The sequence below is a fragment of the Panulirus ornatus genome, chromosome 42 (genome assembly GCF_036320965.1).
Source record: "Panulirus ornatus isolate Po-2019 chromosome 42, ASM3632096v1, whole genome shotgun sequence".
Taxonomy (NCBI): Eukaryota; Metazoa; Arthropoda; class Malacostraca; order Decapoda; family Palinuridae; genus Panulirus; species Panulirus ornatus.
Genome location: NC_092265.1, coordinates 11376392 through 11650633, shown reverse-complemented (window position 1 = coordinate 11650633; position 274242 = coordinate 11376392). Strand labels below are relative to the sequence as shown.

Here is a 274242-nt window from a genome sequence, read left to right as displayed (position 1 = left end):
CTGCGAAAGGTCTGTAAATATTTAGAAAATATTTGCAACACTGATTATTGTGCTTAATGAAGGGTGAGAGGGGGTTCTGTTATTGTATTAACGTAGGTGATGACCATAGACCATGTCCTCTGACCATGATGACCAGGTCTTGCACTATCGCCACTGACCGTGACGACCATAGGCCATGGCCACGTATCGCCGATCACAGTGACCATAGACCATGCCCACTGACCATGGCAACCATGGACCATTATCAGTGACCATTGACCGTGACCACTCATAATGTTGAGCATAGATCACGACCATGGCGACCGTTGACCATGACCACTGATAATGGTGACCATAGACCACGACCATGGTGACCATTGACCATGACCACTGATAATGGTGACCATAGACCACGACCATTAACCGAACTGAGGTTAGGACACAGCAAAACACCGGATGGCCAGTGGCTGTCTTTTAACCTCCATACGGCCCAGGTAGCAACACGCACCTCTCAGGGTTCGTATCCTACCCATGGCGCTACACACACACACACACACACACACACACATATATATATATATATATATATATATATATATATATATATATATATATATATATATATATATGTGTGTGTGTGTGTGTGTGTGTGTGTATACTACCGGACTCCCTCTGCTTGAGAGAACTTTGAGATATTTTTCTATGTAGTTTTATAATCGTTATTTGTACCAATATAAACACAACAAAACATTGCAATGAAAGCATGATAGAAAGATATACATCGAGGGGGTAGATGGGTTGGGGCAAGCATAGTGTGGACAGTGGGTACAGTACATGGACAGGTGGGGCTTTTGGGACTCAGTCATCATGCCGTCAGTAATGGTACATAATTACTGTAAATTAATAATGAAAACAACATGGGTATGACATAGAGAGTTAAATGAGTCGCGGTGATTGTGTTAAGTCGAGTTGACAGTCTACATACACGACGGAGCGAGTGAAGGGTCACCTCTGGCGAGGCTTTGGCATCGGCAGTCGACGAAAACACAATACAGTGTCGTCCAATGACTTTTCGGTTTAAAGGAGCCCACCTTCCTGCTGCTGAACGTAGCGCAGCTTTGAAGCTGCAGCAGGAAGCACTGGTTGAGAGGTGATAAGGTTTTATATGTATATATATATATATATATATATATATATATATATATATATATATATATATATATATATATATATATATATTAAAGTAGCTTCTTTATCCCTTGTTTACTCACACAGCCTTAAATCAGATAAGACTTTTTATATATACATATCTGAAATACTGTCATTTGACTTAATAAAAACTTTGCCAATTATTATTTTCTTTCTGATGTCTCAAAAAAAATTAATTAAGCACAGAGACTGATCAGGGTCGTCTTGAATTAATTATCCAGGAGAGAGAGAGAGAGAGAGAGAGAGAGAGAGAGAGAGAGAGAGAGAGAGAGAGAGAGAGAGAGAACAGTTGGGGAGGACTTTAACAAGATGAGGTGAGAAAAGATGATGATGATGATGGAGAAGGTATTTTTTTTTTTCTTTTTTGCTATGTAAGGTGGCGGGTATGGCAATAGGTCGATGTAGGTGGAGGGTTGCTCTGTGTGGGCCAGACACACGTGTTTAGGGTCAGGTCAAAGGTCACAGCCTCATAGTGGAGGGTCGTACCGCCGTGCCCGCTTCGATGTACCGTCGTACCGTCGTGATTAGCCGGTGTACCGTCGCTCTCGTGTGCTCCGCCAGTTGTCTGTTGGTTTCGAGTTTTTAAGGGCAGAAACGGTGGCAACAGAAAACCCAACGGTGGCAACAGAAAACCCAACGGTGGCAACAGAAAACCCAACGGTGGCAACAGAAAACCCAACGGTGGCAACAGAATACCCAACGGTGGCAACAGAAAACCCAACGGTGGCAACAGAAAACCCAACGGTGACAACAGAATACCCAGCGGTGGCAACAGAATACCCAACGGTGGCAACAGAATACCCAGCGGTGACAACAGAATACCCAACGGTGGCAACAGAATACCCTTGCAATGCTAGACTTTGCACCTGTTATAGGGTGGAGTAAGAGTGAGGTCTCTCGGTGCGTATATCGCGTCCTCCACTGTCATCACCAGCCTCACTATATATACCTTGAGGTGGCGTGCTGAGTCAGCTGCACCTCCCTCCCTCCCTCACTTCCCACCTGGGCCAGGAGGGCCTGCAGCTGCACGGCCACTGAGGAGGATCCTCAGCTGGGAAAGACAGAGAGAGAGAGAGAGAGAGAGAGAGAGAGAGAGAGAGAGAGAGAGAGAGAGAGAGAGAGAGAGAGTTTTCCTAAGTTTGTATAGTTCATTGAAGGAAAAAGATAGCGAGTGATGTAGGAACTTCAGGTACCCAGGAAAGATATGAACAAAATCTGTTGTAGCTTCTGTTGTCATAATATTAGATAACAAGGTTTTGTACCTTCGGTTATCCTGAAAGAAACAATTAGCCATAACCAATGATATAGTTGGCTCAGTTTCCCTAGTATCCCATAGCGAGTTGTTTGTGAATGGCTGACCAGAAGACGGTAACGTAAGCTTTCTAGAAAACGGGGGAAGGTTAGATACATAAACGAAAAAAAAAGGATAAGATATAGACGAGCAAGGACCGGAGCAAAGTCAGAGGCGCACATTAAACTTTAGTACACGTGAAGGGTTATCATGAGGCCCTCGCTCCTTGGTGCGGCAAGATTTATTTTTTCTTTGTGATCAGAGGGTCGCATTGTCAGTCTCAAAGATCGTGCCATCGAGCTAAAGGGATAGAATTAGAGCAATTATCCGCGAAGATGACTTTCATCAGTGCAATTTACGTTGCTATAAATCATGCCATTTTGACGTTGTTATCAGAGCTGCTACTTGGAACCTCAAGTTCTAGAGTGAAGCTGCCAAGGAGTCGGTGACTTGGCCTCCCTGTGTGTGAAGGGAGGGACCATCCAGGCGATGACATGGGTAAGGTCTGGATGGAATGATTGGACCTCCGGGTGATCATTCCTAGCCTCCTGAAGGTCTTTGTTGCTGATGTGTCTTCTTCATCCTCACCTGCAGGCAGGGAATGGGTGGGTCAGAAGTGGTAATGTCTGTCATGTCTGTCGTGTCTGTCTTACAATACTTGCTCACACTATTGGCTATCCACCTAGTGTACCTGCTCAGACCCAGAGTAAGGCAAGATTAGTATAAGCGGAAGGTAAACAAAGTAGCGGGAGTTGATTGTGGAGTTTGGAGGCGAGAACGTATGGGAAGGGGGAAGACTCAGGGGGTTTGAAGTTTGTTGGAAGTGCTGGAACGTCAGGGACCACTGGTGGGACGACACGAGTGTTGGCAGCAGACACAGTCATCTGGGGTTCAGTGATGGTGGAGATGTTGGGGTTCGAGTTTACCACATACATTGATGCAGAGGCATACACAGGAATTCAATTGAGATTTTGAATGTTGGATACGCAGGGAACAGGGCAAAGTTTCTTCGTAAGGACTGGCCGAGGGAGGCGAGGCCTTGCAATGATCAGACTTGTTGAATGCTAACTTATCAGGTGTTGGTGGTTAGTGGGAGGATCTGTACGTAAGATTTGGTTTCCATGTCGTGTCGCTGGATGAGGCAGAGGATTGTGTTGCTGCAGCCACACTGATTGCATTGCTGGGAGTGAGAGTGTGTTGCTGGGGTGAGACTGATTGTGTTGCTGGGGTGAGGCTGATTGTGTTGGTGGGGTGAGGCTGATTGTGTTGGTGGGGTGAGGCTGATTGTGTTGCTGGGGTGAGGCTGATTGTATTGCTGGGGTGAGGCTGATTGTGCTTCTGATATGAGACTGATTTTTGTTGCTGGGGTAAGTGTTTATGTTGCTGGTATGAAATAGTATGTTGTGTGGCTGGAGGGAATACATAAGGGTAGTGAGGTGACTGGTGTAGTGTTGGGTGAATCATGGTGGTTCTAGCACTCCTTACAGTGATATAGTGGTTAGTTGCTTGAAACCTCTGGTCGACTGGTCTGTGTAATCTGTATACTCGACCCTACAGTATGTGGCATGATGGAGACATTACAGACAATCGACCTTACCTGGTATGGCTTAGGCAAGACATTACAAACACTCAACAGACTAGAGGAAATAGTTATATGAATATGTTCTCAGTTTCACGCAAGTTCCAGGGTTGTTGAGCTGAGGGGGCCCTCATATATTCAGTACATATATACAATACGTACACATAACAGACCAGGTCAGTGCACGTATAAACACTATAAGGTTGTACAGTAAGCAAGTTAAAGTAGCAGGCTGAGGCCCCATATACTGAACACACAGACGTGCTTATTACAGTTTGAGTTAGTGCTTGTACATCGTGAGGCGAGTGTATGTGAGCATTGTGCTAGTAAAAGACTGTGGAGTGAGGGTCCAGAGAGGTGTTTGGGAGAGCTCATTACTTGTTATATGACCAGGTGGTGAGGTTTTAGAGATCTGATATAGAAAGACGAGAAGAAAGTTATTCGTGTCGGTAAGACGTATGGCGTGTGAGAGAGAACAGTGTTGACGCACACAGCCGGGATTTCTACATGGAGTACGAGTAACATCATATTTCAAGGTTGGAAGCCTGTCCAGCACTGGCAACCCATCTGTTCAGCAGGAGATGGCGAGGTGGATACGTGGGGTTAGCTTGGTGACTGGAAGAGCAGACCACTCGGGCGGGCAAAGAATGATGGAAGCGAGAGAAACTTGCGAATGATAGATCACACAGAATAATACAAGGCTGGAGGCATATTAGGTAGGCTGAAAGGTCATACACAATTGTTAGAGATAAGACGATAAGAGCGGCACGAGAGATAAGGAGAGGAGAGAGAGAGCGAGTGTGGAGGAGTTGGCGAATGATTTAGGGGCCTGTCCCCTGCAGTGAATTGTTGTTGCACGGGGCCTGGTGGCCATGGCGCGGGCAAGAGTAGTCTGGCTAAGGCTTTTCCTTTTTATTTTCTTTTTGCTTAAAAAACTGAATATATTTTACACTCGCATGGGTCGGGGAAGGTTTAATGATCATTATCAGGATAATTGTGTTGTATTTTTTTTCCAGTTCAGGAAGACTATCTTGTGGGAAATATCACACAAGAGGATGTAGGAAAGGTTCAGGAAGTGAGCTATGGTGATAGAATTAAGTTACATGAGGAGTGAACCATTTAAAGTTGGCAATTTTTGGATACTTATGAAGTATCTGTGTCAAAGTTAGGCTACTTCTGAAGTATCTGTGGCAAAGTTAGGCTACTTCTGAAGTATCTGTGGCAAAGTTAGGTTACTTCTGAAGTATATGGGGCAAAGTTAGGCTACTTCTGAAGTATCTGTGGCAAAGTTAGGTTACTTCTGAAGTATATGGGGCAAAGTTAGGGTACTTCTGAAGTATCTGTGGCAAAGTTAGGTTACTTCTGAAGTATATGGGGCAAAGTTAGGGTACTTCTGAAGTATCTGTGGCAAAGTTAGGCTACTTCTGAAGTATATGGGGCAAAGTTAGGCTACTTCTGAAGTATCTGGGGGCAAAGTTAGGCTACTTCTGAAGTATATGGGACAAAGTTAGGGTACTTCTGAAGTATCTACGACAAAGTTAGGCTACTTCTGAAGTATCTACGACAAAGTTAGGCTACTTCTGAAGTACCTGGGTCAAAGTTAGGCTACTTCTGAAGTATCTGGGTCAAAGTTAGGCTACTTCTGAAGTATCTATTGCAAAGTTAGGCTACTTCTGAAGTATCTGGGTCAAAGTTAGGCTTCTTCTGAAGTATCTGTTGCAAAGTTAGGGTACTTCTGAAGTATCTGGGGCAAAGTTAGGGTACTTCTGAAGTATCTGGGTCAAAGTTAGGGTACTTCTAAAGTATCTTTGGCAGAGTTAGGATACTTTAAAGTACCTGGACAAAGTTAGGATATTTCTCATGTATTTGGAGAAAAATTGGGATATTTCTCAAGGATCTGGCGCAAAGATAGGATACTTCTCAAATATCTGGAGCAAAGGTCATTTCCATTCGTCTGGATATTTTTTCTCTGAATTCTTTATTTCTTTTTTTTTTTTTCTTGTGGACGTGTAAGTTAGCGTCCCATTAAGGCGTGAGTCTGGGAAGGGTTTAATTGTAAAGATATAATGTGTTACATTGTCTTTTTCAATTCAGAAAGATTGTCTTGCATAAACCCTTTTCTAGAACTGAATGCAGATATATTTATGTATACATGTTTTTCCCAGTTCTGACTGTACACAGTAAGAATGCCAGCTATCATTTCAAAGACAGGACAGGGTACTCGAGCCTATGATTGTGTACCATCAAATACATACAGATTGTTCATTGTCCCAGCTAGTGAATTAGCTCCTTTAATATGTTCCGTGTTTCTGGTAAATAATTAGGACGTTTATTAAATGTACACCACAATGTCCGCCAAATATCTTGTTAGCTCCCCCTCCCTCTCATACATTTTCAAAGACGATGTCACACATTTTATTACTGTATCATCTCTCCTTTGGTCTTGATTCCTGTCTGCGTGCGTCTGGGCATACATTATGGCAAGGTTCCTGAAGTATTCTAGGTCTATGTTTTGGGTCCATAGGGTCGTAATCTTCTCATCACGTTATGGCAAGGTTCATAAAGTATTCTAGGTCCATGTTTAGGGGTCCATAGGGTCATAATCTCCTCATCACGTTATGGCAAGGTTCCTGAAGTATTCTAGGTCCATGTTTTGGGGTCCATAGGGTCGTAATCTCCTGATTGAGGCGAGGCGCTGAGGAGGGAGCCTCCTGGTCGTGTGTTCTGAGCGCCCAGTGCGCCAAGAAATCTTACATGTGTACCCTCATGTTCTTGCATTCGGGAGAAAATTCAGGCTTTCCTCTCCTTAGAAAGGTGCAAGTCAACCATCTTGAAGCACAAGTGGAAGAAATACAGCGCCCAGTAACAAGATTCTCAGAATGTAGTGGCAGCCAGGAAGAGTTAAGAAGCTTCTTTCCCTCAAGATAGCCTGAGACACACTGAGGCGGGTTGATGATGCTCACATCGGTAGGAACACTAGTCTCAGCGACCACATGGATGATGATTTCATCCTGAGAGCGTCATATGCTTGTAGCCACAGTGAATCTTATCCGTGTATCGCCTTTAAGGGTATACTGGGGGTATGACACTGTTTTCTTACTGGCTCTGTATGATAAAGAACCGGATAGCCGAAGCTAAAGGGGCTTGGAAATATTCGGATATCCGAGTCGGGGATGTGGAAGGTGTTATCGGTTTATGGCATGAATGACATTGTAAAAGGACATGTTGTAGGGGCTACAGTTATTATCACTGATAAAATCCTTCATGGCGGATATTACAACCAACCCACCACACGTGAGGGGTGTAAACAACGGATACAGCGCCCCTGGTGACCGACTCATGAACTTCAAAAGTCAAATAGCCGAAAGTAAACCGATCTTGGCTAACGTTGGAAAAAGTCGGATAACTGGACCAAGTCGGTTATCAGGGGATCGGATAACAGTAATCAGCTGAAAACACTTACGAGAAACAGTTCTTTCAAATGGAACGTAAATATCGGATATAAAGCCACCATTAAGCACTGTGGGTGACAGGACATCGTAAGAAATAGATAAACAAATGGAAAAAAGCAGTGCAATTTTTTGGCGCCAAAATTTATTTATATAGAATATATCTCATATTTCTAACTGGGTCCACTGAAGGACGAAGTGAAGCTAGGCTGGTCGTCCCTGTGTTAGGTCGTATGTGTGTTTTCTTCTGTTTCAGACTAGCATATGGCTGACCACTGGTGCAGGAGGCAGGAGAGGAACAAACATACAGTGCCGGGAGGGAACATACATTGTTGATTTTATGTCACGTGGAGACGGGTTAATTTTCCCTTGAATTTGATGGTTATTAAGGACGTTATTACGAACTTTTGATGACGTGATTATGGACACAAGATGAAGAGCTGATGAACATTTTCATAACGATACCTTTTGAAAATATGGAAGAGACGATCCTCAGCAGATTTCAGAACGTCATAGAAAAGCATTGAGTGTACAGATTTCCATTACCATTACAGATTGGTTCGCAGGGGGAGAGAGAGAGAGAGAGAGAGAGAGAGAGAGAGAGAGAGAGAGAGAGAGAGAGAGAGAGGATTAAAAAGAAACGAGTAGAAGATATGAGCTTAAGGATGCGTCGTGAAGTCCGGAATGGAGAAATGGTTTTCAGTCGCAAGAATAAAGCAGGTTCTCAGGTATATAGAGGTACGAGGGGCTCCAGTCCACATACCTAGAAGCCAAGCCGAATGTAAATAACCTACCATAGTTCGTCACACTTCCTGGTGCAGTACCCGGTCGCATGTCACATCCAGAGTCTTTTAGGACGTTAGAGCCTGATATGATGTCAGCCAGAGCCCCAGGGCCGCCGTTCCCGCCGCCTCCCTACGAGCTTCGCTGTTCCACCATTCCCCCAGAGGCCAGTTCGTGGAGCAGTCCACTCCACCCACCGTGGTCAGGAGAGAGATCTCTTGTGGGGCTTCAAGCTGGTGTAGTTCCTCCACGGATTCTGCATGTGTCAGAGGGCAAGGTCCCTCATGCTTAGCCTCACCGTCCTGCTCCTCCCTCCCTCCCTCTGGCTGCTGCGGTGTGTGAAACACGGACGACGCACCGGAGGCCACCTCTCACTTCGATGTAAGAATTATTAAAGAGGCCCAACCCACAGCGCCGCCGCCGCTCGCCCCGCCGTCTCTGTCAATCTGGCCATGTCGGAGGTGGTCTAAAAGCCAGAACGTTGACTCCCGGCGTGATAAACCTCGGCGTAATGAAGGGAAAGGGGGGCGAGGAGGAGGAGGAGGAGGAGGAGTCACCCTCGCCCATGGATGGTGACGAAAAGCGGTGCTCCCAGTAGCCTGCTGGAGGCTCGAGAGCCGTAAAGGTAAAAAGGTAATCCTACTTCTCAGAAGGAGGGTGTCCGCGTACCCACCACGACCGTCCCTCCGCCCGCAGGAAGGTCGTGGTATATCAGAGGTAGGATGATATGGCGAAAAAGAAAGGTTTAGCGAGAGAGAGAGAGAGAGAGAGAGAGAGAGAGAGAGAGAGAGAGAGAGAGAGGAGGAAAAAGAATTATAAAGGAAACTTGTTGACTTTGGATCGTTATAACCATTGTCTCTGGCGTATCAGAGGCTGATTGGTTCTCAGAGGGAACCCCAGCCAAGCTGTGATCTTGCCAGTGGCTTTTCCAGACTTTTGTTGTTGGAGAGATGAAGACGATGATCGAGTCCGCCAGGGAACCTGAGGCATCGCTGCCTCGGGTGCTCGACACCGAGGCACTAGCTGAACCCTCCCTCAGCCAGGGGAGGAGGCGGTGCACAGACGAGGGAAACAGTTGGTACACAGACGAGGGGAACAGTTGAGTTGTTACACAGACGAGGGAAACAGTTGTTACACAAACGAGGGAAACAATTGTGTTGTTACACAGACGAGGGAAATAGTTTAATTGTTACACAAACGAGGGAAAGTTTAGTTGTTACACAGACGAAGGAAACAGTTTAGTTGTTACACAGACGAGGGAAACACTTGAATTGTTACACAGACGGGGGAAACAGTTGAATTGTTACACAGACGAGGGAAACAGTTGAATTGTTACACAGACGAGGGAAACAGATGTGTTCCTAGACGAAAGGAAAAAGATGTGTTAAACACCAGAACAAAATAAAATCATCGTTAAACACTGCACAAGAAACAGAAACTGCCGGGCGGTGAGGAGATGGTCTGTTGGATACAAGAAATTAAGAAGGTTTGCGGAAGAAATCACTTCGATTTGCAAACCCTTAAACAAAAATACATGAATGAATTCACTCTTCAAGACACTGTGACGCGGAACACGATCACTGAAGTGTATTCTTCTCTATGTTGGTCGACGACGATCAATGTACGAAGACACTTGCGAGAATATTATCGTACATATAACTTTCTAATGTATTCTGCTCCTTCACTTTTACATCTCAATTTTTCTTTTTGTCAGTTCCACATCTTTGTCTCTCAGCAGTGTAGATAAAGTGTAAAAAGTCATTCTTTTTTTTCCCTCAGTGTACGATTCAGTTAGAGAGAGAGAGAGAGAGAGAGAGAGAGAGAGAGAGAGAGAGAGAGAGAGAGAGAGAGAGAAGAGGAAGCCAGGGAGAGTGATTCCACCTCACCATCCCAGGCTGTGACTTCCTCTCGTGTAGTAGCTTGAGTTCCTCTTCCCAGCCTTTGTCTTTCACCCCCGTAGAACTGCCTCTTTGCTTCCTCCGCAACGCTTAATTAACTGGACCCCACCCAGGCCTGCTGTTATGCCCCCCTACATGAAGCCTAATTAAGTGCACCCCAGGCCTCCCTCTATGGTGTCACCAGAAAGCTTACTTTACTCCTCCTATCTTGACGTAGACCAAGTTTTTATATTTTGAAAAAAAAAAAAGTGGCTTATTGATGGGTTACTTTCGTTTTGCTTTGTGGATATGTGGTATTACTTTACACACACACACACACACACACACACACACACACACACACACACACACGCATGGGAAAGGGCTCGGGGCCTTAAGTTTGGAAGAGACAAGGGTGAGTGGTGACCTGATCACAACCACTTTTAATTCTTAAAACCAGGTTGATGGCGTAGGGATAGAACAACCACGGGACATTGCATAAAGTTAAACAAGAAACGTAAAAACGAGGCACAAAAACGTACAAGTGTAAGAGTGGTACATGGATGGAACGAAGTGGATAATAATGTAATAAATGTAGACAGTATAACTGAATATTGTAAATTTGTATAACAGTAGAGATGATGGTTCAAGAGATGGGACCCCACGAATGTAAAATTACCTTCCCCTACAGTACAAATAGGTAATTACACATACGAGTCGAAGTTAGCTCACGCTCATGTGTCTGGTCAGTGCATGAATGAGTGCAGGAGTGGATGGTGTGGCACGTGAGAGTGTGCAGAGCGGTTGGGGAGTATTTTTTGAGCTATGAACAGCGTTATCTGAGGCAGGGTGTGGTGGATGGTGGGGAAGAAGGGACTGGTGAGAAAAACGTGGACAACCAAGTGTACCATCTTGCGAGGAAACACATGTAGTACCTCTGTATTAAACGAGAGGAAGGGAACGACCAAAGCAACTGGGTCTGGTAACACTGGCTAGCTTTACTGAGGCAACTTCGTCATGGAGAGAATAAAACATAATACCGTGACGGGAAGCTGTGGAGTATAAGAGATCACTTATTGAGATCAAGGATGGAGATTCATTTTTTCCCTCCCTCCCCACCTTCCTTGTGATGTCGAAGGCTCTGATCATGACGAAATACCCTCATCGAAAGGAGAACCTAAATGAAATGTAAAGAGAAAGGAATGAAGAGATAGAGAATGGAGATGGGAGGATCCTATGAGTGTTGGAGAAAGTGGAAAACCTGCTTTGTAGAGAAGGATCAGGTTGATGTGAGGAGAGACAGGCGAATATGTAAAGTGTTCTAAAGCTTTGCAGGTTTGGGGGAGAGGTGTGAAAAGAGTGGATGGTCGGAATGCGACGAACTGATTGGGTAATTGCGTGATAAATGGATGAGGCGGAAGAGGGAGATTGTAAGTGAGATGGAAGGATAGAAAGAGGGAGAGTTGGGTGAGAGTTGAGCCAGTAATGAGGTGCAGGGAAGATTACAGTTCAGTTATTTTTATCATGGTAGGATGTAGGGTTCTGATTTGACTTGCCGAATGTTCTCCTTTCTTCTTCTTCTTCTTCTTCTTCTTCTTATTATTATTATTATTATTATTATGGGGGTTTAACCGTGCAGCATTCGCGTCACTAAGACACGCTTCTTAAGCGTACTTTGCCGTGATAAAATTTGAAATGTGGTAGTGACGCCGAGGCGCAATTATAACGTCCTAGATTTTTGTATGAGAAACTTACTTCATGTGTCAGGGACGAGCTTGGGGATTACTGCCGCTGCAGCAGCAAGCGTCCAACACTCTCGGTGCGCATTATGATGCCCACATGAATGAAACCTTCGCTAAACTTACTGAGTGCGGTATAAGGGATGTACCCATAAACCACCTGGCTATGAAAAAAAAAAGCAGAAAGAAGCAACTCCAACCTGTAGCTGGTGCTCTCAGCTCCGACGTGAGTTGTAAAAGTTGTTCTGTAGCCGGAGGTTGTGTACCTATGGAGCCCCAGAGGGTCCCAGCTGAGGAAGAACTTCCCACAGACGCCTGACCTGAGGGGAGCGTCTCAGGAGGAGGAGTCTTCAGGTAAAGGAGAACTGCAACATGTGGGACGTCTTTCGTCACCTTCGCCTGGCGTGGGTGGAGGAGGTCTTGTGTGTGTGTGTGTGTGTGTGTGTGTGTGTGTGTGTGTGTCTGTGTCTCCCGCAGCTACATGATACCATGCACAACCTGAACCATCAGAGGCAGTCGTCTGCTGGTGGGAGCAGAGTGTCCTGCTGTGTAAAAGTGATGGTAGGGAAAAATGGTCCAGACATGGAATACTAAGTCGCTACACAGCCAGGAACACCAGCTCGGGTTGTAATATGTCGGACGCACGCCTCACGAACTTGAAAAAAAAGAACGCGGAACAAACTACCAGCAAACACCATCCAAACATGTCACCTGTTGCTGAGAGCAAGCGACACACACACACACACACGCACACCAGTCATCACCACCTCTGGGTGAAGGAGTGAACACTCCCTCACCCCGTGATCCTAGAGTGTAGTAAAAAGAATTAGGAGGTAACAGCGGCAGCCGAGGTGTTGAAAGAAGACATACGCATGCCAGAATATCTCTTGTACCCCAGTGTAATGCTTAAATGTCTTCATCAAGTCTTATTGACTATAGAATGAAGCTTCCAGGTGTATTATCGTATTCACAGTACACATTAACTCTTGTTTAAGCAGGTCTAGCGGAGTTTGTAATGGTGTGAGCTATAAAGGTGTTTCTACAGACACCACGAAGAGGTTTCCAGATATGCTAACATTATAGAAGCAGCAGCCATAAAGAGACTGATTTTTGCCCCCCAAAAAATGTCCAAAGATAGTAACCTAAAAAGATACTCTCTAAAATTATAAACGCCGTTTGTATATTATTATTATTATTATTATTATTATTATTATTATTATTAATTATTATTAATATACAATCCCAAGACCCTTTTCACGAAGGGCCCTTAGGGTTATAACCCTTAATACGCCTTGTCTAGAGATCCGTGCAACTTGAAGACTGCGCTACACTTAGTAGCAGAGACAGGATGGACTCCTTTGAAACGAGTTCTTCGACGAGACTGTACTTTTCTCCACTGAGGATGTTATTAATACACCTCCGCTAAAGGTGACTCTTCGATTGTGGTGTACCCTCAAGGAGGCCGAATCTGACAATATATATATATATATATATATATATATATATATATATATATATATATATATATATATATATATATATATATATATATATATATAACACCTTAAGCACGACGGTACGACTCTTAGGTATGATGGCCTAGCCTCTGACCTTACCTTTAAGAGTTAAGGTTAAAGGTCACCCCGTCCTAACTAAAAATCGTAACGTCGTGCTCAGTGGTCGCATCGCCATACTCAAGGATCGTACCGTCGTGCTCAAGCATCGTACTGTCGTGCTCAAGGATCGTACCGTCGTGCTCAAGGATCGTACTGTCGTGCTCAAGGATCGTACCGTCGTGCTCAAGGATCGTACCGTCGTGCTCAAGGATCGTACTGTCGTGCTCATGGATCGTACCGTCGTGCTCAAGGGTCGAACCATCGTGCTCAAGGGTCGCAATGTCGTGCTCATGGATCGTACCATCGTGCTCATAGGTCGTACCGTCGTGCTCATGGATCGTACCGTCGTGTTCAAGGAGTTACAACAAGAGGCAGAGTAAGATTATTTCTCGGAAAGAGTTTAGCCCCAAAGTTACTGTCCTCATGGTGTAAGATCACGTCTTATAACGTAAGAACAGTGATAACTCGACGTTATGATAATTTCCTCATTCAAGAATAACACTTGTGAGATTAAAGTTCGTTTAGTCCTGGAGACCAAATGACCCACCCAGACGACAGGTCGCCTGCGGCAGCTAAAACCCTTGACTTCGAGGGAACCAGGGATGGCTACAGAGAACCGACTCACTTCCTCGAAGAGAATGGGCTTTACCCCGAACTCTTGTGGGGCTCGAGAATGGCGCAGACCATAAATACATCCTACCAGTTTTTCATGTTTGAATATTCTGTGGCGGGCTTACCCCCCACCTCCAGGTGCAGGATTGATCGTCCCCTGAGGTTCGACGGGACTACCCTTGAATATGGGAGGGCTGACCTTTGACATGTTCCGTAATTGTTAGGTCAAAAGGTCAAGTCGTCATACTCAAGGGTCGTCTCGACGTCCTCAAGGATCGGCAGCGTCATACTCAGGGGTTCGTAACCTCGTATTCAAGGCTCGTACCGTCATGTTAAAGCGGTTCGAGGCTCGTCCAGTCTTACCTACCTTAAAGCATAATGTTCTGTGTTTCTTTTATACACAAAATGATATCGTGGTTGCCATTTTTCCAAAGCAATAACGCAAGACATAATGCAGTTCATGCATCATGAATCTCACATGACGCATGGCCAGGCCAGCAGCGGTTCAAAGGTGGAGAGTTACTTTTCTGGTGTCGTGCAGCGAGGTAGGGTTTGGTGGATAGATTTAGGCTCTATTAGGCTAAATTGGCGTCTTTATATAGTCAGGAAGTTGGATGAAGTCAGGTTTAAGGCACTTGATTAGGTTAGTTTACGAGCTTTGTTAATGGGACGTTATGGAAATGTAGAAATCGTTCAAAGTAGATCACCTCCTTCCACCTCATCAGATATTGCAAAAAGAGACGAGGCTACCATCGTATTCCCCCCAAACGCCCACCCCTCCCTGCCTCTTTAACATATTGGCCGTTTGGTTAGTGTAAGAGTGAAAGCTGGTAATATACAGCTGTCAGTAAGAACCCCACTCACCCCAGAACATGTTCCTTGTTATCGCACATGAATAAAAGATAATAAATCAAAACTGTTTTCGTCGGTAAAGTTAGCGTCTTTTCGATGAAAGTTGACGGGCGCTGTAAGCTTTTAAGTGCTTGTTTGATTTCGGTTTTACTCCTTTATTTTTGCCCTTGATAGGATTATTTACTTCATACAAATATATTTATATGAAGGAAAACTTAGGTCTGTCCTCATAAGTATTTTGGTCGCAGTTTTGCTTGTGAATTTCTCGATAGAAAATTAAGGTTTCATGAATAGACGACAGCATACGCTCCCGTCGGCGGCCAGATATATCGCAACCCTACGTGCATTGTCGTATCTTTCCAGTCGTATAATACATACCACCTGCTCCATCAACAGCCTGGCATGGCAGCTTAGCGACGCTGCCACGGCAAATCCTGGAGGTAGAAACATGGAGGTCTACGGTCTGGGGACGTGGAGGAGAAGCGAAATCTTCGTGACGTCAGGGGAAACTAGCGTGGTTGCAGCGCCTCTAGCGGAGTCGGTGAAAGCAACGTGGCGAGAACTGAATGTATTATTATTAGTATTACCAAATCAAGCTCGAAGAAATCAGTATTTCAGATTTATGCTTATTCCCAGCGAGATTAAAAACTGAAAATGATCGATACAGGTATTTCCAGTGGGCGGAAAAGTAATTTGATTTACCGTATCAGTAAAAGAAATATGATATTAAAGTAGTAATCTATGATGAAATATATTGCTCAATCAAATACGACCTCAGAGAAATGTATATCGTCCGTAATAGTAATGAGTGGTTGATATTCCATACGGGGAGGCCTCAGTAACGCAACATATTGACAGATGGCTCAGAATAATCTACATTCCTTATCATTTCCTTTGGTCTTGTGTTAGGTCCTCCATACTCAATGTATCTTTGCCTTTTTAAATGGCAGTTTAGTTCTTACATGAAAGTCTGGGGAAAACGAGGAAGTATTAATATTATCAGACTTCGATGAAGACAAGTGAGGAACAAATTATTGTAACTACTTTTATTTATTCTTTAACTATTAGTGCTTATTTTTCGTTTCTCCTCTGTGCAGCTTATTGTGATGGTAAAAAGAAAATGTGAATAAAGATAGTGTAACAGATACAGTATTGCAAGAATAAAGATAGTGCAGCAGAAACAGTAAAGATAAGATAAAGAGTTCACTACACCAGAACAGTATGGACAAAAATAAAGATAATGCAACAGAGACAGTTTAAACAAGAATAAAGATAGTGCAACAGAAACAATATGGAAAAGAATAGTGCAATAGAAACTATTGAAATAATAGTGCAACAGAAACAGTGTAAAGATGAATATAGTGCAACAGAAACAGTGTAGACAAGGATAGATTTAGTGCAACAGAAAGTTTATGCAAGAATGAATATAGTGCAACAGAAACAGACTAGATATGAATTAACATAGTGCAACGGAAACAGACTAGATATGAATGAACATAGTGCAACAGAAACAGCTTAGATATGAATGAAGAAAGTGCAACTGAAACAGTTTAGACAAGAATGGGTATAGTACAGTAGAAACAGTTAAGAACGGATATAGTACAATAGAAACAGTTAAGAACGGATATAGGACAATAGAAACAGTTAAGAATGGATGTACTACAATAGAAACAGTTAAGAATGGATGTACTACAATAGAAACAGTTAAGAACGGATATAGTACAATAGAAACAGTTAAGAATGGATATCGTACAATAGAAACAGTTAAGAATGGATATCGTACAATAGAAACAGTTAAGAATGGATATCGTACAATAGAAACAGTTAAGAACAGATATAGTACAATAAAAACAATTAAGGATGGATGTAGTACAATAGAAACAGTTAAGAACAGATATAGTACAATAAAAACAATTAAGGATGGATGTAGTACAATAGAAACAGTTAAGAATGGATATAGTACAATAGAAACAGTTTAGATAATAATTACTATTATGTCACAGAAAGTTTAGACGTTAATTAATATAGTGCAATAGAAAGTTTAACCGAATAAATATAGTGCAACAGAAACAGTTTAGACAAGAATGAATATAGTGCAACAGAAACAGTAAGGAAAGGAATGAATTCGAAATAAACGTTTTGATACAGGAATAAGTGAAACCAGAAAAATGTATTTGAAAAATATTCATTTTTGCCTTTTCTTTGTCATTTTTGTTAGAGCTGTTGGAGCTGTGGCTCCCAGTGCACAGAGCCCAGCTGGTGCTTTGACGCGTCATGCCCCCCATCTTCACACGGGCTCTGCCCACAGGGAAGGTTGCTGCCACCAAAATTGCTTGAAGGATAGACTTCGCCAAAATGTGGTTCGCAGTACATTTTTCTGGTTTCGAAGTCAAGCTGTCTGTACGTTGGTGGCCTCTGGAAAAGTTTTGGAGATAAAAAGATTAAATTCCAAACTCATTCTAGTGTTTGATTTGCAGATGCGATTTGATTTAAGGTTGCCAGCGACACAAATATAACATAGAAGTATTAACTTGTAAAAGTCACAGAGCATTTGGTATTATCTTTAGAGCTTATTGTTACATTAATGCAAGGGCTACAGATGCAGGGAGGGCGCGTATGGACTGTGAATTATTTTCAGCACTTGTAGGTGTTCATATTTTTATATTATTTAACTGTCTGGTTATAAAATGATGTTGAGTGCCTTACCTCGATAAATCTAGAGCCCAGATAACAGCTATCATTCACACCTATTTCAAATTTTGACTTAATGACAGTTAGTTGTCGATAATCGTGAAAAACTATCTATAAACTTAATCACACACACACACACACACACACACACACACACACACACACACACACACACACATGACATTCATATATTGCTCAGCATTACATCTGACAGTTTGCACAATACTTCATTCAGTGTCACAGAAAGAAGGTCTAAAAAGTTTGAGGCAGCGCTGGTTTCATCGCCTGATTTATCACTAATAAGGGATGCAACAGATGGTTCGGGACATAAGACCAGCCAGCCTGTGTTGTCCCGGGACATGAAGCTAGCTAGCCTGGGTTGTCCCGGGACACGAAGCTAGCTAGCCTGGGTTGTCCTGGGACACAAGACTGCATAGCCTGGGTTTTTTCCCAGGACACAAGACCACCTAGCCTGGGTTGTCCCGGGACACAAGGTCAGCCAGCCTGGGTTGTCCCGGGACACAAGGCCAGCCAGCCTGAGTTGTCCCGGGACACAAGACCACCCAGCCTGGGCTGTCCCGAGACACAAGACAAGCTAGCCTGGGTTCGCCCGGGACACAAGACCACTCAATCTGGGTTGTCCCGAGACACAAAGCCAGCCAGCCTGGGTTGTCCCAGGACACACCCAGCCAGCTTATGTTGTCCCGGGACCAAAGAACACCCAGCCTGGGTTGTCACGGGGACACAGAATCACCCGGCCTGTGTTGTTCCGGGACACAAGACCATTTGGCTAGTGGCGTCCCGGGACACAAGACGACCCAGCAAGCAAATACGAACGGTTCCGTTTGGACTCCACACTAATTATGCTCATTAACCCCGTAAGTACGACGGTACGATCCTTGAGCACGGCGGTACGACCCTTGAGCACGATGGTACGATCCTTGAGCACGGCGGTACGACCCTTGAGCACGGCGGTACGATCCTTGAGCACAACGGTACGATCCTCAAGCACGGCGATACGACCCTTGAGCACGATGTTACGACCCTTGAGCACGGTTGTACGACCCTTGAGCACGATGTTACGACCCTTGAGCACGGCGGTACGACCCTTGAGCACGACGGTACGATCCTTGAGCAAGACGGTACGACCCCTGGGTATGATAGCCTGATCTTTAACGGTCGGGGTGAAAGGTCACGTCAACACATCTAAGGGTCGTATACCGTCGTACTCAAAAGGGGATGGTTAGGTGATATGAAAGGGGTATAGTCTTCAGGGACCAGAATGGATGATGACGACCAACCAAGATGGTAAATCGCAAGTGTGTAATACTCTGACCCAAATGTCAGCATCAGTCTTGATCAGTGTGGCCGCATCAGCATTCCATAAAGTCCTGGACGAGAACTGGTGAAGCCGTCCCTCCGGTAACGCATGTGTTCAGCGCAGGGGTCTGGCTGTGCAGAATTCCTCACCACACTAACGCACGAGCATTGTTACCCAGCCTTGAGGCAGAGAATGCAACTTTCACCCCCGGCTCGCCACTGCTAAAGGAGCGAGTTTCCCCGAGATTTTATACGGGAGTTTCGCTTCTACAGGTTTTGATGTTTTTGTCTTTGTGTACCTGTGTGCTCAGGGGTCATGGCTCTGGCAAGCCGACCTGCAGGACCCCAATGGCGGAACTACGCCAGTGAAAATAAGTCCCTGAAAGACACAGGTTCCTTACCATTGACGCTGACATTGATAAATCGCCTTTTCCATTACCATAGTGTATATATATATATATATATATATATATATATATATATATATATATATATATATATATATATATATATATTCGTCAGTTTACAGAATGAGAGGCGATTTATTACCGCTGAGTCTGGCTATAATATCAAGGTTCTGTATACACCTGTTGTTTGTACCTGACCATCGAGAAGTGTGGCACGTCAGCAGGTGTGTATACCTCTACACACACACACATGGTCCAGATGGCGACCCCGGGAGAGACGTGTGGGCCAGCGACGCTCTTGATTGGTTACTCGCTCATGATAATACCGTCACATCACATGGTGTTTCGTCACAGTGCCACGTCACCTGGGTATGCAGTGGGTTTGTGGGACTAGTTGGTATTATATGATTTGGGGGTGTTACGGCGTCACTAATAAATTGCTAGCGTCCCGACTGGTGTGGTGCCAAGACGCATAGTGTAGCCTGAAAATAGTACGGCGTCACACTGGGTAGTAGTTTGGCCACACCCGTACCAGTTTGTCTGTCGTCACTTGAGGTGTTACGACGTCACAGTAGATGATGTCATAACAAAGTGATTTGTGATGAACCGTCACATTATAGAGACGTTGTCGTACAGTAACGCGCTCACACTAGATAACGCTTCTGTGCACTACGTAACACCGTCACACTAAGGCGGTACGCTGTCATATTAGCCGGCGCGTCGTCACGCAAGACAACACGCCCCGTCACACTAGCTAACGCGCCTACACAGCAGGTAACACACCGTCACACCAGGCGGTGCTCTGCTACAATAGACGGTGCGTCGTGACGCCAGGCGTTCACAGTGCTTCAGGTAGGTGACGGTCCATGACACCAGGCGGAGCACCCTCACACCGTGTGACTTGTCACCGTATTTCCCAACCATTTCCCTTGTGGGATTTCTCACACAGCGATTCCCCGTCCGTACATCAGACGTGTACATATTATTACGACTTACTCATCACAGTCTGGGATTTCCTGCTCCCCCAAGCCGCTCTGTCCTGCATCCACACTAAGGGTATCCTCCCTCCTCCTCCGCCGTGTGGACGGGCGGGCGGCCTGCCCTTATCGCCCCTGGGGACGCTAGTGTGGAGGTTGGCGAAGGGCGGGACACCACTCGCTGGAGACCTCTGGACCTATACTACTTGTTCCCATCCTCAAATCGTAGGAGTCGTAGTCCCTATATTGTCCTTGCCTTAAGATGTGATATCCTTCGCTCATTGGATCTTTTTTTTTTTTTGTTTTTCTCGATGTTGGACTTAGTAACAGTAACGTAATCTGTTATCAGCGTTACATATCAGGTGGTATAACGCTGGCCCAGGACCGACGTCTTCATGTTGCCTGGTCGTTGCAGCAAGTGACCTGGGGGTCCTCTGTTTGTACAACCTAGGATGTTATGACCCCCTGGGTCCTCTTGTCTGTATAACCTAGGCCTCTCTCTCTCTCTCTCTCTCTCTCTCTCTCTCTCTCTCTCTCTCTCTCTCTCTCTCTCTCTCTCTCTCACTGCTCCCGTGCCCTCGGGAGCACCTGTAGTTATCCTCCGACGTTGTACCGTTACTCACTCGAGCACGACGGTACGAGCCTTGAACACGACGGTACGAGCCTTGAACACGACGGTACGAGCCTTGAACACGACGGTACAAGCCTTGAGCACGAGTACGACCCATTAGCACGACGGCACGACCTTGGGGTATTATAGGGTGGCCTTTGACCTTACCCGAAACGGACGACAGGTTAAAGACCAGACCTTCATATACATCCCTAGGGTCATACAGTTGTGCTTAAGCGTGCTAGAGAATCGTACCATCGTGCTCGCGTCGTACCGTCGTCCCCAAAAGTCGTATCGTCGTGCTCAAATCATGCTCGTGTCGTCCCATCATGCTTTCGCCATACCGTCGTGCTTGTGCCATCCCGTCGTGCTTGCGCCATCCCGTCGTGCTTGCGCCATCCCGTCGTGCTTGCGCCATCCCGTCGTGCTTGCGCCATACCGTCGTGCTTGCGCCATACCGTCGTGCTTGCGCCGTATCGTCGTGCTTGCGCCATACCGTCGTGCTTGCGCCATGGCCTTGTGCTCGTGGGCTTAAAATACCCCGGACACTCACTGTGTGAAAGAGAACACAGCTGAATCATCCCCAAATAATAAGTATTCACAAATATCCACAAATAAATAGTATTCACAAAACCATTTCTTCGTAAAGATTAAACTTGAAAAATCACATTATTTACTCCACGCCAAGCTATGAATTCACCTTAACAAAAAGTATTAGAATCTAGATTTAACATTGTTGTAAGTGCTATTAGAAAAAGACGACATGATACAGAAAACGGATGGCTGGCTGTTAATTGCCTCCGGTAAAGCAAACAACATTATTGGAGGTGATTATAGGAAACCCTAACTATGGTTACAGATGGAACAGTTATATTGTTGTTGCATTTAGCTGGGGGGGGGGGTATAATTAAAGTACAAATGACTTACTCTGCCGTTGACAAGTTGGAGGTTTGCTCATCATCAAAGTTAATGACAAACATATTAACGTATTTCATTTAAGTTTTCCCACAGATTTAGTCATAAACCATGGATTTACTGGTGTGCGAGTGGTGTCGGATTTAATTAAAAGAATGAGACTATGGTGGATGTTAAAACTTAAACGAACGCTCCCGGCAGAAGAGGCTGCCAGCGCCTAAGACTTGAACTCCTCTTTAATTTATTCTTATGCGTATTACATCATGGGATGTTTACATGGAGACAATAATTAGAACAAATCACTTTTTTTATTAAAAAAAATGCAAAAACTGTCTTGATGAAATTTCATAATTAGGTTAACCAACCTGGGCTGCTGGACTCAGAATCATCAGTAAGTTAAAGATTCCCTCAGCATTGAGGGTGAGGTCGGGACGCGGAAGCGGTAGCTACGTGTAGGATCATCTAGGCTAGGGAGTCATACGGGATTTTGCGGGCGTGGAACTTGCTATTGCCTCCCTGGCAGGAGGTTTTTAGTCTCGAACCCCCCCTCTCTCTCTCTCTCCTCCCCTTGAACCTCAACCCGTGCTTGACGGGTGGCGAGTGTGAACTTCCAGTACCCCCCCTTTTTCACACTGACGAATGTGAATCCGCGCCTCTGCTTCACGCTGGAGGGGCGAGTATGAACCTTCCTGGCTCATGCTCCACACTCGGAGAGACGGATAACACCCTCCTCCCCTCCCTGCGTGACGCTGGAGGGACGAATGTAAAAATCCCCGCTCGGGCTCTTCTCTCCCACAATACAAGCACCAGCCATACACATCCTCTAAGTTACCGTGCATATGTGGAATTCAGCTGAAATTACCGGAAAGCTCTTTATTGATGATATGAACACTACACTGCATTCTTATATGTAAGTAAAGGCGTAGAGTCATGTAGAGGGAGAAGTGTGGGTAAAGTTAGGGTGAGCCAAGTTCCCCGTACGTACCCCATACCCGCGGTGATGACGCTGCCAATCACAGAATCAACAATATTTCCACAACTTTTATGAGTAAAATAACTAGTATGCTTTTAACTCTTTTTTTTTTAATCGTATAAATCTTTTAAAAGTACAGTTCGTAGATAGACTTCAAAATGTAAACCTAAGACAAAATTATGAGCAAAGGTAGAAACATCGTACATCAGGCTCGTGCACCCGTTACCGCTTCAGCCGGAAGGGTAGACCATCATTTAGTTAATTTTCTTTTAAAGATCCATGGCATCACACACACGTTATTATATATCCACCCAAAAGACAGAAAAAAATACATTTTTTTTCGCTATTTCGGCACAGATGGCAGGCGTACTATATACAGGCTTCATCCAAATTCCCGTTGTGTTTTTAACCCCGATGTGAACTTTTGAGTACGACAGACGGCATGATTTCGACCTGACCCTCAGGGGACAGGGTTGAAAATTATACGCCATCATACCCAAGCCAAAGCCGATCGTACCGGCGTGCTTAAGGAATCTATCTATATTCTATACTTGGAAATGATTACGTTGGTGCCAGTACACTCTTATTCATCAGATATCTAATTCTAAAGATAGGCTGAGTGTGACGAAACGACAACCAATGCACGCCCTCATTAGCTTCACATGAAACCCCCAAAAATATCTTCCCTCAGAACTTATATATATATATATATATATATATATATATATATATATATATATATATATATATATATATATATATATATATAGTCATATTCCTCTAATATCGAGACAGACGAAAGTGCGTTGTGTCTTGCAGTGAGGCTAGGGATATTCAGGTGACGTTCCTGCCACACAGACAGCATCGTTACATGGCTGGACATAATGTGTGTGTGGTGATGTGCTTGCATTATAAGATGTGGCCCTGACCACGGTGCTCGGTGGCGATAAATTACACTTCTTTTTATTTATATTTCATTTTGGGAAATGAATTGTTTGTCGAATGTTATGAATATATTAATAGATCATACATCGATGTACAAGTAAACATATAGATTAGGTGACTAAATAGACGTTATAAATATTAAGAATAGATCCGAAAGGTCATATATCGATCGACAGACAAACAAAAAGAGAGGTAGACAAATAGACTGATATAAATATATATATATATATATATATATATATATATATATATATATATATATATATATATATTTATATATACATATATATATATATATATATATATATATTATATATACATATATATATATATATATATATATATATATATATATATATATATATATATATATATATATATATATATATTTCTTTTTCTTTCAAACTATTCGCCATTTCCCGCATTAGTGAGGTAGCGTTAAGAACAGAGGACTGGGCCTTTGAGGGAATATCCTCACCTGGCCCCCTTCTCTGTTCCTTCTTTTGGAAAATTAAAAAAATAATGAGAGGGGGGGATTTCCAGCCCCCCGCTCCCTCCCCTTTTAGTCGCCTTCTACGATATATATATATATATATATATATATATATATATATATATATATATATATATATATGTATGTATATATACTTTGATTCCATACAGGCGTAAGGGCGAAAATCTTTGTTTTACAGAGGCACAAGTAGACTTCCGTAAAGTTTCTCTACCCTTGTCTATGCGTAACCTTCGTTAGCTAAACGACAATGAATATTTTTAGCAGGAAATCAATAGCGGCACAAAAGTTCCGTTGAATTTTTACGCCGTTAGCCAAAAACTGTAAAAGAAAAAGCAAAATACCAAGCGAACTTTAAAAGTCTCGCAACCTTTCAGGGTTACTGTGAAACTATGATAAAGTTTGGCGAACGACATGTACTTTATGCTCTTTTATGCCCAGGATTTACTATTGATTTGTTAACTATTCTGTTTAGACTCTCAGCCAGTTTTGTACATATTTTTTATAAGATTGGCATGAGTTTTGTTCTCAAGTTGAATAGCTTCAGAGCTGCTCAATCTTGATCAAATTCTTTTTGAACAAACGTTTCGTGAAGTACAAACACAAATACCCACTCTTAAGATAGAAAAAGTGATATAGTTAAGCTTCTTATAACTTAGAGATCGATATCAGTATTTTTTTCAGTCCGCTAAAAACTTGGACAATATTGATGACGCTTGAAAGGCCAGATTAAAGAAATATTGAAATAAATTCATATTGCTCTCCATCGTTGACAAGATAAACACTTCGAAGTACATTCCTAGGATTTCAGTAGTAATTGGAAATGCTGCACTTTTTCCATACGTAGCACACATTGTGTCTGGAAAAGACTTTACTGTCAAAAATCTATAGCTAAAGCCACATTCAGAATCTTGCTTCAACTGGATGTATTATTCAGTGAGACTAAAGTACATGGTCTTCGGATTATCATGACCACCTGAGATCTTTTTGAACGGTGTCTATAGTTTGACTGACGGCGCTCATGACCAATAAAATCAACAAGCCCAAAAAGCCCAAACGACCAAGCCATGTGATAAAGCCTAGCTTTCAGGGGAAAGGTTAAAAGCATGTTCGTGGATAGGTATTTATATTTCAGTTTATTATTACTCTAGGACCAATTACTGAAAGTCTGGGTGTCACCCAGGAGCTTTCGAAAGACTCATGCAACCCAAGACTGTGTACACTACTTCCAGTATCAGGGAAATGTAAACTCTTTTGGAGTTAGACATTCTTTTCCGAAACTGTGCTCCTGATAATGCTGCCTCGCCAAAGTGACTTTTCACTCGCGACCTAACCTCCAGCAGACCGAGTCTGGTAAACCTATACGTATATATATATATATATATATATATATATATATATATATATATATATATATATATATATATATATATATATATATTGGAAAGGGTCACAATTTTGTGCGTGATCAAGATATTCCTATGAGTCCACAGGGAAAATGAAACACGAAAAGTTCCCAAGTGCGCTTTCGTGTAATAATCACATCATCAGGGGAGACACAAGAGAGAAATATAACAGTCAGTTGATATACAGCGAAAAAAAAACTATAATCTGAGCCAAAAGAGGAACTAGACAGCCGCGGTATGTCTGGCTCTGCGCCATGATTAACAACATTCCCTATACTCAAACGACAGTACTAGTCGGTGACTACCAAGTACTATATCACCTACAGAGACTACACAATTGAGGCTGCTCTGGACGAGATTTTGCCAAAAAAAGAAAAAAATGGAGGACTAGCGCGTAGCGCTCTACACCCCCCCAAAAAAATTAGCGATGGAAAACTAGGTGTATGTGTTACGTAATCATTTCTTTTCTGTAGGATGGAGAGATTGTATGTGTGTGGTATTAATGCCAGCGGCCAATTTGTGGTTAAGGTAGAAAAAAAATACAGCAACATGGGCCAGGAATAAAACTTGACAGCCGCTCTAGTGTTGACTGACGGTCCTGGTTTTAAAGAGTACTTACGAGAGTAGTGACTTACATACGAGTACCTACGGAAAGAGAGAGTAACTGACACAGCTGACTGTGTAAGTTATGCTCTTCCAACATCGACTGAAGACGTTGTTCGTACACATGCAGAATATTTAACCTTGTCTGGGCTGCTGACGAAAAGTAGACATTGCCAAACCGTCTCTCTCTCTCTCTCTCTCTCTCTCTCTCTCTCTCTCTCTCTCTCTCTCTCTCTCTCTCTCTCTCTCTAAGGTCGTCCCCTGGTTTACTTAGTTGATTTACAGTGGCCTTTGATAAATATACATCGGCACTAGTGTTTGTGTGTACAGGTGAGAATGTATCATAGCAATTGTTGCGGTTTACGCCCTTTGAGCATATATATATATATATATATATATATATATATATATATATATATATATATATATATATATATCGCGACAGCCAGGATTCGAACCCAGGTCCTTATGTGTGGTAGGCCGCTACCGCCTAGCATGTGTGTGTCCAATATTCAAAATAAGTTGTTGATTTTCTTCCTCCAGGGATTTTTTTTTTTTTTTGTCTTCTGCTGTCAACATCATATGTAAGTTTGCATACTAAGATTCATCATCCATTTACGTTAGTTTGTACGTGGAGACCAGTTCCAGAAACAAAACACTTTCTTCCTCACCGTTGTGCACAAGAAGGATGTCGAATACATTCTTACCGTGAATCGAAAGACGAGAGAGGTCAGGAGGTGCCAAAAGTCAAAATTTTTGAGTCAGGTCAGATTTCATTAAGCGATGAGGAGGTCAGGTCGCGTGGGTGCCAGACAGGTCGGGTTGGGTCATTGTGGGGGAAAGTGTCACTTCGATCAGCGCCTAGGAGCCACACGAGATCACGTGACACGTGGATGTACGCAAGGGAAACAGGAAATATCTTTCTGGAGGGAAATAAGTCTTGTTTCTTCCTTATATTTTTCTTTTCTGAAACGAATGTTATATCTAGTTCTGGTTTCTCTTAAGTTCGGTGTTGTTCAGTAGTTCACTGAGGTCTTCGGGCTGCGTCAAATAGGCGATTTATAATGTACACAAGTGATGAAACACACCCACAGCTTTGTTGGGAGAGGGAGGCGAAGCTTCAGTTGATCCAAGAGATGAGCTTGTAAATTGCTTCAAGATTCGTAAATACTTACCTTCGTCTCTTCTTTTTTTTTTCCCTCCTCTCATTCACCTCACTACATATTTCAATTAAGGCCTGGCCTTGATGTGGACTTTGGTCCGTGACTGGAGCCTGCCACGTAAAGGGGGGGGGGGGGGAAACTTAATGCAAGGAAGATGCTGGCGAGCTATGCAGAGACATGATCAATATTAATCCCCAGGGCAGGAAGGTACGATCCCTGAGAGAACGACCTTACGACCCAGAGGCATAAAGGCGTAATCAATTGACCTGAACCCTATGGGTCAGTCGTCACGCTGTTGTATCGAAGGGTCCCACCGTCGTATTCCTAGGTAGTTAAGCTAAGCTTGGTTAGATTAGGTTTGCTTTGATTAGGTTAGGTTAGGCTAGATTAGACTCCAAACGTAAACCCAACTTAACCTAGACTTGAGAATGTTAGTGGGGGAGGATAAATCTTCATGTGATCCCTATTTCTGAAGACGTGTTTCTCTTTGGTCACTTCGTGGACATTTTTCTCTATCAGCATCTTCTGATGGTGCGCCCTCTGCGTTGGCCTGTGTGTGTGTGTGTATGTGTCTGTGTCTGTGTGTCTGTGTAACTTCTACCATTTCCGTGTGTCTGTCTCTCTATCTCTAAGGCGGTTGCTTCACATCTGTACCACATCACATGATCTTGAATGTTTTCTTTCCACCGTTCAACAGTGCCTGTATATTCCTTCCTTTTGGCGACTCCTCCGGTAGAGCTTTACGCCCGTCCCACCCCGGCGGCGGTGGTGGTGGTGGCTTCTCAACATAACGTCTTCCTCTGGTGAATCCGTGGCATGTCTTCCTCTGGTATGGTTCCTCAATATCCGTTTTCCCTCATTTGGCTCCGTAACGTTACGTCTGTCTTCCTCTGGTGGCTCCTACATCTATCCTCCCCGGATGGATCCTTAACATGTCTTCCTCTGGTGGCTCCTACATCTATCTTCCTCGGATGGATCCTTAACATGTCTTCCCCTGGTGGCTCTTACATCTATCCACCTCGGATGGAACCTTAACATGTCTTCCTCTGGTGCCTCCTCCATCTATCCTCCTCGGTGGTTCCTACATCTATCCTCCTCGGATGGATCCTTAACATGTCTTCCTCTGGTGCCTCCTCCATCTATCCTCCTCGGTGGTTCCTACATCTATCCTCCTCGGTGGCTCCTACATCTATCCTCCTCGGATGGATCCTTAACATGTCTTCCTCTGGTGCCTCCTCCATCTATCCTCCTCGGTGGTTCCTACATCTATCCTCCTCGGTGGCTCCTACATCTATCCTCCTCGGATGGATCCTTAACATGTCTTCCTCTGGTGCCTCCTCCAACTATCCTCCTCGGTGGCTCCTACATCTATCCTCCTCGGATGGATCATTAACATGTCTTCCCCTGGTGGCTTCTCAACATCTGTCATGCTCATATGCCTCCCTAACATCTGTATTTATTTGGCGCCTCCTTCCTGTGGAAGCTATCCTGCGTCTTAAATGTTTGCCTTCCTCCAGTCACTCTGGAGACGTCATTAAGATTATTGACGACAATTAGAGAAAAGAAAGCGAATGATTGAATGATTTTTGTATTGTTATTATCAGATGTGGTATATTACCACGCATCGGGGGCTGTTACTAATGACGCTCTCAGTTGTGTAAAGCTGCTCTCTCTCTCTCTCTCTCTCTCTCTCTCTCTCTCTCTCTCTCTCTCTCTCTCTCTCTCTCTCTCTCTCTCCTCCGGGAGTCCCTGTTTGTACCAACAACTTGTGCCTTTGTGTATACCTACCTTTACCAGGAATTAGGCTCTTGATATGTACTTATCTTTACTAATAACTACAGCCTCGGTGGGTATCTATTTACATGAGCAACTAGTCCCCGTGTGTGTGTGTGTGTGTGTGTGTGTGTGTGTGTGTGTGTGTGTGTGTGTAAACCTATATCTACCAGAAATTTACCCCTCGGTGTGTACCTACCTACTCCAGTAACTAACTACTCCCTCGTGCACCATTTCTTTTTAATTCTTCATTTGTAGCATAAAATGTTCCCGGTAAGTTTTCTGAATTTTTCCGGAAAATTTTCTTCCATATCTCCTTAGATTTTTTCATCCATCCCTGTGAACTCCAACACCCCCCCCCCCCCCCCCCGAGTGTCGAAAGACTTCATTCGTTATTTAGTAATTTGAAATTTTGCAACGGACAAAAATCTCAGTGAAATTACCCGTTAAACTGGCACTCAAGGTTAATTTACGGGAGATAAATCTCATTATTTTTCGATCATCAGTTCCCAGGAGCAGTTGGTTAGCTCAGCAGCACTGGGGTAAGGGCAAGACCATTAGGGGTCGTGTTGAGGGACGCAAGCCAACGGAAAACCATCATGACGGTGTTAAAGAGAGGATTACTTAAGGGGAGGAAACCTCCTGAAGGGGAGTTGGGCGAAGGATTTGTTAAGGGACGCTGCTTCAATGGAAGCATGACTGTGGCTATGGGTAATATAAGGGAGCTTACGTAATGGTATGGCTGTACAAGACACCATTAGGGATGGTCGTTCTGTAGGAGAGGGAGAGAAGTTGATTAAAGGCAGACCATTAGCGGATGGTTGCCAAGGGCAGGTGTCGAGTGGAGGTAACTATGAGAAGAAGAAAAAGACAAAAAGGTAATGACACAGAGAAAAGACTATTGGATGAAAATGACTGAGGGAATACCTGAGCTAGCTTGAGGAAACCCATTGTGATGGCTAATGAGGAATCCATGACGAGGTTGTTGACGAAGGGAATCATTGGAGAATGTCAAATGGAAGTCTCCCATTATGGGCATTGAGGGAAATATACAACGTTTGCCTGTGGATGATAATGGAAAGTTGGGAGGAACCATTAATGGATTTTCTTAGCATATCTAGTTTACCTTCAAGGGTTAACAACTGAGGAAGAACCTTATGGGAATGTCCTCCTAAAAGGAGGTCCAGTAAAGGTTACTGCTGAGGGAAGGTTACTCGGAAGTTAGTTAATAATGGTATTAAAATGGTTGTCCATTAGGGGGTCAGTATTAAAGGGAGTCCGGTAGTAAGTTAATAGTGGATGTTGGGCAAGAACCGAGCATTAAAGGGTGTTGGCCGTGATGGCCTTATTATTAAAGCTTATCGCCATTGTTGAACTCGTTAATATTATTAAACTGATAATTGGATTAAGTTTAAAGGAGACCCACCATTCCCACCAGTCCGACCATTTAAATACGTTTATTGGAGAAAATGTTGGGGTTGGACATCCGTAGAGGCGTATTAATAGCACTGCTGCATTTTAATTCTAATTTTCAGATACGCAATTAAACGGCCGGTGTATCCGGGGAGCAGCGGCCGCGTCGAGTGGCGTGTGTTCCTTTGCTTGTTTGTCTGTTGTCTGGCGCTAACGAGGGAGTTGTTGCAGGGTGTGGGGGTTCCCCAGACGCCGCCACTCTGCCTGATTGCAAATTTGGGGTAAAATGTTTTTTTTTGCGTTTGATCTTCATATATATACGTATATATATATATATATATATATATATATATATATATATATATATATATATATATATATATATATATATATGAGCCACTAAGTCTGCACTAGTTTAGCAACAGTTGGTTGGTTGGTTGGCTTTAGACTTGTTGACATGTAGGCTATGTTCGGGCCGTCAACGTCTGACATAACCAACCACCAGTCAAAATAACCTGAACGCATTCTTTAGGTGTTCGAGATCATCCAGTGGTTGTAAACACACTCTCTCACTACACATTTCGTCCATACTACTGGACTGAAAGCATTTTTACAAGCAACAAATGACTCACAGTGATCATGACTGGCAAGAGCCCGCGAACCTCGTACCCTCGTACAACCAGCAGTCGTGCCGTAATTTTCAGCTTCTTTTAGATATCGTGGAATTTATATTAAAAAATCATGTATCAGGAATTGATATATTTAATTAGTTCAGATTTTCATCGTGTATTTGTTCCAATTCGGTGTGGATACGGTGAATATTAACGTCTAATTTGGAATGAACCTCGGTTTAAAATAGTTTCCCGGAAATTGCTGTCTTTAGCGTAGCAACAGACCCGTTAAAGAGGCTCAAATTCTTTGTTAATTTTATGTTGCATTTAAAAGCCGTTGTCATTTGTATTTTCAAAGCAGGTCTCACTTCTTTAGTTTGTCTATCAACTGTGTATGAATTGCATAGGGAGTCACCAGTACAATTTTCCATATAAGGTAGTGTAAATATATTTTTTTTTTCTGCAAATGCCATTTTCTAATGAAGTGATGAGTGGAGAAGAACGTTGACTGCATAGGTATTAAATGTGATACCTTTGTAACCGAGAGGAATGATAATGGTACATGTTTTGAGAGGAAAAAAAATAATTCTGGCTTTAAGTGCAAAAGGCAGAATGGATTATTAATTTAATATCAATAGTAGAGTCTATTACTTAGCGGTATAAAAGGATTATTAATTCAGATCATTAATCAAGAGGAAGAGTAATTTGTAGTATAATTCTGTTTACACTTCATATTGTTGCCGACAGAGAACACTGTGAGTAATCACAGTGTGTGTGTGGGTAGTCGACCGGGGCAGAGAGTGTGTCTCGCCAGCCAGCAGCGAGGGACTCGTCACAGAGCGGAGTGTCTCGGGGAAGCTGGCAGGGAAGTGAATCTTGTGAGAGGTGGCATTTTACCTATGCTGTGAACTCCCATGCTGGTCACCTCCACCTGAACACATGGCTGAAGCTTTTCTGATGCTTCCTTATTCCGTTATGTGTTCGTGGCTTATTCTTTCCGTTACACTTGTGTCCTCCGACATGTGTGTGTGTATATATGTATGCTTACGTGTATGTTTACAGAATTCATTCGCGATTGTGTTTATTGCACTTTTGCTCGGAGTCGTCGTCTTCACCAAACTCGCTCGCATCAGGAGAGAAATTTGGAGGTGTTGAGCCCCTGAGACTTGAGTTTTATAGCCGTATGAGGACAGTGTTGTAGCTATAGATAGTTCCCGGAGATTGAACAGCTGTCGTATTCCTCTCGTAGTCATGCAACATACACGGTTGTTGGTTGCGCTTCACCCGCGCCTCGCTTGGAAGAATGTTCGGGTGTGTGACGCGGCGAAAAGTGATCATTTACCAACACAGCGCGAGGAGAACTTACGGTTAATCGGCCAGCCCACGAGGGAAACACGAATTACTGACTAGCTCTCTCATGACGGGATGAGATCAATGATCGATACATTCACTGTTGGGTCTTAGTACTTCACTGTTCACTGTTGGACCATCTGGTGAAATGCTCAGTGCGAGACAAGTGTCATGTATCGTCGCTTAGAATGGAAAAAGTGATTAATCATCGATATATCTGTAGCGAGATCTTAATCAGTCACCAATACATCAGTAAGGGAACATTGATCTTTCATGATTCCAATCACGACGGGTATCAATTATATTATTATGCAGCAACCCATTGGTTGTGCTTGGCGAAGGCTTCACTGGCAAGGGCAACTGTTTCCTCGCTGACACACTCTCTACGTAAATATTTACATGCAATGACTGACTCTCAGAGCAGGAGATGTATCGGTAAGACAAACAGTTATAACGAATCGTGGTTCCATTCCTTTCCACGTCCGCTGGGAGACAACAATTATTCATCAATACATCCAGTGCGGAACGGTAATCATTCATCTACACACCCACTCTGGAGTAGTAATCATTTATCGACACCCACTACGGGACAGGGATAAGTCCCAGACACCCACTGTGGGGAAATGATGATCCGATGACACATCCATAGCTGGGTAGTGATGATACACCGACTTATACACCTTCGGAGGAGACCTGTCTTTATGAGATGTGCGTTTTGTGGTATCGTAATCACTTTCTGCCACATATGTAGAAATTTCTCAACGATTCTAGATATGTTACTGTTTGTTACTGAATACCCCGTGTGTTATGTCACGGTTACAAAGTCACGTATTTGTTATCTTATCTTACCCACAGAATATAAGGGCCTCACTGATATATTTGCCCGAGTGCTGATTATGGCCTGAATCTGAAGTGATGGTCGTACTTTCGAATACTTCCAACCACTCGATCTTCTTCCCTTGAGCGTGACGATGCGACCCTTGAGCACGACGATACGACCCTTGGGTACGATAGCTAGGCCATTAACCTGACCTGTAAAGAACAGGTCGTAGGTCACAACCACCATAGCCCCAGGGTCGTACCGTCGTGCTCAAGGGTCATACCTTTGTGCTTAAGGTTAAGGTCGTACCGTTTTGCTCGAGGGTCGTGCGTCGTGCTTAATAAAAAAAGAAATATCCTCTTCCTCCGTCCGATTATATTTAGTACTTGCAGAACGTCAGGTTAAAACGGTCTCTGTCACAGAGTTGTGTACACTGTCTTCCTAATGAATGTTACACCAGAGGAATATTCTTACGCCAAGACGAAGCATTGGAAACTGGGGAAAATTATAACTTTTATTCCCGTTATAGAAATATCTACACAAGCGAGGCCTATTAAGAGAGAAGTGTCTGAATCGCTAAGTATACTGGCAGACGTGTGAAGTGTCTACGTCGAAATCTTCACTGCGGAAACCCATGGAAGTGACGGGTCATGTCGAAGGGGCTATTTCTGGACCACTTTGCGGTCTACTGCTCACTGGCAAGATGGTGTAAGAGGTGCTGCTGCTATTGGCCTCGCTCACTCGCTGTTCCTTCCTCATCGTCAGGTGTGCCTTACCCATCTTTCTTACTGTTGTTTTTAGCTTCTCTTATATGTATTCTGCTGTTGTTTTGATCACATTTTTACTTTTTTCCTCCCTCACCGCTGCAACACCTGTGTTGGTGTCACATACGGTTCTTGCGCAAATACATCATTGTTTTATACAAATCCTGTTACCCCTGTTTCATTTGTTTCTTGCATGTGTACCATTGTTGTTCCTCATTCATCAATGTCTATCTATTTATCTCTCTCTCTCTCTCTCTCTCTCTCTCTCTCTCTCTCTCTCTCTCTCTCTCTCTCTCTCTCTCTCTCTCTCTATATATATATATATATATATATATGGATATTGCTCCTGTTTGATTTAATTCACTCGATTGTGTCAGTGATAGCGTTTTAGCCCCATTTCAGTTCTTACAAAAGCTTAGTAATTGTTCCCTTTTATTTTATTCTTGCCAATACACAGGTGTTACTCTGTAATGTGTTTCTTGAAATCATAGTCATTCTCCCTATTCCCTGTATCTAACAGCTACACTGAAGTTGCGGCTTAGATATGTTTCTCGCATATCTAAACCTTCCTCATATGTTAGCGGTACATTTACCCATACTGCAACACTCTCCCGTTGTACATTCTACAGCTACATCTGCTTCTTCCATTCAACATTTCACTTGTTACGTCCATCTGTTGCCTGACCATGCCTGTGAACCTAACAGGGTAGCGAGTCTGGGGTTCGCCACCAAGCCTAGCCTTCCTCGTACATTCAACAAGTTGATTCTGCTTTACGATGCACGAACAAACCAATTCAAACCAGTTTAGATTATTCATATTATGGCCACTGTATTCGTGATGTTCATACAACGATGTTTATACTCGTGGAAAATGAGATAACAATTTGCGTAAGGTGTAAATAATTAGTGTGCAAGGAAGTTCGTCGAAAGGTTTAAGTTGGCATACGGAAGGGCATGTTGCTCTGGCTGCGGCAGACCATCGGAATTTATTGAAGCTATTGTGTATACTGCAGTTCGTAAACTTACGCTTAATGGCGTAATTTCTTCGACATCGCTCTTGACGCAAATATCGAGACTGTATGGAACATGTTCAAAATTAACAGGTTTCAACTGGAGCGATTCCACAGTATTCATTTTGTTTATAATGGTTACTCTTTACTAATGTTTGTTTCCTCGTTGTTTGCCTGAATAAAGAATGACAACGGGTTGCATAGTCCCTATTGTTGACCCAGGTTACTTACACCGTCGGGACAACTTCAGATACACGTATGTGATACATGGCGCTATTATCGCTCACGCTTCACACCATAAATATAAGATATTCCTTAAGGTGCTTCACGTATGCTTATACCACAGCTTTGGTTACACTAGTGTCGAGGTGAGACCCGGTGTCTAGGTTCAACATCAGGCAGACAAGGTAGGGTGCTGCCTTCCTTTACCCAAAACGAATAGGCTATGCCTTCAAACTTCCGTCACCACTCAACTTCGTGCCCGTCACCAACACCTCAGTTGATGTATCCAGTTGATGATATCAACACTGACCCTCTCTCTCTCTCCTCTCTTTCTCTGTCTTATGTCGTGGACATCTCCCAGCCTCCCTCACTCCTCCTTTAACGTCAGCTTGGCTAACACCAATACCTGGACAAGTGTAACTCTCACACACGTGAAGGGTAATTTAACTTAACACAACCTCCCGGTGGCTATGTTAGGCACTTGTTATCATGGCGGAGCTTCCTATTCAGATCGTGTTGCCATTATCATGTGAGAGCTATTTATTCTTACTCAAATATTTTCTTTCACGCCGCGGACTCCCGCCTAAACTTACTTGGAGGTGGTTTTTCGTTATGTGATATGAGTATATGGGGTTTAGTAGAGTATGTTAGGGGGGGGTTAGCAGTGTCTCACCCCCGAGGCCCCTTGTACTGGTTCGTGGCTTGGGGGGGTTAGGGGCAAGGTGGAGGGGGAGGCGGGCGGTGATGGTGGCGGTGACGGCTGTACTCGGGTGAAAACTGCTGACTACACTGCCAGTGCTTGTCATGATTGTGTAAGTACCTGTTGTCTCTCTTGATTGACGGCAGAATGGGGAAAAAATACATAAATATATTATAAGAAATGATGGAAAACCGTATGGAGGTGGAGGTAGGGGTGAGTGGCGATGATATATTGGGATAATGTGGTATCGGGAGTGGTGTAGCGGTCGGTGGGTCGTGAGTGTGTGTAGTGTAGGCGGGCGGCACGCTGCAGATGCTTCACGCGACCCCTGCACACTCACACACGTACACATGTACACCCGCCAGTACCGCCCGCCCGACACCGCCACCCTACCTACATACGGGATTTCTCAACACTGCATTTTGTTCTGTCAGTCGCCCTCCACTCGATATGATCTATTTAGTTTCACTTATGGAAAAGACGATCTCACTGTTGTATCAGCGAGCGATATTCACTGTGGGGTAGTTTGCGGCGTGATTTATACTCGTTTAATTAGCCATGCACATAAGGGCAATTATAATGGGACTTTTTAAAAAAATGGTTGCTTACTTTAAACACCATTAGCAGCCATGATTATATCGAATGAACGAACATCATCGGTGTTGCAATACTTGTTCCGCAGAGCGATGGTTGGGTTCCACCCTGGGAGCAGCATGGGGTTAGGACAGGGGAACAAGAGGGTATTGAACTTTCATTCATTTTTAATAATGGGTTAGGTCAATTATTAATTGAGCTGTTAGACTTATGACAGTCAGCTGTAACGTGTCATATAGGTAAATGACATACATAAACAAATAAGAGTAACATGCGAAAGTGAATGATGCGAGAGGAAGGGAAGGACAAATATGAGAAATACAAAAAGTGTATTGTAAGTAATGGGAAAGTAATGGGTGTGAATGGTGGGGGCGGGTGTGCGCGGGAGTCCGTGCGTCCAGCGGGGCGGCCCCGTAGCCATTAACCGGAGACAAGGCGCCATGTTGGTCGTGGGCGCGCTCCGGATTATCTCCTAATTTTTGCCACATGTACGCTGCTTGGCTAGCGTGAGGTGTTACTCCGTTGGATTTTGTACAGTGGAAGGTGTAGTGGTGGTTGTGGTGGAAGTTTACGAGTCCAGTGTTGCGTTTGAAGTGGAAATAACTCCCGTGACCCTACGAAGGAACAGTTTACGTTTCTGTTTGTTGTGAAATAGAATCGATATGGTTGTTGGCACAAATTCAGTCCTTGAACGATTGACCCCCACACTGTGACACCGTCTCAAGTGAACCCTATCATGTGGGGTGTCATAGCAAAGCTTGTGAGTTGAATATTGACGTAGTGAGGAAAATAGATAAAGAAAGTTTACGGAAGGCGAGAAAAATGACGGAAAGTGAGGTGCAGCATAGAAAGAGTTTACCGGCCGACAAAGGACGCAATGCTTGATGGGAAGCCAGCTGATGGATGTTCCAGAGATTTTTTGACGGTCCGGAAGTGCATTATAACAACTTTTTTCACATAAATAAATCTTTTTTACTATACGAAAAATACAACTATGATTTTTGAGTGTGTGAGGGTATTAAATGCACACGTACAAATGAATAGGAAGACACTTAGATGATAACGCTGGGACTCTTTCCGCCATTACGAAGACTGTCATGATACTGTTAATGAGTTTGTTGTGTGTACTTGTCGAGGGGCAAAATCTTGAGTGGAAATATTGAAAATGTAAAGCTAAATAGACTTGATAAGGAGCCGTAAAGTGACAAAGTGAATAGTGAGAAGTACCTGGGAGCCGGAAATATGTGAAGAAATGAAGGAAGTGGTGAGAGAGGAGTCCGAGTTTGTCTTGAAAAGTGATTTTGGGTGACGCTTGCAGGAGGGCGGGGGGGTGGGGGGGTGAGAGGGGCTGAGTGTTGCTCACGGGGAGGTCACTGTATTTCCGCTTCCTCTTTTGACATTACGTAATTACTGATTGATCCACATCGATCATTATTTATCCCACGTTGACTTAAAATCATTATGTATCTGCGAAATGGGAAATGAAGGGATTTACGGGAATACGAAAGTGAGTAAAAAAGGTGGTAGCTAGGAATAGGTAATAGGTGTCTGGGAGTGGTGGGGGGGTAAGGGGGAGATGCTCTGGTCAGTCAACCTCGCGCGGGTGAAGCTACATGCCGGGCAAGACGCTGCCGCTTTTTAGACACCAGTTTTGTCACCACACTATATTGTACTAACGTAATGCGCTATATGCCGTATTTTATTTGTTGCCGCGGTGTCTTGGGCTAAGTGTGGTTGTAACTTGACGGAGGGATATAGTGCCTGTGACTTTTAACTTTTTTTTTTTGTAAGTTTCGTGAACTAAGTTCATATTATGGAAAGTGGTGATAATGAAAGTGATTTGGATATTATCAAAGGCTGCTTGGTATTCAGTGACTTAAGATGTGCATAATGATATGATGGTGTCCGAAACAAGAAAACAAGTGAAAAGAAATCTGGAGCAGTGTTGCCGTGTACAGCTTAGGCATTTTTTTTGTGTGGAGAAAGTTTGCGTTGTGTGAAGTAGGGAATCGCTAGTGTTCACGGGTCATGGCTTGGCCCAGGGACTTTTGCCTTGCTTTATGGCCTTGTGATAATGTCTTATGTTTACTGAAGGAGTATGAAAGCCAGAAACAATGTGTGTTGGTGACAGGCTGTGAATGCTTGTTTTTAACGGTCTAGAAGATTGACAGGCTCGAGTAACCTTTGTGTCATTTTGTAAATCGCGTGCTGTATTGACCGCTATAATTTTTAGAAAACATGCACTGTATAATATGTTTTTGACAGCAATTTGATTTTATAATCATTCGGTGGAGTACATAGGGGGGTGAAATATGGTGCGTGGTGTAATATTCGTAGTAAAAGGTTGAGGTTGGTGTCTACCAACTGTTGAGTGATGTTAAACAGCTGGTGATCGTTGATGATACACTGTTGGCTATCGTATAAACCCTGGAATAAGTTTATTAATGTTGAGATTTCAGCATTGAGTTGTGAGGCAGTGTTATTGAAACTACTGCTATCTGATATCACACAATGAACATAACTTTTAGAATGAAGCATGGTTAGAGTATGGGTATATTAGTGAGTATGACTAAAGGTGTTGATTTACATGAACTCCTTAGTTCTTTTCATATCGGTTTTGATGTTCTAGGTTGAAGTTTTAGATGTGTAAGATTTTGATTTTGTAATGATTACATTTCTACATGTATTCATTTGAAATAGAAATGTTTTTGGAATGCGAAGTTTAGGAAGAACCAAAATGTGAATTGGCATTTTATGTTTGTATCCAAATGATACTGTTGGTCATATTTGTGGCTGAAGCTGACATACCTTTTCTACATGCTGTGATGTCACTTTATGATATGTACAATTATAATTTGAATTGGTATTATCAAGAATTGTATATTTATAGAATGATCGAAAGAATTTTCAAAATTTGTAGATCCTTTTCAATTTTTTGTTGACATTGTATTTACTTAATTGGCATTTTTTTTATTATTAATAACTTGATATGTTTAGGACACATTGATGAATTGCATTACACATACGATGGAAGAGAAGGATTCAGATGAAAATGTGTGGCATTTAAATTTTCTAAAGGACATTGAAAATTTCAATGTTAATGTATAGAATCCAGCAGTTAGGGAATGAGCTGATTCTGATATTTGCAATTTTATTTTATGCTATTTATAGTTTGTAGGTATAGATTGTTGGCTTAATGTTTGCATCATGTAGAACTGATATTTTGTTTAAGGTTCATATTGATGAATACAATAATACAATAGAATTATGTCTTACAAGCAGTGGATTAATTAAATGAGAGGCTCTCTAGGTGGAATGTAGAAATATGTTTGTAGGAGTCTTAAAAGTTTCCCAAATGTGGTTGGGAAATGCATCATTTTGTATAACTCAGGACCAACTAAGGGATAATGTATCAGTTTGGCATATATCATTTTCAGTTGTGTTGATATGGTATAGCACATTTACTTTGATTCAGTCTTAGTGACAGATGCTATTAAATGTTCATGCATACTTCATGTTAACAAAAGGAGCTTAATGTAATAGGTGTGGTATTGATTGTCTAACAGATTAACTGGACTAAATTCATGGCAGTAATTTTAGACGGTGTTACTTATATTTAAAGCAAATTTTGATTGTGTTCACTGATTTAAGTAAACGGTATTAAAAGTGCATCACCATAGAACACCACTGATCTGTTAATTTTTGGACAAGGATTTTTACTTGGCTATTCAGCCTCTGGAAATACTGTAGACAGAAAGTTTTGGACACTTCCCAAAGGAGACCAGATACTAAACTAAAAAAGCAAGTTCTAAAGAATTATGTTAAGGAGGCTCTTGAATTGCATGAATGTTGAAATGGAAATACCTTTTGTGTTTTGTACTTTAGATATTGTTAAACATGGTTGATATTAAAAGGCAGAGGGAATGTATAGCATGAGGGACTGTAATGAAAAACAATACTGGAAACTTTTATTGGCTGGCTGACTGGATCAATACTCACACATGCTGGGAGTGCAGACAATTGCTCCTGGGTTTCTCATCTGAGGCAGTTGCTTGTGTTTGTGGAAGTCATGTTTTATGTCAAATTTTCATATATGATGATATTTATCATTAGTTCCTTTATCAGTGTTTCATGGTAAAGTATCATTGTCCGTCATTTAGTTTGCTTTCTTTTGCATTTTGTCTCGACATTTGTACGAGTAGTTATAGGCATTTCTGACAATAATATTGTATCTGCAATAGATTATTAGAGAGACTGATTCTTAACATCCAAAGTGTTTCTTTGAATATACTGTAATGAAAACCAGTAACTACAGGTTGATTTAGGATTTGTGTAGGATCAAATATTTGCAGTAATAAGGTGGATTTTGTTACGTAGATATTTAATAGCAGCTCTTACAATAATATGCAAGTGTAGCTATGAGGAAAGTGTTTTTTTTTAAGTTATGGTGGAGACAAGTTTGTGATATAGTTTTCTGCTTTAACGATGTGTACCTTTATCTCGCTCATTAGACATTCTTCAAATGATTAAGATACTTACATTATTGCCATAATGGTGGCAAATCAGTTCTGATAATGTTAGATTAATTTGTTTTGGGAATGAAATTTTTCGTATTTCTGTTGCAAAATTTTCATGTTTTGATATTAGGTCTTCCTTAAGTTGATAACTGTTTTATCATTAGTTGCCATGTTAAATTTCGTTGGTCAGGTAATTGTCTCAAATATTTACTGGGATTTGTTAAATGTATAAAACTAAGTTTTAAGCTATTTTTTTTTTTTTTTTGTGGGTATTCATGACATCAGAATGTCTGATTTTGAACAGGTGCCATAGCTACCATATGTTTAGAGGGGTTTGGCTGTACAATCACAGATGACCGCTAGGAAGGTTTGATCACTGTATTTTGTCATAATATTGTAGGTAGGAGAAGCTATCTCTGATGTTGGTACCTTTGGCCTACATTTTGATTTGGAGACCATTGTTCTTAAGTACTGGCACTGTTTTAGTGTAAGAATTCTTAACAAATGGTATGCCTTACAGAGGTTTTGGAGGTTCTGTTATCCACCCCAACTCTGTTTAGGACTAAGTTACTTGGTTGCTGCATAGACTTTTTGAGGCTTTGCCTTGTAGGCCAACATATCCACTGCATTGTGACTGGTAATTTTGTTTTTGTAGGTTTTCTTGTCTAAGCTCTTTTTATATTCCTTAAGCATTTACAACAGAACAGTTGATAGCACTCTTAAGAGCACTCGGATTCATTAAGAATGTAAGATGAGGCAAAATTGTCGACACTTTTCTAAGTTCTAATTTTTGAGGATTCAAGATGAGAAACAAAACCAGTGGTGACACTTCAAGTACTGTACTTAGATTTTGCAAACAGTAGAGATATCTGAAAATTGGAATTTTATAGACCGTGGATACCTGAATAATGGATCATTGAAGCTTAAAACTTTTACAAAGGAACATATCTGTTGCCACTAGAACTTGCAGATTTCTTTGTAATCATATGGAGCAAAGTAGATAACTGTGTCTTCCAGTTCCTTTTCATTCCAACTTCTACCCTTCTCTTTCAGGACAATTATAGGAATAGTAAACTTTTTATAGATAATACATGTGCAGATAAACAAAGTTTGATAACCAAGAACTCTTGATAAAATAACATAGTCCCATTTAGCATGAGTTATCTTCATAGAAATGAAAGATGAATTTGGAACAGTTTGAAATGTTCAGTTAAGATATCGAGACAGAATTAAATGGTAGTGTGGCAGTATGCTTTGTAAGCTTGGTGTAGCAGCATATCTTTAGTAAGCTGAAAGGAATAAGGCAATGATGATTCCTAGTCAGTGTGAACTATATATAGTGATCATCCTTGCCATAAACACTTAGATGGATACAGAGAACTCAAACCCTAGTAGCATGACAAAGAATTGATAGCAAAAATGGAAGTAGTAGTGAAAGGAATGGATAAAACGAATTTAATAATTGTACGAGTGATTTAACTTATATTTTATTCAGAGGCAGGAAGGAGCACAATATGGAAGCAGGCACAAATACAAAGAAAACATTGATGGATGTTGAGATGAAATATAGCATTACCAATGTATAATCAGTCTTTTCATTGGATGGACGAGATGGAACAGTGCAATAGAGTGTATTTTTACAAGTGACTAGGCACAGATTTCAGACAAGCTTATTGGATCACAATATCAGAAATGATCTGCATTTAGTGTGGAAATAAATGTATTTGAACTTGATTCAGCTTCTCAAGAGATCCTGATGCATATCTCATCTTTGGGGTTTGCTGAACCCCATTAACTGGGCTGGGAACAGTCTGCTGTGTTGATTGACCAAGTTGTTAGCGCAGGTTTTGGGCAAATGTATCCCCAACACCCAGGCTGGTCAGGTACACTTTGTAGGATGTCGGGTTGAGTGATATGAATCTTCATAAAAGAATAGATTGGAGAGTGATCATTGAATGTCTTTTGAAGATGAATTTAATGAAGTCTTTGAAGGTAATAACATGAGGCAAACATAGACGTGTTCTGTAAGAATACAAGGACAAATGATGTGTTGGTTGATACTAATTTGAGAGAAAACTTGAGGAAAACTGAAAATTCCAGAAGGCAGAAGGTAGTGGATAGAAATAGAACTTTGAAAAAAGTGATGAGTGAGGAAAATAAAAAGCTTGAGAAAATAACCCAAAGTTACTATTCATATACATGAACAAAGCAAGAAACAAGAAGTCATATTAGGCCCTTTTGTGGTGGAAGAAATGTACGAAGATGACTCTAAGGAAATACGTAAGATGTTAATTGAACAGTATAAAGCAGTTGAATAGCTCAGAATGCAAGGAGATATTAGCTGATGACATGTTATACTATCCTGACCAAAGGGCAGTCATAGATAAGATATTGAAAAATGAAATAACCGGAGCAGTTGCTGAGCAGAGAAAAGTTAGCTTTAGGACCAGATGTAATTGGAAGCATCCTCTTAAATTAAAAAAAAATATTTAATGAAAAAACTTATTGATGAGGGAAAGGCTGGACAAAAACAAAATTGCAAACTTTCACAAAGTGGCATACATATGTAATACCAGTACACAACAAATGGTCTTTATAAGCTAAGCTTATAACTGATAGGCCAGCTTGCCTTACATCACAGAGCAAGTCTTTGAAAGAGTATTAAAAGCACACACTAGAACATTTTATTAAGAACAGTGACTAGTATAGAAATGAAGTTTATAAGTATAAAGTTTATGAAAGTAAACTTTTTAACTTTGAGAAAATGTATAACATAGCATTGCAATAGAGTGGAACCAAGTCGTGATGTTTTATCTGGTGGTACAAGGAGTGATTAACCTAGATTGTCATTACTACCGTTGCTCCTCTAAATACCTCCCATTTCTCACTCACTTTCCTAGCTTTGTCTGTTATCACTTTCTGGTATTTGACACTCAGTCTCTGGGTCTTTCTTTACGCAAGTGTCTTTCTAGAGCTCGCTCACTTTTATCGTCACCATTTTTCTTACCCATAACACTTCATCTTTTACGGAAACCTTTACAGTTCTTCACACTCGCCTGAATTTTGAGAAAACCTTAAAAATATTTCACTTTTGCCTCCTCAGGGTAATGACCAGACATCCCACCAGCTGTTCCTTTCAGCACCACATCTACATGTCTCTTGTGTGCATGCCCATCAGTTAGTAAGTTATCCAGTAATGCCTGCTAACAATATTTCCTGCTAACGTACATATACTTGTTTATGTCCCTCTTTTTAAATCAAGTAATTTCAATTACCAGCCCTTTCTCAGCACAACCCCAGAAGCTGTCTACCATTTCCTTTCACATTACAGAATACCCCATGCCTCCCAATTATACCCTCAACTTTCACATTTAAATCTTCCATCACTTAATACCTAGTCTCTTGCATCAAAATTGCAGACCCATCACTTACCTGCTCTCAAAATACTTACCTCTCATGATCTTCCATCTCATGGCCAGGTGCATAAGCACTAGTAATCACCCATATCTTGCATTCCACTTTCATTATTAGCCACATCAGTTCACTTCCTTGCAATCTTTGATACACTCTCACATCTGATTCAGCAGCATTGCTACCCCTTCCTTAGCTTTTGCCTTCACACCAACCCATGACTGTACTTTTAAGACATTTTCAAACAATTTTTCTGCTATACCATTGATCTTTGTTTCTCTCAGAGCCAGAACCTCATGCCATTCACTGACTGTATTCTTAAGCTGTTTCCAAGCCTTTTTTTCCCTTTTACTTTAGGTTTTTCCTCAGAGCCAGGACATCCAGATTCCGTTCCTTAAAATATACTACCTATCTCGCCATTCTTCTCATTTGGGTTACATCCACACATATATTTTCATTGTCAACCTTTCCCCAGTCATTTTGTCCATATGTCCACACCATTTCAGCACACCATCCCCTGCTATCTCAACCATAGACTTTTTATTACCACACCTCCCTCTTACCCCTTTCATTACTTGATTAATCAAACCACCTCACACCACATATTGTCCAAACATTTCATTTACATGTGTAAATATGTTTATATCTGTGAATGTATATGTTGAAATGTATAGGTATGTATATTTGCGTGTGTGGACGTGTGTATGTACATGTGTAAATATGTTTATATCTGTGAATGTATATGTTGAAATGTATAGGTATGTATATTTGCGTGTGTGGACGTGTGTATGTACATGTGTAAATATGTTTATATCTGTGAATGTATATGTTGAAATGTATAGGTATGTATATGTGCATGTGTGGACGTTTATGTATATACATGTGTATGTGGGTGGGTTGGGCCATTCTTTCATGTTTCCTTGTGCTACTTTGCTAATGCGGGAGAAAGCGACAAAGTATGATAAAAATAAGTATTATATTTTATTATACTTTGTCACTGTGTCCCGCGTTAGCGATGTAGCATAAGGAAACAGATGAAAGAATGGCCAAACCACCCACATACACATATATATACACATACATGTCCACACACACACATATATACATACCTATACATTTTAACTTGTACATATATATACATACACAGACATATACATATATACACATGTACATAATTCATACTGTCTGCTCCTATTCATTCCCATCGCCACCCTGCCACACATGGAATAACAACAACCCCCTCATGTGTGTGAGGTAGTGCTAGGAAAAGACAACAAAGGCCACATTCGTTCACACTCAGTCTCTATCTGTCATGTGTAATGCACTGAAACCACAGCTTCCTTTCCACATCCAGGCCCCACAAAACTTTCCATGGCTTACCTCAGACGCTTCACATGCCCTGGTTCAATCCATTGACACCACATCAATGGATATGTGGTGGTGTGAGGAGATGGAGTGAGTATTTAAAAAGTTTATTGAATGTGTTGGGTAATGGAGTGGTGGATATGGGGTGTTTTGGTTGAGGTGGTGTGTGAAGTGAGAGGGTCACGGAGAGTGGTTTGGTAAACAGAGAAGAGGTGGTAAAAGCTTTGCAGAGGATGAAAGCGCAAGGTGGCAGGTTTGGATGGTATTGCAGTGGAATTTATTAAAAAAGGGGTGTCTTTGCTGTTGACTGGTTGGTGAGGATATTCACTGTATGTATGACTCATGGTGAGGTTCCTGAGGATTGGCGGAGTGCATGCATAGTGGCATTGTACAAAGGCAAAGGGGATAAAGGTGAGTGTTCAAATTACAGAGGTATAAGTTTGTTGAGTGTTCCTGCAATTTGGGAAGAGCAGTGTGATTTCAGAAGTGGTAGAGGATATGTGGATCAGGTGTTTGCTTTGAAGAATGTATGTGAGAAATACTTAGAAAAACAAATGGATTTGTATGTAGCATTTATGGACCTGGAGAAGGCATATGAAAAGAGTTGATAGAGATGCTCTGTGGAAGGTATAAGAATTTGTGGTGTGGGAGGCAAGTTGCTAGAAGCAGTGAAAAAAGATTTTAAGCAATTGGGGCCTGAACATACACTGTAGGAGGGTGAAAGGCGTGCAAGGAATAGAGTGAATTGGAACGATTTCATATACTGTGGTCGACATGTTGTCAGTGGATTGAACCAGGGCATGTGAAGTGTCTGGGGTAAACCATGGAAAGCTGTGTAGGTATGTATATTTGCGTGTGTGGACGTGTGTATGTACATGTGTAAATATGTTTATATCTGTGAATGTATATGTTGAAATGTATAGGTATGTATATTTGCGTGTGTGGACGTGTGTATGTACATGTGTAAATATGTTTATATCTGTGAATGTATATGTTGAAATGTATAGGTATGTATATTTGCGTGTGTGGACGTGTGTATGTACATGTGTAAATATGTTTATATCTGTGAATGTATATGTTGAAATGTATAGGTATGTATATTTGCGTGTGTGGACGTGTGTATGTACATGTGTAAATATGTTTATATCTGTGAATGTATATGTTGAAATGTATAGGTATGTATATTTGCGTGTGTGGACGTGTGTATGTACATGTGTAAATATGTTTATATCTGTGAATGTATATGTTGAAATGTATAGGTATGTATATTTGCGTGTGTGGACGTGTGTATGTACATGTGTAAATATGTTTATATCTGTGAATGTATATGTTGAAATGTATAGGTATGTATATTTGCGTGTGTGGACGTGTGTATGTACATGTGTAAATATGTTTATATCTGTGAATGTATATGTTGAAATGTATAGGTATGTATATTTGCGTGTGTGGACGTGTGTATGTACATGTGTAAATATGTTTATATCTGTGAATGTATATGTTGAAATGTATAGGTATGTATATTTGCGTGTGTGGACGTGTGTATGTACATGTGTAAATATGTTTATATCTGTGAATGTATATGTTGAAATGTATAGGTATGTATATTTGCGTGTGTGGACGTGTGTATGTACATGTGTAAATATGTTTATATCTGTGAATGTATATGTTGAAATGTATAGGTATGTATATGTGCATGTGTGGACGTTTATGTATATACATGTGTATGTGGGTGGGTTGAGCCATTCTTTTATCAGTTTCCTTGCGCTACCTCGCTAACGTGGGAAACAATGATATGTTTGAGGACAATAAGTGGTGTGAGATGGTTTGATCGAGTAAGTGATAATAGGGTGAGAGAGATGTGTGGTAAGAAAAAGAGTGTGTTTTAGAGAGCAGAAGAGGTGTTTTGAAATGGTTTGGTCACATGGAGAGAATGAGTGAGGAAAAATTGACCAAGAGGATATATGTGTCGGAGGTGGAGGGAACGAGGAGAAGAGGGAGACCAAATTGGAGGTGGAATGATGGGAGTGAAAAAGATTTTAAGCAATTGGGGCCTGAACATACACTGTAGGAGGGTGAAAGGCGTGCAAGGAATAGAGTGAATTGGAACGATTTCATATACTGTGGTCGACATGTTGTCAGTGGATTGAACCAGGGCATGTGAAGTGTCTGGGGTAAACCATGGAAAGCTGTGTAGGTATGTATATTTGCGTGTGTGGACGTGTGTATGTACATGTGTAAATATGTTTATATCTGTGAATGTATATGTTGAAATGTATAGGTATGTATATGTGCATGTGTGGACGTTTATGTATATACATGTGTATGTGGGTGGGTTGAGCCATTCTTTTATCAGTTTCCTTGCGCTACCTCGCTAACGTGGGAAACAATGATATGTTTGAGGACAATAAGTGGTGTGAGATGGTTTGATCGAGTAAGTGATAATAGGGTGAGAGAGATGTGTGGTAAGAAAAAGAGTGTGTTTTAGAGAGCAGAAGAGGTGTTTTGAAATGGTTTGGTCACATGGAGAGAATGAGTGAGGAAAAATTGACCAAGAGGATATATGTGTCGGAGGTGGAGGGAACGAGGAGAAGAGGGAGACCAAATTGGAGGTGGAAAGATGGAGTGAAAAAGATTTTAAGCAATTGGGGCCTGAACATACACTGTAGGAGGGTGAAAGGCGTGCAAGGAATAGAGTGAATTGGAACGATTTCATATACTGTGGTCGACATGTTGTCAGTGGATTGAACCAGGGCATGTGAAGTGTCTGGGGTAAACCATGGAAAGCTGTGTAGGTATGTATATTTGCGTGTGTGGACGTGTGTATGTACATGTGTAAATATGTTTATATCTGTGAATGTATATGTTGAAATGTATAGGTATGTATATTTGCGTGTGTGGACGTGTGTATGTACATGTGTAAATATGTTTATATCTGTGAATGTATATGTTGAAATGTATAGGTATGTATATTTGCGTGTGTGGACGTGTGTATGTACATGTGTAAATATGTTTATATCTGTGAATGTATATGTTGAAATGTATAGGTATGTATATTTGCGTGTGTGGACGTGTGTATGTACATGTGTAAATATGTTTATATCTGTGAATGTATATGTTGAAATGTATAGGTATGTATATTTGCGTGTGTGGACGTGTGTATGTACATGTGTAAATATGTTTATATCTGTGAATGTATATGTTGAAATGTATAGGTATGTATATTTGCGTGTGTGGACGTGTGTATGTACATGTGTAAATATGTTTATATCTGTGAATGTATATGTTGAAATGTATAGGTATGTATATTTGCGTGTGTGGACGTGTGTATGTACATGTGTAAATATGTTTATATCTGTGAATGTATATGTTGAAATGTATAGGTATGTATATTTGCGTGTGTGGACGTGTGTATGTACATGTGTAAATATGTTTATATCTGTGAATGTATATGTTGAAATGTATAGGTATGTATATTTGCGTGTGTGGACGTGTGTATGTACATGTGTAAATATGTTTATATCTGTGAATGTATATGTTGAAATGTATAGGTATGTATATTTGCGTGTGTGGACGTGTGTATGTACATGTGTAAATATGTTTATATCTGTGAATGTATATGTTGAAATGTATAGGTATGTATATTTGCGTGTGTGGACGTGTGTATGTACATGTGTAAATATGTTTATATCTGTGAATGTATATGTTGAAATGTATAGGTATGTATATTTGCGTGTGTGGACGTGTGTATGTACATGTGTAAATATGTTTATATCTGTGAATGTATATGTTGAAATGTATAGGTATGTATATTTGCGTGTGTGGACGTGTGTATGTACATGTGTAAATATGTTTATATCTGTGAATGTATATGTTGAAATGTATAGGTATGTATATTTGCGTGTGTGGACGTGTGTATGTACATGTGTAAATATGTTTATATCTGTGAATGTATATGTTGAAATGTATAGGTATGTATATTTGCGTGTGTGGACGTGTGTATGTACATGTGTAAATATGTTTATATCTGTGAATGTATATGTTGAAATGTATAGGTATGTATATTTGCGTGTGTGGACGTGTGTATGTACATGTGTAAATATGTTTATATCTGTGAATGTATATGTTGAAAGGAAACAGACGAAAGAATGGCCCAACCCACCTACATACACATGTATATACATACACGTCCACACACGCAAATATACATACCTATACATCTCAATGTATACATATATATATACACAAACAGACATATACATATATACACATGTACATAATTCATACTGTCTGCTCCTATTCATTCCCATCGCCACCCTGCCACACATGGAATAACAACAACCCCCTCATGTGTGTGAGGTAGTGCTAGGAAAAGACAACAAAGGCCACATTCGTTCACACTCAGTCTCTAGCTGACATGTAATAATGCACCGAAACCACAGCTCCCTTTCCACATCCAGGCCCCACAGAACTTTCCAGTTTACCCCAGACGTTTCACATGCCCTGGTTCAATCCATGGACAGCACGTTGACCCCAGGTATACCCCATCATTCCAATTCACTCCATTCCTTGCATGCCTTTCACCCTCCTTCATGTTCAGGCCCCGATCACTTGGAATCTTTTTCACTCCATCTTTCCACCTCCAATTTGGTCTCCCACTTCTCCTCGTTCCCTCCACATCTGACACATATATCCTCTTTGTCAATCTTTCCTCACTCATTCTCTCATGTGACCAAACCATTTCAAAACACCCTCTTCTGCTCTCTCAACCACACTCTTCTTATTACCACACATCACTCTTACCCTATTATTACTTAATCGATCAAACCATCTCACACCACATGTCCTCAAACCATGTTTTAGATATCTGGGAGTGGATTTGGCAGCGGATGGAACCATGGAAGCGGAAGTGAATCATAGGGTGGGGGAGGGGGCAAAAATTCTGGGAGCCTTGAAGAATGTGTGGGAAGTCGAGAATATTATGTCGGAAAGCAAAAATGGGTATGTTTGAAGGAATGGTGGTTCCAACAATGTTGTATGGATGCGAGGCATGGGCTATGGATAGAGTTGTGCGCAGGAGGGTGGATGTGCAGGAAATGAGATGTTTGAGGACAATAAGTGGTGTGAGATGGTTTGATCGAGTAAGTGATAATAGGGTGAGAGAGATGTGTGGTAAGAAAAAGAGTGTGTTTTAGAGAGCAGAAGAGGGTGTTTTGAAATGGTTTGGTCACATGGAGAGAATGAGTGAGGAAAAATTGACCAAGAGGATATATGTGTCGAAGGTGGAGGGAATGAGGAGAAGTGGGAGACCAAATTGGAGGTGGAAAGATGGAGTGAAAAAGATTTTGAGTATCGGGGGTGTGAACATGCAGGAGGGTGAAAGGCGTGCAAGGAATAGAGTGAATTGGAATGATGTGGTATACCGGGGTCGATGTGCTGTCAATGGATTGAACCAGGGCAAGTGAAGCGTCTGGGGTAAACTATGGAAAGTTTTGTGGGGCCTGGATGTGGAAAGGGAGCTGTGGTTTCGGTGCATTATTACATGACAGCTAGATACATACATACATACATACACACACACATACATATATATATAGTGGCAGGGTGGCGATGGGAATGAATAAGGGCAGACAATACGAATTATGTACATGTGTATATATGTATGTCTGTGTGTGTATAGATATATCTGTATACGTTGAGATATATGTATATGTGTGTTTATGGACGTGTTTGTATATACACATGTATGTGGGTGGGTTGAGCCATTCTTTTATCAGTTTCCTTGCGCTACCTCGCTAACGTGGGAAACAATGATATGTTTGAGGACAATATGTGGTGTGAGGTGGTTTGATCGATTAAGTAATGAACGGGTAAGAGAGCTGTGTGGTGATAAAAAGAGTATGGTCGAGAGAGCATAGGAGGGTGTATTGTGATGGTATGGTCATGTGGAGAGAATGAGCAAGGAAAGATTGACAAAGAGGATATGTGTGTCAGAGGTGTAGGGGACGAGAGTGGGAGACGAAATTGGAGGTGGAATGATGGGAGTGAAAAAGATTTTAAGCAATTGGGGCCTGAACATACACTGTAGGAGGGTGAAAGGCGTGCAAGGAATAGAGTGAATTGGAACGATTTCATATACTGTGGTCGACATGTTGTCAGTGGATTGAACCAGGGCATGTGAAGTGTCTGGGGTAAACCATGGAAAGTTTTGTTGGGCCTAGATGCAGAAAGGGAACTCTGGTCTCTTTGCATTACACATGACAGCTAGATACTGAGTGTGAACTAATGTGGCCTTTGTTGTCTTTTCCGAGTGGTGCCATTTCATGTGTGGCGGGGTGACGGCGGGAATGGACGAAGGTAGCGTTTATGAATATGTACATGTGTAAATATGTTTATATCTGTGAATGTATATGTTGAAATGTATAGGTATGTATATGTGCATGTGTGGACGTTTATGTATATACATGTGTATGTGGGTGGGTTGGGCCATTCTTTCATGTTTCCTTGTGCTACTTTGCTAATGCGGGAGAAAGCGACAAAGTATGATAAAAATAAGTATTATATTTTATTATACTTTGTCACTGTGTCCCGCGTTAGCGATGTAGCATAAGGAAACAGATGAAAGAATGGCCAAACCACCCACATACACATATATATACACATACATGTCCACACACACACATATATACATACCTATACATTTTAACTTGTACATATATATACATACACAGACATATACATATATACACATGCACGTAATTCATACTTGTTGCCTTTATTCATTCCCGTTGCCACCCCGCCACACATGAAATAGCATCCTTCTCCCTCCGTGAGGCAGCGCTAGGAAAGGACAAAAGGCCACATTCGTTCACACTCAGTCTCTATCTGTCATGTGTAATGCACTGAAACCACAGCTTCCTTTCCACATCCAGGCCCCACAAAACTTTCCATGGCTTACCTCAGACGCTTCACATGCCCTGGTTCAATCCATTGACACCACATCAATGGATATGTGGTGGTGTGAGGAGATGGAGTGAGTATTTAAAAAGTTTATTGAATGTGTTGGGTAATGGAGTGGTGGATGTGGGGTGTTTTGGTTGAGGTGGTGTGTGAAGTGAGAGGGTCACGGAGAGTGGTTTGGTAAACAGAGAAGAGGTGGTAAAAGCTTTGCAGAGGATGAAAGCCGGCAAGGTGGCAGGTTTGGATGGTATTGCAGTGGAATTTATTAAAAAAGGGGTGTCTTTGCTGTTGACTGGTTGGTGAGGATATTCACTGTATGTATGACTCATGGTGAGGTTCCTAAGGATTGGCGGAGTGCATGCATAGTGGCATTGTACAAAGGCAAAGGGGATAAAGGTGAGTGTTCAAATTACAGAGGTATAAGTTTGTTGAGTGTTCCTGCAATTTGGGAAGAGCAGTGTGATTTCAGAAGTGGTAGAGGATATGTGGATCAGGTGTTTGCTTTGAAGAATGTATGTGAGAAATACTTAGAAAAACAAATGGATTTGTATGTAGCATTTATGGACCTGGAGAAGGCATATGAAAAGAGTTGATAGAGATGCTCTGTGGAAGGTATAAGAATTTGTGGTGTGGGAGGCAAGTTGCTAGAAGCAGTGAAAAGTTTTTATAGAGGATGTAGGGCACGTGTATGAGTGGGAAGAGAGGAAAGTGATTGGTTCCCAGTGAATGTCGGTTTGCGGCAGGGGTGCATGATGTCTCCATGGTTGTTTAATTTGTTTATCGATGGGGGTTGTTAGGGAGGTGAATGCAAGAGTTTTGGGCAGAGGGGCAAGTATGCTGTCTGTTGTGGATGAGAGGGCTTGGGAAGTGAGTCAGTTTTTGTTTGCTGATGATACAGTGCTGGTGGCTGATTCGGATGAGAAACTGCAGAAACTGGTGACTGAGTTTGGTAAAGTATGTGAAAGAAGAAGGCTGAGAGTAAATGTGAATAAGAGCAAGGTTATTAGGTACAGTAGGGTTGGGGAACAAGTCAGTTGGGAGGTAAGTTTGAATGGAGAAAAACTGGAAGAAGTAAAGTGTTTTAGATATCTGGGAGTGGATTTGACAGTGGATGGAACCATGGAAGTGTAAGTGAGTCACGGTGGGGGAGGGGACGAAGGTTCTGGGAGCGTTGGAGAATGTGTGGAAGGCGAGAACATTATCTCGGAAAGCAAAAATGGGTATGTGTGAAGGAATAGTGGTTCCAACAATGTTATATGGTTGTGAAGTGTGGGCTGTAGATTGGGTTGTGCAGAGGAGTGTGGATATGTTGGAAGTGGGATGTTTGAGGATGATATGTGGTGTGAGGTGGTTTTTTACTTCTCCAAAAGGAGGAACAGAGAAGGGGGTCAAGTGAGGATTTTCCCCTCTTAGGCTCAGCCCTCTGTTCTTAACGGTACCTCGCTAACATGGGAAATGGCAAATATGTTTGAAAAAAAAAAACACATTCATATATACACATGTACATATTCATACTTGCTGCCTTCATTCATTCCCAGTTTGAGGTTACGCCTCAAGGGGAAAGTTGTTATGTTTTTGAGAGTACAGTCTTGTGAAAGAACTTTTCCTTTCAAAGAGGTCTTCATTTCCATGCTTCTGTAAGTAGTGCATCCTTGGACTGCAGGAGCCTTTATAAAGATTTTTGGAAACTCCAGGACTTTTTTTTTTCGTTAAAGGCTTCAGTGACAGACAAAAGTCCACATTAAGGCCAGGCCTTAATTGAAATATTGAAATAATTATGTAAGAGTAAAAGAAAAGACGAGAAAATATTTACAAATTTTGGAGGATGTGAAAGACCTGTCTTTTAAAATGTACTGGGTCATACTTATTGGGAAAGACATGAGAAGGTAAACAGTTCCAAAGCTTCAATGTGTAGGGGCAAAAGCAGGTATCAAAGCAGCTCACCCACGAGTTGCTGATGGCTACACAAAAATGTTCGTGTGATGCAGCATCTTGCCAAGTATTCCATGGTTTAGTTAGTGATAGGCACACTAGCGGCCAGCTCCTGGGAGCAAAAACCAAAGCATTACTTATAAAAGAGGGAAAGTGTAACAACATTGTGGAGAGGGGCTAAGTTTGGAAGTTAGCCTAGGACAATTTATAGGTTGGACCACTTTTGACTGTCAAGTAAGGATACAGAGCTAGAACCACCCCAAATGTGAGAGCATACTCCGTACAAGGACAAATCAATTCCTTGTATAAATGGAGCAACTGTTTAGAAGAGAACTTCTGACAACTAAAGAGGACATCCGGTTTCTTAGAGGCAGACTTATCTGTTCCTATAATATGGGGTTTCTAAGAAAGAGTGGATGTTACAGTAATACTAAGTATGTACATTGAAGCAAGAGGTAGAATTACAGAATCGCCAAAAGAGAGATGAGAGTTTTTAGGAGTTTTTGATAAGAGACTGGTAGAAATTGGGTCCTGGAGGCATTAAGCTTAACAAATTTAGTCTACCCCTCTTGAGATGTCCTGTTCATGTCTGAATTTATTGATGAAGCTGAGATATCCTGTTCAAGTCTGAATTTATTGAGGAAGCTGAGATATCCTGTTCGTCTGAATTTATTGAGGAAGCTGTGGCAAGACAAGACACAGATTGAGTGAGAGAAGAGGAAGCAGAATTGAAGGATGTGGATGAATGCAGTGTTGAGTTGTCAGCATACGAGTTCATTAGATTATTTGTGGAGAAGAAATCATTGAAAAAAGGGAGAAATTGTAGGGGACATGACAAACCCTTGAGGGACACCACTGTTGACAGAGAAAAGGGGGGAGGCTGATTCATCAACAACCACAGAGATAGATCAGCCAGAGAGGAAGCTAGACGTGAAGGAGCAGAGTGAGGGAGGTTAGCCAAAAGAGAGGAGCTTGGAGATAGTTCTTTGGGGATTGTATATAAATAGATTGTGGAATAGTATTTCAAATGATGATGTTTACCAAACTGTATTGTAAATTATTCAAACTTACAGCATGACAGGAAAATGGAATGAAATAATGGTAAATTAAATGATGGCAAAAATAAATTTGATTGTAGCTCTTTAAGATGTGTATGTAATTTTTCATGTTGTTAGTGTTCCTTGAAGTACCTACACTGAGATTTGCCTGTGACAGGGCTAGTTGAATAGGAATGAAGAAAGAAACAGGAAGCAGAAAAAATATACATACCTTGTAATTGTATAATAGAAGAAAGTATAAATTAAATGAAGAGAAAATCATCTATAGCACAGAAAAGAATCCAAAAGTATTATCTCTATGCGTAGTAGTAAATAACAGAAAAAGCTGATACTGAGCTACTTAAAATTGGGGAAAAGTATAAAAAGAAACCCAGGAAAGTAGTCTGGATGCTAACATAGGATAAGTAGATATTCACGATAATAATCAAAGAGCAGTGATTAAGTGTGTGAACAGAAGTGATAAGAATGTCATCAGAAATCATTCAGTGATTGCATTAGACCACTCAAAGTAAGCTCAGCACTGGGACCAGCATGAATATTAACTACTTTCCCATAATTATATGTTAATAGCAATACTTACATTACTGTCAAGACATCTGAATGAAAATAGCATTGCAGGTCACAAAACAGCATGTGTCACAATTTTACAAACAAAGATGTAAGGATCTGTACGAGATCTTAAATCTTATATTTTATATCACTTGCAATAAAAGTCTGAAAGTTATTAGGAAATGAATAACAAAACACCAGATTGATTGTAGATTATGAAGGCCAGTCTATATTTGTATTTGGCAAAATTACCCATTTCTTAATTCTTTGCAAAACCATACATCAGACAAGTGCAAGGGATGAGAATGAAGAATCTTAATGACTTTGCTTAGGCATTTTATAAAGTTGTTGTTGTAGCAAAACAGACCTTAGAATGTAAGCAAAGATTATGGATCAAGGAGGTTTGAGATCTGAAACAAGGAAGAGGGAACAAGGACTTTTAGGATACTTTTTATATCAGGAAATGGATGTGTCTTATGATTAGGATATTTTTATTATATGCTATACATTTTCTCTATTAGTAGCAGACTTAGACAGAGATGACACCGAAGTATATCAAAAGATGAGAAAATGCCAAAAAGATATGGGTGTGTTATTGGCCAGTGGATTACTTGTTAGAATATATGAAGAATAACTCGAACAAATTTGTTGTGAAATAAAGTATGATGATTGTTGGTGATAAATATGTTTTATACTTAAGAAGCAAAATTGATGACGTGTTACATGGGAACAAAGAAATAAGCTGAAATTAACAGATTGATAAACTTGAGAGAATTGGAAGATTTTAGCAGAATGTTTAGACTATTATGTAGTTGGACTAAGCTCTACAGTATGGAGTAGCCTGAAAGGAACTAAGAAAAATATGGAGGAACTTATTCTTTTTGCTCACATCAAGTACTGAAATCCTTGAGAGAAAATCAGATTAATGGCAAAATTAATTTTCACATGAACCAGAAACAGAGCCAACTATGAAGTACACATGTCAGTAGGGAGAATGATACTTTATTGTTTAACAAGCAATGTTTATTTTATTTATTTATTTTGCTTTGTCGCTGTCTCCTGCGTTTGCGAGGTAGCGCAAGGAAACAGACGAAAGAAATGGCCCAACCCACTGCCATACACATATATATACATACACGTCCATACACGCAAATATACATACCCATACATCTCAATGTACACATATATATATATATATATACACACACACACACATACATATATACACATGCACACAATTCACACTGTCTGCCTTTATTCATTCCCATCGCCACCTCGCCACACATGGAATAACATCCCCCTCCCCCCTCATGTGTGCGAGGTAGCACTAGGAAAAGACAACAAAGGCCCCATTCGTTTACACTCAGTCTCGAGCTGTCATGCAATAATGCCTGAACCACAGCTCCCTTTCCACATCCAGGCCCCACAGAACTTTCCATGGTTTACCCCAGATGCTTCACATGCCCTGATTCAATCCATTGACAGCACATCGACCCCGGTATACCACATCGATCCAATTCACTCTATTCCTTGCCCGCCTTTCACCCTCCTGCATGTTCAGGCCCCGATCACTCAAAATCTTTTTCACTCCATCTTTCCACCTCCAATTTGGTCTCCCACTTCTCCTCGTTCCCTCCACCTCCGACACATATATCCTCTTGGTCAATCTTTTTACTAAATACAATACCATACTCCTGAATTGTATCATCAAAGTTAATTGTTGATAAATATGCCATATGTGTACTCTCTTTCTCCATAGTTAATGTTTTACACATAAGGCTGCTCACCACCCATTTGCCCTTAACCATTTGCAGCCTCTATTCCTTCCCTTTTTTTTTTTTTATCTATCTACATTCTTATTGTTTTAAAGGCCTTTTGCCATCTTTACAAGAAAATGTCATCAAAAATCTGTTTTCGTTTGTAGTTTTGGTTGAGATGGGTTGCTTACTTGCCAGCAAGTAGGTGGATACATACATGCGAAGTTAGATTTCGGATTTGGTTTCAGTTAAGTTACTTGTTTGATGTATACCCAAATTTATTGTACATATGTATCTACTGTATGTGCATCTTATGATAAGGGTCATGATTTGATAGTTAAGAGATGTCATGGGCATTAGAATGTATTATATGATGAAATATAGAGAAGTATGGGATGTCATACATATTGAAAGAATTAGTGTGGCTAGATTAATACAAGGATACAAAATTGTATGGGAACTTTGAATAACAGGTTGGGAGTATAATAAAAGATATTTGGATCCGTTTTGTGGAAGGAAAAGCAATAGGCCTTCAAGAGCATAATATTCTAGAATGTAACATTCGGTATCATAGATTTATGATTTTCGATGAATGATGCAATTAGATTGGTAGTATGGATTAATGGGGAGGTTAAACTTTAGATTGTAAATCTAGAGTTATTACTTGATGCCTACACATGCAAAGTCAGTTGAAACTGATGCTGTTGTAGTTTAGATATCTCACAATATTGTGGATGGGGTCCCTTTTTATCTAAGAAAAAAATTTGAGACTTAAATCATGGGTGGATGAATAAGTATAGATTACTTTCTTGCAGAAATGTAATCATGTGGAGACTTTCATAGAGTATTTGTTACTGGACATACTTTGCAGCCGGCAGGATGTCAGCACAATTGATGAACTTCATTTATTGAAAACCTTAAAAGAAATTTAATGTGGCTTCATAACATTTCTGTGGAAGATTTTATTCTTATCTATGCAAAATTTATCCCAGCAGTTGCAGTGAATCAGTTTTTTGGATAAAAGAACTTTAATCCATGGCTATAAACTTCATTATATGTTAAATACAAATCGTCACAAACATAACTTGGCTTTCAGGGCTTTGTGTATGCTGGATGAAAATGAAATGACACCTTCCACTGTACAAATATCTAGCATAATGAATCTGTAATGCAGTTAACATTGTGTGCTAAGGAAATGTGAATTCTTGAAATAGTGGAAATGAAAAGGATGTCTTGATCTGTGATGGGTAGAACAGTGATTTGAAATTGTTATAGAAAAGTGCCCTTGGTTTTACCGGGAATGCAAACTTTTATAGTGTAGTGCCAGTGTCAAGTGTTCTGCCATGGATCTCAGTGTCAGGTAAGAATTTATATGTGTGCATTTAGTTATGAAGTACTGTAAATCATTTGTGTGTTTAGATTTTTAGGCTGTTAGTTTAGCAGGTATCATAGGTGTTACTGAGATTTTGTTACTGTTAGCATGGGTGCCTGTTGTAAGAACATATGTTTATTTACATAATGTGGAGATTTAGTTGTACTGCATATTCAGTGCTCGGCACTTCGATAGCAAGGTTTTATTTGAATGCTGACATTTTGATCTAGTGCTTATTGTGTATTTTCATCATGTACTAATAATGACATTGTGTTCTAGTGCTTATAGTGTACTTTCATCATATACTAGTATGTATGTGGGAGCTTCATGGATTCTATCCAGGACTGTAGTGTACCATTTGTCTAGCACTCCTGATTGCATGTTTACCATCTTATTGCATGTTAGGAATAATGTTTTTATTCATGTTTTGATTTCTGTAAATTATTGGAAAAGGACATGGCTTTCGGGTTTTGAAACATAACACTTTTTCAGTTGAAGATTTTCCAGGATAAGCATTCGCCAAACTCTATAAAATATACCTTTGGACTTCCATCTCCCACAAAAATCTGTGTTAATAAAGTTTTTAAAGGGATTTTATTGCTGATTATGAAAATGTTTCTTTCCCATTCCTCCAGTAAGGAAAAATAGTGATTCTGTAGTAATATCTTTGATTGCTGCAAGGAAATATTTGACAAAAATTTTTGACAGTCCAGCTTGAAGGATGAAGAGGTTATTCATTGTACTGTAAATTTATTTCTTGATTGTACTGTAAAGTGAATCAAGAAATCTGCATGGTATAAGCACACAAACATTCAAAAGAAGCCTTGATAAGCTGAAAGTAGTTCTAGATAAGCCCAGGATTTATAGTTATGGAGTTTGCATGTTGGCAGAAACAGTATTGTCAGTCGGGGAAAGTATGTAGTGTGTGATACATGCTAGTCCTGCTTAATGGCAAAATCTCATTTTGTACGCTTATACATAACCCTCCCCCCCTCTCCCTCTCTCTCCACATCTCTCTCTCTCTCTCTCTCTCTCTCTCTCTCTCTCTCTCTCTCTCTCTCTCTCTCTCTCTCTCTCTCTCATAAAGTTGATGAGGTTAGGAATATCAAGTTGTACAAGAAGAATTTGTCTTGCTCAAATTAGGGTTAAGGGTAAAATTCATAAGACAGAAGTGGCATTGAAAAATTTAATTTTTGTCAGCATAGTGGGAGATCATGCTGTACTCAAGGTTGACAGTAATTGAAGACTTTACCATAATTAAGCACAAGGAAGTAGGGATTTAGAATTTGACACAAATAGACAGGTGAGATAAAAAGATAATTTCTGTTACTGTTAAGTTGAAATGGGAAAATATTGTAAAGAAAGAGAATTTGATTTCAAGACAAGGAAGCTAATATTACTATGTGTGATGTTCATGCATTGTGGGGTACTTATGAGGATTTAATTCTTTAGAATAGGACTGTATTAAGAACTATTTTAAAAGTTTGAGGATAGTTAAATGTAAAAGTGGGGTACTTGAAAGATATATGTACTCTAATTGCTATTAAGAACAGGGTATGAAGAATAGCTCTTAAGGAGGAAATGGTATTTCACGGAAAATTTTTGTAATGGGGTTATTCTTACAGTATGGACTGTGCCTTAACATAATTAGTTCAGTCTGCCTTGGTAGATTGTGTCTTTTAGAAAATTATTGGAAAGATGTGAACAAAATAGACAATAATTGAATTTACATGGGAATCTTACTCAAATCTTATACAACTTTATGGGAAATAAGTCTGGAATGTGGGCAGCACCTTACATGCTATCTTCCTTGTTGTAGTACATTGGGTCATATATACTGTTAGGTACGACTGGTTGTAAAAGATTAGGTGCCACAAATGAAGGGGTCAGAATTATGGAAATGAAAAATGCATGAATCTGAAAGAAAATAAGTTTGGTAGGAAGAGAAATCCCAGGGTGTAAAATCAAGAACATGTAATGGTTATGGGAGAATGTTATTATATTTTATATTATGGGCTGAAGATACCTAGTCTGAAATCCTTAGGATGAAGCTGTTTAAATATTTTTTAGATTTTAGTTATGTCTTTAAGGTAGGGTTCCCCAGTTTTTTGTTATCAAGTGTTTGTTACTATTTCTTTATGGCCGAACTGTACCACTTAGAGGCCCCAGATTATGCATACAGACGATTCAGAATGTGAGCCATTAATACTTGGGAAAGGCAGTCATAGGCTGTCTCACCTTGCCCTTGAAGGCTATTTTAAAATATGTATTTTTGTTTTTCATTGTTGATATATGGCACTGAAGATTGCCAAATTTTGGGTGCAGATACTTGAGAATGTGGATCAGATTTTAAGCAGCCGTTAATATAACATTTTTAAGTATTTGTTTGATTGTTACTCTCAGTCAAACTGTATCACCTAGAGACCCCAAATTTGGGGAGAGGTATTTCAGAATCTGTCAAGGTTTGTAAACTACCTCATGTTGGCATTTAAGGCTATTGTTAAGTATTGGTGCATTTGTTTGGTACTCTTTCATGGCCAGTTCATAGAACATTGAGGCCCCAAGTTTTAGACATGGGCACATCAGAATCTGGGCAAGGTTTTGAGCTATTTCATGTTTACTAAAGAATCTGGGCGAGGTTTTGAGCTGTTTCACATTGGCGTAGAATTTTGTTTTGAGGCTGCTGTAGGTTACAGTTCACTCCAGTTATACAAAATAGGCATTGTGACAACCTCAAATTATAAAGGAAGATATCTCAGGATCAGAGGCAGGTTTCAAGGGTACCAGAGCCAGGTCTTAAATGCCAACAAAGGCCACCTTTCAAGGTTCAGAGTTACTACTGCCATTTTTTTTTGTTTAATGCAGTGCTGGTACCCAAGCTATAATGAGGTAGCTACTGGAGATTGGGTGCTTAATACAAGCCATAAGAAGGGCAGAACAGGTGCAAAAACCACAGAAAGAACACAGAGCACTGTCGTGCCACTTTTAAACTTTGGAAACTTCTGTGCCCTTGTAGCTTTCATTGACACTATCGAGGATCGACACTGCTGAGTGCATATTCTACAAAGTGCAGATAGGTAAGGTATATCATGATTTACACTTCAAAATCGTGGAAGTCTCAGTGAAATATTACCACATAATCAGATTGTGCAAAAGACCAAATACATGAAAATTCACTGGTGTCCAGGTTTCAAGGCTATTTTAACATGTTGCTTTGCAACCATCAGAAAGACTGGGCTGTTGTGGAAAAATTAAAGAAAGCCTTAGATAAATATTTGTACAAAGTGTACCAGACTAGCCATATAGGCTGTGGTAAGTACCCTTTTGGTGTGTGTATCATTTTTGCCTCGCCTGTAAACTATTAGATCTCGAATTTTTCCCTATGAAATAAGAGTTAAGCACTTCATCTTACGAAAACAATATTTTCCAGATTGACAGGAAGATAGTGGTAGGTACTTGTGCATGTATTCACTATAGTCACTACTTGGTATTTGAGGTCTCCAGATAGCTCCAATTCTTTGTTTAGGTTACCTTTTATTGCTAGGTAATAAGGCCTACACATAATTTAACTTTTGGCAGGAGATTATGTGTATAGATTGTTGCCAGTAGTACCATGTTAGTCAGGCATTAACTGATGTCCATAGCACCAAAAGGGTTTAGTAGGCCTGTTGCTATGGCCCCTGACTGCCATATATACCTCAGGCTAATTGTGGATGTTCACTGTATGTATCTGGCATAGACTTTGAAGGCCCTCTACCAGTACAACGAAGGCTGTGTCCTGGCTGCTGATTTGGGAAGTTGGTTCTTTAGGTTGTTAGAAGCTGCATCATGGAGGTCCACTAAACCATTACTGCTTGGTTGGTGTTTTACTCTTTGTAGATACTTCTACTTTCTCTTCTCTCTCTAGCTGAGATGTCATGGGCATTGGTGGCTAGGTCTAATCAAGGCCATCTCACTAATGATATATGTATATATATATATATATATATATATATTATCCCTTGGGATAGGGGATTAAGAATACTTCCCACGTAATCCCTGCGTGTCGTAGAAGGCGACTAAAAGGGGAGGGAGCGGGGGGCTGGAAATCCTCCCCTCTCGTTTTTTTTTTTTTTTTCCCAAAAGAAGGAACAGAGAATTGGGCCAGGTGAGGGTATTCCCTCAAAGGCCCAGTCCTCTGTTCTTAACGCTACCTCGCTAATGCGGGAAATGGCGAATAGTTTGAAAGAAAAGAAATATATATATATATATATATATATATATATATATATACTTTATATATTATACTTTGTTGCTGTCTCCCGTGTTAGCGAGGTAGCGCAAGGAAATAGACAAAAGAATGGCCCAACCCACCCACATACACATGTATACACACATATACATATCCATACATCTCAACATACACATATATATACACATGCAGACATATACATATATACACATGTACACAATTCATACTGTCTGCCCTTATTCATTCCCGTTGCCACCCCACCACACATGAAATGAAAACCCCCTCCCCCTGCATGTGCGCGAGGTAGTGCTATGAAAAGACAAGAAAGGCCACATTCGTTCACACTCTGTCTCTAGCTGTCATATATATAGATATATGTATATGTATGGGCATGTATGAGTGTGTATGTATATGTGTGTGTACGAGCAGATGGGTCTTTCTTCATCTGTTTCCTGGCACTACCATGCTGATGTGGGAAACAGCTATCAAATATAATGAATAGTGAATATATATGTATATATATATATATATATATATATATAAAACTGAAAGTAGATGGAGAGAGATGGGTGATTATTGGGGCATATGCACCTGGGCATGAGAAGAAAGATCATGAGAGGCAAGTGTTTTGGGAGCAGCTGAGTGTGTGTGTTAGTAATATTGATGCACGAGACTGGGTTATAGTGATGGGTGATTTGAATGCAAAGGTGAGTAATGTGGCAGTGGAGGGAATAATTGGTGTACATGGGGTGCTGAGTGTTGTAAATGGAAATGGTGAAGAGCTTGTAGATTTATGTGCTGAAAAAGGACTGGTGATTGGGAATACCTGGTTTAAAAAGAGAGATATACATAAGTATATGTATGTAAGTAGAAGAGATGGCCAGAGAGTGTTATTGGATTACGTGTTGATTGATAGGCGTGCGAAAGAGAGACTTTTGGATAACTAGAGGGATGTCTGATCATTATATTTTGGGGGCGAAAGTGAAGATTTGTAGAGGTTTTCAGGAAAGGAGAGAATGTTGGGGTGAAGAGAGTGGTGAGAGTAAGTGAGCTTGGGAAGGAGACTTGTGTGAGGAAGTACCAGGAGAGACTGAGTACAGAATGGAAAAAGGTGCGAACAAAGGAGGTAAGGGGAGTGGGGGAGGAATGGGATGTATTTAGGGAAGCATTGGTGGCTTGTTCAAAAGATGCTTGTGGCATGAGAAACATGGGAGGTGGGCAGATTAGAAAGGATGGTGAGTGGTGGGATGAAGAAGTAAGATTATTAGTGAAAGAGAGGAGAGGCATATGCAAATGAGTGGGAGATGTATAAAAGAAAGAGGCAGGAGGTCAAGAGAAAGGTGTAAGAGGCGAAAAAGAGGGCAAATGAGAGTTGGGGTGAGAGAGTATCTTTAAATTTTAGGGAGAATAAAAAGATGTTTTGGAAGGAGGTAAATAAAGTACGTAAGACAAGGGAACAAATGGGAACATCGGTGAAGGGGGCTAATGGGAAGGTGTTAACAAGTAGTGGTGATGTAAGAAGATGGAGTGAGTATTTTGAAGGTTTGTTGAATGTTTGAGTGTTTGATGATAGAGTGGCAGATATAGGGTGTTTTGGTCAAGGTGGTGTGCAAAGTGAGAGGGTTAGGGAGAATGATTAGGTAAACAGAGAAGAGGTAGTAAAAGCTTTGCGGAAGATGAAAACCAGCAAGGCAGCGGGTTTGGGTGGTATTGCAGTGGAATTTATTAAAAAAGGGGGTGACGGTATTGTTGACTGGTTGGTAAGGTTATTTAATGTATGTATGACTCATGATGAGGTGCCTGAGGACTGGCAGAATTGGCGGAATGCTTGCATAGTGCCATTGTACACAGTCGAAGGTGATAAAGGTGAGTGCTCAAATTACAGAGGTATAAGTTTGTTGAGTATTCCTGGTAAATTATATGGGAGGGTATTGATTGAGAGGGTGAAGGCATGTACAGGGCATCAGATTGGGGAAGAGCAGTGTGGTTTCAGAAGTGGTAGAGGATGTGTGGATCAGGTGTTTGCTTTGAAGAATGTATGTGAGAAATACTTAGAAAAGCAAATGGATTTGTATGTAGCATTTATGGATCTGGAGAAGGCATATGATAGAGTTGATAGAGATGCTCTGTGGAAGGTATTAAGAATATATGGTGTGGGAGGCAAGTTGTTGGAGACAGTGAAAAGTTTTTATCAAGGATGTAAGGCATGTGTACTTGTAGGAAGAGAGGAAAGTAATTGGTTCTCAGTGAATGTTGGTTCGCGGGAGGGGTGCGTGATGTCTCCATGGTTGTTTAATTTGTTTATGATAGGGTTGTTAGGGAGGTGAATGCAAGAATTTTGGAAAGAGGGGCAAGTATGCAGTCTGTTGTGGATGAGAGAGCTTGGGAAGTGAGTCAGTTGTTGTTCGCTGATGATACAGTGCTGGTGGCTGATTCATGTGAGAAACTGCAGAAGCTGGTGACAGAGTTTGGTAAAGTGTGTGAAAGAAGAAGGCTGAGAGTAAATTTGAATAGGAGCAAGGGTATTAGGTACAGTAGGGTTGAGGGTCAAGTCAACTGGGAGGTAAGTTTTAATGAAGAAAAGCTGGAGGAAGTGAAGTGTTTTAGATACTGGGAGTGGATTTGGCAGCGGATGGAACCATGGAAGCAGAAGTGAATCATAGGGTGGGGGAGGGGGCGAAAGTTCTGGGAGCGTTGAAGAATGTGTGGAAGTCTAGAATGTTATATTGGAAAGCAAAAATGGGTATTTTTGAAGGAATAGCGGTTCCAACAATGTTATATGGTTGCGAGGCGTGGGCAATAGATAGAGTATTGCGGAGGAGGGTGGATGTGTTGGAAATGAGGTGTTTGAGGACAATATGTGGTGTGAGGTGGTTTGATTAAGTAATGAAAGGGTAAGAGAGATGTGTAGTGATAAAAAGAGTGTGGTTGAGAGAGCAGAAGAGGGTGTTTTGAAATGTTTTGGTCACATGGAGAGAATGAGTGAGGAAAGATTGACCAAGAGGATATATGTATCAGAGGTGGAGGGAACGAGGAGAAGTGGGAGACCAAATTGGAGGTGGAAAGATGGAGTGAAAAAGATTTTGAGTGATTGGTGCCTGATCATGCCGGAGGGTGAAAGGCGTGCAAGGATTAGAATGAATTGGAACGATGTGGTGTACAGGGGTGGACATGCTGTCAGTGGATTGAACCAGGGCATGTGAAGTGTCTGAGGTAAACCATGGAAAGTTGTGTGGGGCCTGGATGTGGAAAGGGAGCTGTGGTTTCGGTGCATTATACATGACAGCTAGAGACTGAGTGTGAACGAATGTGGCCTTTGTTGTCTTTTCCTAGCGCTACCTCGCACACGAGGGGGGAGGGGGTTGTTATTTCATGTGTGGCATAGTGTCGACGGGAATGAATAAAGGCAGACTATGAATTATGCATATGTGTATATATGTATATGTCTGTGTGTGTATATTTATGTATACGATGAGATGTATAGATATGTGTATGTGCGTGTGTGGACGTGTATGTATATACACGTGTATGTGGGTGGGTTGGGCCATTCTTTCGTCTGTTTCCTTGTGCTACCTCGCTAATGCGGGAGATAGCGACAAAGTATAACAAATGATATATCCTCCCCTTTCTTGTTTTTTTTTTTTTCTTTTTTTTAATTTTCCAAAAGAAGGAACAGAGAAGGGGGTCAAGTGAGGATATTCCCTCTAAGGCCCAGTTCTCTGTTCTTAACGCTACCTCGCTAACGCGGGAAATGGCAAATAGTATGAAAAAATATATATATATATATATATATATATATATATATATATATATATATATATATATATATATACAACAATGTTGTATGGTTGCGAGGCGTGGGCTATGGATAGAGTTGTGCGCAGGAGGATGGATGTGCTGGAAATGGGATGTTTGAGGACAATGTGTGGTGTGAGGTGGTTTGATCGAGTGAGTAACGTAAGGGTAAGAGAGATGTGTGGAAATAAAAAGAGCGTGGTTGAGAGAGCAGAAGAGGGTGTTTTGAAGTGGTTTGGGCACATGGAGAGAATGAGTGAGGAAAGATTGACCAAGAGGATATATGTGTCGGAGGTGGAGGGAACGAGGAGAAGAGGGAGACCAAATTGGAGGTGGAAAGATGGAGTGAAAAAGATTTTGTGTGATCGGGGCCTGAACATGCAGGAGGGTGAAAGGAGGGCAAGGAATAGAGTGAATTGGAGCGATGTGGTATACCGGGGTTGACGTGCTGGCAGTGGATTGAATCAAGGCATGTGAAGTGTCTCGGGTAAACCATGGAAAGCTGTGTAGGTATGTATATTTGCGTGTGTGGACGTATGTATATACATGTGTATGGGGGGGGGTTGGGCCATTTCTTTCGTCTGTTTCCTTGCGCTACCTCGCAAACGCGGGAGACCGACAAAGTATAATATAGAAAAAAAAATATATATATATATATATATATATATATATATATATATATATATATATATATATATATATTATCCCTGGGGATGGGGGAGAAAGAATGCTTCCCACGTATTCCCTGCGTGTCGTAGAAGGCGACTAAAAGGGAAGGGAGCGGGGGGCTGGAAATCCTCCCCTCTCGTTTTTTTTTTAATTTTCCAAAAGAAGGAACAGAGAAGGGGGCCAGGTGAGGATATTCCCTCAAAGGCCCAGTCCTCTGTTCTTAACGCTACCTCGCTATCGCGGGAAATGGCGAATAGTAAAAAAAAAAAAAAAAATAATATATATATATATATATATATATATATATATATATATATATATATATATATAGATATTCATGTTAGAAACTGCAGAAGCTGGTGACTGAGTTTGGTAAAGTGTGTTAAAGAAGAAAGTTAAGAGTAAATGTGAATAAGAGCAAGGTTATTAGGTACAGTAGGGTTGAGGGTCAAGTCAATTGGGAGGTAAGTTTGAATGGAGAAAAACTGGAGGAAGTAAAGTGTTTTAGATATCTGGGAGTGGATCTGGCAGCGGATGGAACCGTGGAAGTGGATCATAGGGTGGGGGAGGGGGCAAAAATTCTGGGAGCCTTGAAAAGTGTGTGGAAGTCGAGAACATTATCTCGGAAAGCAAAAATGGGTATGTTTGAAGGAATAGTGGTTCCAACAATGTTGTATGGTTGCAAGGCGTGGGCTATGGATAGAGTTGTGCGCAGGAGGATGGATATGCTGGAAATGAGATGTTTGAGGACAGTGTGTGGTGCGAGGTGGTTTGATCGAGTAAGTAACGTAAGGGTAAGAGAGATGTGTGGAAATAAAAAGAGCGTGGTTGAGAGAGCAGAAGAGGGTGTTTTGAAATGGTTCGGGCACATGGAGAGAATGAGTGAGGAAAGATTAACCAAGAAGATATATGTGTCGGAGGTGGAGGGAATGAGGAGAAGTGGGAGACCAAATTGTAGGTGGAAAGATGGAGTGAAAAAGATTTTGTGTGATCGGGGCCTGAACATGCAGGAGGGTGAAAGGAGGGCAAGGAATAGAGTGAATTGGATCGATGTGGTATACCGGGGTTGACGTGCTGTCAGTGGATTGAATCAGGGCATGTGAAGCATCTGGGGTAAACCATGGAAAGCTGTTTAGGTATGTATATTTGCGTGTGTGGACGTATGTATATACATGTGTATGGGGGTGGGTTGGGCCATTTCTTTCGTCTGTTTCCTTGCGCTACCTCGCAAACGCGGGAGACCGACAAAGCAAAAAATATATATATATATATATATATATATATATATATATATATATATATATATATATATATATATATATATATGTATATATACTTAGAAAAGTAAATGGATTTGTATGTAGCATTTATGGATCTGGAGAAGGCATATGATAGAGTTGATAGAGATGCTCTTTGAAAGGCATTAAGAATATATGGTGTGGGAGGCAAGTTGTTAGAAGCAGTGAAAAGTTTTTATCGAGGATGTAAGGCATGTGCACGTGTAGGAAGAGAGAAAAGTGATTGGTTCTCTGTGAATGTAGGTTTGCGGCAGGGGTGTGTGATGTCTCCATGGTTGTTTGATTTGTTTATGGATGGCGTTGTTAGGGAGGTGAATGCAAGAGTTTTGGAAAGAGGGGCAAGTTGCAGTCTGTTGTGGATGAGAGAGCTTGGGAAGTGAGTCAGTTGTTGTTCGCTGATGATACAGCGCTGGTGGCTGATTCATGTGAGAAACTGCAGAAGCTGGGGACTGAGTTTGGTAAAGTGTGTGAAAGAAGAAAGTTGAGAGTAAATGTGAATAAGAGCAAGGTTATTAGGTACAGTAGGGTTGTGGGTCAAGTCAATTGGGAGGTAAGTTTGAATGGAGAAAAACTGGAGGAAGTAAAGTGTTTTAGATATCTGTGAGTGTATCTGGCAGCGGATGGAACCATGTAAGCGGAAGTAAATCATAGGGTGGGGGAGGGGGCAAAAATTCTGGGAGCCTTGAAGAATGTGTGGAAGTCGAGAACATTATATCAGAAAGCAAAAATGGGTATGTTTGAAGGAATAGTGGTTCCAACAATGTTGTATGGTTGCAAGGCATGGGCTATGGATAGAGTTGTGTGCAGGAGGGTGGATGTGCTGGAAATGAGATGTTTGAGGACAATATGTGGTGTGAGGTGGTTTGATTGAGTAAGTAATGTAAGGGTAAGAGAGATGTGTGGAAATAAAAAGAGAGTGGTTGAGAGAGCATTAGAGGGTGTTTTGAAATGGTTTGGTCACATGGAGAGAATGAGAGAGGAAAGATTGACCAAGAGGTTATATGTGTCGGAGGTGGAGGGAACGAGGAGAAGTGGGAGACCAAATTGTAGGTGGAAAGATGGAGTGAAAAAGATTTTGAGTGATCGGGGCTTGAACATGCAGGAGGGTGAAAGGCGTGCAAGGAATAGAGTGAATTGGAACGATGTGGTATACCGGGGTCGACATGCTGTCAGTGGATTGAACCAGGGCATGTGAAGTGTCTGGAGTAAACTATGGAAAGTTCTGTGGGGCCTGGATGTGGAAAGGGAGCTGTGGTTTCGGTGCATTATTACATGACAGCTAGAGACTGAGTGTGAACGAATGTGGCCTTTGTTGTCTTTTCCGAGCACTACCTTGCACACGAGGGGGAAGGGGAGGGGGATGTTATTCCATGTGTGGCGAGGTGGCGATGGGAATAAATTAAGGCAGACAGTATGAATTATGTACATGTGTATATATGTGTAGGTCTGTGTGTGTATATATATGTGTACATTGAGATGTATGGGTATGTATATTTGCGTGTGTGGATGTGTATGTATATACATGTGTATGGGGGTGGTTTAGGCCATTCTTTCGTCTGTTTCCTTGTGCTACTTCGCCAACGCAGGAGACAGCGACAAAGCAAAAAAAAAAATATATATATATGTTTTTGTTGTTTGATTAAGACTTGGTACAGCATTGATAGACTTGTTTAACTGTGGCTCTCAGAGTGTGTTGTAGAGTGTGTTGCAGCATTTACTGATTACGGGTCTTGAATAAGATAATCATATGGTTTATAAGTTATATATTTTGATAGTCTTCTCAAGGTTGTACTTGTATTTTGTGTTTAACCTTGTGAAATGTTTATTAACTTATCATGTTTTAGGCGAGGCGATGAAGAAGAAGAAGAAGGAAGTGAGCAGAATGCAGTGAATAACGGGTCTTTAACTTCAGAGGAGGTTATGGAGGAGCAGGAGAATACAGGAGTAGCTCAGGAGACCAGGGAAGGGGAGAGTGGGACAGAGAACTCCAATTCTGTTATGGATCTTTCAGGCAGTTTTCCAGCATCAAACAAGAGACTCAGAGAAGGTGAGTTCTTTGCGTAATTACCCGTTTGTTACTTATTTGTAACTATCAATATGTACATATTGATAGTTACAAAGGAAGGGGGTTTTACACGCTTCTGTCCCCCTATCTTGACCGTTATTGTGTGTTAGTGTCTGTTTATTAATACAGTAAGGTATTCTAAGGAGATATGCTGCTTGATGTGTTCTTATATCCCATGAATAGCTTTCTATTTTTCATATGATAGGTTAGTATACCAGTGGTATACTACACACTTTCCTTATTGTATGATGTAAACAGCTGTAGTTCATTTATTCTCATGTGATTGCCAAGATTGTATGATGGACATGGAATACTGTTTGAGGTTATGCTTAATGTATTTTAGTACCTCTTTGTAACTTATTCTAGGTCACTACTTGATCATTCAACTGTTGGAAGCTTAAAGTGTCCAATTATGTCAAACTGGGGTTAACAGTCATAGAATGGGCTACTTGTGGCACATTTTACTATTCTTTTTATTAAGACAAGTGATGGATTTGATTATGTAGGCCAAGTTCACAATATATCAGTACAGTATTCTCCAAATCAATATCCTGGGCTTATAAACAGGCAAGAAGTACATATGTAGGTTTCATAGGTTTGTCTCTTGATTAAGGATCTTTGAAGCAGTGGGAAAATAACAGTGGAGAACTCATGTACATTACATTAGTTTCCATCCAAATTATCCTAGATTTTGATTATTTTTATTTTATAACCATTGCAAATTTATAGTTTACTTAACTGTCAGCTATGATTGTTCTTATTTTGCCAAGTTCAGATGACTTTTGTCCTAAATGTTTCATCATCTCTCAAGGACTGAGGAGGTCTGTCAGAGTTTCAGGAATAATTGGCAAGTAGGCTATCTTTGTCGTAGTTTTTCTTAAATGACTGAGGCCAGAATGTCAGAGAACTGGGCATCATTGTATATACCCTTAAAGGGTTTGTCAGTGATATGTAAGTTCAGACACATCATGTATTCGTTATGCCATATTTGATTAGAGTGTCTGCACCATTGTCACTAAGTACTTTTAGACATATGATTAATGAAGTGGTACTGAGAGATCTTCCTTTTAGACTTAGAAGCTTTTACATGGCAGATTGATTTTGTGTTCCCTGGAGCAATTTTAGAATTCCACTCCCCACTTCAGTTTGTGTAGATAGCTCTTATCCCTGGGGATAGGGGAGAAAGAATACTTCCCACATATTCCCTGCGTGTCGTAGAAGGCTACTAAAAGGGGAGGGAGCGGTGGACTGGAAATCCTCCCCCCCCCCCCTTTTTTTTTTTTAATTTACCAAAGGAATGAACAGAGAAGGGGGCCAGGTGAGGATGTTTCCTCAGAGGCCCAGTCGTCTGTTCTTAATGCTACCTCGCTGATGCAAGAAATGGCGAATAGTATGAAAGAAAAAGAGAAACGCTCTTATCAAAACTGGGACATCTTGAAAGTTATAGGACATGTAAACATGATGATCTGTACACTGTAGTATTAATGTTTTGTGAAATTCTTAAATGATTGGGGATATTAGAGATATTACTGATCAGAAATTGTAATGCTGATGAATTGTGGCCATTGCAAATGCAGCTACCTCAGTCAGAAGAGTGCAACTTGACAACCACTAAAGCGCTGACTCGCTAAGCAGATGTCACTAACCCTCCTGATACCCTGGTGGCTAGTGCTGGTAATATACCTCCCAGGCTGTTGGCTGCTTACCAACTACTAACCAATCAGTCTTTAGTTTGACAACCCTTGGGCCCAGCAAAAGCTGAATAAAATAGTCAGGCATTCACATGTTAGTGAGGCAGCTTGACAACTACTAAAGTGCTAGCTCACTAAGCAGATGTCACTAACCCTTCAGATACCCAGGGAGATAGTACTGGTAATATACCTCCTGGGTCGTTGGCTAAATACCAACTACTAAATTGTCAGTCTTTAGTTTTAAAACCCTTGGGCCCTGCAAAAGCTGAATGAAATAGTCATATGTCAGCTAGAATAAGAGTCCCAAAGTAAATCTTTGTTTTAATGACCTGTGAATCCTGCAGAAGTTGAATATAATCATCAGGCATTAATGAAAATAACAGTCCCTTAATGAAACTTCAATTTTAAGACCCATGGGCCTTGCTGAATCTGAATAGACTTGACGAGCTTCAGCTGAAATAAAAGTTCCAGAAAGAAGCTTTGGATCCTTCAGAGACTGAATGGAATCATCTGGCATTAACAAAAAAAAAGTTTGGAAAAGAATCAAAAGTTTTACAACCTTTGAGCCCCCACAAAAGCTGTACAAAAAGAAAAGTATAGCAACAGCCAGAATAAAGGTCTCAAAAGTTGAGCTTTACTTTGATGACCCATGAGCCTGGCAAAAGCAGAATATAACCCATGAGCCCGGCAAAAGCAGAATAATAACGTGTGGCATTAGCAGGAATGATATTCCCCAAGGGAAGCTTTAGTTTGATGACCTGTGGGCCCTGCTGAAAGTGACTAAAATCGACTGGCATTAACTAAAATAAAACTCCCAAAAAGAAGCTTTAGTTTGATGGTGGAAGTCATTGGTCTACTCTTAACATGCTTTGACCAGTACCATTGAGTATCAGGGGGTGCCCCTCCATCAATCTTTTTCAGAAACCAGCTTGTATTTCAGCAGGCAGAAGCAAGTGAAATCAGTGTAAGCAAAGCAGGTATAATGAAATCTTATGTTTATAATTAATGTCCATTCCATCATAGATTGTATTGGAAGAGAAAATGTAAATAAAATGTGAAAGTAGTGGCAAAACTATCCCTCCTCCTGCCACCCCTTATGCTTGAGAGAGAGAGAGAGAGAGAGAGAGAGAGAGAGAGAGAGAGAGAGAGAGAGAGAGAGAGAGAGTGAAATTAACTTTTTGCTGTATGGGGAGGGAAGATTTGGCCTCCTCTACTGTTGTTCAACTTTTTAAACATATGTTTGCTATCCATATTCTAAACTTCATTTTTAAACATGTGTGCTATCCATATTCTGAACTTCATGATTTAATGTATGTGTGTGTGTGTGTTATTACCTATTTACACTGTATGGGAAGGGAGTTTTACATTTATGGGGCCCCATCTCATGAGCATTTCCTAGTATCATACTGTATGCATTATTCCTGCTTTTAAGTCATTCTGTTTCATCCACCCACCATTCTTGTCCTGTAAATGTACCTTTTTACATCTTTTTTTTAGCAAATTTCTCACTTAATTTCATGTTGTGCCCTCTGGTTGTCCCAACCTTATGTGTGTTGAACTATTTGCTGTCCACATCATCAATCTGTTTTAAGAATTTAAAGGTTGTGATTAGATCACCCCTCATTTTTTCTCTCAGAGTGGGCAAAGTTAAAGCCTTTATCCTTTCTTTGTAACTTAGCTCTTTTAATGATTGTACCATCTGCATTTCCCTCCACAAGACTTTTTGTTTTAGCTCTTATTTGCTTCTTTAAGTATGGTGACACACTTGAGAAGCATATTCTTGTTTTGTCCTTATGTAGGATATGAACAGCTTGCTAAATATTTCTTTATCCTTATACTTGAAAGCCATTCTGAATTTTGCCAGAACACAGTTTGTCTCCTTTACTATTCTCCAATTCTGTACTCTTCTAAAGTGGGACTCTGGTGACAGTGTAGGGACAGTCTTAACTCCCAAGTCCTTTTCACTTGCTGAGTCCTGCATTTTATATCTTGCTAGAAAGTAATCATATTGACACCTTCTCTCACTTTATCACATGCCTCATTACTTTACATTTTCTTGGATTGAATGTTGTCAAACATGTAGTGTCAGACCAACTTTGGAATCTTTTTTGGTATCCTTTTAAGCCAATACAATCTTCCTGTCTTTTCACTATCCTTATAACATTTACATCATTTGCAAACATTTTCTTTTAGGGAGTCCTTGCCTTCAGGCAGTTCATTCATGTGGTTCAAGAAGAGTAACAGTCCTAAAACAGAACCCAGGGGCACTCCACTTGTGACCTCTACCCATTAGGAGAAAGCACAAGGACCCTTCTGACATATGCCCTCTGTTCCCCTCTACTCATGTGGAGAAAGTACAAAGACCCTTCTGACATGTGCCCTCTGTTCCCTTCCACTAAGATAATTTGCCCATTGGAGGGGTCCTTCTCTTTTTTCCTGCTTGGTGATCAAGGTTCTTAATCAACCTCTCATGCAGTACTGTGTCAAATGTTTAAAGACAGTCATGATTTAAATAATCTACCTAGCCTTCCCTTTTGCCAAAGAGGGAGCTCATCCACAGGAATCTTAAGTCATTACACATGATGCATTTTCCCCAAAATTGTGCTTTCTCTCTTTTAGGTAATTTCTCCTCTGTAGAAAGTCACCCATTTGCTTTCTGATTTACTTTTCCAGTATCTTTCAGACCATACGTATCGAAGATACTGGCCTGTAGTTCATTGTCTCTTCCCAGTCACCTTTCTTGAAGATGGTTATGATGTTTGCCCCCTCTCCCCTTCCTTGGGAAATTGTCTTTCTTCAGCGACATTTTGTACCGTATTTCATGATGTCTGTGTGGTTTATCTGCACACATCTTATGTACATATGTTGAAAAGTTATCAGTACCATAAGCCTTTTAATTGGTTAGGACCTTTAAGTATTTTGAGTTTTTTTCTGAAATAATTTCTACTTGTTTGCTGTTTCCAATTTTAGCTAGGTAGTTGCAGGAGCAGAACAAAACACCTCATTCTCCCACATGCTTTCTGTAGCTGTCATATGTAATGCACCAAAACCACACCCCTATCCACATCCAGTCCCCTCAGACTTTTCTGTGGTTTTCCCTGACTGCTTTATATGCTCTGGATCATAATAATGATAGCATGTTGCTCCTGTATACAACATTGCTCCATTTCACTCATTCCCCTATATGCTGTATCACTCCAGTTCACTTTATCCCGCATATTTTTCACCCCTCTGCAATTTTTGGCCGTGACCACTCAAAATATTTTTCACTCCATCCTCCGTCTCTAGTTTGGTCTCTCCTTCTCCTCCTCCCGTCCACTTTTGACACATGTATCTTCTTTGTCACCCTTTCCTATACTCATTCTTTCTGTGTCAGACCATTTCAACACTGCCTCTTCAGCTCTCTCAGTCACACTGCTTAATATCATGCTTCTCTCTCCTGCCCTTGTCACTTATAGTGTCAAACCACCTCACACCACATGTTGTCCTCAAGCATTTCATTTCCAACACATCCACCCTCCTTTACGCATCCTCATCTGTAGCCCATGTTTCACATTCGTACAACATCATGGGGACTACTATACCTTCAAATATACTTCTTTTCACCATCCCAAATAAAGACCTATTTTTCCTTGTATTCCACAGTGTTCCCAGAACCTGTCCCCCTTCACCCACCCTATGGCTCACTTCAAGTCCCTTGGTTCCATTTGCTGCTGTGTCCTCTCCAAGGTGTCTGAAACTTCACTTCCTCTGAATTTTCTCCATGCAGACTTACCCAGCTAAACCCAATAACCATGCTTTTATTCACATTTACTTTCAACTTCCTCCTTTCATACATTCTTTCATACCCATTCACCAACTTTTGCATTTTTCATGCAAAACTGCCATTAGAGCTGTGTTATCAGCAGACAACAACTGACTAACTTCCCAGGCCACTTCATCCCCTACAGACTACATACATGCTCCTCTTACATTTACCTCCCTCTTTACCCCACCCAAAGAGGGTGTGCTGAAATGGTAAGGGCACATGGAGAGAGTAAGTGAGAATAGGCTGACAAAGAGGATTTATTTGTAAGAAGTGGAAGGGACACAGAGTGGGGGAAACCAAATTGGAGGTGGAAAGATGGAGTGAAAAATTTTTCTCAGTGCGTAGGGCCTGAACATGCAAGAGGGTTTGTGTTACACTGTAATTAAGGATTTGTATGAATTAGTTGAGCTGTGTGCACCCAATTTACCTCATGTAAGTGGGAATAGAGTTGAAGTTAATTGATATATAGATATTTTTGTAAGGAGAAAGGCATTGGGATTGCAGTTGTTGAAAATGTTCAGGCTGTATTGAAATTATTAGAAGCATGTAATGTATGTATGACTCATGGTGAGGTGCCTGAGGATTGGCAGAATGCGTGCATAGTGCCATTGTACAAAGGCAAAGGGGATAAGAGTGAGTGCTCAAATTACAGAGGTATAAGTTTGTTGAGTATTCCTGGTAAATTATATGGGAGGGTATTGATTGAGAGGGTGAAGGCATGTACAGAGCATCAGATTGGGGAAGAGCAGTGTGGTTTCAGAAGTGGTAGAGGATGTGTGGATCAGGTGTTTGCTTTGAAGAATGTATGTGAGAAATACTTAGAAAAGCAAATGGATTTGTATGTAGCATTTATGGATCTGGAGAAGGCATATGATAGAGTTGATAGAGATGCTCTGTGGAAGGTATTAAGAATATATGGTGTGGGAGGCAAGTTGTTAGAAGCAGTGAAAAGTTTTTATCGAGGATGTAAGGCATGTGTACGTTTAGGAAGAGAGGAGAGTGATTGGTTCTCAGTGAATGTAGGTTTGCGGTAGGGGTGTGTGATGTCTCCATTGTTTAATTTGTTTATGGATGGGGTTGTTAGGGAGGTGAATGCAAGAGTTTTGGAAAGAGGGGCAAGTATGAAGTCTGTTGTGGATGAAAGAGCTTGGGAAGTGAGTCAGTTGTTGTTCGCTGATGATACAGTGCTGGTGGCTGATTCATGTGAGAAACTGCAGAAGCTGGCGACTGAGTTTGGTAAAGTGTGTGAAAGAAGAAAGTTAAGAGTAAATGTGAATAAGAGCAAGGTTATTAGGTACAGTAGGGTTGAGGGTCAAGTCAATTGGGAGGTGAGTTTGAATGGAGAAAAACTGGAGGAAGTAAAGTTTTTTAGATATCTGTGAGTGTATCTGGCAGTGGATGGAACCATGGAAGCGGAAGTGAATCATAGGGTGGGGAAGGGGGCGAAAATCCTGGGAGCCTTGAAGAATGTGTGGAAGTCGAGAACATTATGTCAGAAAGCAAAAATGGGTATGTTTGAAGGAATAGTGGTTCCAACAATGTTGTATGGTTGCGAGGCGTGGGCTATGGATAGAGTTGTGCGCAGGAGGATGGATGTGCTGGAAATGAGATGTTTGAGGACAATGTGTGGTGTGAGGTGGTTTGATTGAGTAAGTAATGTAAGGGTAAGAGAGATGTGTGGAAATAAGAAGAGTGTGGTTGAGAGAGCATAAGAGGGTGTTTTGAAATGGTTTGGGCACATGGAGAGAATGAGTGAGGAAAGATTGACCAAAAGGATATATGTGTCGGAGGTCGAGGGAACGAGGAGAAGTGGGAGACCAAATTGTAGGTGGAAAGATGGAGTGAAAAAGATTTTGTGTGATTGGGGCCTGAACATGCTGGAGGGTGAAAGGAGGGCAAGGAATAGAGTGAATTGGATCGATGTGGTATACCGGGGTTGACGTGCTGTCAGTGGATTGAATCAGGGCATGTGAAGCGTCTGGGGTAAACCATGGAAAGCTGTGTAGGTATGTATATTTGCGTGTGTGGACGTATGTATATACATGTGTATGGGGGTGGGTTGGGCCATTTCTTTCGTCTGTTTCCTTGCGCTACCTCGCAAACGCGGGAGACAGCGGAAAAAAAAAAAACATGTAATGTATTAATCTGAAGTGTCAAAGTACAGATTGTTTTGAACATGGAAGACACCCTATTGAAGATGTGAGACATTTGACATATGCAGATGACTAGGAGTTTGCTTTGAAAAGTTACTGATGTAAATCCTCATCCTTTAAAATCTCTGTCATTTATTAAACAATGAATGGCTTTCTTTTCCCAAGGTGAAGATGACTCAGAGGTGTCTGGTGAGTGTGAGGCTCCACCCACATCTCGACCTAGGTTAACTGCCACTCCTGAAGCTAGTAACACTGCCAATCATATCAGTGACAACCACCAGTCATCTACAGACCTAACAGATGATACCCCAAAGGTGAATGGAATCAGCAACGGCTTCGAGAGTGACAGCAACGGCATCAATGATGTCAATGATGATGATGATGAAATGCCACCTGTACCACCCATGAAGGAGCTGAGCCCCGAGGAGCTGGCGGAGAAGATGAAGCTAGTTCACCGACTGCAGGTAGAGCTTCGCAATGAGGAGATGAAGCTGGTACTCCTCAAGAAGGTCAGGCAGTCCCAGGTGAGGCCTGCAGCCACAGCTAGTAGGGTTGATTTTGGGGGAGTCATCATCCAAGACTTTAGAACACAAGTCATAACAGGTTCACTCTGAGATTGGTGCCAGGCTCTCCATATGACTAGTTCAGCTTGCTGAGACTTTTATGATACTTCATCAAGGAGCTATTTCCTGCTAAAGGGAGTGTCAGCTGAATTGAAGTATTATCAAAGAAACACTGCTGATCGTGTCATGCATTGTGGGATGTTGGAAAGTCACATTATATCAATTTTCCTCCCAGCTGCTTCATTCTGTTGTTTTGAATGGCAGTTCAAGTGAGGAATAATTGATGTATTGTTTATTAACTGCACGGCTATACAGGTTGAGCAAGAGACCAATCTTAGATTCAAACAGAATTAAGTTTAAAATATGACCAATTTCATGCTTGATAAGATGCCTAGAACATTAGGTATTTAAGGGAGTCACCCATTTTGTTGAGGCGCAGGTCACATAGGAAGCTGCTAGACTTGATTATGGTTCTTGTAGCCAGATAACTTAAGCAGTTAGTCAAAGTGTAAGGTTGAGAGTGGAATGGGGGTCCCCTGTTTGATATGAATGCAACTTTCTTGGTACTAACTTTAGACATTTTTCATTTTTCAAAATTTGGAGCACATCTGGTGTTAGCCAAAGATCTTACCCTCTGTACTTGGGTCTTTTAAGTTTTCTTGGTGTATGTAGACTCATTAACTTTAGTGTTTTATTACCCTCTGTTATCTTTAGTTACAATTTTTTTTTAATAGAATGTAGTAGTTACGGATAGCATACACAGCACCCCTTCCCACTTGACTCTTCAGCTGAATTTTGTTAAAAGATTTAGTTTGATATAATAAGTGCATGGAAGATCAGTGTGCATGTTTGCCTTAAACCTTAGCATGCATGTAAATGGATGAATAAGCATACTTACTTATACTTCTAACTTGCAAACTGTCTTCTGTTACATGATTGTCGGTGTTGCAGATGATGAAGGAGAATGTGAGTGCTACTGCCAATGATACCAAGACAGCATTGAAGAAGCTTCCATCTAATACAACAGCCACTAAGCTGCCACCTTCTCAACCTCCTCCTCTCATTAAACCTGATTTGGGTGCCAAGGTGAGGCAGCTTCTGTTGTTGAATGAGGCAGTCTTGAGTACATCCCTTTTATGTTACCTCTGTTTTTCTTTGTTATATTTAATTAAATATGCTAAAAAGTGCAAGCTGAAAGTAAGAAGACCTGGAGGAATTGGAGTGCTTTTGGTACCTAGGACAGGTCTGGGCAGTGAATGGAACCTGTCAATCTATCTGTATCTCTGATGCCCATTCCCTGCGTGAACTCCCTCAAGGAGATAGCCACAGCAATAGTCTCCATAACTAGTAAACTCCAGTGCTGCTTCTTATCCTTTAGTGCCACACTCATAATAGGCCAGAGGGAGAGGGCAAGTGTATTGCAGTGCTTGCAGAAGCTCCTGCCTAATGTTCCTACTGACTACATCAACATAATGCTTCTGCATAATGTTCCTACCTACTACTTCTAGGAACAATAGATAGTATTTGTAGGTAGGTAGGTTGGAACTGTGGGAAGAAATGAGTAGCAAGAGAGAAGAGGAGTCTAAAGTTTTGGGCCCATAAATACGAGTTTTTAAGGGTGAAAATGGACATGCATGAAGGTTAAGTCGCCTGGATATAGTAATGTGTTTGTAAGAAAAGATCATTGTTAGTATGGGTAAAGATTGGCATAGATGAAGATTAAGTTGCAATAGTTTACAGTAATTTTTGTGTGTAAGGAAAGATCATTGTTTATATGGGCAAAGTTGAGCTTGTATGAAGGCAAAATAGGCCAGGGCACATTAATGTGTGTTAGTAAGAAAAGATCGTTATTAGTAAGAGCAAAGATTATTATGCATGAAGGTGTAGTAAGTAACCCAAACAATGTTGTATAAATGCTGGTCTTGGATCTTGAATGCAAAGGAAAGGTATTAATTTGGATGGACCAAAGACAAAATGTTAGACTATGTGGGATAAGGTAGGTTGATGGTTGTGTATGAAGTGACATTATTATATAGAGATATGATTTTTTTTTTTTTTTTAAACTATTCGCCATTTCCTGCGTTAGCAAGGTAGCATTAAGAACAGAGGACTGGGCCTTTGAGGGAATACCCTCACCTGGCCCAATTCTCTGTTCCTTCTTTTGGAAAATTAAAAAAAAAAAAAAAACGAGAGGGGAGGATTACCAGCCCCCCGCTCCCTCCCCTTTTAGTCGCCTTCTACGACACGCAGGGAATACGTGGGAAGTATTCTTAATCCCCTATCCCCAGGGATAATAGAGATATGATACAAGTATTTTTTTAATGGAGGAAGCTGACCAGGGTGTACTAAAATGACATAGGCACTTGTATAGGATAAGTGAAGATTGAGTGACGAGTAGGAGTTATGCATCAGAAGTGGAAGGAATGATGGGGAGAAAGAGAGAAAAGAGATGGAAGTATGGGGTCATATAGTGCCTGAACATTCAGGTCAAGAGGTATGATGTGGATAGAAATGCTTAGAGTGGTGTTGAGTATGAAGCTTGATATGCTCTCAATAGGTTGAACTATGGCTAATGAAGCAGTCAGGATATACTGTGGAATAGAATGTTAGGCTTTTCTGTGGGCAGTAGACTTTGCTCCTGAGTGTGTCTGAGTGTGTGCAAATGATTTTTTTTTCTGTAAAGTAGGATAGCACAGTGATCTTTTTATGTAATCATCTTGTTTAAGTTTGAAGTTTGGCCTGCCTTGGTTATATTACATTTTTGATGCCACTTATCCTCAGTTGTGTTTATACAAGTTACTCCAAGCCCCTTGAGTATTATGGAAGTAATTCTGTAAGCAAATTATTCCATTTTTTGTATAATTTTGAGAACAGATTTCCCATTTTCTCTCCTAGGGTGGTATTGATTAAGAAGTTCCCAGATTTGTAAGTTGTATGATATCAGTATCTTAATTGACAAAGCTCCATCTTTCTCTGTCGTCTTCTTTCATCACTCAAAAAATGATTACTTTCACATTCCTATCCATGGACTTCGCCTGCTTATGATTGTGCTGAAATTGAAATCACTTTGAGCAAGGTAGTGTCATTGTCTTTTAATGAAAGAAAGTGCCTCACCAACAAATACGATGATGATCTCATTCGTAAGGAGTTGTTCATTTCCCTGATACGGGAAGTAGCGTAGCCTTGAAATGGCCGGAGCCCCTTCACAGAAATGGGTCGTGGAGATATACAGTATAATGATATCAGTCCAGTTCTTGAAAGTTTTGCTTCTCTTGCCTAATTTTTTCCTTCTATGGTCCTTTTGTCACTTGAATTCCATCGACCTGCATGTAGATCATAAGAATAATATAAGTTTTTTGTCTTGAGGCCTTTATCAGAATTATATGACCTATGTAAGGCCTTTGTCATGAGGCATCCAGTTGCATTCTTTCTCTAGATAGTTTTTCTATAGAGGTATATGACGCTACAACAGCAGAGATTTCTTTATGAAATTACAAAGGGTTTAATTTGTTACAGAATTGTTAACATTTCCAGGTATTTGGGTATTCTCCTAACAGGAGACAATTGTAGATTTGGTAGGGTACCTCAGATTTGCCATTTCTTTACTTTATCATAGTAGGTTTAAATTATATGAAGTGATTGTTTGAGTGAATTCCAGTACGTGTGTTACTGGAATCTGCCTGCATGTGGTCATGTTGTGAGTGAGAAGCTTTTGTGATGAGGCTGCAGTATTGTCAGTGGACAAAAAAAAAGTACTGTTTGGTCAAAGAACCTCTTTCAGTAAAGAAGTTAGTCAAAACCTTTGCTTTTGATTGGAGCACAACCTTGAAGTGAAGGAACCATAAAAGAGGTTTCGTGGGGTTATATGATTAAATTTATTATTTCCGGTACTTCTTTTTTTGGAAAGGATATTCAAGTGTAGCAAGGTTAGGATCTTTGATAGTTCAAAGGTTATTGTAAAAGGATCTGTTTCCTCTGACATCTGTCCTTCCCAGCCCTCATGCCCATTTCTTGACTAGATATCTTTGTGATCAACTTTGTTCGTAATTTACGTTGACAATGTTTTGAAAAGTATTTTGGTGATTGTAGCTGAGCATAGATAAAAAGAAGTAGTGATAGATAATTTTGGTAGCATAGTTGGAAATAGGAATACCTAGATCTGAGTACCTACAGTGAGAATTTGCTTTGAAAAAAAGAAAGAAAAAAAACTGTTGTATATAGTGCTCGTTGTACACCTTGCTTGATGGATAACACTATGTTTCTCCCCATACAGTTAGAATGAAGATGTGAGAAGGTCTGGTGTGAATAAATCACTAGAAAAGAATATGGATGAAAGTCTTTGAAGATGGTCAGGTCATGTAAAATTTATGGTTAAAGATAAGTTGGTCAAAAAGATATGTAATTGTAAAATTGAAAGTGGAAAGAGTTATTTTTTTTTTATTTTGCTTTGTCGCTGTCTCCCGCGTTTGCGAGGTAGCGCAAGGAAACAGACGAAAGAAATGGCACAACCCACCCCCATACACAATGTACACACACACACACACACACCCACACATGCAAATATACATACCTATACATCTCAATGTACACATATATATACACACACAGACACATACATATATACCCATGCACACAGTTCACACTATCTGCCCCTATTCATTTCCATCGCCACCTTGCCATACATGGAATACCATCCCCCTCCCCCCTCATGTGTGCGAGGTAGCACTAGGAAAAGACAACAAAGGCCCCATTCGTTCACACTCAGTCTCCAGCTGTCACGCAATAATGCCCGAAACCACAGCTCCCTTTCCACATCCAGGCCCCACACAACTTTCCATGGTTTACCCCAGACGCTTCACATGCCCTGATTCAATCCACCGACAGCACGTCAACCCCGGCATACTACATCGATCCAATTCACTCTATTCCTTGCCTGCCTTTCACCCTCCTGCATGTTCAGGCCCCGATCACACAAAATCTTTTTCACTCCATCTTTCCACCTCCAATTTGGTCTCCCACTTCTCGTTCCCTCCACCTCCGACACATATATCCTCTTGGTCAATCTTTCCTCACTCATTCTCTCCATGTGCCCAAACCATTTCTAAACACCCTCTTCTGCTCTCTCAACCACGCTCTCTTTATTTCCACACATCTCTCTTACCCTTACATTACTTACTCGATCAAACCACCTCACACCACACATTGTCCTCAAACATCTCATTTCCAGCACATCCACCCTCCTGCGCACAACTCTATCCATAGCCCACGCCTCGCAACCATACAACATTGTTGGAACCACTATTCCTTCAAACATACCCATTTTTGCTTTCCGAGATAATGTTCTCGACTTCCACACATTCTTCAAGGCTCCCAGGATTTTCGCCCCCTCCCCCATCCTATGATTCACTTCCGCTTCCATGGTTCCATCCGCTGCCAGATAAACTCCCAGATATCTAAAACACTTTACTTCCTCCAGTTTTTCTCCATTCAAACTTACCTCCCAATTGACTTGACTCTCAACCCTACTGTACCTAATAACCTTGCTCTTATTCACATTTACTCTTAAGAGGAAAGTTAGAAATGGAAGAGATGGATAGATGTAGTGAGAGAATTTGGGAAAGCTAGGGATTTTTCTTGTGAAAATGATAGTGAAGGTATTGGGAATTAGATGCAGTGGAAGCTTTTTATGTATGTAGTTGGTATGACTGGAGATGCTGGTCTAGCTTGACAAGTGAATTTAGTGTGTGAAATGAATAATGGAGAAGCACTTTTATAAGTTTGGAGTTCGTTTTATTTTGATTAATTTGTTACAGATGAAGAATATGTGAGTGATTTTTGAAGGCTGTATTCCTGATCCCACTCATTAGATTTGGAATGGATCAGTGATGATAGTAGATAGATCAGTGATTATATGGCCTGCCATTTTTCTCTCTGTTTCTACTAAACCTTATGGGTAGATAGATCAGTGATTATATGGCCTGCTATTTTTCTCTCTGTTTCTACTAAAGCTTATGGTGTACCAGTTTTCATATTACATCTAGAACAGACTTTTGGTTAGGGACTTAGCATTAGTAATCAAATGGCACTGCCATTCACCCACATGTTTCTGCTAAGTCTGTGCTAGAATTATCTTTTCATGTTACAGAATTGGCCATTGGTTTGTACCTAAGGTCAGTTGCCAGTACCATATGTTGGTATATGAGCTGCCATTAATGTTTTTTTTAACATAGTCTGTAAGATGTGTTACTTTGAGAGGAGGGCTTACCTTATGATCTAAGGCATCATTAGAAACTTAAGCATTGAGTGATTATTGAGGTCAGGAAACATAGTTTAATATGCTTTTCTTAAAAATATTAATTCAGATTTTCTTTTGTTTTCACTTCAGGCCTCATCTTCAGCCATACCAGCACACATTAAGGCTTCACGAGAATATAAACAGCAGGTAAAAAATATGACATTTGCAGCGTGCGCAGAAGCTCTGTCTCCAAGTGCACTACAAGCCCAAAAGCATCTACTGGCCAGAGGTACGAGTGTTGATAAATTACCTTTTATAAATTTTTATGTCATATATGCTAGCAGTCTTAACTATTTTTCAGTATGTATTTCTGAATAAAGGGGCCATAATTTTGATGTTTCAATATGGTACTAAGTCAAATCATGCCCTATTAATTACATAGAAGCAGCACATGAAGCTAGATGTAATTGAATGGTGAATGTTTTGGAGTTAGAATGAGAGAAAATAATTTGGAATGGAAGAAGGATAAGTGTAAGGAACTGTGAGAAGACAGCAGCAATAGAAAAAGGGGAATTAAATGAATGTAAATGAATGGTTGCTGTAAAACCCACTTTTGAAATTAGTATCTTTGCACAGTGAAGAAAAAACAGAAGATTGTGTTTTTAATACTGATACAGTAAGAAATATGTTTTCCCACTGTACAGGCAAGGAAAGCTAGGGCTAACTTTGATAGGCAAATGTATCTTTAAGCATATATTCCTGGATAGGGGGAGGGTGATGCTGAAGGCTTATCTGTTCCTGGTAATATGGAGAGTAGAACTTAAGAGAGTGGCCCAGATCCAGAGGGTACATGTGATATCTGATTTTCAACATCCATAGGGTTTTGATGACATAGTAGATCGGTCAGTATATACAAACTGCATCCATTAAGACAAGATACAGAGATTGTGTGCATGGTAATTTTCAGCTTTTCTTTTTTCAAACATAATCACCATTTCCTGCATTAGTGAGTTAGCATCAAGAACAGATGACTGAGCCTTAGAGGGGAAAATCCTCCCTTGACCCCCTTTTCTGTTCCTTCTTGTGGAAAAATAGAACGAGGGGAAAATTTCAATCCTCGTGCTCCCACCCCATTTAGTTGCCTTCTACAGCACCCAGGGAATATGTGGATGGTACTCTTTCTCCCCTATCCCTATTGTTTATGCTTTCAGGCACAAAAAGGAAGGGAACTACTTTTTATATTATTTATCAATATGTCATGTATACACATAAGTGTGAGTGAAGAATATGCATTGACTTGGGAATATATGTGATGTTATTGGCTACTTTTTCTGACTTTCATGCATGGAACTTTTGTAGTAGTAGAAATGTTATTGGTCATATGAGATGTTCTGAAGCTGTAATGTAATTGTCAAGTTAACTCTTTCATGGGCTTCACTCTTCAACAACTTATACGTACTTACAGATCCCCCATCCCCCAGCAAACATGACATCGACAAAACACACTATAATGACTTGACAGGCACTCAACAGCTGCCCTCCAACCCAGTCTTAACCTCATATCCATCAGGTATATGTGCATACATTTTTCTCTGGGATTGGGAGAAAGAATACTGTCCACACAACCCTTGAATGTTGTAGAATGGGACTGCAAGGAGTGGGAGCAAAGGACTGGAAATCCTCCTCTCTTAAATTATTTAACTTAAGATGGAACCAAGTAAAGATTTTTACCTCTAAGGCTAAGTTGTCTGTTTGTGATGCAGCCTTGCTCATGCAGGAAATAGGAACATGTGCAAAAGAAAATATGAATTAGGTTTTTATTATGAGGAAGGCATGGTTACAAGTAGGAGAGAAGTTAAGTGGTTTCAGTGAAAGTTGGTCTGGGGCAGGGGTGAGTGAAGTTGCTATGGCTGTTTAACCTGTTTATGAATAGTGTGTAGATGGGAAAGTGTAACTCATTTCTGCCGAGGGAATGTTTTTTTCAGATTGATATATGTCTGATGTTGAAGTTTAAGACTGCATTTAAAGGGCAATATCTTACTGCTTTTGGGTCATTTCACTGTTTATGTATTTTGTCACTGTTGATACTGTTGGTTTGCTGGGGGCGGGTGATATTTGAGGAGAGAGTGCTTAAGTATGAGACAGGGTTAGGCATTTTATTTTTGCCTGGTGGGTTGGAAGTAAGTTAGGGAGTAGTTTGGGTGGGAGGGGTCTAGTGCTGTTGCAAAGAATTAAGTGTTTATTATCTTGAGGTTGGATTGTATTGGGAAGAAATTGATTTCATTGTGTGTGTGCTGGGTATTTGCTTGGTAGTCACTGATTGTTCTTAGTGCTCTCTTTGGTGTGTTTTGTAATAAACTGTTCACTCACAGATATAGGGCATTTTCTGGAAAAGGCTAGAGGCTTTAGATTTGCACACCTTGAAAGAAAGAGTGAGGGATGACTATCACTATCTTTTAAGTTTTTGAAACTGATCAATGACAGACAGTGAACAGTTGTTCAAGATATGTCGGGATGTAAATGATATAGATGATCTAAAGAAGCAATTTTATAGAATAAGAGTGATAGGTTGGAACAAAATTAAATGACATGAGTAATGTAGACTATATTTAAGTTTAGGAAGTTGTAAGGTAGAGAATGTTTAGGAGATGGGACTCTACGAGTGTAGAACTCACTCCCTTTTAACAAATAGTTAATTTCAAAAAGGTAATTACAATCACAAAATTTGATTGTCTTTCATGTATATAGAATAGGAAATGTTTAGCAAGGTGTTCATATCTTAAGTCCAAAACTAGAATGTGCTTCTCAGGTTTGGTCACTGCACCTGCTGAAGTGCAAACAAAGAGCTAATATTGAATGTCGATAGAGGGGCACCAAATATGGTCTAGAATTAAGGGAAAGGCTTAAGGCATAAAGTTTGCCCACTCTCCTTTTTAAGCAGATCAATGTAGACAGATGACAGTTCTGTGAGAGATGTAGTTATACATAAAATTAAGCAAGCAACTTAGTAAAAAAGATTTAGAGAAGTACTTTTGGGCATGAGAAGAAAGATCATGAGAGGCAAGTGTTTTGGGAGCAGCTGAATGAGTGTGTTAGCGGTTTTGATGCACGAGACCGGGTTATAGTGATGGGTGATTTGAATGCAAAGGTGAGTAATGTGGCAGTTGAGGGAATAATTGGTATGCATGGGGTGTTCAGTGTTGTAAATGGAAATGGTGAAGAGCTTGTAGATTTATGTGCTGAAAAAGGACTGATGATTGGGAATACCTGGTTTAAAAAGCGAGATATACATAAGTATACTTATGTAAGTAGGAGAGATGGCCAGAGAGCATTATTGGATTACGTGTTAATTGACAGGCGTGCGAAAGAGAGACTTTTGGATGTTAATGTGCTGAGAGGTGCAACTGGAGGGATGTCTGATCATTATCTTGTGGAGGCTAAGGTGAAGATTAGTATGGGTTTTCAGAAAAGAGGAGTGAATGTTGGGGTGAAGAAGGTGGTGAGAGTAAGTGAGCTTGGGAAGGAGACCTGTGTGGGGAAGTACCAGGAGAGACTGTGTACAGAATGGAAAAAGGTGAGAACAATGGAAGTAAGGGGAGTGGGGGAGGAATGGGATGTATTTAGGGAATCAGTGATGGATTGCGCAAAAGATGCTTGTGGCATGAGAAGAGTGGGAGGTGGGCTGTTTAGAAAGGGTAGTGAGTGGTGGGATGAAGAAGTAAGAGTATTAGTGAAAGAGAAGAGAGAGGCATTTGGACGATTTTTGCAGGGAAAAAATGCAATTGAGTGGGAGAAGTATAAAAGAAAGAGACAGGAGGTCAAGAGAAAGGTGCAAGAGGTGAAAAAAAGGGCAAATGAGAGTTGGGGTAAGAGACTATCAGTAAATTTTAGGGAGAATAAAAAGATGTTCTGGAAGGAGGTAAATAGGGTGCGTAAGACAAGGGAGCAAATGGGAACTTCAGTGAAGGGCGTAAATGGGGAGGTGATAACAAGTAGTGGTGATGTGAGAAGGAGATGGAATGAGTATTTTGAAGGTTTGTTGAATGTGTCTGATGACAGAGTGGCAGATATAGGGTGTTTTGGTCGAGGTGGTGTGCAAAGTGAGAGGGTTAGGGAAAATGATTTGGTAAACAGAGAAGAGGTAGTAAAAGCTTTGCGGAAGATGAAAGCCGGCAAGGCAGCAGGTTTGGATGGTATTGCAGTGGAATTTATTAAAAAAGGGGGTGACTGTATTGTTGACTGGTTGGTAAGGTTATTTAATGTATGTATGACTCATGGTGAGGTGCCTGAGGATTGGCGGAATGCGTGCATAGTGCCATTGTACAAAGGCAAAGGGGATAAGAGTGAGTGCTCAAATTACAGAGGTATAAGTTTGTTGAGTATTCCTGGTAAATTATATGGGAGGGTATTGATTGAGAGGGTGAAGGCATGTACAGAGCATCAGATTGGGGAAGAGCAGTGCGGTTTCAGAAGTGGTAGAGGATGTGTGGATCAGGTGTTTGCTTTGAAGAATGTATGTGAGAAATACTTAGAAAAGCAAATGGATTTGTATGTAGCATTTATGGATCTGGAGAAGGCATATGATAGAGTTGATAGAGATGCTCTGTGGAAGGTATTAAGAATATATGGTGTGGGAGGCAAGTTGTTAGAAGCAGTGAAAAGTTTTTATCGAGGATGTAAGGCATGTGTACGTGTAGGAAGAGAGGAAAGTGATTGGTTCTCAGTGAATGTAGGTTTGCGGCAGGGGTGTGTGATGTCTCCATGGTTGTTTAATTTGTTTATGGATGGGGTTGTTAGGGAGGTAAATGCAAGAGTCCTGGAAAGAGGGGCAAGTATGAAGTCTGTTGGGGATGAGAGAACTTGGGAAGTGAGTCAGTTGTTGTTCGCTGATGATACAGCGCTGGTGGCTGATTCATGTGAGAAACTGCAGAAGCTGGTGACTGAGTTTGGTAAAGTTTGTGGAAGAAGAAAGTTAAGAGTAAATGTGAATAAGAGCAAGGTTATTAGGTACAGTAGGGTTGAGGGTCAAGTCAATTGGGAGGTGAGTTTGAATGGAGAAAAACTGGAGGAAGTGAAGTGTTTTAGATATCTGGGAGTGGATCTGTCAGCGGATGGAACCATGGAAGCGGAAGTGGATCATAGGGTGGGGGAGGGGGCGAAAATTTTGGGAGCCTTGAAAAATGTGTGGAAGTCGAGAACATTATCTCGGAAAGCAAAAATGGGTATGTTTGAAGGAATAGTGGTTCCAACAATGTTGTATGGTTGCGAGGCGTGGGCTATGGATAGAGTTGTGCGCAGGAGGATGGATGTGCTGGAAATGAGATGTTTGAGGACAATGTGTGGTGTGAGGTGGTTTGATCGAGTAAGTAACGTAAGGGTAAGAGAGATGTGTGGAAATAAAAAGAGCGTGGTTGAGAGAGCAGAAGAGGGTGTTTTGAAATGGTTTGGGCACATGGAGAGAATGAGTGAGGAAAGATTGACCAAGAGGATATATGTGTCGGAGGTGGAGGGAACGAGGAGAAGAGGGAGACCAAATTGGAGGTGGAAAGATGGAGTGAAAAAGATTTTGTGTGATCGGGGCCTGAACATGCAGGAGGGTGAAAGGAGGGCAAGGAATAGAGTGAATTGGAGCGATGTGGTATACAGGGGTTGACGTGCTGTCAGTGGAGTGAATCAAGGCATGTGAAGCGTCTGGGGTAACCCATGGAAAGCTGTGTAGGTATGTATATTTGCGTGTGTGGACGTGTGTATGTACATGTGTATGGGGGGGGGTTGGGCCATTTCTTTCGTCTGTTTCCTTGCGCTACCTCGCAAACGCGGGAGACAGCGACAAAGTATAAAAAAAAAAAAAAAAAAAAAAAAACTTTTCAGTATAAGAGTGGTGAATGAATAGAATATTAAGAATGAGGATGTAGTTAATGCAGATAGCATACATAAGTTTGATAAGTTGTATGATAGAGAATGTTTGCATGAATGTAAAGCTCCCTTACCTTACAGTAGAAACAGGTGATTACAAATGTGCACACATGCACTTGCATTCTGTTCATATCCTAGATGAAGTCAGAACTAGTATATGCTTCTCAGGTTGAGTCACTGCACCTAAAGAAGTACAGAGAACAAATATAGATCCAGTAAAGGGCTAACTTACTTGGGAGGCTAGTATCCTTAAATTTGCCCACCTTATCTGTAGGTGTAAGAAATATGAATTGGTTTATCTATTTATCCCTTTCACTTTGGGTGACACCATGTTTTAACTGATTTTTTCAATGCATTCCAGATGTGCAAAAAAGAACTTAAATATTGGTGTTCATGTTGTTTTTTGGTACTGACCGTGTGTTGCCATACAGAACATAGGTTATTTTTCCTTCATGATGATGCAGAAGAGAGAAGTATGGCAGTAACATGTTGATTCAGAAGCAGGGGAAAATCCAGATTATTTCATAGATTTATGAGATATCATTTATACAGAATAGATTTTTATATAAACTGATATTTTGTAATGCAAAGTCTCGTATGCTAGTGTAATAGATGTGAGAAAAAATTGGGTGTTTCATGTGTTTAGCAGTGCTTACTGACTTCCACACCAGCTGACTGCATGCTTGCTATTTTAATGTAGTGGTACAAACTGTTGCATCCAAGTGATTTATGTATTTTTAAGTAGTAAGTACTCCATTCTTTACATTAAACATTTTTTTTTTTTTTTTTTTTTTTTATAGAAATTTGCAGCTCAGGAGATCGGTGCTGGGTATTAAAACTACCACAGTGGGAATTAAATTATACTTATAATCATAACAATAAAACCAGTATTGGGTTTTTGCATTGGTACCTTCTCATTTAACTTTTGACATTCTCCAGGTACTACACTTACCAGTACTGGTGGAGGCAATGGTTCAAGTAATAGCAATAGTAGTAGCAGCAGCAAATCCAGCAACGGTGGTAATGGTGGTAGTTCCAGCAATTTGTTAACTGGATTACCACCCAATCTAAATCTTCCTTTCACCTTGTCCCGTGAAGTGGAGATCATACGCAAGGATTCTCCAGCATTATCTTCATCCCCTGGACCAGGGCCATTGGACTCCCCTTCCCAGGTGTCCATCTCCAAGGTGCGGACGTCTACCCCTCACTCCACACATCCCTCAGCCAATCGTGCCCTCATAAAGGTTCGCACATCATCCTCATGCTGCTGCTCAGCCAGGCCTGCTCCTGCTGTTCCTCACTTTAGTTGTAATTGTGTTTTGCAGATTTTCTTTCTGTTTTAGGGAATTTATTCCAGTTAGTGAAAATACTTCGTTATGTGATACTTTCACTAACAAATGTCAAGATGAACCCTAAATGCAGAATGTTTATTGCAACTTCTACTTCTCATGTTTGGTTGACCTAGAATAATGTTTTGTGTAAATCTTTGGCTGATTTCTATTTATTATTATATCCACAAGTTTCTTCTTTTGGCAGCTGTAGCAGATGTCATACAATTTGTCATGTACACCTTAAGCCCTCAAATGTGGGTAGTGCTTAAAGAATTTTTCCTGGGGTTTCAATTGCTGGCTCTTCCCACACCTTTAGGTTTTAAATGCACCACAGTAGATACTGAAACATTGGTTTGATTTTACATATTGGTTTGGTTGTAATGTATATTGAATGAAGAAGTCTTTCCCTAAGAATATGCAGCAAAGAATGGATAAGCAAATATACAAAAGGGAAGAAAGAACAAAGAGATAAACGGAATGGAATCAGATAATAAAACTGGGGAAAACTTAACCATCTGATGTCAGTTTTCTCAGTTCTATTAGTTGTTTTCTTCCTTTGCATTTTAGTGTATTTCAACTTTCACCTATGTTGTTTTAGCTCACGTAGCTGAATATATGTCTTTGGTAATGTCTTTTGTAGCTGTTTGATTGTCCATTCATTGATATAAAGAAGATAATTTTCCATCTGATTATGCACATGCTTATTGTATATATTATGGTGAATCACAACTGGAGCAATTTTTTCTTTGTCAGCTTGGAAATTTTTCTTGTTTAATTAAGAGGGATGTTGCAAGAAAAGATTCAGAAGGTTTCTCAGGGTCACTACTGTTGCATAGTGAACTGCATTCTGGGCTAGAGGCCTCATTATATGTTGATGTTAAAAGCTAGGTAGGTGTACACAGTACTCCTGCTGTTAAGAGGTTGTCAGTGCTCTGTACAGTTCTTTATTTATTGTACTTGCTTGTGTTGGTGTTTGAGTTTTGTCATTTTTGTTTCTGGTATGTAGATGTTGGTAATATAAACCTTTTTTCCTGTTGGATATTGTTATTGGGTAACTAATCAGACAGAAGTCCTATCATGAAAACAGAATTGATTTGCTAAATGTCTCACACCTGGATAGGTATTGCACATAGAATCAGGTGCTGAACAAAACAAACTAGCAGTGATTCCAGTAACATCAGTACCACCTTCACAGTGGACTTAAAAGTCTCTGATTCACTAACTGCTGTAATGACTTAGTCAGGATGTCACTTTGAATTTGTCATTTTCAGTTCTTGCACCTCTGTAATATGACAGTGCAACTATCAGTAGGATGTTTTCAAGTAATCCATAATCATTTTGTTGTGATTATAGAACTTGTTAACAGATGATTTCTTGTCACATATCTTCACTGCAAGCCTTAATAAGTAATGCTAAGCAGAAGTCATTGAATTTGGTTGCTTAGTTCAGTTGAATTGGGATGTTGCTTAAATATGTAATTATTCATTTCAGCAGTATCCAAAATATGATAAGAATGTGGATGAAATTGATATAACAGCTTCAAGAGTTTGAAGGGTTGGCAGGTGGGATGTCCCACGGATTTATTTACAGTTTACACGTCTCTGTTGATAAGGAAGCACTCTGTTCAACTAAACCACTTAACTGCATGATTCAGTTGTCTTTATACTTCTTTTTAACTTTTACGTAGGGATAGTTGAAGAGTGCCTTTGAGATATGCTAAGTAGAGTGGACAAATTGAGGAATGCTGTCAATTACTTATGCTCTCAAGTTTCATCCTGGGCATCAAAAGTTGATAAGCTTGCTTATCCATTGATGAGAAATATTATAGTTTGATGAAGTCCTTTATATGTTGGAGGCATTTTGACCATAACACTTGACATTGGTACCAGTTTGAAGTTCTAAGAGATATCGTGTTAAAGCCAGCACAGAGTTGATTTTTCTTCATTTTGCACTTGGTTTACCAGTCACTAGTATTACCTACCTGGATTAGGAATTGCTCCATATTTGCTGAGTTGGAAAGCAAAGCATTTAAAAGGAAAGTTGCAATTAACTTGTTTAAGTTGTTTTGTGGGTTTACACTATGGGCCTTTCATAGTGCATAAACTCTCATTTTTAACTGGTTTGTTTATTTTATTTTCATGGTATTCCATAGTGAATGGTATATAATTGATATTTTTAGAGACTGGTTTGCCTTTTTTGTTCCGTGATTTTGTGCGTTACAAAATTGTCCTACATAGGATGATGGGCATCTCTATCTTCCCATTCAAACATTTTTGCCAGATCCATAAATATCAAATAGATACATGGGCAACTGTATCTTCCCTAGCTTATGCTTTTGCCTGATAAATAAATTTCAAATACAGATCCCATCTCTTTCTCCTGAATATTAATGATTTTTATAAGTTTGATGTATATTTTAAGTTCCATGTTTCCCATGTAAGAAAGGTAGTGTCAGGAATAAATGAAGAAATAGCCTCATTCACTTGCATCCATGTAAAGTGTCATGTAAAGTGAATAGAAACCACAGTCCCATATGTACAACCAAGCACCCCCAATCTTTTCATGGTTTCCCCTAACTTCTTTGTATGCTGTGATTCAGTTGACAGTATGTTGCCCCCAGTTTACTACATCGCATCAGTTTCTTAATCCGGTGCACACCTTACTTCCTCCTCTATGACCAGGCCTTTATTACTCACAACCTTTTCCTCGCCATCCTTTCATCTCCAGTTTGGTCTCCCCCCACCTCCTTGACCCCTTCATTTCTGACACATATACCCTCTTTGTCAACTTATCCTCACTCATCCTTTCTATTTGTCCAAGCTATTTCAATACGCCCTCTTCAGCTCGCTCATGCATACTCTCAGTATTTCTCTTACAATCTCATTTCTTTTTCAATCTACCCTCCTTACACAACATATTGTCCTTAGCATTTTATTTTCAAGACGTTCATCCTCAGCATTTTGTCATGTAGGGCCAGTGCTTGCATCCATACAAGACTGACAGGACTACTTTGCCATCAAACATACCCATCTTTACTCTCATAGAAAGTGATCACTTTCTACTGATTCCTCAATGCATTCAGGACCTTTGCCTCCTTACCTACCCTATGGCTTTTTTCAGCTCTTATGTTTCCATTTTTTGCCATGTCCATATCAAGGTATCTGAAACACTACACTTCATCAAAGTTTTCTCCATTCCTTCTCCCACTCTATGGAATGTCTCTCTCCACTGCTGAACATAGTAACCTTTCTTTTATTCACATTTACTCTCAACTTTCTCCTTTTACATACTTTCCTAAAGTAAGAAACCAGCTTCTGTAGTTTTTTCTGTCAAGTCTGATATCAGCACTGTGTCATCAACAAACAATAACTGACACTCCTCCTGGGCCCTTGCTTGAGACAGACTACAGACCTGTCCCTCTCCAAAATCCTTGCATTAACCTCCCTTACCATCCCATCCATAAACAAATTGAGCATCCATGGGGACATTACACACCCCTACTGCAGACTCACCTTCACTTGAAACCACTTGCTTCCGTCCCTTTTTTTTTTTCACATATGCACTCACTTTTCTCTTTTAGCCAATACCAAATCTGCTAACCCTATACTTGTCTAAAAACCCTCTTTTCTTACTCAGTCTTATTCTCTCTCCATGCTGTTAACAAAATCACCTATCCAACATAACTGACTAGGTACACTCGGCAAACTTGCACTACTGGTATTTGAGCAGAATTGCCTCCCCTGTCTTTGAACAATTGGCACTTTACATGCACTTTGTCAGTCCTCATACATCTCACAGTGATTCATACGTACATTGAAAATCCTAGCTAACCAGTCAATAACGTGGTCATCCCATTAAGAAATTCAGCTGCAGCCCCAACTACTTTAGCTACATTGCAGTAGCTTCACTCTCCCACTTTCCACGACTGTAACTTTGCCAATCTCTGTGCCCAAAACAACCCGACATTTCCCATTGGGTCATTAAACACATTCAACAGTCCTTCAAAATACTCACTTTATCTCATCACCTCATCTCTGCCTTTGAGTACTTCCTTATTTTTTCCCCTTCACTAAAACTTCAGTTTGTCCCTTTTTTTTTTATTCTTTTTATTCATGTCCCTCCAAAATATATTCATATTAATGTTTATATGAATCTTTATTGCCAGGTCATTTAGTGTTACTCTGTGAGAGGTAATATCATAAAAGAGTACTTTGAATAGAATGATTTTGTAATGTACATGCAGAAGTCATGGTTGCATTCTACCAGTTATGCAAGCTGTCAACTTCTTTCCAAGATTTCTGATATTTTCTTCAGTTGTATGGGTACAGATTATAATGTATGGATTACTAGATATAGGGATGCCCTACTCCTTTGATGAAGGTAATGTGTGTTTAAAGAAGGGAATCTTTCCCTGGACAAGTGATATTGCTTTTCGTTTCGTAATAAACAGACTTTAGAATAAGGGAAGAATCATGTTCATCGTACTTTTTTCTCTTGATTATGGAGAAACTACAGCTTAGCTAAGTGCAGTCCATGGATGTTTTCCCCTTTACTAATGTGCTGATACTTTGATGTTATCTGTATTGCCTTTGAATCTTTTAATTGGTATGGGAAATGGATTTTGATCTGGATTTTTGAGAGAGATTTAAAAGAACTGTACACTGCTTGTCTATATTCTTGGATGGAGCCTTGTTAGGTAATCAGTGAATCAGAGGACTTGAGATAGGTATGGTGTCACAACAAGAGTTTGAGTAAGTACTTCTTTGTTTTGTAATAGCTGTTAGTAATTGGATGTGTCTGCAGCAGCCATTTGTTAGTTTACATGTTCTTCAAAATGGGTTGGATTACTATGTGACTGGTAGCCCAGCCATTTTTTTGTCCAGCATGTAGTGCAAAGCTCAGTCCCTTATGCACACATCTGTGTAGACACGGTAGGTCTTTTACGTGAAATGAACAAATTAAAAAAGTTCAGGTTAATGATTTTATCTTTGATGGTATGTTGGACACTTTATTAGATGGAAATGGTCAGCAATTGATATGTTTGGGTAAAATTCTGCTTACTAAACCTGGCTTTAAGTGCAAGAAAAGGTGTACATGATGTATATAGATGAATAGATGCTTTTCTCAATTTTGACATTATCCATATAAGTATTTTTCAAAAGTATGTTTTTAGTTTCATATTTCATTTCTTTTTAGTTCTGATCACATCTTCAGCATACCAAAGACTTGTTGGGTTAACGCTGGTCCTATTTGTAACTCCTTAGCTGCAGTTCATATGGAACAGAATGGGTTGACTTAAATCTCATCTGTGGAAACCACTAGTAGTTGAGATGTACTTATTTCTATATGGATTAAGAGCATGTGTCATATATAAAGATGTATGGCTGCCATGATATTATTTTGCAAGTGAATTGAAAACGGTTTATTGTTTGTTGTAATTAGCTGTAATGTAACTGTAACTGGACCTCAACATGCAGGAGTTTATGATGCTGGTGAAAAGTAACCTTTGGCGTGGTTGTATCATCGTTAATGGACAAAAAGGAGTGCATTTACTTTGAGGAACTTCTCTCCCCAAAGTTGTACATTATTTGAATTTTACTGGGTATATTAAAGCTTTGGATATGCAGAAGCCCTATAAATGGGATCCTTTGGTTATTTGATGAACCATTTCCTTTAAGAAAGAAATTATGATGCAAAAATCATAGATTTTTTATATAGATCGAAGATGTATATAGAAGAGAAAAATATATCGGAAATGTATGTAGAAAGCAAAAGCAACACAAGATATTTTGTTTTTTATATGGGATCCTTCGGTTATTTGATTAACCATTTCCTTTAAGAAAGAAATTATGATGCAAAAATCGTAGATTTTTTATATAGATCGAAAATGTATATAGAAGGAAAAAATATATCGAAAATGTATGTAGAAAGCAAAAGCAACACAAGATATTTTGTTTTAGATATTGATATCCAGTTTATAAAAACAAATACAGAATAATTTAAAAAATAGACAATTTAACAGTTAGATTTACACTGTAGAAGATGGTAGAAATAAGGAAAAAAATAAGACAGCTTGTTGAGGAAATGCATAAACCTATTATTTCATTACTGTTGATAGGGTACCTGTTACTGCATCCATTGTCCCATGATGATGCCATCAGCCTTTGCTTTTAACATACATTCATGTTCCTACAGCTATCATGTCAACAAGGTCATTATTGTATTAACGAAACTTTAGAAATACTGCTACATATCCTTGTATGTGTAATTACAGTTTTATTACCACCAAAAGCAAATGGTTGGGCAGATGCATAAAGAGGTAAAAGTATCTTTACTTTAGTCTAACCAGTAACATCAGTTGAACTCTCTGAATTGGAGCTAGCAGAATCTTGAAGTATTACCTTTATCGTATGTATGTAAAGTCAACACTGGCATTCATCATTGCTTGGCCTGCTGAAAGTGAAAAAATAATTGAAATGAACGAGAGACACTTTGCTTTGATTTTGTCTGCTGGACCTCCAAGTTTGAGCTGTTTTCTCATTAGATTAGGTATACAATAAAGTTTAAAGGCAAGGGAAATGGAGATGGATGTACATGGTAAATTGTATGGGAAAGTGGTGAATGTGAGGGTGATGGTATGTACATAGCATCAGAACATGGAGAAACAATGTGGTTTTATGTGTGGTGAAGGATGTGTGGATCAGGGGTTTACTTTGAAGTATGTGTGTGAGAAATATGCAGAGAAACTGAAGGATTTGTTTGTTGCATTTATGGATCAGGAGAAAGCTTATGATAAGGTTGGTAAAGATTTGTTGTGAAAGGTGTTACGATTGTATGACACGGGAGGAAAGCTATTAAAAGCTGTGAGGATTTCTTTACAAGGAAGTAAGGTGTGTGTGAGTAGGTAGAGGGGAGGGTAAGTGGTTCCATTTGAAGGTAGGTCTACAACAGGGATGTATCAAGTTGCCTTAGCTGTTTATTCAGTTTATTGATAGGGGGTGTTGGAAGTGAATTCGAGAATCTTGGGGGAAGGGTTAGGTCTTCAGTCAAGCTGAGGTGGGGCTGCTTGGGAGGTGAGTCAGTTACTGTTTGCTAGTGGTAGATTTTAGTGAGAAACTGCAGAAATTGTTCCTGGGTTTGGGTATGAGGATGAAAGGCGTAAGTCTAGAGTAAATGTAAATAAAGCAATGTTTTTAGTTTAGTAGTGAAAAGAGACTTTTTCATTGGGATGTGAGTTTGAATGTTGAAGACTTGGAGGAAGTAAAGAGTTTTGGATACCAGGGAGTGGACATGGCAGCAGATAGAACCATGGGAGCTGAAGTGTCATAGGGTAAGGGGGGCAAAGGTCCAAGGAGTATCGATGCATTCGTAGAGAGAGAATGCTGTATCTGGGAGGATGAAGGTGGGCATGTTTGAAGGGATAGTACTTCTAACAGCTTTGTGTATATGTGATGCATGGGCTTTATGGAAGTGGGTGTACATGTTGGAAATGGAATGTTTGAGGACAGTGAGAAGGGTTGAAATCATAGGATAAGAGAGAGTTGTGGTAACAAGAAGAGTGGTTGAGAGAGCAAATGAGGATGTGCAGAAATGGTTTGGACATATGGAGAGACTTTGTGAGGAGAGATTGGAAAAAGGGATACATGTGTCAGAAATAAAGGGGACAAGGAGAAGCAGGAGACTGAATTAGAGATGTGAGGATGAATTGGAAAAGGTTTTGAGTGACCATGGTTTGAACTTGTTGGAATGAGTAAGTTGTGTATGGGATACAGTGAATTGGAGTGATGTGGTGTATAGGGGGTGAAGTGTTGTAATTAGACTGAAGTAGAGTGCGTGAAGTGGACAGGAAAAACCTCAGAAGGGATTTTAGGGCCTGTTTGTAGAAAGGGGGCTCTGATTTTGGTGTATTACGCAGAACAGCAAGAGCAGAAGGAGAATTTGTGGGAATGTTTGAAAGAGTGTAAGAAAGTGAGTCCCAGAATGATTTAGGTAAAAGTGAAAGTGGATTGCAGGAAGTGGGTAATTATTAGTGCTTATACACCTGGAAATGAGAGGCGAGTCTTTTGGGAGGCCTGAGTTATGTATGGGATACAGTGAATTGGAGTGATATGGTGTCCAGGGGGTGAAGTGTTGTAATTAGACTGAATCACAGTGTGTGAAGTGGACAGGGGAATCCACAGAAAGGATTTTAGGTCCTGGTTGTAGAAAGGGGGTTATGATTTTGGTGTATTATGCATAACAGTAAGAGCGGAGGGAGAATTTGTGGGAATGTTTGAAAGAGTGTAAGAAAGTGAGTCCCAGAATGATTTAGGTAAGAGTGAAAGTGGATTGCAGGAAGTGGGTTATTATTAGTGCTTATACAACTGGAAATACAATACAGTCACCCCCTTTTTTAATAAATTCCACTGCAATACCATCCAAACCTGCTGCCTTGCCGGCTTTCATCTTCCGCAAAGCTTTTACTACCTCTTCTCTGTTTACCAAATCATTTTCCCTAACCCTCTCACTTTGCACACCACCTCGACCCAAACACCCTATATCTGCTACTCTGTCATCAGACACATTCAACAAACCTTCAAAATACTCATTCCATCTCCCTCTCACATCACCACTACTTGTTATCACCTCCCCATTTACGCCCTTCACTGAAGTTCCGATTTGCTCCCTTGTCTTACGCACCCTATTTACCTCCTTCCAGAACATCTTTTTATTCTCCCTAAAATTTACTGATAGTCTCTCACCCCAACTCTCATTTGCCCTTTTTTTCACCTCTTGCACCTTTCTCTTGACCTCCTGTCTCTTTCTTTTATACTTCTCCCACTCAATTGCATTTTTTCCCTGCAAAAATCGTCCAAATGCCTCTCTCTTCTCTTTCACTAATACTCTTACTTCTTCATCCCACCACTCACTACCCTTTCTAAACAGCCCACCTCCCACTCTTCTCATGCCACAAGCATCTTTTGCGCAATCCATCACTGATTCCCTAAATACATCCCATTCCTCCCCCACTCCCCTTACTTCCATTGTTCTCACCTTTTTCCATTCTGTACACAGTCTCTCCTGATACTTCTTCACACAGGTCTCCTTCCCAAGCTCACTTACTCTCACCACCTTCTTCACCCCAACATTCACTCTTCTTTTCTGAAAACCCATACTAATCTTCACCTTAGCCTCCACAAGATAATGATCAGACATCCCTCCAGTTGCACCTCTCAGCACATTGACATCCAAAAGTCTCTCTTTCGCACGCCTGTCAATTAACACGTAATCCAATAACGCTCTCTGGCCATCTCTCCTACTTACATAAGTATACTTATGTATATCTCGCTTTTTAAACCAGGTATTCCCAATCATCAGTCCTTTTTCAGCACATAAATCTACAAGCTCTTCACCATTTCCATTTACAACACTGAACACCCCATGCATACCAATTATTCCCTCAACTGCCGCATTACTCACCTTTGCATTCAAATCACCCATCACTATAACCCGGTCTCGTGCATCAAAACCGCTAACACACTCATTTAGCTGCTCCCAAAACACTTGCCTCTCATGATCTTTCTTCTCATGCCCAGGTGCATATGCACCAATAATCACCCACCTCTCTCCATCAACTTTCAATTTTACCCATATTAATCGAGAATTTACTTTCTTACATTCTATCACATACTACCACAACTCCCACAACCTTGTTGGTAAGGTTATTTAATGTATGTATGACTCATGGTGAGGTGCCTGAGGATTGGCGGAATGCGTGCATAGTGCCATTGTACAAAGGCAAAGGGGATAAGAGTGAGTGCTCAAATTACAGAGGTATAAGTTTGTTGAGTATTCCTGGTAAATTATATGGGAGGGTATTGATTGAAAGGGTGAAGGCATGTACAGAGCATCAGATTGGGGAAGAGCAGTGTGGTTTCAGAAGTGGTAGAGGATGTGTGGATCAGGTGTTTGCTTTGAAGAATGTATGTGAGAAATACTTAGAAAAGCAAATGGATTTGTATGTAGCATTTATGGATCTGGAGAAGGCATATGATAGAGTTGATAGAGATGCTCTGTGGAAGGTATTAAGAATATATGGTGTGGGAGGCAAGTTGTTAGAAGCAGTGAAAAGTTTTTATCGAGGATGTAAGGCATGTGTACGTGTAGGAAGAGAGGAAAGTGATTGGTTCTCAGTGAATGTAGGTTTGCGGCAGGGGTGTGTGATGTCTCCATGGTTGTTTAATTTGTTTATGGATGGGGTTGTTAGGGAGGTAAATGCAAGAGTTTTGGAAAGAGGGGCAAGTATGAAGTCTGTTGGGGATGAGAGAGCTTGGGAAGTGAGACAGTTGTTGTTCGCTGATGATACAGCGCTGGTGGCGGATTCATGTGAGAAACTGCAGAAGCTGGTGACGGAGTTTGGTAAAGTGTGTGGAAGAAGAAAGTTAAGAGTAAATGTGAATAAGAGCAAGGTTATTAGGTACAGTAGGGTTGAGGGTCAAGTCAATTGGGAGGTGAGTTTGAATGGTGAAAAACTGGAGGAAGTGAAGTGTTTTAGATATCTGGGAGTGGATCTGTCAGCGGATGGAACCATGGAAGCGGAAGTGGATCATAGGGTGGGGGAGGGGGCGAAAATTTTGGGAGCCTTGAAAAATGTGTGGAAGTCGAGAACATTATCCCGGAAAGCAAAAATGGGTATGTTTGAAGGAATAGTAGTTCCAACAATGTTGTATGGTTGCGAGGCGTGGGCTATGGATAGAGTTGTGCGCAGGAGGATGGATGTGCTGGAAATGAGATGTTTGAGGACAATGTGTGGTGTGAGGTGGTTTGATCGAGTAAGTAACGTAAGGGTAAGAGAGATGTGTGGAAATAAAAAGAGCGTGGTTGAGAGAGCAGAAGAGGGTGTTTTAAAATGGTTTGGGCACATGGAGAGAATGAGTGAGGAAAGATTGACCAAGAGGATATATGTGTCGGAGGTGGAGGGAACGAGGAGAAGAGGGAGACCAAATTGGAGGTGGAAAGATGGAGTGAAAAAGATTTTGTGTGATCGGGGCCTGAACATGCAGGAGGGTGAAAGGAGGGCAAGGAATAGAGTGAATTGGAGCGATGTGGTATACAGGGGTTGACGTGCTGTCAGTGGATTGAATCAAGGCATGTGAAGCGTCCGGGGTAAACCATGGAAAGCTGTGTAGGTATGTATATTTGTGTGTGTGGACGTGTGTATGTACATGTGTATGGGGGGGGTTGGGCCATTTCTTTCGTCTGTTTCCTTCCGCTACCTCGCAAACGCGGGAGACAGCGACAAAGTATAAAAAAAAAAAAAAAAAAAAAACAACTGGAAATGAGAGGCAAGCCTTTTGGGAGGCCTGAGTGAGTGTTTTGCATTTTTAATGCCATGGATTAAGTACTAGTCATGGTTGGTTGCTTTGAATGCAGGAGTGGGTAATATGTTAATTGAGGGTATATTTGGGGAGTTCAGGGTATATTTGGGGGACATGGGGTATCCTGTATTGTAATTAAGAATGATGGACAACCCATGGAGTTGTGTGCAGAATAAGGACTAATGATTGGGAATGCCTTGTTCAAAAAATAGGGCCACTCACAAGCGTACATGGGTGGTTGAGAAAGGTGGCGAGGGGGCATTATTGGTTTATATTGTAATTTATAGCTATGCAAAGGAGACACTCTTATAGATGTGAATGTGCTGAGAGTGGCAGCTGGTAGGAAGTCGGATCATTACATGATGGAGTAGAGTGCGAAGATTTGTAGAGGCTTTAGGAAAGTTGGAAATTACATGAAAAGGAGGAGGGCAGTGACAGTGAGTGAGATTGGAAAAAATGCTTGTGATGTGAAATGCCAGGAGAGTTTAAGTTTAGAATGGCAAAAGGTGAAAGTAAATGAAGCTAGGAGAGTGAGTTGGGGAATGGGAGGTATTTGGGAAAGCACTACTTAAACATAAGAAAAGTCTATAGCAACTGGAAGGTGGGAGTTAAGACAGGTGAGAAAGGGTGGTGAGTGGTGGGATGAGGATGTTAAATTGTTAGTGAAAGATGAAAGGGTGAATGGGCATTAATTGCTTAGGAGTGCAGGTGATTGGGAGATGGACAAGAGAAAGTAATAGGACATCAAGAGGAAGATGCAGGGGTTGAAAAAGAGGGCAAATGAGAGTTAGGGTGATCAGGCATCAGCATACTTTAGGGAGAAGATAATGTTTTGGAAAGAGGTTGATAGTGTGAGAAAAAATAGAGAACAAATGGGAACATTAGTAAAAGTGTGAGGTAAAGAAGAACAGATTGGAACATCAGTAAAGATGGGAAATGGTAACATACAGAAATGAGGCAGAGATAAAGAGTAAGTATTCTAAAGGGATTTTAAGTGTGTTTGATGATAAGGTGGCAGGTTTGGGATGTTTTAGATGTTGGGATATGTGAAGTAATGGAAAGTGGTTTGGTGAAAAGAGATGGTGAAAGTGTTGCATAAGATGAAGTGCAGAAAAGTGGCAGGAGCGAACGAGATTGTAGTTAGCTTTCTTAAGGGGAATGATTGTGTGTTTGATTGGTTAGTTCAGATTTTCCCTGTATGTATGGCATGGTTAGGTGCCTGAGAATTGGTAGGATGCCTTTATATATTGCCATTGTATAAAGGCAAAGGGTACAGAAGTGAATGTTCAAATTACAGAGGTGTAGGTTTGTTGAATTAACCTGAATAGTTGTATGGAAGAGTGGTGATTGAGAGGGTGGTTCATGCACAGACCATCAGACTAGGGAGGGACATTGTGGCTTCAGGTGTGGTTGAATATGTGTGGATCAGGTATGTGCTTTGAAGAATGTGTGAGAAGTATGGAGAGATACAGGACCAGTATGTTACATCTATGGTTCTGAAGAAAGCAAATAATGATAGAGTTGTTAGAGATGCTTTATGGAAGATGCTGTGAATGTATGGTATAGAAGGACAGCTTTTAGATGTGGGGAGTTTTTATCAAGTGAATAAGTATACGTGCAAATAGATGGAGAGGAAGCTGAGTGGTTCTACTATGGATGTTTTGTTTGTTTATGAATGAGTGGTGAGGGAGGTGAATGCAAGGGTATTGGAGAGGGGAGCAGGTATGCAGTCTTTTAAGTTGGGAGGGGGGAGTTGAGTCTGTTGTTTATTTATTACATGGCATTGGGGGCAGATGTGAATGAGAAACTGCAAGAGCTTGTGTCTATGTATGGGAAAGTGAGTGAAAGTAGAAAGTTGAGAGTAATTGTGAAGAAAAATAAGGTGTTGAGTGTAGCTTTGAAGAGAGACATTTATTTGGATGCGAATTTGAATGGAGAAAACGTAGATGGAGTGTTTTAGGAGTGGATATGACAGTGAATGAAGCCATGAGAACTGAAGTGAGCCACAGGGAGGATACATTGAGGAATGTATTAAAAGAGAATTCACTGTCTTTAAGGGCAAAGATGGGTGTGTTTGACAACATAGTGGAATTGTTGGTGGTGTATGGGTGTGAGATGTGGGCCTTAGACTAAAATAGAAAGAAGAGGGTGGATGTTTTGGATATAAAACGTTGAAGGATGAAGTGTGGTGTGAGTTGGGTTGATTGAATAAGAAATGATGGGGTATGAGAGGTGTGGTAGTATGACGGGTTGATTGAATAAGAAATGATGAGGTATGAGAGGTGTTGTAGTATGAATAAGAAATGATGGGGTATGAGAGGTGTGGTAGTAAGAAGAGTATGTATGAGAGAACTCAAGAGGTTGTGTTGACATGATTTGGACATTTAGAGGGGTTGAATGAGAGGGTTTACATTTCAGAAGTGGAGGGAATAACAAAAAGGGGGAAAACCAAGGAGAAGGTGGAAGAATAGAGTGAAAGTTGCCTTGAAGTTTTGGGGCCTAGATACACAGGAGGGTAAGAGGTGTGGAAGTAATAGAGCAAATTTGAGAAGTGTGGAATATAAGGGACAATGTGCAGACCATGGGCTGAATGAGTGCATATGAAGCTTTTAGGGGAAATCATATAAAGGTCTTTGGGGCCTAATTGTAGAGAGGGAGGTAGATAGTAGTTGTGAGCTAAAGACACCATTTCTTTGTCTGTTCCTGGTGTTATGTCGCTGGTGGGGGAAATGACATACATGTATGGAAATAAGGGAAATTTTTTTTTAGATATACATGTTCACCATATCTTGCACCAGCAATTTAATGCGAGGAACTGAGGAAGAAGTCGCTTCTTGTGCTCACTCCCATTCCCTCGCTGGCATGGATAATGCATTTAGATGTACCTGTAATGTATCCTATATGTGCAATTCAGTCATTGAATAATCATGGATTAAAAAAAATTTTGGAATACATAGGCTTCCATCAGATGTATCCATGTCTGAAATAAGTAAAAAGTCCATAGAGATATGTGTTTGAAAAGATTATTTTTAGCCACAAGTGTGAAGATGGAATAAGCGTCAAGGTAACTTTGGAAAATTTGTAATATCTCCGAATGTAACCTGTGCAAACATTACCTGAAACAGAAGGTATACTTTATTTTTCATGGTTTAGCATTATGAAGTATTGATAATGAACTTTAGAATTTGAAAACTTAAAAAGATTGACATCTGTCTTAACCCTTCCCTATCCATTGCTTCCTGTATTTGGTTCAGATGTTGAATTAAAGTCACTTGCCATTTTGTACAGATAAGGGATAATGATACTGAAAGGGAGCTTGATTATTATTAATTGTTTTTGCTGTCCGTTTGAAGAAAAAAAGTCATGTACCTGAATGATGACATTTAAGATATAGACGTTAACATTAGTGGTGCCAAGAGCCTCATCAAAGTGGAATGTATTATATAATTACTCTTTTGCTGTGGCAACCCTGTAGAGGGAGTAACTGAAGGCAACAGGCATCAGAAATATACATAGATAGATTGATAAGTTACATAATTCTTTCGAGAGTTAGTTGAAACCTTTGATTAGGGGAGGACTTAATTTTAACATGAATCTGTTATGCAAGCAAATGAGACTTTTAAGATGTTGGTTTGAAAGCTATATCTAATGTGCTTTCAGCAAATATTGTTTACATATGCACACCAGCAAATCAATTAATTTATGAAGTGGCAGTACGTGCAGCTAAGGGGTTCATTAGGATAAATAGTTTACTTTCTCTTAATCAGGCAGTTTACATTTTTAGTTTGAATCAGTTGATTGGCAGTTTTTAGGTAAGAAGCCATGTATATAATGTAAGATTTGTTGGTTTGATGTATTATTTTTATTTTTTAATTTGAAGGAACTAATGATGTTGATGAGTTCATAGTTGCCATTATCAGTGCGCTACACATAGTCCAGTTTTAATTGTTTATATTTACATTTTTCTTTCACTTTTATTGTTATATCTTATTCTCATTCATTACTCTTAGACTTCATTTATTTATTAATGATGTGTAATACAGTGCATGTATCTTGTTTTTCAATAGCTATTACTTTAAAACATTTACAATTGACATTATAACTGTTTCACAAAGTGTCATTGAGGTGAAAATTTCCTGGATTTCATCCACGTATTCCCTGTGTGTCGTAGAAGGCGACTAAAAGGGGAGGGAGCGGGTGGCTGGAAATCCTCCCCTCGTTTTTTTTTTAATTTTCCAAAAGAAGGAACAGAGAAGGGGGCCAGGTGAGGATTTTCCCTCTAAGGCCCAGTCCTCTGTTCTTAACGCTACCTCGCAAACGCGGGAAATGGCGAATCGTATGAAAAAAAAATACTTCCCACGTATTCCCTGCGTGTCGTAGAAGGCGACTAAAAGGGGAGGGAGCGGGGGGCTGGAAATCCTCCCCTCTCGTTTTTTTTTTTTAATTTTCCAAAAGAAGGAACAGAGGGGGCCAGGTGAGGATATTCCAAAAAAGGCCCAGTCCTCTGTTCTTAACGCTACCTCGCCAATGCGGGAAATGGCAAATAGTTTAAAAGAAAGAAAAAAATATATATATATATATACCCTCAAAGGCCCAGTCCTCTGTTCTTAACGCTACCTCGCTAACGTGAGAAATGGGCGAAGAGTTTGAAAAAAAAAAGATATATATATTATATATATATAATGGTAGTGAGTGGTGGGATAAAGAAGTAAGATTATTAGTGAAAGAGAAGAGAGAGGCATTTTAACGATTTTTGCAGGGGAAAAATGCAAATGAGTGGGAGGTGTATAAAAGAAAGAGGCAGGAGGTCAAGAGAAAGGTGCAAGAGGTGAAAAAGAGGGCAAACGAGAGTTGGGGTGAGAGAGTATCATTAAATTTTAGGGAGAATGAAAAGATGTTTTGGAAGGAGGTAAATAAAGTGCGAAAGACAAGGGAGCAAATGGGAACTTCAGTGAAGGGGGCAAATGGGGAGGTGATAACAAGTAGTGGTGATGTGAGAAGGAGGAGTGAGTATTTTGAAGGTTTGTTGAATGTGTTTGATGATAGAGTGGCAGATATAGGGTGTTTTGGTCAAGGTGGTGTGCAAAGTGAGAGGGTTAGGGAAAATGATTTGGTAAACAGAGAAGAGGTAGTAAAAGCTTTGCGGAAGGTGAAAGCCGGCAAGGCAGCAGGTTGGATGGTATTGCAGTGGAATTTATAAAAAAAGGGGGTGACTGTATTGTTGACTGGTTGGTAAGGTTATTTAATGTATGTATGTATGATTCATGGTGAGGTACCTGAGGATTGGCGGAATGCTTGCATAGTGCCATTGTACAAAGGCAAAGGGGATAAGAGTGAGTGCTCAAATTACAGAGGTATAAGTTTGTTAGAGTATTCCTGGTAAATGAAATGGGAGGGTATTGATTGAGAGGGTGAAGGCATGTACAGAGCATCAGATTGGGGAAGAGCAGTGTGGTTTCAGAAGTGGTAGAGGATGTGTGGATCAGGTGTTTGCTTTGAAGAATGTATGTGAGAAATACTTAGAAAAGCAAATGGATTTGTATGTAGCATTTATGGATCTGGAGAAGGCATATGATAGAGTTGATAGAGATGCTCTGTGGAAGGTACTAAGAATATATGGTGTGGGAGGCAAGTTGTTAGAAGCAGTGAAAAGTTGTTATCGAGGATGTAAGGCATGTGTACGTGTAGAAAGAGAGGAAAGTGATTGGTTCTCGGTGAATGTAGGTTTGCGGCAGGGGTGTGTGATGTCTCCATGGTTGTTAGATTTGTTTGTGGATGGGGTTGTTAGGGAGGTGAATGCAAGAGTTTTGGAAAGAGGGGCAAGTATGCAGTCTGTTGTGGATGAGAGAGCTTGGGAAGTGAGTCAGTTGTTGTTCGCTGATGATACAGCACTGGTGGCTGATTCATGTGAGAAACTGCAGAAGCTGGTGACTGAGTTTGGTAAAGTGTGTGAAAGAAGAAAGTTAAGAGTGAATGTGAATAAGAGCTCGGTTATTAGGTACAGTAGGGTTGAGGGTCAAGTCAATTGGGAGGTAAGTTTGAATGGAGAAAAACTGGAGGAAGTAAAGTGTTTTAGATATCTGGGAGTGGATCTGGCAGCGGATGGAACCATGGAAGCGAAAGTGAATCATAGAGTGGGGGAGGGGGCGAAAATTCTAGGAGCCCTGAAGAATGTGTGGAAGTCAAGAACATTATCTCGGAAAGCAAAAATGGGTGTGTATGAAGGAATAGTGGTTCCAACAATGTTGTATGGTTGCGAGGCATAGGCTATGGATAGAGTTGTGCGCAGGAGGGTGGATGTGCTGGAAATGAGGTGTTTGAAGACAATATGTGGTGTGAGGTGGTTTGATCGAGTAAGTAATGTAAGGGTAAGAGAGATGTGTGGAAATAAAAAGAGTGTGGTTGAGAGAGCAGAAGAGGGTGTTTTGAAATGGTTTGGTCACATGGAGAGAATGAGTGAGGAAAGATTAACCCAAGAGGATATATGTGTCAGGGGTGGAGGGAACGAGGAGAAGTGGGAGACCAAATTGAAGGTGGAAAGATGGAGTGAAAAAGATTTTGAGTGTTTGGGACCTGAACATACAGAAGGGTGAGAGGTGTGCAAGGAATAAAGTGAATTGGAAAGATGTGGTGTACAGGGGTCAATGTCAGTAGATTGAACCAAGGCATGTGAAGTGTTTAGAGGAAACCATGGAAAGGTCTGTGGGGCCTGGATGTGGATAGGGAGGGAGCTGTGGTTTTGATACATTTCACATGACAGCTAGAGATTGAGTGTGAATGAATGTGGCCTTTTTTTGTTTTCCTGGCACTACCTTGCTGAAGCAGGGGATAATGATGCTGTTTTCCTGTGGGGCAGGGTAGCGACAGGAATAGATGAAGGCAAGCAAGTATGAATACGCACATGTGTATTTATGTTATGTCTGGGTATGTGTATGTATATGTATATATGTTGATGTGGATATGTATGTATATGTGTGTATGTGGGTGTTTATGCATATATATGTGTTTGTGAGTGGATGGGCCATTTTTTGTTTGTTTTCTGGCACTACCTAGCTGATGTGGGAAGCCATTCTTTCGTCTGTTTCCTTGCACTGCCTCGCTGGCGCGGGAGACGGCGACAAGGCTAAGTGAATAAATAGATAAATATATATAGGGGAGAAAGAATACTTCCCTCGTATTCCCTGCATGTCGTAGAAGGCGACTAAAAGGGAAGGGAGCGGGGGGCTGGAAATCCTCCCCTCTCATTTTTTTTTTAAATTTTCCAAAAGAAGGAACAGAGAAGGGGGCCATATGAGGATATTCCCTCAAAGGCCCAGTCCTCTGTTCTTAACGCTACCTCGCTAATGCGGGAAATGGCGAATAGTATGAAAAAAAAAAAAAGAAAGATAAGATAAATGAATAAATATACATACATACATATTTATACACACATACATACATACATACGAGTGGATAGAAAGATTGATGGTCTTTATTTTTCTTTATTTTCTGTTATATTTTTTAGTTATTTCTGCTTGGCTGGCCTCATGACTCAACATTACCACCATCACCCATCTCCTTCCCTTCATGATCACCCAGAGCTGGAGCTGAGCTTCACTCTAATATGCAGACACACTTTGTGCCTCCGTTTGCACACTGCTTGTGTCTTGTTGATTAGATTAGAGATTACATGTTAGTCATGTTTATCCATGTTATTCATAGTTCAGATGATGTTGGTGTAGGAAGTATGTGAAAAAGTCTTCTTGAATAGAGTATAAATTTTATTGCTCAACTTTTGAAAACTAATTAATTAATTTATGAAGTAAATGCACAATTTGCCTGTATCGTAAACAGTAATGTCAGGTGTGAATTGATTGTCAAGGTTTGAACTGATTTATTATGTAAGGTGTGAACCGAGTTCTTACATCAGGGAAGAGCTGATTTCTTTTCATTCATATACTAGATTTTAGGTATTCTTTTACTTCTTGTAAAATTACTGTTGAATTGGATAACTTTGCATCTGATATTCATATTTTTATAATGTTATATGTTTACATGGTGTGCATCTGATGTCCATATTTTCTAGAGTTATATGTTTATATGATGTATATGGACATGCACAATCTGTATAAACACACCAGTCATGAGTGCATTTCCGTAGATCAGCTCTCTTTGAATGGTATTGGGGAAAGAGCATGGAACTTCATCATTGATGACAAGCAGAGTGTTTAAATTTTTTGGGAAAGATATTCATAAATCCAATACAGGGGTGGTTTTAAAGGACATAATCCATTTGGCAGGCTACATGGTTTCAGAGAATTTTTTTTTATATAAAGTATCATTTGTACTAACGTAATATATGAGCAGTTAGCTACTTAGTTGAAGAGATATTTAGGTGGACTGTGTGTCTTGTGACTGCCAAGAGGCATTTGACACCAATCTCCACAGGATGCTGTTAAAACAGGTAGATTTCTAGGCAGGCAAGAGTAGGTATTCCTTTAGTGGATAAGGAACTATTGAAACAGAAAGGAATAACAGACATTTATCAGAAGTACTTTTTCCATTTGTGTGGGAGTAACCATTACTAGTCCTCAATGTTTACTTGGGGCAGTTTTTTCTTGTTCTTATGAAATTGACTTTACAGAGGCTATGATTCCAACCTGTACATGTTTGCAAATAGTGATAGTGTTGTGTGGAAAGATTATGTCATAATTGTCCAGTCTAAAAGCAGTTTAGATGGGCTTAAAAAAGATGAGTGATGAAATTAATTTTAACCAAATACAAAATATCTGTATCTCAATGAAATGAGGCTAAGCTATGAAGTCATGCAGGGAGGTAGGTACAGTGATTTTGTAAGTGGAACTCAGAGGTGGATGTAGTGCCCAGTTTGTCCCCAGTAAACAGTTTTAGAAGACTTTTTAAGTTATGTACTTGTGAATATATAATTTACATTCAAGCATGTGGACAAAGCAGTGGACTGAAAACATTTTGGTAGGGCAAAAAAATAACGCAAAACCGTTCCAATCACTTCTGAAAGGAAATATATATATATATATTTTTTTTTTTTTTTTGTCGCTGTCTCCCGCTTTTGCGAGGTAGCGCAAGGAAACAGACGAAAGAAATGGCCCAACCCACCCCCATACACATGCCTTGATTCAATCCACTGACAGCACGTCAACCCCGGTATACCACATCGCTCCAATTCACTCTATTCTTTGCCCTCCTTTCACCCTCCTGCATGTTCAGGCCCCAATCACACAAAATCTTTTTCACTCCATCTTTCCACCTCCAATTTGGTCTCCCTCTTCTCCTCGTTCCCTCCACCTCCGACACATATATCCTCTTGGTCAATCTTTCCTCTCATTCTCTCCATGTGACCAAACCATTTCAAAACACCCTCTTCTGCTCTCTCAACCACGCTCTTTTTATTTCCACATATCTCTCTTACCCTTACGTTACTCACTCGATCAAACCACCTCACACCACACATTGTCCTCAAACATCTCATTTCCAGCACATCCATCCTCCTGCGCACAACTCTATCCATAGTCCACGCCTCGCAACCATACAACATTGTTGGAACCACTATTCCTTCAAACATACCCATTTTTGCTTTCCGAGATAATGTTCTCGACTTCCACACATTCTTCAAGGCTCCCAGAATTTTTGCCCCCTCCCCCACCCTATGATCCACTTCCGCTTCCATGGTTCCATCTGCTGCCAGATCCACTCCCAGATATCTAAAACACTTCACTTCCTCCAGTTTTTCTCCATTCAAACTCACCTCCCAATTGAATTGACCCTCAACCCTACTGTACCTAATAACCTTGCTCTTATTCACATTTACTCTTAACTTTCTTCTTTCACACACTTTACCAAACTCAGTCACCAGCTTCTGCAGTTTCTCACATGAATCAGCCACCAGCGCTGTATCATCAGCGAACAACAACTGACTCACTTCCCAAGCTCTCTCATCCCCAACAGACTTCATACTTGCCCCTCTTTCCAAAACTCTTGCATTCACCTCCCTAACAACCCCATCCATAAACAAATTAAACAACCATGGAGACATCACACACCCCTGCCGCAAACCTACATTCACTGAGAACCAATCACTTTCCTCTCTTCCTACACGTACACATGCCTTACATCCTCGATAAAAACTTTACACTGCTTCTAACAACTTGCCTCCCACACCATATATTCTTAATACCTTCCACAGAGCATCTCTATCAACTCTATCATATGCCTTCTCCAGATCCATAAATGCTACATACAAATCCATTTGCTTTTCTAAGTATTTCTCACATACATTCTTCAAAGCAAACACCTGATCCACACATCCTCTACCACTTCTGAAACCACACTGCTCTTCCCCAATCTGATGCTCTGTACATGCCTTCACCCTCTCAATCAATACCCTCCCATATAATTTGCCAGGAATACACAACAAACTTATACCTCTGTAATTTGAGCACTCACTCTTATCCCCTTTGCCTTTGTACAATGGCACTATGCACGCATTCCGCCAATCCTCAGGCACCTCACCATGAGTCATACATACATTAAATAACCTTACCAACCAGTCAACAATACAGTCACCCCCTTTTTTTATAAATTCCACTGCAATACCATCCAAACCTGCTGCCTTGCCGGCTTTCATCTTCCGCAAAGCTTTTACTACCTCTTCTCTGTTTACCAACTCATTTTCCGTAACCCTCGCACTTTGCACACCACCTCGACCAAAACACCCTATATCTGCCACTCTATCATCAAACACATTCAACAAACCTTCAAAATACTCACTCCATTTCCTTCTCACATCACCACTACTTGTTATCACCTCCCCATTTGCGCCCTTCACTGAAGTTCCCATTTGCTCCCTTGTCTTACGCACTTTATTTACCTCCTTCCAAAACATCTTTTTATTCTCCCTAAAATTTATTGATACCCTCTCATCCCAACTCTCATTCATATATATATATATATATATATATATATATATATATATATATATATATATATATATATATATATATATATTTTTTTTTTTTATACTTTGTCGCTGTCTCCCGCGTTTGCGAGGTAGCGCAAGGAAACAGACAAAAGAAATGGCCCAACCCCCCCCCCCCCATACACATGTATATACATACGTCCACACACGCAAATATGCATACCTACACAGCTTTCCATGGTTTACCCCAGACGCTTCACATGCCTTGATTCAATCCCCTGACAGCACGTCAACCCCGGTATACCACATCGCTCCAATTCACTCTATTCCTTGCCCTCCTTTCACCCTTCTGCATGTTCAGGCCCTGATCACACAAAATCTTTTTCACTCCATCTTTCCACCTCCAATTTGGTCTCCCTCTTCTCCTTGCTCCCTCCACCTCCGACACATATATCCTCTTGGTCAATCTTTCCTCACTCATCCTCTCCATGTGCCCAAACCACTTCAAAACACCCTCTTCTGCTCTCTCAACCACGCTCTTTTTATTTCCACACATCTCTCTTACCCTTACGTTACTCACTCGATCAAACCACCTCACACCACACATTGTCCTCAAACATCTCATTTCCAGCACATCCATCCTCCTGCACACAACTCTATCCATAGCCCACGCCTCGCAACCATACAACATTGTTGGAACCACTATTCCTTCAAACATACCCATTTTTGCTTTCCGAGATAATGTTCTCGACTTCCACACATTCTTCAAGGCCCCCAGAATTTTCGCCCCCTCCCCCACCCTATGATCCACTTCTGCTTCCATGGTTCCATCCGCTGCCAGATCCACTCCCAGATATCTAAAACACTTCACTTCCTCCAGTTTTTCTCCATTCAAACTCACCTCCCAATTGACTTGACCCTCAACCCTACTGTACCTAATAACCTTGCTCTTATTCACATTTACTCTTAACTTTCTTCTTCCACACACTTTACCAAACTCAGTCACCAGCTTCTGCAGTTTCTCACATGAATCGGCCACCAGCGCTGTATCATCAGCGAACAACAACTGACTCACTTCCCAAGCTCTCTCATCCCCAACAGACTTCATACTTGCCCCTCTTTCCAAAACTCTTGCATTTACCTCCCTAACAACCCCATCCATAATCATATATATATATATATATATATATATATATATATATATATATATATATATATATATATAGGGGAGAAAGAATACTTCCCACGTATTCCTTGTGTGTCGTAAAAGGAGACTAAAAGGGGAGGGAACGGGTGGCTGGAAATCCTCCCCTCGCATTTTTTTTAATTTTCCAAAAGAAGGAACAGAGAAGTGGGCCAGGTGAGGATATTGCCTCAAAGGCCCAGTCCTCTGTTCTTAACGCTACCTCGCTGATGCGGGAAATGGTGAATAGTATGAAAGAAAGAAAAAGAAAGAGTGAATTGGAATGATGTGGTATACCAGGGTCGATGTGATTTCAGTGGACTGAACCAGGGCATGTGAAACATTGGTGGGGCCTGGATGTGGATAGGGAGATGTGGTTTTTGTGCATTGCACATGACAGCTAGAGACTGAGTGTGAACAAATGTGGCCTTTTTTGATTGTTTTCCTGGCGCTACCTCGCTGAAGCAGGGGATACCGATGCTGCTTCCTGTGGGGTGGGGTGGCACCGGGAATGGATGAATGCAAGCAAGTATGAATATGTACATGTGTATAGATGTATATGTCTGTGTATGTAAATGTATATGTGTATATGAGTGGATCAGTCATTCTTCGTCTGTTTCCTGGCGCTAGCTTGCTGATGTGGGAAATGGTGATCAAGTGTAATGAATAAATAAATGAAATATGTATATGGGTGTTATTGTTATTATTGCTGTTATTATTATTTTTTAATACATATTTGCCATTTCCTGTGTTGGTGAGGTAGCGTTAAGAACAGAGGACTGAATCTTAGAGGGAATATCCTCACTTGGCCCCATTCTGTGTCCCTTCTTTTGGAAAATTGAAAGAAAGAGGGAGGGATTTGCTGCCCCCTGTTCCCTCCCCTTTTAGTCACCTTTTATGAGACAGGGAATATGTGGGAAGTATCCTGTAGTTATTTATTTATTTTGCTTTGTCGCTGTCTCCCGCGTTAGCGAGGTAGCGCAAGGAAACAGACGAAAGAAAGGCCCAACCCGCCCACATACACATGTATATACACACATGTCCACACACGCAAATATACATACCTATACATCTCAATGTACACATATATATATACACACACAGACATATACATATATACACATGTACATAATTCATACTGTCTGCCTTTATTTGTTCCCATCGCCACCTCGCCACACATGGAATAACAACCCCCTCCCCCCTCATGTGTGCGAGGTAGCACTAGGAAAAGACACCAAAGGCCCCATTCGTTCACACTCAGTCTCTAGCTGTCATGTAATAATGCACCGAAACCACAGCTCCCTTTCCACACCCAGGCCCCACACAACTTTCCATGGTTTACCCCAGATGCTTCACATGCCCTGGTTCAATCCATTGACAGCTCCTCGACCCCGGTACACCACATCGTTCCAATTCACTCTATTCCTTGCACGCCTTTCACCCTCCTGCATGTTCGGGCCCCGATCACTCAAAATCTTTTTCACTCCATCTTTCCACCTCCAATTTGGTCTCCCACTTCTCGTTCCCTCCACCTCTGACACATATATCCTCTTGGTCAATCTTTCCTCGCTCATTCTCTCCATGTGACCAAACCATTTCAAAACTCCCTCTTCTGCTCTCTCAACCACACTCTTTTTATTTCCACACATCTCTCTTACCCTTACATTACTTACTCGATCAAACCACCTCACACCACATATTGTCCTCAAACATCTCATTTCCAGCACATCCACCCTCCTGTGCACAACTCTATCCATAGCCCACGCCTCGCAACCATACAACATTGTTGGAACCACTATTCCTTCAAACATACCCATTTTTGCTTTCCGAGATAATGTTCTCGACTTCCAAACATTCTTCAAGGCTCCCAGAATTTTCCTCCCCCTCCCCCCCCCTATGATTCACTTCCGCTTCCATGGTTCCATCAGCTGCCAGATTCACTCCCAGATATCTAAAACACTTTACTTCCTCCAGTTTTTCTCCATTCAAACTTACCTCCCAATTGACTTGACCCTCAACCCTACTGTACCTAATAACCGTGCTCTTATTCACATTTACTCTCAACTTTCTTCTTTCACACACTTTACCAAACTCAGTCACCAGCTTCTGCAGTTTCTCACATGAATCAGCCACCAGTGCTGTATCATCAGCGAACAACAACTGACTCACTTCCCAAGCTCTCTCATCCACAACAGACTGCATACTTGCCCCTCTTTCCAAAACTCTTGCATTCACCTCCCTAACAACCCCATCCATAAACAAATTAAACAACCATGGAGACATCACACACCCCTGCCGCAAACCTACATTCACTGAGAACCAATCACTTTCCTCTCATCCTACACGTACACATGCCTTACATCCTTGATAAAAACTTTTCACTGCTTCTAACAACTTGCCTCCCACACCATATATTCTTAAAACCTTCCACAGAGCATCTCTATCAACTCTATCATATGCCTTCTCCAGTTCCATAAATGCTACATACAAATCCATTTGTTTTTCTAAGTATTTCTCACATACATTCTTCAAAGCAAACACCTGATCCACACATCCTCCACCACTTCTGAAACCACACTGCTCTTCCCCAATCTGATGCTCTGTACATGCCTTCACCCTCTCAATCAATACCCTCCCATATAATTTACCAGGAATACTCAACAAACTTATACCTCTGCACTCACTCTTATCCCCTTTGCCTTTGTACAATGGCACTATACAAGCATTCCGCCAATCCTCAGGCACCTCACCATGAATCATACATACATTAAATAACCTTACCAACCAGTCAACAATACAGTCACCCCCTTTTTTAATAAATTCCACTGCAATACCATCCAAACCCACTGCCTTGCCGGCTTTCGTCTTCCGTAAAGCTTTTACTACCTCTTCTCTATTTACCAAATCATTTTCCCTAACCCTCTCACTTTGCACACCACCTTGACCAAAACACCGTATATCTGCCACTCTATCATCAAACACATTCAACAAACCTTCAAAATACTCACTCCATCTCCTTCTCACATCACTACTACTTGTTATCACCTCCCCATTAGCCCCCTTCACTGAAGTTCCCATTTGCTCCCATGTCTTACGCACTTTATTTACCTCCTTCCAAAACATCTTTTTATTCTTCCTAAAATTTAATGATACTCTTTCACCCCAACTCTCATTTGCCCTCTTTTTCACCTCTTGCACCTTTCTCTTGACCCCCTGCCTCATTCTTTTATACCTCTCCCACTCATTTGCATTTTTTCCCAGCAAAAATCGTCCAAATGCCTCTCTCTTCTCTTTCACTAATAATCTTACTTCTTCATCCCACCGCTCACTACCTTTTCTAATCAACCCACCTCCCATGCTTCTCATGCCACAAGCATCTTTTGCGCAAGCCCTCACTGCTTCCCTAAATACATCCCATTCATCCCCCACTCCCCTTACCTCCTTTGTTCTCACCTTTTTCCATTCTGTACTCAGTCTCTCCTGGTACTTCCTCACACAAGTCTCCTTCCCAAGCTCACTTACTCTCACCACTCTCTTCACCCCAACATTCTCTTCTTTTCTGAAAACCCCCACAAATCTTCACCTTCGCCTCCACAAGATAATGATCAGACATCCCTCCAGTTGCACCTCTCAGCACATTAACATCCAAAAGTCTCTCTTTCGTGCATCTATCAATTAACACGTAATCCAATAATGCTCTTTGGCCATCTCTCCTACTTACATATGTATACTTATGTATATCTCGCTTTTTAAACCAGGTATTCCCGATCACCAGTCCTTTTTCAGCACATAAATCTACAAGCTCTTCACCATTTCCATTTACTACACTGAACACTCCATGTATACCAATTATTCCCTCAACTGCCACATTACTCTCCTTTGCATTCAAATCACCCATCACTATAACCCGGTCTTGTGCATCAAAACCACTAACACACTCATTCAGCTGCTTCCAAAACACTTGCTTCTCATGATCTTTCTTCTCATGCCCAGGTGCAAATGCACCAATAATCACCCATCTCTCTCCATCAACTTTCAGTTTTACCCATATCAATCTAGAATTTACTTTCTTACACTCTATCACATACTCCCACAACTCCTGATTCTAGAGTAGTGCTACTCCTTCCCTTGCTCTTGTCCTCTCACTAACCCCTGACTTTACTCTCAAGACATTTCCAAACCACTCTTCCCCTTTACCCTTTAGCTTCGTTTCACTCAGAGCCAAAACATCCAGGTTCCTTTCCTCAAACATACTACCTATCTCTCCTTTTTTCTCATCTTGGTTACATCCACACACATTTAGACACCTCAATCTGAGCCTTCGAGGAGGATGAGCACTCCTCGCGTGACTCCTTCTTCTGTTTCCCCTTTTAGAAAGTTAAAATACAAGGAGGGGAGGGTTTCTGGCCCCACGCTCCCGTCCCCTTTACGCCTTCTACGACACGTGAGGAATGCGTGGGAAGTATTCTTTCTCCCCTCCCCTATTATTATTATTATTTTATTATTTTGCTTTGTCGCTGTCTCCCACGCTTGCGAGGTAATGCAAGGGAACAGACGAAAGAAATGGCCCAACCCACCCCCATACGCATATATATACATACACGTCCACACACGCAAATATACATACCCATACATCACAATACACACATATATATACACACACAGACACATACATATATACACATGCACACAATTCACACTGTCTGCCTTTATTCATTCCCATTGCCATCTCACCACACATGGAATAACATCCCCTCCCCCCTCATGTATGCAAGGTAGCACTATGAAAGGACAACAAAGGTCCCATTCATTCACACTCAGTCTCAAGCTGTCATGCAGTAATGCCCGAAACCACACCCCATATTGTCCTCAAACATCTCATTTCCAGCACATCCACCCTCCTGCGCACAACTCTATCCATAGCCCACGCTATTTATTTATTTTGCTTTGTACATAGTTGCTGTCTCCCGCGTTAGCGAGGTATTGCTGGGAAACCAATGAAAGAATGGCCTAACCCACTCACATACACATGTATATACATAAACGCCCACACTCACATATTCATACCTATACATTCCTACGTATACCTACATATTTATACACAGACATATGCATATATTCACATGCACATATTTATACTTGTTGCCTTCATCCATTCCCATCGCCACCGTGCCACACATGAAATAGCACCCCCTCCCACCCATGTGCGTGAGGTAGCGCTAGGAAAAGACAACAAAGGCCACATTCGTTCACACTCAGTCTCTAGCTGCCATGTGTAATGCACCGAATCAACAGCTCCCTTTCCACATCCAAGCCCCACAAAACTTTCCATGGTTTACCCCAGACACTTCACATGCTCTAGTTCAATCCATTGACAGCACGTCGACCCAGTATACCATTGTTCCATTTCACTCTATTCCTTGCACGCCTTTCACCCTCTTGTATGTTCAGGTCCAGATCGCTCAAACTCTTTTTCACTCCATCCATCCACCTTCAGTTTGGTCTCTCACTTCTTCTTCCCTCTACCTCTGTCTGACACATATATCCTCTTTTTCAATCTTTCCTCACTAATTCTCTCCCTGTGACCAAACCATTTCAATACTCCCTCTTCTGCTTTCTCAGCAACACTATTTTTATTACCACACATCCCTCTTACCCTTTCATTACTTACTCGATCAAACACGCCACACATGAAATGACCACCCCTCTCCCCGCATGCGCGTGAGGTAGCGCTAGGAAAAGACAACAATTATCCCTGGGGATAGGGGAGAAAGAATACTGCCCATGCATTCCTCACGTGTCATAGAAGGCGACTAAAGGGGACAGGAGCTGGGGCTAGAAACCCTCCCCTCCTTGTATTTTAGCTTTCTTAAAGGGGAAAATATCATTTCATTCTCCCTAAAATTTAATGATACTCTCTCACCCCAATTCTCATTTGCCTTCTTTTTCACCTCTTGCACGTTTCTCTTGACCTCCTGCCGTTTTCTTTTGTACATCTAGTCATTTGCCATGAAAACAGACAAAAATGGCCACATTCATTCACACTGTCTCTGTCTGTCATACGTAATGCACCGAAACCACATCTCCACAGACCTTTCCATGGTTTACCCCAGACGTTTCACATGCCCTGATGCAGTCCATTGATAGCACATCAACCCCTGTATACCATTTTGTTCCAATTCACTCTTATCCCTTGCAACCCTCTCACCCTCCTCTATGTTTTGGCCTTGATCACTCAAAGTCTTCCCTCCATCCTTCCACCTCCAATTTGGTTTCCCACTTCTTGTTCCCTCCACCTCTGACACATGTATCCTCTTTGTCAACATTTCTTTACTCATTCTTTCCATGTCCAAACCATCTCAATACACCCTCTTCTGCTCTCTCAACCACACTTTTTATTTCCAAACATCTCTCTTACCCTTTCATTACTTGATCAAACCACCTCTCACCACATTAGTCCTCAGACATTTAATTTCTAACTCATCCACCCTCATCCATACAACCCTCTCTATAGCCCATACCTCGCAACCATATGATATTGTTGGAACTACTATTACTTCAGATGTACCCTTTTTTGCTCTCTGAAGTGATGTTCTCTGTCTCCACACATTCTTCATAGTTCCCAGAACCTTCGCCCCCTCTCCCACTCTGTGACTCACTACCTCTTCCATGGTTCCATTCGCTGCTAAGTCCACTCCCAGATATCTGAAATACATCACTTCCTCCAATTTTTCTCCATTCAGACTTGCATCCCAGTTTACTTTCCCTCAATCTTACTGAACCTAATAAACCATGTTCTTATTCACATTCACTCTCAACTCTCTCCTTTCACACACTTTTCCAAATTCAGTCACCAGCTTCTGCAGTTTCTCACTCGAATCATCCACCAGAGCTGTATCATTGGCGAACAACAACTGACTCGCTTCCCAAGCCTTCTTATCCCCAGCAGACTGCATACTTGCCCCTCTCTCCAAAACTCTGCATTTCTCATTTGAAAACCTCTACAAGTCTTCACCTTTGTCTCCACAAGATAGTGATCAGATATCCCACCAGCTGCTCCTCTCAGCACATTAACATCCAAAAGTCTCTCTTTTATGCGTATCAATTAACAGGTAATCTAATAATGCCATTTAACCTTTGGGGAGAAGAGAGTGATGAGTGTAAGTGATCCTGGAAAGGAGACTTGAGTGAGGAAGTACCAATAGAGATTGAGTGAAGAGTGGCTAAAGTTGAGAGCAAATGACATGAGGGGAGTAGTTGAGGAATGGGATGTATTTAGGGAAGCATTGATGGCATGTGCAAGAGATGCATGTGGCATGAGAAAGGTGGGAGGTGGGCAGGTTAGAAAGGGTAGTGAGTGGTGGGATGAAGCAAAGTTGTTAGTGAAAGAGAAAAGAGAGGTGTTTGGATGATATTTGCAAGGAAGGATTAAAATGACTTTGACATGTATATGAGAAAGTGGCAGAAGGTCAAGAGGAAGATGCGAGGGTTGAAAAAAAGGGCAAATGAGAGTTGGGGTGAGAGAGTACCTCTAAAGGTTAGGGAGAATAAAACGATGTTTTTCGAGGTACATACCATGCATATTATAAGAGAACAAATGAGAATATTGGTGAAGAGGGCAAGGGGGTGAAGTTATAACATATAGTGATGAAGTGAGGAGATGGAGTGAGTATTTTGAAGGTTTGTTGAATGTGTATGATGATAGAGTGGCAGATGTAGGGTGTTTTTGTTTGGTTGGTGTGTGAAGTGAGAGTCAGGGAGAGTGGTTTATGGAGAGAAGAGTGTGTGAAAGCCTTGCAGAAGACATAAGTTTGGATGGTATTGCAGTTTGATTTATTAAGAAAAGGGGTGACTGTGTTGTCCATTGGTTTGTAAGAATATTCATTGTATGTAGGTATCATGGTGAAGTACCTGAGGATTGGCAAAATACATATATAGTGCCATTGTACAAAGGCAAAGGGGATAAAGGTGAGTGTTCAAACCACTGAGTCACAAGTTTGTTGAGTATTCCTGGAAAATTGTATGGGAGGGTAATGATTGAGAGGGTGAAGGCATGTACAGAGCATCAGATTGGGGAGGAGCAGTGTGGTTTCAGAATTTGTAGAGGATGTGTGGATCAGGTGTTTGCTTTGAAGAATGTGTGTGAAACAGAGAGACAGATGGATTTGTATGTGGCATTCATGGATCTGGAGAAGGCATATTACAGGGTGGATAATGATTTTTTTGTGGAAGGTCTTAGGGGTATGTAGTGTGGAAGGTAAGCTGCTTGAAGCAGTGAGAAGTTTTTATCAAGGGTGTAAGGCATGTGTATGAGTAAGAAGAGAGGAGAGTGATTGCTTCCCAGTGAAGGTCGATTTGTGGCAGGGGTGTGTGATGTCCCCATGGTTATTTAATTTGTTAATGTATGTGGTGGTTAGGGTGGTAAATGCAAGAGTTTTGGAGAGAGGGGCAAGTATGCAGTCTGTTGTGGATGAGAGGGCCTGGGAAGTGTCGGTGTTTGCCAGTGATACAGCACTGGTGGCTGATTCGAGTGAGAAACTGCCGAACTTAGTGACTGAATTTGGAAAAGTGTGTGAAAGGAGAAAGTTGAGAGTAAATTTGAATAAGAGCAAGGTTATTAGGTTCAGCAGGATTGAGGGACAAGTTAGTTGGGATGAGTTTGAATAGAGAGAAATTGGATGAAGTGAAGTATATCTGATATCTTGGGGTGGACTTAGCAGCAATTGGAGCTGTGGAAGTGTCATAGAGTGGGGGAGGGGGTGAAGGTTGTAGGAGCGATGAAGAATGTGTGGAAAGAGAGAATGTTATGTTGGAGAGCGAAAATGGGTATATTTGAATGAACAGTAGTTCCAGTAGTATTATATGGTTGCGAGGCATGGTCTTTGAATAGGGTTGTACGGAGGAGGGTGGATATGTTAGAAGAAATGAAATGTTTCAGGACAGTATGTGGTGTGAGGTGGTTTGATCGAGTAAGTAATGAAAGGGTAAAAGAGATGTGTGTTACTAAAAAGTGTGTGGTTGAGAGTGCAGAAGAGGATGTGTTGAAAAATTGGAGGAAGCAGTGTTTTAGATATCTGGGAGTGGACTTGGCAGCGATTGGAACCATGGAAGCGAAAGTACCACACAACTCAATATGCCTGAAAAAACTTATGGAGTATCTTGTACACTTGGCATTGGTGCATCATAAGTTGGAGAGATTACAGCACTCATAAAAAATTACTCAGTAGGCTTAGTTGTATATCATTTTAATTAGAACATTATGCTCTAGTTAATCATGACAATAGACTTGAATTTTCTCCCCAAGTGTTTAAGTAAAAATATTGTCTTTTCCTCTGTGAAGATTAGAGACATGCTGACAATAGTAAAAGTGATTAACTAACATAATGAGAGTAAGCATATTAATTGTAGAATAAAATAGAAGGTGTGGGAGGAAAGTTGTTAGAAGCAGTGAAAAGTTTTTATCAAGGATGTAAGGCATGTGTACGTGTAGGAAGAGAGGAAAGTGATTGGTTCTCAGTGAATGTAGGTTTGCGGCAGGGGTGTGTGATGTCTCCATGGTTGTTTAATTTGTTTATGGATGGGGTTGTTAGGGAGGTAAATGCAAGAGTTTTGGAAAGAGGGGCAGGTATGAAGTCTGTTGGGGATGAGAGAGCTTGGGAAGTGAGTCAGTTGTTGTTCGCTGATGATACAGCGCTGGTGGCTGATTCATGTGAGAAACTGCAGAAGCTGGTGACTGAGTTTGGTAAAGTGTGTGGAAGAAGAAAGTTAAAAGTAAATGTGAATAAGAGCAAGGTTATTAGGTACAGTAGGGTTGAGGGTCAAGTCAATTGGGAGGTGAGTTTGAATGGAGAAAAACTGGAGGAAGTGAAGTGTTTTAGATATCTGGGAGTGGATCTGGCAGCGGATGGAACCATGGAAGCGGAAGTGGATCATAGGGTGGGGGAGGGGGCGAAAATTCTGGGGGCCTTGAAGAATGTGTGGAAGTCGAGAACGTTATCTCGGAAAGCAAAAATGGGTATGTTTGAAGGAATAGTGGTTCCAATAATGTTGTATGGTTGCGAGGCGTGGGCTATGGATAGAGTTGTGCGCAGGAGGATGGATGTGCTGGAAATGAGATGTTTGAGGACAATGTGTGGTGTGAGGTGGTTTGATCGAGTGAGTAACGTAAGGGTAAGAGAGATGTGTGGAAATAAAAAGAGCGTGGTTGAGAGAGCAGAAGAGGGTGTTTTGAAGTGGTTTGGGCACATGGAGAGAATGAGTGAGGAAAGATTGACCAAGAGGATATATGTGTCGGAGGTGGAGGGAACGAGGAGAAGAGGGAGACCAAATTGGAGGTGGAAAGATGGAGTGAAAAAGATTTTGTGTGATCGGGGCCTGAACATGCAGGAGGGTGAAAGGAGGGCAAGGAATAGAGTGAATTGGAGCGATGTGGTATACCGGGGTTGACGTGCTGTCAGTGGATTGAATCAAGGCATGTGAAGCGTCTGGGGTAAACCATGGAAAGCTGTGTAGGTATGTGTATTTGCGTGTGTGGACGTATGTATATACATGTGTATGGGGGGGGGGGGGGGGGTTGGGCCATTTCTTTCGTCTGTTTCCTTGCGCTACCTCGCAAACGCGGGAGACAGCGACAAAGTATAATAAAAATAAAAAAAAAATAGAAGGTAGAGTAAGTATGTATTACTAAAAGGCAACACTGCCAGCTTATATAGTTTGAATTCTTGCCCCAATAGATACTGGCTTTGTGCTAGTAAGGTATCTTGACTTATTTTTAGAAGTTGGAATAATAGTTAAGACCTTTGTATTGCCTTAGCCAGGTAAATAGAGATCTTCAAAAAATTCAGAGAAATTTTAATTGGTTCAGACCATGCCAGGCAAGATAAGCTTATTATTAGACACTCAAAGCAAAGGATGATAAATTTTTCAACTTGATTTTGCATTGGAAATGGATTTAAATGAAGAAAAGTATCAAGGCCAGTTACCTGTTATGAGATTCACAAGATATAGAAATTAAGGATGAATAATTTGAGAACATGATTTTGGGGATATTGTATGATATTAGGATGCTAATTACGATAGAAGAGGAAACTAAGGAATGAAATTGAAGATCTTAAAAGTTGTCATGTGTGACCAGAGCCTTAATGTGGACTTGAAGAAAAGTATTTATCAAGTCTGTTCTCTCATATCCAGTACTGCTTTCAGTCACCCAAATTGTAACTTATTCCTTATATTAAGAATCCTGCTGAAGTAAAAGCACTGTGCCTCATTTAAGTTATAACATTAGCTCATGAGTTTGTATCTGACTGGAGTTGAAAGTGGATGAATCAGACCATAAGTAGATTGATATTATCAAAGGATTTGATAATTTTGAATACTTGTGTTAGATTGGCGCTTGTACTTCTCTTTTCTAAGCTAAATAGATTTAAGTTGTTTATGTTCACATGTATTTAAAAACATATGAACAATTATTTACATTTTTGATTACATTTAAGACTTACATCCAGAGCCTTTGTAATAAATACTTTTAGTGATGGAGGAGCACAGACATCAAACTATTGGCAGGTTTTTCAGAGAAGGCTTGCAAAGACTGGTTCACATGTAATAACTCCGAGTACTTGCTATGCAAATACAGTAATCATACGATGACTCCAGTTGTTTAAAGGTTGAGGATACAGATAATGGATAGGAGAAAAGTGAAATGGTTGGAACAGTGAGTTAGATGGTTAGCTTAGTATTAGCATTATTATTGCTGTTTCACATACATCTTTATTTGATAATTATTAATCAGATATGTTTACTCACACAAAAAGTATTGTTATTATTATTATTATTGTTATTTCATAGTGCCCATTATTGTGGTTGTACTGTAATTAAGATACTTATGCATGTTCAACAAGTGTTAGCTTTGATTACAGGTGATTAAACACTTGAGGCACACTTGAGGTTAAAAAATATGAGTAGTGTTTAATGGGATCATTCTTCTAAGGCAAGGAACAGAATACATTGCTTTGTCATTTTTGTAGCTTGGTGCATATCTTCCGTGAAGTTCCATGTTTTTTAAGGATGATCTGAAACTAGTTGCCATTTGGAGTTAAACACCCAGATGGTCACTATATCATTGGGTTGTAGACACCTAAAACATTGCAATTTAGGTAAGAAGATTTTAATATGAATGCAGTATTGCATTGGCTCATGTTTATGACTTGTGACTTATAAAGAATTTTATTTCAGTTTGATAGTTGTTGTTTGTAAAACCAACAACATTAAGCCCTCTTTTGTATAGGAAAATTTTATCATACTCTTTCAAGATGATTGCAGTAATTTTTGGGTGTAGAATGCAGAATATACTAGACATACGGGGATGTTGAGAAGTTTGTCATGAAAAGTATTTCTGGAAAGAAATTGAATTTGAATTATGTCTTTATTAGCTGCAACACCCTTCCTTTTGTCTCCTCTAAACATCATTATTGACTTTTTGATCATCAGAGCTGACTGGGCTTACTTGCAAAAATTCTAAATATCCTTGGGAAGATTGTAGCCCTTCCTAATGATGCTTTTGGATCAGCTGATTGTATAACAGAGATTGTGGTGGGGATGGAATGATATATCCCTTGTTCCTGTAAAAGTATCACTTTTTACAATCATTTGTTCAACTTCTCATGGTCCAAGACCATTCAGGAAAGGGGTCAGCCATGTCAGACTTGGAAACGCTCTCCTTCCAAGTATGTTCTTTCATCGTACTTGATCGCTGTTTCCTGCATCAGTTAGGCCAGCTCATAATCTTTGCAAAGATGTTATCCCTGTGGCTAAGTATTCCTTTCCACATTGGAAGTGGAATAGCATCTTCCTATCCACTGATAATTCTTTATGGTCTTTATTTAGAAGCTCCAGTGACAACTGTTGTACACTGCTTTGTCTTTTTGCTGTTCTGTTCTGTTGATACTATAGCTGTCCCTGTAAATGACAAAGCAGGTCTCTTGGGTTCTCTTTCCTCCTCCACTTTCTCTATTGGCTGACATTCCTTTACTTTGCAATGCACTTCTTACTGATCATGTGGTATCCTCTATAATTTTTTTCATGCATGCCAAAAAACACCTCTCAGAACATGGGCTAGGTATATAGATTAGATGGCATCCCTCCATAATTTCTGGAAACATGCTTTGATATAGTCTGTTCCAAAGAAAGTGATTGTGCAAACCCTGCTGTTGCTCCAGCTTATAGCTTCATAAATCTTGGTATCTCCTCAAATTCTATTTCCTTTTACATTTTTAGATATCACCATGTTCTCTTTTATCATCAATATGGCTTTTTCAAGTTGAAATTCACCAGTGACATCTAATCCTGTTATATGAAAGTCAGGTCTTCCTTTCAGAGAAGCTTCTGGGAATCATATCATGCTGTAGCTCCATATGTATCAAAAGCTTCTTATTTTGTGGTATTGTGGTCTGATCTCCAGGCTCCCTTCTTTTGGTTTTCTTTCCTCTCTGCTGTTGCACTTTTTGCTTCTTCTCTGGCTGATTTTTCTCCATCTTGCGTCCTTTATAGCTGCTCTGTCCCTGTAATTGTTAATGCACCAACATCTACCTCTTTTTCTATTAACAGCATTGCTCCTCAGAATCTTCCTTATCCCTTACACTGTTTCTTCTTTTCATAAGCTATTTTCCCTCTTCAAAAGATAGGTAAATGCACTTGTACATCGATGACTCACCATTGCACTCCTGCACTTTTAAATCTGCTCCATCTTTTTGTGCTTGGTTTACATGTATTCAAAAAGCTTGACTGCCCCCTTATACATTTTGAGGGGCAACTCACACTTACATTTTGTTACTTTGTCATCTCTCCTTTTGCTTTGATTACCATCTGTAGATGTTGGGGCTTGGAATTGGCTAGTTCCTTAAGTATTTTAGGCCGATGTTTTGGGTCTATAAAATCTTGCCTGAATGAGGCAAGCACTGATGAGGTGTTGCTGGAAACAGCTACCTGATTGTGCATTCTGAGTGCCCACTGTGCCAAGAAATCTCATATGCACCCTAATTTTCTTGCTTTCAGGTAAGAATTTGGGCTTTCTCTTTCGTAGAAAAGTATTAGCCAACCATCTTGAAGCACAGGTGGAAGAAATACAGTGCCCAGAATTGAAGTTTCCAAAATAAAGTGGCAGCTTGGAAGAGTATAGATTCAAAGAACATCAGTCTCTCAAGATAGCTTGAGGCACCCTGAGGCGGGTTGCTGGTGCTCATACCGTTAGAAACCGGATGTACATTGATTTCACCATGAGTGTCGTGCTTGTACCCAGAGTGAACCTTAGTTGTGATTTACCTTTGAAAATACATGTGGCAGACAGTGTTTTTTAGAGACACTGTACATCCTTTCCCATCACAGAAATGTTTGTGAACTTGGATTTAGACAGAATTTCCCTATTAAGCAGATCCATACCACTTCTGCTCAATGTCCCCAAAACCAAGTTTGTTCCTGTGTCTTTTTCAGACCCTGCACAACCTTCCCTTTGCCCTTAATGTCCATGTAAATCCATCATTCATTATTACAGATGTACTTGCTAACACCATGATTTGTCCTGGAAGTACTGTTGTACACAAATAACAAATCTACCTCTTAAGGAATCGGGAGAAGGAATCGGGAGTCGTGTTTATATCCCATAATTCCTTTCATGGGAACAGTTCTTTGATTATGATTTTATTGAAAGGATTGATTTTACCTTGTATATAGCACTGCTTTCCGGGATAATGTTCTCGACTTCCACACATTTTTCAAGGCTCCCAAAATTTTCGCCCCCTCCCCCACCCTATGATCCACTTCCGCTTCCATGGTTCCATCCGCTGACAGATCCACTCCCAGATATCTAAAACACTTCACTTCCTCCAGCCTCTCACCATTCAAACTCACCTCCCAATTGACTTGACCCTCAACCCTACTGTACCTAATAACCTTGCTCTTATTGACATTTACTCTTAACTTTCTTCTTCCACACACTTTACCAAACTCCGTCACCAGCTTCTGCAGTTTCTCACATGAATCCGCCACCAGCGGAAAGCAAAAATGGGTATGTTTGAAGGAATAGTAGTTCCAACAATGTTGTATGGTTGCGAGGCGTGGGCTATGGATAGAGTTGTGCGTAGGAGGATGGATGTGCTGGAAATGAGATGTTTGAGGACAATGTGTGGTGTGAGGTGGTTTGATCGAGTAAGTAACGTAAGGGTAAGAGAGATGTGTGGAAATAAAAAGAGCGTGGTGGAGAGAGCAGAAGAGGGTGTTTTGAAATGGTTTGGGCACATGGAGAGAATGAGTGAGGAAAGATTGACCAAGAGGATATATGTGTCGGAGGTGGAGGGAACGAGGAGAAGAGGGAGACCAAATTGTAGGTGGAAAGATGGAGTGAAAAGGATTTTGTGTGATCGGGGCCTGAACATGCAGGAGGGTGAAAGGAGGGCAAGGAATAGAGTGAATTGGAGCGATGTGGTATACAGGGGTTGACGTGCTGTCAGTGGATTGAATCAAGGCATGTGAAGCGTCTGGGGTAAACCATGGAAAGCTGTGTAGGTATGTATATTTGCGTGTGTGGACGTGTGTATGCACATGTGTATGGGCGGGGTTGGGCCATTTCTTTCGTCTGTTTCCTTGCGCTACCTCGCAAACGCGGGAGACAGCGACAAAGTATAAAAAAAAAAAAAAAAAAAAAAATATAGCACTGCTCTCAGATGTGAGGAGGTTGTAGTTCTAAATATTTACTTGACAGAATTGAGTTCAAAGCAATTCAGTTTATGAACTCTTTTGCAGTGACCTTAAAACTTGACTGGCTTGCTCTTCACCATGATGTTAGTTCTCATTCCCTTTGCCATATATTACTTATGTTTCTTAGATGAAGTGGTTGCTTGTGTGTTTTTCAATGAGTATGCTACAATGATTTACAAGCTACTGTGTAACACAGTCACTGTGTGGCTGTAAACAACTCACAGATGGACAGCTGTCTCTTTCCTTACCTCACTAAGATTTTGAATTATTTTTCTTATGTCATCCCTGTAAGATATAAATTGCACAGTATTGAAAAGTAGGTTCACCACTTCCTCCTAAACTTCATCCTTACTTTTTGATCACTAGCCCATATTTCAGTGAAGGCATTGTTTCCATGAGGACTGTTGGCTGTGACGGGAGCCTTTGACATAGAGAGAGAGAGAGAGAGAGAGAGAGAGAGAGAGAGAGAGAGAGAGAGAGAGAGAGAGAGTTAGAGATAGAGAGAGAGAGAGAGAGAGAGCAACTTCAGGTGTTAGTGCTCTGTTGTTAAATTGGTCCATCAGAGACTCCTCAATTTCGAACAGGACTGGATACTTGTATATAAGCTCAGTAGGTTTCGATGCCATTTTCATTACGAGAAGTTTATTGGTATACTTGAATTACTGTTTGCTGCCCTTATAGTATATTGGATTTAGCTGAGTTATCCCTAACATTTTTGACGCTAAACAGTATGTGATAGCATTAATGAGGTTTGACGGTACTTCAAGAATGCTTAATTCAGAATTGTGGTGTGGTTATGAACTAGTTGAAGCAGTGCCCTTATATTTGCATAAGAAAAAGAATAATTCTGTGTATAGATAGATTGGTGTTTTAATCTATACAATAAAATAAGTGCTAATAGCAGTTGTAGAGAAGTGAAAAAAGTATTTGTAAATGAGTTGTCTCTATGAAGTTGTGTAGTAGACCACAAAGTTGGGGTGCATTTGTGAATGTTCTCTAAAGAATAAAGTTTTTGTATGTGAAGAAAGAGGTCTGAAATACTTCTTCCTTTACATGTTGATTCCATTTTTTACTAATGACTGGTGACTTTGGCATTGATTTTTTTCAAGAAAAGAGTATAGTTTTTGTGACTTGCACTGCATCTAGAAGGAAAATACGTTTTTGAAATGTTATTCATGCATTTATTAGTCCTCCAGAGATTAAACATCTGTGTTTTTTAAGAGTTCCAGGACTGATGTTTCAGTAAAATCTTGCTATTTTCATTTTCCTGTAGTTATTTACTTTTATATAAGAGTTGATAGGTTTATTTCAGGTTCATTGACGTTTGGCAGAAAACTACCATCGAATGAAAGCTCTTGGTTTTTATTTATTTATTTTTTTTTTTGTGGTATACAGCCAGTGAGCAGCAGTAGCAGCAGCAGTAGCAACAACAGTAGCAGCAGCAGAATAGAGGACACTCACACCCCTGCTCAGCGGCAGGCAGCAGCACGTTTAGCTCTCCGAAAACAATTGGAGAAGACGCTGCTAAGGGTGAGACAATTAGATTTACTTAATATGAAGTAGTTAATGCTTGGTGATCATGTTTGATTCATAGATAAGGATTTTGACTTCAATTTCAGAAAAAAATGTGAATGTTTCTCTCTGGTCATTGTCCTCAACAATTTATAAAACTTGTAATATTTGATAAGTGCTGGTCTAGTATCTGTCTCTTTGTGATAACAACTACCTATTTCACCTCAAGATTCCACCACCGAAACCACCACCTCCAGAGATGCACTTCATCCCAAATCCAAACAACACAGAATTTATTTACTTGTTGGGGCTCGAGCAGTGTGTGGAACATATTCTCTCAAATGGCAAGATGTCAGATCCTCACCCCACACCCTTCATCTGCACGCAGTGTGGCACTGACTTCACCCCTGCTTGGAAATGGGATAAGGCTTCTCCTAAGTCCAAGGGTGAGTGAGTTATTTATTTTTTGAAAAGCCTGCAACTTTAATTTGAGAGAACCTTGACAGTGTACTTGGAAAGAGAGGGAAAATTTTGGGAAATACAGGTATGAGTGAAATATATTCACACATGAAGGATTCACAATGTAGAATGATACCCATTAACAATATATGTTTCATCTGATGTTCACAAGTTTGCCATTTGCAGTTTCATTTTCTTGCAATTAATTTTTTGTGAAAAATTTTCCTTTCATTATTCACACTTCAGATGGTTCATAATATGAACCTTGGTCCATTTTGAAAACAGCTGATAAACAAGGCACTAATGTATGTTTCTTTGGAAGTGGACATTTATTTTACATGATTGAAAGTGATAAAAACAGAAAAAGCTTGCCAAATTTCTTATTATAAGAGGATACTGAAAAAGACTTGTTAAACAATGAGATGCTCAAGTTCATTAGATAAAATTTCCTGTGGGTATTGTAGTGAATAATGGGAAGTATGACCTATTGCCATTGTGAATGTGTTGCTTACTTGTATTGTTTGAATGTTTTTATATTGTAACATGTTGATATGGTCTTAAGAAAAAGAATAAAGATTTTGTGTGATCACTGTGAAAAGTGAATATTAATGAGAACTGAAGACACAGCTAAGCTTTTACTTATTACAAAAGAAGCGCAATAGACATTCAGTTTAAGATAGATTGAAAGATTTTGGAAAAGCTTTTTAGATTACTGATATTACAAGATCAATACTGATATTGTGAGATTGATATATAAACTTGGGGGAGTCAAAACCCACTCTTCACCTCATTGGTCTTGTGCTCTCCTTTAATGTGCCGAACCACTTTTTTACCCCTGAATTTTCTTGATACAACACACTGTATCTACCACTGTAGGTCTTTCAGTCTTAATCTTATTGTTTTTATTTCGAACTGGGGATGTTTACCCCCTTTTTTCTCAAAACACCATCTTAGGCACTTTTGGTGTGCTCAGTGGTCTTCCTTGTACAGGTTTTGTACTGATTTTCCATGGGACTAATACTGTTTCACCAGCCAGGGTGTCTCCAGTTGTGGTGATCAGTAATTTTGGCAGGAATGGACTTGTAAGAATCTTGTACTTGACTAATACCTCAGGGATGTGTCATTTGCTATTGCTTCAGAGCTTGTCCAATCAAGGATGGAGCATATTCGGCCATAAACTTTACCTTTCTCCTGCATCTCAATCTGCCTATACCTCTGCGTGGAATCATGTCAGAGTTGATTTTTATGGTCAGGCACACTTTCCTAAAGAGAAATTTTGCTGATTTGACTTCCTCTCCAACTGATAAGTATTTCTGGTTCTTAACCAGGAGTATCTCCCACAGTTTTTGTAATTCAGCCTTCCCCCTTCTCTTCTGACTTGGTCATTGTATAGTCAACTTTCCAGTTGATGAAGCAACCTTTTTGGCATTTCTTTTTTTCTCAAAATTGGATGATTTTACTAACCATCCTCCTCTTCCCTTAATTTCTTTGTCTAAGATCTTCCAAGTTTACTTCCAGTGACTGATGGATAAAGGAAGTGGAGGGGATGGCATACCTTCTTGTATCTATTTCTGATGCCCATTCCCTCCAGGAACTCCTATCAAGTGGGTGGCCATGGCAAAAGAGTCTCCACTTTTCCATGTCCCTACATGTCTCCCTTGCTTACACCCTTCCATGAATTCTTCCACCATTCCTCTCCCAGCAGTGCTCTTCCACTCTATTTCCCCGTGTCACAGATTTCCACTTGCACCAACCCCTTTACTTTTACTATGGAACACTCTCCTTGTAAACTCCCCATCTTGCATTCTTTCAACTTGCCCCAACCACCTCAAAGTATTTTATTTCACCCACTCTACAGTTCATTCCCTTTGCATTCCTTGCCATACCACATCTCTCATATACCCCCTCATCTCTATGTTCATTCTTTTTACTCACACCACATGCTCCTCAGAAAGCTCGTTTTTACAGCCTGGATTCTTGACCTCTGTGACTCATTTCATGTCCATGTTTTGGCTGCACGAGTCAGGGTTGCTATTTCTTAATCCTTTCTTCGCTTCCATTCTTTCACCTGTACCCTTCATTATTTTATTAAAGGACCCAGTGACTTCTGCCTTTTAAAGCTCTGTCCCTTATCTCTCCTTCATATCGTCAAACTTACTCCGAGATAGCTCCTAAATACTTTCGTCTCACCCCATCAAGCCTTTCTTTCCCCATATCTGTAAGCTCCTAAATACTTTCGTATGTCACCCCTTCAAGCCTTTCTATCCCCATATCTGTAACATGATTTATTACACTTTCTTCTTTCACTCCTTAGGGTTTTGCAAAATCTATACTTTCACTCTGTTTCCTTTCAAACATCATTACTTGCATTTACATGCAATTGCCTCTTTTTATGCATGTGATAAAAGATGCAACCTTCTGCAGCACCTCTTTACTTTCAGTAAACAACTCAAAATCATCTGCAAACAGGCTTGTCACTTGCCACCATACCTCACTGCCACACTTCATCTGTGCACCTCCTTTCCCAAGTTATTCTTTCATCTCTCTTATCACTCCATCCATATATATGTTACAAAGCCATGGTGATATCGCACAGCCCTGCCTCACACCCACATGTATACCAGAACTTTTGGTAAATTTTCCATCCACTCTTACACTTGCATATGCTGCTCTATAGAATGCCTTTACACCATCCAGCAGGTGTTCCCTCCCCCATGTATCCTTAAAACATCCCTTAAAGCATTCCACTCAACTGTCATGTGCTTTCTCCATGTCCATAAAAGTTGCATACAGCTACTTTCCTTTTGCTACATGCATTTCCAATCATTTTCCCCTCATAAATGTGATCCTCACATCCCTTTTCCGAAATACCCATTGCTGCACACTTATCCTGCATTCTGTCACTTTCATCATCCTATCAATCAACACTCTTCATAAACTTTTCCTGGTATATTTAATGGACTTATTCCCTTATAATTGTTCCATGCATCCTTAGCTTTTTTTCCCATGAATAAAGGAACAATAATAGCTTTCACCCAGTCCTCAGGCATGTATCCAGTCTCTCACACTTTCTCCACCATACTTCTCAGCTTTTCAACCTTAACTCCAATCACTAGAGGTTCCTTTCCTAACCTCAGGCTCATTATTGGCCTTTTTACCTCCCTTTATGCCATATGCCTTTGCACTTGTATCCTTTTCCTTCCATCCTCCATACCTCTGCATGAAACAGCTGTTGCTTCACCTTTTCCCACATGCATCATTTCTTCAAATTTTCTTTTCATCTTCCTTTCACTTCCTCGTCTTGATTCAGCAACTCCCCTTCCTTACTTTTTGCATTAACATTTTTGCTTGTACATCCCTTTCCTTTTTCACCACCTTCCTGTACAATTTCTTATTTTCCTTAAAATTTTCACTACTTTCTTCCAAAATCTTCGTATGTTCTTTCTTTGCTTTCCTCTATCAGCTTTTTAACATTCCACTCACACATAGGCATAGTCTTTCCTCCTTTGCTGAACTTCCATTGGTACATTCCTTTCAAGCAATCTACCATATGCCTTTTTCTTTGCTTCCACAGCATTTGTTGTCTCATCTGTCCATGATGTATTTCCCTTTTTATTCTTACATGTCATGATGTATCCAACTTTTGATTCTATAACCTTTAACAGTATTTCTCTAAACATTTTGAATGCCTCATTCGCACATGACTGCATCCCAACATCCACTCCCTCTCCATCTTGACTTTAAATCAACCTCCTTTTGTACTCCTTGCATTCTTTCAGACTGCTCTTCCTTGCTGACTTTTTTCTCTCTCCATTCTTCTTTACACCATACCTCTGCTTCTTCCTGATCCTCACTCCTGTAAGAACTACAAAATGGTCAAATTCATCCTCTCACAATTCTAGCATCTAGTGCATCCTTTCTCAGCCTTTCATCCACTGACACAACTCAATCAAATCCCTGTTTTTCTTCTCTTGTATCACTTCTCATCCATGTATACCTGTGGATCATCTTGCAAGGAACAGATCCCTTTCAGTAGAGACATCCAGAAGATAACTTCCATTCTCATTTATTCCAGACACTCCCCATATACCAACTAGCTTGTCATGATAGTGTGCTTTTATATGGTGCTGATCCTTGGTCATTTGCTTCATGTCAAAAATCCAAAACATTCCTTTTGTCTTGGAAACTCCTTGGTTCATCCCATCCTTAAAAGAGAAGGCTGCTCCAGCTTCTGTTTATCACTTCATAATTTGTACAGTCTCTTAAGTGTTCAGAATACTCCATAGCTTTTCCTTGTATTAAGTGCATAGGATTGCATACCCATCTTTCAGATTACCAATATTGCATTTGCAGTTCATGCACTGTTAGTGTTCTCTTCTGTATGACCCACTGTGTAGATTCTCCAGTTTCAGAGGTGTTGAATCTTTGTCATCACCCTTATCACATCTGAAGCATTTGATAAGGTTTTGAGTGGTAATGGTCCTCTATTATGTTATTTGTCAATACTGAAAAAGGCTTAGGTTCCCTGAATGTTGTGCAATGCTAGTTTTTTCAGCTTCAGTTTATCATGCTGGTTAAAGCTCTGGAACTAGATGTGGTAACACCATGAGCAAAAAATGACCTTTGGTGGACAAAAAGGAATACATATTGTCTCATTGGTGAACATCTCAGTACAGAGAGTTCCATCATCTCCGTGCTCCAGTGTGTGGAGTGCAGCCTCAAAACTGCATTAGTCTCGTAAGAGGGGCTCTGTTGTGTAATTAAATGAAAATTAATTATGTGAAGACTGAGTAGTTTCAGAAGTTAATAGTTTGTTTTCACTTAAAGAGCATTTCTTAATGAGAATTCCAGTTAATGAGCCAAATGATTTAGATAAATGGGTATACCATTTACCTGTGCATTTTGAACCTTGAAACCTTGAAAACCCTGGCTCAACCAGGGTTTTATGAGTGAGTGCATGAGGAGCCTTCAACATATTATAGGAGAAAATCAGGACTTGGCATTCACCTCCCACCTTTTTCTGATGGATCCTTGGTTTAGACTCGGGATTTTTCTTCCAGTAGAGACTTCAGTGTATTTTTAAATCACCATAGTAAGCGCTTATTTCTGCTGTTGGGTTGATTCTTTTTATCTCTTAGTCAATCTCTAATTCCTCCTCCTTTGTGTGGGGACGTTTTCATACTTGCAGCTAAGACCACAAAGAGGAAAAATGTGGGTTTTGAAAGTTTGAAAATCTTGTTTCTCAGTGGCACTATCCCAGGAGCATATTTTTGTTTCATTTGCCCTTCCCTGCCTTCTCTTATATTTTGAAAAATCTTTCCCTGTACCAACTGTGACTGTTGATTTCATTCCAGCTGGGGTTTGGGGCTTAGTAACATTATGTCTGTGGTGTTCTCTTATTGGCCAAATATAATTCCAAAATGAATGAGTTGCTACCACTACCATGGATGAATGGTCAGCAAAGGTTAGGAAGGCCAGTGCTTCCTCATTAGAAATACTGAAGGCTTGGAAGGTCCTAACCCAGATTTTCGAAGATATATTATAGAATCGCTTTTGGTCACCAGGGTCTGTTTCAGAGAAAAGATATCTTCAGTTTTTCAAAACCTCAATTTTTAAACCAGACTGTGATCAAACAAGTGTTTTTCATTCCACTTACTGCCTCAACCTAAGTTGTCTTGAATCTTACAAATAAGGTTTTAAACTAAGTAAATCGTTTTGATAACTTTATGACAAGCCAAGGAAACATACAGCTAACCAAATTCCCCAGTTTTGGCCTAGATATGAGAGGGAAGTCACCATTTGTTGTGAAAAGTATTAAGTAGGATAGCACCTCTAGTTAGTGGTGGAAGTAGTCACTTCATATACCGGTACTTGACACTACTTATTGTTGGTCGATGACTAATGGCAAGCCATTAATGTGCCTGATATTGAGATAAGGAATAAGCGATTTTAACTTATCAGGTTTCTCTTTTAATGTATTTGAGTTCAGTTCTGAAATGTCTGAGGATCAGAAGCAATCTTGTACCTCTGTATTTTCATTGATATTCAAAACATTAATTTGAGGATCAAATCACCATGGTGATTTGCACCATTTTTTTTTATAACAGTAAGCACCAGTATATCAAAGATTTGTAAAGCTCGCACCATTGATATGAAGAGAATTTCGGTGCATTAACAAAAGAAAGTAGAGCATTTTGGGTCATTTGCATCTCTAAATATTTTTCTTTCTGTCAGTTAAAAGCTTTTCCATATATATCCATATGTTTGATCTTCATGGTGTAGTACTTATGTACATAACGTTTTAAATGTTTGCTTGTGAGGATTAGTCATGTATGAATGTTCCAAGGTTAGTGTGTTATATTAGGTGGTTGAGAGAGCAGAAGAGGGTGTTTTGAAATGGTTTGGGCACATGGAGAGAATGAGTGAGGAAAGATTGACCAAGAGGATATATGTGTCGGAGGTGGAGGGAACGAGGAGAAGTGGGAGACCAAATTGGAGGTGGAAAGATGGAGTGAAAAAGATTTTGTGATTGGGGCCTGAACATGCAGGAGGGTGAAAGGAGGGCGAGGAATAGAGTGAATTGGATCGATGTGGTATACCGGGGTCGACGTGCTGTCAGTGGATTGAATCAGGGCATGTGAAGCGTCTGGGGTAAACCATGGAAAGTTCTGCGAGGCCTGGATGTGGAAAGGGAGCTGTGGTTTCGAGCATTATTACATGACAGCTAGAGACTGAGTGTGAACGAATGTGGCCTTTGTTGTCCTTTCCTAGCGCTACCTTGCACATATGAGGGGGAGGGGGATGTTATTCCATGTGTGGCGAGGTGGCGATGGGAATAAATAAAGGCAGACAGTATGAATTATGTACATGTGTATATATGTATATGTCTGTGTGTGTATATATATGTGTACATTGAGTTGTATAGGTATGTATATTTGCGTGTGTGGACGTGTATGTATATACATGTGTATGGGGGTGGGTTGGGCCATTTCTTTCGTCTGTTTCCTTGCGCTACCTCGCAAACGCGGGAGACAGCGACAAAGCAAAATGATAATATAATACTTAGGTAGAAACAGTTGATGTAGACTTTTCATATGTAATTAGAATCACTTATTGTACTATATGCTTAAAGGCAAGGGAAGAGATTTTTTATATTATTTTAACTTAAGGTAAATGTATATTGCATGAAAACTTGTGATAAATGTAAAACTCGTAATTAATGTACAGTTCTGCACTTACAGTTAAAGGTGAGAATGGGAGGGATGAGAAGGTGGTTTGCGAGTTGTGTGTTACAACAAACATCAAACAGGCCCTCAAACAAGAGCATACAAATCGCCTAAAAGCTGCATTTGTGAAAGCGTTACAGCAGGAGCAAGAGATAGAGGCGCGCATGGCACAGGTATGGATTCATATAATCCCACAAAATGTGATGTTTTATGTTTTGATAAATACTCATACAGCTTGGACCAGTGACTATGTGTATGATAAAGCTGCATTTCAATAACTACCTTTCTCTCTCTTATATCATAGAGTTACCAGTCTTGTATGTTTTCCACTAACCTTATTTGGAGGTTATGCACTGTTATTCTGTTGTACCAATTAGAAATGACCAACAAGAAATAGAAATGTAAAATTAAGTAACTTTGTATCAGGGCATGCATTGTTATGAATATCTTTTGGTTTTCCCTTTAGGCAGAGGATGTAGTTTATGAATGATTTCCTTTTTCATAGTAACCCCATTGTTATTCTGTGTAACGTAAGTCTGCTAGTTGGAACATTTGCACCCAGCAGCAATGCAACAAACTTCTACCAGGACTCTGAATGATGGTTTACACAATAAAAGCAGTTTCTGCTTTATTGAGAGGATGACAATGTAAGTGAAAGGAATTAAGGTTTGTCTTGCAAAGTGAGATAACTCAGTACTTAAGGTGGATGGGACTATGTGTAAGGTAGCAGAAAATTATAAAGAGCATAGAATTAGTAGTGATTGTGGAATAGTTTGGAACTGAGAAAAGAAGTGGGCTCAAAATGGATCAATATTGTATTTTGTTGGCAGAGAAAACAAGAATGTTAGATCGCCTTTTTTTAGTCCTTTTTTACATAATCCATAGTGATGCTCAATCAATTTTTTTTTTTTTTTCTCCTTTTTACATTTTTCACAATGATAGATTTGTATGGTATTAAATGATAATTGTTTATTATGATTGATTAAGCTGCCCTCATACATACCTCATTTCATCTTTTAATTAATCTGTTTAGATATGTCCCTTTCTCCTTTCTGTATTTTTCCATTATCGTAACTGCGGTCCCTGAGTAAATGAGTTTAGAAATTGATAGAACTTTAGAGCAAAAGTTTTGATAGCACAGTCACATTTGTGGTAATTATGGTACATCAGAGTAACAGTGTGAGAATTTTCATATTACTGCTGTATTTGTAGATGTTTGTTTTAAAATCTTTTATTTTCACTTTGGCTGTATCATGCTTGATAATTTCAATAACTATTTGTCCATGTTATGAATTTTAAATTGCTCAAGTTAAGGCACTGTTAATTTTTAAGCATAATGATTACATATTTGTTTATGGTAAGGAGTTTTCAGTTAGTACATTTGGTTTTTAACTTTTAATGCTCTAATGATCACCATATTTCCATATCATTATACTTGAACATGCTTTTTAAGCTTTTGTACTTTTGTTTGAAATTACTCTGGTCATAGGCACTTTCTAAGAATAGATGTTTTTGTGTTCATGATGCATTAGACTCGTATTTTACAAGGATTTTTGGGCTAAAGTGGAAACACTTAGCATGAGAGGAAAGATTACAGTTGCACTGCTCTGTCCTTAAGGAAAAGGATAATTTCATATATACTAATATCATTGACAAATAAAGGAAAGGATATGTAACAAAGGTTTGATGCTGATAGCAACAAAACAGTAACTTCAATAGAAGTAGTGTTAATGTTGGGAATGATCACTTTAGGGTGGTAACCAGGGATGGCAAAAAAGAAGCAATTCAGAATCAAAAGAGGGTTAAGCTTTTTTCATCACTTGAACCTTACTGTAGGTAAAAGGTTTTTGCTTGTATATTGCAATACAAATAGATAGAAATATGATTGAGAAGGAAAGTTAGGAGGGACTGTACAGTGACATGTACAATTTTGTGGGTGTGAGTGAGGTACAAGAGAAGTAGAAATTTAGATTTGGGTGTTGAAAATTATTAGTATTAATGTGAATATGAGGAAGAAAAGAAAAACAAGGAAAATATGTCAAGAACAGTGTTAGATGTTATTTTGTGATTTATGTATCTTATTGAGGAATTTACAGAGGTTCAAGAACAGGAAAATAAAAAGTAGCTGAAAGAAAGCCATGAATACTGTAAAACTTTACAAAATAAGGACTTGACATTATGTGGTGTGAGGTGGATTCATCAAGAAAGTAATGAAAGGGTAAGATATGTGTATGGTGATAAAAAAGAGTGTATTTGAGAGCACAGAAGAGGGTGTGTTGAAATGGATTGGACATATGGAGAGAATGAGTAAGGTTCGGTTGACAAAGTGTCAGAGGTGGAGGGATCAAGGAGAGGCGGGAGACCAAATTGGAGGTGTTAAGATGGTGCGAAAAAGATTTTGAGTGATCTGGGCTTGAACATACAGGAGGGTGAGGTGTGCAAGGAATAGAGTGAATTGGAAAAATGTGGTGTACCGGGGTCGTACTGTCAGTGGACTGAACCAGGCATGTGAAACAACTGCGTTAAGCCATGGAAAGGTCTTAGACCTTGATGTAGATAGAGGTAACTGTGGTTTTGATGCATTTTACAGGACAGCTAGAGCCTAAGTATGAACGAATGTGGCCTCTTTTTGTCTTCCTGGCTCTACCTTGCTGAAGCAGAGGTTAGCGATGCTATTTCCTGTGAGTTGGGGTGGCACTAGGAATGGATGAAGGCAAGCAAGTATAGATACGTACATGTGTATATATGTATATGTCTGGGAGCGGGGGGCTGGAAATACTCCCCTCTCGTTTTTTTTTTAGTTTTCCGAAAGAAGGAACAGAGAAGGGGGCCAGGTGAGGATATTCCCTCAAAGGCCCAGTCCTCTGTTCTTAACGCTACCTCGCTATTGCGGGAAATGGCAAATAGTATGAAAAATATATATATATATATATATATATATATATATATATATATATATATATATATATATATATATTTTTTTTTTTTTTTTTTTTCATACTATTCGCTATTTCCCGCGATAGCGAGGTAGCGTTAAGAACAGAGGACTGGGCCTTTGAGGGAATATCCTCACCTGGACCTCTTCTCTGTTCCCTCTTTGCGAGGTAGCGCAAGGAAACAGACGAAAGAATGGCCCAACCCACCCACATACACATGTATATACATATGCGTCCACACATTCACATATACGTACCCATGCATCTCAATGTATACATATATTTACACAAACAGACATATACATATATACACATGTACATAATTCATATTGTCTGCCCTTATTCATTCCCGTCACCACCCAGCCAAACATGAAGTAACTACCCCCTCCTCTCACATGTGCACGAGGTAGCACTAGCGATAGACAACAAAGGCCACATTCATTCACACTCAGTCTCTGTCATGTATAATGCACCGAAACCACAGCTCCCTTTCCACATCCAGGACCCACAGAACTTTCCATGGTTTACCCCAGACGCTTCATATGCCCTGGTTCAGATATCTGGGAGTGGATTTGGTAGCGGATGGAACCATGGAAGCGAAAGTGAGTCATAAAGTGGGGGAGGGGGTGAAAGTTTTGGGAGCGTTGAAAGATGTGTGGAAGTCGAGAATGTTATCCTGGAAAGCAAAAATGGCCATGTTTGAGGGAATAGTGGTTCCAACAATGTTATATGGTTGTGAGGCGTGGGCTATAGATAGAGTTGTGCGGAGGAGGTGCTGGAAATGAGATGTTTGAGGACAACATGTGGTGCGAGATGGTTTGATCGAGTAAGTAATGAAAGGGTAAGAGAGATGTGTGGTAATAAAAAGAGTGTGGTTGAGAGAGCAGAAGAGGGTGTTTTGAAATGGTTTGGTCACATGGAGATAATGAGTGAGGAAAGATTGACCAAGAGGATATATGTGTCAGTGGTGGAGGGAATGAGGAGAAGTGGGAGACCAAATTGGAGGTGGAAAGATGGAGTGAAAAAGATTTTGAGTGATCAGGGCTGAGCATGCAGGAGGGTGAAAGGCGTGCAAGGAAGAGAGTGAAATGGAAGGATGTGGTATATCGGGGTCAACATGCTGTCAGTGGATTGAACTAGGGCGTGTGAAGCGTTTGGGGTAAACCATGGAAAGTTTTGTGGGGCTTGGATGTGGAAAAGAAGCTGTAGTTTCGGTGCATTATTACATGACAACTAGAGACTGAGTGTGAACGAATGTGGCCTTTTTTGTCTTTTCCTAGCACTACCTCGTGCACATGAGGGGGGAGGGGGTTGTTATTTCATGTGTGGCAGGGTGGCGATGGGAATGAATAAAGGCAGACAGTATGAATTATGTACATGTGTATATATGTGTATGTCTGTATGTGTATATATGTGTATACGTTGAGATGTATAGGTATGTATATTTGCCTGTGTGGACGTGTATGTATATACATGTGTCTGTGGGTGGTTTGGGCCATTCTTTCATCTGTTTCCTTGCGTTACCTCGCCAATGCGTGAGACAGTGACAAAGCAAAATAAAATAATAATAAATGATATATATTATTATCGCGTGAAATGGCGAATAGTATGAAAGAAGAAAAAAAAATATATATATATATATATATATATATATATCAACTCTATCATATGCCTTCTCCAGATCCATAAATGCTACATACAAATCCATTTGCTTTTCTAAGTATTTCTCACATACATTCTTCAAAGCAAACACCTGATCCACACATCCTCTACCACTTCTGAAACCGCACTGCTCTTCCCCAATCTGATGCTCTGTACATGCCTTCACCCTCTCAATCAATACCCTCCCATATAATTTGCCAGGAATACTCAACAAACTTATACCTCTGTAATTTGAGCACTCACTCTTATCCCCTTTGCCTTTGTACAATGGCACTATGCACGCATTCCGCCAATCCTCAGGCACCTCACCATGAGTCATACATACATTAAATAACCTTACCAACCAGTCAACAATACAGTCACCCCCTTTCTTAATAAATTCCACTAGATAGAGATGCTCTGTGGAAGGTATTAAGAATATATGGTGTGGGAGGCAAGTTGTTAGAAGCAGTGAAAAGTTTTTATCGAGGATGTAAGGCATGTGTACGTGTAGGAAGAGAGGAAAGTGATTGGTTCTCAGTGAATGTAGGTTTGCGGCAGGGGTGTGTGATGTCTCCATGGTTGTTTAATTTGTTTATGGATGGGGTTGTAAGGGAGGTAAATGCAAGAGTCCTGGAAAGAGGGGCAAGTATGAAGTCTGTTGGGGATGAGAGAGCTTGGGAAGTGAGTCAGTTGTTGTTCGCTGATGATACAGCGCTGGTGGCTGATTCATGTGAGAAACTGCAGAAGCTGGTGACTGAGTTTGGTAAAGTGTGTGGAAGAAGAAAGTTGAGAGTAAATGTGAATAAGAGCAAGGTTATTAGGTACAGTAGGGGTGAGGGTCAAGTCAATTGGGAGGTGAGTTTGAATGGAGAAAAACTGGAGGAAGTGAAGTGTTTTAGATATCTGGGAGTGGATCTGTCAGCGGATGGAACCATGGAAGCGGAAGTGGATCATAGGGTGGGGGAGGGGGCGAAAATTTTGGGAGCCTTGAAAAATGTGTGGAAGTCGAGAACACTATCTCGGAAAGCAAAAATGGGTATGTTTGAGGGAATAGTGGTTCCAACAATGTTGTATGGTTGCGAGGCGTGGGCTATGGATAGAGATGTGCGCAGGAGGATGGATGTGCTGGAAATGAGATGTTTGAGGACAATGTGTGGTGTGAGGTGGTTTGATCGAGTAAGTAACGTAAGGGTAAGAGAGATGTGTGGAAATAAAAAGAGCGTGGTTGAGAGAGCAGAAGAGGGTGTTTTGAAATGGTTTGGGCACATGGAGAGAATGAGTGAGGAGAGATTGACCAAGAGGATATATGTGTCGGAGGTGGAGGGAACGAGGAGAAGAGGGAGACCAAATTGGAGGTGGAAAGATGGAGTGAAAAAGATTTTGTGTGATCGGGGCCTGAACATGCAGGAGGGTGAAAGGAGGGCAAGAAATAGAGTGAATTGGAGTCATGTGGTATACAGGGGTTGACGTGCTGTCAGTGGATTGAAGCAAGGCATGTGAAGCGTCTGGGGTAAACCATGGAAAGCTGTGTAGGTATGTATATTTGCGTGTGTGGACGTGTGTATGTACATGTGTATGGGGGGGGGGGGGTTGGGCCATTTCTTTCGTCTGTTTCCTTGCGCTACCTCGCAAACGCGGGAGACAGCGAGAAAGTATAAAAAAAAAAAAAAAAAAAAAAAAAAATAAAAATATATATATATATCCCTGGGGATAGGGGAGAAAGAATACTTCCCACGTATTCCCTGCGTGTTGTAGAAGGCGACTAAAAGGGGAGGGAGCGGGGGGCTGGAAATCCTCCCCTTTTTTTTTTTTTTTTTTTTTTTTTTTTTTTTTTTTTTTTTTTCAAAAGAAGGAACAGAGAACGAGAGGCCAGGTGAGGATATTCCCTCAGAGGCCCAGTCCTCTGTTCTTAACGCTACCTTACTAACGCGGGAAATGGCGAATAGTATGAAAGAAAAGAAAATATATATACACCCATACACGTACATATTCATATACACATATACATACATACATACATACACATACACACCCTTATGCATATATACACATGTACATATTCATCTTTGCTTGCCTGCATCCATTCCCGTCGCTACCCTGCCCAACAGGTAGCAGCATCGCCACCCCCTGCATCAGCGACATAGTGCCAGGAAAACAGACATAAAGGCGACCTTCATTCACACTCATTCTCTAGCTATCGTGTAATGCACCGAAACCACAGCTCCCTGTCCACATCCAGGCCCTACAGACTTTTCCATAGTTTACCTCAGACGTTTCATATTCCCTGGTTCATTCTATTGACAGCACTTTGACCCTGGTATACCATATCGTTCCAATTCACTCCATTGCTTGCATGCCTCACCCACCTGTATGTTCAGGCTCTGGTTGCTCAAAATCTTTTTCACTCCATCCTTCCACCTCCAACATGGTCTCTCGCTTCTTTTTCCCTTCACCTCTGACACATATATCCTCTTTGTCAACCTTTCTTCACTCATTTTCTCCAGATGTCCAGACCATTTCAACACACTCTCTTCTGCCCTCTCAACCACACACTTTATCATCACAAATCTCTCTTACTCTTTGATTACTTACTTGATCAAACCACCTCACACCACATATTGTTCTCAAACATTTTATTTCCAACACATCCACCCTCCTACATACAACCCTGTTTATAACCCATGCCTCGCAGCCATATGATATTGTTGGAACCACTAGTCCTTCAAACATACCCATTTTCTCTCACCAAGATAGCCTCTCTTTGACACATTCTTCATCCACAGAACCTTTCTCCCCCTCCCCCACCCTATGACTCGCTTCTACTTCCATGGTTCCATCCTGATAAGTCCACTCCCTGATATCAAAACCATTTTTTCTCCATTCAAAATCACATCCCAGTTAACTTGTCCCTGAACCCTGCTGAACCTAATAACCTTGCTCTTATTCACATTTAATCAAGTTTTCCTTACACACACTTTCCCAAACTCAGTCACCAACTTCTGCAGTTTCTCACTCAAATCAGTCACCTGTGCTGTATCATCGGTGAACAGACTGCATGTGCGCCCCTCTCTCCCAAAATCTTGCATTTACCTTCCTAACCACCCCATCGATAACCTTATTAAACAACCATGGGAACATCACACACCCCTGCTGCAGACCTACCTTCTCTGGGAACCAGTCACTCTCCCCTCTTCCTACTCATGCACATGCCTTGATGAAAACTTTTCACTGCTTCTAGCAGCTTACCTCCCACACCACATACTGTTTAGACCTTCCACAAAGCATCTCTATCCACCCTGTCGTATCCCCTCTCCTTATCCGTAAATGCCACATACAGATTCATCTTTCTCTAAGTATTTTTCACACATTCTTCAAAGCAGACACTTAATCCACACATCCTCTACCACTTCAGAAACCAATCTGCTCCACCCCAATCTGTTGCTTTGTACCCTTCACCCTCAATCAGTACCCTTCCATACAATTTTCCAGGAATACTCAGCAAACTTAAGGCTCTGTAGTTTGAACCCTCACCTTTATCCCCTTTGCCTTTGTGCAGTGGCACAATGCATGCATTTTGCTAATCCTCAGGCACTTCACCATGAATCACACATAAATTGAATATCCTTACCAACTAACCAACAACACAGTCACCCCCTTTTTAGTAAATTCTGTAATACCATCCAAACCCACTGCCTTGCTGGATTTCATCTTCCATAAGGCTTTCACCACCTTTTCTTTCTTCACCAAACCATTCTCCCTGACTCTATCACTTATCACACCAGCCTGACCAAAACATGCTACATCTGCCACTCTATCATCAAACACATTCTATATGCTTTCAAAATACCTACTTCGTCACTAACTGTTAACACTTCCCCCTTGCCCCTTCATTGATGTTCTCTTTTGTTCTCGTCTTTTTTACGTTATTTACCTCCTTCTAAAACATCTTTTCAATCTCCCTAAAGTTTAATGATAATCTCTCACCCCAACTTTCATTTACCCTCATTTTCTACTCTTGTACCTTCCTCTTGACCTCCTGCTGCTTTCTCTTATACATCTCCCAGTCATTTGCACTCCTTCCTTGCAAGTAATGTCCAAACGCCTCTTTTTCTCTCTTTCAGTAACAACTTTACTTCTTCATCTTACCACTCAGTACCCTTTCTAATCTGCCCACCTCTCACCTTTCTAATGCTTTATGCCACCATTGCTTCTCTAAATACATCTAATTCCTCACCCATTCCTCTTACACCATTTGCTCTTACCTTTTGCCATTATACACTCAATCTCTCCTAGTACTTCCTCTCAGGTCTCCTTTCAAAGCCCACTTTGTCTCACCACTTTTCTTCCCAACATTCTCTCTCCTTTTCTGAAAATTTCTACACATCTTTACTTTTGCCTCGACAAGATAGTGATCAGACATCCCACCAACAGCCCCTCTCAGCACATTAACATCCAAAAGTCTCTTTTACATGCCTATCAGTTAACATGTAATCAATAATGCCCTTTGACCCCCTCTCATACTCTTATACTTGTGTATATCTCTGTAAACCAGGTATTCCGTCACCATTTTTTTTTCAGCACACAAATTCACAAGCTCTTCACCATTTCCGTTCAGAACACTGAATACCCCATGTACACCAATTATGCCCTCAACTACCACTTTACTCACCTTTTTGCATTTAAATCATCCATCACTAATACCAGGTTTTGTGCATCAGAACTGCTGACACACTCACTCAGCTGCTTCCAAAACGCTTGCCTCTCAAGATCTTTCTTCTCATTACCAGGTGCATCAACTTTCAGTTTTACCCACATCAGTGTAGAATTTACTTTCTTATACTCTATCGTACACTCCCACCACTGCTTCAAGAGTAGTGCTACTCCTTCCTTAGCTTTTGTCCTCTCACCAACCCCAGACTTTCCTCCCAAGACTTTTCCAAACCATTCTTCTCCTTTACCTTGAGCTTCGTTTCGCTCAGAGCCAGAACATCCTGGTTTCTTTCTTCAAACATACTACCTATCTTTCCTTCGAGGAGGATGAGTACTCCCCACTTTACTCCTCCTCCTGTTACCAGATTTAGAAATTAAAGTACAAGGAGGGATGGGTTTCCAGCCCTCCGCTCCCGCCCCCTTTAGTCACCTTCTACGACTGGCGGAGAATACAGGGGAAGTATTCTTTCTCCCCTATCCCTGGGGAAAAGAAATATATGAAGGTGAATACAGTTAAAGGAGTGAAATGGCAGTTAAGACCTAATTTAGTAGAAGTCTAGCAAAAGTTTAACTATTTTTCATAACTTGAGTAAGAAATTCTTTAAAAAATGTATATGGGTTTCCAAGAGAAAACAGACAAGAGGCCTGATTGACTCAAGACTTGGATGTCAGGCCAAAAGAAAAAATGGATTTTAACTTGACTTGAAAATGTAATTCTGCTCAGCTGTTTTTTTAAGCTATCACCAACTCTCTGTTGCTGCACAGTAGTCCTTTAGTGTCCCCATTTACCAGTTGTTTATAGTTTATTTCTGGCTTTTTTCTCAGAGCATACCTGAATTTATAAGATATTTGTGTAATGGCAGTTGAAGGTATTTATAGCTTTAGTATTCACTATGTCTGATTAAAACTTATTCCAGTGCTCAACTTGCCTATAGGAAAAGAAGCTTTATTCTCATGTCTGTACTACACCTTTTAGTTTTGAGTTTAATTCTGTTTTTCCTGGTAACTGTATTGTCTTGTATATTGAAAAGATGTTCATGATTTACTCATCGAACTTGTTCAAAATTTTGAATACTTGGATTAAGTCGCCTCGAAGTCTACATTTTTTAAGGGAGAAAAGAACCAATTGTTTTAGCCTCTCTTCATATGCCAGCTTTCAAAGGGATGTGATCAGTTTCGTCGTGTGTCTTTGTACTTGCTTTAATTTTTCCCCATCTACTTTATATTATAGTTTGGGGACCAAAACTTGACTTCATATTCAAGGTGTGATCTTAATAGAGAATTATAGTGAGAATAATTTCTGCTCATGTAATCTATGTTCTTTGTTATGAAACCTGACATTGGGTTACCTTTTTTACTTGCTGCTTGACACAGTTAAGTGTATTTCAAATTGTTGCTGATGACAACTCAAAGGTTCGTTTCTTCATTTACTCTAGTTAGAGAGTTTTTGAAGGGTTTGTAGTTGTAAGGTATGGTCTTGTCTCCAAAGTGCATAACTTTACATTTGTCTGCACTAAACTTCATTTGCCATCTGTCTGACCTCTCTGCTAGTAAGTTAAGATCTCTCCAAATCATTTCACAGTCCCACCTGTTTACACCTCTACCTCCTAGTTTAGTATTGTTAGAAAATGTGGAGATCTTAGATATGAAACTGAGTTCTAGGTCTTTGATTTATATCATGAAAAGAATTGGGTCTAGGACCTACCCCTGTGGCACACCACTCATTATGTCTAGCCAATCTGAGGCTTTGCCGTTTAATACGACGTGCTGCTTTCTTCTGGTAAGTCAGTCTCTGATCCATGTACAGAGTTCTTCACCAATTCTGTGTGCTTCAAGTTTATGTAAAAATCTCTTGTGAGGTACTTTATCAAAGGCTGGGGAAGGTTATTTTAAGTCTAGAAAAAAAAAAAAAAAGAGTTAGAAAGGAAAAGTTGGAGAGTGTGCAGATGTGGAAAGTAATGTCGAGGTAGAAAGTATGGAAGCATTAATGAAGGCAATAGTGGTAGTTTTATATTGGAGTGAGTGAGGGAAATGGGAAAGTATGAAGGAGGTATGGAAAGTAAAACTGAGGATAAAATTTATTAGTTTAGTTGAGTAAAAAAACTAGTTAAGTGATAAAAGAAAGGGGGTTGATTATTCATACAAAGTTTATGAAAGATGGTCATGTGGAAGTAGGTTTTGCTTGGTGTTTTTCTTAAGAAGGATACTGAGATCAAATTTTGCAGGAATTAGGGGAAACGACCAAAAGCACCTTCACTCTAGTTCAAAATGTTGGGAAGGTTTAGCTTTGCTGTAGCTATTAATGAAGAATATCATAAAGCATAGCTATATTGTATTCAGCTTGTACTTAGATTATTTCAGCAATCCCTTTAAAAGGAATTTTGTCTACTCATCTTTCCAGAGTGCACTCCAACCTGTATCACACTATTTTTCAATACATCTTACAGTTCAGAAAGTCATAGACTCATTTGTTGAAATCCACTCAGCATGATAATGTAGAGATCTGTTGTTACTCTGGACTTTTTGGTATCATCATTAATAAGAATGCTGATGTTGAGGCTAAAGCAACTACCTCTAGCATTCTGCACAAAGTGATTTTTATGGACTGCATGAATCATTATAATGCTAGATGGAACTTGGAATCCAAACAGAGTTCCAGACTACAGAAATTGCCTTTTTGAGACATTTCTTTGTCGACTGAAAATTGGGCAGACTGTGTTGACCTATGGTCACACAATTGAGAGGAGCCCTCCAGTATGTTGGTCCTGCAGTATCAGAATTACTTTGGAACCTACTAATGGAATTCTTTAAATGTACGAGCCTTAGATTTAAAGATGACTTGTATGATAACAAAGATATAAAAGTATTAGAGAAGTTGTAGACTGTATTGTTAATGTAAATATTTTGATTGACTTTTTAAAAGGACAAAATATGAAATTCAGAATAAAGTTTTAAACTTTTAGATTACTAACTAACTCTTGTGAAAAACTGCTGACTAATCATGACTTTTTAAAAGGACAAAATGTGAAATTCTAACTTAAGTTTTCAACATGTAGATACCTAACTATTGCTAAAAACTGCGGACTAATCATTAACTTTACTACTTTATAAATTCCACAAAAACAGTCGGTCAGTGGATTGTGGGTCTTCTAAAACCAAGAACTGGAAACTTAATGTGGTTTTAGTTCCTTTTTTTGAAGGAAAGGAAGAACTATTCCTCTATCCTTGGCATCCACAACCATGCCTTTGTGTGTGTGCACATCTTATGTAATTTTTACAAATTAATTCAGTTTTATGCCATTATTTGATGTGCAGTGATTGTGTTTGTAGTTTGTAGCTCATATTAATTTCCTTTTACTTGCATATTCATTGACATCGGAGTATTTGACACAGCCTCCACATCCCTTACTTTTTAAATTTGACAAGTGGTTTGTGAATTTAAAGAATTTATTCCATCAAGAGACAAGTATTAGACTTGTATATCAAATTGTAGTCTTAGTTATTTGACATTGGTTCAGTATTTTGTTTTAGCATAGGTACTGAGGGCTGCTATGTTAAACTGAATCATATAGTTGTGGAGTTTTGGAAAATAGTCTCGGTAAAATTAACAATTTCAACCAGTAAAGTGATAGTAATTTACAGGATGTTGTAGTGAGAATGAGATCATCACTTCATGTGAATATTCTTTGAGAAGATGATAGGAAAACTAGAGTATTGCATACATAAATTTTGTCTGAGTATCGTGACATTGATTTTTTCCCAGATGACCGAATTGTGTCTATTATGCATTAGGGAAATTATTGGAGGACAAAGGAAAGAAGAATGGTTAAATGATCCTGTGTTTATGGTAAGGGTGTTGAAATATGGTGCATTGTACTTCTGTATTTTTAGATGGAGTAAGGAATATTGGTAAAGTGAGAAATGAAGTAACTTATAACAGAGGTTTGTAAAAGAGTTTTTGATGTGAAGAATAAGAGTTAAAGAGGAACATTTGTATCTGTGAGGAATTGGTTTCTAGGATGATGGACATTGAAGAATATATATACACATATATATATATATATATATATATATATATATATATATATATATATATATATATATATATATATATATATATGTATATATCCCTGGGGATAGGGGAGAAAGAATACTTCCCACGTATTCCCTGCGTGTCGTAGAAGGCGACTAAAAGGGAAGGGAGCGGGGGGCTGGAAATCCTCCCCTCTCGTTTTTTTTTAATTTTCCAAAAGAAGGAACAGAGAAGGGGGCCAGGTGAGGATATTCCCTCAAAGGCCCAGTCCTCTGTTCTTAATGCTACCTCGCTATCGCGGGAAATGGCGAATAGTATGAAAAAAAAAAAAAATATATATATATATATATATATATATATATATATATATATATATATATATATATATAGAAAACTAATAGAAGAGTATGTGGATATGTGGGAAAAGTAGTAGAGAAATCTAAGAGTAAGATAGATGAATAAGAGTTAAAGGAACCTTTCTTGGAAAACATCACATTTACCTTAAACTTCTTACCCAAAGAGACCCTTTAGTGGAGTTCCTGTTGTACCCAGGAAGCCAGCCACATCCATCAGGCAGGCCCACAGGCCATGGATGGATGTTGGGGAAGTTTTATGTATGTGTGAGAGATGAGTAAAGGACAGTTAAGGAGTAGATATACAGATTCTCTGTGGAAGATGCATTTTGGGCTATTTCAGATTGATTTGTGTCTGGTAGGGTTGCGTTGTTTGGATCTACCAGTTAAGGTAATTTAAGTATTGGGTAGGAGCAATTTTTTTTCCTACATTGGGGTTGGTAAGTTTTGGTATGGTTTGCTGTTGCAAATAATTGAGTGCCAAGGATATTGAGGTGGAATTGTATTTGGAAAACTTAAGTTTCATTGTGTAGGTGGTGAGTACTTGTGGTTGCTAGGCAGCCAGTGATTGTAATGGGTGCTTTATTTTATATAGTATGTAGTTTTATTATCTTTGCTTTTGGCAGGGAGGATGATTTTGCAAGTGATGTATAGTTTAGGATAGAGCAGTTGAACTTCCAAAGTAAGTGTCTTTGAGGGCTTTTGGATTGTGTGTTACTTTGATATTGATGTTTGTGGCGTAGAAATATATTTGTTGTTTGTTGTACATTATGCCCAGAGTATTTGTTATTGACTTGAGTGATTGGCCATTATAAATGATGGTGCTGGTTAGATTTATATCTGAAGTTAATGTGGTGAATGAAGACTTCTGTTGATATGCAAACATTCTAATCTGGGCGAGTGTTTTTTGTTTTTGTTGTTGCTTTCATTGGCAAGGTATTTTGATTTGATTTTAAGGTCATCAATAAGAGAGGAACTTCGCATTGATGTATGCAGGAGGTGACAAAAGGTTATGTTGGAAGAGATTGAAGGAGGTTGGAAAATGAAATGCTCCTTGGGAACTCCATTGTAGAGCTTGGGAATTTTAGTGGTGAAGTCTTTGTGAGTGACTCTGGTTTAGGGGCCAGCTATGAAGTTTGTGAACCATTTTTTTTTTTTTTTATCATTGTTCTGGAGGATGGTGTCTTGTATTTTTTGTATGTGTTAGAGGATGGTGTTGAATGTTTTATTGATGTCTATTGCCACTAATATTGTGCAGGAATGGGTTATGGTTAGTTGAAGCCATACAGGATGTGTGAGGTTTATGTAGTGTGGAAGCAGAGTGTTTGGGTATAAAGCCATGTTGTGTAGATGAGAATACAGATATTTTGCTCAGTTCTGTTGTGGATCAATGTTTTCAGAGAGTTTAGCTACTGAAGATTGAAGTGACATAGGGTAGCAGGAAAAGGGAGTTGTGTTGTTTGGAGTATTTTAGGATTGGTAATGTGTTGGCAAGTTTCCAGATGTTGGGATATTACATAGCCAGGAGTGGTTGAAGTATCTGTAAGCACTTGGACTGAAATTAGATCAAAGTGTTTCATGTGAAGCTTTGATGTGTTGTCAGGACCTTTTGTAAGGGAGTTCTATTAGGTTTTAATTGCATTGTGTGTATCATTGGGAGGAAAGCATTTTTTATTTTTTTTTAACTACTATTTAGTGATATGGTTGATTTTTATTAGTGCTTTATATTTTTGTTTATGTATTCTTTGGGAAATGAGATGTTGTTGCATTAGAGGTCAGATTTGTAGGGGCTTTGTTTAATGTGGAAAGTTGATTTTCTTTAGCTTGTTATAATTTGTTGTTGTAGATTTTGTGGTCAAGTGTCAAGGAATGAGGGCCAGTTTGTTGTATGCCTTTTAGCGTTTAGGTTAGTGATGGAAAGACTCATTTACTGTGACTGAATTATGGAATTATTCTTTAAGCGTTAACTATTTTGCATTTAATAGGAAATCACTTATGGGTTGGTAATGGACTTTGATGTAGAGCTGGGTTTGTTGTACTTTGTAGTATATTTTGTTATACACTTCGACTACAGAAGTAAAGGGAAAATGCTTTATCTGACACCTTCCATGACCCTGTTGAGTTGTTATATAAACAGTTAAGTTTGACTGAAATTTGCATCATTTCAGTTGCTGTCGTGGGAATGTGAATATTTCACTTAGGCTTGCAAAATTGTATGGAAGCTATCATTATGTTTGTAATTTTTCTACACAGTTCTCTTTATTACACTCACCAAACAAAGCAGAGATGATACTTATGTAGTCCTTTTTCAGAGTTAGGCCTGGTGATCTTAACCACCATCCATTATGGTCAGCATTTGAAATATAAATATTCTTCAAATATCAGTCATTTTATTATAAGGCAAAGTTGGCTCAAATATGAACTGGAGCTATGTGGTTATGTGAAATTTTTAGTTTTAACTATTTTGATGATTATGTAGGTTAGAAATATAATTGCCCACATTAAAAAATCAAAGCCAGATGAGCAATACACACACTAATGTCTCCAATACCATATTTATCACTCCCTCTGTCTGTAGGTATTAGAAAGCAACCAATCAGAGATATAGTCCCTGTTTCAGTCTTTTCACCCTTTTTTCTTTTTTCATCCTTTCAACTTTTCCAGTTTTAGACTCTTGTTTCTGTCTAGTTACAAAAGACATTACTAAATTTCTTCGAACAAAGCAGGGAAGTGGGAATGACTAGATGTTCGAACACACTTTTTTTTCATACAGAGATGTGATCTTACTCCGAATCATTCTAAAACTGGACCTTGATTAACTGTTTGTTATTGACATATTAAGATTATCTTTATCAAGTACTTCCTTTGAAAACCCAGATCTATTTCTGTAATGATCTTTGGATGGATGGAGTTTGTTTAGTGATTTCTTTTCATGACATGCAATTTCTGGAGAGGATTTTCATGAAGCCAACTATGAGCAGTTATCTACATCTCATCAGAAGGTGTATTTTCTTTCATGTTCATCTATTGTGTAAACACTTCCACTAACAAGGGAGATGTGAGATGAAAGATTGTTGATGAAGTTGTCAGAAATAGCACTGCTTGTCTAAAGCTGCTACTTGTTTCCCTTCATGTTGGTACACCCCCCCCCCCCCCCTCTCTCTCTCTCTCTCTCTCTCTCTCTCTCTCTCTCTCTCTCTCTCTCTCAGGTGAAAGCCAGCTACTGACAGGGAGTTATATTACTGTTACTGGAGTATTGAGCCAACTCTTCACTTCACTGGCTGTCAGGTGTCTCTCCTTTGGCACAAGAAGCTCTCTTCTATCTGCCATATTCATAAATGTAAAATCTTGCCTTCTCATATGTAACACATGACAACACTTAATTCACACATCCCATTCTTTGTAAGTATATTTTCATGCGGTTGGTCCTATGTGCAAACCCTGCCTTATGGAAAATCTTACTTTAAGCTTAATATTAACAAGTATACAAGTAAGTGCATTCTCCACTCACAACCGTTTCTGCTGCTTTTCCCTCTGTTCTTGCTCTATCCATATCTATCCTTCATATATCTTTCCACTTCTGTCTTTCTTCCTTTGCAACCTCCATCATTCTTATGCTACATTGCTTTTCTGCTTATCCTGGCTCCCCTCCTCCTTTTCTTTTTATACACATTTACCCCTCTCTTCCCATCACCCTTTCATTGTATGTCTCTCTCTTATCTTTTAAACATTCCTAAACATATCTCCTTCCATTCCTTTCACTGCACTCATTTCCCTTCCTCTTAATGATACCTGTTAATGCAGTTTTCACTTTCTCTTGGTTCCTCTCCACATTCTCATTAACTCTCCCTCTCATCTTCAAATCCCCTCCTGTACACACATTTTCTCTTGCACTTCTGTGTTTCACTTTTTTTAGTGACTGACACGATACAGGCAAATTACTTCCCCAATCAAGGCCACCTCAGATGAAAGAAAAAGGTAAAGTAGAAATTAATCTGTTCTCCTTAAGTGTTTGTAGACTTGACCCCTGAGGGAAGAAAGTTTATATGATGAGGGAAAGACAAAAGAAGAAAGAGAATTCCACAGCTTAGATGTTTAAGGGAAGAAGGAGGCATCCTACCACTTCATGAGTGGCTGGTCTCCACACACAAGCTGTGGGAAGCAGCAGCAGAACACATGTTGATGATTCATGATAACAGTGGCGAAAATGATATGGAAAGGGAAGGTTGAAGAGAGATGATGGTAGGAGAATGAATGAGATGGAAGGCTTTTGATTCCACTCTAGTTAATAGAGATAGAGGATGAACCACCCCAGGGCGTGTGAGCAGTATTCCATATGTGGACGGATATAACCTGTTGATGGGAAACATGCTCACAAGAAAAATAATTATGTTATCAGCACAACATTCCTTGCTTTTGGGAAGCAGACTTTATGTTGTTGAGTATACTTCCAGGACAGAGTGGAGGATATGGTTATGCCCAATATATTCATATTATTACAGGGTTTAATTTTGGTGCTTTGAAATTTAACAGGAAGAAACAAGTGATTCTTAGAAAAATAGAAAGAGATATATGGAGAAATTGCATTTTAACACTCCTAGTTTTCCAAGGGTACTGCTACCCCAATCCAAAATGCTGCACATGCCCAATTTGAAGGAGGAAATATGATCAGCATGAGAAGGAGAATCAATATTAAAGGGATGAGAGGAAAAGGTTGTTGAAGTATGTAAAGTGAAATTATCATCATAAGAGTTTATAAGGTTTGAAGAAAGATAATTTATTTAGAGAAGAAAGAGAGTAGGTGATAGAACCCTAAGGAACATCACTGTTGATAGGATAGGAGAGGGAAATTGCTTCATTTATGACTGCTGTGATTGAATTGCCTGTGAGGAAACTATGCATTAGAGAACAGAGAGAAGCAATGAAACAATAGAGAGTTTAAAAAGCAAAGACTTAATGCTACACCATGTCAAGTGTTTTGGAAATGTTGAGGGCTACGACAAAAGTTTCACCAAAGTTCCTGAGAGAGTACTATCAGAGGTGAGTCAAGTAGGAGAGATCATTAGCAGACTTAGCACTGAAGTCCATACTGGTGATCTGAAAGAAGATAATGAGTCTAAATGTTTGAGAAAGTGAGAATTTCCAAGACTTTGGAGACAGCAGAAGTGAAAGCAATGGGTCAATAATTGGAGGGATTAGAGTGGTCTCCTTTCTTAGGGATACTTCCAAGTGGAAGGGAAAGTCTGGGGATTTTAGACATAGGCAAAGTAGGCAAGCAGTTGCTGGTATTAGCTCAAAGGCACTCTCCTGGAGAACACGAAGAGGAATGCCAACTGAGCTGTACGCCTTGTCCACCTGTATCTGGATGAGTACCTGGAAGACCCAGCATGAAGAGAATATAGGAGATTGAATAGATTCCATTTTTCCTTTACTTTCTTGTACCCTCAGTGCTCTTTTGAAGCTTTCCCTTCTTATCTCCTAGTTTTTATTTTCTCATTCTTGTCTGTATCCTTTCACCAAATCTGTGTGCTCCCACATGCACTTTACCTTCTTTTACTCTCTTCTCCTCCCATCACTTTATTTCCCTGCTCTCTCTCTTTTAATACTATCACTCCTCAATTTTTCCCCCTTTTTCTCTTCTCTGTTCCCTTCAGTCATGTATGCTGTTACTCCCCTTGTTCCTCTTCTTTCTGCTCTCCTTCAGTATTCCTATTTCCTTCTGTCTTTGTTTTTCTCTTCTCTTAAGTACTCTTGTATTTCATTGCCTTTCTATCTGCCCACTTGTTCTCTGCTCCCTTAACTCTCATGTTGTATTTTTTTGACTTCTTCATTCCTCCATGTTTTTTCTTTGCTTTCATTCCTTTTGTCGTCTTTGGTTTTGGTTTTATTTTTGTCTCATTCTTTACTCGTGACTCTCTTCATCAACTACAATCATATTCATTATAACTTGTGTATTCATGTAATCTGCATGTAATATGTAACTCAGGTTAGTTTTGTCTTTTTAGTTATCAACTAAGGCTTCATTTGGTAGTAATAGTGGTCGTTGTCAATGATATGGTACTTTTGCTTTCCCGGTGTCACAACACAGACCTTGTCCAGCATTTATCCTCTGGGATATTCTCTACATCAGATTCCTTTGTAAGGAACTTAGTATTATCTCTGGAGCACTCAAGTCTTCTCATCAGATTCTTGGGTCATATTGAAAATGATGGTAGATACTAAGTGCTGTGTGAAGAAGATTGTCAAGACCATGTCTGCAGGGGAAAGGAAAAAGAATCTCAGATCGGGAACCGAAGATCTTTGTTACATCCTCTGTGGTCTTTTCCTTGACATGAAGAATGGTGGGATTGTTTTCCATCATCGATATTTGCAATCTTCTCTTCCACATTTTTTTCAGCTGCCATTTCCTTTATTCATCAGGCTGAGAGACAATACCGAAGAGAGATCAGCAAATGTTCTACAGTCCCAAATGTATACGACCGAGAGGAACGCCGCAGGTCCGGTGTCCTGGCTGATTCAAGTGACTTCTTGACTGTAGGAGGGAGGGGGTCATCATCTTCAGTGGTCATCTTACCACGTCAGGTCAGCTGCGGGCATCGATGATCAGTGCTAGGGCATCATGCTGTTGGGCGAATATTAACAAACTAAATAAGGTTAATCACGTGGGCATGGAGTGGGGTGATGGTTTTACACTTTAGGATGGAGGAAGACGGACTCTAATTTTATCGATATGAAGAAGTTAGGTGCCTGTAGCTGGATTAAGCCTTTATAACTAGCATGTAATGTGGAATTATTACTAACTAACAATTTAAGTGTAAATGTGTTTAGAAATAATCCTTTATTATGGAAGATGGTATATTTCAACATTATGCTGTCATATGGAAGGAAGAAAATGTGAAATATGTAATTCAGACATTCCAGATGTATCACATGAAGTGCATATGTTAAGTTGCAGCTTCATCATGACAAAAAAGATTTTGTGTTTTCAATTCATTTTTAGGATTATGCGAATAGAAATTTCAGAAAGGTGCATATAATATAATCAGTTATGATTTTTTATGTGGATATTCATGATTTGAAACCATATTTCAAAACTTGTTGAAGAACATGTATCACAAGTTTTGAACTTGTACATGAAGAAAATAGTAAAAATTAAAGGTAGTTTTCAGAGTAGTGTTCAGAATTCACCATAGTTACTTATACTTTAATTGCTGTAGAATCTACTCTTGATTAACTGTGATGCCCTTTTGGCTATTTATATAAGTGATTACTGCTCCAACAAAGGCTTAAGTTTGTTAATGGAAGGGAGCTCAGGTCATCATTAATACCTTTTTTCTTTGATTTCTAGGATGATAATATCCGATAGTTTTTTGAGTATGGAAATAAAAATGGTTTTATTGTCAAGGTTGGTCTTTCAAAAAGGAAGCTAAACCAGTTTATAAATGGCTTACTTTCTGTATATAATTTGAAAAAATGCAAATAGATAAAGTTTGAAGAAAATGCAAATAGATACATACTTTAGGATTACAAGAAATTCTGCTATATGGAAGTTTCAAAGTATTCTAGGAAAAGGCTCATCAAGCATACTTGAAAAATCATAATAAATAGAAAAATAATAAGAGTGTAATTTGGCAGCTTTGAAAATAGAGGTCTTTGAAACCAAAAAGTTGCACTTGGTTAATTCATTCAATATTTGTTGATTTTAACAACGTTGAAAATGGGAGGGGTAAAACCAGCCAGGATTAGATAAGATTCGTTTATTTAAGGACACGTAATCCACATTCATATTGTCACATAATTGACATGTTAACTGCACTTTTTAGCATTGGGAAGATTGCTGGAAGGAATCGTGTACACATTGTCTGATAGATACAGCAAATTTGAAAAGTATATGGAGTACATTTTTAGTGTATTGTGTACAGTCATTGGGATATTTCTCTTGAATAGGGAATCGTACGAGGTGAGAAATGAAGTTCAAGGAAGATTTATATTATTAAAGAAATGAAGTTTGGGGAAGATATAACATTATGGGATGGGAAAAAATAGACGTGGATGATATGGAAAGTGTATTCGTGAGAGATTAGTAGGAATAAAGTGTATTGGAAGACCAAAGGGGGTGGAAGAATTGCTTTAATGAATGTGCATGAGATAGGAGCAGTTACCAAGGAATACAAGGTATTCAATGAGTGCAGTATTTAGTACTTCTTATTGCTGCTTCTTTTATACTATAGCATTTAGGAGCAAGATTTCGGTGAATCTGTTTTTAGTTGCTCACATTGTGAATACTCCAAGTCATTTACTCAAGTTTGCTTCTCACCCAGCCTCCCATATTGTTTACTGAAAGGTTTGTCTCACTCCCAGTCTCCTACTGACCTCGCATCTTTCTTAACACACTTTGCTTTCACTAACATGGTGTATGTAAGACTGGGTTTTTCGTGTTTGATTTTTGTTTCCTGGTGGATATCGTTTTTCACCTCTTAATGAAATATTTAAATTTTGTGATTAATGTCTTAGAACCTACTTGTCCCCCATTCCTCTTTAGCATCCTTGCACCTTCTTTCCAGTCATCTTTCTTGCACCCCAGTGAAATATGCAGTTGATGTTAGTGTAGGTGTGAATAATATTACAGACTTGTGGTTGCAGTTAATAGTGGGGTTACCTTTTAGTTGGGAGTTCATTATTTTTTGGCTTCCAAAGTTCTTCTCTTTCCTCCTCATCACCCTTAACCCAATGGATTCCTCACTTTTACATATGGTCTTGATTTCCCATACTGTACTTTCTCTTCATTTGTCTTCCTTCCAGTTAGGCAAAACATTTATTTCTTGATTTTATAATGATCTATCTTGCTTTCTCCTTTCTGTTCTCATTTGTGCCAAAGGACAGATTCTTCCTGCCCTCTCCTTTCTTCCTGCTCATTCCTCCCTTGTCTTATTTACCTTTGTTTCATTTTTGTCTCCCCTTCCTTTTCACTATCCCTCAGTTTTCTTCTCCCATCCTTTCCCCTTCTCTACCCATTCTGTATCACTTCTCTGTTGTACTCTAATTTTTTCCTCTTTTCATATCATCTCTTTGTCCTCCTTACTCCTGTCTCAGCTCCCTCCCCATCCTATTTTTATGCCACATGTCCTTTCTTCTAGTTGTTGTCATCATTGTACCTTCTTCGTTTTTGCTTATTCCCCTTCCTCATCATATCTTTATCCATAGCAGCCTTAACTTTTCATTCCTTTCCTCCCTATATTTAATGAGATCATTTATGGTTTATGCATGTTTGGTTCTAGATGCACATTATTTATAGTTTTTATTTATTCACTTCTGTTGTTTGATAAATATGCTAAAGATTTCTTTAAACATTTTGTTTATATTGTGTGTAGTATATGCATATATAAATTGCTGCATTTATTTCATGGCATGTAAATTTATGTTTTGTACAGAGTTATTAATGAATTTTTCTTGTTTACAGGCATCACCGCAACCAGATTTAACAAGTGCATCAGTATCCATGACTCCTGTCACATCATCTATACCATCACCTTCTGCGCGATTGCCAGCCAGTGTATCAGTGACTGCGGTTAAATCAGATTATGGACACGGCTCGAGAAGCTCTAGCCACCGTTCGTCACCTTCAGTGGCAGCTCAACTACAGCTGCAACGCGAGCGAGAAAGACAAAAGGAGAGGGAAAGAGAGAAAGAAAGAGAGAGAGAAAGGGAGAGAGAAAGAGAACGTGAAAAAGAAAGAGAGAGGGAAAGAGAACGGGAGAGGGAAAGGGAGAGGGAGCGGGAGAGGGAACGAGAGAAGGAGAGGCACCAGCGGGAGAAGGAACAGAGGGAAAGGGAACAGCGAGAAAGGGAGCAAAGAGAAAAGGAAATGTTTTTACCCCCAGGTCTAACAAAACAACAAAAAGAACAGTACATGCAAAGCATGACTGCAGCAGCTGCCATGGCTGCTGCAATGTCCAACCCTGCTGCACTACAGCAATTACAAGCAGCTCAACAACAAATGCTAAGAATGCAAGGATTAGGTGGTGCAGCAGCTGCTGCAGCTGCAGCGGCTGCTGCTTCACAACAAATACCTGCTCACATGCTGGCTCCTTATTTACTTGGGCCATACAATCCTTTTGGTCTTAGTCAGTTGCAACAATTGATGGCTGCATCAGCAGCTCAGTTAGGAGTCCCTCCCGTTTCCTCAGCTCCATCAACTTCCAGCAGTAGTAATAGCAGCAGCAGTAACAGCAGCAAAAGTTTAGCTCAACAACAGCAGCAAGAAATAATGCGTCAAGCAGCCGAAGTTCATCGTCAGTACCTATTGGACATGATACCATCAGGTGGCTTGCACAGCCAGCAGTCCCACTCTAAATGGAAAAGCTGATGGGCAGGCGCTTGGCCAGCCTCTCTGCCATCAGCCCCCACCAGCCCCCGCCAGCACTGTTGATGAGGCAGTGCTATTGCTGGTGGTTAGTGGGACTAAAGAACCTTCAGTGACAGTGACTCAAGTGTGTTCAGCCTAGCTATGGCCTGCCCACCTGTATAGTGTTGTGCCTCGGCCGCAGCTGGGCCATGCTGCACCTGGGGTTCCTAGTCACATTAGGATAAGGAAGCTCTCTGTGATGTGACCAGTGGGTGAGGGATACTGATGGTCCAATGACTAACCCTTGACCCTAATGCAACCAGCCATGATGGTCGCCAAGTAGCAGTGTTCTACTGTGCCAGTTGGCCACTCAAACCTGAGGAGTCGTATGGAGAGTTTCAGACACTGGATGAAAACGCATCATTCACAGAAACCTGAGACAGCAGAGGAGGTAGCCTGACTCCAGGACTACTGGCAACAATAGGCAACCTTCCACAGTGAATTATAGTGAATGACAGTTATGGTATTACATGACCACATCCCTAATTTATTTTTGTTGTCATTTGTTGTCCATTACGGTGCAAGGGAATATCTTTTCTTCACCATTAATATGTATTGTTACATAGTTGTAGGGTGTCATGAGACACTGAGCAAAGTGCCCAATGTGGCTATTGTTCTGCATGTCTCTTGGCTGCATCTATGGGTCTCGCATGGTCTAGTTTCATTAGAGTAATAGTGACACGGCGGTAATGCAACAAACCAAGGTACTTTCCCTGCACTGATCATTTGTTCTTCATGTGATATGTTGTGTTTGTTTCAGCCTTTGTTCAGCACAAAGGTGGACAGATTCGCACAAACTGACCAGTGTGCTGTCCTGAATCGGTCTCCATATTGTTGAGCAGCCAGTATCCACATGATTGGGATCAAGTAATCTCATGTGACATAGGCGAGGCATATCCAGGAACCAGGCTCCCCTCCCAGAATGGGTTTCAGTTGTCATTGGGCATAACATCCATACTGCTTGCTTAATAAGTGCCAGTAGGTCACAGAGTTACCAGATGGTGTAAGCATTTATTAAATTATCCTTAATGAGATGAATTATGTACAAAGTCTTCTGGATGGGACATAACCTGAAGTTATGGCATCTTCACTATGTTAAATGTTTCATAATAATAGTACTAAAGTAAGGCTTCAGTTGAAAGTTGATTTTTCCTGTAATATATGAAATTAGATGATTATGAGAATTGATCATCAAACTGATTTTTTTTTTATAATATATATATATATATAAATATATACATATTCTTTTTTAAAAGATCATTGGGGTGTTTGGTTTGTGTAAGAGGGCCCTGGTTTCTGGCCTCGCCATTACCCAGGGGATTCCAGTTATTGGTTCAATCCTGTTATAATTGTCATCACTCCAGTTTTCATAGCCATGGCTGAGTTTCAGATTCATATAGGCTAGTGTTTTCACTTCATAAGTAAGATAATAGGGCCTTTTTCAATAAAGATCTGAAAAATCTGAGTTATTTGATTTTCTGTGAACCATTGTTACTGAATTGTACTTTTGGACTGGATTAGTGTTTTAAAAACTAAAATGGCTTGGGCAGTGAAAAAAAAAAAAAAAGCCTTTGTCATAGTCATCTTAGTGAGGTGGGGGTTGAGAGGGGTTGAAATTAGCTTCTCAGGTGTTTGCAAATCCAACTTCAAAAAAAAAATTGGAAAAACAAATCTATAGCTTTGCTATACAAGTTGATGAGGGCATACCACAAATGTTAATTCTGATAGTGCTCCTCAAGTAAACTATGGGAAGCAGCAGTCATCTGAATGCCATGGATCAAGGGCAAAGTAATACACAAATACTGTGGTGGGAAGCAATGTCACAGTGGGTGAAGATGGATGGTTGAAAAGGTGACAAAATTTTTAAGGCAGAATATTAATTCTAATCTGGTTAAGTCAGAGGTGGAAGAGGAGCCACCCCTGGCAATGGATGAGGGTTCTGGGTTCATTGCCTTTTACATGATGGATAAAATGTGGATGTGAACTTTTGTTCTTGTTTTTGCTGCTACCTCATTAATGTAGGAAATGACAAACTTTTTTCTTTTAAACCATTCGCCATTTCCTGCATGAGCAAGGTAGCGTTAAGAACAGAGGACTGGGCCTTTTTTGGAATATCCTCACCTGGCCCCCTCTGTTCCTTCTTTTGGAAAATTAAAAAAAAAAAATGAGAGGGGAGGATTTCCAGCCCCCCGCTCCCTCCCCTTTTAGTCGCCTTCTACGACACGCAGGGGATACGTGGGAAGTATTCTTAATCCCCTATCCCCAGGGATAATCAAGTATGGAAATATATTACAAAATGTACAGCAAGACATTTCTAGTACTAGTAGTAACTTGAGTGATAATGAATTATAGCATACAATATGCAAAGCATTGTCTAACTGCATGAAATAAAGCAAGCAGAAAGTTATGTTTAATAACAATCAGAAATATGTACAATCGAAGACAGCTATCTTCCCTGATTTTGGTGAAAATGTAACAGAAAGGTTGAGTCAATCTACACACCTGACTGTGACACTTGATGTACAGGTTGCAGGCCTGGTACCCGTGAAACAAGTTACAGATGGTACAGGTATGGAACATGCTTGACTATGGGTCACTCATGCTTTGGTCACTAATCAGGTATACCAACCAACCACGTCACTAGTTGAGTCCCATAATGTTTCAATGGGTTTAATAAATCATTGGACAAAACAGGGAAGATATTAGTGTCTTAGATTGTACAAGTATAAAAAATCCTAAATCATTAAAACCAAACAATATTTGGACTCTGGATTCCTACAATATTTTAGAAATATTGGCCACATTGTGGTTGGATGTATCGTATATACCTAACACAGTTTAAGTGTCATTTGTTTGTAATACCAAATACATACTATGGAGCACAAAGAACATTTACTCAATGACTGTATGAGCAGAAGAGATAACTGTCTTACATGTAAATGGCAAGGAACATGGGCCTAGAGGCTCAAAAGAATGATAAAATACAAATGACAAAGAAGGGTCTGAAGTATGGTGTTCTCCAACAGAGATCTTCCTTTTAAGAGAATTCTTGTCAACCTGGGATTGGTCATACTATGTTGGTCCACAGTCGTGAAATGGAGAGGAGATCAGCCCCAGTACGAGACACCTGCATCTGGAATGTTAATATGGAACATACTGAGTGCCAAAAATATGAGTCAGAATATGATATGAACTGCAGAATGGAAGGAATCAAAATATTGGAGAAATGTTAGACAACAATTTACTGTACAATGACTGATAAAAAATTTAACATAACCAAAATGATTAATTCTATATAGCTACTGTTATGTTTTTAAGATATATTTTAAGGGAGGCCAAAGGATAAAATTGTATTTAAATGGTTTTAAGAATTCTGAGAGACATATTCCATACTAAAAAGCAATGAATAAACTGAAGATTCCAATTCTTTACACATTCCACAAAATCAATCACTCTATGTGTTTATCTATGTCTCTAATGCCTGTTCCCTTTGGGAACTCCCTTGAGGGAGTGGCCATGGCAAAAGTCTCCATAACTGGTGTACTCCAGTGCTGCTTCCTACCCTATAGTGCTTCACCCTTACCAAGCCACTGGCAGAGAGCAATTCTAGCAGTTTTTTCTGAAGCCCCTACCTAATGTTCCCACCTACTAATTACCTATGTTCCAAACCTACTAGCTCTCAGCTGATGTTCCTACCTACTACTTCTTAATGTTCCTACCCAATATTTCTATCTATTGCTCCTACCACTTTGTCAGATGGCAGGGTAAGTGCATAGCACTGGGTTGACAAAGGCCTTGTGAAAGGTGCTACATGTAAGTGGAGGGGCTAAGGTTTTCTTACAGGGAGAGTAATGCATGTGCGAGGAGACAATGAAGAGGACGAGTAGTTTCTGATGGTGTGGTGCCACCGTGAACAAAGGTCTACAACATGTGGTGGTGGTGGGAAGAAAGTGTCACGGATGAATCAATTGTTTGATGATGACTATCCTGTATCCTGGTGGAAGACTCCACACAAAAACTGCGGAACCTGTTGAAAGAGTCTGGGAGATTGTGGAACAGAATGCTGAGAGTAAATGTAAACAAAATTAAGATGATGAGTTGTAGCTGTTTGAATAAAGACGACCTGGAGGACTTTGGGTGCTTTACTTGAGTCACAAAGTCCTGTGTGCATTCAGGAGCATATGCAAGAAGAGGTTAGAATCTAGTATAGCAAAGATGGGTATGTTTGGAATACAGTAGTCCCAACACAGTTGTATGGAAGCCAGTTTTAGGCTTTGAATCCAGGAGAAAGGGATGGTGGTGGATGCATTTATGGAATGCTGAGTATGTTATGTGGTGTGAGTTATAGGCTGATTGCATAAGGAACGACAATGTAAGAGGGAGGCTTATTTGTAAGTGCAGTTTGACCAAGTGAGCCAACCACGATGTGCTGAACTGGTTTAGGCATATGGAGAGGATGAGTGAAGAATGCCATACTAAAAGGGATCTACATTTCAGAAGTAGAGGAAGGAAGGAAGGGAAAGGAGAGACCAAGAAAGAAATGTATTGCTGGAGTGGAGGAGGTTGTGGGGTACTGAGGCCTGAACATCAGTAAGGTGAGTCATGAATGGACTGATGTCTACTGGGGATGACATCTGACACTATGCTGAACCAGGGAAAATGAACTAGTGAAGGTAAGCTTGGGGGCAATCTGTGGGGCCTGGCACTGAATGGTTTATGTTCAAGAGTCATGAGAGCCAGAAGATTTTGTGCAAACAAAACTACCTTGGTAAAGTGGAAGAGTCATTTAGGTGTATAAAAAGATTTCTTTCTTTGAACTCTTCAAAGGTATTTTGCAGACTAAAGTTCTTTCCATCTCAGGACCATAAGACAAACTGATGCACCCAGATCTAATTTTTGAAAGATTTCCACTTTCTATGTAATGGCACGTGCAATATCCTTCCTCCGTAGAACATTATTACATCCAGCACTATCACTATGATCCTTTTTTTGGATGCCATTATAAGGGCAGATTATATGAAAATGTATAAGTAAAGAAAAATTCAGGAAGGTGTGAGGCTTGCAATGTATAAAGTGAATGGAACTGATGTGGTTTATGGGATAAGATGTGCCATATATGAAGTGAACCAAGGTGATGGTGGGAAAACCAGTGAAAGGTGTGAGGTGCTTCGATGTGGTGGATTGGTGATCAAATGCCATCTCAACCCCAGGAACATATTCAGTACGAGAAATAGTCCCTACAAAGACGGTTTGAAGCAAATCCTTTTCTCGAAGGAAAATACGAAATATAGGAAATAGAACTAATGAAAGGCTCATTTTCTAGCCTACAAACAGAGAATGATTATGAAGCAAATACTCATGAAATATATTAACTATGCAATCATTTCAATGCTTAATTATAGGAATAAGTGAAATCCAAACAGTATTTCAAAGAAAATAGTATTTAGCCCGAAAAAATAGCCTCCATACTGAGGTTTTGAAAGACATATTTTCTTAAGATAAACAGCAAAAAATGCAGGTAATACTTCTAGATATATTTCAAGCAAAAATTTTTCAGAATTACAATAAAGCCTTCTGTACTTAAGTATTAAACAAGAATGTCTTATGATGCTTCCTCTGGAAGATAAATACTAAATCACTATGAGAAATGACCTTCAAAAAGTCCTAATACGAGATCATTTAATACTGAAAAGACTTAAATGGCCAAACAAACAAGGTATCTACCCCAGAATTGTATTCAGCGTGAAATACAAACCCCATCCTGAGGTTCTGAAGCAAAATTTTTTGAAAAAGAAAAAAGTTTCAAAGTAAATAAATGAAATGAAAGGCTTCTACACTGGGTTTAGTTATGTGAACCGTAACATAATGCTCTTTCTGGCCATCAGATTTTGATATATGTGAAGTGATTTATCATGAAATGTGTTTTTATTTAAATGCTTAATTACAGAATTAATGACCACCAGACAAAATTTCAAGCCTCATATCATATTTAGTAAGAAAAGTAGGCCCTATACGAAGGGTTTAAAGCAAATCCTTTTCCCAAAAATAGTAAAATGGAGACAATACTTGATAGTATTTTTAAGGCCAAAAAGCTTTTTCTTTCAATACTGAAATATAACACTGAAAATCTTCTGTGTGTGAAATGATAAGGTAAAATATATCAATGCCTCCTCTGGCCAACATATACCGAAAATTGATGACGCTAATAAATCACTGGTCAACAATTTTTTTTGTCCCACGAACTAAAATGGGTGGACCTTATAACACTTTCCACAATCTGAATTCAAATATGTTTTTAGAATTGTTCTACCAGGCATGGGTTTTTAAGTGACAGAACAATTGAATTTTACAATATGGCTGGTATTACACTTAAAAAACTTACTTTTAAAATGTAGAGTGTAAGATATTTGGCCTTGGGAACATCCCTCTTTAGAGGTCAGCAGTAATCTGCCAACATAAAAGGGGCTCCACCTTCCTTGGTACCTCTTTTCCATGTCCTAAATGTCATGGTGAAATCTTTTGCCATGCTCATCAGTGACTGTCCCAAGATTTTCCGGGAAAAAGTCTAAGTTTGAGTCCAAAAAGTGAATTTTTAGACTTGTATTGCACCCCAGAGCTTTATATGAAGTTAGCAGATCTTTTAAACACCACAGTAGTTTTCTGATCCATGATTCCTTCCAAAATCTTTGCAAACTCATAAATGACAGCCATGCAGTTTTTTCAATTCCATTTAGCTCTTCATTGAACTTTTCATCTCAAATTATTTCTTTAACCTTTGGTCCTACAAAAATACCCTCCTAGATTTTTCCATCACTGATTCTGGCGAATTATTCCTCAAATATGTGAATCTATGGCCAGTTTTATCCATACCTATGATGAAGCTCTTTATCAACCCAAGCTTGATATACAAAGGAGGCAGATCAATTTTCTCAGGATCATCAAGAGGAGGAGGATTGATGACATTCTCCTTTCATGGAGTCAGTGATGCTCGTTTTGGCCACACTTTCTTTACGTAATGATTTCTCTTGTCCTGGTTGTCCCACAAACATAGGAAACAACAGAACTTTGTGTAACCAAAATGCATTCCGAGAAAAAGTGCCACAACCTTGAGGTCACTACATACTTTTCTACTTTAAAGTCCCCAAACATAATGTTTTTTCCAAAAGAGGCTTCATGTCATCATACGATTCCTTCATGTTAGCTGCATGAGCCAGAGGAATGGAGGGGAACTTGTTTCCATTGTAGAGTAGAACCACTTTCAAGCTTACTTTTAACAAGTCAATAAACAAGTGCCACTCATCTGTGTTATATTCGTGGCCAAGTGTCTCCATAACAGAACGAACGTCAAAGTAAAACATCAGACCATCTTTAAGAGAGAAAAAATCCTTGAAAACGACCTAGTGAACACTATAAAAACAAATTTTAGTTTCATTCTGAAGAAGATTCCAGCCCTTTAACGTGGAACCCAAGAGAAGATTCTAACCATTTAACCTGGAACCCAAAACTTCAGTTTGCTTCTAAAGACAAAGTTAAATCATGGAAGAGATCATTAAGATCTCCTTGACTCAGCAAATGTGGTTCACTTGAAGAACATTTTGTTTCAAATGTTGGATCCATATTGTCCTCTACTTGGTCTACTTTCTAATCACCTGACTCATCGTCACTCAGTGTCATGTTTCCTGGAGGCTCTGGCACAGGTAATTCCTGACTGTGAGGTACTGGCCTCATAGTAGATGGTGAATTAGGATATTTAACGATATGCTTGGATTCTGATGTTATATCACTGATATTTGTCAGGCAGAAGTAACAATCCAAAGCGTGATCTGTGGGTTCTCTCCAAACCACAGGAACAGCAAAAGGCATATGGCGTGAACCTTTTGCCATGCTGTGAGAAGCCTGATATGTGACACAACAAAAATGGGCGCCCCAACTTTTATCCAGGTCACCCACTTTCCAACCGAAGCAATGCTCATCGCATTTTTTTAAAGGGTGTGAAAGAATGTTTTTGTGATGTAGCAGAAAGAAATGTCCGGGACAGTTTCTCGGCATTATAATAATGGATGGAGTATCAGAACAACACATGAATACACAAATGCACAATCTGTCAACAGTGTGGAAAAGACAATGTTTACACATGATTTCTAGCCTACAACTGACAGAACTGCTACTCATATATGGCCTCTCTTTGAATGTCCCAACATTTCCAGTCGTGTTTCTGCAGGCCCTTGCAGACTCATTTATCTAGGCTTGTGCTTTCATAAGCTGTTACACTTCACAAGCAATGAAAATAGCTGTGTTTGTTAAACTTTTTGTTTCAAATGCTCCCTGGGGCACTGGTACATATATACTGTACGCAATGATATAACAGTATGCTGGGAGAAAAAAATGGGTAATAGAGAAATTCTGAAAACATATTTGGATTCAGCATGCAAAACACATAAGAAACACATATTCTTTTCAATGTGACAAAACCTTTGTTGATCAGTGTAATCGTGAATAATTTTCTTGTCATTTAAACACTTAACTCTGCTCAATGGCTTCCAAAAATATGCATCAACCCCAGATTCGTATTCAGCATATATATATATATGCTGAATACGAGATATACATAAGCGAGATATACATAAGTATACTTATGTAAGTAGGAGAGATGGCCAGAGAGCGTTATTGGATTACGTGTTAATTGACAGGCGTGCGAAAGAGAGACTTTTGGATGTTAATGTGCTGAGAGGTGCAACTGGAGGGATGTCTGATCATTATCTTGTGGAGGCTAAGGTGAAGATTTGTATGGGTTTTCAGAAAAGAAGAGTGAATGTCGGGGTGAAGAGGGTGGTGAGAGTAAGTGAGCTTGAGAAGGAGACCTGTGTGAGGAAGTACCAGGAGAGACTGAGTACAGAATGGAAAAAGGTGAGAACAATGGAAGCAAGGGGAGTGGGGGAGGAATGGGATGTATTTAGGGAATCAGTGATGGATTGCGCAAAAGATGCCTGTGGCATGAGAAGAGTGGGAGGTGGGTTGATTAGAAAGGGTAGTGAGTGGTGGGATGAAGAAGTAAGAGTATTAGTGAAAGAGAAGAGAGAGGCATTTGGACGATTTTTGCAGGGAAAAAATGCAATTGAGTGGGAGATGTATAAAAGAAAGAGATAGGAAGTCAAGAGAAAGGTGCAAGAGGTGAAAAAAAGGGCAAATGAGAGTTGGGGTGAGAGAGTATCACTAAATTTTAGGGAGAATAAAAAGATGTTCTGGAAGGAGGTAAATAAAGTGCGTAAGACAAGGGAGCAAATGGGAACTTCAGTGAAGGGCGCAAATGGGGAGGTGATAACAAGTAGTGGTGATGTGAGAAGGAGATGGAGTGAGTATTTTGAAGGTTTGTTGAATGTGTTTGATGATAGAGTGGCAGATATAGGGTGTTTTGGTCGAGGTGGTGTGCAAAGTGAGAGGGTTAGGGAAAATGATTTGGTAAACAGAGAAGAGGTAGTGAAAGCTTTGCGGAAGATGAAAGCCGGCAAGGCAGCAGGTTTGGATGGTATTGCAGTGGAATTTATTAAAAAAGGGGGTGACTGTATTGTTGACTGGTTGGTAAGGTTATTTAATGTATGTATGACTCATGGTGAGGTGCCTGAGGATTGGCGGAATGCGTGCATAGTGCCATTGTACAAAGGCAAAGGGGATAAGAGTGAATGCTCAAATTACAGAGGTATAAGTTTGTTGAGTATTCCTGGTAAATTATATGGGAGGGTATTGATTGAGAGGGTGAAGGCATGTACAGAGCATCAGATTGGGGAAGAGCAGTGTGGTTTCAGAAGTGGTAGAGGATGTGTGGATCAGGTGTTTGCTTTGAAGAATGTATGTGAGAAATACTTAGAAAAGCAAATGGATTTGTATGTAGCATTTATGGATCTGGAGAAGGCATATGATAGAGTTGATAGAGATGCTCTGTGGAAGGTATTAAGAATATATGGTGTGGGAGGAAAGTTGTTAGAAGCAGTGAAAAGTTTTTATCGAGGATGTAAGGCATGTGTACGTGTAGGAAGAGAGGAAAGTGATTGGTTCTCAGTGAATGTAGGTTTGCGGCAGGGGTGTGTGATGTCTCCATGGTTGTTTAATTTGTTTATGGATGGGGTTGTTAGGGAGGTAAATGCAAGAGTTTTGGAAAGAGGGGCAAGTATGAAGTCTGTTGGGGATGAGAGAGCTTGGGAAGTGAGTCAGTTGTTGTTCGCTGATGACACAGCGCTGGTGGCTGATTCATGTGAGAAACTGCAGAAGCTGGTGACTGAGTTTGGTAAAGTGTGTGGAAGAAGAAAGTTAAGAGTAAATGTGAATAAGAGCAAGGTTATTAGGTACAGTAGGGTTGAGGGTCAAGTCAATTGGGAGGTGAGTTTGAATGGAGAAAAACTGGAGGAAGTGAAGTGTTTTAGATATCTGGGAGTAGATCTGGCAGCGGATGGAACCATGGAAGCGGAAGTGGATCATAGGGTGGGGGAGGGGGCGAAAATTCTGGGGGCCTTGAAGAATGTGTGGAAGTCGAGAACATTATCTCGGAAAGCAAAAATGGGTATGTTTGAAGGAATAGTAGTTCCATCAATGTTGTATGGTTGCGAGGCGTGGGCTATGGATAGAGTTGTGCGCAGGAGGATGGATGTGCTGGAAATGAGATGTTTGAGGACAATGTGTGGTGTGAGGTGGTTTGATCGAGTGAGTAACGTAAGGGTAAGAGAGATGTGTGGAAATAAAAAGAGCGTGGTTGAGAGAGCAGAAGAGGGTGTTTTGAAGTGGTTTGGGCACATGGAGAGGATGAGTGAGGAAAGATTGACCAAGAGGATATATGTGTCGGAGGTGGAGGGAGCAAGGAGAAGAGGGAGACCAAATTGGAGGTGGAAAGATGGAGTGAAAAAGATTTTGTGTGATCGAGGCCTGAACATGCAGGAGGGTGAAAGGAGGGCAAGGAATAGAGTGAATTGGAGCGATGTGGTATACCGGGGTTGACGTGCTGTCAGTGGATTGAATCAAGGTATGTGAAGCGTCTGGGGTAAACCATGGAAAGCTGTGTAGGTATGTATATTTGCGTGTGTGGACGTATGTATATACATGTGTATGGGGGAGGGTTGGGCCATTTCTTTCGTCTGTTTCCTTGCGCTACCTCGCAAACGCGGGAGACAGCGACAAAGTATAAAAAAAAAAAAAAAAATATATATATATATATATATATATATATATATTTTTTTTTTCTTTCATACTATTCACCATTTCCCGCTTTAGCAAGGTAGCATTAAGAACAGAGGACTGGGCCTTAGAGGGAATATCCTCACCTGGCCCCCTTCTCTGTTCCTTCTTTTGGAAAATTGAAAAAAAAAAAAAAAAATGAGAGGGGAGGATTTCCAGCCCACCACTCCCTTCCCTTTTAGTCGCCTTCTACGACACGCAGGGAATACGTGGGAAGTATTCTTTCTCCCCTGTCCCCAGGGATAAATATATACACATATATATATATATATATATATATATATATATATATATATATATATATATATATATATATATATGTGTTATATTATTGTTTTTTTTTATTATACTTTGTCGCTGTCTCCCGCGTTTGCGAGGTAGCGCAAGGAAACAGACGAAAGAAATGGCCCAACCCCCCCCCCCATACACATGTATATACATACATCCACACACGCAAATATACATACCTACACAGCTTTCCATGGTTTACCCCAGACGCTTCACATGCCTTGATTCAATCCACTGACAGCACGTCAACCCCGGTATACCACATCGCTCCAATTCACTCTATTCCTTGCCCTCCTTTCACCCTCCTGCATATTCAGGCCCCGATCACACAAAATCTTTTTCACTCCATCTTTCCACCTCCAATTTGGTCTCCCTCTTCTCCTCGTTCCCTCCACCTCCGACACATATATCCTCTTGGTCAATCTTTCCTCACTCATTCTCTCCATGTGCCCAAACCACTTCAAAACACCCTCTTCTGCTCTCTCAACCACGCTCTTTTTATTTCCACACATCTCTCTTACCCTTACGTTACTCACTCGATCAAACCACCTCACACCACACATTGTCCTCAAACATCTCATTTCCAGCACATCCATCCTCCTGCGCACAACTCTATCCATAGCCCACGCCTCGCAATCATACAACATTGTTGGAACCACTATTCCTTCAAACATACCCATTTTTGCTTTCCGAGATAATGTTCTCGACTTCCACACATTCTTCAAGGCCCCCAGAATTTTCGCCCCCTCCCCCACCCTATGATCCACTTCCGCTTCCACGGTTCCATCCGCCGCCAGATCCACTCCCAGATATCTAAAACACTTCACTTCCTCCAGTTTTCCTCCATTCAAACTCACCTCCCAATTGACTTGACCCTCAACCCTACTGTACCTAATAACCTTGCTCTTATTCACATTTACTCTTAACTTTCTTCTTCCACACACTTTACCAAACTCAGTCACCAGCTTCTGCAGTTTCTCACATGAATCAGCCACCAGCGCTGTATCATCAGCGAACAACAACTGACTCACTTCCCAAGCTCTCTCATCCCCAACAGACTTCATACTTGCCCCTCTTTCCAAAACTCTTGCATTTACCTCCCTAACAACCCCATCCATAAACAAATTAAACAACCATGGAGACATCACACACCCCTGCCGCAAACCTACATTCACTGAGAACCAATCACTTTCCTCTCTTCCTACACGTACACATGCCTTACATCCTCAATAAAAACTTTTCACTGCTTCTAACAACTTTCCTCCCACACCATATATTCTTAATACCTTCCACAGAGCATCTCTATCAACTCTATCATATGCCTTCTCCAGATCCATAAATGCTACATACAAATCCATTTGCTTTTCTAAGTATTTCTCTCATATATATATATATATATATATATATATATATATATATATATATATATATATATATATATATATATATATATATGAGCTTGGGAGGGAGGGAGGGAGACTTGTGTGAGGAAGTACCAGGAGAGACTGAGTACAGAATGGAAAAAGGTGAGAACAAAGGAGGTAAGGGGAGTGGGGGAGGAATGGGATGCATTGAGGGAAGCAGTGATGGCTTGCGCAAAAGATGCTTGTGGCATGAGAAGCATGGGAGGTGGGCAGCTTAGAAAGGGTAGTGAGTGGTGGGATGAAGGAGTAAGATTATTAGTGAAAGAGAAGAGAGAGGCATTTGGACGATTTTTGCAGGGAAATAATGCAAATGAGTGGGAGATTTATAAAAGAAAGAGGCAGGAGGTCAAAAGAAAGGTGCAAGAGGTGAAAAAGAGGGCAAATGAGAGTTGGGGTGAGAGAGTATCATTAAATTTTAGGGAGAATAAAAAGATGTTTTGGAAGGAGGTAAATAAAGTGCGTAAGACAAGGCAACAAATGGGAACTTCAGTGAAGGGGGCTAATGGGGAGGTGATAACAAGTAGTGGTGATGTGAGAAGGAGGAGTGAGTATTTTGAAGGTTTGTTGAATGTGTTTGATGATAGAGTGGCAGATATAGGGTGTTTTGGTCGAGGTGGTGTGCAAAGTGAGAGGGCTAGGGAAAATGATTTGGTAAACAGAGAAGAGGTAGTAAAAGCTTTGCGGAAGATGAAAGCTGGCAAGGCAGCGGGTTTGGATGGTAGTGCAGTGGAATTTATAAAAAAAAAAAGGGGGTGACTGTATTGTTGACTGGTTGGTAAGGTTATTTAATGTATGTATGATTCATGGTGAGGTGCCTGAGGATTGGCGGAATGCTTGCATAGTGCCATTGTACAAAGGCAAAGGGGACAAAGGTGAGTGCTCAAATTACAGAGGTATAAGTTTGCTGAGTATTCCTGGTAAATTATATGGGAGGGTATTGATTGAGAGGGTGAAGGCATGTACAGAGCATCAGATTGGGGAAGAGCAGTGTGGTTTCAGAAGTGGTAGAGGATGTGTGGATCAGGTGTTTGCTTTGAGGAATGTATGTGAGAAATACTTAGAAAAGCAAATGGATTTGTATGCAGCATTTATAGATCTGGAGAAGGCATATGATAGAGTTGATAGAGATGCTCTGTGGAAGGTATTAAGAATATATGGTGTGGGAGGCAAGTTGTTAGAAGCAGTGAAAAGTTTTTATCGAGGATGTAAGGCATGTGTACGTGTAGGAAGAGAGGAAAGTGATTGGTTCTCAGTGAATGTAGGTATGCGGCAGGGGTGTGTGATGTCTCCATGGTTGTTTAATTTGTTTATGGATGGGGTTGTTAGGGAGGTGAATGCAAGAGGGGCAAGTATGCGGTCTGTTGGGGATGAGAGAGCTTGGGAAGTGAGTCAGTTGTTGTTCGCTGATGATACGGCGCTGGTGGCTGATTCATGTGAGAAACTGCAGAAGCTGGTGACTAAGTTTGGTAAAGTGTGTGAAAGAAGAAAGTTGAGAGTAAATGTGAATAAGAGCAAGGTTATTAGGTACAGTAGGGTTGAGAGTCAAGTCAATTGGGAGGTAAGTTTGAATTGAGAAAAACTGGAGGAAGTGAAGTGTTTTAGATATCTGGGAGTGGATTTGGCAGCGGATGGAACCATGGAAGCGGAAGTGAATCATAGGGTGGGGGAGGGGGCGAAAATTCTGGGAGCCTTGAAGAATGTGTGGAAGTCAAGAACATTATCTCAGAAAGCAAAAATGGGTATAATTGAAGGAATAGTGGTTCCAACACTGTTGTATGGTTGCGAGGCGTGGGTTATGGATAGAGTTGTGCGCAGGAGGGTGGATGTGCTGGAAATGAGATGTTTGAGGACAATATCTGGTGAGGTGGTTTGATCGAGTAAGTAATAATAGGGTAAGAGACATGTGTGGTAATAAAAAGAGCGTGGTTGAGAGAGCAGAAGAGGGTGTTTTGAAATGGTTTGGTCACATGGAGAGAATGAGTGAGGAAAGATTGACAAAGAGGATATATGTGTCAGAGGTGGAGGGAACGAGGAGAAGTGGGAGACCAAACTGGAGATGGAAAGATGGAGTGAAAAAGATTTTGAGTGATTGGGGCCTGAACATGCAGGAGGGTGAAAGGCATGCAAGGAATAGAGTAAATTGGAACTATGTGGTATACCGGGGTCAACATGCTGTCAATGGACTGAACCAGGGCATGTGAAGCGTCTGGGGTAAACCATGGAAAGTTCTGTGGGCCCTGGATGTGGAAAGGGAGCTGTGGTTTCGGTGCATTATTACATGACAGCTAGAGACTAGTGTGAACGAATGGGGCCTTTGTTGTCTTTTCCTAGCGCTACCTCGCGAACATGAGGGGGGAGGGAGTTGTTATTTCATGTGTCGTGGGGTGGCGATGGGAATGAATAAAGGCAGACAGTATGAATTATGTACATGTGTATATATGTATATATCTGTGTGTGTGTATATATATATATATATATATATATGTATACGTTGGGATGTATAGGTATGTATATTTGCATGTGTGGATGTGTATGTATATACATGTGTATGTGGGTGGGTTGGGCCATTGTTTCGTCTGTTTGCTTGCGCTAACTCGCTAACAGGGGAGACAGCGACAAAGCAAAATAAAATAAATAAATATATATATATATATATGAAGTCTGTTGGGGATGAGAGAGCTTGGGAAGTGAGTCAGTTGTTGTTCGCTGATGATACAGCGCTGGTGGCTGATTCATGTGAGAAACTGCAGAAGCTGGTGACTGAGTTTGGTAAAGTGTGTGGAAGAAGAAAGTTAAGAGTAAATGTGAATAAGAGCAAGGTTATTAGGTACAGTAGGGTTGAGGGTCAAGTCAATTGGGAGGTGAGTTTGAATGGAGAAAAACTGGAGGAAGTGAAGTGTTTTAGATATCTGGGAGTGGATCTGGCAGCGGATGGAACCATGGAAGCGGAAGTGGATCATAGGGTGGGGGAGGGGGCGAAAATTCTGGGGGCCTTGAAGAATGTGTGGAAGTCGAGAACATTATCTCGGAAAGCAAAAATGGGTATGTTTGAAGGAATAGTGGTTCCAACAATGTTGTATGGTTGCGAGGCGTGGGCTATGGATAGAGTTGTGTGCAGGAGGATGGATGTGCTGGAAATGAGATGTTTGAGGACAATGTGTGGTGTGAGGTGGTTTGATCAAGTGAGTAACGTAAGGGTAAGAGAGATGTGTGGAAATAAAAAGAGCGTGGTTGAGAGAGCAGAAGAGGGTGTTTTGAAGTGGTTTGGGCACATGGAGAGGATGAGTGAGGAAAGATTGACCAAGAGGATATATGTGTCGGAGGTGGAGGGAGCAAGGAGAAGAGGGAGACCAAATTGGAGGTGGAAAGATGGAGTGAAAAAGATTTTGTGTGATCGGGGCCTGAACATGCAGGAGGGTGAAAGGAGGGCAAGGAATAGAGTGAATTGGAGCGATGTGGTATACCGGGGTTGGCGTGCTGTCAGTGGATTGAATCAAGGCATGTGAAGCGTCTGGGGTAAACCATGGAAAGCTGTGTAGGTATGTATATTTGCGTGTGTGGATGTATGTATATACATGTGTATGGGGGGGGGGGTTGAGCCATTTCTTTCGTCTGTTTCCTTGCGCTACCTCGCAAACGCGGGAGACAGCGACAAAGTATAAAAAAAAAAAAAAAAAAAAAATATATATATATATATATATATATATATATATATATATATATATATATGAGAAATACTTAGAAAAGCAAATGGATTTGTATGTAGCATTTATGGATCTGGAGAAGGCATATGATCGAGTTGATAGAGATGCTCTGTGGAAGGTATTAAGAATATATGGTGTGGGAGGCAAGTTGTTAGAAGCAGTGAAAAGTTTTTATTGAGGATGTAAGACATGTGTACGTGTAGGAAAAGAGGAAAATGATTGGTTCTCAGTGAATGTAGGTTTGTGGCAGGGATGTGTGATGTCTCCATGGTTGTTTAATTTGTTTATGGATGGGGTTGTTAGGAAGATGAATGCAAGAGGTTTGGAAAGAGGGGCAAGTATGAAGTCTGTTGGGGATGAGAGAGCTTGGGAAGTAAGTCAGTTGTTGTTTGCTGATGATACAGTGCTGGTGGCTGATTCATGTGAGAAACTGCAGAAGCTGGTGACTGAGTTTGGTAAAATGTGTGAAAGAAGAAAGTTAAGAGTACATGTGAATAAGAGCAAGGTTATTAGGTACAGTAGGGTAGAGGGTCAAGTCAATTGGGAGGTAAGTTTGAATGGAGAAAAACTGGAGGAAGTAAAGTGTTTTAGATATCTGGGAGTGGATCTGGCAGCAGATGGAACCATGGAAGTGGAAGTGAATCATAGGGTGGGGGAGGGGGCAAAAATCCTGGGAGCCTTGAAGAATGTGTGGAAGTCAAGAACATTATCTCGGAAAGCAAAAATGGGTATGTTTGAAGGAATAGTGGTTCCAACAATGTTGTATGGTTGCGAGGCGTGGGCTATGGATAGAGTTGTGCACAGGAGGGTGGATGTGCTGGAAATGAGATGTTTGAGGACAATATGTGGTGTGAGGTGGTTTGATCGAGTAAGTAATGTATGTAAGGGTAAGAGAGAGGTGTGGAAATAAAAAGAGCGTGGTTGAGAGAGCAGAAGAGGGTGTTTTGAAATGGTTTGGGCACATGGAGAGAATGAGCGAGGAAAGATTGACCAAAAGGATATATGTGTCGGAGTTGGAGGGAACGAGGAGATGTGAGAGACCAAATTGGAGGTGGAAAGATTGAGTGAAAAAGATTTTGAGTGATCGGGGCATGAACATGCAGGAGGGTGAAAGGCGTGCAAGGAATAGAGTGAATTGGATCAATGTGGTATACCGGGGTCAACGTGCTGTCAATGGATTGAATCAGGGCATGTGAAGCGCCTGGAGTAAAACATGGAAAGTTCTGTGGGGCCTGGATGTGGAAAGGGAGCTGTGGTTTCGGGCATTATTGCATGACAGTTCCAGACTGAGTGTGAACGAATGGGGCCTTTGTTGTCTTTTCCTAGCGCTACCTCGCACACATGAGGGGGAGGGGGATGTTATTCCATGTGTGGGGAGGTGGCGATGGGAATGAATAAAGACAGACAGTGTGAATTGTGTGCATGTGTATATATTTATATGTCTGTGTGTGTATATATATGTGTACATTGAGATGTATGGGTATGTACATTTGCATGTGTGGACGTGTATGTATATACATGTGTAGGGGGGTGGGTTGGGCCATTTCTTTCGTCTGTTTTCTTGCGCTACCTCGCAAATGTGGGAGACAGCGACAAAGCAAAATAAAAATAAATAAATATATATATATATATATATATATATATATATATATATATATATATATATATATATATATATATATATATATATATATTTGGTTGTATGGTTATGAGGCATGGGCTATGGATAGAGTTGTGCACAGGAGGGTAGATGTGCTGGAAATAAGATGTTTGAGGATATGTGGTGTGAGGTGGTTTGATTGAGTAAGTAATAATAGGGTAAGAGAGATGTGTGGTAATAAAAAGAGTGTGGTTGAGAGAGCAGAAGAGGGTGTTTTGAAGTAGTTTGGTCACATTGAGAGAATGAGTGAGAAAAGATTGACAAAGAGGATATAAGTGTCAGAAGTGGAGGGAACGAGGAGAAGTGGGAGACCAAACTGGAGGTGGAAAGATGGAGTGAAAAAGATTTTGAGTGATCGGGGCCTGAACATGCAGGAGGGTGAAAGGCGTGCAAGGGATAGAGTGAATTGGAACAATGTGGTATACCACGGTCGACGTGCTGTCAATTGATTGAACCAGGGCATGTGAAGCGTCTGAGGTAAACCATGGAAAGTTCTGTGGGGCCTGGATGTGGAAAGGGAGGTGTGGTTTCGGTGCATTATTACGTGACAGCTAGAGACTGAGTGTGAACGAATGGGGCCTTTGTTGTCTTTTCCTAGTGCTACCTCGCACACATGAGGGGGGAGGGGGTTGTTATTTCATGTGTGGCGAGGTGGCGATGGGAATGAATAAAGGCAGACAGTATGAATTATGTACATGTGTATATATGTATATATCTGTGTGTATATATATATATGTATACGTTGAGATGTATAGGTATGTATATTTGCATGTGTGGACGTGTATGTATATACATGTGTATGTGGGTGAGTGGGGCCATTCTTTCGTCTGTTTCCTTGCGCTACCTCGCTAACATGGGAGACAGCAACAAAGCAAAATAAATGAATAAATAAAAAATAGTTATAGTGATGGGTGATTTGAATACAAAGGTGAGTAATGTGGCAGTTGAGGGAATAACTGGTGTACATGGGGTGTTCATTGTTGTAAATGGAAATGGTGAAGAGCTTGGGTATACCTAGTTTAAAAAGAGATATATACATCAGTATACGTATGTAAGTAGGAGAGATGGCCAGAGAGCATTACTGCATTAGGTGTTAATTGATAGGCACGTGAAAGAGAGACTTTTGGATGTTAATGTGTTGAGAGGTGCAACTGGAGGGATGTCTGATCATTATGTTGTGGAGGCAAAAGTAAAGATTTGTAGAGGTTTTCAGAAGAGAAGAGAGAATGTTGTGTGAGGAAGTACCAGGAGAGACTGAGTACAGAATGAAAAAAAAGTGAGAGCAAAGAACGTAAGGGGAGTGGGGGAGGATTGGGATGTATTTAAGGAAGCAGTGATGGCTTGCGCAAAAGATGCTTGTGGCATTAGAAGCATGGGAGGTGGGCAGATTAGAAAGGGTAGTGAGTGGTGGGATGAAGAAGTAAAATTATTAGTGAAAAAGAGAGAGGCATTTAGATGATTTTTGCAGGGAAACAGTTCAAATGACTGGGAGATGTATAAAAGAAAGAGCCAGGAGGTCACAAGAAAGGTGCAAGAGGTGAAAAAGAGGGCAAATTAGAGTTGAGGTGAGAGAGTATCATTAAATTTTAGGAAGAATAAAAAGATGTTTTGGAAGGAGGTAAATAAAGAGTGTAAGACAAGAGAACAAATGGGAACATCGGTAAAGGGGGCTAATGGGGAAGTAATAACAAATAGTGGTGATGTTAAAAGGAGATGGAGTGAGTATTGTGAAGGTTTGTTGAATGTGTTAGATAATGGAGTGGCAGATATAGGGTGTTTCGGTCGAGGTGGTGTGTGAAGTAAGGGGGATAGGGAGAATGATTTGGTAAACAAAGAAGAGGTAGTGAAAGATTTGCGGAAGATGAAAGCCGGCAAGGTGGCAGGTTTGGATGGCATTGCAGTGGAATTTATTAAAAAAGGGGGTGACTGTGTTGTTGACTGGTTGGTAAGGATATTTAACGTATATATGACTCAAGGTGAAGTGCCTGAGGATTGGAGGAATGCATGCATAGTGCCATTGTACAAAGGCAAAGGGGATAAAGGTGTTCAGATTACAGAGGAACAAGTTTGTTGAGTATTCCTGGGAAATTATATGGGAGAGTATTGATTGAGAGTTTGAAAGCATGTACAGAGCATCAGATTGGGAAAGAGCAGTGTGGTTTCAGAAGTGGTAGAGGATGTGTGGATCAGGTGTTTGTTTTGAAGAATGTATGTGAGACATACTTAGAAAAACAAATGAATTTGTATGTAGCATTTATGGATCTGGAGAAGGTATATGATAGAGTTGATAGAGATGCTCGGTTGAAGGTATTAAGAATATGTAGTGTGGGAGGCAATTTGCTAGAAGCAGTGAAAAGTTTTTATTGAGGATGTAAGGCATGTGTATGAGTAGGAAGAGAGAAAAGTGATTGGCTCTCAGTGAATGTCAGTTTGTGGCAGGGATGCATGATGTCTCCATGGTTGTTCAATGTGTTTATGGACGGGGTTGTTAGGGAGGTAAATGCAAGAGTTTTGGAGAGAGGGGCAAGTATGCAGTCTGTTGTGGATGAGAAGGCTTGGGAAGTGAGTCAGCTGTTGTTCGCTGATGATACAGTGCTGGTGGCTGATTCGTGTGAGAAACTGCTGAAGCTGGTGACTGAGTTTGGTAAAGTGTGTGAAAGAAGAAAGCTGAGAGTAAATGTGAATAAGAGCAAGGTTATTAGGTACGTACCAGTAGGGTTGAGGGACAAGTCAATTGGGAGGTAAGTTTGAATGGAGAAAAACTGGAGGAAGTGAAGTGTTTTAGATATCTGGGAGTGGAGTTGGCAGTGGATGGAACCATGGAAGTGAGTCACAGGGTGGGGGAGGGGGCAAAAGTTCTGGCAGCATTGAAAAATGTGTGGAAGGTGAGAACATTATCTCAGAAAGCAAAAATGGGTATGTTTGTGGGAATAGTGGTTCCAACAATGATATATGGTTGGGAGGCGTGGGCTATAGATAGGGTTGTGCGAAGGAGGGTGGATGTATTGGAAATGAGTTGTTTGAGGACAATATGTGGTGTGAGATGGTTTGATCGAGTAAGTAATGAAAGGGTAAGAGAGATGTTTGGTAATAAAAAGAGTGTGGTTGAGAGAGCAGAAGAGGGTGTTTTGAAATGGTTTGGCCACATGAGATAATGTGTGAGGAAAGATTGACAAAAAGGATACACATATCAGAGGTGGAGGGAACGAGGAGAAGTTGGGAGACCGAAATGGAGGTGGAAGGATGGAGTGAAAAAGACTTTGAGCGATCGGGGCCTGAACATGCAGGAGGGTGAAAGGCATGCAAGGAATAGAGTGAATTGGAACGATGTGGTATACCAGGGCCGATGAGCTGTCAATGAATTGAACCAGGGCATGTAAAGCGCCTAAGGTAAACCATGGAAAGTTCTGTGGGGCCTGGATGTTGAAAGGGAGGTGTGGTTTCGGTGCATTATACATGACCGCTAGAGACTGAGTGTGAACGAATGTGGCCTTTGTTGTCTTTTCCTAGCACTACCTTGTGCATGTGCGGGGGTAGGGGGGTTGTCATTTCATGTGTGGCGGGGTGGCGACGGGAATGAATAAAGGCAGCAAGTAGGAATTATGTATATGTGTATCTATGTATATGTCTGTGTATGTATATATACGTTTACGTTGAAATGTACAGGTATGTATATGTGCATGTGTGGATGTGTATATACATACATGTGTTTATGGGTGGGTTGCGCTACTTCACTAATGCGGGAGACAGTGACAATGTACCAGGAGAGACTGAGTACAGAATGGAAAAATGTGAGAACAAAGGACGTAAGGGGAGTGGGAGAGGAATGGGATGTATTTAGGGAAGCAGTGATGGCTTGCGCAAAAGATGCTTGTGGCATGAGAAGCGTGGGAGGTGGGCAGATTAGAAAGGGTAGTGAGTGGTGGGATGAAGAAGTAAGAGTGTTAGTGAAAGAGAAGAGAGAAAGCATTTAGATGATTTTTGCAGGGAAATACTGCAAGTGACTGGGAGATGTATAAAAGAAAGAGGCAGGAGGTCAAGAGAAAGGTGCAAGAGGTGAAAAAGAGGGCAAATGAGAGTTGGGGTGAGAGAGTATCATTAAATTTTAAGGAGAATAAAAAGATGTTTTGGAAGGAGGTAAATAAAGTGCATAAGACAAGGGAACAAATGGGAACTTCAGTGAAGGGGGCTAATGGTGTTGTGATAAGGAGATGGAGTGAGTATTTTGAAGGTTTGTTGATGAAAGCAACAAAGCAAAATGAATAAATAATATATATATATATAGTGATGGGTGATTTGAATGCAAAGGTGAGTAATGTGGCAGTTGAGGGAATAATTGGTAAACATGGGGTGTTCAGTGTTGTAAATGGAAATGGTGAAGAGCTTGTAGATTTATGTGCTGAAAAAGGACTGATGATTGGGAATACCTGGTTTAAAAAGCGAGATATACATAAGTATACTTATGTAAGTAGGAGAGATGGCCAGAGAGCGTTATTGGATTACGTGTTAATTGACAGGCGTGCGAAAGAGAGACTTTTGGATGTTAATGTGCTGAGAGGTGCAACTGGAGGGATGTCTGATCATTATCTTGTGGAGGCTAAGGTGAAGATTTGTATGGGTTTTCAGAAAAGAAGAGTGAATGTTGGGGTGAAGAGGGTGGTGAGAGTAAGTGAGCTTGAGAAGGAGACCTGTGTGAGGAAGTACCAGGAGAGACTGAGTACAGAATGGAAAAAGGTGAGAACAATGGAAGCAAGGGGAGTGGGGGAGGAATGGGATGTATTTAGGGAATCAGTGATGGATTGCGCAAAAGATGCTTGTGGCATGAGAAGAGTGGGAGGTGGGTTGGTTAGAAAGGGTAGTGAGTGGTGGGATGAAGAAGTAAGAGTATTAGTGAAAGAGAAGAGAGAGGCATTTGGACGATTTTTGCAGGGAAAAAATGCAATTGAGTGGGAGATGTATAAAAGAAAGAGACAGGAGGTCAAGAGAAAGGTGCAAGAGGTGAAAAAAAGGGCAAATGAGAGTTGGGGTGAGAGAGTATCATTAAATTTTAGGGAGAATAAAAAGATGTTCTGGAAGGAGGTAAATAAAGTGCGTAAGACAAGGGAGCAAATGGGAACTTCAGTGAAGGGCGCAAATGGGGAGGTGATAACAAGTAGTGGTGATGTGAGAAGGAGATGGAGTGAGTATTTTGAAGGTTTGCTGAATGTGTTTGATGATAGAGTGGCAGATATAGGGTGTTCTGGTCGAGGTGGTGTGCAAAGTGAGAGGGTTAGGGAAAATGATTTGGTAAACAGAGAAGAGGTAGTGAAAGCTTTGCGGAAGATGAAAGCCGGCAAGGCAGCAGGTTTGGATGGTATTGCAGTGGAATTTATTAAAAAAGGGGGTGACTGTATTGTTGACTGGTTGGTAAGGTTATTTAATGTATGTATGACTCATGGTGAGGTGCCTGAGGATTGGCGGAATGCGTGCATAGTGCCATTGTACAAAGGCAAAGGGGATAAGAGTGAGTGCTCAAATTACAGAGGTATAAGTTTGTTGAGTATTCCTGGTAAATTATATGGGAGGGTATTGATTGAGAAGGTGAAGGCATGTACAGAGCATCAGATTGGGGAAGAGCAGTGTGGTTTCAGAAGTGGTAGAGGATGTGTGGATCAGGTGTTTGCTTTGAAGAATGTATGTGAGAAATACTTAGAAAAGCAAATGGATTTGTATGTAGCATTTATGGATTTAGAGAAGGCATATGATAGAGTTGATAGAGATGCTCTGTGGAAGGTATTAAGAATATATGGTGTGGGAGGAAAGTTGTTAGAAGCAGTGAAAAGTTTTTATCGAGGATGTAAGGCATGTGTACGTGTAGGAAGAGAGGAAAGTGATTGGTTCTCAGTGAATGTAGGTTTGCGGTAGGGGTGTGTGATGTCTCCATGGTTGTTTAATTTGTTTATGGATGGGGTTGTTAGGGAGGTAAATGCAAGAGTTTTGGAAAGAGGGGCAAGTATGAAGTCTGTTGGGGATGAGAGAGCTTGGGAAGTGAGTCAGTTGTTGTTCGCTGATGATACAGCGCTGGTGGCTGATTCATGTGAGAAACTGCAGAAGCTGGTGACTGAGTTTGGTAAAGTGTGTGGAAGAAGAAAGTTAAGAGTAAATGTGAATAAGAGCAAGGTTATTAGGTACAGTAGGGTTGAGGGTCAAGTCAATTGGGAGGTGAGTTTGAATGGAGAAAAACTGGAGGAAGTGAAGTGTTTTAGACATCTGGGAGTGGATCTGGCAGCGGATGGAACCATGGAAGCGGAAGTGGATCATAGGGTGGGGGAGGGGGCGAAAATTCTGGGGGCCTTGAAGAATGTGTGGAAGTCGAGAACATTATCTCGGAAAGCAAAAATGGGTATGTTTGAAGGAATAGTGGTTCCAACAATGTTGTATGGTTGCGAGGCGTGGGCTATGGATAGAGTTGTGCGCAGGAGGATGGATGTGCTGGAAATGAGATGTTTGAGGACAATGTGTGGTGTGAGGTGGTTTGATTGAGTGAGTAACATAAGGGTAAGAGAGATGTGTGGAAATAAAAAGAGCGTGGTTGAGAGAGCAGAAGAGGGTGTTTTGAAGTGGTTTGGGCACATGGAGAGGATGAGTGAGGAAAGATTGACCAAGAGGATATATGTGTCGGAGGTGGAGGGAGCAAGGAGAAGAGGGAGACCAAATTGGAGGTGGAAAGATGGAGTGAAAAAGATTTTGTGTGATCGGGGCCTGAACATGCAGGAGGGTGAAAGGAGGGCAAGGAATAGAGTGAATTGGAGCGATGTGGTATACCGGGGTTGACGTGCTGTCAGTGGATTGAATCAAGGCATGTGAAGCGTCTGGGGTAAACCATGGAAAGCTGTGTAGGTATGTATATTTGCGTGTGTGGACGTATGTATATACATGTGTATGGGGGGGGGTTGGGCCATTTCTTTCGTCTGTTTCCTTGCGCTACCTCGCAAACGCGGGAGACAGCGACAAAGTATAAAAAAAAAAAAAATATATATATATATATATATATATATATATACATGGGGTGTTCAGTGTTGTAAATGGAAATGGTGAAGAGCTTGTAGATCTATGTGCTGAAAAAGGACTGATGATTGGGAATACCTGGTTTAAAAAGCGAGATATACATAAGTATACTTATGTAAGTAGGAGAGATGGCCAGAGAGCGTTATTGGATTACGTGTTAATTGACAGGCGCGCGAAAGAGAGACTTTTGGATGTTAATGTGCTGAGAGGTGCAACTGGAGGGATGTCTGATCATTATCTTGTGGAGGCTAAGGTGAAGATTTGTATGGGTTTTCAGAAAAGAAGAGTGAATGTTGGGGTGAAGAGGGGGGTGAGAGTAAGTGAGCTTGGGAAGGAGACTTGTGTGAGGAAGTACCAGGAGAGACTGAGTACAGAATGGAAAAAGGTGAGAACAATGGAAGTAAGGGGAGTGGGGGAGGAATGGGATGTATTTAGGGAATCAGTGATGGATTGCGCAAAAGATGCTTGTGGCATGAGAAGAGTGGGAGATGGGTTGATTAGAAAGGGTAGTGAGTGGTGGGATGAAGAAGTAAGAGTATTAGTGAAAGAGAAGAGAGAGGCATTTGGACGATTTTTGCAGGGAAAAAATGCAATTGAGTGGGAGATGTATAAAAGAAAGAGACAGGAGGTCAAGAGAAAGGTGCAAGAGGTGAAAAAAAGGGCAAATGAGAGTTGGGGTGAGAGAGTATCATTAAATTTTAGAGAGAATAAAAAGATATTCTGGAAGGAGGTAAATAAAGTGCGTAAGACAAGGGAGCAAATGGGAACTTCAGTGAAGGGCGCAAATGGGGAGGTGATAACAAGTAGTGGTGATGTGAGAAGGAGATGGAGTGAGTATTTTGAAGGTTTGTTGAATGTGTTTGATGATAGAGTGGCAGATATAGGGTGTTTTGGTCGAGGTGGTGTGCAAAGTGAGAGGGTTAGGGAAAATGATTTGGTAAACAGAGAAGAGGTAGTAAAAGCGTTGCGGAAGATGAAAGCCGGCAAGGCAGCAGGTTTGGATGGTATTGCAGTGGAATTTATTAAAAAAGGGGGTGACTGTATTGTTGACTGGTTGGTAAGGTTATTTAATGTATGTATGACTCATGGTGAGGTGCCTGAGGATTGGCGGAATGCGTGCATAGTGCCATTGTACAAAGGCAAAGGGGATAAGAGTGAGTGCTCAAATTACAGAGGTATAAGTTTGCTGAGTATTCCTGGTAAATTATATGGGAGGGTATTGATTGAGAGGGTGAAGGCATGTACAGAGCATCAGATTGGGGAAGAGCAGTGTGGTTTCAGAAGTGGTAGAGGATGTGTGGATCAGGTGTTTGCTTTGAAGAATGTATGTGAGAAATACTTAGAAAAGCAAATGGATTTGTATGTAGCATTTATGGATTTAGAGAAGGCATATGATAGAGTTGATAGAGATGCTCTGTGGAAGGTATTAAGAATATATGGTGTGGGAGGCAAGTTGTTAGAAGCAGTGAAAAGTTTTTATCGAGGATGTAAGGCATGTGTACGTGTAGGAAGAGAGGAAAGTGATTGGTTCTCAGTGAATGTAGGTTTGCGGTAGGGGTGTGTGATGTCTCCATGGTTGTTTAATTTGTTTATGGATGGGGTTGTTAGGGAGGTGAATGCAAGAGTTTTGGAAAGAGGGGCAAGTATGAAGTCTGTTGGGGATGAGAGAGCTTGGGAAGTGAGTCAGTTGTTGTTCGCTGATGATACAGCGCTGGTGGCTGATTCATGTGAGAAACTGCAGAAGCTGGTTACTGAGTTTGGTAAAGTGTGTGAAAGAAGAAAGTTAAGAGTAAATGTGAATAAGAGCAAGGTTATTAGGTACAGTAGGGTTGAGGGTCAAGTCAACTGGGAGGTGAGTTTGAATGGAGAAAAACTGGAGGAAGTAAAGTGTTTTAGATATCTGGGAGTGGATCTGACAGCGGATGGAACCATGGAAGCGGAAGTGGATCATAGGATGGGGGAGGGGGCGAAAATCCTGGGAGCCTTGAAGAATGTGTGGAAGTCGAGAACATTATCTCGGAAAGCAAAAATGGGTATGTTTGAAGGAATAGTGGTTCCAACAATGTTGTATGGTTGCGAGGCGTGGGCTATGGATAGAGTGGTGCGCAGGAGGATGGATGTGCTGGAAATGAGATGATTGAGGACAATGTGTGGTGTGAGGTGGTTTGATCGAGTAAGTAACGTAAGGGTAAGAGAGATGTGTGGAAATAAAAAGAGCGTGGTTGAGAGAGCAGAAGAGGGTGTTTTGAAATGGTTTGGGCACATGGAGAGAATGAGTGAGGAAAGATTGATCAAGAGGATATATGTGTCAGAGGTGGAGGGAACGAGGAGAAGAGGGAGACCAAATTGGAGGTGGAAAGATGGAGTGAAAAAGATTTTGTGTGATCGGGGCCTGAACATGCAGGAGGGTGAAAGGAGGGCAAGGAATAGAGTGAATTGGAGCGATGTGGTATACCGGGGTTGACGTGCTGTCAGTGGATTGAATCAGGGCATGTGAAGCGTCTGGGGTAAACCATGGAAAGCTGTGTAGGTATGTATATTTGCGTGTGTGGACGTATGTATATACATGTGTATGGGGGTGGGTTGGGCCATTTCTTTCGTCTGTTTCCTTGCGCTACCTCGCAAACGCGGGAGACAGCGACAAAGCAAAAAAAAAAAAAAAAAATAATATATATATATATATATATATATATATATATATATATATATTTATTATACTTTGTCGCTGTCTCCCACGTTAGCGAGGTAGCGCAAGGAAACAGACGAAAGTATGGCCTAACCCACCCACATACACATGTATAGACATGCACGTCCACATACAGCACATATACATATCTATACATCTCAACGTATACATATATATACACACACAGACATATACATATATATACACATGTACATAATTCATACTGTCTGCCCTTATTCATTCCTGTCGCCACCCCACCACACATGAAATGAAAAACCCCTCCCCCCGTATGTGCGCAAGATAGCGCTAGGACGAGACAACAAAGGCCACATTCGTTCACACTCAGTCACTAGCTGTCATGTATAATGCACCGAAACCACAGCTCCCTTTCCACATCCAGGCCTCAAAAAACTTTCCATGGTTTACCCCAGACGCTTCACATGCCCTGGTTCAATCCAATGACAGCACGTCGACCCCGGTATACCACATCATTCCAATTCACTTTTCCCTGCATGCCTTTCACTCTCCTGAATGTGCAGGCCCCGATCACTCAAAATCTTTTTCAATCCATCTTTCCACCTCCAATTAGGTGACACATATATCCTCTTTGTCGATCTTTCCTCACTCATTCTCTCCATGTGACCAAACCATTTCAAAACACCCTCTTCTGCTCTCTCAACCACACTCTTTTTATTACCACACATCTCTCTTACCCTTTCATTACTTACTCAATCAAACCACCTCACACCACATATTGTCCTCAAACATCTCATTTCCAGCACATTCACCCTCTTCCACACAACTCTATCTATAGCCCACGCCTCGTAACCATATAACATTGTTGGAACCACTATTCCTTCAAACATACCCATTTTTGGTTTCCAAGATAACGTTCTCGATCTCCCCACATTTTTCAATGCTCCCAGAACTTTCGCCCCCTCCCCCACCCTATGATTCACTTCCGCTTCCATTGTTCCATCCGCTGCCAAATCTACTCCCAGATATCTAAAACACTTCACTTCCTCCAGTTTTTCTCCATTCAAACTTACCTCCCAATTGACTTGTCCCTCAACCCTACTGGTACATACCTAATAACCTTGCTCTTATTCACATTTATTCTCAGCTTTCTTCTTTCACACACTTTACCAAACTCAGTCACCAGCTTCTGCAGTTTCTCACCCGAGTCAGCCACCAGCGCTGTATCATCAGCGAACAACTGACTCACTTCCCAAGCTCTCTCATCCACAACAGACTGCATACTTGCCCCTCTTTCCAAAACTCTTGCATTCACCTCCCTAACAACCCCATCCATAAACAAAGTAAACAACCATGGAAACATCACAACAACCCCATCCATAAACAAAGTAAACAACCATGGAAACATCACGCACCCCTGCTGCAAACCAACAATCACTGAGAACCAATCACCTTCCTCTCTTCCTACATGTACACATGCTTTACATCCTCGATAAAAATTTTCATCTCTTCTAGCAACTTGGGGTTGTTAGGGAAGTGAATGCAAGAGTTTCAGAAATAGGGGCAAGTATGCAGTCTGTTTGGGATGAGAGAGCTAGGGAAGTGAGTCAGTTGTTGTCCGCTGATGATACAGCGCTGGTGGCTGATTCATGTGAGAAACTGCAGAAGCTGGTGACTGAGTTTGGTAAAGTGTGTGAAAGAAGAAAGTTGAGAGTAAATGTGAATAAGAGCAAGGTTATTAGGTACAGTAGGGTTGAGGGTCAAGTCAGCTGGGAGGTAAGTTTGAATGGAGAAAAACTGGAGGAAGAAGTGTTTTAGATATCTGGGAGTGGATTTGGCAGCAGATGGAACCATGGAAGCGCAAGGGAATCATAGGGTGGGGGGGAGGGGCAAAAATTCTGGGAGTCTTGAAGAATGTGTGGAAGTCGAGAACATTAAGTCAGAAAGCAAAAATGGGTATGTTTGAAGGAATAGTGGTTCCAACAGTGTTGTATGGTTGCGAGGCGTGGGCTATGGATAGAGTTGTGCGGAGGAGGGTGGATGTGCTGGAAATGAGATGTTTGAGGACAATATGTGGTGTGAGGTGGTTTGATCGAGTAAGTAATAATAGGGTAAGAGGGATATGTGGTAATAAAAAGAGTGTGGTTGAGAGAGCAGAAGAGGGTGTTTTGAAATGGTTAGGTCACATGGAGAGAATGAGTGAGGAAAGATTGACCAAGAGGATGTATGTGTCGTCAGAGTTGGAGGGAACGAGGAGAAGTGGGAGACCTAATTGGAGGCGGAAAGATGGAGTGAAAAAGATTCTGAGTGATCGGGGCCTGAACATGCAGGAGGGTGAAAGGCGTGCAAGGAACAGAGTGAATTGGAACGATGTGGTATACCGGGGTCGACGTGCTGTCAATGGATTGAACTAGGCCATGTGAAGCATCTGGGGTAAACCATGGAAAGTTTTGTGTGGCCTGGATGTGGAAAGGGAGCTGTGGTTTCGGTGCATTATTGCATGACAGCTAGAGACTGAGTGTGAACGAATGGGGCCTTTGTTGTCTTCCTAGCGCTACCTCACGCACAGGAGGGGTAGGGGGTTGTTATTTCATGTGTGGCGGGGTGGCGATGGGAATGAATAAAGGCAGACAGTATGAATCATGTACATGTGTATATATGTATATGTCTGTGTATGTATATATATATGTATACGTTGAGATGTATAGGTATGTATATTTGCGTGTGTGGACGTGTATGTATATACATGTGTATGTGGGTGGGTTGGGCCATTCTTTCGTCTGTTTCCTTGCGTTACCTCGCTAACGCGGGACACAGCGATAAAGCAAAATAAATAAATATATGAAATATATATATATATATATATATATATATATATATATATATATATATATATATATTTGCTTTGCTTTGTCGCTGTCTCCCGCGTTAGCAAGGGTGCGCAAGGAAACAGGCGAAAGAATGGCCCAATCCGCCCACATACACATGTATATACATACATGTCCACCCATGCACAATATACATATCTATACATCTCAATGTACACATATATATACACACACAGACATATACATATATACACATGTGCATAATTCATACTGTCTGCCTTTATTTGTTCCCATCGCCACCTCGCCACACATGGAATAACAACCCCCTCCCCCCTCATGTGTGCAAGGTAGCGCTAGGAAAAACACCAAAGGCCCCATTCGTTCACACTCAGTCTCTAGCTGTCATGTAATAATGCACCGAAACCACAGCTCCCTTTCCACATCCAGGCCCTACACACTTTGCATGGTTTACCCCAGATGCTTCACACGCCCTGGTTCAATCCATTGACAGCACGTCGACCCCAGTATACCACATCGTTCCAATTCACTCTATTCCTTGCACGCCTTTCACCCTCCTGCATTTTCAGGCCCCGATCACTCAAAATCTTTTTCACTCCATCTTTCCACCTCCAATTTGGTCTCCCACTTCTCCTCGTTCCCTCCACCTCTGACACATATATCCTCTTGGTCAATCTTTCCCCACTCATTCTCTCCATGTGACCAAACCATTTCAAAACACCCTCTTCTGCTTTCTCAACCACACTCTTTTTATTTCCACACATCTCTCGCACCCTTACATTACTTACTCGATCAAACCACCTCACACCACATATTGTCCTCAAAAATCTCATTTCCAGCACATCCACCCTCCTGCGCACAACTCTATCCATAACCCACGCCTCGCAACCATACAGCATTGTTGGAACCACTATTCCTTCAAACATACCCATTTTTGCTTTCCGAGATAATGTTCTCGACTTCCAAACATTCTTCAAGGCTCCCAGAATTTTCGCCCCCTCCCCCACCCTATGATTCACTTCCGCTTCCATGGTTCCATCCGCTGCCAGATCCACTCCCAGATATCTAAAACACTTCACTTCCTCCAGCTTTTCTCCATTCAAACTTACCTCCCAATTGACTTGACCCTCAACCCTACTGTACCTAATAACCTTGCTCTTATTCACATTTACTCTTAACTTTCTTCTTTCACACGCTTTACCAAACTCAGTCACCAGCTTCTGCAGTTTCTCACATGAATCAGCCACCAGTGGTGTATCATCAGCGAACAACAACTGACTCACTTCCCAAGCTCTCTCATCCACATCAGACTGCATACTTGCCCCTCTTTCCAAAACTCTTGCATTCACCTCCCTAAGAACCCCATCCATAAACAAATTAAACAACCATGGAGACATCACACACCCCTGCCGTTAACCAACATTCACTGAGAACCAATCACTTTCCTCTCTTCCTACACGTACACATGCCTTACATCCTCGATAAAAACTTTTCACTGCTTCTAACAACTTGCCTCCCACACCATATATTCTTAATACCTTCCACAGAGCATCTCTATCAACTCTATCATATGCCTTCTCCAGATCCATAAATTCTACATACAAATCCATTTGTTTTTCTAAGTATTTCTCGCATATATTCTTCAAAGCAAACACCTGATCCACACATCCTCTACCACTTCTGAAACCACACTGCTCTTCCCCAGTCTGATGCTCTGTACATGCCTTCACCCTCTCAATCAATACCCTCCCATATAATTTGCCAGGAATACTCAACAAACTTATACCTCTGTAATTTGAGCACTCACTCTTATCCCCTTTGCCTTTGTACAATGGCACTATGCAAGCATTCTGCCAATCCTCAGGCACCTCACCATGAATCATACATACATTAAATAACCATACCAACCAGTCAACAATACAGTCACACCCTTTTTTAATAAATTCCACTGCAATGCCATCCAAACCTGCTGCTTTGCTGGGTTTCATCTTCCGTAAAGCTTTTACTACCTCTTCTCTATTTACCAAATCATTTTCCCTAACCCTCTCACTTTGCACACCACCTCGACCAAGACACCCCACATCTGCCACTCTATCATCAAACACATTCAACAAACCTTCAAAATACTCACTCCATCTCCTTCTCACATCACCACTACTTGTTATCACCTCCCCATTTGCCCCCTTCACTGAAGTTCCCATTTGCTCCCTTGTCTTCCGCACTTTATTTACCTCCTTCCAAAACATCTTTTTATTCTCCCTGAAATTTAATGATACTCTCTTGCCCCAACTCTCATTTGCCCTCTTTTTCACCTCTTGCACCCTGGGGATAGGGGATTAAGAATTATCCCAGGGGATAGGGGATTAAGAATACTTCCCACGCATTCCTCACGTGTCGTAGAAGGCGACTAAAGGGGACGGGAGCGGGGGGCCAGAAACCCTCCCCTCCTTGTATTTTAACTTTCTAAAAGGGGAAACAGAAGAAGGAGTCACGCGAGGAGTGCTCATCCTCCTCGAAGGCTCAGATTGGGGTGTCTAAATGTGTGTGGATGTAACCAAGATGAGAAAAAAGGAGAGATAGGTAGTATGTTTGAGGAAAGGAACCTGGATGTTTTGGCTCTGAGTGAAACGAAGCTAAAGGGTAAAGGGGAAGAGCGGTTTGGGAATGTCTTGGGAGTAAAGTCAGGGGTTAGTGAGAGGACAAGAGCAAGGGAAGGAGTAGCACTACTCCTGAATCAGGAGTTGTGGGAGTATGTGATAGAGTGTAAGAAAGTAAATTCTAGACTGATATGGGTAAAACTGAAAGTTGATGGAGAGAGATGGGTGATTATTGGTGCATATGCACCTGGGCATGAGAAGAAAGATCATGAGAGGCAAGTGTTTTGGGAGCAGCTGAATGAGTGTGTTAGTGGTTTTGATGCAAAAGACCGGGTTATAGTGATGGGTGATTTGAATGCAAAGGTGAGTAATGTGGTAGTTGAGGGAATAATTGGTATACATGGAGTGTTCAGTGTTGTAAATGGAAATGGTGAAGAGCTTGTAGATTTATGTGCTGAAAAAGGACAGGTGATTGGGAATACCTGGTTTAAAACGCGAGATATACATAAGTATACGTATGTAAGTAGGAGAGATGGCCAGAGAGCATTATTGGATTACGTGTTAATTGATAGACGCACGAAAGAGAGACTTTTGGATGTTAATGTGCTGAGAGGTGCAACTGGAGGGATGTCTGATCATTATCTTGTGGAAGCAAAGGTGAAGATTTGTGGGGGTTTTCAGAAAAGAAGAGAGAATGTTGGGGTGAAGAGAGTGGTGAGAGTAAGTGAGCTTGGGAAGGAGACTTGTATGAGGAAGTACCAGGAGAGACTGAGTACAGAATGGAAAAAGGTGAGAACAAAGGAGGTAAGGGGAGTGGGGGAGGAATGGGATGTATTTAGGGTAGCAGTGATGGCTTGCGCAAAAGATGCTTGTGGCATGAGAAGCATGGGAGGTGGGTTGATTAGAAAAGGTAGTGAGTGGTGGAATGAAGAAGTAAGATTATTAGTGAAAGAGAAGAGAGAGGCATTTGAACGATTTTTGCAGGGAAAAATGCAAATGAGTGGGAGAGGTATAAAAGAAAGAGGCAGGAGGTCAAGAGAAATATATATATATATATATATATATATATATATATATATATATATATATATATATATATATATATATATGAAAGTATGTACAGAACATCAGATTGGGGAAGAGCAGTGTGGTTTTAGAAGTGGTAGAAGATGTGTGGATCAGGTGTTTGCTTTGAGGGATGTATGTGAGAAATACTTTGAAAAGCAAATGGATTTGTATGCAGTATTTATGGATCTGGAGAAAGAATATGATAAAGAGTTGATAGAGATGCTCTGTGGAAGGTATTAAGAATATATGGTTTGGGAGGCAAGTTGCTAGAAGAGATGAAAAGTTTTATCGAGGATGTAAGGCATGTGTATGAGTAGGATGAGAGGAAAGTGGTTCTCAGTGAATGTCGGTTTGCGGCAGGGGTGCATGATGACTCCATGGCTGTTTTATTTGTTTATGGATAGGGTTGTTGGGGAGGTGAATGCAAGAGTTTTGGAGAGAGGGGCAAGTATGCTGTCTGTTGTGGATGAGAGGGCTTGGGAAGTGAGTCAGTTGTTCGCTGATGATACAGTGCTGGTGGCTGATTTGGGTGAGAAACTGCTGAAGGTGGTGACTGAGTTTGGTAAAGTGTGTGAAAGAAGAAAGCTGAGAGTAAATAAGAATAAGAGCATGGTTATTAAGTACAGTAGGGTTGAGGGTCAATTCAGTTGGGAGGTAAGTTTGAATGGGGAAAAACTGAAGGAAGTGAAGTGTTTTTGATATCTGGGATTGGATTTGGCAGCGGATGGAACCATGGAAGCAGAAGTGATGTCACAGGCTGCAGGAGGGGGGCAAAAGTTCTGGGAGTGTTGAAAAATGTGTGGAAGGAGAGAACATAATCCCGGAAAGCAAAAATGGGTATGTTTTAAGGAATTGTGGTTCCAACAATGTTATATGGTTGCGAGGCGTGGGTTGTATATAGAGTTGTGCAGAGGAGGGTGGATGTGTTGGAAATGAGATGTTTGAGGACAATATGTGGTGTGAGGTAGTTTGATCAAGTAAGTAATGAGAGGCTAAGAGAGATGTGTGGTTGAGAGAGCAGAAGAGGGTGTTTTGAAAGTTTGGTCATATGGAGAGAATGAATGAGGAAAGATTGACAAAGAGGATATACGTGTCAGAGGTGGAGGGAACAAGAAGTGGGAGACCAAATTGGAGGCGGAAAGATGGAGTGAAAAAGATTTTGAACGATAGGGGCCTGAACATGCGGGAGGGTGAAAAGCGTGCAAGGAATAGAGTGAATTGGAACAATGTGGTATACCAGGGTCGACATGCTGTCAATGGATTGAACCAGGGTATGTGAAGCGTCTGGGGTAAACCATGGAAAGTTTTGTGGGGCCTGGATGTATAAAAGGAGCTGTGGTTTCAGTGCATTATATATGAGAGGTAGAGACTGAGTGTGAACGAATGTGGCCTTTGTTGTCTTTTCCTAGTGCTACCTCGCGTGCATGCAGGGGGGGGTCATTTCATGTGTGGTGGGATGGCAACGGGAATGAATAAAGGCAGCAAGTATGAATTATGTACATGTGTATATATGTATATGTCTGTATATGTATATATATATATATATATATATATATATATATATATATATATATATATATATATATATATATACGTTGATATGTATAGGTATGTATATGTGCTTGTGTGGATGTGTATGTATATACATGTGCATATGGGTGGGTTGGACCATTCTTTCCTTTGCTTCCTTGCGCTACTTCACTAACGCGGGAGACAGCGACAAAGTATAATAATAATAATAATGATAAAAATATATATGTGTGAAAGAAGAAAGCTGAGAGTAAATGTGAATAAGGGCAAGGTTATTATGTTCAGCAGGGTTGAGGGACAAGTTAACTGGGAGGTAAGATTGAATGAAGAAAAACTGAAGGAAGTGAAGTGTTAGATATCTGGGGGTGCATTTAGCAGCAGGTGGAACCATGGAAGTGAAAGTGAGTCACAGGGTGGGGAAGGAGGCAAAGGTACTGGGAGCATTTGAAGAATGTGTGAAAGGCGAGACTGTTATCTCGGAGATCAAAAATGCTTGAAGGAATATAGATTCCAACAATGTTATATGGTTGCGAGGCGTAGGCTATAGATAGTGTTGTGTGGAGGAGGGTGTATGTACTGGAAATGAAATGTTTGAGCACAATGTGTTGTGAGGTGGTTTGATTGAGTAAGTAATGAAAGGGTAAGAGATATGTGTGGTAATAAAAAGAGTGTGGTTGAGAAAGCAGAGATGGGTGTATTGAAATGGTTTGGCCACATTGAGAGAATGAGTGAGGTAAGATTAACAAAGAGGATATATGTGTCAAAGGTGGAGGGAACGAGGAGAAGTGGGAGACCAAATGGAGGTGGAAGGATGGAGTGAAAAAGATTTTGAGCGATCGGGGCCTGAACCCACCGGAGGGTGAAAGGCATGCAAGGAATTGAGTGAATTGGAATGATGTGGTATACCGGGGTTGACGTGCTGTCAGTGGATTGAACCAGGGCATGTGAGGCGTCTGGGGTAAACCATGGAAAGTTTTGTGGTGGCCTGGATGTGGAAAGGGAGCTGTGGTTTCGGTGCATTACACATGACAGCTAGAGACTGAGTGTGAATGAATGTGGCCTTTGTTGTCTTTTCCTAGTGCTTCCTCGTGCATGCGGGTGTGTGTGTGTGTGTGTGTGTGTGTGTGTGTATGTGTGCCATTTCATGCATGGCGTTGTGGTGACGGGAATGAATGGAGGAAGCAAGTATGTGTGTACATGTGTATATATTCCTAAGAGTCCACAGGGAAAAGAAACACGATAAGTTCTCAAGTGCACTTTCGTGTAATAATCACATCATCATGGGAGATGCAAGAGAGAAATATAACAGTCAGTTGATATACAATGAAGACGTAGGTAGGATGCCGTTTGGTAAACATGCGATTGTTAAGACAGACAATGAGCATATCATAAACATATCATTTTACAAATTTTATCAACAATAAAGTTATCCAGTTTGTATAGACCATCACTAATATTAAGATTATAATTCTTTGTGTATTTAATAATAGAAGATTCGATGATATTTCTTGTGGTAATAGAATAAGAGTTGATAACTGAGATGGCATTACTCCAGTCAATACAATGATCATAGTTTTTAACGTGATTACGCAAGGCATTTGATTCTTGTCCCATTCTTATACTATATTTATGTTGCGTAAGTCTTAACAAAGTTCCTTACCAGTTTGCCCAACATAAAACTTATCAATTTCTACATGGCACTTGATAGATGCACCCAGGAGAATTTTCTGGTGAATTCTTGATTATGATATTCTTTATAGTATTATTGTTTCTGAAGGCAACATTCACATTAAAGGATTTAAGCAACATGAGAAGTAAAATTATTGTCCCATTCTTATACTATATTTATGTTGCGTAAGTCTTAACTAAGTTCCTTACCAGTTTGCCCAACATAAAACTTATCAATTTATACATGGCAGTTGATAGATGCACCCAGGAGAATTTTCTGGTGAATTCTTGATTAAGATATTCTTTATAGTATTATTGTTTCTGAAGGCAACATTCACATTAAAGGATTTAAGCAATATGAGAAGTAAAATTATTATTAAAAGGGAGAACTAAAAGATTCTTGATGTCAGTGGAAGGTTTGGGCTCAACTCTATAAAATGATTTCTTTGCTAGCTTCAGGGATTTATCAATGAAAGGTCTAGAGTACTTTAATTTAGATCCAATAGAATATATCTTCTCAAACTCATCATCAATATACTCTGGACTGCAAATACGTAATGCTCTAAGGAACATAGATTGAAATGATGATACTTTAACTCTTGTCATGTTGCAATGAGTAATAATGAATATATGAGCATACATTGGTAGGTTTTCTGTATATGCTAAACTTAAACTTGTTTCATTCAATCTTTTTTTTTTTTTTTTTTTTTTTATACCTCGTCGCTGTCTCCCGCGTTTGCGAGGTAGCGCAAGGAAACAGACGAAAGAAATGGCCCAACCCCCCCCATACACATGTACATACATATGTCCACACATGCAAATATACATACCTACACAGCTTTCCATGGTTTACCCCGGACGCTTCACATGCCTTGATTCAATCCACTGACAGCACGTCAACCCCTGTATACCACATCGCTCCAATTCACTCTATTCCTTGCCCTCCTTTCACCCTCCTGCATGTTCAGGCCCCGATCACACAAAATCCTTTTCACTCCATCTTTCCACCTCCAATTTGGTCTCCCTCTTCTCCTCGTTCCCTCCACCTCCGACACATATATCCTCTTGGTCAATCTTTCCTCACTCATTCTCTCCATGTGCCCAAACCACTTCAAAACACCCTCTTCTGCTCTCTCAACCACGCTCTTTTTATTTCCACACATCTCTCTTACCCTTACGTTACTTACTCGATCAAACCACCTCACACCACACATTGTCCTCAAACATCTCATTTCCAGCACATCCATCCTCCTGCGCACAACTCTATCCATAGCCCACGCCTCGCAACCATACAACATTGTTGGAACCACTATTCCTTCAAACATACCCATTTTTGCTTTCCGGGATAATGTTCTCGACTTCCACACATTTTTCAAGGCTCCCAAAATTTTTGCCCCCTCCCCCACCCTATGATCCACTTCCGCTTCCATGGTTCCATCCGCTGACAGATCCACTCCCAGATATCTAAAACACTTCACTTCCTCCAGTTTTTCTCCATTCAAACTCACCTCCCAATTGACTTGACCCTCAACCCTACTGTACCTAATAACCTTGCTCTTATTCACATTTACTCTTAACTTTCTTCTTCCACACACTTTACCAAACTCCGTCACCAGCTTCTGCAGTTTCTCACATGAATCCGCCACCAGCGCTGTATCATCAGCGAACAACAACTGACTCACTTCCCAAGCTCTCTCATCCCCAACAGACTTCATACTTGCCCCTCTTTCCAAGACTCTTGCATTTACCTCCCTAACAACCCCATCCATAAACAAATTAAACAACCATGGAGACATCACACACCCCTGCCGCAAACCTACATTCACTGAGAACCAATCACTTTCCTCTCTTCCTACACGTACACATGCCTTACATCCTCGATAAAAACTTTTCACTGCTTCTAACAACTTGCCTCCCACACCATATATTCTTAATACCTTCCACAGAGCATCTCTATCAACTCTATCATATGCCTTCTCCAGATCCATAAATGCTACATACAAATCCATTTGCTTTTCTAAGTATTTCTCACATACATTCTTCAAAGCAAACACCTGATCCACACATCCTCTACCACTTCTGAAACCACACTGCTCTTCCCCAATCTGATGCTCTGTACATGCCTTCACCCTCTCAATCAATACCCTCCCATATAATTTACCAGGAATACTCAACAAACTTATACCTCTGTAATTTGAGCACTCACTCTTATCCCCTTTGCCTTTGTACAATGGCACTATGCACGCATTCCGCCAATCCTCAGGCACCTCACCATGAGTCATACATACATTAAATAACCTTACCAACCAGTCAACAATACAGTCACCCCCTTTTTTTTATAAATTCCACTGCAATACCATCCAAACCTGCTGCCTTGCCGGCTTTCATCTTCCGCAAAGCTTTTACTACTTCTTCTCTGTTTACCAAATCATTTTCCCTAACCCTCTCACTTTGCACACCACCTCGACCCAAACACCCTATATCTGCCACTCTGTCATCAGACACATTCAACAAACCTTCAAAATACTCATTCCATCTCCTTCTCACATCACCACTACTTGTTATCACCTCCCCATTTACGCCCTTCACTGAAGTTCCCATTTGCTCCCTTGTCTTACCATTATTTTATACCATTATTTTAATTTTCTACAGTAAATTTGATGGTAGGTACAAAATTTTTAAGTAAGGGGAGAAATATTTTCAATTTTCATTCATTGGCCAAACACAAAGACCATCATCTACATATCTAAACCAAATCGCATTAGAAGGTAAGATATCATTTAGTAATTTTGTTTCAAAAAATTCCATATAAAGATTACTTAGTACAGGTGAAGGAGGGTTACCCATTGCCACACCAAATTTTTGAGCATGATAATCTCCATTGAATTGAAATACACAGTCTTTTATACACAATTTTATCAGTTCAATGAAAACAGACTTTGAAACAGGTGAATGAATATCATCCTAGACATCAAATAAATATTCTAAAAGGTCATCAACTGTAACTGTTGTGAAAGTAATTAAACATCAAAGCTAAAAAGTTTGAAATCAAAATTTACATTGATATTTTTAAGCTTGTTAACTAAATCTACATTGTTCATGATATTAGAATTTGATACCTTACCCACTAAAGGGCTTAATGAAGAAACTAACAATTTTGACAATTTTTATGTGATGGAGCCTACTGAACTCACAATAGGTCTTGCTGGAAAATTTGTTTATGTGTTTTGATAAGTCCATACATATATGGCAATGGCAATGAAGGGGACAAAGATGACAAACTTTTGATAAGAGAACCATTGCATTGTTCATGATATTAGAATTTGATACCTTACCCACTAAAGGGCTTAATGAAGAAACTAACAATTTTGACAATTTTTATGTGATGGAGCCTACTGAACTCACAGTAGGTCTTGCTGGAAAATTTGTTTATGTGTTTTGATAAGTCCATACATATATGGCAATGGCAATGAAGGGGACAAAGATGACAAACTTTTGATAAGAGAACCATTACCTTTTAACAACATCATTTTAAAGAAACACATTGAATTAAAGAAGACTGAAATGGAGGAGGCTTTTCAAATTACAAGAGAGAAGAAATGTGCCTTTGAAATGACAATACCGACATATTGGAAGAACCAGATGGACTATTGCTATAATAGATCAAGAAATGAATGCAATAGGCTACAAATGAAGCTAAATTGTAAGTTGGACCATCTTATCAAAAACAGCGACTGGACTAAGAACACAAACCCTTCTTTTGTGATAAACCTGTCCAATAAACAACTAGATAAGGATTCCTTGTGTGTCTTGGCCTATGGATTAAGTTTTGTATGCTGCAACAGGGAAGCCAGCTGTGTTGATGTCACAAAGTCTTTTTGCAATTTAAAGAAATACAGTAATTTAACCAATGATGAAATTAATATCTGTAAGGGTTTAGTGTATGCCAGTTTGTCAAAACCAGTGGAACCTAATTGCCCTAAAAGATTTATAAGAGCTAACACCTTAAAAAAAGACAATGATATACATATTACTAAAGAGGATAAGGCTAACACTGTTGAGATTATGGACAAAAGCAACTATTTATCTAAAATGAATGATCTTTTAATGGTTCTCTTATCAAAAGTTTGTCATCTTTGTCCCCTTCATTGCCATATATGTATGAACTTAACAAAACACATAAACAAAATTTTCCAGCAAGACCTATTGTGAGTTCAGTAGGCTCCATCACATAAAAATTGTCAAAATTGTTAGTTTCTTTATTAAGCCCTTTAGTGGGTAAGGTATCAAATTCTAATATCATGAACAATGTAGATTTAGTTAACAAGCTTAAAAATATCAATGTGAATTTTGATTTCAAACTTATTAGCTTTGATGTTTCCTAACTTTCACAAAAGTTACAGTTGATGACCTTTTAGAATATCTATTTGATGTCTAGGATGATATTCATTCACCTGTTTCAAAGTCTGTTTTCACTGAACTGATAAAATTGTGTATAAAAGACTGTGTATTTCAATTCAATGGAGATTATTATGCTCAAAAATTTGGTATGGCAATGGGTAACCCTACTTCATCTGTACTAAGTAATCTTTATATGGAATTTTCTGAAACAAAATTACCAAAGAATATCTTACCTTCTAATGCAATTTGGTTTAGGTATGTAGATAATGTTCTTTGTGTTTGGCCAACGAATGAAAATTTAAAAATATTTCTCCCCTAAAAAAATGTTGTACCTTCCATCAAATTTACTGTAGAAAATCAAAATAATGGTATATTACCATTTTTAGACTGCATGAAACAAGTTTAAGTTTAGCATATACAGAAAACCTACCAATGTATGCTCGTATATTCATTATTACTCATTGCAACATGACAAGAGTTAAATTATCATCATTTCAATCTATGTTCCTGAGGGCATTACGTATTTGCAGTCCAGAGTATATTGATGATGAGTTTGAGATATATTCCATTGGATCTAAGTTAAAGTACCCTAGACCTTTCATTGATAAATCCCTGAAGTTAACAAAGAAATCATTTTATAGAGTTGAGCCCAAACCTCCCATTGACACCATGAATCTTTTAGCTCTCCCTTTTAATGATAATTTTACTTTACTTCCCATGTTGCTTAAATCCTTTAATGTGAATGTTGCCTTCAGCAACAATAATACTACAAAGAATATCTTAATCAGGAATTCACCAGAAAATTCTCCTGGGTGCATCTATAAAGTGAAACATAGAAATTGTGATAAGTTTTATGTTGGACAGAATGGTGAGGATCTTTCTGTTAGACTTAAGCAACATAAATATAGCATAAGAATGGGGCAAGAATCAAATGGCTTGTTTAATCATGTTAAAACTATGATCATTGTATTGAGTGGAGTAATGCCATCTCAGTTATTAACCCTAACTCTATTACCATGAGAAGTATCATTGAATCATCTATTATTAGATATACAAAGAATTATATTAATATTAGTGATGGTCTATACAAATTGGATAACTTTATTGTTGATAGAATTTGTAAAATAATATGTTTATGATACGCTTGTTGTTTGTCTTAACAATCACATGTTTACCAAATGGCGTCCTAGCTACATCTCTTCGTTGTATATCAACTGACTGTTATACTTCTCTCTTGTGTCTCCCCTGATGATGTGATCATTACACGAAAGAAAGTGCACTTGGAAACTTATCGTGTTTTTTTTCCCCGTGGACCCTTAGGAATGTACTAGATCACGCACAAAATTGTGATCCTTTCCAATGTGTATATATGTATATATCAATGTATGTATATGTATGTATAAGTTGAAATGCATAGGTATGTATATGTGCGTGTGTGGGTGTTTATGTATATACATATGTATGTGGGTGGGTTGGGCCATTCTTTCGTCAGTTTCCTTCCATTACCTTGCAAACGTGGGACACAGTGAATAAGTATAATAAATAAAATATGTATATCCCTGGGGATAGGGGTGAAAGAATACTTCCCACGTTTTCCCTGCGTGTTGTAGAAGGTGACTAAAAGGGAAGGGAGTGGGGGGCTGGAAATCCTTCCTTCTAATTTTTTTTTATTTTCCAAAAAGGGAGCAGAGAAGGGGCCAAGTGAGAATATTTCCTCAAAGGCTCAGTCCTCTGTTCTTAGTGCTACCTCACTAATGTGGGAAATGGCAAATAGTATGAAAAAAAAATATATATATATCCCTGGGGAGAGGGGAGAAAGACTACTTCCCATGCATTTGCTACGTATCGTGGAAGGCGACTAAAGGGGATGGGAGTGGGGGGGCTAGAAACCCTCCCCTCCTTGTATTTTAACTTTCTAAAAGGGAAAACAGAAGGAGTCATGCGGGCAGTGCTCATCCTCTTCAAAGGCTCAGATTGGGGTGTCTAAATGTGTGTGGATGTAACCAAGATGAGAAAAAAGGAGAGATAGGTAGTATGTTTGTAGAAAGGACTCTGGATGTTTTGGCTCTGAGTGAAATGAAGCTCAAGGGTAAAGGGGAAGTGGTTTGGGAATGTCTTGGGAGTAAAGTCAGGGGTTAGTGAGAGGATGAGAGCAAAGGAAGGAGTAGCACTACTCCTGAAGCAGGAGTTGTGGGAGTATGCGATAGAGTGTACGAAAGTAAACTCTAGACTGGTATGGGTGAAACTGAAAGTGGATGGAGAGAGATGGGTGATAACTGGTGCTTATGTACATGGTCATGAAAAAGAAAGATCATGGGAGGCAAGTGTTATGGGAGCAGCTGTGTGATGTATGATGTATGAGACCGGGTTACAGTGATGGGTGATTTTAATGCAAAGTTGAGTAATGTGGTAGTTGAGGGTATAACTAGTGTACATGGGGTGTTCAGTGTTGTAAATGGAAATGGTGAAGAGCTTGTAGATTTGTGTGCTGAGAAAGGAATGGTGATGGGGAATACCTGGTTTAAAAAGAAAGATATACATAAGTATACGCATGTAGGTAGGAGAGATGGCCAAAGAGCATTACTGGATTACGTATTAATTGATAGGTGCGTGAAAGAGACTTTTGGATGTTAATGTGCTGAGAGGGGCAACTGGAGGGATGTCTGATCATTATCTCATGGAGGCGAAGGTGAAGATATGTAGAGGTTTTCAGAAAAGAAGAGAGAATGTTGGGGTGAAGAGAGTGGTGAGAGTAAGTGAGCATGGGAAGCAGACTTGTGTGAGGAAGTACCAGGAAAGACTGAGTACAGAATGGAAAAAGGTGAGAACAAAGGAGGTAAGGGGAGTAGGAGAGGAATGGGATGCATTTAGGGAAGCAGTGATGGCTTGCACAAAAGATGCTTGTGGCATGAAAAGCGTGGGAGGTGGGCAGCTTAGAAAGGGTAGTGAGTGGTGGATGAAGTAAGATTATTAGTGAAAGAGAAGAGAGAGGCATTTGGACGATTTTTGCAGGGAAATAATGCAAATGAGTGGGAGATGTATAAAAGAAAGAGGCAGGAGGTCAAGAGAAAGGTGCAAGAGGTGAAAAAGAAGGCAAATGAGAGTTAGCTTAGAGAGAGTATCATTAAATTTTAGGGAGAATAAAAAGATGTTTTGGAAGGAGGTAAATAAAGTGTGTAAGACAAGGCAAAAAATGGGAACTTCAGTGAAGGGGGCTAATGGGGAGGTGATAACAAGTAGTGGTGATGTGAGAAGGAGGAGTGAGTATTTTGAAGTTCTGTTGAATGTGTTTGATGATAGAGTGGCAGATATAGGGTGTTTTGGTCGAGGTGGTGTGCAAAGTGAGAGGGTTAGGGAAAATGATTTGGTAAACAGAGAAGAGGAAGTAAAAGCTTTGCAGAAGATGAAAGCCAGCAAGGCAGCGGGTTTGGATGGTATTGCAGTGGAATTTATACAAAAAGGGGGTGACTGTGTTGTTGACTGGTTGGTAAGGTTATTTAATGTATGTATGATTCATGGTGAGGTGCCTGAGGATTGGCGAAATGCTTGCATAGTGCCATTGTACAAAGGCAAAGGGGACAAAGGTGAGTGCTCAAATTACAGAGGTATAAGTTTGTTGAGTATTCCTGGTAAATTATATGAGAGGGTATTGATTGAGAGGGTGAAGGCATGTACAGAGCATCAGACTGGGGAAGAGCAGTGTGGTTTCAGAAGTGGTAGAGGATGTGTGGATTAGGTGTTTGCTTTGAGGAATGTATGTGAGAAATACTTAGAAAAGCAAATGGATTTGTATGTAGCATTTATGGATCTGGAGAACACATATGATCGGGTTGATAGAGATGCTCTGTGGAAGGTATTAAGAAAATATGGTGTGGGAGGCAAGTTGTTGGAAGCAGTGAAAAGTTTTTATCGAGGGTGTAAGGCATGTGTTCATGAAGGAAGAAAGGAAAGTGATTGGTTCTCAGTGAATGTAGGTTTGCAGTAGAGGTGTGTGATGTCTCCATGGTTGTTTAATTTGTTTATGGATGGGGTTGTTAGGGAGGTGAATGCAAGAGTTTTGGAAAGAGGGGCAAGTATGCAGTCTATTGTGGATGAGAGAGCTTGGGAAGTGAGTCAGTTGTTGTTCGCTGATGATACAGCGCTGGTGGCTGATTCATGTGAGAAACTGCAGAAGCTGGTGACGGAGTTTGGTAAAGTGTGTGAAAGAAGAAAGTTGAGAGTAAATGTGAATAAGAGCAAGGTTATTAGGTACAGTAGGGTTGAGGGTCAAGTCAATTGGGAGGTAAGTTTGAATGGAGAAAAACTGGAGGAAGTGAGGTGTTTAAGATATCTGGGAGTGGATTTGGCAGAGGATGGAACCATGGAAGCGGAAGTGAATCATAGGGTGGGGGAGGGGGCGAAAATTCTGGGAGCCTTGAAGAATGTGTGGGAAGTCGAGAACATTATGTTGGAAAGCAAAAATGGGTATGTTTGAAGGAATAGTGGTTCCAACAATCTTGTATGGTTGCGAGGCGTGGGCTATGGATAGAGTTGTGCACAGGGGGGTGGATGTGCTGGAAATGAGATGTTTGAGGACAATATGTGGTGTGAGGTGGTTTGATCGAGTAAGTAATAATAGGGTAAGAGAGATGTGTGGTAATAAAAAGAGTGTGGATGAGAGAGCAGAAGAGGGTGTTTTGAAATGGTTTGGTCACATGGAAAGAATGAGTGAGGAAAGATTGACAGAGGATATATATGTCAGAGGTGGTGGGAACGAGGAGAAGTGGGAGACCAAACTGGAGGTGGAAAGATAGAGTGAAAAAGATTTTGAGTGATCGGGGCCTGAACATTCAGGAGGGTGAAAGGCGTGCAAGGAATAGAGTGAATTGGAACGATGTGGTATACCGGGGTTGACGTGCTGTCAATGGACTGAATCAGGGCATGTGAAGCGTCTGGGGTAAACCATGGAAAGTTGTGTGGGGCCTGGATATGGAAAGGGAGCTGTGGTTTCGGTGCATTATTACATGACAGCTAGAGACTTCAGTGTGAACGAATGTGGCCTTCGTTGTCTTTTCCTAGCACTACCTCGCTCACATGAGGGGGGAGGGGGTTGTTATTTCATGTGTGGCAAGGTGGCGATGGGAATGAATAAAGCAGACAGTATGAATTATGTACATGTGTATATATGTATATGTCTGTGTGTATATATATATATATATATATATATATATATATATATATATATATATATATATATATATATATACGTTGAGATGTATAGGTATTATATTTGCATGTGTGGATGTGTATGTATATACATGTGTATGTGGGTGGGTTGGGCCATTCTTTCGTCTGTTTCCTTGCGCTACCTCGCTAATGCGGGAGACAGTGACAAAGCAAAATAAATGATAATAAATAAATAAATGGTTCATGGTGAAGTGCCTGAGGATTGGCAGAATGTATGCATAGTGCCAATGTACAAAGGCAAAGGGGATACAGGTGAGTGTTCAAATTATAGAGGTATAAGTTTGTAGAGTATTCCTGGGAAATTATATGGGAGGGTACCGATTGAGAGGGTGAAGGCATGTACAGAGCATCAGACTGGGAAGAGCAGTGTGGTTTCAGAAGTGGCAGAGGATGTGTGGATCAGGTGTTTGCTTTGAAGAATGTATGTGAGAAACACTTAGAAAAACGGATGGATCTGTATGTAGCATTTATGGATCTGGAGAAGGCATAAGATAGAGTTGACAGAGATGCTCTGTGGAAGGTATTAAGAGTACATGGTGTGGGAGGTAAGTTGCTAGAAGCAGTGAAAAGTTTTTATCGAGGATGTAAGGCATGTGTACGAGTACGAAGAGAGGAAAGTGATTGGTTCCCAGTGAATGTCAGTTTGCAGCAGGGGTGCGTGATGTCTCCATGGTTGTTTGTTTATGGATGGGGTTGTTAGGGAGGTGAATGCAAGAGTTTAGAGAGAGGGGCAAGTATGCAGTCTGTTGTGGATGAGAGAGCTTGGGAAGTGAGTCATATGTTGGTCGCTGATGATCCAGTGGTGGTGGCTGATTCGGGTGAGAAATTGCAGAACTTGGTGGCTGAGTTTGGTAAAGTGTGTGAAAGAAGAAAGCTGAGAGTAAATGTGAATAAGAGCAAGGTTATTAGGTTTAGTAGGGTTGAGGGTTAAGTAAACTGCGAGGTAAGTTTGAATGGAGGAAAACTGAAGGAAATGAAGTGTCTTAGATATATGGGAGTTGAGTTGGCAGCGGATGGAACCATGGAAGCGGAAGTGAGTCACAGGGAGGGAGAGGGGGCTAAGGTTCTGGGAGTCTTAAAGAATGTGTGGAAGGCGAGAACGTCATCCCTAAGAGCAAAAATGGGTTATTTGAAGGAATAGGGGTTCCAACAATGTTATATGGTTGTGAGACATGGGCTATAGATAGGGCTGGGTGAAGGAGGGTGGATGTGTTGGAAATTAATTGTTTGAGGTGGTTTGATCGAGTAAGTAATGAAAGGGTAAGAGAGATCTGTGGTAATAAAAAGATTGTGGTTGAGAGAGCAGAAGAGGGTGTATTGAAATGGTTTGGTCACATGGATAGAATGAGTGAGGAAAGATTGACAGAGGATATATGTGTTAGAGGTGGAGGGAACGAGAACTGGGAGACCAAATTGGAGGTGGAAGGATGGAGTGAAAAAGATTTTGAGCGATTGGGGCCTGAACAGACATGTGGGTGAAAGGCATGCAAGGAATAGAGTGAATTGGAACGATTTGGTATACTGGGGTCGACGTGCTGTCAATGGATTGAACCAGGACATGTGAAGCGTCCTGGGTAAACCATGGAAAGTTTTGTTGGGCCTTGATGTGGAAAGGGAGCTGTGGTTTCGGTGCATTATACATGACAGCTACCTCTCACACACGGGGGTAGGGTGCCATTTCATATGTGGCGGGGTGGTGGCGGGAGTTGATTAAGGCAGCATGTATGAATAAGTACATATGTATATATGCATACGTCTGTGTATGTATATTTATGTATATGTTGAAATGTATAGGTATGAATATGTGTGTGTAAGGGCGTTTATGTATATACATGTGTATGTAGGTGGGTTGGGCCATTCTTTTGTCTGTTTCCTTGCGCTACCTTGCTAATGTGGGAGACAGTGACAAAGTATAATAAATAGAAAATAAACTATATATATCATACAAACCTCCAACAGCCAGGATTGAACCCGGGACCCATGCGCAACAGGCGGGAGCGCTGACGCTAGGCTATGATCGCCCCTAATAATTCCTAGTGTTAGTGCTCCTGCCTTTTGCGAAGAGGTCCCGGGTTTGATCCTGGCTGTTGAAGGTTTGTATGTTCTTTGAAAGTGCGTGTTCATATGCACTTTGTTCATATATATATATATATATATATATATATATATAATTATACATTTCCATTTTCCATAGCCAGAGGTTGAACCATTATGTGACATTCATTTTTCGTTTCATTTCCAGCTAGAAGTTTCAGTTTTCTAAATTATTTCTTACATTTTGCATATATATACATGTATATTATCCCTGGGGATAGGGGAGAAAGAATACTTCCCATGCATTCCCCACGTGTCGTAGAAGGTGACTAGAGGGGACGGGAGTGGGGGGCCAGAAATCCTGCCCTCCTTGTATTTTTTTTTTAACTTTCTAAAATGGGAAACAGAAGAAGGAGTCACGCGGGGAGTGCTCATCCTCCTCGTAGGCTCGGATTGGGGTGTCTAAATGTGTGTGGATGTAACCAAGATGAGAAAAAAGGAGAGATAGTTAGTATGTTTGAGGAAAGGAACCTGGATGTTTTGGCTCTGAGTGAAATGAAGCTTAAGGGTAAAGGGGAAGAGTGGTTTGGGAATGTCTTGGGAGTAAAGTCAGGGGTTAGTGAGAGGACAAGAGCAAGGGAAGGAGTAGCACTACCCCTGAAACAGGAGTTGTGGGAGTATGTGATAGAGTGTAAGAAAGTAAATTCTAGATTAATATGGGTAAAACTGAAAGTTGATGGAGAGAGATGGGTGATTATTGGTGCATATGCAACTGGACATGAGAAGAAAGATCATGAGAGGCAAATGTTTTGGGAGCAGCTGAATGAGTGTGTTAGTGGTTTTGATGCACAAGACCAGGTTATAGTGAAGGGTGATTTGAATGCAAAGGTGAGTAATGTGGCAGTTGTGGGAATAATTGGTATACATGGGGTGTTCAGTGTTGTAAATGGAAATGGTGAAGAGCTTGTAGATTTATGTGCTGAAAAAGGACTGATGATTGGGAATACCTGGTTTAAAAAGCGAGATATACATAAGTATACTTATGTAAGTAGGAGAGATGGCCAGAGAGCATTATTGGATTACGTGTTAATTGACAGGCGCGCAAAAGAGAGACTTTTGGATGTTAATGTGCTGAGAGGTGCAACTGGAGGGATGTCTGATCATTATCTTATGGAGGCGAAGGTGAAGGTTTGTATGGGTTTTCAGAAAAGAAGAGAGAATGTTGGGGTGAAGACGGTGGTGAGAGTAAGTGAGCTTGGGAAGGAGACTTGTGTGAGGAAGTACCAGGAGAGACTGAGTACAGAATGGAAAAAGGTGAGAACAAAGGAGGTAAGGGGAGTGGGGGAGGAATGGGATGTATTTAGGGAAGCAGTGATGGCTTGCGCAAAAGATGCTTGTGGCATGAGAAGCGTGGGAGGTGGGTTGATTAGAAAGGGTAGTGAGTGGTGGGATGAAGAAGTAAGATTATTGGTGAAAGAGAAGAGAGAGGCATTCGGACGATTTTTGCAGGGAAAAAATGCAAATGAGTGGGAGATGTATAAAAGAAAGAGACAGGAGGTCAAGAGAAAGGTGCAAGAGGTGAAAAAGAGGGCAAATGAGAGTTGGGGTGAGAGAGTATCATTAAATTTTAGGGAGAATAAAAAGATGTTTTGGAAGGAGGTAAATAAAAGGCATAAGACAAGGGAGCAAATGGGAACTTCAGTGAAGGGGGCTAATGGGGAGGTGATAACAAGTAGTGGTGATGTGAGAAGGAGATGGAGTGAGTATTTTGAAGGTTTGTTGAATGTGTTTGATGATAGAGTGGCAGATATAGGGTGTTTTGGGCGAGGTGGTGTGCAAAGTGAGAGGGTTAGGGAAAATGATTTGGTAAACAGAGAAGAAGTAGTAAAAGCTTTGCGGAAGATGAAAGCCGGCAAGGCAGCAGGTTTGGATGGTATTGCAGTGGACTTTATTAAAAAAGGGGGTGACGGTATTGTTGACTGGTTGGTAAGGTTATTTAATGTATGTATGATTCATGGTGAGGTGCCTGAGGATTGGCGGAATGCGTGCATAGTGCCATTGTACAAAGGCAAAGGGGATAAGAGTGAGTGCTCAAATTACAGAGGTGTAAGTTTGTTGAATATTCCTGGTAAATTATATGGGAGGGTATTGATTGAGAGGGTGAAGGCATGTACAGAGCATCAGATTGGGGAAGAGCAGTGTGGTTTCAGAAGTGGTAGAGGATGTGTGGATCAGGTGTTTGCTTTGAAGAATGTATGTGAGAAATACTTAGAAAAGCAAATGGATTTGTATGTAGCATTTATGGATCTGGAGAAGGCATATGATAGAGTTCATAGAGATGCTCTGTGGAAGGTACTAAGAATAAATGGTGTGGGAGGCAAGTTGTTAGATGCAGTGAAAAGTTTTTATCGAGGATGTAAGGCATGTGTACGTGTAGGAAGAGAGGAAAGTGATCGGTTCTCAGTGAATGTAGGTTTGCGGCAGGGGTGTGTGATGTCTCCATGGTTGTTTAATTTGTTTATGGATGGGGTTGTTAGGAAGGTGAATGCAAGAGTTTTGGAAAGAGGGGCAAGTATGAAGTCTGTTGGGGATGAGAGAGCTTGGGAAGTGAGTCAGTTGTTGTTCGCTGATGATACAGCGCTGGTGGCTGATTCATGTGAGAAACTGCAGAAGCTGGTGACTGAGTTTGGTAAAGTGTGTGAAAGAAGAAAGTTAAGAGTAAATGTGAATAAGAGCAAGGTTATTAGGTACAGTAGGGTTGAGGGTCAATTCAATTGGGAGGTGAGTTTGAATGGAAAGAAACTGGAGGAAGTGAAGTGTTTTAGATATCTGGGAGTGGATCTGACAGCGGATGGAACCATGGAAGCGGAAGTGAATCACAGGGTGGGGGAGGGGGCGAAAATCCTGGGAGCCTTGAAGAATGTGTGGAAGTCGAGAACATTATCTCCGAAAGCAAAAATGGTTATGTTTGAAGGAATAGTGGTTCCAACAATGTTGTATGGTTGCGAGGCGTGGGCTATGGATAGAGTTGTGCGCAGGAGGGTGGATGTGCTGGAAATGAGATGTTTGAGGACAGTAGGTGGTGTGAGGTGGTTTGATCGAGTAAGTAATGTAAGGGTAAGAGAGATGTGTGGAAATAAAAAAGAGCGTGGTTGAGAGAGCAGAAGAGGGTGTTTTGAAATGGTTTGGGCACATGGAGAGAATGAGTGAGGAAAGATTGACCAGGAGGATATATGTGTCGGAGGTGGAGGGAACGAGAAGTGGGAGACCAAACTGGAGGTGGAAAGATGGAGTGAAAAAGATTTTGAGTGACCGGGGCCTGAACATTCAGGAGGGTGAAAGGCGGGCAAGGAATAGAGTGAATTGGATCGATGTGGTATACCGGGGTCGACAGTGCTGTCAATGGATTGAATCAGGGCATGTGAAGCGTCTGGGGTAAACCATGGAAAGTTCTGTGGGGCCTGGATGTGAAAAGGGAGCTGTGGTTTCGGTCATTATTGCATGACAGCTAGAGACTGAGTGTGAATGAATGGGGCCTTTGTTGTCTTTTCCTAGCGCTACCTCGCACACATGAGAGGGGAGGGGGATATTATTCCATGTGTGGCGGGGTGGCGATGTAATGAATAAAGGCAGACAGTGTGAATTGTGTGCATGTGTATATATGTATGTGTCTGTGTTTGTATATATATATGTGTACATTGAGATGTATGGGTATGTATATTTGCGTGTGTGGACGTGTATGTATATACATGTGTATGGGGGTGGGTTGGGCCATTTCTTTCGTCCGTTTCCTTGCACTACCTCGCAAACGCGGGAGACAGCGACAAAGCAAATATATATATATATATATATATATATATATATATATATATATATATATATATATATATATATAGATGTATAAAAGAAAAAGACAGGAGGTCAAGAGAAAGGTGCAAGAGGTGAAAAAGAGGGCAAATGAGAGTTGGGGTGAGAGAGTATCATTAAATTTTAGGGAGAATAAAAAGATGTTCTGGAAGGAGGTAAATAAAGTGCGTAAGACAAGGGTGCAAATGGGAACTTCAGTGAAGGGCGCAAATGGGGAGGTGATAACAAGTAGTGGTGATGTGAGAAAGAGATGGAGTGAGTATTTTGAAGGTTTGTTGAATGTGTTTGATGATAGAGTGGCAGATATAGGGTGTTTTGGTCGAGGTGGTGTGCAAAGTGAGAGGGTTAGGGAAAATGATTTGGTAAACAGAGAAGAGGTAGTAAAAGCTTTGCGGAAGAAGAAAGCCGGCAAGGCAGCAGGTTTGGATGGTATTGTGGTGGAATTTATTAAAAAAGGGGGTGACTGTATTATTGACTGGTTGGTAAGGTTATTTAATGTATGTATGACTCATGGTGAGGTGCCTGAGGATTGGCGGAATGCGTGCATAGTGCCATTGTACAAAGGCAAAGGGGATAAGAGTGAGTGCTCAAATTTCAGAGGTATAAGTTTGTTGAGTATTCCTGGTAAATTATATGGGAGGGTATTGATTGAGAGGGTGAAGGCATGTACAGAGCATCAGATTGGGAAAGAGCAGTGTGGTTTCAGAAGTGGTAGAGGATGTGTGGATCAGGTGTTTGCTTTGAAGAATGTATGTGAGAAATACTTAGAAAAGCAAATGGATTTGTATGTAGCATTTATGGATCTGGAGAAGGCATATGATAGAGTTGATAGAGATGCTCTGTGGAAGGTATTAAGAATATATGGTGTGGGAGGCAAGTTGTTAGAAGCATTGAAAAGTTTTTATCGAGGATGTAAGGCATGTGTACGTGTAGGAAGAGAGGAAAGTGATTGGTTCTCAGTGAATGAAGGTTTGCGGCTGGGGTGTGTGATGTCTCCATGGTTGTTTAATTTATTTATGGATGGGGTTGTTAGGGAGGTGAATGCAAGAGTTTTGGAAAGAGGGGAAAGTATGAAGTCTGTTGGGGATGAGAGAGCTTGGGAAGTGAGTCAGTTGTTGTTTGCTGATGATACAGTGCTGGTGGCTGATTCATGTGAGAAACTGCAGAAGCTGGTGACTGAGTTTGGTAAAGTGTGTGAAAGAAGAAAGTTAAGAGTAAATGTGAATAAGAGCAAGGTTATTAGGTACAGTAGGGTTGAGGGTCAAGTCAATTGGGAGGTAAGTTTGAATGGAGAAAAACTGGAGGAAGTAAAGTGTTTTAGATATCTGGGAGTGGATCTGGCAGCAGATGGAACCACGGAAGCGGAAGTGGATCATAGGGTGGGGGAGGGGGCGAAAATCCTGGGAGCCTTGAAGAATGTGTGGAAGTCGAGAACATTATCTCGGAAAGCAAAAATGGGTATGTTTGAAGGAATAGTGGTTCCAACAATTTTGTATGGTTGCAAGGCGTGGGGTATGGATAGAGTTGTGCGCAGGAGGGTGGATGTGCTGGAAATGAGATGTTTGAGGACAATGTGTGGTGTGAGGTGGTTTGATCGAGTAAGTAACATAAGGGTAAGAGAGATGTGTGGAAATAAAAAGAGCGTGGTTGAGAGAGCAGAAGAGGGTGTTTTGAAATGGTTTGGGCACATGGAGAGAATGAGTGAGGAAAGATTGACCAAGAGGATATATGTGTCGGAGGTGGAGGGAACGAGAAGTGGGAGACCAAATTGGAGGTGGAAAGATGGAGTGAAAAAGATTTTGTGTGATCGGGGCCTGAACATGCAGGAGGGTGAAAGGAGGGCAAGGAATAGAGTGAATTGGATCGATGTGGTATACTGGGGTTGACGTGCTGTCAGTGGATTGAATCAGGGCATGTGAAGCGTCTGGGGTAAACCATGGAAAGCTGTGTAGGTATGTATATTTGCGTGTGTGGACGTGTATGTGTATACATGTGTATGGGGGTGGGTTGGGACATTTCTTTCGTCTGTTTCCTTGAGCTACCTCGCAAACGCGGGAGACAGCGACAAAAAAAAAAAAAAAAAAAAAAAAAAAAAATATATATATATATATATATATATATATATATATATATATATATATATATATATATATATATATATATAATTGGCTGTATACTGAAGTTTTATTGTAAATCTATTTTCTGGAAAAAATAAGTCAATTTTCAGGCCAAAAAACTTTTCTTTCAAAACGATTATAGTGACGACAGGCTTCAGTATTTGATATAATGATGTAATGATAATACTTCCCATGGCTGATATATACCGAAACAGTAGGAAACCATAAGAGCGTTGGGTGAATGGAATAAAGCGATTTATGAAATTACGAATGAATGCGGAGCGCTTATTGAAGTTTATAGGATGTACGAGAGTAAACAGTAGATACTGGTGCACGACTGTAGAACTACTTCCCCATATATTACAAATTAAGTAATAACACACACACACACAACAGGAACACCAATACAACGAGTAGCAATCGCCCATGGCAACTGTATAGTTAAACTGGTCCTTATCTTTTACTCTAAAGCATTCTTTAGTTCTGAGGCTTAAAGGGCGAGAGTCCGCTATGGCTTCGAGGGGGTTGGGCGTCCTTCGTGTCCGTCTTGTTCCCAAGAGAACAATAACGAACCCTGAGCACGGGACAACGTAACTCAGCAGCTCTTATTCACTGGAGACCTACAGTCTTTTTTCTCAAAAGACTTAACGGCGCCCGGCAACCTTTATATGGCCGAGCTCTTGACGCGTTACCCGCGAGTGATAATTGCTGGTTTAGTCACGGCCCCGCCATGGGAAGATACGTTCTCGTCACTCGTGAGCTGCGATAAGGATACTATACGTGAACTGCGAGTCTTAAAGGAGGAGCGGTAGTGGGCGTGGTAGAAACATCCGATGCTGCTGATGAATAGGCAGAAGGTGTGTATAAAGGATTTTAGGGACAGAGAAAAATGAGAAAAGTAGTAATGCCAGAGAGCGGGAAAGAAGACATGAAGACAATGGTGAAAAAAAAAAGGTAGGAACTCATATGGTAAAGGTCGCAAAAATTTACATTTCTTCTCCATCAACAAGAGATGCTTCTTAACCCATCGGCCCAAAAGACCTTACAAACTAGGCATGATAGAAAACTGGTTTCTGGCGCAAGATCTTATATCTACTTTTAATGTGGCGGGAAAACCCAGCAGGTCCAGCACTCGACCTTGAACTTCGCTCACGAGAACTGGAACCACCTTGGAACGAGGACGGAGTTTCACAGTAAAGTACGTGACAGTTTCCAAACACGAGAGAGATCGATGAATGGCAGACGACACGTTAAACAAGTACAAAGAAGAAACCACAGTACTAATGCTTCCAGAGAGACATGAGATTAGAGAGTATTTACGATAAAAGAAAAAAAAAATACGCAAAAATATCCCTGTAATTTTATAAGAAATGCGACACTCGGACAATTAGTGGTCGTACATACACCAGTGACTTCAGAAACGCACAAACACGTCTACAAAAATCCTCAAACCTTACCTCTGTAATTGGTCTGTGAAGACCACCAGTCTACTCCAATTTCACTTCACTCGGTGACAGTTCTTCCGGGAACCTGTGGCGGCTGCTCCTCCTCCTCTCCACCATGAGGACCGCATATATCCATTCCTCCTTCGTCGGAGACGTGTACTCTGGTCACCACCATCTGGAAACTAACACTGATGAGTGACTGTACGTATTAGAAATGTAAACATTCCCCCGTCATAATGATCTGCCAATATTACGCTTATCATCTTGCCAAATTTGAACTGCTCAACTCATGATCACCAAAGGCCAAAATTCCGACCAGATATCGTGTTGAGTTTCCATAAAACGAAATATATCATTTCGCAAATACTGACTAAAAGGTCAAAAATAAGGTATCGAGAAGGTAGATTGTGATCCTTTGCAATACGTTTTGCAATGTTCATAATCAAGCTTTGTGTGTATAATATTTCACGTACCGTATCTATGCTTCAGATCACATCGTTAAGCATCTGTTAGTCGTTCAACAACCCTGTAATAAGTCTACTACCGCCGTGTATGTGTGATCCTACCTTTGCATATCTCAACAGACATCACTATAACAAATAACAATGGCAAACACAAATCAGTACGTACGTAATCGCTTCCTATAATCATATGCTGTTCACTTCCAGCTTGTGTGCATACCTGCCTGTAGCCACTATCTGTGAGCGCTCAACAAATGTATATTTAATCACCTTCTCCGTGTTCAGGAGTTCGCCACCTGTGTACCTGATGAACAGTTAGGTCCCCTCCAGCTGAACACTCGTCTGTTTACACACACACACCCAGGGGATGCTGTCTCTTCTCGAGACAAGGAAGAATCTTCGAACCTTGCTATTCCACCCTCGGACTTTACACAACCACCACAGCTACATCATCTAGGCAGCTCCACTACCTGGGGCAGGCGATGATCCTCCCTCCCCCTCACACACGTCAGCAACCTCTCCCATAGCCATTCCTCAGCTCCGACTCTTTATATAAACCTTTGCTCCACGATACGCTCAGCGAGGCAGTATCGGCCGCGTCAATCTATAACATGATGATGCGGGGCCCAGGCCAATGATCTACGCTGAAGGCTGGCCAAGTACTCCTACAGGAGGGGCTTTCTCGTCCCTTCGCCACACACCTAATTGTTTCTTATGAATGGAGCCATATTTCACGGACCGATGTCTAAGGAATATAATAGTAGTGTTTATTAGAGCTACTTCACCTCCCCTCCCTCCCCACCGTTCCTCACCCCCTTCTCAATCACGCCCAATACACACCCCTCCCCATCCCTTCAGGGTTATACATGCAATGCATCCTTACAGGAGGATATTATATCTTCCTTCGCCCGCCGATAACAGTCATATACGTCCTTCTGCAGCAGGAACTCTCTCGGGGGCTCCTAATAACAGAGTGGGGGAGCCAGCCAGCGCTCGGCAGAGGCTACCTACCCTGGAGGGAAAACGGCAAACAGACTAGTAAGGCCGTCCGTCTCCCACGGACGCGGGCGGCGCGGGGCGGTCGTATGCCGGTGACCTTGTGGTGTTCAATACAACGTTACGGAACACACACTGCATCGTGCATGTGCCACGAGACGCGGGGTGGAAGTCTGTGCCGGAGCGAGGGATGCAGCCAGAGAAAAACGCACATACAAAAGGCGCCGTGGAGAGCGTCAGTGAACACCTGAGACCGATCCGTAAATCTATCAGGAATATTATGTCGGGCGTGGGAGCAATTGCTTACACAACTCGGGAGTGAGGACTAGATGATGAGAGCAGTGTACGCGAGGCACTGAAGGATGACCCCTCACAGCGTACAGTATGTAGTGCCTAAGACGCTCTAGCCCCCCTGCGATCGATGAGAGCATCGGAATCACTAGAGGAGATGTAAGACATCTCAGGAAGGATGAAGACCCATATGACCACAAGGAGGCGACAGTAACCCACCCTTTCCGTTCAACACGAGTGCTATAATACCCTCACCAGGTTACCTGGGAGGTTGACTATATGACTAGAGAAGAGGTCAAGACCTTATATAACTAGAGAAGAGGTCAGGACCTTATATAACTAGAGAAGAGGTCAGGACCTTTTATAACAATAGAAGAGGTCAAGACCTTATATAACTAGAGAAGAGGTCAGGACCTTATATAACTAGAGAAGAGGTCAGGACCAAAGGGGGTGGGGGAAGACTATCCAATGGTGTGTGTTTTAAATGGAAAATGAAAAGGGATATTGACAATACACCGACAACAGTAACTGAATCTACAGACAGATAAAGGATCACACTGATGACTTTAGAGTACAACCTTTCAGAGGGGGGAAAATATTGTGCCTATGCTTAGGAAAAGTAATGACATATATATATATATATATATATATATATATATATATATATATATATATATAGAGCGTTAATGGGATGACCTTGATTAGGGCCTTAGTTCACTGTGCCGTCTCAGCTCGAATATAAAAAGAAGATACAATGAAAAACAGACTGGACGACTACTCAAACAGGAAAAGACTTTGTTGAATGTGAACCAACACAAGTTAATGGGCGAAATGCTCTTGCAACACCAACGTATTGGGTTTATGCGACTAAACACTTTGAAAAGGAGAAACAACGAAATCTTTTCTAATTGTCATTTTCTCTCAGGGATTTGAAAGGAAAGGAGACTGAGGAGAAGAAACACCATCAGGTGGAAAACAAAAGGACGAGAGACTTCAAGAGATGAAAAAAATGCACGAGCTGGAGAGGCATATGGGACATGTTACATCTGATGTGCACTTTCAAGGTGGGTAAACATCATGAAAGGCATTCCACACGGCTCGGTTATGTGGCTCCGGTTGTTTTTGCAGAGAGACTTGCCGGAAGAATTTGCATCAAACCAACATATCCTTTTGATGATATAGAACACGGAGGAATGTGACAAATGAACATCAAGAGGATTTAATGAAAGCCATGAAACTGAGAGCGAGAGCCTGACTGTAGTAGTAGTGTAAGTGCTGCTTAAGCTTTAGTGAACGAGCAGTAAGCCTACATTATATACCAGTAGTAGTGTAAATGCGGGGGAAGACTAAGTGAACGTGTAGGAAGCTTCCAGCATGTAGAAATAGTAGTGCAAGTCCTAAGGAATCCCTGGTGAACGTGCAGGAAGCTTGCATTATGTAGTAGTAGTAGTAATAGTTAGTAGTATTAGTAGTAGTTTATGTGCTGGGGAAGCTCTGGTGAAAGTCCAGGAAGCTTGCTTTATGTAGTAGTAGTAATAGTAGTAGTAGTAGTAATAGTAGTAGTAGTAGTAGTAGTAGTAGTAGTAGTAGTAGAAGTATAAGTGCTGGGAAGCTCTGGTGAATGTCCAGAAAGCTTGCTTCATATAGTGCTCGTCTTAACCTCAGTTTTCCAACTTCCAGCCAAGTTAGAAAAACGAGCAGAAGAGATGTGTACTTACAACGTTCGTGTGGAATTGGGAGAACTGGTAAACAGCGAAGATGTACGAGGACTGCTGTGAGAAAAATCGTCAGAAAGACGCACTACCAAGTCTTTTACGTTGGTACAGCCATGTAAGTATATATGAATATTTGCGTAAGGTATCTAGGAGGTGGGCTGAAAGTAGGAGAGGGAGACGGCGGATCGCGAGAGATGGGGAGGTGGAGGTGCTTTACACACATGAGGATGCTGAGAAGAGAGATGGTAGCTGGTGGTGTGCAGTCAAGGCGTTGGTGAAGATGGAGCGAGTGAGTGAAAGGTAATGTTTATCTCGCGTCGTGAAGTAACTCCGTCTATAAAGTGATAAATTTAGAAGCTGTTTTAAACAGGGTGAAGGAAAACTTTATGGTACAGAACGCAAAGGTAAGACTATCATATACGTGAACTAATTAGTTGTTTGTATTCTATCCGCTTCATGTATTATTATCTGTATGTTTTCCTAGTATTATCTGTACATCTTCGTACTTGTTGTCTGTATGACCTCCAACTCATTGTCTATATGCCTTCCAACTTTTGCCACACTAATCTGTACGTTTTCGAAGATAACAGGTAGACAGAGTGATAGATAGGCAGACAGACAGACAGCTTGTTAAACAGATAGACAGACATACATTCTAGAAATAACAAAGTGGTAGTTTGGCCTTAATTTCATTCAAAGTTTATTTGAAAAAGAAAGTGTACAGCCTCTACATGTACTCCTCGTATTTCATTGTTTATTTTCTTATAGATCTGTCCATTACCAGCTTTGGCAGAACACTGCTTCCACACACCATCCACACAAGACTGCCTTCACCACCACAAACCACACAATACCGCCTTCTTCACCACACAATACCGCCTTCTCCACCACACACCAACACTCACCATCCACACACAAGACTGCTCTCTCTCTCTCTCTCTCTCTCTCTCTCTCTCTCTCTCTCTCTCTCTCTCTCTCTCTGCCCACCGACACACACACCTCCACAGTACTGTTAACTCTTGCCTCCCACGTGCAGTATATCACTGTCCCTGTCTTGCTCGACCACCGCCTCCACCACCACCACCACTACGGCGCCCACCACCACTACCACCAACACCACCACCACTACGGCGCCCACTACCACCAACACCACCCACCACTACGGCGCCCACCACCACCAACACCACCCACCACTACGGCGCCCACCACCACCAACACCACCACGGCGCCCACCACCACTGCCCGTGCTCAGGATCATACCCCATCAGGTAACAGATCCCGCGTCATCTCTCTTCCCTGGCTGATAAATTCGCCCTCGTTCCTCCAGCGGGTAGGGGTAAGGCGGGTGGGAGCTCGTCAGATGATAAGACACACATACACACTGCAGCTCCCTCCCTGGTCCGTCATCCTGTCCTCCCCCGGAGCAGGAGCAGCTCATCCAACACCAGCCCAGACCAGACCTTCACCTGCAAAGGACAACAAAATATATAATGTACGTATTTGACTATAGATGCTATAGTCAAATAGGCCTACAATACTTGTACATACGTATTACACACACACACACACACACACACACACACACATGTATATATATATATATATATATATATATATATATATATATATATATATATATATATATATATATATATATATATATATATATTTCTTTTCTTTCATACTATTCGCCATTTCCCGCATTTGCGAGGTAGCGTTAAGAACAGAGGACTGGGCCTTAGAGGGAATATCCTCACCTGGCCCCCTTCGGCTCCATTAATTCGTGTATCATCCTAGCTGTTCTTCACCAGACTCTCTCCATCATTTATCTGGGCTCTTCTTTAGGTGTGGTGACCAGGCCTGAATCCTGCCTCGGTCAAATAAGTGTTGTGGATATTTTACCGGACATTTCCTTATCCACTATGTATTTGTGTGTGTGTGTGTGTGTGTGTGTGTGTGTGTGTGTGTGTAAATAAATATATATATAAACAGGTTATTGAAGTTAGGGAAGCCAATCGGCTGAAAATACACAGGTGACGTACAGATATTCGTTATAGAACTGACCTATACAGTTCATTATAGAACTGGGAGGTCATGATGGTTCCTAGTTAACTCATCAAGCGAGAGTTTAAGATGAGGAGGACAGCGAGAGAGACTGGCAGGATGGAGCCAGGCGAGGGCAGGTCAAGAATGTACACAGACAGGATGGGGGTCTGGAGGTGGTGGGTGGGTGGTACGGTAAGGTTGAGAGAAATGGGTACAAGTCTTGGACGGATGTGTAGGCCAGTCAAGAGTCCGTTCCTCTCAAAGTATATGGGGATATCTCGGGAGATCTCGGGAGGACACTGCTGGTGCAGAGACGTGAACACCGAGGGCCGCGTCTGCCGCTCAGGGAAGGAGTGGGGTGGGGTGGAGAGGTGTGGGGGGGTGTTAGAACAGTGATGGAAGCTTGAAAGTCAGTAGGGAGAGAGAGAGAGAGAGAGAGAGAGAGAGAGAGAGAGAGAGAGAGAGAGAGAGAGAGAGAGAGAGAGAGAGAGAGAGAAGAGCAACGCACATATAGGGACAGAGGGAAGGGGGCGGGCGGGTGTGTAAGACAGATGGAAAACGGCGGGCGGGCCAAGGGCGCGTCCACAAGACTCACCATTAGCCCTGGTCATAAAGGCCCGGCCACGAGGACGGTAGGGCTGTGGCTCCCTTCCACACACCCTTGAAAGGACCACGGGTCGTGTCCAGGCCGGCCCTGCAGAGTCCAAACTACCACACCCCTTGGGCACAACCCACCCACTTTTATTCTAACTTTCATCGATAACCACAGTGATTAAATTCAGACCCAGTCTGCCTGTCTGTCTGTCCGTCTACCTATAGGATATAATCCTCTTCTCTTATTATTACCGTCGGAGAAGCTTTGGCTCAGGTCCCTTAAACTTAGCATTCAATACAGTTTTTCTTTTCTCTTTTTTTCCACACCATATCGCCGGAGACCCACCGCCAGCTGCCTGTGATGCACGTTACACACACACACACACACACACACACACACACACATCCCGGAAAGCGACGGCATCGCATCCTGCCCACATTCCTGGAGCCAACCCAAGTGAGTCTCGGGTGGACAGAGGAAGAGGGAGGGTCTGCTGCTGCTTGCCTGCTGCCGCTGGGCAGCCGAGGTAAACCCCCGACCTGATGGAAGAGCGGCATCACGTCCTCTGACAGATACACATGTCTGAGACGATAAGGGTGGTATGTCTGCGGTGAAGAGTGTCAGTGCCACACTTAACTTCTCTCCTGACCTGCGCTCCGTATGACTGACGGCAGACGAGATCAGCTGATATGTCACGACAGCAAACTAGATTACTATAAGTGAAAAGGCCAGGAAGGAAAAGGTTCCCGCCTCTTATAGCAGCAAAAAGCAGCCTTAAGAAATCCTATAAGAACAGGGAATTCGAACCTACAAGCTACGGGACGGAGAGCGTACTGTAGTCTGTACTGTGTATTAAGCCATCAAACGTCTTACCTTCATAGAAGACGAAGAAAAAAAGAAATGTTAGTACCATGGAAGCTGTAAATGCTAATAAGCGTCGAGGCTGAATCGGTAATTAAATCCATAATGGCAGATTTAGATGCAGGAGAAAACCTCATCGTTAAGATTGTACTTGAAGTATGAGGGACACAGTACTGTTCTCTCGGTGTATAGACTTGGGATACCACTCAACTCACGGCTGCCCAGCAAGATCTTCACACTTATGATTCCATAGAAACCTCTAAGCACGACTGAACGACCCTTGAGCACGACGGTATGATCCTTGAGCACGACGGTGCGACCTTTGAGCACGACGGTACGACCCTTGAGCACGACGGCAAAACCCTTGAGCACGACGGTAACGACCCTTGAGCACGACGGTACGACCCTTAAGCACGACGGTAAAGACCCTGTAAGCACGATGGTGCCACCCTCAGACGTGACCCCTGGATGGTCAGGTCAAAGGCAAAGCCATCGTACCCAAGAGTCGTGCCGGTGTGTTCAAAGGTCGTGCCTTCAGCCTCCAGTGGCTGAAGCTTCCTTAATGACACGTAAAGATAAAACTTAAAAAAAAACAATTACAAAAAATAAAATAATTAATAATATACTTTACGCGTTGGGTATGTCATAAAAGCTCCGCTGGTGTAGTGGACGAGATGTATCAAACGAGGAACATATCAAAAAGTTGTACGAGAGTCATGTACATTCTAAAGACGCGGTGGGGCGCCCCCACGGGTGAAGACCTCCCTCCACTTAACAGTACAAATACGTGACACAAGAAGACACAAATGGACATACAACCGATACAAGACACAGAAAGAAAGACTGGCAAAACATAATAACAAAATGGCATGTAAAACCACAGAGAAACCAGTAGGTAGCCTTAAAACACTCTCTCTCTCTCTCTCTCCCTCCAGCCGTCCTACCCAAGACCGTTGTTGGAGGGGAGAGGGAGGTAGCCATGTCCACCAATCAGCCTCCCAACAACACTTTGAAATAATTATCTCCTGCAAGGAGCCTGCCCCAGGTGGCCAGGTACAAACACCAGTTATTTCATTACCTCCTTGTAAACCACTAGTCTTACCATCACTATTTATGTAGGTATGTAGTTAAATTTAATGGCTATCGTCTGCTGCGTCGTTAGTACGCCAAAAACAGTTTAAGACAAAATTCAAACGTAAAACAAGGTAGTCAGTCGTTTTCTTTTTCATCACGAGTTTCTCGTTTTCATTGGTCACATACACACATAACTCTTACGTTTACGTATTACCGCCTCGTTTTCTTCCTCGATCCTGTGATACCATATCTTACTTCACATTCTTCTGTAACATTTACATATTCCTTTAGGCTCCTTTTACAACAGCGGTTCGACGCATCTTTACATAACACTGCGTCTGGACTTGTCTCTCATACGTATCTCCCCTCTTAAATTCTTCTGACATGTTTACAACCATCTCAAGCAATATTGTTTTTGATACTTTGATACTTTTTCCCCCCTCAAAACAACATGAATCATTTACGAAAGTCAAAAACAAAAGAAAAATACGTAAAAGAACAATAGAAATCGTCATTATCAAACAGTTAACGCATCGTGCCATTCTCCACAGAATAAAAAAAGGACACACCAGAAATGAGAGGTAAATATGAAATAAGTCGAACGGCACAAAATAGAATGATAAGAAGCCCTTACCCCGACAGACACCCTCCACTTGTTACATAAAACGATATCCCGTTAAGAACGAGGTAGTCCTGCCATTTAAGGACAGTATGCAAATAAGGCAAGATCTGTTATCCCAGATGACTGATACAAAGTCCCGCTGTGACCCGAGGCAACCGATCGAGTGTGTGTGTGTGTGTGTGTGTGTGTGTGTGTGTGTGTGTGTGTGTGTGTGTGTGTGTATCGCTTTGCTGATCAAGATGATGATACGGAAAACGTCAGTCTTAGCCTCATGAGTACGACAACTTAACCCCTTAAGTACGGTGACGTAAACCCTTAATACGATAATTAATAATAATAATCATAATAATAATAATAATAATGATAATAATAATGATAATAATAATAATGATAAAAATAATAATAATAATAACGATGTAATATATGAACTACAGCCAAATCTTTTGAATATGAAAAACGAAAATGCACATAATATGAACTGTACAAGATGTTATATAGTCTTCACAATATATATTCCTGAGTGGAGTTGCTCTGCGTGTACGAAACGTTGATCAGCGCTCTTCATACCGCTGGGGACAGGAATGTTCTTTGTATCGGTCTATCAAAGCTAGGATGGGCTTGAGCCAGGTGTGGTGCCGAACTGCAACCCGGGGACGAGGGATCTCTGATACCAGGAAGTGACGATAGCGATAAATGGTACAGCGGCTTCTTATCGAACTGTCGTATTGGGGGTCCAAGTTAATGGATAGAGTCGAGAGGAGAAGCGTGTCGAATGCCTATCTTGCACGCCCATCCCAGTAACTTTTTTTAAGTAGCCCCTGTTGTGATGTGGACAAGGAGGCACAGGTGAGTCTGGCGGGAAAGAAGGTCGTAGGGAATTTCTAAGGCCCAGGTAGAAGGGGAGCTCCGGTGCCCCTGAGTCGACGAGGAATGTACAGACGATGATGACAAGAGATGGTGGTAAGTGCTGACCTGTTCCATTCCAGCTTAATTTATCGTTTCAAAGTAACATCGAGCGTTCTGGTAGACTAGATAACTCGGGAGGGAGCTTGGGTGTGTGGGACATGGCCGAGAGTGATGTTTACATGCATAACTACAGCCTTGCTGAGGATGACTGGTTATGTAACTGACGGAGGTCCGTTACCAGAGGCTGTTGAATGTGTTCTGGAGGGCTGTGTGATTACGAATGCTGCTGTCAACACCGGCACCAATAACAAGAGTTGTCGACGTAGTACATAAGTCTAAAACACGAAGTCGCAACCTTGGCTCTATCATTTAAAGTGATGACGATGCCTAAGGGTCCCCATGTTTGCGTCCTGTGATGACCCTGTTAGACGCCCTTCTCAGAAACACACAACCAGACGATGCTCGTTAGAGAAGTCTTCACACCGTGGAAAAACTGACGGCTACGTTGATGACTGACTACGCTAGACTGACTTGAAAACGTTGAGGTGAAAGCCACAGCCTGTTTGTCTCTCTCCAGGTTATACGACAGATAAAAAGTCTAGGAAGCAGACGAAGCAGTGTGTGGTAGAGGAGGTCTTCATATCAATAACCTGGTGAGGGGTCTATGGGGACTGCAGTGACAACCGAGACGTAATCAAAACACAAATGTTTCATACATCAAGTTAGGGATCGGGATGACGAGAGTACGTCGTAGGTAGGGCTTGCTGACTTCGATGTTGGGAAGGTCTATGGAGAAGTACAGACGACGAAGTTGTGGCCTCAGACCTGCTCTGGCGAGGACTCGTGGTGGTGACGGGGGAGGTGATGGCTGGTATGTGCCGGGTGGTGAATACTGGCGGATGAGTGGGACCAGAGAAGCGGCGGTGGGTGAGCGACGCCTGAGCAAAGGGTGGTGAGTGAGTGGCTCCTTCCCTCCCCCCTTACTTAGCCTCTCACCTTCCCTTTCTCTTCCCCCTTCTCCTCCAGCCTCCTAACTCGCACCCCCTTCCCCCGCGCACTACGCAGCTCAACCACACATCATCATCACCATCATCGAGTCTTATACCAACTGCCTCAATCCTTGGCCTTAGGTGGTTCATCATGACCTGATCCGCTGATGAAAGTCGCCTCAGGAAGCTGAGGTCACCATCTCAAAACTGTGTGTGTGTGTGTGTGTGTGTGTGCAGTTACGAATATGTTACCACCTCATTAACTGGTAATAAATATATAATTCGTGGTTTGCGAGATAATCTTTAACTAAGAAATCATCAGAACAAGTCCAGACCTATGTATAATGTAGGAAGTATCATCTGCGTTTGATGTAAGGTGTATGAAATCATATAATAATTATATATATATATATATATATATATATATATATATATATATATATATATATATATATATATATATATATATATATATAACATAATGCCCTCCAACAGCATGGATACGAACCCAGACCTTTTGCTTGGTATATATATATATATATATATATATATATATATATATATATATATATATATATATATATATATATATATATATACTTGATTACCGTTTTCTGCATTGGAGAGGTAGCACCAGGACTAGACGAAGAACGACCGCATTCACTAACATCCATTCTCTAGCTGTCATGTGTAATGCACCAAAACCACAGCTCCCTATTCACAACTAGGCCCCATAGGCCCTTCTATGGTCTTCCCCGGACGCTTCACATGCCCTAGTTCAGTCCAATGACAGCACGTCGACCCCTGTATACCACATCGTTCTAATCCACTCTATCCCATGCCCACCTTTCACCCCTCCTCCATATTCAGTTCCTGATCACTCAAAATCTTTTTCACTCCATCCTTCCATACCCAATTTGACCTCCACCTTCTCCTTGTTCCCTCCACTTCTGACACACACATTATATCCTCTTTTTCAAACTCTCCTCACTCACTCTCTCCATACGTCCAAACCATTTCAACACACCCTCTTCAGCTCTCTCAACCACAACCTTTTTATTGCCACACTTCTCTCTTACCCTTATATCACTCACTCCATCAAACCACCTCGCACCACATATTGTCCTCAAACATTTCATTTCCAACACATCCACCCTCCTCGGCACATCCTCATCAATAGCCCATGCCTCACGTCTTTATGATACTGATGGAACTACTATGCCTTCAAACATACCCCTTCTTGCCCTCCCGGATACCTTTCTTTCCACACACTCTTCAGTGCCTCACAGAACCTTCGCCCCCTCCCCCACCCTATGACACTTCCGCTTCCATGGTTCCATTTGCTGCTAAGTCCACTCCCAGATATCTAAAAACCCTTCACTTCCTCCAATTTTTCTACAGTCCCTCAACCCTGCAGAACCTTATAACCTTGCTCTCACTCATATTTACTTTTACCTTTCTCCTTTCACCTACTCTTCCAAACTCAAGTCACCAACTTCTGCAGTTTCTCACTTAGAGTCTGCCATCAGGAAACAAGATGTGACTCACTTTCCAGACCTTCTCATCCCTTACAGACTTAATACTCGACCCTCTCTCCAAAGGTTAAACCCATGCACGACAACAACGAGTAAATAAGCGAACACACAGTCTCGCAAACCCCTCAATATATTCTCACAAAACATATAACTACACATAACACCGCTCCGGAATATACTAATACATGAAGCAACAGAAGGTGGGAGTGCTCGTCCACTGATGAATATTAAGACGAGGTGAGAGGATTGTGTGGGAATGTTTGGATGATGGTTTGTTTTGGCCGTGGACATGAGGGAGATGTATCGATAACAATGTACACAGAAACACAGAGGAAGGGCATGAAAAATCACTTTTGGCTCCTCTCAAACCATCTATCAAGGGGTACTCACAACACCTGGTCTCCCAACTCTCTCCAAACCATCATCCTTCACTCATTCAATAAATCGGTAGTACTGCATCATTCTTGCCACCGTTATGTCCTACCACAAGAGATCGCTCATCCTCAAGACGCAGTCAGTTGTCACAACCGTATCGAGAACCCCTGTCAGCTTACGCAAGATCGCCACAAGAACAGCAAAGCCTCACCCTAACTGTCACCAGCATTACTAGGAATCATTAGTCTTCCACGTAGCTCAGTAAAGACTGTTTGTGTTTAACATTCCAGCTTATCTCTTTATATATATATATATATATATATATATATATATATATATATATATATATATATATATATATATATATATACTATATACTACTATTATATATATATATATATATATATATATATATATATATATATATATATATATATATATATATATATACTATATATATATATATATATATATATATATATATATATATATATATATATATATATATATATATATATATATATACTATACAACTACTATTACTATTACTGGTAATTAGTACTGAGTTTCTCGAGTGAGGAGGTCGTGTGTGCGAGTAGGAAGCAAGAATGGTGAGTGGTTCCAGGTGAAGATAGATCAGCATAGGGTGCGTGTTTAATGTCACCACTGCTATTAAAGATGCACATGATGGAGAGGGTGGTGAGAAAGGTACATGTGAGGGGTCTTCGAGAGAGGTGATAGGTCAACACTACGAGGTGATGTAGTTGCTGTTTGTGGATGACACACCTCTGTTGGCAGACCCGAGTGAGAAACTACAGAATCTGGGGTCTGAGTTAAGGAAGTATATATGTGTGTGTGTGTGTGTGTGTGTGTGTGTGTGTGTGTGTGTGTGTGTGTGTGTGTGTGTGAAAGGAATAAGCCGAGTTCATAAGAGTAAAGATAAGGTTTATGATAAAATATTGTTCAGGGGAGTGACAAGCTGGTTGGAGTGTAAGTACGTTTGAATAGGGAGAACCTGGAGGAAGTGGAGTCCATTAGATACCTGGACATGGACGTGAGAGCAGATGGACTTACGGGGACTAAAGTAAATAACAGAACGTGGTGTGTGTGTGTGTGTGTGTGTGTGTGTGTGTGTGTGTGTGTGTGTGTGTGTGGGAGAGGGAGGAAGCGTCCTGGGCGGGTTGAGGGGTGTCGCTATCTGTGAGGGCAAACTTGGAGTCCCAAGGCGTGCGATTCGTGGAACCTAACCTTACATCAATCACCGTCAGTAATTAATAAAATAAAGCTTTGCAGAAAAGATAAAACAACGACTTTCATACTCCTAATCAGAGACTGAATGGCACGTCTGGGCCACGACCCCAAGTCCGTAACCTACGTAGGCTCTGCTGGTGGGGGGCCGGTAAAGACGCACTATGCAGCTAGATGGGCGAGGAAAGAGAAGTGGAGGTGAGTATCGAGGGCGAGGAGACACTGGGAAGAGAGAAGGAGAGGGAGAGAGGACACCGGGTGGTGAGAATGGGAAGCAGAAACTAAAGGCACAACCACTAGATGACACCCACACACACACACACACACACACACACAACCAGCTGCCGAGGCAAGGAAGCGGACAGCTGGAGCAAAGGCACCGTACCACCAGGTGACATAGCCGCCAAGAGGAAGCGGACAGCTGGGACAGAAGCACCAGCCCCAGGAAGAGGAAGAAGATGAAAGCTGTGTCTCAGGGAAACTCACTGAGGCTGTGCATACAACGTAAACACCATTAAAAAAAACAATAATGCAATGAAATTAGTGAAAAGAGAGGCGGTAGCAGAGCAGCAGAAGAGACGGGGAAGAGAGACACAAGTGAGAGGGTCTGCTGGAAGAGTGGAAAGAAATCAGGAACGGGAGAGGTCGGGCATAATATGAGGAAAACCCAGAGTGAGGGAAGGGCATGGATAAAGGCCTGGGAGAGGTGGGAACATGGTCCTGCTTGGTTAAGATGGTTGGTGGTGGAGCGTGGGTGTGTATATGGGAGATGGGTGTAGCAGGAACGTGTGGGTAGCAGGGACGTGGGTGTAGCAAGAACGTAGGTGTAGCTGGGACGTGGGTACAGCAGGGATATGGGTACAGTAGGGACGTGGGTGTAGCTGGGACCTGGGCACAGCAGGAACGTGGGTGCAGTAGGGACGTGGATGTAAAAGGAACATGGGTGTAGCTGGGACGTGGAAGCAGCAGGGGCATGGGTGTAGCAGGAACGTTGATGTAGCAAGGATGTGGGTGTAACAAGGATGCGAGTGTAACAGGGACGTGGATGTAAGAGGGACGTTGATGTAGCAGGGACGTGGAGGTAACAGGGAAGTAAGTGTAGCAGGAACGTGGGTGTACCTGGGACGTGGGTGAAGCAGGAACGTGGGTGTAGCTGGGACATGAGTGTAGCAGGGAAGTAGGTGTAGCAGGAACGTGGGTGTACCTGGGACGTGGGTGTAGCAGGAACGTGGGTGCAGCAGAGACGTAGGTGTAGGTGGGACGTGGGAGTAATAGGAACGTGGGTGTAGCTGGAATGTAGGTGTAGCTAGGACGGATATAGCAGGGACGTGGGTGTAGCAGGGAAGTAGGTGTAGCAGAGACCTAGGTGTAGCTGGGACGTGGGTGAAGTAGGAACGTGGGTGTACCAAGGACGTGGGTGTAGCGGGAATGTGGGTGTAGCAGGGAAGTAGGTGTAGCAGAACGTGGGTGTAGCTGAGACGTGGGTGTAGCTTGGACGTTGGTGTAGCAGGAACGTGGGTGCAGCAGAGACACGGGTGTAACTGGTAAGTAGGTGTAGCAGGAACGTGGGTGTAGTTGGGACGTGGGTGTAGCTGGGACTTGGGTGTAGCAGAGATATGGGTGTAGCAGGAGCGTGGGTGTTGCAGGGAAGTACATGTAGCAGAAAAGCGGGTGTAGCAGGGACGTGGGTGTAGCAATGACGTCAGTGTAGGGGGGAGGTAGGTTTAGCAGGAGCCTAAGTGTAGCTGGGACGTGGGTGCAGTAGGAATGTGGGTGTAGCTGGGACGTGGGTGCAGTAGGAATGTGGGTGTAGCTGGGACGTGGGTGTAGCAGGAACGCGGGTGTAGCTGGGACGTGTTTGTAGCAGGGAAGTAGGTGTAGCAGGAACGTGAGTGTAGCTTGGACGTGGGTGTAGCAGGAACGTGGGTGCAGCAGAGGCGTGGGTGTAGCAGAAACATGGGTGTAGCTGGGACGTGGTAGTAGGAACATGGGTGTAGCTGGGACGTGGGTGAAGTAGGAGCGTGGGTGTAACAAGGACGTGGGTGTAGCAGGGAAATAGGTGTAGCAGGATCGTGGGTGAGGTAGGAACGTGGGTGTAGCTGGGACGTGGATGTAGCAGGGAAGTAGGTGTAACGAGAACATGGGTGTACCTGGGACGTGGGTGTAGCTTGGACGTTGGTGTAGCAGGAATATGGGTGAGGCAGGGGCGTGGGTGTAGTAACGTGGGTGTAACAGGAACGTGGGTGTAGCAGTCATGGGTGTAGCTGGTAAGTGGATGTAGCGGGAACGTGGGTGTAGTTGGGAAGTTCGTGTAGTAGGAACATGGGTGTAACTGGAACGTGGGTGTAGCAGAAACATGGGTGTAGTAGGAACATGAGTGTAGCAGGGAAGTAGGTGTAACAGAAAAGTGGGTGTAGCAGGGACGTGGGTGTAGCAATGTCAGTGTAGGAGGGAGGTAGGTGTAGCAGAAACCTAAGTGTAGCTGAAACGTGGGTGTAGCTAAGACTTGGGTGTAGCAGGAACGTGGGTGTAGCTGGGACGAGGGTGTAGTAGGAACTTCGGTGGAAGAGGGACGTGTTTGTAGCAGGAAAGTAGGTGTAGCAGGAACATGGGTGTAGCTGATACATGGGTGTAACAGGAACGTGGGTGTAGCTGGGACATGGGTGTAACAGGGAAGTAGGTGTAGCAGGAACGTGGGTGTAGCTGGGACGTGGGTGTAGCTAGGACGTGGGTGTAGCAGGAACATGGGTGTAGCAGAGACGTGGGTGTAGCAGAAACGTGGGTGTAGCTGGGACATAGTAGTAGCAACGTGGGTGTAGCTGGGACGTGGGTGAAGTAGGAACGTGGGTGTAGCTGGGACGTGGGTGAAGTAGGAACGTGGGTGTAGCTGGGACGAGGGTGTAGTAAGAACTTGAGTGGAACAGGGACGTGTTCGTAGCAAAGAAGTAGGTGTAGCAGGAACGTGGGTGTAGCTGGTACATGGGTGTAGTAGGAACGTAGGTGTAGCTGGGACATGGGTGTAACAGGGAAGTAGGTGTAGCTTAGACGTGGGTGTAGCAGGAACATGGGTGCAGCAGAGACGTGGGTGTAGCAGAAACGTGGGTGTAGCTGGGACGTGGTAGTAGCAACGTGGGTGTAGCTGGGACGTGGGTGAAGTAGGAACGTGGGTGTAACAAGGACGTGGGTGTAGCAGGGAAGTTGGTGTAGCACGAACGTGGGTGAAGCAAGAACGTGGGTGTAGCTGGGACGTGGATGTAGCAAAGAAGTAGGTGTAACAGGAACGTGGGTGTACCTGGGACGTGGGTGTAGCTTGAACGTTGGTATAGCAAAAACGTTGGTGCATCAGACATGGGTGTAGCTAGTAAGTAGGTGTAGCTGGGGCGTGGGTGTAGTAGGACGTGTGTAGCTGGGACGTGGGCGTAGCAGGGGAGTAGGTGTAGCAGAAACGTGGGTGCAGCTTGGGCGTGGGTGTAGCAGGAACCTGAGTGTAACTGTGACGTGGGTGTAGTAGGAACGTGAGTGCAACTGGGACGAGGGTGTAGTAGGAATGTGGGTGGAGCAGGGACGTATTTGTAGCAGGGAAGGAGGTGTAGCAGGAACGTGGGTGTAGCTGGCACATGGTTGAAGTAAGGGCGTGGGTGTAGCTGGGCCGCGGGTGCAGCTGGGACAAGGGCGGAGCTAGGACGTGGGAAAAGCAGGAACATGGGTAGAGCAGGGACGTGGGTGTAGCTGGGACTTAGGCACAGCAGGAACGTGGGTATAGCAAGGACGTGGGTGTAGCTTGGGCGTGGGTGTATCAGGAACCCCAGTGTAGCTGACGTGGGTGAAGCAGGAACGTGGGTGTAGCTGGGACAAGGGTGTAGTAGGAATGTGGGTGGAGCAGGAACGTGTCTGTAGCAGTGAAGTAGGTGTAGCAGGAACGTGGGTGTAGCTGGTACATGGGTGTAGAAAGAGCGTGGGTGTAGCTGGGCCGTGAGTGCAGATGGAACGAGGGCGGTGTTGGGACGTGGGAAAAGCAGGAACATGGGTAGAGCAGGGACGTGGGTGTAGCTTGGACGTGGGCACAGCAGGAACGTGGGTGTAGCAGGTACGTGGGTTTAGCAGGGACGCGGGTGTAGCAGGGACTTGAATATAGCGGGGACATGGCTGCAGCAGGGACGTGGGTGCAGCTGGGACATGGGTGTAGAAGGAGTAAAGGTGTAGCTGGGACGTTGGTGTTGCAGGGACGTGGGTGTAGTAGGAACGTTGGTGAAGAAACGTTCGTGTACCTGGGACGTGGGTGTAGCTTGGACGTTGGTGTAGAAGGAACGTGGTTTCAGCAGAGGCATGGGAGTAGCTTGTAAGTAGGTGTAGGAGGAACATGGGTGTCGTGAAAACGTGGGTGTTGCAGGAACGAGGGTGTAGCAGGAACGTGGGTGCAGCTGGGAAATGGGTGTAGCAAGAACGTGGGTGTACCTTGGACGTGGGTTTAGCTTGGACGTGGGTGTAGCAGGGACGTGGGTGTAGAAGAGAGGTGGGTGCAGCAGAAACGTGGGTGTAGCTGGGACGTGGTAGTAGCAACGTGGGTGTAGCTGGGACGTGGGTGTAACAAGGACGTGGATGTAGCAAGGAGGTAGGTGTAGCAGGAACGTGGGTGAAGCAGGAACATGGGTGTAGCTGGGACGTGGGTGTACCTGGGAAGAAAGTGTAACAGGAACGTGGGTGTACCTGGGGCGTGGGTGTAGCTTGGACGTTGGTATAGCAGAAACGTTGGTACAGCAAAGACATGGTTGTAGTTGGTAAGTAGGTGTAGCAGAAACGTGGGTGTAGCTGGGACGTGGGTGTAGTTGGGACGTGGGTGGAGCAGGAATGTGGGTGTAGCAGGGACGTGGGTGTAGCAGGAAAGTAGGTGTAGCAGAAACGTGGGTGTAGCAGGAACCCGAGTGTAGCTGTGACGTGGGTGTAGTAGGAACGTGTGTAGCTGGGATGTGGGTGTAACAGGAACGTGGGTGTAGCGGGGACGAGGGTGTAGCAGGAATGTGGGTGGAGCAGGGACGTGTTTGTAGCAGGGAAGTAGGTGTAGCAGGAACGTGGGTGTAGCTGGTACTTGGGTGTAGTAAGAGCGAGGGTGTAGCTAGGCTGTGAGTGGAGCTGGAACGAGGGCGGAGTTGGGACTTTGGAAAAGCAGGAACATGGGTAGAGCAGGGACGTGGGTTTAGTAGGGACATGGGTGTAACAGGGACATAATGTAGCGGGGACAGGGATGCAGCAAGGACGTGGGTGTAGCAGGGATGTAGGTATAGCAGGGACATGGTTGTAGCAGAGACATGGGTGTAGTAGGAACGTGGATGTAGCAAGGAAGGTGTAGCAGAAACGTGGGTGTACCTGGGACGTGGGTGTAGCTTGGACGTTTTTGTAGCAGGAACGTGGTTTCAGCAGAGGCATTCGTGTAGCTGGTAAGTGGGTGTAGCAGGAACGTGGGTGTAGTAGGAACGTGGGTGTAGCAGGAACGTGGGTGTAGCAAGGAAGTAGGTGTCGCAGAAACGTGAGTGTAGCTGGGGCGTGGGTGCAGCAGGGGCGTGGGTGTAGCAATGACTCAGTGTAGCAGGGAGGTTGGTGTAGTAGGAAACTGAGTGTAGCTGGGACGTGGGTATAGTAGGAACGTGGGTGTAACTGGAACATGACTGTAGCAGGAACGAGGGCGGAGTTGGGACGTAGGTGCAGCAAGGATGTGGGTGTAGTAGGGATGTAAGTGTAGCTAGCACGTTGGTGTAGCAGGGACGTGGGTGGAGCAGAGACATGTGTGTAGTAGGAACGTGGGTGTTGTAAGGCAGGTGTAGCAGAAACGTGGGTGTACCTGGGACGTGGGTGTAGCTTGGACGTTTTTGTAGCAGGAACGTGGTTTCAGCAGAGGCATGCGTGTAGCTGGTAAGTAGGTGTAGCAGGAACGTGGGTATAGTAGAAAAGTGGGTGCAGCAGGAACGTGGGAGTAGCAGGAACGTGGGTGTAGCAAGGAAGTAGGTGTCGCAGAAACGTGAGTGTAACTAGGGCGTGGGTGTAGCAGGGGCGAGGGTGTAGCAATGACAGTGTAGCAGGGAGGTAGGTGTAGCAGGAAACTGAGTGTAGCTGGGACGTGGATGCAGTAGGAAGGTGGGTGTAACTGGAACGTGAATGTAGCAGGAAGGTGGGTGTAGCTGGGACGAGGGTGTAATAGGAACGTGGGTGTAACTGGAACGTGGGTGTAGCAGGAAGGTGGGTGTAGCTTGGACGAGGGTGTAATAGGAACGTGGGTGAAGCAGGGACGTATAGCAGGGAAGTAGGTGTAGCAAGAACATGGGTGTGGCTGGTACATGGGTGTAGTAGGAACGTGGGTTTAGCTACGACGTGCGTGCCGCTGGAACGAGGGCGGAGTTGGGACGTGGGTGCAGCAAGGATGTGGGTGTAGTAGGGATGAAGGTGTAGCTAGAACGTTGGTGTAGCAGGGACGTGGGTGGAGTAGAGACATGGGTGTAGTAGGAAAGTGGGTGTAGTAAGGAAGGTGTGGCAGAAACGTGGGTGTACCTGGGACGTGGGTGTAGCTTGAACGTTTTTGTAGCAGGAACGTGGTTTCAGCAGAGGCATTCGTGTAGCTGGTAAGTGGGTGTAGCAGGAACGTGTATGTAGTAGAAACGTGGGTGTAGCAGGGACGTGGGTTTAGAAGGAACTTCGGTGTAACAAGGAAGTAGGTGTCGCAGAAACGTGAGCGTAGCTGGGACGTCGGTGTAGCAGGGGCGTGGGTGAAGCAATGACGTCAGTGTAGCAGGGAGGTAGGTGTAGCAGGAAACTGAGTGTAGCTGGGACGTGGGTGCAGTAGGAACGTGGGTGTAACTGGAACGTGGGTGTAGCTGGGACGAGGGTGTAATAGGAACGTGGGTGAAGCAGGGATGTGTAGCAGGGAGGTAGGTGTAGCAGGAACGTGGGTGTAGCTGGTACATGAGTGTAGTAGGAACGTGCTACACCCACGTTTCTACTATACCCACGTTCCTGCTACACCTACTTACCAGCTACACGCATGCCTCTGCTGAACCCACGTTCCTGCTACAAAAACGTCCAAGCTACAACCACGTCCCAGGTACACCCACGTTTCTGCTACACTTTCCTTACTACACCCACGTTCCTACTACACCCATGTCTCTGCTACACCCACGTCCCTGCTACACCAACGTTCTAGCTACACCTACATCCCTACTACACAAACATCCTTGCTGCACCCACGTCCCAACTCCGCCCTTGTTCCAGCAGCACGCACGTCTCAGCTAAACCCACGTTCCTACTACACCCACGTTCCTGTTACACCTACTTCCCTGCTACACGTCATTGTTTCACCCACGTCCCTACTACACCCTTGTCCCAGCTACACCCACCTTCCTGCTACACCCACGTTCCTACTGCACCCACGTCTCAGCTACCCTCAGTTTCCTGCTACACCTACTTCCCTGCTACACTGACGTCATTGCTACATCCACGCCCCAGCTATACCCACGTTTCTGCTACACCTACTTTCTTGCTACACCCACGTTCCTACTAAACCCACGTCCCTGCTACACCCACGTTCCTGCTACACCCACGTTTCTACTACACCCACGTTCCTACTACACCTACTTACCAGCTACACGCATGCCTCTGCTTCACCTAACAGGAAGGTGGGTGTAGCTGGGACGAGGGTGTAATAGGAACGTGGGTGAAAAAGGGACGTGTAACAGGGAAGTAGGTGTAGCAGGAACGTGGGTGTAGCTGGTACATGGGTGTAGCAGGAACGTGGGTTTCGCTGGGACGTGCGTGAAGCTGGAACGAGGGCGGAGTTGGGACGTGGGTGCAGCAAGGACGTGGGTGTAGTAGGGATGTAGGTGTAGCTAGAACGTTGGTGTAACAGGGACGTGGATGTAGCAGGGGCATGGGTGTAGTAGGAACGTGGGTGTAATAAGGAAAGTGTAGCAGAAACGTGGGTGTACCTGGGACGTGGGTGTAGCTTGGACGTTTTTGTAGCAGGAACGTGGTTTCAGCAGAGGCATACATACGTGTAGCTGGTAAGTAGGTGTAGCAGGAACGTGGGTGTAGTAGAAACTTGGGTGTAGCAGGAACGTGGGTGTAGCGGGGTCGTGGGTTTAGTAGGAACGTCTGTGTAGCAAGAAAGTAGGTGTAGCAAAAACGTGGGTATAGCTGGGGCGCGGGTGTAGCAGGGGCGTGGGTGTAGCAATGACGTCAGTGTAGCAGGAAGGTAGGTGTAGGAAAAAAATGAGTGTAGCTGGGACGTGGGTGCAGTAGGAACGTGGGTGTAACTGGAACGTGGGTGTAACTGGAACGTGGGTGTAGCAGGAAGGTGGGTGTAGCTGGGACAAGGGTATAGTAGGGACGTGGGTGAAACAGGGACGTGTAGCAGGGAAGTAGGTGTAGGACCAACGTGGGTGTAGTAGGAACGTGGGTTTAGCTGAGACGTGCGTGCAGCTGGAACGAAGGCGGAGTTGGGACATGTAGTAGGGATGTAGGTGTAGCTAGAACGTTGGTGTAGTAGGGACGTGGGTGTAGCAGAGACATGGGTGTAGTAGGAACGTAGGTGTAGTAAGGAAAGTGTAGCAGAAACGTGGGTGTACCTGGGACGTGGGTGTAGCTTGGACGTTTTTGTAGCAGGAACGTGGTTTCAGCAGAGGCATGCGTATAGCTGGTAAGTAGGTGTAGCAGGAACGTGGGTATAGTAGAAACGTGGGTGTAACAGGAACGTGGGTGTAGCAGGAACGTGGGTGTAGCAAGGAAGTAGGTGTCGCAGAAACGTGAGTGTACCTGGGGCGTGGGTGTAGCAGGGACGTGGGTGTAGCAATGACTCAGTGTAGCAGGGAGGTAGGTGTAGCAGGAAACTGAGTGCAGCCGGGACGTGGGTGCAGTAAGAACGTGGGTGTAACTGGAACGTGAGAGTAGCAGGAAGGTGGGTGTAGCTGGGACAAAGGTGTAATAGGAACGTGGGTGTAACAGGAACGTGGGTGTAGCAGGGAGGTGGGTGTAGCTGGGACTTTGGTGTAATAGGAACGTGGTTGAAGCAGGGACGTGTAGCAGGAAAGTAGGTGTAGCAGGAACGTGGGTGTAGCTGGTACATGGGTATAGTAGGAACGTGGGTTTAGCTGGGACGTGCGTGCAACTGCAACGAGGGCGGAGTTGGGACGTGGGTGCAGCAAGGATGTGGGTGAAGTAAGGATGTAGGTGTAGCTAGAACTTTGGTGTAGCAGGGACGTGGGTGTAGCAGAGACATGGGTGTAGTAGGAACGTGGTGTTGTAAGGAAGGTGTAGAAGAAACGTGGGTGTACCTGGGACGTGGGTGTAGCGTGGACGTTTTTGTAGCAGGAAGTGGTTTCAGCAGAGGCATGTGTGTAGCTGGTAAGTAGGTGTAGCAGGAACATGGGTATAGTAGAAACGTGGGTGTAGCAGGAACGTGGGTGTAGCAGGAACGTGGGTGTAGCAAGGAAGTAGGTGTCGCAGAAACGTGAGTGTAGCTGGGGCGTGGGTGTAGCAGGGGCGTGGGTGTAGCAATGACGTCAGTGTAGCAGGAAACTGAGTGTAGCTGGGACGTGGGTGTAGTATGAATGTGGGTGTAACTGGAACGTGAGTGTAGCAGGAAGGTGGGTGTTGCTGGAACGAGGGTGTAATAGGAACGTGGGTGTAAGTGGAACGTGGGTGTAGCAGGAAGGTGGGTGTAGCTGAGACGAGGGTGTAATAGGAACGTGGGTGAAGCAGGGACGTGTAGCAGGGAAGTAGGTGTAGCAAGAACGTGGGTGTGGCTGGTACATGGGTGTAGTAGGAACGTGGGTTTAGCTGGGACGTGCGTGCAGCTGGAACGAGAGCGGAGTTGGGACGTGGGTGCAGCAAGGAAGAGGGTGTAGTAGGGATGTAGGTGAAGCTAGAACGTTGGTGTAGTAGGGACGTGGGTGTAGCAGAGACATGGGTGTAGTAGGAACGTGGGTGTAGCAAGGAAGGTGTAGCAGAAACGTGGGTGTACCTGGGACGTGGGTGTAGCTTGGACGTTTTTGTAGCAGGAACGTGGTTTCAGCAGAGGCATTCGTGTAGCTGGTAAGTGGGTGTAGCAGGAACGTGGATATAGTAGAAACGTGGGTGTAGAAGAAACGTGGGTGTAGCAGGGACGTGGGTTTAGTAGGAACGTGGGTGTAACAAGGAAGTAGGTATCGCAGAAACGTGAGCGTAGCTGGGGCGTGGGTGTAGCAGGGGCGTGGGTGTAGCAATGACGTCAGTGTAGCAGGGAGGTAGGAGTAGCAGGAAACTGAGTGTAGCTAGGACGTGGGTGCAGTAGGAACGTGGGTGTAGCAGGAATGTGGGTGTAGCTGGGACGAGGTTGTAATAGGAACGTGGGTGAAGCAGGGAAGTAGGTGTAGCAGGAACGTGGGTGTAGCTGGTACATGGGTGTAGTAGGTACGTGCTACACCCACGTTTCTACTATACCCACGTTCCTACTACACCTACTTACCAGCTACACGCATGCCTCTGCTGACACCACGTTCCTGCTACAAAAACGTCCAAGCTACACCCACGTCCCAGGTACACCCACGTTTCTGCTACACTTTCCTTTCTACACCCACGTTCCTACTACACCCATGTCTCTGCTACACCAACGTCCCTGCTACACCAACGTTCTAGCTACACCTACATCCCTACTACACCAACATCTTTGCTGCACCCACGTCCCACATACGCCCTCGTTCCAGCTGCACGCACGTCTCAGCTAAACCCACGTTCCTACTACACCCGCGTTCCTGCTACACCTACTTCACTGCTACACGTACCTGTTTCACCCAAGTCCCTATTACAACCTTGTCCCAGCTACACCCACCTTCCTGCTACACCCACGTTCCAGTTACACCCACGTTCCTACTGCACACCCGTCCCAGCTACACTCAGTTTCCTGCTACACCTACCTCCCTGCTACCCTGCCGTCATTGCTACACCCACGCCCCAGCTATACCCACGTTTCTGCTACACCTACTTTCTTGCTACACCCACGTCCTACTAAACCCACGTCCTGCTACACCCACGTTCCTACTACACCTACGTTTCTACTACACCCACGTTCCTGCTACAACCACGTTTCTACTACACCCACGTTCCTGCTACACCTACTTACCAGCTAAACGCATGCCTCTGCTATACCTAGCAGGAAGGTGGGTGTAGCTGGGACGAGGGTGTAATAGGAACGTGGGTGTAACTGGAAAGTGGGTGTAGTAGAAACGTAGGTGTAGCAGGAACGTGGGTGTAGCAGGGACGTGGGTTTAGTAGGAACGTGGGTGTAGCAAGAAAGTAGGTGTAGCAGAAACGTGGGTATAGCTGGGGCGTGGGTGTAGCAGGGGCGTGGGTGTAGCAATGACGGCAGGGTAGCAGGGAGGTAGGTGTAGCAGGAAACTGAGTGTAGCTGGGACGTGGGTGCAGTAGGAACGTGGGTGTAACTGGAACGTGGGTGTAGCAGGAAGGTGTGTGTAGCTGGGGCAAGGGTGTAGTAGGGACGTGGGTGAAACAGTTACATGTAGCAGTGAAGTAGGTGTAGCAGGAACGTTGGTGTAGTAGGAACGTGGGTTTAGCTGAGACGTGCGTGCAGCTGTCCCTGCTGCATCCACGTCCCGGTTACAACAACGTTCTAGCTACACCTACATCCCTACTACACCCACGTCCTTGCTGCACCCACGTCCCAACTCCGCCCTCGTTCCAGCTGCACGCACGTCCCAGCTAAACCCATGTTCCTACTACACCCATGTACCAGCTACACCCACGTTCCTTCTACACCAACTTCCCTGCTACACGTCCCTGCTTCACCCACGGTCCTATTACACCCTCGTCCCAGCTACACCCACCTTCCTGCTACATCCACGTTCGTTACACCCACGTTCCTACTACACCCTCGTCCCGGCTACACCCACCTTCCTGCTACACTCACGTTCCAGTTACACCCACGTTCCTCCTGCACCCACGTCCCAGCTACACTCCGTTTTCTGCTACACCTACCTCCCTGCTACACTGACGTCATAGCTACACCCACGCCCCAGCTACACTCATGTTTCCGCGACACCTACCTCCTTGCTACACCCACGTTCCTACTAAACCCACGTCCCTGCTACACCCACGTTTATACTACATCCACGTTCCTGCTACACCTACTTACCAACTACACGAATGCCTCTGCTCAAACCACGTTCCTGCTACAAAAACGTCCAAGCTACACCCACGTCCCAGGTACACCCACGTTTATGCTACACCTTCCTTACTACACCCATGTCTCTGCAACACCCACGTCCCTACTACACCAACGCTGTAGCTACACCAACATCCCTACTACACCCACATCATTGCTGCACCCACGTCCCACCTCCGCCCTCGTTCCAGGTGCACGCACGTCCCAACTAAACCCACGTTCCTACTACACCCATGTACCAGCTACACCCACGTTCCTCCTACACCTACTTCCCTGCTACACGTCCCTGCTTCACCCACGTTCCTATTACACCCTCGTCCCAGCTACACCCACGTTCCAGTTACACCAACGTTCCTATTACACCCTCGTCCCAGCTACACCCACCTTCCTTCTACACTCACGTTCCAGGTACACCCACGTTCCTACTGCACCCACGTCCCAAGTACACTCAGTTTCCTGCTACACCTACCCCCTGCTACACTGAGTCATTGCTACACCCGCGCCCCTGTTACACCCACGCCCCAGCTACACTCACGTTTCTGCGACACCTACTTCCTTGCTACACCCACGTTCCTGCTACACCCACGTTTCTACTATACCCACGTCCCTGCTACACCTACTTACCAGCTACACGCATGCCTCTGCTGAAACTACGTTCCTGCTACAAAAACGTCCAAGCTACACCCACGTCCCAGGTACACCCACGTTTCTGCTACACCTTCCTTACAACACCCACGTTCCTACTACACCCATGTCTCTGCTACACCCACGTCCCTGCTACACCAACGTTCTAGCCACACCTGCATCCCTACTACACCCACATCCTTGCTGCACCCACGTCCCAACCCCGCCCTCGTTCCAGCTGCACGCACGTCCCAGCTAAACCCACGTTCCTACTACACCCACGTTCCTGCTACACCTACTTCCCTGCGACACGTCCCTACTTCACCCACGTTCCTATTACACCCTCGTCCCAGCTACACCCACCTCCCTGCTACACCCACGTTCCAGTTACACCCACGTTCCTATTACACCCTCGTCCCAGCTACACCCACCTTCCTGCTACAGTCACGTTCCAGTTATACCCACGTTCCTACTGCACCCACGTCCGAGCTACACTATAATTCCTGCTATACCTACCTCCCTGCTACACTGAGTCATTGCTACACCCACGCCCAAGCTACACACGTTTTGCGACACCTACTTCCTTGCTACACCCACGTTCCTGCTACACCCACGTTTTTACTATACCCACGTTCCTACTACACCTACTTACCAGCTACACGCATGTTTCTGCTGAAACCACGTTCCTGCTACAAAAACGTCCAAGCTACACCCACGTCCCAGGTACACCCACGTTTCTGCTACACCTTCCTTACAGCACCCACGTTCCTACTACACCCATGTCTCTGCTACACCCAAGTCCCTGCTACACCAACGTTCTAGCTACACCTACTTCCCTACTACACCCACATCATTGCTGCACCCACGTCCCAACTCCGCCCTCGTTCCAGCTGCACGCACGTCCCAGCTAAACCCACGTTCCTACTACACCCATGTATCAGCTACACCCACGTTCCTGCTACACGTCCCTGTTTCACCCACGTTCCTATTACAACCTCGTCCCAGCTACACCCACCTTCCTCCTACACCTATGTTCCAGTTACACCCACTCTCCTATTACACCCTCGTCCCAGCTACACCCACCTTCCTGCTACACTCACGGTCCAGTTACACCCACGTTCCTACTGCACCCACGTCCCGGCTACACTCAGTTTCCTGCTACACCTACCTCCCTGCTACACTGAGTAATTGCTACACCCACGCCCCATGGGTGTAGTAGGAACGTGGGTGTAGTAAGGAAGGTGTAGCAGAAACGTGGGTGTACCTGGGACGTGGGTGTAGCTTGGACGTTTTTGTAGCAGGAACGTGGTTTCAGCAGAGGCATGCGTGTAGCTGGTAAGTAGGGGTAGCAGGAACATGGATGTAGTAGAAACGTGGGTGTAGCAGGAACGTGGGTTTAGTAGGAACGTGGGTGTAGCAAGAAAGTAGGTGTAGCAGAAACGTGGGTATAGCTGGGGCGTGGGTGTAGCAGGGACGTGGGTGTAGCAATGACATCAGTGTAGCAGGGAGGTAAGTGTTGCAGGAAACTGAGTGTAGCTGGGACATGGGTGCAGTAGGAACGTGGGTGTAACTGGAACGTGGGTGTAGCAGGAAGGTGGTTGTAGCTGGGACAAGGGTGAAACAGGGACGTGTAGCAGGGAAGTAGGTGTAGCAGGAACGTGGGTGTAGTAGGAACGTGGGTTTAGCTGAGACGTGGGTCCATCTGGAACGAGGGCGGAGTTGGGACGTGGGTGCAGCAAGGATGTGGGTGTAGTACGGATGTAGGTGTAGCTAAAACGTTGGTGTAGCAGGGACGTGGGTGTAGCAGAGACATGGTTGTAGTAGGAACGTGGGTGTAGTAAGGAAAGTGTAGCAGAATCGTTGGTGTACCTGGGACGTGGGTGTAGCTTGGACGTTTTTGTAGCAGGAACGTGGTTTCAGCAGAGGCATTCGTGTAGCTGGTAAGTGGGTGTAGCAGGAACGTGGGTGTAGCAGAAACGTGGGTGTAGCAGGAACGTGGGTGTAGCAGGAACGTGGGTGTAGCATGGAAGTAGGTGTCGCAGAAACGTGTGGAGCTCGGGCGTGGGTGCAGCAGGGGCGTGGGTGTAGCAATGACTCAGTGTAGCAGGGAGGTAGGTGTAGCAGGAAACTGAGTGTAGCTGGGACGTGGGTGCAGTAGGAACGTTGGTGTAACTGGAACGTGTGTAGCAGGAAGGTGGGTGTAGCTGGGACGAGGGTGTAATAGTAACGTGGGTGTAACTGGAACGTGGGTATAGCAGGAAGATGGGTGTAGCTGGGACGAGGGTGTAATAGGAACGTGGGTGAAGAAGGGACGTGTAGCAGGGAAGTAGGTGTAGCAGGAACGTGGATGTAGCTGGTACATGGGTGTAGCAGGAACGTGGGTTTAGCTGGGACGTGCGTGCAGCTCGAACGAGGGCGGAGTTGGGACGTGGGTGCAGCAAGAATGTGGGTGTAGTAGGGATGTAGGTGTAGCTAGAACGTTGGTGTAACAGGGACGTGGGTGTAGCAGAGACATGGGTGTAGTAGGAACGTGGGTGTTGTATGGAAGGTGTAGCAGAAACGTGGGTGTACCTAGGACGTGGGTGTAGCTTGGACGTTTTTGTAGCAGGAACGTGGTTTCAGCAGAGGCATACATACGTGTAGCTGGTAAGTAGGTGTAGTAGGAACGTGGGTGTAGTAGAAACGTGGGTGTAGCAGGAACGTGGGTCTAACAGGGACGTGGGTTTAGTAGGAACGTGGGTGTAGCAAGAAAGTAGGTGTAGCAAACACGTGGGTATAGCTGGGGTGCGGGTGTAGCAAGGGCGTGGGTGTAGCAATGACGTCCGTGTAGCAGGAAGGTAGGTGTAGGAAAAAAATGAGTGTAGCTGGGACGTGGGTGCAGTAGGAACGTGGGTGTAACTGGAACGTGGGTGTAGCAGGAAGGTGGGTGTAGCTGGGACAAGGGTATAGTGGGGACGTGGGTGAAACAGGGACGTGTAGCAGGGAAGTAGGTGTAGCAGGAACGTGGGTGTAGTAGGAACGTGGGTTTAGCTGAGACGTGCGTGCAGCTGGAACGAGAGCGGAGATGGGACGTGGGTGCAGCAAGGATGTGGGTGTAGTAGGGATGTAGGTGTAGCTAGAACGTTGGTGTGGTAGGGACGTGGGTGTAGCAGAGACATGGGTGTAGTAGGAACGTGGGTGTAGTAAGGAAAGTGTAGCAGAAACGTGGGTGTACCTGGGACGTGGGTGTAGCTTGGACGTTTTTGTAGCAGGAACGTGGTTTCAGCAGAGGCATGCGTGTAGCTGGTAAGTAGGTGTAGCAGGAACATGGGTATAGTAGAAACGTGGGTGTAGTAGGAACGTGGGTGTAGCAGGAACGTGGGTGTAGCAAGGAAGTAGGTGTCGCAGAAACGTGAGTGTACCTGGGGCGTGGGTGTAGCAGGGGCGTGGGTGTAGCAATGACTCAGTGTAGCAGGGAGGTAGGTGTAGCAGGAAACTGAGTGCAGCCGGGACGTGGGTGCAGTAGGAACGTGGGTGTAACTGGAACGTGAGTGCAGCAGGAAGGTGGGTGTAGCTGGGACGAGGGTGTAATAGGAACGTGGGTGTAACTGGAACGTGGGTGTAGCAGGGAGGTGGGTGTAGCTGGGACATGGGTGTAACAGGAACGTGGTTGAAGCAGGGACGTGTAGCAGGAAAGTAGGTGTAGCAGGAACGTGGGTGTAGCTGGTACATGGGTATAGTAGGAACGTGGGTTTCGCTGGCACGTGTGTGCAACTGCAACGAGGGCGGAGTTGGGACGTGGGTACAGCAAGGATGTGGGTGAAGTAGGGATGTAGGTGTAGCTAGAACGTTGGTGTAGCAGGGACGTGGGTGTAGCAGAGACATGGGTGTAGTAGCAACGTGGTGTTGTAAAGTGTAGCAGAAACGTGGGTGTACCTGGGACGTGGGTGTAGCGTGAACGTTTTTGTAGCAGGAAGTGGTTTCAGCAGAGGCATGCGTGTAGCTGGTAAGTAGGTGTAGCAGGAACATGGGTATAGTAGAAACGTGGGTGTAGTAGGAACGTGGGTGTAGCAGGAACGTGGGTGTAGCAAGGAAGTAGGTGTCGCAGAAACGTGAGTGTAGCTGGGGCGTGGGTGTAGCAGGGGCGTGGGTGTAGCAATGACGTCAGTGTAGCAGGGAGGTAGGTGTAGCAGGAAACTGAGTGTAGCTGGGACGTGGGTGTAGTATGAACGTGGGTGTTACTGGAACGTGAGAGTAGCAGGAAGGTGGGTGTTGCTGGAACGAGGGTGTAATAGAAACGTGGGTGTAAGTGGAACGTGGGTGTAGCAGGAAGGTGGGTGTAGCTGAGACGAGGGTGTAATAGGAACGTGGGTGAAGCAGGGACGTGTAGCAGGGAAGTAGGTGTAGCAAGAACGTGGGTGTGGCTGGTACATGGGTGTAGTAGGAACGTGGGTTTAGCTGGGACGTGCGTGCAGCTGGAACGAGGGCGGAGTTGGGACGTGGGTGCAGCAAGGATGAGGGTGTAGTAGGGATGTAGGTGAAGCTAGAACGTTGGTGTAGTAGGGACGTGGGTGTAGCAGAGACATGGGTGTAGTAGGAACGTGGGTGTAGCAAGGAAGGTGTAACAGAAACGTGGGTGTAGCAAGGAAGGTGTAGCAGAAACGTGGGTGTACCTGGGACGTGGGTGTAGCTTGGACGTTTTTGTAGCAGGAACGTGGTTTCAGCACAGGCATTCGTGTAGCTGGTAAGTGGGTGTAGCAGGAACGTGGATATAGTGGAAACGTGGGTGTAGAAGAAACGTGGGTGTAGCAGGGACGTGGGTTTAGTAGGAACGTGGGTGTAACAAGGAAGTAGGTGTCGCAGAAACGTGAGCGCAGCTGGGGCGTGGGTGTAGCAGGGGCGTGGGTGTAGCAATGACGTCAGTGTAGCAGGGAGGTAGGAGTAGCAGGAAACTAAGTGTAGCTAGGACGTGGGTGCAGTAGGAACGTGGGTGTAACTGAAACGTGGGTGTAGCAGGAATGTAGGTGTAGCTGGGACGAGGGTGTAATAGGAACGTGGGTGAAGCAGGGAAGTAGGTGTAGCAGGAACGTGGGTGTAGCTGGTACATGGGTGTAGTAGGTACGTGCTACACCCACGTTTCTACTATACCCACGTTCCTACTACACCTACTTACCAGCTACACGCATGCCTCTGCTGAAACCATGTTCCTGCTACAAAAACGTCCAAGCTACACCTACGTCCCAGGTACACCCACGTTTCTGCTACACTTTCCTTACTACACCCACGTTCCTACTACACCCATGTCTCTGCTACACCCACGTCCCTGCTACACCAACGTTCTAGCTACACCTACATCCCTACTACACCAACATCTTTGCTGCACCCACGTCCAACATCCGCCCTCGTTCCAGCTGCACGCACGTCTCAGCTAAACCCACGTTCCTACTACACCCACGTTCCTGCTACACCTACTTCACTGCTACACGTACCTGTTTCACCCACGTCCCTATTACAACCTTGTCCCAGGTACACCCACCTTCCTGCTACACAAACGTTCCAGTTACACCCACGTTCCTACTGCACACCCGTCCCAGCTAAACTCAGTTTCCTGCTACACCTACCTCCCTGCTACCCTGCCGTCATTGCTACACCCACGCCCCTGCTACACCCACGCCCAGCTATACCCACGTTTCTGCTACACCTACTTTCTTGCTACACCCACGTTCCTACTAAACCCACGTCCTGCTACACCCACGTTCCTGCTACACCTACGTTTCTACTACACCCACGTTCTTGCTACAACCACGTTTCTACTACACCCACGTTCCTGCTACACCTACTTGCCAGCTAAACGCATGCCTCTGCTATACCAAGCAGGAAAGTGGGTGTAGCTGGGACGAGGGTGTAATAGGAACGTGGGTGTAACTGGAACGTGGGTTTAGTAGAAACGTAGGTGTAGCAGGAACGTGGGTGTAGCAGGGACGTGGGTTTAGTAGGAACGTGGGTGTAGCAAGAAAGTAGGTGTAGCAGAAACGTGGGTATAGCTGGGGCGTGGGTGTAGCAATGACGGAAGGGTAGCAGGGAGGTAGGTGTAGCAGGAAACTGAGTGTAGCTGGGACGTGGGTGCAGTAGGAACGTGGGTGTAGCAGGAAGGTGGGTGTAGCTGGGGCAAGGGTGTATTAGGGACGTGGGTGAAACAGGTACGTGTAGCAGTGAAGTAGGTGTAGCAGGAACGTGGGTGTAGTAGGAACGTGGGTTTAGCTGAGACGTGCGTGCAGCTGTCCCTGCTGCATCCACGTCCCGGTTACAACAACGTTCTAGCTACACCTACATCCCTACTACACCCACGTCCTTGCTGCACCCACGTCCCAACCCCACCCTCGTTCCAGCTGCACGCACGTCCCAGCTAAACCCACGTTCCTACTACACCCATGTACCAGCTACACCCACGTTCCTTCTACACCTACTTCCCTGCTACACGTCCCTGCTTCACCCACGGTCCTATTACACCCTCGTCCCAGCTACACCCACCTTCCTGCTACATCCACGTTCCAGTTACACCCACGTTCCTACTACACCCTCGTCCCGGCTACACCCACCTTCCTGCTACACTCACGTTCCAGTTACACCCACGTTCCTCCTGCACCCACGTCCCAGCTACACTCCGTTTTCTGCTACACCTACCTCCCTGCTACACTGAGTCATAGCTACACCCACGCCCCAGCTACACTCATGTTTCCGCGACACCTACCTCATTGCTACACCCACGTTCATATTAGTCTAAACCCACGTCCCTGCTACACCCACGTTTCTACTACATCCACGTTCCTGCTACACCTACTTACCAGCTACACGAATGCCTCTGCTGAAACCACGTTCCTGCTACAAAAACGTCCAAGCTACACCCACGTCCCAGGTACACCCACGTTTATGCTACACCTTCCTTACTACACCCATGTCTCTGCAACACCCACGTCCCTACTACACCAACGCTCTAGCTACACCAACATCCCTACAACACCCACATCATTGCTGCACCCACGTCCCACCTCCGCCCTCGTTCCAGGTGCACGCACGTCCCAACTAAACTCACGTTCCTACTACACCCATGTACCAGCTACACCCACGTTCCTCCTACACCTACTTCCCTGCTACACGTCCCTGCTTCACCCACGTTCCTATTACACCCTCGTCCCAGCTACACCCACGTTCCAGTTACACAAACGTTCCTATTACACCGTCGTCCCAGCTACACCCACCTTCCTTCTACACTCACGTTCCAGGTACACCCACGTTTCTACTGCACCCACGTCCCAAGTACACTCAGTTTCCTGCTACACCTACCCCCTGCTCAATGAGTCATTGCTACACCCCACGCCCAGCTACACACGTTTCTGCGACACCGACTTCCTTACTACACCCACGTTCCTGCTACACCCACGTTTTTACTATACCCACGTTCCTGCTACACCTACTTACCAGCTAAACGCATGCTTCTGCTGAAACCACGTTCCTGCTACAAAAACGTCCAAGCTACACCCACGTCCCAGGTACACCCACATTTCTGCTACACCTTCCTTACAACACCCACGTTCCTACTACACCCATGTCTCTGCTACACCCAAGTCCCTGCTACACCAACGTTCTAGCTACACCTACTTCCCTACTACACCCACATCATTGCTGCACCCACGTCCCAACTCCGCCTTCGTTCCAGCTGCACGCACGTCCCAGCTAAACCCACGTTCCTACTACACCCATGTATCAGCTACACCCACGTTCCTGCTACACGTCCCTGCTTCACCCACGTTCCTATTACACCCTCGTCCCAGCTACACCCACCTTCCTGCTACACCTACGTTCCAGTTACACCCACGCTCCTATTACACCCTCGTCCCAGCTACACCCACCTTCCTGCTACGCTCACGTTCCAATTACACCCACGTTCCTACTGCACCCACGTCCCGGCTACACTCAGTTTCCTGCTACACCTACCTCCCTGCTACCCTGAGTAATTGCTACACCCAAGCCCCATGGGTGTAGCAGGAACGCAGGTGTAGTAAGGAAGGTGTAGCAGAAACGTGGGTGTACCTGGGACGTGGGCGTACCTTGGACGTTTTTGTAGCAGGAACGTGGTTTCAGCAGAGGCATGCGTGTAGCTGGTAAGTAGGGGTAGCAGGAACATGGGTGTAGTAGAAACGTGGGTGTAGCAGGAACGTGGGTTTAGTAGGAACGTGGGTGTAGCAAGAAAGTAGGTGTAGCAGAAACGTGGGTATAGCTGGGGTGTGGGTGTAGCAGGGAAGTGGGTGTAGCAATGACGTCAGTGTAGCAGGGAGGTAAGTGTTGCAGGAAACTGAGTGTAGCTGGGACGTGGGTGCAGTAGGAACGTGGGTGTAACTGGAACGTGGGTGTAGCAGGAAGGTGGTTGTAGCTGGGACAAGGGTGAAACAGGGACGTGTAGCAGGGAAGTAGGTGTAGCAGGAACGTGGGTGTAGTAGGAACGTGGGTTTAGCTGAGACGTGGGTCCATCTGGAACGAGGGCGGAGTTGGGACGTGGGTGCAGCAAGGATGTGGGTGTAGTAGGGATGTAGGTGTAGCTAAAACGTTGGTGTAGCAGGGACGTGGGTGTAGCAGAGACATGGGTGTAGTAGGAACGTGGGTGTTGTATGGAAGGTGTAGTAGAAACGTGGGTGTACCTAGGACGTGGGTGTAGCTTGGACGTTTTTGTAGCAGGAACGTGGTTTCAGCAGAGGCATTCGTGTAGCTGGTAAGTGGGTGTAGCAGGAACGTGGGTGTAGTAGAAACGTGGGTGTAGCAGGAACGTGGGTGTAGCAGGAACGGGGGTGTAGCATGGAAGTAGGTGTCGCAGAAACGTGTGGAGCTGGGGCGTGGGTGCAGCAGGGGCGTGGGTGTAGCAATGACTCAGTGTAGCAGGGAGGTAGGTGTAGCAGGAAACTGAGTGTAGCTGGGACGTGGGTGCAGTAAGAACGTGGGTGTAACTGGAACGTGAGTGTAGCAGGAAGGTGGGTGTAGCTGGGACGAGGGTGTAATAGTAACGTGGGTGTAACTGGAACGTGGGTGTAGCAGGAAGATGGGTGTAGCTGGGACGAAGGTGTAATAGGAACGTGGGTGAAGCAGGGACGTGTAGCAGGGAAGTAGGTGTAGCAGGAACGTGGGTGTAGCTGGTACATGGGTGTAGCAGAGACGTGGGTTTAGCTGGGACGTGCGTGCAGCTCGAACGAGGGCGGAGTTAGGACGTGGGTGCAGCAAGAATGTGGGTGTAGTAGGGATGTAGGTGTAGCTAGAACGTTGGTGTAGCAGGGACGTGGGTGTAGCAGAGACATGGGTGTAGTAGGAACGTGGGTGTTGTATGGAAGGTGTAGCAGAAACGTGGGTGTACCTAGGACGTGGGTGTAGCTTGGACGTTTTTGTAGCAGGAACGTGGTTTCAGCAGAGGCATGCGTGTAGCTGGTAAGTAGGTGTAGCAGGAACGTGGGTGTAGTAGAAACGTGGGTGTAGCAGGAACGTGGGTCTAACAGGGACGTGGGTTTAGTAGGAACGTGGGTGTAGCAAGAAAATAGGTGTAGCAAAAACGTGGGTATAGCTGGGGTGCGGGTGTAGCAAGGGCGTGGGTGTAGCAATGACGTCCGTGTAGCAGGAAGGTAGGTGTAGGAAAAAAATGAGTGTAGCTGGGACGTGGGTGCAGTAGGAACGTGGGTGTAACTGGAACGTGGGTGTAACTGGAACGTGGGTGTAGCAGGAAGGTGGGTGTAGCTGGGACAAGGGTATAGTGGGGACGTGGGTGAAACAGGGACGTGTAGCAGGGAAGTAGGTGTAGCAGGAACGTGGGTGTAGTAGGAACGTGGGTTTAGCTGAGACGTGCGTGCAGCTGGAACGAGAGCGGAGTTGGGACGTGGGTGCAGCAAGGATGTGGGTGTAGTAGGGATGTAGGTGTAGCTAAAACGTTGGTGTGGTAGGGACGTGGGTGTAGCAGAGACATGGGTGTAGTAGGAACGTGGGTGTAGTAAGGAAAGTGTAGCAGAAACGTGGGTGTACCTGGGACGTGGGTGTAGCTTGGACGTTTTTGTAGCAGGAACGTGGTTTCAGCAGAGGCATGCGTGTAGCTGGTAAGTAGGTGTAGCAGGAACGTGGGTATAGTAGAAACGTGGGTGTAGCAGGAACGTGGGTGTAGCAGGAACGTGGGTGTAGCAAGGAAGTAGGTGTCGCAGAAACGTGAGTGTACCTGGGGCGTGGGTGTAGCAGGGGCGTGGGTGTAGCAATGACTCAGTGTAGCAGGGAGGTAGGTGTAGCAGGAAACTGAGTGCAGCCGGGACGTGGGTGCAGTAGGAACGTGGGTGTAACTGGAACGTGAGTGTAGCAGGAAGGTGGGTGTAGCTGGGACGAGGGTGTAATAGGAACGTGGGTGTAACTGGAACGTGGGTGTAGCAGGAAGGTGGGTGTAGCTGGGACGAGGGTGTAATAGGAACGTGGGTGAAGCAGGGACGTGTAGCAGGGAAGTAGGTGTAGCAGGAACGTGGGTGTAGCTGGTACATGGGTGTAGTAGGAACGTGGGTTTAGCTGGGACGTGCGTGCAGCTGGAACGAGGGCGGAGTTGGGACGTGGGTGCAGCAAGGATGTGGGTGTAGTAGGGATGTAGGTGTAGCTAGAACGTTGGTGTAGCAGGGACGTGGGTGTAGCAGAGACATGGGTGTAGTAGGAACGTGGGTGTTGTAAGGTGTAGCAGAAACGTGGGTGTACCTGGGACGTGGGTGTAGCTTGGACGTTTTTGTAGCAGGAACGTGGTTTCAGCAGAGGCATGCGTGTAGCTGGTAAGTAGGTGTAGCAGGAACGTGGGTATAGTAGAAACGTGGGTGTAGCAGGAACGTGGGTGTAGCAGGAACGTGGGTGTAGCAAGGAAGTAGGTGTCGCAGAAACGTGAGTGTAGCTGGGGCGTGGGTGTAGCAGGGGCGTGGGTGTAGCAATGACGTCAGTGTAGCAGGGAGGTAGGTGTAGCAGGAAACTGAGTGTAGCTGGGACGTGGGTGTAGTATGAACGTGGGTGTTACTGGAACGTGAGAGTAGCAGGAAGGTGGGTGTTGCTGGAACGAGGGTGTAATAGGAACGTGGGTGTAAATGGAACGTGGGTGTAGCAGGAAGGTGGGTGTAGCTGAGACGAGGGTGTAATAGGAACGTGGGTGAAGCAGGGACGTGTAGCAGGGAAGTAGGTGTAGCAAGAACGTGGGTGTGGCTGGTACATGGGTGTAGTAGGAACGTGGGTTTAGCTGGGACGTGCGTGCAGCTGGAACGAGGGCGGAGTTGGGACGTGGGTGCAGCAAGGATGAGGGTGTAGTAGGGATGTAGGTGAAGCTAGAACGTTGGTGTAGTAGGGACGTGGGTGTAGCAGAGACATGGATGTAGTAGGAACGTGGGTGTAGCAAGGAAGATGTAGCAGAAACGTGGGTGTAGCAAGGAAGGTGTAGCAGAAACGTAGGTGTACCTGGGACGTGGGTGTAGCTTGGACGTTTTTGTAGCAGGAACGTGGTTTCAGCAGAGGCATTCGTGTAGCTGGTAAGTGGGTGTAGCAGGAACGTGGATATAGTGGAAACGTGGGTGTAGAAGGAACGTGGGTGTAGTTGGAACGTGGGTGTAGCAGGAACGTGGGTGTAGCAAGGAAGTAGGTGTCGCAGAAACGTGAGCGCAGCTGGGGCGTGGGTGTAGCAGGGGCGTGGGTGTAGCAATGACGTCAGTGTAGCAGGGAGGTAGGAGTAGCAGGAAACTAAGTGTAGCTAGGACGTGGGTGCAGTAGGAACGTGGGTGTAACTGAAACGTGGGTGTAGCAGGAATGTGGGTGTAGCTGGGACGAGGGTGTAATAGGAACGTGGGTGAAGCAGGGAAGTAGTTGTAGCAGGAACGTGGGTGTAGCTGGTACATGGGTGTAGTAGGTACGTGCTACACCCACGTTTCTACTATACCCACGTTCCTACTACACCTACTTACCAGCTACACGCATGCCTCTGCTGAAACCACGTTCCTGCTACAAAAACGTCCAAGCTACACCTACGTCCCAGGTAAACCCACGTTTCTGCTACACTTTCCTTACTACACCCACGTTCCTACTACACCCATGTCTCTGCTACACCCACGTCCCTGCTACACCAACGTTCTAGCTACACCTACATCCCTACTACACCAACATCTTTGCTGCACCCACGTCCCACATCCGCCCTCGTTCCAGCTGCACGCACGTCTCAGCTAAACCCACGTTCCTACTACACCCACGTTCCTGCTACACCTACTTCACTGCTACACGTACCTGTTTCACCCACGTCCCTATTACAACCTTGTCCCAGCTACACCCACCTTCCTGCTACACAAACGTTCCAGTTACACCCACGTTCCTACTGCACACCCGTCCCAGCTACACTCAGTTTCCTGCTACACCTACCTCCCTGCTACCCTGCCGTCATTGCTACACCCACGCCCCTGCTACACCCACGCCCAGCTATACCCACGTTTCTGCTACACCTACTTTCTTGCTACACCCACGTTCCTACTAAACCCACGTCCTGCTACACCCACGTTCCTGCTACACCTACGTTTCTACTACACCCACGTTCTTGCTACAACCACGTTTCTACTACACCCACGTTCCTGCTACACCTACTTACCAGCTAAACGCATGCCTCTGCTATACCAAGCAGGAAAGTGGGTGTAGCTGGGACGAGGGTGTAATAGGAACGTGGGCGTAACTGGAACGTGGGTTTAGTAGAAACGTAGGTGTAGCAGGAACGTGGGTGTAGCAGGGACGTGGGTTTAGTAGGAACGTGGGTGTAGCAAGAAAGTAGGTGTAGCAGAAACGTGGGTATAGCTGGGGCGTGGGTGTAGCAATGACGGAAGGGTAGCAGGGAGGTAGGTGTAGCAGGAAACTGAGTGTAGCTGGGACGTGGGTGCAGTAGGAACGTGGGTGTAGCAGGAAGGTGGGTGTAGCTGGGGCAAGGGTGTAGTAGGGACGTGGGTGAAACAGGTACGTGTAGCAGTGAAGTAGGTGTAGCAGGAACGTGGGTGTAGTAGGAACGTATGTTTAGCTGAGACGTGCGTGCAGCTGTCCCTGCTGCATCCACGTCCCGGTTACAACAACGTTCTAGCTACACCTACATCCATACTACACCCACGTCCTTGCTGCACCCACGTCCCAACTCCACCCTCGTTCCAGCTGCACGCACGTCCCAGCTAAACCCACGTTCCTACTACACCCATGTACCAGCTACACCCATGTGCTGCCAGCTACACCCACTTTCCTGCTACACCTACTTCCCTGCTACACGTCCCTGCTTCACCCACGGTCCTATTACACCCTCGTCCCAGCTACACCCACCTTCCTGCTACATCCACGTTCCAGTTACACCCACGTTCCTACTACACCCTCGTCCCGGCTACACCCACCTTCCTGCTACACTCACGTTCCAGTTACACCCACGTTCCTCCTGCACCCACGTCCCAGCTACACTCCGTTTTCTGCTACACCTACCTCCCTGCTACACTGACGTCATAGCTACACCCACGCCCCAGCTACACTCATGTTTCCGCGACACCTACCTCATTGCTACACCCACGTTCCTACTAAACCCACGTCCCTGCTACACCCACGTTTCTACTACATCCACGTTCCTGCTACACCTACTTACCAGCTACACGAATGCCTCTGCTGAAACCACGTTCCTGCTACAAAAACGTCCAAGCTACACCCACGTCCCAGGTACACCCACGTTTATGCTACACCTTCCTTACTACACCCATGTCTCTGCAACACCCACGTCCCTACTACACCAACGCTCTAGCTACACCAACATCCCTACTACACCCACATCATTGCTGCACCCACGTCCCACCTCCGCCCTCGTTCCAGCTGCACGCACGTCCCAACTAAACTCACGTTCCTACTACACTCATGTACCAGCTACACCCACGTTCCTCCTACACCTACTTCCCTGCTACACGTCCCTGCTTCACCCACGTTCCTATTACACCCTCGTCCCAGTTACACCAACGTTCCTATTACACCGTCGTCCCAGCTACACCCACCTTCCTTCTACACTCACGTTCCAGGTACACCCACGTTTCTACTGCACCCACGTCCCAAGTACACTCAGTTTCCTGCTACACCTACCCCCTGCTCACTGAGTCATTGCTACACCCGCGCCCCTGTTACACCCACGCCCCAGCTACACTCACGTTTCTGCGACACCTACTTCCTTGCTACACCCACGTTCCTGCTACACCCACGTTTCTACTATACCCACGTCCCTGCTACACCTACTTACCAGCTACACGCATGCCTCTGCTGAAACTACGTTCCTGCTACAAAAACGTCCAAGCTACACCCACGTCCCAGGTACACCCACGTTTCTGCTACACCTTCCTTACAACACCCACGTTCCTACTACACCCATGTCTCTGCTACACCCACGTCCCTGCTACACCAACGTTCTAGCCACACCTACATCCCTACTACACCCACATCCTTGCTGCACCCACGTCCCAACTCCGCCCTCGTTCCAGCTGCACGCACGTCCCAGCTAAACCCACGTTCCTACTACACCCACGTTCCTGCTACACCTACTTCCCTGCGACACGTCCCTGCTTCACCCACGTTCCTATTACACCCTCGTCCCAGCTACACCCACCTTCCTGCTACACCCACGTTCCAGTTACACCCACGTTCCTATTACACCCTCGTCCCAGCTACACCCACCTTCCTGCTACACTCACGTTCCAGTTATACCCACGTTCCTACTGCACCCACGTCCCAGCTACACTAAGTTTCCTGCTACACCTACCTCCCTGCTGCACTGAGTCATTGCTACACCCACGCCCAAGCTACACACGTTTCTGCGACACCTACTTCCTTACTACACCCACGTTCCTGCTACACCCACGTTTTTACTATACCCACGTTCCTGCTACACCTACTTACAAGCTAAACGCATGCTTCTGCTGAAACCACGTTCCTGCTACAAAAAAGTCCAAGCTACACCCACGTCCCAGGTACACCCACATTTCTGCTACACCTTCCTTACAACACCCACGTTCCTACTACACCCATGTCTCTGCTACACCCAAGTCCCTGCTACACCAACGTTCTAGCTACACCTACTTCCCTACTACACCCACATCATTGCTGCACCCACGTCCCAACTCCGCCTTCGTTCCAGCTGCACGCACGTCCCAGCTAAACCCACGTTCCTACTACACCCATGTATCAGCTACACCCACGTTCCTGCTACACGTCCCTGCTTCACCCACGTTCCTATTACACCCTCGTCCCAGCTACACCCACCTTCCTGCTACACCTACGTTCCAGTTACACCCACGCTCCTATTACACCCTCGTCCCAGCTACACCCACCTTCCTGCTACACTCACGTTCCAGTTACACCCACGTTCCTACTGCACCCACGTCCCGGCTACACTCAGTTTCCTGCTACACCTACCTCCCTGCTACCCTGAATAATTGTTACACCCACGCCCCATGGGTGTAGTAGGAACGTAGGTGTAGTAAGGAAGGTGTAGCAGAAACGTGGGTGTACCTGGGACGTGGGCGTACCTTGGACGTTTTTGTAGCAGGAACGTGGTTTCAGCAGAGGCATGCGTGTAGCTGGTAAGTAGGGGTAGCAGGAACATGGGTGTAGTAGAAACGTGGGTGTAGCAGGAACGTGGGTTTAGTAGGAACGTGGGTGCAGCAAGAAAGTAGATGTAGCAGAAACGTGGGTATAGCTGGGGTGTGGGTGTAGCAGGGACGTGGGTGTAGCAATGACGTCAGTGTAGCAGGGAGGTAAGTGTTGCAGGAAACTGAGTGTAGCTGGGACGTGGGTGCAGTAGGAACGTGGGTGTAACTGGAACGTGGGTGTAGCAGGAAGGTGGTTGTAGCTGGGACAAGGGTGAAACAGGGACGTGTAGCAGGGAAGTAGGTGTAGCAGGAACGTGGGTGTAGTAGGAACGTGGGTTTAGCTGAGACGTGGGTCCATCTGGAACGAGGGCGGAGTTGGGACGTGGGTGCAGCAAGGATGTGGGTGTAGTAGGGATGTAGGTGTAGCTAAAACGTTGGTGTAGCAGGGACGTGGGTGTAGCAGAGACATGGGTGTAGTAGGAACGTGGGTGTAGTAAGGAAAGTGTAGCAGAAACGTTGGTGTACCTGGGACGTGGGTGTAGCTTGGACGTTTTTGTAGCAGGAACGTGGTTTCAGCAAAGGCATTCGTGTAGCTGGTAAGTGGATGTAGCAGGAACGTGGGTGTAGTAGAAACGTGGGTGTAGCAGGAACGTGGGTGTAGCAGGAACGGGGGTGTAGCATGGAAGTAGGTGTCGCAGAAACGTGTGGAGCTGGGGCGTGGGTGCAGCAGGGGCGTGGGTGTAGCAATGACTCAGTGTAGCAGGGAGGTAGGTGTAGCAGGAAACTGAGTGCAGCTGGGACGTGGGTGCAGTAGGAACGTGGGTGTAACTGGAACGTGAGTGTAGCAGGAAGGTGGGTGTAGCTGGGACGAGGGTGTAATAGTAACGTGGGTGTAACTGGAACGTGGGTGTAGCACGAAGACGGGTGTAGCTGGGACGAGGGTGTAATAGGAACGTGGGTGAAGCAGGGACGTGTAGCAGGGAAGTAGGTGTAGCAGGAACGTGGGTGTAGCTGGTACCTGGGTGTAGCAGAGACGTGGGTTTAGCTGGGACGTGCGTGCAGCTCGAACGAGGGCGGAGTTAGGACGTGGGTGCAGCAAGAATGTGGGTGTAGTAGGGATGTAGGTGTAGCTAGAACGTTGGTGTAGCAGGGACGTGGGTGTAGCAGAGACATGGGTGTAGTAGGAACGTGGGTGTTGTATGGAAGGTGTAGTAGAAACGTGGGTGTACCTAGGACGTGGGTGTAGCTTGACGTTTTGTAGCAGGAACGTGGTTTCAGCAGAGGCATGCGTGTAGCTGGTAAGTAGGTGTAGCAGGAACGTGGGTGTAGTAGAAACGTGGGTGTAGCAGGAACGTGGGTCTAGCAGGGACGTGGGTTTAGTAGGAACGTGGGTGTAGCAAGAAAGTAGGTGTAGCAGAAACGTGGGTATAGCTGGGGCGTGGGTGTAGCAGGGACATGGGTGTAGCAATTACGTCAGTGTGGCAGGGAGGTAAGTGTAGCAAGAAACTGAGTGTAGCTGGGACGGGGGTGCAATAGGAACGTGGGTGTAGCAGGAAGGTGGGTGTCGCTGGGACAAGGGTGAAACAGGGACGTGTAGCAGGGAAGTAGGTGTAGCAGGAACGTGGGTGTTGTAGGAACGTGGGTTTAACTGAGACGTGCGTGCATCTGGAACGAGGGCGGAGTTGTGACATGGGTGCAGCAAGGATGTGGGTGTAGCAGGGATGTAGGTGTAGCTAGAACGTTGGTGTAGCAGGGACGTGGGTGTAGCAGAGACATAGGTGTTGTAGGAACGTGGGTGTAGTAAGGAAAGTGTAGCAGAAACGTGAGTGTACCTGGGACGTGGGTGTAGCTTGGACGTTTTTGTAGCAGTAACGTGGGTGTAGTAGAAACGTGGGTGTAGCAGGAACGTGGGTGTAGCAGGAACGTGGGTGTAGCAAGGCAGTAGGTGTCGGAGAAACGTGAATAGCTGGGGAGTGGGTGCAGCAGGGGCGTGGGTGTAGCAATGACGCAGTGTAGCAGGGAGGTAGGTGTAGCAATAAACTGAGTGTAGCTGGGACGTGGGTGCAGTAGGAACGTGGGTGTTACTGGAACGTGAGTGTAGCAGGAAGGTGGGTGTAGCTGGGAAGAGGGTGTAATAGGAATGTGGGTGTAACGAACGTGGGTGTAGCAGGAATATGGGTGTAGCTGGGACGAGGGTGTAATAGGAACGTGGGTGAAGCAGGGACGTGTAGCAGTGACTTAGGTGTAGCAGGAACGTGGATGTAGCTGGTACATGGGTGTAGTAGGAACGTGGGTTTAGCTGGGACGTGCATGAAGATGGAACAAGGGCGGAGTTGGGACGTGGGTGCAGCAAGGATGTGGGTGTAGTAGGGATGTAGGTGTAGCTAGAACGTTGGTGTAGCAGGGACGTGGGTGTAGCAGAGACATGGGTGTAGTAGGAACGTGGGTGTTGTATGGAAGGTGTAGCAGAAACGTGGGTGTACCTGGGACGTGGGTGTAGCTTGGACGTTTTTGTAGCAGGAACGTGGTTTCCGCAGAGGCATGCGTGTAGCTGGTAAGTAGGTGTAGCAGGAACGTGGGTATAGTAGAAACGTGGGTGTAGCAGCAACGTGGGTGTAACAGGAACGTGGGTGTAGAAACGAAGTAGGTTTCGCAGAAACTCTGAGTGTAGCTGGGGCGTGGGTGTAGCAGGGGCGTGGGTGTAGCAATGACTCAGTGTAGCAGGGAGGTAGGTGTAGCAGGAATGTGAGTTTAGCTGGGACGTGGGTACAGTAGGAACGTGGGTGTAACTGGACCGTGAGTGTAGCAGGAAGGTGGGTGTAGCAGGAAGGTGGGTGTAGCTGGGACGAGGGTGTAATAGGAACGTGGGTGGAACTGGAACGTGGGTGTAGCTGGGACGAGGGTGTAATAGGAACGTGGGTGAAGCAGGGACGTGTAGCAGGGATGTAGGTGTAGCAGGAACGTGGGTGTAGCTGGTAAATGGGTGTAGTAGGAACGTGGGTTTTGTTGGGACGTGCGTGCAGCTGGAACGAGGGTGGAGTTGGGACGTGGGTGCAAAGAGGATGTGGGTGTAGCTAGAACGTTGGGGTAGCAGGGATGTGGGTGTAACAGAGACATGGATGTAGTAGGAACTTGGGTGTTGTAAGGAAAGTGTAGCAGAAACATGGGTGTACCTGGGACGTGGGTGTAGCTTGGACGTTTTTGTTGCAGGAACGTGGTTTCAGCAGAGGCATGCGTGTAGCTGGTAAGCAGGTGTAGCAGGAACGTGGGTATAGTAGAAACGTGGGTGTAGCAGAAACGTGGGTGTAGGAAGAAAGTAGGTGTCGCAGAAACGTGAGTGTAGCTGGGGCGTGGGTGTAGCAGGGGCGTGGGTGTAGCAATGACTCAGTGTAGCAGGGAGGTAGGTGTAGCAGGAAACTGAGTGTAGCTGGGACGTGGGTGTAGTAGGAACGTGGGTGTAACTGGAACGTGAGTGCAGCAGGAAGGTGGGTGTAGCTGGGACGAGGGTGTAACAGGATCGTGGGTGTAACTGGAACGTGGGCGTAGCAGGAAGGTGGGTGTAGCTGGGACGAGGGTGTAATAGGAACGTGAGTGACGCAGGGACGTGTAGCAGGGAAGTAGGTGTAGGAGGAACGTGGGTGTAGCTGGTACATGGGTGTAGTAGGAACGTGGGTTTAGCTACGACGTGCGTGCCGCTGGAACGAAGGCGGAGTTGGGACGTGGGTGCAGCAAGGATGTGGGTGTAGTAGGGATGTAGTTGTAGCTAGAACGTTGGTGTAGCAGGGACGTGGGTGTGGTAGAGACATGGGTGCAGTAGGAACGTGGGTGTAGTAAGGTGTAGCAGAAACGTGGGTGTACCTGGGACGTGGGTGTAGCTTGGACGTTTTTGTAGCAGGAACCTGGTTTCAGCAGAGGCATTCGTGTAGCTGGTAAGTGGGTGTAGCAAGAACGTGGATGTAGTAGAAACGTGGGTGTAGCAGGAACGTGGGTGTAGCAGGTACGTGGGTGTAGCAGGAACGTGGGTGTAGCAGATAGGACGTGAGCGTATGGATGTGGTACGCGCGTGCGGTGTACAGGACGTGGCGTTGCAGCAGGAACGTGAGTGTTAGCTAGGACGTGGGTGAGCAGGAACGTGGTGTAGTAGGATGCGAGTGTAGCAGGACGTGTGTCAGGCATGGGACGTGGGTTGTACAGGGAACGTAGGTGCAGGGACATGGGGTAGGACGTGTGAGGCTGTGTAGCAGAGAACTGGTGGGATGGAGCAGGACGTGGTGTAGCAGGAACAGGTGTAGCAGGGACGTGGGTTAGCTGGGACGTGGGTGTGTAGCAGGAACGTAGGTGTAGCAGGGACGTGGGTGCAGCTGGACATGGGTTAGCAGGATTAGCTGGGACGTGGTGTAGCAGGAACGTGGTTGTAGCAGGGACGTGGGTGTAGCTGGGACGTAGGCGTAGCTGGGACGTGGGTGTAGCAGGAATTGGTATGCAGAAGGGACGTGGTGTGAGTGACTGGTTAGCAAGGGTTAGTAGCATGGTGTGTAGCAGGATGGTTACTGGGACGTGGGTAGGGACAGGTGTAGCAGGACGTGGGTGTAAGCGGGGACTAGGCGTAGCTGGACAGTGGTGTAGCAGGAACGTGGTGCAGCAGGGGGTAGTGCAGGGACGTGGGTGTAGCAGGATTGGTGTACAGCAGGACGTAGTGTCAGTAGGAACGTGGTGCAGCAGGAACGTGGTGTAGTAGGACGTGGTGTAGGTGGCTGTTACGGGAGTAGCGAAGTGGGGTGTAGCAGGGACGTAGGTGTAGCAGGGACGTGGGTGCAGCAGGGACGTGGGTGTACGGAGTGGCAGCAAGTGGGTGTAAGCAGGGACGTAGGTGAGCAGGGACGTAGTGTAGCGACAGTGGGTGCAGGCAGGGACGAAGAGTGTCAGCAGGGACGTGGGTGTCATGAGGAACGTAGGTGAGCAAGGATGACGTGGGTGTAGCTGGGACGTGGATGCAGCAGGGACGTGGGTGCAGCAGGGACGTGGGTGTAGCAGATAGGGTGTAGCGTGGTGTGTGTAGCAGGTACGGTTAACGGACGTGGATGCAGCAGGACTAGGTAGCTGGACTGGGTGCAGGACTGGTACGGACGGTGTAGCGGGATGGGTGCAGAGGCTGGTGAGCAGGAACGTGGTGCAGCAGGGACGTGGGTGTAGCAGGAACGTGGGTACAGGACGTGGGTAAGCAGGGACGTGGGTGTAGCTGGACGTGGGCGTTGCAGGACGTGTCAGTGTGTACAGGACGTGGGTGGAGATAGCGGGACGTGGGTGTAGAGGGAGCAGTGTGGGTGTAAGCAGGGCGGTAAGACGTGGGTATACCAGGAACGTGGGTGCAGCAAGGACGTGGGTATAGCAGGGACGAGGGTGTAGCAGGGACATGCGTGTAGCAGAAACGTGGATGTAACAGGGACGTGGGTGGAGCAGGAACATGGGTGTAGCAAGGAGGTAGGTGTAGCTGGGGCGTGGGGTGTAGCATGAACGTTGGTGTAGGAGGGACGTGGGTGCAGCAGGGACGTGGGTGTAGCAGGAACGTGGGTGCAGCAGGAACGTGGATGTAGCACGAACATGGGTGCAGCAGGAACGTGGGTGTAGCTGGAACGTGGGTGCAGCAGGGACGTGGGTGTAACAGGAACCTTGGGTGTAACAGGGACGTGGATGCTGCAGGGATATGGGTGTAGCAGGGACGTAAGTGTAGCTGGGAAGTGAGTGTAGCAGGGACGTGGGTGAAGCAGAGATGTAGGTGTAACAGGAACGTTGGTGTACCTGGGACGTCGGTGCATCAGGGGCGTGGGTGTAGCAGGGACATGGATGGATCGGGGACATGGGTGTAGCAGGGACATGGCTAGATCGAGGACATGGGTGTAGCAGGGACGTAAGCGTAGCTGTAACATGGGTGTAGCAGGGACGTGGGTACAGCAGGGATGTGGGTGCAGCTGGAACTTGGGTGTAGCAGGGACGTGGGTGTAGCCAGGAAATAAATTAGCTAGAACGTGGATGTAGCAGAAACGTGGGTGTAGGAGAAACGTCAGTGTAGCTGGAATGTGAGTGTATTGGAAACGAGGTTGTAGCAGGAACATGGGTGTAGCAGAGTTGTAAGTGTAGCTGGGACGTGGGTTGCAGGGACGTGGGTGCAGCAAAAACATGGGTGTAGCAGGAACGTGGGTGCAGCGGGAACGTGGGTGCAACAGAGACGTGGGTGCAACAGGAACGTGGGTGTAACAGGGAGGTGGGTGTAGCAGGAACGTGGGTGTAACAAGAACGTAGGTGTAGCAAAGACGTGAGTGTAGCTTGGACGTGTGAGGTTGGGACGTGGGTGTAGCAGGGACATGGGTATAGCGTGTTTGGAGCAGGAATGTGGGTTTTGCTAGGACGTGGGTGCAGCATGGACTTGGGTGTAGCAGGGACGTTGGTGGAGCAAGAATGTGGGTACAGCAAGAACGAGGGTGCAGCAGGAACGTGGGTGTAGCTGGGACATGGGTGTAGCAGGAACGTGGGTGTTGCTGGGACATGGGTGTAGCAGGAACGTGGGTGTCGCTGGGTAGATCTGCCAGGAACGTGGGTGTAGCTGGGACATGGGTGTAGCAAAAACGTAGTTGCAGCTGGGAAGTAAGTATAGTTGGAACGTGAGTGCAGCTGGGCCGTGGGTGTAGCAGGGCCGTGGGTGTAGCAGGGCCGTGGGTGTAGCAGGGCCGAGTGTAGCTGGGACGAGAGTGTAGCTAGGAAGTAGGTGTAGCAGGAACCTGGGTGTTTCTGGGACGTGGGTGTAGTAAGGAAATGGTGTAGCAGAGACGTGGGTGTAGCTGCGAAGTGTGTGTAGCAGGAACGTGGGTGCAGAAGGGACGTGCGTATAACAGGAACGTGGTGCGGAAGGGACGTGGGTGTAGCTGGAACGTTGGTGTAGCAGGGACGTGGGTGCAGTAGGGACGTGGGTGCAGCAGAGACGTAGTACAGCAGGGACGTGGGTGCAGTAGGAACGAGGGCGTAGCTGGGACATGGGTGTAGCAAGAACGTGGGTATAGCAGGGAAGTGGGTGTAGAAAGGAAGTAGGTGTAGCTATTACGTGGATGTAGCAGGGACGTAGATGCAGCAGGAACGTCGGTGTAGCAGGAACGTAGGCTTAGCTGGGACGTGGATGTAGCTTCGACGTGGGTGTAGCAGAGATGTGGGTGTAGCTGGGACGTGGGTTTAGTAGGGATGTGGGTGCAGCAGGAACGTGGTTGCAGCAGGGACATGGGTGTAGAAGGAACGTGGGAGTAGCAGGAACGTGGGTGTAGGAGGGACATGGATGCAGCAGGGACATGGGTTTAGCATGGGTGTAAGAATGTGGGTTTAGCTGGAACATGGCTGCAGCAGGGACATGGTTGCAGCTGGGACGTGGGTGCAGTAGGGACGTAGGTATCGCAAGGTTGTGGGTGCAGCAGGGACGTGGTTACAGCAGGAACGTGGGTACAGCAGGGACGTTGGTATAGCAGGGACGTGAGTGCAGTAGGAATGTGGGTATAGCAAGGACATGGGTGGATGGGACGTGGGTGTAATAGAGACGAGGGTGTAGCAGGGACATAGGTATAGCATGGGTGTAGCTAAAATTTGGGTTTAGGTGGGACGTGGGTGCATCTGGGACGTGGGTGTAGCAAGGACATGGGTGCAGAAGTGACGTGGGTACAGGAGGAAGTGGGCGTAACAGGAACGTAGGTGGGTGTAGCAGGGACGTGGGTGTAGCTGAGACATGAGTGTAGCAGGAACGTGGGTGTCCCTGGGACGTGGGTGTAGCTAGGACGTGGGTGTAGTAGGAACGTAGATGTAGCAGGAACGTGGGTGCAGCTCGGACATGGGTGTAGCAAGAACGTAGGTGTAGCAGGAAGGTAGGTGTTGTAGGAACGTGGATGTAGCCAGGGACGTGGTGTAGCAAGGGCATGGGTTTACAGGGATGTGGGTGTAGCAGGGACGTTGGTATTGCTGGGACGTAGGTATTGCTGGGACGTGGGTGTAACAGGGACGTTTGAGTAAGAGGAATGTTTGTGTAGCAGGGACGTAGGTGTAGCAGGGACGTTGATGTAGCTGGGACGTGAGTGCAGAAGGGACGATGGTGTGGCTGGGTTGTGAGTGTAGCAGGAACGTAGGTGTCGCTGGGACGTGGGTGTAGTAGGGACGTGTCTCTGGGACGTGGGTGTAGCAGAAAGTGGGTGTAGCTAGGACGTGGGCGTAGCTGGGACGTACATGTAGCAGGAACGTGGGTTTAGTTGGGTACTAGATGTAGTTGGGACGTGGGTGTAGCAGGGACATGGGTTTAGCATGGGTGTAAGAATGTGGGTTTAGCTGGAACATGGCTGCAGCAGGGACATGGTTGCAGCTGGGACGTGGGTGCAGTAGGGACGTAGGTATCGCAAGGTTGTGGGTGCAGCAGGGACGTGGTTACAGCAGGAACGTGGGTACAGCAGGGACGTTGGTATAGCAGGGACGTGAGTGCAGTAGGAATGTGGGTATAGCAAGGACATGGGTGGATGGGACGTGGGTGTAATAGAGACGAGGGTGTAGCAGGGACATAGGTATAGCATGGGTGTAGCTAAAATTTGGGTTTAGGTGGGACGTGGGTGCATCTGGGACGTGGGTGTAGCAAGGACATGGGTGCAGAAGTGACGTGGGTACAGGAGGAAGTGGGCGTAACAGGAACGTAGGTGGGTGTAGCAGGGACGTGGGTGTAGCTGAGACATGAGTGTAGCAGGAACGTGGGTGTCCCTGGGACGTGGGTGTAGCTAGGACGTGGGTGTAGTAGGAACGTAGATGTAGCAGGAACGTGGGTGCAGCTCGGACATGGGTGTAGCAAGAACGTAGGTGTAGCAGGAAGGTAGGTGTTGTAGGAACGTGGATGTAGCCAGGGACGTGGTGTAGCAAGGGCATGGGTTTACAGGGATGTGGGTGTAGCAGGGACGTTGGTATTGCTGGGACGTAGGTATTGCTGGGACGTGGGTGTAACAGGGACGTTTGAGTAAGAGGAATGTTTGTGTAGCAGGGACGTAGGTGTAGCAGGGACGTTGATGTAGCTGGGACGTGAGTGCAGAAGGGACGATGGTGTGGCTGGGTTGTGAGTGTAGCAGGAACGTAGGTGTCGCTGGGACGTGGGTGTAGTAGGGACATGTCTCTGGGACGTGGGTGTAGCAGAAAGTGGGTGTAGCTAGGACGTGGGCGTAGCTGGGACGTACATGTAGCAGGAACGTGGGTTTAGTTGGGTACTAGATGTAGTTGGGACGTGGGTGTAGCAGGGACGTGGGTGCAGCAGGAACGT

At 42.7% G+C, this 274242-nt stretch overlaps 1 protein-coding gene across 27 annotated transcripts; it reads left to right on the top strand.

The window, feature by feature from the left end:
* The first annotated feature begins 37136 nt into the window (after positions 1-37136).
* Positions 37137-167397, top strand: LOC139761900 (uncharacterized). Of its 27 annotated transcripts, none has more exons than XM_071686487.1 (13): positions 37137-37275; positions 59303-59670; positions 71520-71722; positions 79558-79916; positions 80907-81041; positions 86341-86479; positions 87656-87760; positions 93046-93350; positions 134053-134187; positions 134399-134615; positions 141870-142027; positions 161951-162112; positions 164991-167397. In XM_071686487.1, exons 2-13 carry the CDS (start codon positions 59654-59656, stop codon positions 165894-165896), a joined length of 2841 nt encoding a protein of 946 aa, XP_071542588.1. In that variant the 5' UTR covers positions 37137-37275; positions 59303-59653; the 3' UTR covers positions 165897-167397. The 27 variants fall into 27 exon arrangements, with proteins under 27 accessions (XP_071542588.1, XP_071542590.1, XP_071542615.1 ...); XM_071686489.1 differs by having other exon boundaries at positions 37144-37252; XM_071686496.1 differs by having other exon boundaries at positions 37165-37252; positions 59407-59670.
* Positions 167398-274242: the final 106845 nt, after the last annotated feature.

Bases quoted from the DNA above. Each gene is read 5' to 3' on its own strand.
- LOC139761900 (XM_071686487.1), top strand. The intron at 71,723-79,557 runs GTGAGTTCTTTG...TCTTTTCCCAAG, and splicing joins AAACAAGAGACTCAGAGAAG to GTGAAGATGACTCAGAGGTG. The intron at 134,616-141,869 runs GTGAGTGAGTTA...CTGCACTTACAG, and splicing joins GGCTTCTCCTAAGTCCAAGG to TTAAAGGTGAGAATGGGAGG.